We start from the raw sequence: 288358 nt of genomic DNA, 5'->3' as shown, positions 1-288358 counted from the left end.
CTTTGCTGGCAAAAGCTGACATTGAATCTGCATTTAGATTGCTACCAGTGTACCCTGCAGATTTTCACTTACTGGGTTTCCTGTTCCAGGGGAAGTATTATGTCGACAAATGCATGCCAATGGGTTGCTCAGTGTCCTGCGCCTATTTTGAGAAATTTAGCTCGTTTTTGGAATGGGCATTCAGACGGGTGTCAGGGCATCGCTGGGTGCTGCACTACCTGGACGATTTTCTGTTTCTGGGGGCGCCACAATCTGGGGAGTGCAGGTCAGCATTGTCAAAATTCTGTGCATTGATGCAGGAGTTCGGTGTGCCTTTGGCACCTGGCAAAACAGTGGGCCCAAGCACAACAATCGAATTCTTGGGGATTGAATTAGATTCTGTCCAAGGGGTCTCGAGGTTACCCGCTGACAAAGTCAAGGATTTCGTGGCGGCTTTGCAGCACTGCCTCAAGAAAGAGAAGGTTACATTGCACCAGCTACAGCAGGTGGTGGGGCAATTGAATTTTGCACTACGCATAATCCCAATGGCGCGCCCTTTCTCTCGCTCTATCGCGCATGCAATGTCAGGCCTCAGGGAGAAGCATCACCATACCAGGCTGTCCGGCGAGGTCAGGAAGGACATGTTGATTGGGAAGACATTTTTGCGTGATTTCAATGGGAAAGTGGTGTGGCCCAGCCCACCTAAGTCCAGCCCGGAGTTGGGCCTCATGACTGACGCTGCAGGTAGCGAGGGTTTCGGGGCCATCCTGGGGCGCGAATGGGTAGCTCAGCGTTGGCCAGACTGGTGGAGGGAATCTGGAATCACCACGAACATAAGTTTCTTAGATCTTTTTCCAATTCTAGTGGCACTGACTGTGGGCGGAAGTTTTAAAAAATCAGTCTGTGATATTCTGGTCCGACAACATGGCAGTAGTAGACTGCGTGAATAGCCAAACAGCTAAATGTAGCAAGATGCTGCGGTTGTTGAAGGAGATTGTGTTGCAGTGCATGAAATTGAATGTCCTTTTTAAAGCTAAACACGTGCCAGGTATTCTGAACCACGTGGCTGACGCATTGTCTCGTTTTAAAATGCAGGCTTTCAGGTCACATATTCCAGAGGCAGCAGTGCACCCATCACATTTCCCAGAACATCTCTGGCAGCTTGGTGCCCCCAAGTATCGAACCTCGTGGCAGCTAGCCTAGCACCCAGAACCAGGAGTGCCTGTGAAGGGGCATTTGGGTCTTTTTGCTTGTTCTTTGGGGAACAGTGGGAGCACAAATGGCATGACCATGAATCAGTAGTTGAATACCTGGTGTTCATGAGGGAGCAGGGGCGCACGGTTGCAGGGGCAAGACGGCATATCTCAGCCATATCATTTTTTGCAAAGATGAAAGGAAAGGGGGATCCCACAAAGAAGTTCATAGTACGCCAGGCGCTGAAAGGGTGGCAACGCTTGCAGGGAGGGCAGCTGGATGTCAGAAGGCCCATAGGTTTATAAACACTAGGGAAGCTATTGGGGGCTCTGCAGCGGGTTTGCACTTCCTCAGACGAAGTGATCTTGTTTCAAGCTGCTTTCTGCATTGCATTTTACGGCGCTTTTAGGGTAGGCGAGCTAGTCACAAACAATAAGGAAGATTGGCTGGGGGGCCTGCAAATGGGACATGTTAGCATAAAGAAGGATTCAGTGCTGATTTCCATCCGGAAATCAAAAACCGATCAAGAGGGTAAGGGAGAGAGCATATTATTACACAGGGCAGGGAACACACCATGCTACCCGGTCTACAGGCTTGAGGTTTTAATGGCCCAACGGGCACGCACTCAGGGAGGGCCTCTCCTGATACATGGGGAAGGGACACCACTCACGGTATTTCAGTTCAGGAAAGTCATGCTCCTAGCATTGAAGAGTGCCGGGCTAGACCCTGCCGACTTCGGGACTCATTCGTTTAGGATAGGAGCAGCCACCGAGGCAGCAGCAAGAGGGCTAGGGAACGAGCGTCTCAAAAGGATCGGTAGGTGGTCCTCTAACTGTTTCAAGAGATATGTGCGGCTGCACATGCTCTAATACGGTGTGACTGTCCAACTTTTAGGTGCACAATGGGGTTTTGCCCTTTCTCCCTGTTACTCAGGGAAAGGGGTGTTTCAGTGTCGCTATTTGATAGGCGCTAGTCGCCGTTTCGGGGAATTTCGTGTGTTTTATGCATGGCAAGGCACTTACCTTTGCCCCCCTTTTTTTGTTTCATCGTCATTTGCAGTTTCTTCATCCTGTGACTCAGGAGAGGAGCCTGGACTCTTTCGCACTCACAGAACGCAAGAGCAAGCAGTAGTACGGCGGGCGCCAAGTTGCGATCAAACAACAAACATGGTGGCGCAAGTTCACTCTTCGCACCAGGAGGATCAACATGTGTGGATGATAGGCCACTCATACGTTCGACGTTTGAAGAATTTCTTTTCGGGAGCTTTCAAGACTAGGGCCACTCAGCTAGGGATAAACTTATCCTTTTTCGGTCAGGGTGGCTTGTGCGTAGGTCAATTCAGGGAGTTGGTGAACCGAGCTTTGAAAACAAGTACGGGACCACCGGCAATCTGGATCCTGCACTTGGGGGGGCAGGAGAGTTCTAGTGGAGGATCTCCTCACAGAAGTTGGGTGGCTAGCAAGGAAGTGTCCCCAGTCGATAATAGCGTGGTCACACATGATTCCCAGGTCACAATGGAGGGGGGGCGAGTCAGTTAGAGCGTTGAATTACGTGGTAAAGCGGATCAACAACAAATTTGACAAACTATTTAGGCCCCCTAGACTAGGGTTCATAGGACACAGATACATCAAGGGGGAACAATTTTTTCTGCAAGACGGGGTGCACCTCTCACATAAAGGGAATCAGGCTTTCATGGAGGACATCCTAGCTTGGGTGGAGAGCGTAAGGCGCAGTACATGACCTTCCTAGGGGGTGAGGGGGAGAAAAGGTAGTCGGGCAACTACGCTGGCCTGTGGCGGTAAGGTCATGATTGGTAAGCATAGTCTTTGGTCCTCAACGGTCAGCACCATATAACTCCAGGGGGTAGTGACACTCGGTAGGTAGGCTGTCGGGGTGCGGGGGCCGGGGGAGTCATCCTTCCCAGTGGGCCTGGGGCCACCACCGCACGCGCATGCGCATTAAGGCGCCATTATGCAGAAGTCTGCAGCCCCCTCGTAGTGGAGTGTAAGGCACAGGGCATAGGGGGGGCCCGGGGGAAAGTATCCATCCGATAAGCTGTAACCCCCTGCGGAACCTTATTAGTACACGGGGACCGGGGGAGCTGCCAGTCATTGACTTTGCCGTAGGCTCTAGATGGGACACGCAGAAAGTAAATACATGCATTGATAGATTTACGGTAGGAGTGTCTTGTGTATTAGACTGTGTTAAGGTTAGCCGTGGAATATCTGACTATCAAAATGTATCTGTACTTTCTGCGTAAAGTTTCTGTATATAATGTTTTAATTTGTTTGTTAATGTTAATAAATCCGGCCAGGGGGGGTTACTCCCCCCTAATCCAAAAAAGTAAAACTATCTGTGTGGTGTCCAAAGTGTCATGCTGAAGGGGAGGGAAATGCCATCCATAACCCCAGGGTCTGTAGTTAGAGTAGGAGACATGGGTAAGTACCAGACCATATGGAAAAGGCGAGGGCTGACTAGGCCGTGCGGCCATTATGGCGGTCGCACCAGTCCCCGGCCACCAGAAGGGGGAGGGAGGCTGCGTCAGCGAGTGACGCGGCACTCCCCCCCCCCCGCAGCAACCAATGAGTGAAGTGGTTGTTGTGCGCCAGAAGCACTCCAGTGCTTCCGGCGCAGAAACGTCCAGCTTGCGTCCAGGCTGACCGGTCTCAGCTGGTCGGCCTGGGCGCCCTCTTTAAAAAGAGGTGGTGGGGAGCAGAACAGTCTCTTGTTCTTGCTCCCCACAGATAGGGTCACCAGGCCGGCTGCGGGCCCGTAACGTCTTCTTTCTTTTGCCCACCCACCATCCCCTAAGGCAGGTATTGGAAGGTTTGGTTTTCCGGTTTGTGTATTGTGACTAATAATTTTTGTCCCCTTTTTCCAAATTATTGTCAGAGAACAAAGCGATTGTATGCACAGCGATTCCGTAGTAATGTATAAATAAAAGCACAACTTCGAATTTCTCTTTCAGTTAGATATTGTCGTATTTAGAGTGTCTCTGGTCAGGCGGTAAGGTCATGATTGGTAAACATAGTCTTCGGTCCTCAACGGTCAGCACCATATAACTCCAGGGGGTAGTGACAGCCGGTAGGTAGGCTGTCGGGGTGCGGGAGCCGGGGGAGTCATCCTTCCCAGTGGGCCTGGGGCCACCCCCGCACGCGCATGCGCATTAAGGCGCCATTATGCAGAAGTGAGCAGCACCCCCGTAATGGAGTGTAAGGCACAGGGCGTAGGGGGGGTCCGGGGGAAAGTATCCATCCGATAAGCTGTAACCCCCTGCGCAACCTTATTAGTACACGGGGACCGGGGGAGCTGCCAGTCATTGACTTTGCCGTAGGCTCTAGATGGGACACGCAGAAAGTAAATACATGCATTGATAGATTTAGGGTAGGAGTGTCTTGTGTATTAGACTGTGTTAAGGTTAGCCGTGGAATATCTGACTATCAAAATGTATCTGTACTTTCTGCATAAAGTTTCTGTATATAATGTTTTAATTTGTTTGTTAATGTTAATAAATCCGGCCGGGCGGGGGGGTTACTCCCCCCTAATCCAAAAAAGTAAAACTATCTGTGTGGTCTCCAAAGTTTTATGCTGAAGGGGAGGGAAATGCCATCCATAACCCCAGGGTCTGTAGTTAGAGTAGGAGACATGGGTAAGTACCAGACCATAACGAAAACATTACATTAAAGACAGTATAGAGAAAATACTGTGTTCATGTAATGCACCCATTAACAACTGAAAGTACATAAACCAGAGACAACAGATTCACATAACAGTTTGTCTCTTAAAAGCTCATCTTCTTGCAGCTGTCAGTTTGTAAAACACATCCGGTGCATTGGGTGTTAGGAGAGAATCTATGAGGGGGGTCCCAAAAATTCGACTGACTAGGGGCGTCCACATGGATTATTCTGGCACTGATAGAAACGCACGTGCTCTTTGTGTGTATTTTTTTTCCCTTCCTTTAATAATTGTGATGGCGCTTGGCACCACTTAACATTGCAGTTAAGAGCAATGTTTACCTGGGCACGGAGCTGGTGTGTCTTTCGCAACTGGATGTCACGTAGACATCAAGAATTTGAAACCCGCGCAAATATTTACAGCAAAACTTCTTCGTAGTGTAGCAGCCAGCTAACGTAACACTTTGATCAAACAGAGTTCAGGAACGTACTTGAAAAGAGCAAAGGCTGGGTCTTCCTGGTACAGACAATAGACCTGTGCACCAAATTAAAAGGGGCCCCATGAGCGTATCAGATAGTTTTTAAAAAAGTGTCTTCGATTGCAAATCAGTGCAGTTTTACACTTGCGAAGACAAGCTGAATATGTGTTTTGCAAGATATGGGAGAATGTTTTCTGGCTGCACACAATGTGCCCGATTCACAAAGGTAAAGTTAGTTGAAAGTCTAAATTTAGGACTGTCGGTATTCACTAAGGGCATTTACTACTCGTAAAAGCCCTTTGTGAATACCGAAAGTCTAACTTTACGACATTTAGGGGCATATTAACAAGGGCCAGCGATAATTATCGCTGGCCCCACATAGCGGTAGAAATATTATCGCCGGCTATCGCTGAAAATTACCGCCATGATAACGCTATATTAACAATACATAGCGCTATGGCGATAATATTTCAGCGATAGCGGTGTTTACCATGGAACATCGCTGGTTTTCCAGTGATGTTCCATGGAAAACAGCGACAACATTGCTGATACGACCCTGTGGTCGTATCAGCATAATCCACCTACCATTATTAGTATGCCTTAGTCTGGAATTTAACAGACGTTTAATTCCAGCGTTAAGGCCGAGGTAGCGCGATTTTTTGTATCGCTGCACCTCCTTGTTAATATCGCGAAGCTGCCTTCGTGATATTTTCATGTGTTGTTTTCACAGCCACCTCTTCTTTGCATCTCATTAGCGATGCGAGGCGAGGCTGTGAAAAAACGGGCTCTACATCAAAGAAACATGCTCTAGCGTGTCCTTGATGTTATTGCGATATAATTATCACCGCTTACCGCCCAAAAACCGACGCTATAGCGGCGATAATTATATCGCCAGCCCTTGCTAATATGCCCCTTAGTATTCACACAGGGCATTTACGAGTAGTAAATGCCTTTTGTGAATACCGAATGTCGTCGTAAGGTTAGACTTTCGTCTCACTTTACCTTTGTGAATTGGGCCCAATGTTTGTGGTGACACCAGAGAAATCAAGAGTAAAAGCTGGCTCATCAGACCATAAAGCCTAAGATAGCCAAAAAAGGCCCAAACACTGACCTGTTAGCACAACCCTTCGGGCATTGCCATATCGTCTGACAGGACAATCCGATCCTGAGTACAGATCTTCAACAACAGTGATGACCATGCTAGGCAGCAGAGAAATGCTTTGAGGCCAGGCATTCAGGTGCTCCTTTTGGAGCTAAGGCCTCTGTGATTAAGATTCAGTGACCGGTGTCTGAGGGACAAACTAATCCGCACTCGCCTCTCCGGCTGGCATGTTGATGAATGGAGGTAAAACATGAGCAATGAAACTCAAAGCCATCTGGAGCTAAAGAAATTAGTCAGCTGCACAGACTAAATTTAGAGGCACCACTAGCCCAAGAGCATAGGATGACACATTGAGCACCATGTTGTCTTCTCCGTGTAACATCATATCAAGTGACACCTCATTACTTTTACATTTTTAATTCGTTTTTTTATTGAATTATTTAGATTCACAGTACCAACAATTTATCTCCCTATATTAACCCCTCCAGCCACTTCGAAAGTGATAGTGTATCAATGGTCTCTCAAAACAGTCCACGTGAAGCACTCCTACCCGCTGGGTTCCACTCAAAGTGTAGCTATCTGTAGGGCTGTAGGACATCCAGGTCATGTCAAGGCTCTGTTGTCTTTAGCGAAGTAAGGCAATATTGTGCCCAAAGTTTTTGCAAATTTCTGGTCATCGACGTGACGCGTTCAGCTGATCTTTTCCATGCCCAGAATCTGCCAGAGTCTGTTGCACCAGTCTCTCGTGGAGAGGATGGTTTTCCCGAATTGCGATGATGCACTGCCAGAAATAAAGCATTAACCAAGCTTATGCTCATTCCCTGTTTGCTACATTTCAGAGTTAGAATACAGCCTACTAGAATTCTAGCCAGGGACCAAGTCAGTCAGTTTTGGTTATCTCATCTTTATCTTATTAGGATATTTTTCATGAATGCTGTCACCTTTGGGCAGTCCCACATAATGTGCCACATTTTAAAAATATGGTTGCATCCCCCATCACAGACTGGAAGTGGGTCATGATCCTTTACTGTAGTGGTAGCCCCCACGATTAGCTCAGGAAATATAGAGGGTTACAGGGATAAGAATGTATGAGGCATGTTTCAAGAAGAGCTAAACCTTGGGAATGACTTCATTTCCCAGAATCCTCTGAGACAGTGTAAATGTGCCGCAGCTGCTACACATTACAATTGATGAACATGGGAGCTTAAGTACCTCCCCTTCTTGATGGTCCGGGTGCTTGACTATGTTCCCTTGGGAGCGGTGCAGGCAAACACTGACCGCTTTGTGTGAGAAAAAGGCTGCTTTAATGTCACAGGTGCAAATCACAAAATTTCCTGGCCAACCGCCTTACAAAACTAAAACTCGCTATACATGCAGAGAACTAGTCGCTACCCCACCCCCACCCCCACCCCTATGACTCCCCCCAAACATGCCCGGCCTGCAGATAACTCATTAACTGTATTACTTTCAACATTTCCAAATTGAATACCCCTACATACTGAGTATCTATATGAACCTGTAAGGAACCAAATGTCCAAAAGTGAACCTTTAACTACCTGTCAACCCTCCTCTTGCAAATGGATCTCCAACTGACAACACCAAACAACTTCTGCAAACGCCCGTCAAACCTTTTATGCTCCCCCAATGCACCTGTTAAAAGTGACAGCGTACACAAACCCAGTCCCTTGCACACCTGTCTCAACGCACGGCCCCTAAAGTAACCAATCCAAAAATTCCGCCCCTGTAGCTTTATTTAAAGAGATGGGAGGGTGGGGCAAAGAAACAACCACTGCTTAGTGTTACCAGCCACCAGGTCGCCTAAACCTAAAATGGTGACTGGTAGCCGGAATTGTACCCAAAAAATAATACTTTGGGCTATCTTTTTGCTATTCTCTAGCCCATAGAAAATGGCAGCCGTTGGACTGCACCACCCTCCCAATATGACCAAGGGGCAGACCTGCCCTTGGTCAACTGCTCCCCAAACCTCCCTTGACCTACGAGCTGTTAGCTCCATACTAGTTCTCTCGATCCACCTCTGCTAGTTAGTTTGCAGATGTCGACTGCGTACCTGCGTGGGCGCACTCACTGGCTGCATTCAGGCTGTGGTGGCCGCAGACTTCCCCGTGCCAGTTGTTGTATTCTACATGGCAGGGAGTTTGCCGATATCTTTCTCTCCTGGCTGCAGTTTCCCTCGTGCTGGCAGGGAGCCCTTCTCTTGGCGTGATCTCGTCAAAGATGTGCTCTTCGGTGGTTCCTTCTAGGAATTCACCATTACTAATGTGAGCACAACCCTTTTCTTTTCCAACCAGCCTCTAGGTTTGGTGTTCAGGCCCTAATTAATTCAGAAAGCCCGGTGTGGTAAGCCACACACCATCTTCCTCCTGGGAGATTCTTTCCTCATGTTCTTTTTTAATGACTACTGCTTTGTGTTAGCAGCACAAAGAAGGATTCGTTTTTGGTGACAATCTTGTATTATTTATGACTTCCTGCATCCCGCTCATAGACAGAACTCTGACACGTGAGCATTCTACTGTGGGCAAACCTGCTCACCTGGGATAAACTTCACATTAGATATTTAGCCATGTGACTTACCTCGCCAAATCTTGAGAGAGCTTACCTCAGGATTATTGGATGTTCTTTTATGTTTTGCTGCTTGGTATCAGATGTATGAAGCAGGAGAAATGCTTCCACCTTTTTCCTACTAACAGCCCAGCTTCATTTGTGTGTTGCATGAGTGAGCATCACAGGTGGGAGGATGAGGGCAGGAGAGAGGTAACTGACAGGAATGTAAGGGATTACTGTGATAACCCTGATGTGCTATTCCTTTACCTGCAGGTTGCACTCAGCCTGATCGGCCTTCGTTGGTAACCATACTCTCCAGGGACGGACAGGCCATAGCCGGCACCAGGCGTTTCCCCAGCAGGCCGCCAGGGTCGGGGCTGGTTCTGGACCCCGGGGAGGGGGGGGGGCATTTTTGTTACAAGAGGCTGTTTTATCGTCCCCCAGTAACAAAAGCAGCTGCAGTGTTTTCTACTCACCCCCTAACCCCGGGGGCTGGTCAAACTTAATTGCCAGGACCAGTGTGCATTCTCTGGCCGGCCCTGATACTCTCAGGTGCAGATTCAGCTAGAGGGTCGTCTTTGCGGATGTTCTTTATTATTTTATCCACTCCTCCTTTCCCCTGTGTGTTCGCCTTGTGAGGGCACTTCTTATTTGTCCTTCAGCGAAAATACAAAGGGGAGGGATCAGATTGTCATTGCTTCATCGCCCCCGCCAACCAGAAGGCTCAGGTAAGTATTTATGCTTTGACTGATCTAACAAAGTGTTTGCATTTATTAAATGGAGCCCATAGGTAAGATGCCTCCTGAGCAGGATTTATTTTACTACCTGCTTCCCTGCCCTGCATGTGTGATTTCTCTGTAGGCATTGTCAAAGATGGTGATCTACTGTTCTGGATAAAAAATTACACCCTCGGTTCCTTCTCCAAACTGGTCTGGGCCACATAGTGTGCATTAGTGAGGCTTTTCACTAGCAGTTTGTATAGACATGAAATCCTGAGCATCTTTGACTTCTGCTACCCTTCTTAGTGGATTTTCAAAGTCTGTAAGGGGGACGTGTAACTGATTTTTAAACTTTTTTTGTAAGACCCGGTGTAAAATCTGAGTGTATCTATGATATCTGTTTTACCCCAAAGCAAAGTGCCTCTTTACAAACTCCAAGGATATCATTTTATTTTAATGAAACATATCGCTTATTTTAATGCACCTTCCTTTTCTCCATTACCTAAAGGCTTCTTTCTCGCGACCTTGAATTTCTAAACATGCTGTGAAAGGGGCTGGATGTTTCATGAGTGCTAGATGTTCTCTTGTTGTTTCCCATATTTGCAGTGTTGTCCTAGTTATGAGGGAACGAGTTGGCTTGGAAGCCCTGGATTTTAGTTTTTGCCACAATTTCCGGGAGGAAGCAAATGGTGATGACCATTGGTGCTCTGATTCCGAACTGGACCATTCTAAGTTCAGGTGTGCTGCTTGATGCTTGGTCTTAAAGCTCGGGATCTCCAAGCTGCCCTTAGGCTGGGAGGTGTGCTTTGCAGACACCATAGACTTTCTCTGTCTATTAATAAAATCTAAGGGGCATATTATCAAGCCCCAGCGATAATTATCGCTGAGCGCGCTTAGCGGGTTTTTAATTATCGCCGGCTATCTCTGGAATATATTGCCAAGCTAGCGCTGTATTATCAACGCTTAGCACTATGCCAATAAATATTCCAGCGATAGCGGGGTTTTCCATGGAACATCACTGGTTTTCCAGCGATGTTTTCCAGCGATGTTCCATGGAAAACGGCGATAAGCTTGATGATAGGCCCTGTGGTCTTAGCCCCACAATCCACCTCCAATGTTAGGTGTGCCTTAGTCAGGAATTTAACAGACGTTAAATTCCTGAGTTAAGGCAGAGTTAGCGCGATTTAAATTATCGCTACACCTCGTTGTTAATATCGCGAAGCTGCCTTCGCGATATTTTCTCATGTTGTTTTCACAGCCACACCTACTTTGCATCTCATTATCGATGCGAGACGTGTGAAAAACGGAAGCTAAGTCAAGGGAACACACGCTAGCGTGTCCTTGTAAATAATGCAATATAATTATCGCCGCTTTGCACCCGGAAAACGGATGCTAAAGCGGCGATAATTGTATCGGCGGCCTTTGGTAATATGCCCCTTGGTATGCTCGTTGTAGCTGCCCCAGCACATCTGGGTCAACCTTTCAAAGTATGGCCTGGAAAACAAACAGCACTGTCGGCAGCACGTTCATATTCAGAGAAGCTATTCGTCCCTGTCACGAGAGTAAACTGCCCTGCCAGCTCTGCATATCTCTCTTAACTTTTGTCACTAATGCAAGAAGCTAGAATTGTGAATTGCTCTCTATTTGGGCCCAAGGTGTATCCCCTTGTTTTAATGGTGTTGCTAGCAATTTGAAAATGCTTGTTTTCATGTAGCCAGCGCATGTCATTGGAATCTAAACCAAGTTCAATAACCTCTGATTTGAAAATATTTCATCCAATAATTTATTATCTCAATGACATCACGGAAAATGATGTTATATAAATAACAGCGGTCCCTAAGTGCTATACAAAAAAATCCTACTCTTGGTATGCGATTAATGCCCAGGAAGGGTAGTACTCAATCAGTAATTTATTCATACAGAAGATAAAAACAAGTTTGAGGGGTAACAAGACCCCTTTTTTGTGGGTATGGCAACAACGGGGCTTTCTAACACAGGCAACAAATTTGTGAAAAAAGAGATTACATAAAATAACAGTGTCACACTTAATATTCCAACATCACTACTTAAACATAGACAAGCGGGTTGTATAGCACTTAGGGACCGCTGTTCTTTATAACCTCTAACTACCCTTGGTCCTTAGGCATCTGAGGGCTTCCCTTGTTTTGTTTGAATTATCAAGGAAATGATGTCACCAAGTCAGAATTACAAAAAAAATATATATAAATTAGGAACAATAAGCTTCTTAAGTAAAAGAAAATCTATTTAACTTACCTCCTACATTACCTAGTCTGCTGACATGACATGCTAGCGGTGGTTTTTGATAAGCCAGTGGTAAGCTAAGATATACCAAGGGTATGGCCATTACATATCTCACATAAAGTTATACCTCATCAAACGCACACCGAAATCCTGCACATAAACAATAATTTCCTTCACATAAACAATAATTAAATAATGTCAATTTGCAGAATGCAGCACACATAGAAGTAGCAAATCGCCATTACTGTACATCACAATATGTTATATTACTAAATGGATTGCTCAGATCTGCTTTAGTTTCTCGCACAACGTTAGCTTACTTCATGACCCAGAGCTGTAAGCAAACTGTTATGACTCTAATAGTATGATGAAGGTATATACAGTGCTCCTAGATGCATTTCAGCTTGCTTGCACTCTTTCTCAACCTTCTGTTGTCGTTTTTTTCTTTCTCATGCTCTTTCTGAGCTTTCTGTTGGCATTTTATTCTTGTCTTGCTCTTTCTTTTGTGCCTCTTTGCTCTATTATTGCACTTTCTTTTGTGATTTTTTTTACTCTTTTTTCACCCTTCTGTAGACTTTTTCTGCCTTCCCCTTTCTCAGTTTTCCCGCATCCTAACTTCCATGTACCTTCCTTGTTTCTCTCATGTTGCCTATCTAATGGTAGCTGCAGTGCGGACGCACCATTGGCACACCAAAGTTGCGCCAAAGGCAAGTCCATCTGCACCTGTTCATGCCTGGACCATAGCCAGCTGCTCAAACCCTGGTCTTTCTGTCCCTAGACACTACTCTCCAGTCTCCTCCAATCTCTGAACCTGGTGCACCCGGAACGAGAATTCACCCACATCAACTGCCACTTTACCTGCAACACGACACTCACCACGGCCACATCACACAATAACAGTGCAACTCCCACACCCACCTGCAAACACACACACCAAGACAAGCTTTCATGCATGCTTCTCAATAACTGCTCTCTCAGCAAACAGGCTATTGAAATCTGGGACATACCGCACAATGACACTTGGATCTCCTCTTCCTTATGAAAACATGGCTGATCTCTGAGTCGGCATCCAGCATTGACACTCCTATATCAGCATGATATAGAGTCGCACAGTGAGACTAACAACACAGACCAAGAGGAGGAATCACAATTATATTCAAGGACTCCTTCAACTGCACTACAACCACAGTATCCCAAATCCCCCTACATGGAGCACCTGCACAAGTTACAGTTGACTGCAGCATACACTCTACACGGAACCCTCGAATACTGACTCCGGAACCTAGAGCCTCTTTTGCCGACCATATTGCTGGCTTCATCGCCCTATTTACCAATGACTCTAGCAACTACATCCTACTAGGACATTTCAACTTCCACCTTGAAGACAAGAGTGACTTCAACACTATCGGACTCCATGAAAGCCTAGAAAACCTGGCAACAGGTCACCGTATCATTAGACTCTGCTGGACACACCTTCGACCCTTTCTTCACCACCCTGAACATTGAAACCACAGCAATCATGCCACTCACCTGTATCGACTATGCCATCATCCAATTCCTTAACAGCATCCCTAGCCACACGAGCCCCACATGGAAAAATGGAGCTGGAGTAGCATCCAGGACTCCAAGTGGGAAGACACCCTGCACCTGAATCAACCATCCTTCACCAACGATCTAAACAGCTGCATCAAAACACTAGACGAGTGGATCACAAAATACGCCAACAGGCTATCACCCAATAATCACATTGCACAGAGAAGAGTATGGAAACAGGCACGCTGGAACACTGAGGAACTCCATGCAGCAAAGCAACACTGCAAACAAATGGAAAGAAAATGGAGAATGAACCTCCTAGAAAATGAAAAAAAGACATTTAACAGATCCTTGACTTTCTATGACCAACAAACCAAAGAAACAAGAAGGCCTTAAGAAAGCACATAGACAACAGCAGAAAACAAATCTTCACAATCTTCAGGGACTTCACTTCACCAGCCACCACCACTAACTGCATCACCCATGTGCAAGAAATATTTTACAGTTTATCACAATTCTTCAGTGACAAAATCAAAGCCATATACAACAACTTCGACCCTCTACCCCCTCACCTCCAGCCTACCCTCGAACACCCACGGAAAATCCTGACAGCCTGGGAAACACTCACCACGGAAGACACAGCCAACACCATGAAACCCATCCACTCAGGGGCACCTACAGACCCCTGCTTCCACACCATTTACTGCATGAGAACCACCCCTATCAGTGAAGTCCTCACCCACATCATGAACATCTCCATAACTTCCAATATGTTCCCTGAGGCCTGGAAACACATGATGTCAGCACACTGTTTAAGAAACCCTTGGCAGATCCCGTGCAACTAGCAAACTATTGTTTGATCTCCCTTCTACTCTACCTGGCCAAAGTGATGAAAAAAGGAATAAACAAACAACTCTCTCACCACCTGAACACAAACCAGCTTCTAGACACCATGAAGTCAGGCTTCGGGACGAACTACAGCACAGAGACTACCCTCATCGCTACAAACAAAGACTTCAAGATTATCCTAGACCATGGAGACTAAGTAGCCCTTATACTACTTGGCATCTCTGCCTCCTTCAACATGGTCTCCCACTCCACTCTGATCAGAAGACTACACCAGACAGACATACAAAGACCCACTCTCAAATGGAATTGTTCCTTCCTCATAGGTAGACCACAAAGAGTCAACCTGATAACCTACACATCGAAGGCCAAGAATCTCATATGTAGAATCCCCCAACAATCCTCCCTCATCCCAACGTTATTCGACATTTACATGACTCCACTAGCAGACCCCGTCAGATCATACACCATCAACATACTCTCCTACAAAGATGACACCCAACTGATATTTTCCCTGTCAGATAAGAACCCTACAACAAAAAACAACTTCACCACATGCATGATCGTAGTAATCACGTGGATAAAAAACAACTACCTCAAACAAAACACAGACAAAACTGAAGTAGTGATCTTCAGAAGGAATGCCATCTCCTCGGACTCTCACCTGGTGGCCAACTAACCTCAGACATGCATCCATCCCCACCTTTCATTCAAGAAATGTTGGAATCACCTTGGACGGCAAGCTCAACGTGACAGTTTAAGTAAGCACAGTGACCTCCACCTGCTTTCACATCTTTAGGATGCTACAGAAGACCTTCCTTTAATTGACTACCTGAGAGCACCAGGAAATTAGTTACACAGGCCTTGTACACCAGCAGACATGTTTGCTACAACACACTCTATGCAGATATCACGAAGAAGCTCCTGAACCTGCTCCAGACCAAACTTTAAAAAGTTGCAGCTAGACTCATGCTCAACCTACCTTGTTGCACCCACATCATCCCTCACCTCAGAGAACTGCAATGGCCCCCTATCCAGAAACACACCCAGTTCAAACTGCTCACACACACGTACAAATCACTACACAACGCAGGTCATGCATAACTTCAGAATCATGCACTACTACATACGTCCCAGTCACCTCCGCTCAGCTGGACTCTCACTGGCATGCATAACCTGCATCCCAAAGCCAAAGCTGGAGGATGCTCCTTCTCATATCTCTCCCCCAACGCATGGAATCACCTTCTGCACCACATCAGCACCACCTCATCACTTCTCGAGTTCCGCAAGAAGCTGAAGACATGGCTCTTCTATAAACCTCACCAGGCAACAGCCGCCTGCTCACCTGCAAAGTGCCTCGATACCAGAGTGATTAGCACGCTATACAAATACATATAAGATCACATAACAAAATTGAGCCGGTGGTTGCAAGTGGAGACCACAGGCACTCATTTTTGGGGACTGGCGCCTATTTTTCCTCAACTGGGTTTGATCTAGAGCAAGAGAGAGAAAAACATAAAAGGGGGAAAGAAGGACTAGAAAGACAGAACATCCAGTGACAAAGGGAAAAAGCAGGGAAGAAAAAGAACACCTAAGCATGAGGTAAAGGAGCAGGGAGCATCTGGTGGTGGATTAAAGAGAAATCAGGTGGAATCAAGTCTAAACAACATTGGTATTCCACGTCCTTCAATAGCGCTGGCAGCGGATCTCTGAGCAAAATTTTCAGCCCTGGCATTTACATTTTTTCAAACTCATGCATGCATCTGTAAAACTTAAAAAACTGGCGAAGGTCAATGGAGCACTGCACTAGGTCATCGACCAAGATTACAGTCAACAATCATTTAAAGTTTAATGGGGATTTCAAAATAGGGTAGGTGAATAAATCATTAATAAAACCTCCAATGTACTCAGGGTCTTCACTGTTTGGGCGATACATAGTAGTCAGACAGTTCCACCGCATCGGTGTCAAGGTAGGTTCTCGGCACTCACCAATGCTCAGCCTCACACCATCCTTTACTAAGACTACACAAAGTGCATTTTTGCAACATTAAACTTGGCTTGGGTCTTACCTTTCCTGGCAGTGGATTAAATCACATTTTTCCTGGTGAAAAATCCAGTTAACCCCTTACAAATGGTTTAGATCCGATCCAATAACTGGCATATGATTTTTCGAACATCTATCTGCAGGACTGTCACGAAAAAAAATATAGTTGCATGTTAGGGCTGGTTAGAGGTATCTATATGTGTCTATGGTTTCAATCGTTCTTTTTATTTTTACCAGTAAAGTGTACTTTCTTTTTCTTCTTGACACGTCAAATGTTGCCCAATGTCCAGAAGCCCGTATGCCACTCTCATACACAGTTCAAGTAATTTGTAACTGGTCAACTGGATATTCTATGAGGATTCACAAGTGAGCCGGTTTAAAAGGATTTAGTCACTGCCTAGTAACCAATAGATAAAACGTGCTGAATGGTGATTTATTAACGAAGGTTCTCTTAAAATCTCTGCTCAGAGTTTTAGGTGACAAATATTTGGCTTAGTAGACCTCACGACTTTAAGTTTCAAAGAATCTATGAGTAATCCAATTCAAAAAGTGTATTTTAAAATTACATATTTTTTTCAAAGTGAATTTTGCAAAACATACACTCTTTTTAGGCACAATGAGTAAATATGAAATTTTCCACAATTTATAATTTAAAAACGAGGACGCGACAATGCTTTTATCAAATAGCATGGGGTTCCCAGTCAAAAAAACATTTAGAGGCAGTGATGCATGGCGAATACAAAATATCAGCACTTTGTGCCGGCATCACAGCATAACTCTGAAGCAATATTACAGTATGCATATATCTCAGCATAAAATTGCACCAATCGCAGGAATGCATGCATATATCTCAGAGTACATTTGCATTATTCGCAATCCATTCTGCACACATCTAAGAACAATATCGCACCGCCGTCTTAATAGTGTAGGCATATATTTGTTTATATCATTGCATCCGTCTCAGCAGCAGATGCATACATCTCAGCATAATATTGTACTAATCACAGAAGCGTATGCCTATATCTAAGCATCACACTTCAGCAATCTCAACCCAGTATGCATGCATATCAGCATACTCCACCACCCTCAGCAGCATATGCAATGTAGGCATATATCACAGCAGCATATGTAGCATATGCATATATTGCAGCATAACATTGCACCATTCTCACCAGCGTGCCCATGCTCCTCATAATTTTTCACCTGTTCTCAGCAGTTTCTTAATACGAATTAGCATAATATTGAACCAATTTCTTCAGCACATGCAGACATCTTCAGAATATGCAAACAGCCTGTTATCAAGCCACTCTCAATCCACATTGGCATGGAAGCAAGTTAGCATTGTTACTGCTCAGATTCGGGTTTCTCTTAGAGAAGATTCAGCATAGATACTGCATCACAAGCAATGTCTGCTTGATATGACACAATCTGGGCACGGTTATGGTTAATCTTGGCATGCTTTGGCACTAACCACTCCTCACTGATCTACCTGACTGTAGCGAGCTCGCCATTTTATGGCACCTATCACACAATTCACACAAATTTCAGCTCTTGTACCAATTACAGAATAAAAAAATCAGCATGCTACCTGATATGGCACAGAAGTCAAACTTGTTTTCATCACTCAGGTCCTTATTACGAGTTCAGCAGTGGTTGCGCTCCGACCACCACCACACTGTGGGCCCGTCCGCAGTATTTTAGGTATGGCGACCGGACCGCCACTGAACCACTGCAGATCAAGGTTCCCATTGCGGTATAGCAGTGGTTTGAGGCCAAATATGCTGGCGGTGCCGCAGCAGCTCCACCGAGCATTTTTTGAGTTGCCTCAACGCTAGGGGTGGGCGGAATTTGCGGAATTAACCTTCGCAAATTATCGCGAGAATGTTTAAAATTATCGCAAACAAGCAGAAATATCGCGAAGATGCGGAAGTTTTTTTCCGGCATGTTCGCGCGATTTTCTGCATGGTTGCGGGTCGCCAACTTACCCATGTGGCTGCTTGCGGGCGCGGCCATCTTGTTTTGAGTTGTTCTCGCGGTGCATGATCGCGAGAAGAAAGACGTGATCGCGCGACGCATGACGTCACTGCGGGCGCGAACTGTCGCGAGACAGCGCAAATGGCTAAAAACAATACAACATCTCATGGAGAACGCGACCGGATCAAGAAAACTTGTCGGCGAACGCAGGGATTCAGGTAAGGCGATCGCGCGCGCGCGAGAATGTATCATTTTACAGCGCGAGCAAGAAACAAATTATCGCCAAGCTGCGGAAACCGGAATTTTTGACATTTTCGCGCTCTCCGCGGAACGCAAAAATGTCAAATTATCGCAATTTCCGCGAACGGAACGAAATTTTTGCCCAGGCCTACTCAACGCCACCCTTTTCATGGCGGAGAGACAGCCATGGAAAGGTGAAGCAACAAAGTCGACCCTAACAGAGCTCCCTTGTGCCTCTGGGCCTGGCAGTGCTTGCTGGGATGCACATATTGTTCCCCCTGCAAATATACAATCACAGTTCCTGCACCGAGTGGCATGTATGCCACACCATGCAGGAAGGGACATGCAGCACTCTGAGAGAGGCAGTCTGCCGGTTAGGCTCTTAAATGAGCTTGACAGACTGCCGGGGGACCGCCATTCAGAGCAGGAATAAAATCCTGATCTGGCAGGTGGTCGCACCACGGGTTTGGTGGGCCAGTGGACGGCGCTTTGCACAGTCCGTTGTGGGATCCTCAAACTCGTAGAAAGGCTCTCAGTATTTTTCGAAAACATGATTGGCTTGCATTGTCTGCTATCAACATGGCACAGCAGCATTATAGATTAGTTTGCACAAATCCCAAATTGATATGACACCAGGGGACTCATTTCTATTCCCATTCTCTAACCAGGCATGTGCACTTTAAGCACAGACTGGTTCATGAATGGAAATGCATTTTGCAATGATACATATGTATTAATAGCTTGCATCACTAATTGTACATTCACAGGAGGGTGCTTAACAACCTGTCTAATGAATATTAAATAGGCATGCTGCAATTTGAGACTCCCGGTGTTTGGCTGTAAATGCAGGGATGGAGTTTTGCAAGGGATGGCTGACCAACCATTATATTTTTACAATTGCTTACCACAGCCTGGAAGCCACAAGCTACGGTACAAAATTATACTTTTTATTATTTAGTCCCTCTCTGTTTATTGTTTTAAAGTGCATAGTACCTGCTCTCTGCATATAGTATTGAAAGAGATGGAAGAGGACTTTTGCAAAGTGTTGTAAAGGCGGCAATCGCCACACTCACACCTGTAATGCCTGTCGTCACAGTGCTAGCACGCTCGACTACCATGGTGCACAATGGCAGCCAATCGGCTCAGCCAGGATGTACTGCTGATCCTAAATCCTCCTGCCATCAATATGACACCAAGCCCCGAGGTATCCCAGAGGGCCAACAGATCACCATGCTGTCACCTCCCCTCTCAGGGTCCCCTGCCACCTTTCTCCACATTGCCGTCGCCATCTTGGTGGAAGTCGCTGATGTGCAGGGGAGGAATGGCCATCTGAAGTACAGGTCCCACAAGAAGGGGCTAATCCTAGCACAGCCCACCACCTCTGCTACCAAAGACACACCATTGTTGAGCTCCCTCAATCTATAAATATTTCTGGGAACTTTGACATATTTAGGACATCTGAAGCTGGTAGGGCTTTTTAAAACAGAGAAGGGGAAGAAAAGAGGCATTTAATATTTATCAACAAAGGGGATTAGAAAGGGCTTTTGGTCAGGTCCAGCATACTTGCCCAAATGAACCAGAAACAGGAAGGGTATGCAGTTCCTAGGGGAGAGTCACCCAAGGGGGTGAGTACAGAGAGTTAGGCAGTGTTCAATTCCCTTTAGGATAAGGTGTCCTGCGGGAAGATAAATGGAGGTGGTGGAGGGGGAATTCCTCCTTTCGGAACTAGTGCCCTCACACACCCAGCCAGCTAGGTGTCATGCTTCATCATCGGGACTGCTCCTCGTCAGGTCGGCGCTGCAATACCCGACGGGCACCCAATGATGGGGCTCTTTGGCGGAGATCTTTTGTTCCTTGCCGTTTGGTGAGGTGTGGGTGAGGGGGCCTAGGCTTGTGTTGATGTATTGTGGTGATAGTGCAATTTAAAACAGGTTAGTTAGTCTAAAACAGTACTTTAATAGAATGGCTCCTACCTGATTAAAATGAAACTAGCGTGGCAACTTCTATCTTAAATTTATTAGTTCAAGATTGTATTGCTCTACTCTATAACGGTCAACATGTTTCTTGACACAGCGTCTATAAGATCAGACGGCAATTCATCAGGACCAATGTTCAAACTATCTACACCTTGTGGTTAGTGACTGTCACAATCTACTTACCACATGAGTTATTTAGGAAAAGTACCTAAACGTTGTTGGGGGTAATCTAAGGAAAAAGGAAAGCAAAAGACACCATGATCAATAATACATGATTGATATGCATCCTTGATAACACTGTAGCTCTCTGTGGAATCTAAAAAGTGACCCAATGTGCTTGTACCAGTGACTAAAACAACACTATTGGTGGTGTTGTGACAGGCACCGCACGTGGTGACACATGGTTTGCTTTCAAAACAATTCTTCAAAATTTGCTTATAACGGTAGATAAAACAATTTCTCAACTCTCAAGGGTGTAACAGCATATCTAACTCACCAATTAGAACCCTTATTCTTGCCCTAAGGGTACCAGCGGGGCTATGACACATCGAGTATAATTATCCTAAACAGGAGATAAGGTTATTGTAGGTTGCCAGCCCCGTACTTGGAAAGTTATACCAGCCCTCACACAGCGGCTGGATGCCGGAGGGGTCCTGGTGCAAGTAGAAGCCCCAATGCACCCCTTAATTTACCCAAAGCAGCACCCCATGTAGGGAAAGTGTACAAGGAAGAATACGGGTAGAGGTCTCCACGCGTTCGCTAAAGGTTTAGCGGTGCGTGGAGGCCAATAGTGCCCGTTAAGTCAGCCCAAGTCCCTGGTGGTATGAGGGGTCACTGCCGTGCAAAGGTGAGGGCTCGTTAGTATGCATTGTCCGCATTCCAAAAGTCACCAATGAACTCACCGTAAAGCGTCGCCGAAGGAGAGTGGAACAGCGTTTCTGCCGCCGTGGTTTGTTGGCGGCCATACTCACCTGTAGGTCAGCGTCACTGCACCGGATCACCTACCCCTGCCGCAGGTCCGGGAAGGTGAGGATCTCTCTCACCGGAGTAGAGATATACTCGTCAGTTCCTGCCCGGGGGCAGGGACAAGAGCGAAACCGGAAGCAGTACGCGTGGTGTGCTAACCTTACTATATGTGGAAACAGGAAGTGATCCTGATGGAATTCATGGCAGACATCTTGGACTATGTCAACAGTGCCGATATTGTGGTGTTGGAGCAAAGCAATAGCAGGAATTGATGTCTAGGGGGAGCAGAGTTAATGAAAGCACTCTTTCTCTGAATTTGTGTCATATATCAGAGGACTGCGTTAAGTAATTCACACTAGTCGTGTGTAGCGATCCTGAAATGTGGTAAAACTAGTTGCTCTCTATTCTTCATAGTCAGTATAGCGAGGAGTGGAATTCTTCTAAAAGCCCACTAATAAAGCAGATGAGAAAGGGATTGGTATTCAGTTCAATTGTGCCCATGGAATATCATCATTCAGCCCATATCTGTCGGTGGATAAGCGATGTATCCATCTCTGTTCAATCTTAAAAAGTGCCCTCCGAGTAATGCCTTGATGAGATTCTAGGACCACCCATCTGATGGAGTCCGGGGAATGGTCACGTTCTTTGAAATGTGCGCACATTTTCGTTGAAGACCTCTGACAATGGATATTACACTTGTGCTCTGTGATCCTGGTCTTAACTGTTCTCATGGTCATGCCTATATATCTGAGTAGGCAAGGGCATGTGATCATGTATAGACATTGTGTTGTATTGCAGTTTGTATGTTTCATGAGGCGCCATGTGAATGTGTCAGAGAACACAATCTCCTTGGTAGATGTTGTGTGGCGACACACTGAGCATGAACTGCATGGGAAATGCCCCTGTACAGGCGGAAGACCCCATAAGGATCGTTGGTTCTCAGATTATTGGGTCTTGGGTCGTGTATTGATGAGGATATCCTAAAGATTCCTGTTGCGTTTATAAGCAAACCTGGGTTTCGATAGCTGTAGTGAGCCTGTATTCAAAATACCCCAGTGTTTGTTTATGACCTTTTTGGTGTGAGTGGAATCTGGGGTGAAAGAAGTAACACATGTCAGAATGTCTTCGTGTTCTTTTTGAACTGTTTCCAAAAGTGCCTCGCGATGATTGTTTCTATCCCTTTTCATGGATTTCTTAACGTGATGTTCAGGGTAGTCTCTTTCTCTCAGGTTATTAGCGAGGATTTTTGACTCCATCATGTAATCATTGATATTGCTACAATTTCTCCTGATGCGCAGGAATTGTCCAACTGGCAAGTTTTCTTTGAGGGCACGTGGGTGATGACTGCTATATAATAGCAGACTATTTCTGTCAGTGGGTTTCCTATATACTGTTGTGCTCAGGTGGTTGTTACCTAGTGTAATCGTGAAATCTAGGAAGGGTACACTTGTGTCTTGGAAAACTTGAGATACTGGTTTTGTCCATTGATCCACTGACAGAAATTTTCACAGGTATTGCGGTCACCTTTCCAAAAGATGAGAATATCATCTATAAATCTCTTCCATAACCTCAGGTTACCGAGGTATGGGTTATCAGTGTGTAAGATGATTTTTTTCTTCAAAAGCTGCTATGTAGAGGCAGGCCACACTAGGGGCGAAAGTACTCCCCATGGAAGTACCCTGGGACTGGTGATAGATATGGTTTTTGAACTCAAAAAAGTTATCAGTTAGTGCCAGGGTTGTACATTCCATCACGAATGGAATCGGTGTTAGTGAATTCCATTCCCCTTTGTGTAGTGCTGCCTCGATGACGTATAGGGAAGCTCCCTGGGGGATGTTAGTGTAGAGAGCTTCGACGTCTAGTGTGACCAACAGGTCGCAGTCTGCATTGTCTTGCATGTTTTGTATAGTGCAGAGAATGTCAGTTGGGTCCCGCACAATACCTCACCGACTTATGAATTCAGTGTAAACAGCTGTGTAGAAAGCATAGTGTAAGTTAGCATCCTTGCAGGTTTCTGCTCAATCTTTCTTTCTTCTAAGGTTTCATTAAATTATTTCAGTTAGGTAGAAATAAACAACATTAAGTGGCAAAAGAGTCAGTTTGTACTATTTGGTGTAAATGGATATCATTAGTGTAACAAGAAAGACATATTTCTATTAGTGCCAACAGCTCAGGTCCCCTCCGGCCTTGCCGGCACAGACATGGGGACTGGATATCTAAATATGTTTAGCTACTCCCAGTGCTTAATTTGAGCCGGTGGTTTCCGTGCTCGACACCGACACTTAATTGCCTGAACATGCACTTATGACAGCTGCAACATGGTGGCGCTCATTGCGTAATGTAAAGATGAGCAGAAAAACAGTTTGTTAATTCAATAAACATTAACAACAAATAATAGCTTTCATGTCCTCGAGTAAAGGTTAAACATTTTGAATAACAGTATACTGCACTTTCATCTGAGTCTTGAGTCATCTTGTGTTGTGGCTTATGTTTATGTTTGTTTATTACTGCTACCTAGAATGTCCTTCCTTTTACCTGCAACTATAAACTAAACCCTATACACTGCCCATCACGCCCACACCATCCCTCATCACCCTCCCTTACCCCATCACGCCCACCCCATCCCTCCTCACCCTCCCTTACCCCATCACGCCCACCCCATCCCTCCTCACCCTCCCTTACCCCAGCCCGCACACTGCCCTTTTTAGTTGGGTACTGCATGCTTCTTGTTGGGGAATCCCCCCTCTAATGCTATTGATGCTGCTGCGCCACAGTGCATGGACGTCAAGTGGGGGAGCCAAGGGTAGTTGCTGCTACAACTGCCTTTCCGTTTGTAACCCTGGGTACTGCCCGTGTGATCCCTGGCTCAGAGTTTACCGGCAGTGCCAAGTACAATAAGGAAACGAGGCTCTCAAGGAGTACCTTCTCCATGCCCTCAGCAGCCTCCTATCAGCTGCCGAAGAGCTAGGAGAGTAAGAGAAGGCGATACAATTATGTTCCTTACCTCTGTACGTCACTTGGACATGTAGAGGGTGGAAAAGACCCCGAATGGCTCATGCCTGCCCTCCACTACCTCTGGCCTGAGTGCAGAATTAAAAGTGCCAGTCGCCTGGGTAAACACAGACTGAAAGAGCATGCCAGATCCTGATATCAGTAGCCTTACCAGAAATGCCTGGAGGGGCTCATGGGTAAGTGAGATAAGACATCAGTGAGCGGGGGAACCAGGGCGAGACACAGGCTGCCATCACCAGAGTGCGAGTCTTGAGCTGGGTGGAGCTGGAGGGAAGAAGAGCAGCTGACTGAAACTGCAGCGCCTTTCCCCATGCCCACCCTAGAATTAAAGAAAGGCTTTCAACACACCCCGGTTTCGCAGCTCTGCTCTTCTTAATGCCCAGGATAGAGCGGGCACGATGGAGCTCTGTCAGAGCCAGCACTGACATGTGTGCTATCCACCTCCAGTATGCCTTTTGCTTTCATTGCTCAGTGGGCTAAGGCTCCAATGATAGGGATTCTCTTAGTGTTGGACAAAATGATGTGCACTCCTAGAATTTCATTGATGAAAAGTGAAGCAACAGAAACAATATTTATAAACGGGATTCTCGTTTGGCAACTCTACTCAGTCATACATCTGCGCAAGAGGTGTATTTTGAAGAAGAAATGTGGCGAGGGCAAAGTTATAGATATGAAATAAGGATAACAGTTTAAAATTCTGACTTGACCATATATTGGGTTTTTGGCACATCATGTTCCCTGGTGTGCCCCAGTTCCATTGTTTGACAAAAACTGGTAAAATACAGAGACAAGTCAATGTGCAGTGTATGCTCTGCAGGTAAATAGTTTGATTTGCTTAGCTGCCACATACTTTAATGGTCAACGTCAGCCTGTCCTATATTTGTAGCCAACATCATTCTGCTTACTGCTGCTTGCAGGACCATTATGGCACATGCAAACTACAAATCCCTTAATGCAAACTGCTTTTTGGCTGAAGACACATAATTGATGGATGGAATGCAGAACAAATCAAAACATTTACCCCCAGTCAAGAGATCTGGGTTAAATCCATCATTCCTTTGCTCACCATGCCACCCCAGTTTGGACCTGGCCATATGCAAATCAGTCTTGACCCTGTGCCTCATGGGAACAGTCCAGCCCGAACTGCTAAGCCAGGTCCTCCCTGGACAGGAAACTAGCATCCTAGGACCGGTTTCGGGGTTTCACTCCTCTTCAGCCAGGATAGCTTGATTCCAGTGGCACTGTGAGCCCGGGACCCACGTCTGGGCATACCCGGCGCACTTAGGGCGAGGAAGCAAAAGACACACAATTGATGGACGGAATGCAGAACAAATCAAAACATTCACCCCCAGTAAAAGATCTGGGTTAAATCCATCATTCTTTTGCTCGCCATGCCGCCCCAGTTCAGACCTGGCCTCTTCAGCCAGGATAGCTGGAATCCAGTGGCACAGTGAGCCCGGAACCAACATCTGGGCATACCCGGCGCACTTAGGCATGACAGGAGGGAAAGAATTTGGCATGACAGGAGGGAAAGAATTTGGCATGACAGGAGGGAAAGAATTTGGCGACTGCTTTGGTACCACCCCCCAGATGTCATTTTTTCAAGGATTGAGTGGAGGCTGTGATATATCATACTTCTTCGAATGGGATGTATGCTAAACTGGGGCTTTGGAATACTGCAGAGTACCGTGTGCGTAACTTGGGCATTGCAATATTGCCAAGGAAATGTGTGCCTAAAAGATACCAGAATGCAAAACATTTTTTTTAACATCTTTTTATTGAGTTTACAGCAAGCAAGAAGTAAACACGTACACCACAATAGCTGCACATGTAAATATTGGATACATATTGTGCTATGCTGTCGTCAATGATCCTATCCCACACCTCCCTGAACCCTTCCCGTCTCTCATGTGACAGATACATTGTCTCCAAGAATGGTGGCCTCTATGCTTAATACAATGGGTGTGACACAAGGGCTTCCTCTGTACCCATTCCACTCGTCCCAGACCTTCTTCCATTTTCTAGGGAGCCTTGGCTTTCGTAGAGCTCCTTTTCTGCTACCATGCACCAATCCATGCCACGTTGCCAGTCTTCCAAAAGTGGTGCTGAGGTCGACCGCTACCGGCGGGCTATATTACATTTGGCAATGATCATACCCAGAGTCATCCAAATTTGGTCCATGCGACTAAAGTCAGTGGCCTCCCACACATTAAGAAGGCACCATTTAGCAGAGGATTGCCGGTTGCTACCACATACAGTATCATACATGACACCACTGACTCCCAGAAAGGTCAGATCGCCGGGCAATCCCACATTATATGGAAGAAGGCTCCTTCACTGCCACACTTTCTACGACAATTTGCATCAGACATTCTTCCCATTTTGACAAGTGTGGTAGAGAAGAAATATACCCTACGGAGTATCTTACGTTGTAAAAAGCTGAACCTTGCCCTGGTGGCAACCACTCTAGGGGAAGCTAGAGTCTCCGGCCATTCCTCATCAGCCATACTACCCAGGTAAGCGTCTCAGTGTTCTCGTAAATGAAGAAGTAAACCTAGTGAGTTCTTAACTAGCTACTGGTAAGTGAGGTAGATTGCTTTGCTGTTCATATGGTCATCTAGCAGTCTTTCCTCTAGTGGCGAAGACTCAGAAACGTCCTCTCCCCAGGGAATCACCACCTGAAGGGCATATCGCTTCTGTAGGTACCGGAACATCTCTGTGGTAGCCAGTTCATGTTCACTTTGCAATGTAGAAAATGGGATCACACCTCCCCGGGTCCAGAGATCCCCAACCCTTGAGTGGACTATGAGATCCCACTTATCAAACCCGGGGTGCATCCCCATAGTAGCAAGCTTCTCAGAATCCCACAATGGCGTAGCCTGAGTGATTTTGCCTCCCCATCCCAGTGTTTTAAGTGTCGTTTGACGCAGCTGTACCATGACTGCAGTGGGCCCACCAATGTGTGGTGTCTCGCATTAGTATACAGAGCCCGACAGTATCCTACAGGTGTAGAACATAGTGGTCTATACTGTAAGCTGGTTCATCTACTGGGCAGTGGACCCATTGATTAATGACTGCCAGTTGTGCCGCCCAATAGTACCTCTGTACATCTGGCAGGGCTATCTCGCCATCATACCAAGTCTGGGTTAATTCATGTAGTGCAACTTGTGCGGGCCCGCCATCCAAGAGTAGTTTCCTGATCTTATCCCCTATTCCCTTAAAATAATCTGTAGGAACATGGAAAAGCGTGTTTTGTAGCGCGTAAAGAAAACACTGCAGTGCCTTCATTTTAAATAGTGCCGCTCTCCCAAGCAGTGAAAGTGGTACGACCTCCATTGTTGGACGTCACTTTTAAGTCTCGACAAAAGGGGCTGAAGTTTTTCGGTTCTGAAGAGGTTCGGGTCGGTGGTGACATAGATGCTAAAGTATCAGAAGCCATCTGTTGCTCTTTGTGCTTCGCAATGTTCTGGAACATGTGGTATGTTGCCATGTAGAATCCAATTAAAATCCCTTTACATTGCGTTCAAAACATTGAATCAAACAGGCCCAATTCAACTGGCAAACTTTTTAAAACCATATGTCCCGGCTAGGCCTATAAGATCAGCAGAACTTAGGAATCTGATTGTACCTAGGACAAAAAAGATCAAGTGGGGCGGAAAGAGTTTTGCCTGTACCACTGCAAAACTCTGTAACACTCTTCCAACTTCTCTAACAAGAGAGACAATCTTAATTAAATTCAGGAAGAACCTAAAAACTTTCTCTTTAGAACATACCTGTGTTCATTTCTTTCCAATAAACATGTGTTTCAGGTAGCGCCTAGACACCCTAGGGTATTGTCGTGCTTTATAAATTATTTCATTCATTAGAATATACATGATGGATTTAGACCAATGTAATGATGTAATCTGACTACTTAACAAAATTGGTGAAAATGTCCAATATTCTATGAAAGGGAGAATGGTGGATCTGTGATATACAACAGGATATCACAAGCATAGAGAGATATTATTTCCCCATTCTTCTGACCAATGCAGGCCAAAGATCAATGGGTCTGAACAAACCGAAGCTGCTAAAGGCTCAAAGATCAAGGCAAAAAGGAGCGGCAAGAATGGGCAACCCTGCCTGGTTCCATGTCGGAGGAGGAACACAAACGATGACCTCCCATTAACTCCAACTTGAGCTAGGAGTTCAGAGTAAAGAAGCCGCAACCAGGACAGAAACTTGGTGCTGAAGCCTATATGTTCCGACACGACAAAAAGGTATGGCCTATCAACCATGTAGAAGTCTATACGAGCATCCAATAAGAGGACCACTGCATCTTTGCAGATTTTATCTACTCAACCCAATACTCCATGGAGCCGCAGTAGGTTAAGGGCTGTGTTGCGGCCTTAAATGAAGCCTGACTGATCACCATGCACAAATTTAGTAATATTTGAATGAGCCAAGATGCCAGAAGGTTTGCCAGCATTTTGACCTGTGCATTGAACAGCGATATCGGTCGGTAGGAGGCGCAGCTCTCCTGCGGCCTACCCTCCTTGTGCAACACCACTATCAAGGCTAATTCTTGGTCTCTGGGAAGAGTGCCTTGTTGCCGGTTCTCCAGGTACATCTGTAATAGATAGGGTGCTGTGGTAGGTGCCATACGTTTATAGAGCTCTATAGCTAAGCCGTTTGACCCCAGTGCCTTGCCCGATCGTGAGCTCCGTATCGCCAGAGCCACCTTATCACAGAGAAATGAGAGCCTGAGATCAGCCAAGAGATCGTTGCAATCTTCTGCGGTAGCCTTACCAGTAGGAGAGTGGAGACAGGAATAGTAGTCAGCGAAGGCATTGGCGACATCTTGGGGATAAAGCATGTGTTCCCTGTCGTCTGTGCAGATTTCTGTTACCCATCTATTTGCACTTTCGCGTCTGTCCAGCCATGCTAGTAGTTTCCCTGCTTTATCTCCAACCTCATAAACACGATACTGCATCGCACGATTTCTGGCCTTAGCCACCTCTGTTACCATGCCTCTATATTCCTGTTGCTTGAGGCTGAACTTATGTTTTAAGGCCCCGTTCTCATCCATCACTAATTTCGCCTCAAGGTCAAGTATGTTGGAACTCTATATTCTCCACTGTGACTCTCTTCTCTTTCTTGTGCCCAACTATTATGGAGAGTGCCTGTCCCTTAATGACAGTCTTGTAGGCCTCCAATAACATCTGAGGAGAGTCGATTGAGGATTTGATGTCTGCAAAATAGTTTTATGTGGCCTTCACTAGCCATGGTGCTGTTCCGCCTGTCAGGCTACAGCTGCAGGGACTGTGATGCACATAAATGACACAGCAACACCCAGGTCAGGAGCCAGGGAGCAGCAACACCCAGGTCAGGAGCCAGGGAGCAGAGTAATTTTGCCCTCAGCCCCCCCCCCCACAGCACCTGTGGGAAAGCTCGTTGCCTATTACATTGATTCAGACAATCCTGAAGGCAACCGTTGCTGCAATTCTTGCACCCTGGAAGGAAGCATCATTTGCTGTCCGGTTGATGTCATAGATTGCTTCCTTTGCCGCCCTCACTGCGTCCTGGGGCCTTTGACCCTCACCATCTGCCACCCATCGCCCAGTCCCATGCCTCTTCAGGTGTTAAGGAGAACCATGTTTTCTCCTCCGATTCTACTCATAGCTTTGCAGGAAAGAGCATAGAATATTTCACCTTGTTGTCTCTCAGGGCCTTTTTATTTTCCAAAAAGCTACAACGCTGCCTCTAGAACTTGAGCGTGAAGTCAGTAAAGAATGTTATATTTGCGTTCTCATAAGTCACTGTGGGGCACTTTCGCCATCTGTAGTATTTCATCACAGTCCCGAAAGTTGAAGATGCGGGCTATTATGGGGCACAGCGCGATTCCCAGTCTCGTATATCCACCCGGTACTCGATGAGCCCACTTCACTGAGAAATATTTAGAGAGGCCGTTTCGGGACACCCAGAATGTGCATGCTGTTGCGCCTTGACCTGCCTTCATAGTCTTCATACTGGGCTTCTAAGATCGTACTTGAGGCTCGAAGATCACCGACCTGGGCTCTAAGAGTCTTCGTATCCTTTTGAAGAGCGGCTGTTGTTTCCTCCACTTCTTTAACTCTGGAGCTCATGTTGCGGAGGTCATCTCTCATTAACGAGACCTCCATCCTGACAGAGTCTATTCGTGCTTCCAGTGTGATTGTACTCCCTGTATAGCTGCCATAATATCGTGGAGTGTCATAGATTCCACCCTCAGGGGCCAGATGGGCAGCCGGGTGCAATAGTGTTGGGGATCCCTCGGTGACCTCTGGACCCCTGGGGAGCGTATTTTTATCTAGTTTGGTTTCATGGGAGTTCCGTGAACCCTTGTCGCCTAGCATGGTGGGAGAGCTGCAGTGGGGGAAAGAGATAGGGGAAGGCTCTGGGGCCACAGGGATACCTGCTGCCACCTATCTGTGGCCGCTCACTTGCACACTGTGCGGCCTGACAGGTATCTCACCATGTGTTAGCCACTCCCTGCAATTCAAACCAACAATTCACAAAGAACGAAGACAGCAGGCTCCCGAAGGGCTCCTCTGACCTGGGAAGTGGCAAGACAGTAATCTTCACACCCAATACAGTGAAGTAGGTCTAATAGCTGAGAGATGTCTGCAAAAAGTATATTCAGGCAGAGTTAATGAAGAATCTACCCAATAACTTTTGTGGGGCCCTTATGCTAGTGTTCCAAGCCGTTCAAAGTCACCAGATGTCCAGGAGGTTGACTTACCGCTCTTGCGTCCCCGGGCACTCCTCCAAACAAAGGTATTGCCTCCACTCACTGCCTAAGTCACAGCTGTCACAGGCAGCCCTCGTTGCCTCTCAGAACTCTCATTTACACAGGGGGGCGGCGCTGCAGCTGAGCACCACCTCTGGTTGTCGCGGGCCCATCACTTATTTCACAGGCCCGTCACTGGTAGTCACATGTGGAGGTTGTTTCAGGCGGTCCCTCCAACCATTTTAAGTTAGGATGCACTGAGTCAGCCTGCCAGCAGAACTGCCTTACAGGCCAATCAGGGCGTGATGTGAATGCTCCCATGGCGTCACCAGAGGGGTGGGCAAGTCTCCTGCGATTGTGAGCCTTCCAGCCCAATGACATAAAAAATGGTGTACACCACCACCAGGTGTTGGCAGCGTCCACGGCCATAGCCTTCCACAGCGCCTTCACAGACACCCAGGATAAACTCGAGCCTGGGGCTCCGTTGCACCAGCGAGGCCCCTGCGTCCTCCAGCTGTTATCCGCCAGCGGAATTCAATAATGATGGGCTTATCGGTATCCCCAGTGACCGGTAACCAAAGAATATTGCTAGATTGCGGTCTGGGGATGGATCAATTCACGGATGTTGGGGGATTAGGTTGTCGAGTTACAGAGTCGCTCTAGGAAACTGCCATTTTCCTCAGAGGCTGGTCAAACCCCCTGTTGGAACTGGGGGTCTCTCGTTGGCTGAGGTAGGTACCTTAGGCCAAATAGGAACCCTTGCTTTTAAGTCAGGGAAAGGAAGGACACCTTCTCAGATAGCCCCTGCTCACCCCTCGGTAGCTTGGCACGAGCAGCCAGGCTTATCTCCAAGGCAAATGTGTAAAGTATTTGCAACCACGCTCTCAGTAACCCAAGGCTAACACCACAAATGGACTCCACACAAGCTTCATAAAAACAATTATATGTTTATATAAAAAGATATACGATGAGACCACAGGATAAAAATCCAATATATGCGTATTTGTAATATTTCACCTTGCTGGTTATTAGGCCAGCAAGCCCTGGTAGGTTCTTCTAGTATTAATGAGCAATTCTCTATGATCCAATGCAGTCCAAATGCAATGCTATGTAGTTCATAATGCAAGAATCAGGCACGATGAAATGTTAAAATAATGCAGTTCGTTATGCAACAATCAGGCAGTTCGTAATGCCAAAATAATGCAAATCGTAATGCAACAATCAGGCAATTCGTTATGCAAAAATAATGCAATGCGTAATGCAACAATCAGGCAGTTCGTAATGCAAAAATAATGCAATGCGTAATGCAACAATCAGGCTGTTCGTTATGCAAAAATAATGCAATGCTTAATGCAACAATCAGGCAGTTCATTATGCAAAAATAATGCAATGCGTAATGCAACAATCAGGCAGTTAGTAATGCAAAAATAATGCAATGCGTAGTGCAACAATCAGGCAGTTCGTTATGCAAAAATAACACAATGCATAATACAACAATCAGGCAGTTCGTAATGCAACAATAATGTACTCCGGCACCGATCACGGTGCTCTGGACAGTCTCTATGCCACTCTTACTGACTTGCAGTCAGCTTCTGCCAAAATATTTCCCCAGCACGGTACGGTGGAAAACAAAGTGCAGCTCCACACTTCGGCCCCGGTACTGCCACTCCTCGGCAAGTACGGGCCGTGATACGAGCTTGAACGGAGGCTCGCGCTGCGAGAATGGGAAAGGCCGAGAGCGTTTCTCTCGGAGCCCGCACCCTGCCCAGGCGGCGTCACACACACGCTTGCTGAGCGTTACCTGGGGGGTGTGACCTCACTCTCCTCTCCTCGCGACTTGGGCCTCCGATGTGACTTCGTTGGTTTTGGGCAGTGGAAATCGGGCCCCCCCCCCAACGGCGATGGTTCGAGGTCCCTCCTTGGCAAAGGCAGGCTCGGGTCGGCGGCACAGCTCCTCTAGGGATGCCGGTCCGGTCCGATGGCAATGATGAAGATCTCAGGCTGCAACAGGGCACATGCACACAGCGTCGCTGAGACTCACTTGAACTCCGGGTGTGCATGGTCACAGGGCAATCCTCATGAAGGTCTCAGGCTGCACAAAGCACACGCACACAGTGTCGCTGAGACTCACTTGAATTCCGGGTGCACACGATCACAGTCCGGGTGTGCATGGTCACAGGGCAATCCTCACAAAGGTCTCAGGCTGCACAAAGCACACGCACACAGCGTCGCTGAGACTCACTTGAATTCCGGGTGCACACGATCACAGCGTAATCCTCACAAAGGTCTCAGGCTGCACAAAGCACGCGCACACAGTGTCGCTGAGACTCACTTGAGCTCCGGGTGTGCACGGTCACAGGGCAATCCTCTCGAAGGTCTCAGGCTGCACAAAGCACACGCACACAGCGTCGCTGAGACTCACTTGGATTGCGGGTGCACATGATCGCAGGACAATCCTCACAAAGGTCTCAGGCTGCACAAAGCACACACACACAGCGTCACTGAGACACACCTGGAAACTTTTGTGTTCCGGACTTTCCACAACAGGGAGCCAGCTCTCCTCGGGCCCTTGGGGATAAGTTAATTCAGGACACAGCACACAGTGAAGCCCTTTCAAGCAGGGGGGACACAGCACACAGAAAAGTTCCTTTAGCTTCTCCTTGGTTAAATCAGCAAACTGCAGGCCAGCCCTAAAACACACAGCAAGGGTCAGTCCTTTCCTTCAGCCTCTTCAGCTGTTTCTTCCTTGGCAGAAATTCCCCTTGACCTCAAAGTAGTTTTAATCCTTTACAGTCTTAAACAGTTCCATTCCAATGTTCGGGGGTTTCAGCTCTCCTAGTTATACCCCTCAATGTCTTTGAATTCTTTGCATGCATGTGGGCACTGACCCCTGTCCAAACCAGTTCTGGATGTCTCCCTGCCAGTGACACCTTCTTCCTTTGATAGTGGGGGTCTGGATCCTTAATCACTCAACAGGAGATGGAGCCATTGTTTTATGGCAGCAGCCCAGGCATCTTCACCTCCAGGGGCTATTCCTCCCCCCTACACTCCAGATGCAGGTCAGCTCTTGCTGTCTCACCTCCTCCCCTGGGTCAAGACATTCCCCAGATCCTATCACTTTCAGATCCAGACAGTCAATCCACAACCAGGCAGACACACAGAAATGTTAGACCACAAAAACCCAGCCACTTCTAAAAGAGTGGTTTCTAAACACACAATGCAAAAACCACCTTCACAAAAAGATGTGTTATTAAATTGTGAGTCCAGGCACACTAAACGTCACCTCTTCATCTTAAGCCTATGGGGAGATAGGCTAGAAACACATTACACCGCCTCCCCATTCTGTCCTATGGGCAAGATGGCCTTTCAACAGTGAAACACAAAATGGAGAGTATTTCACTGCTAGGACATGGTACACACCTCAGTACATGTCCTACCTTTCACATACACTGCACCCTGCCCAGGGGGGTACCTTGGACCTACCATAGGGGTGTCTGATGTGCATACAAAGGGAAGAGAAAGACATGGCAAGTGGGTGCACTTGTCAGGACAACAAGGCAGTTTAACAAACTGCGTGCAGGCACTACAGTGGCAGGCCTGCGCTCTCTCTTTAGGGATACTTGTGTGGGTGGCACAATTAGGGCTGCAGGCCCACTAGTAGCATTTGCATTACCAGCCTTGGCACACATTGTGCACTTTACTAGGGACTTTACTAGTAAGGCAAACATACCAATCATGGACAACCAATTACCATTACACTTTACACAGGGAGCACTTGCACTTTGACACCGATCAGCAGTGGCAAAGTGCCCAAAGCATCTAAGTTGGCAACACCATGTTAGAAAAAGGTCTAGGGGAAGGCAAAAAGTTTAGGGAACTTTAGCCAAAAAGGGCCAAGTCCAACACCCCCACCCCACCCCCCTCCTCGGAATGCAAAATTGATAGGTTGACACATTACTAAACAACACTGCTAGTGGCAGCCATGTTGAATATTACACTAATAGCAATGTACATGGATAATTTGAGTGAGTGCCAGTCAGATATTATTGGAATCGCCCAAGAATTGTTATGCATGACTCCTGTATGTGTAACTTTACATAGAATATGATTGTTACAACTTCATAGCTTCATAAGTGTGAAATATCTTTATTACTTTGAAAGATCTTATCTACTTTGCAGTGTTTCAAGCACTTAGCTGCTATATTTCTCACCCAAAGTATTGTCACCTGGAGCTTGTGGCATGGAATACTAACTGTTGTGGGTGTAAACCAAGGCTTCTGCTTGCCTGTGTCACAGCATGCATGTTTCTACTACTACTGCAAGTTTTGTGTCAACTTTGTGCGGTGGTGGAAATTTGCACTGCTGCTGTCCTGTTCCATGAGTGTAATTTAAGCCTCCACTGCTACAGCTGATGTTGTTCCTGATCGCTGTGCCCGAGGGAATCTTCCTACCACAGTTGTGCCTTTTTTTATTTTGCGCTACATCTGGCAATGGGGGCTCTAATTAGAGAGTGCTGTAACTGGGCAGAATAGTATAAACCAGTGCTTAATTTGTAAAGCAATAGATGCTGAGCCAATGTTTTGCTCAAAAGACTATCGCCCGTGCTATTGAAGGTCAGGGCGCTGAATACCAAGGCTGTCTTGATCCTACCTCATGCTTCCTTAATCCACCTCTCATTAATCTCACTCTTTTGGGTTCTCTTCCACCCCTGCATTCTCCCTTCATCGCTGTTTTTCCATCTTTCTATTATTCCTTCTCCCCTACTTTTGTGTTGGTCTATTTGTTTCTCTGGATCAAAATTTGTTGAGGAAAAATAAGTGGTGGACCCCAAAATCAGTGCCGGTGGGCCCCACCTGAAACATCGGCTAAAATTAAGCTCTGATAGGACCACCTGGCAATTGTTAGGTGGCCCTTGGTTTGTACTGGCTGCCTCCATGGCATATCATGGTTGGAAGCCAATTAGTATTGGTATAATAAAAAAAATATGTGTGTACCTTCTTTAACAATGTTTTGCATTTTTATTAATCTTGTGCGTATTCTTTAAAAGTGCTCTTGATTTTTGCATTAGCGATGTGGCTGCTTTGAATGTGATCAGGGTCAAATGTGACTCAACTTTTGCTACCCTTGGCCTTTTGGTGAATCCATGCCCATTAACTGAGAGGTAGTTTACATTGTTTTAAAACTGTTGATTGTGGAATGGCATTAGACTTTTTATTTGATCTTAAAAGAGCGCCAAAGAAGAGAAAATTGCTATTTGGATCAGGAGCTGCACTATTGCATATGCATTGACATGTATCTTGTGCTCCATAACACCACTGCAATCTTTAACTTTTATTGGCCGTAAACAGTACATAGGTTTTATGATTATAGTTCTAAGGGGCATATTATTTACATTATCAAGCAAGTTGCCAACCAAGTTTTTTAATGGTTAATATCCCTTTTATGGTTTTGTGCGACTCTTGACCCTTTTTAGGCAGGTCGCTCCCCACGCCGCACAGAGCCACCTGTGTCCCCGTGCCCTTAGCCCAGCTGCCGCTGCTGCTGACGGAAGTTCGAGGCCCTCCTCCAGCCGCAGGCTACCACCTGCGCCTCATCCCTGGTGGCCAGTGGTAGGCCGTAAGTTGCTCAGTGTTATTGTATTGCTTTTGTTGTCATTGTTTATTTTGTCTTCGTTTCACTCCTCCTTCTACCCTCTTGTGCTATTCTGTGCCCTGTGCCCTTTTTCTCCTTCTCGCCATTCCTCCCGTGGTTTTTCCAGCCGCTACGTCCCCTGCAGCCCCACCCCCCGCTTGCTTCACTTTTGCCTTAGCCTAATTGCATTGCTTTTGTTGTCATTGTTTATTTTGACTTCGTTTCACTCCTCCTTCTACCCCTTGTACTATTCTGTGCCCTGTGCCCTTTCTCTCCTTCTCGCCGTTCCTCCCGTGGTTTTTCCAGCCGCTGCGTCCCCTGCGGCCCTGCCCCCCCGCTCGCTTCACTTTTGCCTTAGCGTAATTGCATTGCTTTGTTGTCATTGTTTATTTTGTCTTCGTTTCATTCCACCTCCACCCCTCTTGTGTCATTCTGTGACCTGTGACCTTTTTTGCCTTCTGTACCCCTCTCCGTTCCTCACTCCTGTTTCCCGCCGCTGCGTCCCCTGTGGCCCCGCCCCCCGCTCTCTCATTTGTCCGCTCCCACCCCCCAGCTGCTCCTCCCTCCCACCTCCCCTTCGTATGGCGGCTGCTGCGCGGTGAGGAGAGCGACCCTTGACCCTTTTTAGGCAGGTGGCTACCCACGCTGCACAGCACCACCTGTGTGCCCGTGCGCTTTGCCCAGCTGCCGCTGCTGCTGATGGAAGTTCGAGGCCCTCCTCCACCCGCAGGCTACCACCTGTGCTTCATTCCTGTTGGCCAGTGGTAGGCCGTAGGTTGCTCAGTGTTATTGTATTGCTTTTGTTGTCATTGTTTATTTTGTCTTCGTTTAACTCCTCCTTCTACCCTATTGTGCTATTCTGTGCCCTGTGCCCTTTCTCTCCTTCTCGCCGTTCCTCCCGTGGTTCTTCCAGCCACTGCGTCCCCTGCGGCCCCGCCCCTCCCGTTCGCTTCACTTTTGCCTTAGCGTAATTGCATTGCTTTTGTTGTCATTGTTTATTTTGTCTTCGTTTCACTCCTCCTTCTGCCCTCTTGCGCTATTCTGTGCCCTGTGCCCTTTCTCTCCTTCTCGCCGTTCCTCCCATGGTTTTTCCAACCACTGCGCCCCCTGCGGCCCCGCCCCCCGCTTGCTTCACTTTTGCCTTAGCGTATTAGCATTGCTTTTGTTATCATTGTTTATTTTGTCTTCGTTTCACTCCTCCTTCTACCCCTTGTACTATTCTGTGCCCTGTGCCCTTTCTTTCCTTCTCGCCGTTCCTCCCATGATTTTTCCATCCGCTGCATGCCCTGCGGCCTGCCCCCCGCTCGCTTCACGTTTGCCTTAGCGTAAGTGCATTGCTTTGTTGTCATTGTTTATTTTGTCTTTGTTTCATTCCTCCTCTTCACCTCTTATGCCATTCCGTGCCCTGTGCCCTTTTTTGCCTTCTGTACCCCTCGCCGTTCCTCACGCCTGTTTCCCGCCACTGCTTCCCCTGCGGCCCCGCCCCCCGCTCTCTCATTTGTTCACTCCGACCTCCCAGCTACTCCTCCCTCCCACCTCCCCTTCTTATGGCGCCCGCGCTGCACGGTGAGGAGAGCGACCCTTGACCCTTTTCAGACAGGTCGCTCCCCACGCCGCACAGCACCACCTGTGTGCCCCTGCCCTTAGCCCAGCTGCCGCTGCTGCTGACGGAAGTTCGAGGCCCTCCTCCACCCGCAGGCTACCACCTGCGTCTCATCCCTGGTGGCCAGTGGTACGCCGTAGGTTGCTCAGTGTTATTGTATTGCTTTTGTTGTCACTGTTTATTTTGTCTTCGTTTCAATCCTCCTTCTACCCTCTTGTGCTATACTGAGCCCTGTGCCCTTTCTCTCCTTCTCGCCGTTCCTCCCGTGGTTTTTCCAGCTGCTGCATCCCCTGCGGCCCCGCCCCCCCTGGCTTCACTTTTGCCTTAGCGTAATTGCATTGCTTTTGTTGTCATTGTTTATTTTGTCTTCGTTTCACTCCTTCTTCTACCCCTTGTACTATTCTGTGCCCAGTGCCCTTTCTCTCCTTCTCACCGTTCCTCCCATGGTTTTTCCAACCACTGCGCCCCCTGCGGCCCCGCCCCCCGCTCGCTTCACTTTTGCCTTAGCGTATTTGCATTGCTTTTGTTATCATTGTTTATTTTGTCTTCGTTTCACTCCTCCTTCTACCCCTTGTACTATTCTGTGCCCTGTGCCCTTTCTTTCCTTCTCGCCGTTCCTCCCATGGTTTTTCCATCCGCTGCATCCCCTGCGGCCTGCCCCCCGCTCGCTTCACGTTTGCCTTAGCGTAAGTGCATTGCTTTGTTGTCATTGTTTATTTTGTCTTCGTTTCATTCCTCCTCTTCACCTCTTATGCCAATCCGTGCCCTGTGCCCTTTTTTGCCTTCTGTACCCCTCGCCGTTCCTCACGCCTCTTTCCCGCCACTGTGTCCCCTGCGGCCCCGCCCCCCGCTCTCTCATTTGTTCACTCCCACCTCCCAGCTACTCCTCCCTCCCACCTCCCCTTCTTATGGCGCCCGCGCTGCACGGTGAGGAGAGCGACCCTTGACCCTTTTTAGACAGGTCGCTCCCCACGCCGCACAGCACCACCTGTGTGCCCCTGCCCTTAGCCCAGCTGCCGCTGCTGCTGACGGAAGTTCGAGGCCCTCCTCCACCCGCAGGCTACCACCTGCGTCTCATCCCTGGTGGCCAGTGGTACGCCGTAGGTTGCTCAGTGTTATTGTATTGCTTTTGTTGTCACTGTTTATTTTGTCTTCGTTTCACTCCTTCTTCTACCCTCTTGTGCTATACTGTGCCCTGTGCCCTTTCTCTCCTTCTCGCCGTTCCTCCCGTGGTTTTTCCAGCTGCTGCATCCCCTGCGGCCCCGCCCCCCCTGGCTTCACTTTTGCCTTAGCGTAATTGCATTGCTTTTGTTGTCATTGTTTATTTTGTCTTCGTTTCACTCCTCCTCTTCCCCTCTTGTGCCATTCTGTGCCCTTGTTTGCCTTCTGTACCCCTCCTCGTTCCTCACTCCTGTTTCCCGCCGCTGTTTCCCCTGCGGCCCCGCCCCCCCGCTTTCCCATTCAACCGCTCCCACCTCCCACCTGCTCCTCCCTCCCACCTCCCCTTCTTATGGCGGCCGCTAAGTGGTGAGGAGAGCAACCCTTGACCCTTTTTAGGCAGGTGGCTCCCCACGCCGCACAGCACCACCTGTGTGCCCCTGCCCTTAGCCCAGCTGCCGCTGCTGCTGACAGAAGTTCGAGGCGCTCTTCCACCCGCAGCCTACCACCTGCGTCTCATCCCTGGTGGCCAGTGGTAGGCCGTAGGTTGCTCAGTGTTATTGTATTGCGTTTGTTGTCACTGTTTATTTTGTCTTCGTTTCACTCCTCGTTCTACCCTCTTGTGCTATTCTGTGCCCTTTGCCCTTTCTTTCCTTCTCGCCGTTCCTCCCATGGTTTTTTCCATCCACTGCATCCCTGCGGCCAGCCCCCCGCTCGCTTCACTTTTGCCTTAGCGTAACTGCATTGCTTTGTTGTCATTGTTTATTTTGTCTTCATTTCATTCCTCCTCTTCCCTTCTTCTGCCATTCTGTGCCCTGTGCCCTTTTTTGTCTTCTGTACCCCTCGCCGTTCCTCACGCCTGTTTCCCGCCACTGCATCCCTGCGGCCTGCCCCCGCTCGCTTCACTTTTGCCTTAGCGTAAGTGCATTGCTTTGTTGTCATTGTTTATTTTGTCTTCATTTCATTCCTCCTCTTCCCCTCTTGTGCCATTCTGTGCCCTGTGCCCTTTTTTTGCCTTCTGTACCCCTCGCCGTTCCTCACTCCTGTTTCCCGCTACTGCGTCCCCTGCGGCCCCGCCCCCCGCTCTCTAATTTGTCCGCTCCCACCTCCCAGTTGCTCCTTCCTCCCACCTCCCCTTCTTATGGCGGCCGCTGCGCGGTGAGGAGAGTGACCTTTGACCCTTTTTAGGCAGGTCGCTCCCAACGCCGCACAGCACCATCTGTGTGCCCCTGCCCTTAGCCCAGCTGCCGCTGCTGCTGACGGAAGTTCGAGGCCCTCCTCCACCCGCAGGCTACCACCTGTGTCTCATCCCTGGTGGCCAGTGGTAGGCCGTAGGTTGCTCATTGTTATTGTATTGCTTTTGTTGTCACTGTTTATCTTGTCTTCGTTTCACTCCTCCTTCTACCCTCTTGTGCTATTCTGTGCCCTGTGCCCTTTCTCTCCTTCTCGCCATTCCTCCCGTGGTTTTTCCAGCTGCTGCATCCCCTGCGGCCCTGCCCCCCCCGGCTTCACTTTTGCCTTAGCGTAATTGCATTGCTTTTGTTGTCATTGTTTATTTTGTCTTCGTTTCACTCCTCCTTCTACCCCTTGTACTATTCTGTGCCCTGTGCCCTTTCTCTCCTTATCGCTGTTCCTCTCGTGGTTTTTCCAGCCGCTGCATCCCCCGCAGCCCACAGCCGCTTGCTTCACTTTTGCCTTAGCGTAATTGCATTGCTTTGTTGTCATTGTTTATTTTGTCTTCGTTTCATTCCTCCTCTTCCACTCTTGTGCCATTCTGTGCCCTGTGCCCTTTTTTGCCTTCTGTACCCCTCCCGTTCCTCACTCCTGTTTCCCACCGCTGATTCCCCTGCGGCCTGCCCCCCGCTTTCCCATTCGGCCGCTCCCACCTCCCACCTGCTCCTCCCTCCCACCTCCCCTTCTTATGGCGGCCGCTAAGTGGTGAGGAGAGCAACCCTTGACCCTTTTTAGGCAGGTGGCTCCCGACGCTGCACAGCACCAACTGTGTGCCCGTGCGCTTAGCCCAGCTGCCGCTGCTGCTGACGGAAGTTCGAGGCCCTCCTGCACCCGCAGGCTACCACCTGCATCTCATCCCTGGTGGCCAGTGGTAGGCCATAGGTTGCTCAGTGTTATTGTATTGCTTTTGTTGTTATTGTTTATTTTGTCTTTGTTTCACTCCTCCTTCTACCCTCTTGTGCTGTTCTGTGCCCTGTGCCCTTTTTTGCCTTCTGTACCCCTCGCCGTCCCTCACTCCAGTTTCCTGCCACTGCGCCCCCTGCGGCCCTGCCCCCCGCTCTCTAATTGGTCCGCTCCCACCTCCCAGCTGCTCCTCCCTCCCACCTCCCCTTCTTATGGCGGCCGCTGCACGGTGAGGAGAGTGACCCTTGACACTTTTTAGTCAGGTCGCTCCCCACGCCGCACAGCACCACCTGTGTGCCCCTGCCCTTAGCCCAGCTGCCACTGCTGCTGATGGAAGTTCGAGGCCCTCCTGCACCCACAGGCTACCACCTGCGTCTCATCCCTGGTGGCCAGTGGTAGGCCATAGGTTGCTCAGTGTTATTGTATTGCTTTTGTTGTCATTGTTTATTTTGTCTTCGTTTCACTCCTCCTTCTACCTTCTTGTGCTGTTCTGTGCCCTGTGCCCTTTCTCTCCTTCTCGCCGTTCTTCCCGTCGTTTTTCCAGCCACTGCATCCCCTGCAGCCCCGCTCCTCCGCTTGCTTCACTTTTGCCTTAGAGTAATTGCATTGGTTTTGTTATCATTGTTTATTTTGTCTTCGTTTCACTCCTCCTTCTACCCCTTGTACTGTTCTGTGCCCTGTGCCCTTTCTTTCCTTCTTGCCGTTCCTCCCATGGTTTTTCCAGCCGCTACATCCCCTGCAGCCTGCCCCCGGCTCGCTTCACTTTTGCCTTAGCGTAAGTGCATTGCTTTGTTGTCATTGTTTATTTTGTCTTCGTTTCATTCCTCCTCTTCCCCTCTTCTGCCATTCTGTGCCCTGTGCCCTTTTTTGCCTTCTGTATCCCTCGCCGTTCCTCACGCCTGTTTCCCGCCACTGCGTCCCCTGCAGCCCGCCCCCGCTCTCTCATTTGTCCGCTCCCACCTCCCAGCTACTCCTCCCTCCCACCTCCCCTTCCTGTGGCGCCCGCTGCACGGTGAGGAGAGCGACCCTTGACCCTTTTTAGACAGCTCGCTCCCCACGCCGCACAGCACCACCTGTGTACACCTGTCCTTAGCCCAGCTGCCGCTGACGGAAGTTCGAGGCCCTCCTCCACCCGCACGCTACCACCTGGGTCTCATCCCTGGTGGCCAGTGGTAGGCCGTAGGTTGCTCAGTGTTATTGTATTGCTTTTGTTGTCACTGTTTATTTTGTCTTCGTTTCACTGCTCCTTCTACCTTCTTTTGCTATTCTGTGCCCTTTCTCTCCTTCTCGCCATTCCTCCCGTAGTTTTTCCACCTGCTGCATCCCCTGCGGCCCCGCCCCACCCTGGCTTCACTTTTGCCTTAGCGTAATTGCATTGCTTTTGTTGTCATTGTTTATTTTGTCTTTGTTTCACTCCTCCTTCTACCCCTTGTACTATTCTGTGCCCTGTGCCCTTTCTCTCCTTATCGCTGTTCCTCCCGTGGTTTTTCCAGCTGCTGCATCCCCCGCGGCCCGCCCCCGCTTGATTAACTTTTGCCTTCGCGGAATTGCATTTCTTTGTTGTCATTGTTTATTTTGTCTTCGTTTCATTCCTCCTCTTCCCCTCCTCTGCCATTCTGTGCCCTGTGCCCTTTTTTGCCTTCTGTACCCCTCCCCGTTCCTCACTCCTGTTTCCCACCGCTGTTTCCCCTGCGGCCCCGCCCCCCGCTTTCCCATTCGTCCGCTCCCACCTCCCACCTGCTCCTACCTCCCACCTCCTCTTCTTATGGCGGCCGCTAAGTGGTGAGGAGAGCAACCCTTGACCCTTTTTAGGCAGGTGGCTCCCCAAGCTGCACAGCACCACCTGTGTGCCCGTGCGCTTAGCCCAGCTTCCGCTGCTGCTGACGGAAGTTTGAGGCCCTACTCCACCCGCAGGCTACCACCTGTGCCTCATCCCTGGTGGCCAGTGGTAGGCCGTAGGTTGCTCAGTGTTATTGTATTGCTTTTGTTGTCATTGTTTATTTTGTCTTCGTTTCACTCCTCCTTCTACCCTCTTGTGCTATTCTGTGCCCTGTGCCCTTTCCCTCCTTCTCGCCGTTCCTCCCTTGGTTCTTCCAGCTACTGCGTCCCCTGCGGCCCCGCCCCCCCGCTCGCTTCACTTTTGCCTTAGAGTAATTGCATTGCTTTTGTTATCATTGTTTATTTTGTCTTCGTTTCATTCCTCCACTTCCCCTCTTGTGCCATTCTATGCCCTGTGCCCTTTTTTGCCTTCTGTACCCCTCGCCATTCCTCACGCCTGTTTCCCGCCACTGCGTCCCCTGCGGCCCCGCCCCCGCTCTCTCATTTGTCCGCTCCCACCTCCCAGCTACTCCTCCCTCCCACCTCCCCTTCTTATGGCGGCCGCTAAGTGGTGAGGAGAGGAAACCTTGACCCTTTTTAGGCAGGTGGCTCCGCACGCTGCACAGCGCCACCTGTGTGCCCGTGTGCTTAGCCCAGCTGCCGCTGCTGCTGACGGAAGTTCGAGGCCCTCCTCCACCCGCAGGCTACCATCTGCGTCTCATCCCTGGTGGCCAGTGGTAGGCCGTAGGTTGCTCACTGTTATTGTATTGCTTTTGTTGTCATTGTTTATTTTGTCTTCGTTTCACTCCTTCTACCCTCTTGTGCTATTCTGTGCCCTGTGCCCTTTCTCTCCTTCTCGACGTTCCTCCCGTGGTTCTTCCAGCCACTGCGTACCCTGCGTCGCCGCCCCCCCCGCTCGCTTCACTTTTGCCTTAGCCTAATTGCATTGCTTTTGTTATCATTGTTTATTTTGTCTTTGTTTCACTCCTCTTCTACCTCTTGTACTATTCTGTGCCCTGTACCCTTTCTTTCCTTCATGCCGTTCCTCCCATGGGTTTTCCAGCCGCTGCATCCCCTGCGGCCTGCCCCCCGCTCGCTTCACTTTTGCCTTAGCGTAAGTGCATTTCTTTGTTGTCATTGTTTATTTTGTCTTAATTTCATTCCTCCTCTTCCCCTCTTGTGCCATTCTGTGCCCTGTGCCCTTTTTTGCCTTCTGTACCCCTCGACGTTCCTCACTCCTGTTTCCTGCCACTGCGTCCCCTGCATCCCCGCCCCCCGCTCTCTAATTAGTCCGCTCCCACCTCCCAGCTGCTCCTCCCCCCCACCTCCCCTTCATATGGCGGCCGCTGCGCGGTGAGGAGAGTGACCCTTGACCCTTTTTAGGCAGGTCGCTCCCCACGCCGCACAGCACCACCTGTGTGCCCCTGCCCTTAGCCCAGCTGCTGCTGCTGCTGCTGCTGCTGAAAGTTCGAGGCCCTCCTCCACCCACAGGCTACCACCTGCGTCTCAGCCCTGGTGGCCAGTGGTAGGCCGTAGGTTGCTCAGTGTTATTGTATTGCTTTTGTTGTCATTGTTTATTTTGTCTTCTTTTCACTCCTTCTTCTACCCACTTGTGCAGTTTTGTGCCCTGTGCCCTTTCTCTCCTTCTCGCCGTTCCTCCCGTGGTTTTTCCAGCCCCTGTGGCCCCGCCCCCCCGCTGGCTTCACTTTTGCCTTAGCGTAATTGCATTGCTTTTGTTATCATTGTTTATTTTGTCTTCGTTTCACTCCTCCTTCCACCCCTTGTACTATTCTGTGCCCTGTGCCCTTTCTTTCCTTCTCGCCGTTCCTCCCATGGTTCTTCCAGCCACTGCATTCCCTGCGGCCTGCCCCCGGCTCGCTTCACTTTTGCCTTAGCGTAAGTGCATTGCTTTGTTGTCATTATGTATTTTGTCTTCGTTTCATTCCTCCTCTTCCCCTCTTGTGCCATTCTGTGCCCTGTGCCCTGTGCCCTTTTTTGCCTTCTGTACCCCTCACCGTTCCTCACTTCTGTTTCCCGCCACTACGTCCCCTGCGGCCGCGCCCCCTACTTTCTCATTTGTCCACTCCCACCTCCCAGCTGCTCCTCCCTCCCAACTCCCCTTCTTATCGTGGCCGCTGCGCGGTGAGGAGAGCGACCCTTGACCCTTTTTAGACCTGTCGCTCCCCACGCCGCACAGCACCACCTGTGTGCCCCTGCCCTTAGCCCAGCTGCCGCTGCTGCTGACGGAAGTTCGAGGCCCTCCTCCACCTGCATGCTACCACCTGCATCTCATCCCTGGTGGCCAGTGGTAGGCCGTAGGTTGCTCAGTGTTATTGTATTGCTTTTGTTGTCACTGTTTATTTTGTCTTCGTTTCACTCCTCCTTCTACCCTCTTGTGCTATTCTGTGCCCTGTGCCCTTTCTCTCCTTCTCGCCGTTCCTCCCGTGGTTTTTCCAGCTGCTGCATCCCATTGCCGCCCCGCCACCCCCGGCTTCACTTTTGCCTTAGCGTAATGGCATTGCTTTTGTTGTCATTGTTTCTTTTGTCTTCATTTCACTCCTCCTTCTACCCCTTGTACTATTCTGTGCCCTGTGCCCTTTCTCTCCTTCTCGCTGTCCCTCCCGTGGTTTTTCCAGCCGCTGCATCCCCCGCGGTCCGCCCCCGCTTGCTTCACTTTTGCCTTAGCTTAATTGCATTGCTTTGTTGTAATTGTTTATTTTGTCTTCCTTTCATTCCTCCTCTTCCCCTCTTGTGCCATTCTTTGCCCTGTGCCCTTTTTTGCCTTCTGTACCCCTCCCCGTTCCTCACTCCTGTTTCCCGCCGCTGTTTCCCCTGGGGCCCCGCCCCCCCACTTTCCCATTCGTCCGCTCCCACCTCCCAGCTGCTCCTCCCTCCCACCTCCCCTTCTTATGACGGCCGCTGTGCGGTGAGGAGAGCAACCCTTGATCCTTTTTAGGCAGGTGGCTCCCCACGCTGCACAGCACCACCTGTGTGCCCGTGCCCTTAGCCCAGCTGTCGCTGCTGCTGACGGAAGTTCGAGGCCCTACTCCACCCGCAGGCTACCACCTGTGCCTCATCCCTGGTGGAAAGTGGTAGGCCGTAGGTTGCTCAGTGTTATTGTATTTCTTTTGTTGTCATTGTTTATTTTGTCTTCGTTTCACTCCTCCTTCTACCCTCTTGTGCTATTCTGTGCTCTGTGCCCTTTCTCTCCTTCTCGCCATTCCTCCCGTGGTTTTTCCAGCTACTGCGCCCCCTGCGGCCCCCCCCCCCCGCTCGCTTCTCTTTTGCCTTATCGTAATTGTATTGCTTTTGTTATCATTGTTTATTTTGTGTTCGTTTCACTCCTCCTTCTACCCCTTGTAGTATTATGTGCCCTGTGCCCGTTCTCTCCTTCTCGCTGTTCCTCCCGTGGTTTTTCCAGCCGCTGCATCCCCCGCGGCCCGCTTGCTTCACTTTTGCCTTAGCGTAATTGCATTGCTTTGTTGTAATTGTTTATTTTGTCTTTGTTTCATTCCTCCTCTTCCCCTCTTGTGCCATTCTGTGCCCTGTGCCCTTTTTTGCATTCTGTACCTCTCCCCGTTCCTCACTCCCGTTTCCTGCTGCTGTTTCCCCTGCGGCCTCGCCCCCCCGTTTTCCCATTCGTCCGCTCCCACCTCCCAGCTGCTCCTCCCTCCCACCTCCCCTTCTTATGGCGGCCGCTGCGCGGTGAGGAGAGCAACCCTTGACCCTTTGTAGGCAGGTGGCTCTCCACGCTGCACAGCACCACCTGTGTGCCCGTGCCCTTATCCCAGCTGCCGCTGTTGCTGACAGAAGTTCGAGGCCCTACTCCACCCGCAGGCTGCCACCTGTGCTTCATCCCTGGTGGCCAGTGGTAGGCCGTAGGTTGCTCAGTGTTATTGTATTGCTTTTGTTGTCATTGTTTATTTTGTCTTCGTTGCACTCCCCCTTCTACCCTTTTGTGCTATTCTGTGCCCTGTGCCCTTTCTCTCCTTCTCGCCGTTCCTCCCGTGGGTTTTCCAGCCACTGCGTCCCCTGCGGCCCGCTCCCCCCGCTCGCTTCACTTTTGCCTTAGCTTAAATGCATTGCTTTTGTTATCATTGTTTATTTTGTCTTTGTTTCACTCCTCCTTCTACCCCTTGTACTATTCTGTGCCCTGTGCCCTTTCTTTCCTTCTCGCCGTTACTCCCATGGTTTTTCCAGCCGCTGCATCCCCTGTGGCCTGCCCCCCGCTCGCTTCACCTTTGCCTTAGCGTAAGTGCATTGCTTTGTTGTCATTGTTTATTTTGTCTTCATCTCATTCCTCCCCTTCCCTCTTGTGCCATTCTGTGCCCTGTGCCCTTTTTTGCCTTCTGTACCCCTCGCCGTTCCTCACTCCTGTTTCCCGCCACTGCGTCCCCTGCGGCCCCGCCCCGCTCTCTAATTTGTCCACTCCCACCTCCCAGCTGCTCCTCCCTCCCACCTCCCCTTCTTATGGCGGCCGCTGCGCGGTGAGGAGAGTGACCTTTGACCCTTTTTAGGCAGGTCGCTCCCAACGCCGCACAGCACCACCTGTGTGCCCCTGCCCTTAGCCCAGCTGCCGCTGCTGCTGTCGGAAGTTCGAGGCCCTCCTCCACCCGCAGGCTACCACCTGGGTCTCATCCCTGGTGGCCAGTGGTAGGCCGTAGGTTGCTCAGTGTTATTGTATGGCTTTTGTTGTCACTGTTTATTTTGTCTTCGTTTCACTCCTCCTTCTACCCTCTTGTGCTATTCTGTGCCCTGTGCCCTTTCTCTCCTTCTCGCCGTTCCTCCCGTGGTTTTTCCAGCTGCTGCATCCCCTGCAGCTCCGCCCCCCCCTCGCTTCACTTTTGCCTTAGCGTAATTGCAATGCTTTTGTTGTCATTGTTTTTATTGTCTTCGTTTCACTCCTCCTTCTACCCCTTGTACTATTCTGTACCCTGTGCCCTTCCTCTCCTTCTCGCTGTTCCTCCCGTGGTTTTTCCAGCCGGTGCATCCCCCGCAGCCCGCCCCCGCTCGCTTCACTTTTGCCTTAGCGTAATTACATTGCTTTGTTGTCATTGTTTATTTTGTCTTCATTTAATTCCTCCTCTTCCCCTCTTGTGCTATTCTGTGCCTGTGCCCTTTTTTGCCTTCTGTACCCCTCCCCGTTCCTCACTCCTGTTTCCCGCCGCTGTTTCCCCTGGGGCCCCGCCCCCCCGCTTTCCCATTCGTCCGCTCCCACCTCCCAGCTGCTCCTCCCTCCCACCTCCCCTTCTTATGGCGGCCGCTAAGTGGTGAGGAGAGCAACCCTTTACCCTTTTTAGGCAGGTGGCTCCCCACGCTGCACAGCACCACCTGTGTGCCCCTGCCATTAGCCCAGCTGACACTGCTGCTGAAGGAAGTTCGAGTCCCTACTCCACCCGCAGGCTACCACCTGTGCCTCATCCCTGGTGGAAAGTGGTAGGCCGTAGGTTGCTCAGTGTTATTGTATTGCTTTTGTTGTCATTGTTTATTTTGTCTTCGTTTCACTCCTCCTTCTACCCTCTTGTGCTATTCTGTGCTCTGTGCCCTTTCTTTCCTTCTCGCCGTTCCTCCCATGGTTTTTCCAGCCGCTGCATCCCCTGCGGCCTGCCCCCCGCTCACTTCACTTTTGCCTTAGCGTAATTGTATTGCTTTTGTTATCATTGTTTATTTTGTCTTCGTTTCACTCCTCCTTCTACCCCTTGTAGTATTCTGTGCCCTGTGCCCTTTCTTTCCTTCTCGCCGTTCCTCCCATGGTTTTTCCAGCCGCTGCATCCCCTGCGGCCTGCCCCCCGCTCGCTTCACTTTTGCCTTAGCGTAAGTGCATTGCTTTGTTGTCATTGTTTATTTTGTCTTCATTTCATTCCTCCTCTTCCCCTCTTCTGCCATTCTGTGCCCTGTGCCCTTTTTTGTCTTCTGTACCCCTCGCCGTTCCTCACTCCTGTTTCCCGCCACTGCGTCCCCTGCGGCCCCGCCCCCGCTCTTTAATTTGTCCACTCCCACCTCCCAGCTGCTCCTCCCTCCCACCTCCCCCTCTTATGGCGGCCGCTGCGCGGTGAGGAGAGTGACCCTTAACACTTCTTAGGAAGGTCGCTCCCCACGCTGCACAGCACCACCTGTGTGCCCCTGCCCTTAGCCCAGCTGCCGCTGCTGCTGATGGAAGTTCGAGGCCCTCCTCCACCCGCAGGCTACCACCTGCATCTGATCCCTGGTGGCAAGTGGTAGGCCGGAGGTTGCTCAGTGTTATTGTATTGCTTTTGTTGTCATTGTTTATTTTGTCTTCGTTTCACTCCTCCTTCTACCCTCTTGTGCCATTCTGTGCCCTGTGCCCTTTCTCTCCTTCTCGCCGTTCCTCCCGTGTTTTTTCCAGCTGCTGCATCCCCTGCGGCCCCGCCCCCCCCGCTCGCTTCACTTTTGCCTTAGCGTAATTGCATTGCTTTTGTTGTCATTGGTTATTTTGTCTTCGTTTCACTCCTCCTTCTACCCCTTGTACTATTCTGTGCCCTGTGCCCTTTCTCTCCTTCTCGCTGTTCCTCCCGTGGTTTTTCCAGCCGCTGCATCCCCCGCGGCCCGCCCCCGCTCGCTTCACTTTTGCCTTAGCATAATTTCATTGCTTTGTTGTCATTGTTTATTTTGTCTTCGTTTCATTCCTCCTCTTCCCCTCTTGTGCCATTCTGTGCCCTGTGCCCTTTTTTGCCTTCTGTACCCCTCCCCGTTCCTCACTCCTGTTTCCCACCGCTGTGTCCACTGCGGCCCCGCCCCCCCCGCTTTCCCATTCATCCTCTCCCACCTCCCAGCTGCTCCTCCCTCCCACCTCCCCTCTTATGGCGGCCGCTGAGCGGTGAGGAGAGCAACCCTTGACCCTTTTTAGGCAGGTGGCTCCCCACGCTGCACAGCACCACCTGTGTGCCTGTGCCCTTAGCCCAGCTGCCGCTTCTGCTGACGGAAGTTCGAGGCCCTACTCCACCCGCAGGCTACCCCCTGTGCCTCATCCCTGGTGGCAAGTGGTAGGCCGGAGGTTGCTCAGTGTTATTGTATTGCTTTTGTCGTCATTGTTTATTTTGTCTTCGTTTCACTCCTCCTTCTACCCTCTTGTGCCATTCTGTGCCCTGTGTCCTTTCTCTCCTTCTCGCCGTTCCTCCATGGTTTTTCCAGCAGCTGTGTCCCCTGCGGCCCCGCCCCCCCGCTCGGTTCACTTTTGCCTTAGCGTAATTGCATTGCTTTTGTTGTCATTGTTTATTTTATCTTTGTTTCACTCCTCCTTCTACCCCTTGTACTAATCTGTGCCCTGTGCCCTTTCTCTCCTTCTCGCCGCTCCTCCCGTGGTTTTTCCAGCCGCTGCGTCCCCTGCGCCCCTGCCCCCTGCTCGTTTCACTTTTGCCTCAGCGTATTTGCATTGCTTTGGTCTCATTGTTTATTTTGTCTTCGTTTCATTCCTCCTCTTCCTCTCTTGTGCCATTCTGTGCCCTGTGCCCTTTTTCTCCTTCTGTACCCCTCGCTGTTCCTCACTTCCGTTTCCCGCCGCTGTGTCCCCTGCGGCCACGCCCCCGCTCTCCCATTCGTCCTCTCCCACCTCCCAGCTGCTCCTCCCTCCCACATCCCCTTCTTATGGCAGCTGCTGCGCGGCCGCGCCGCTAGCGCGCCTAAGGCAAGCCCGTCTGCGCATGGACCGTGCCCAGCGCCAGAACCCCTGGCCCCCGCGAGCACCACAACACCAGATGCCGCTACAACGCCAACACCCTCCACGCACTCAACAATGGACGAACACACGCCTGCTTCCTGGACGCCCCGAAGCCCACCAAAGGACGTTTCTCATGTCGGATCTGCAGCTTCATCTGTCTCCGTGCCACCAAACCACCCACTGTGACAGGACACAACCACCTCAGATGCATACTACTGAACACCCGCTCCACACGCAAACACGCCATCGATCTCTGGGACCTACTCAACACATCCTCCCTGGACGTAGCCTTCCTGACATAGACCTGGATGAACGACTCCTCGGCACCTGACATCGCCATAGCCATCCCAGATGGCTACAAGATCACCCGCAGAGACCGCACCAACCGAGTAGGAGGTGGTCTCGCCATCATCCACAAGACAACCCTCATGGTCTCGGGCAACTCCGACAACACCCTCAGCACCACCGAACACCTGCACTTCCAGATCCACACTGATCCCAACACCACCCTCAGAGGAACTCTGATCTACAGACCTCCGGGACGCCGGCCTCAGTTCAGCGACTCCATCGCCGACTTTGTCAGCATGCACACCCTCGCCTCCACGGACTACATGCTCCTCAGAGACATGAACTTCCACCTCGAGAACAACAACGACACTAACTCCACCACCCTGACCGACAACCTCACCAACAATGGACTCAGACAGTTCATCACTGCACCCACCCACTCTGCCGGACAAACGCTTGACCCCATCTTCTCCGCAAGCCCCCACATCTCCTTCAGCCACACCACCAAACTCCACTGGACCGACCATCGCTGCATCCACTTCACCTTCCATAAACCCACCATGCACCACCACACCGAACAGACCCCCCACCGCAACTGGAGCAAAATCACCAAAGACCAGCTAAACACCGCCCTCGCCCAACGCCCACTCGCCGACCCCACCGACCCCGACACCGCCGCCAGCAACCTCAGGAGTTGGATTGACGACTGTGCCAACACTCTCGCCCCGCTCAAGAAACCCTCCAACAGACACATCACCAAGAATGCCAGCTGGTTCTCCGCAGAACTCCAGACCTCCAAACAAACCTGCCAGAAACTAGAGAAGAAATGGCACCGCGAGCAGACACCGGAGAGCCTAGAAGCCCACAATACAGCCATGCGCCAACACCATCACCTCATCAGAACCGCCAAAAGGGCCGACTTCAAGGACCGCCTCGACAACAACGCACACAACAGCAAAGAGCTCTTCAACATCGTGAAGGAACTCTCCAACCCCAGCTCCAACACCAATGACATCCCACCATCGCACGACCTGTGCACCTCCCTCGCCACCTTCTTCCTCCGAAAGATCGCCGACATCCATGACAGCTTCGACAACCTGACCACCCCAACAACCAACGACACCTCAGACCCCACGGCCACCACCAACAGCGACCCCCTGCTCACCTGGACCCACATCATCGACAACGACTCTATCAAGATCATGAACACCATCCACTCCGACTCCCCGTCAGACCCATGCCCACACCACATCTTCAACAAAGCCAGCGCCACCATTGCACCCCATCTCCGCAAGGCCATCAACATCTCTTTTGCGACCACGATCTTCCCGGAGAGCTGGAAGCACGCCGAGATCAACGCCCTGCTCAAGAAATCCAAGGCAGACCCGAGCGACCTCAAGAACTTCCGGCCCATTTCTCTGCTCCCTTTCCTGGCGAAGGTCATCGAGAAAGTCGTCAACAAACAGCTGACCCGCTACCTCGAGGAGAACTACATGCTAGACCCGTCCCAGTCCGGATTTCGCAGCAACCACAGCACCAAAACCACCCTCATCGCCGCCACCGAGGACATCAGCACCCTGCTGGACCAAGGCGAAACCGCGGCCCTCATCCTCCTGGACCTACCAGCCACCTTCGACACTGTCTGCCACCCCACCCTACACAAACACCTTCACAACGCAGGGATCCGAGACAAGGCTCTGGAGTGGACCACCTCCTTCCTTTCCGGCAGAACCCAGAGCGTCCGCCTCCCTCCTTTCCGGTCCGAGGCCTCCAAAATCTTCTGCAGCGTACCCCAAGGATCATCCCTCAGCCCGACATTGTTCAACATCTACATGGCCCCGCTCCCCCACATCGCCAGACTGCACAACCTCAACATCGTCTCTTACGCCGACGACACACAGCTGATCCTCTCCCTCACCAAGGACCCCCTCACTGCCAAAATCAACCTCCACGAAGGAATGAAAGCCGTAGCTGAGTGGATGAAGAACAGCCGTCTGAAGCTGAACTCGGACAAGACGGAGGTCCTCATCCTCAGCTCCAACCCCTCAGCCTGGGACGACTCCTGGTGGCTGACCGCCCTGGGAGCGGCACCGACACCTACCGACCACGCACGCAACCTGGGGTTGATCCTCAACTCAACACTCTCCATGACCAAGCAATTCAACTCCGTCTCATCCTCCTGCTTCAACACCCTCCGCATGCTCCAGAAAATCTACAGGTGGATCCCAACCGACACAAGAAGAATGGTCACCTAGGCCCTCATCAGCATCAGGCTGGACTACGAAAATGCCCTCTATGCGGTAGCCCCGGCCAAACTGCTGAAACGACTGCAACGCATACAGAAGCCTCTGCCCACCTGATCCTCGACATCCCTCGACACAGCCACATCACACCCCACCTGAGAGACCTGCACCGGCTGCCCGTCAACAAGGGGATCACCTTCAAACTCCTCACCCACGCACACAAGGCACTCCACGACACCAGACCAGCATACCTCAACAGATGACTCACCTTCTACATCCCCAAACCGCCAGCTCTGCTCCGCCGACCGCGCTCTCGCTACCGTCCCCCGCATCCAAAGAGCGACCACCGGCGGCAGATCATTCTCCTACCTCGCCGCCAAGACCTAGAACACCCTCCCCATCCTCCTACGGCAGACCCAAGACCTACTTACCTTCAGGAGACTACTCAACACCTGGCTCTTCGAGCAGTAGCAGCATCCCAACCCCCCCCCCTCCCAGCGCCTAGAGACCCTCACGAGTAAGTAGCGCGCTTACAAATTTCATGATTGATTGATTTATTGACTCTTCTGCTCTGCTCTTTGAGCATCACCATATATGTACTGTTAACTATTATTGGCTCATATAGGAATGACAAGTGAGTGAATCAATTCTGGCAATCAGTTTGAATGAGAACATGAACATGAACTGAGGTCAGCCATGGTATTTTGTAAGAGTGCCAGCCAGCTCTTACGCAAGTTTGATGGTGTTGGTTAAGAAAGGGCTCAGGTTAAACCCACTAAGATATGAATCGTGAGAGTGGGAGAGACGTACATCCTGGAGCAGAGGTCTGCTAAGACTGCCAAGTGTTTTTCTTTTCTGCTTCCCTATTTTTCTGCTTTTTTTTCACCGCCGCTTTGAAAGTAAATTCAGGTTAAAGGGGACTGTGCGAGCTTCCTCGACCTTTTATCTTTCAGAGCCAAGCTTTCTATTTCCAGTAAGCGAAGGGGAGAACGCGAGACTGGCACCGCCTGGCGCTCCTCCTGGACTATCTGCCATCCTGTTTCCAATATCGCAAGCTTGAATCTGACGAGTGCAAGAAATATTTTCTATAAACCAGCACCGACCAGAATAAACAGGGACGTGGGGGTCGACAGGCTTCTGTTGTTGGTGAGTTGCTGCACTGTGGGTGACTTAATGGGGTTGGTATCAGGAGCAGTGCCCGTGGTTAATTTGTAGACGTTTAAGTGCCGGGGCCCAACGTTTTGCTCAGAAGCCTTCCGTCAGCGCTATCAGAGGTAGTGGGGTGGGGGGCGTGTGGGCAGTGTGGGGGGGGGGGGGGGCAGAATACCAAGTCTGAGTAGTCTTGATTCCACTTCATGCCCCCTTTATGCACTACCAGCCCCCTTTATCTCACACTGGCAGGCTCTATTACACCCCTGCTTTCCCCCCATTTCGCTTTTTTCCATCTTTCTCTTACTCCTTTTCCTCAATCTTTTGAGTTTTTCTTCTTCTTGTTCAGAATCAATAAGTGCTACTCCCTAAAAATCAGTACCAATGAGCCCCACCTGCAACCACCGGTTCATATTAAGTAAGGAGGAGCAACCAGTTTCTAACATCTCGGTGCTTAAAACATTTCCCTAAGATGTTAATTCATGAAGGGTGTCTACCCTCATCTAAAAACAGAGCATTATGGCAATTTCCTTAACCAGGCAAGCTCTGTAAACAGCTAGTGACCGGATACCGCTGTGTTGTAGGAAAATCTCCCAATTTTGCAACCAACCAATATCTGTGACAGACTATGGCGGCTCAGGAGTCATCTGCATGTCAGGCGTAAACAACGCCTAATATGTGACAGTCTTTTTCCAGCACCATCAGCCTCTCTGAGTTCAGTTTCATTGTGTGGAAGGGGGAAAAAAGCATCTTTGTGGCATTGACTACACATAGGGCCTTAGTAATAGTGCCCCGTTCATTCCCATGTGGCTGGTAACAGAAGTTACCTGTCCCATGGGATTACACATGGTGGAGTTTAACACACAATTTTCAGCACTTTAATTGAAGCTCCATCCAGTATGGCACACCAGAGAAAAATCATGCAGGAATAGGAGCAGAAACATCGATTCCCATATGCTTTTCCCCTAAAACGTGTTATCCCTGTTATTTCCCTGCCATCAGAATTATTAGAATCCAAGTAAAGGTAAAACCCCTCCAGGCATGCGAGTTCACCCCCTCCTTTTTGGCCACCCAGTGCAGGGAAACAACCTTTACAACGCAGTCATTACAACGCACTACCTTTACAACGCAGTTGTTACAACACAACATCCTTTACATCGCATGCCATTAGGGAGAGGATGTAGCCTTACGGCTAGAGCGGTCAACCTCAAAGCTGTGGAACCGGGTTCGAGTCTCGGCAATGACGCTAAAACATCCTGTGATTCTAAGTAAATTACTTAATCTCCCCGTGCCTACCAAAAATGAATGTCTTCTTCTGTAATGAAACTGAAGCTCATGTAAAGCGCCCTGATACCCGATTTCTCGGGTCTAGTTCACACATATAAAACTCTAAAAAAAACAAAAAAATTACAATGCAGCCATTACATCGCATGTCACTCCAACGCATGCCATTACAACGCATTATAAGGTAAGTAATGGGGAATAGTAATTTTTACCCTTACACTATCCAACACTTACCCTACTGTTGTGCTCACTGGAGTGGGAATAGTTATTTTTACCCCTACACTATCCAACACTTACCCTACTGTTGCACTCACTGGAATAGTAATTTTTACCCCTACACTATCCAACACTTACCCTACTGTTGCACTCACTGGAGTGGGAATAGTAATTTTTACCCCTACACTATCCAACACTTACCCTACTGTTGCCCTAAAAGTAATATGCGTTGTAATGGTATGCCTTGTAATGGAATGTGTTGTAAATGTAGTTTCTAAAAATGCGTTGTGATGGCATGCGATGTAAAATCATGCATTGTAATGGTTGTTACAATGTAAAAACTGCGTTGTAAAGGCATGTGTTGTAAATGTTTGCGTTGTAACATTCATACATTCCCCAGTGCACCCTCTCCCAACTTCCAAATAACACGGAGAACAATTTATGGTGTATAAAGGCATGGGATACATGGATCATACATTTCGCAACTTATTGGTTGGTCAATCGAAATCCCCATGTTTGCTTGTTACACATCACATTTGTCAATATCAAATGTTGTCCTATTTGTTGACCTCCATTTCTGGCTGACAGCACTAACCCTGAGCGATGGCCGCTTTGAAGGTGGCTCAGTGCTCTGCAGATTCTAGGCTTCCCTTGCTACCAATCTTGTGGGCGGCCGTCAGACCTGGCCCGGGCTGCAAGTGCCGTTTCCACCTGCCCTGGACCCTTGCTGACCACTCGCCTGCTCCCAGTGCCCCTGTAGTGTGGCATCCCAAGTCTGAGCAGCTCTTCTATTCTGGCTGTCATTGTGTGCTATTGCCTGCTCCCCAGTGTCCCTGCCTTGAGGTATCCCAAGGACACTGTTTGAGCAGCTCTTCTTCCTGGAGTTACTCTTTTCTCTGGGTATCTTTATGTACTGCCTCCGCCAAGCCCTCTTCTACTGTGCTTGAAACTGCTACAACAGTAATTTAGGTGTGGGTGGGTGGGCTCAATGGCCAGGGTCAATTGTGACCAAGGGTCCCATGCCTTTCCTTTTGATCTCTTTACACACGCCAACCCCCTACTTCCATTGGGTGGTTCAAAAAATGTGCACCAATCGCTGCGTGTCCCTAGTGCGGGCTTCTGCCCCACACTTTCTGGTGTTACCGCCGTCGGTAGGGGTTACCTGCGGGCCCATATCTGGTCCGGTTTCGCCTCTCCTGCCCACGTCACTGCCAGGGTAATGATGTTGCTTGGATTTTCCAGTGGTCCTCATAATGAGGCCCAAAGAAAAATATTATTCTGAGGCAGCAAGGAATGACTGTAACTGAAAGCTTCCAGATACCTAGCAATCTGAGCATCCTCCAGCAGTTGGGCAGCGCGGCACCAACATGCTGCATGTGCCTTTTCTTTTTTCATTGATCAGTCAAAGATTGCTGATGATACTTAGATTGGTAAATCAAAAAGTTTACATTCTAAGGGGCTTATTTACAAGCCCATTGCGCTGCCGGTGTGTCACTTTTATTGCCGCACCGGCAGCGCAATGGGCTTCCCCATATTTACAAGGCCATGTAAAGTCACCCTGCGTGGCTTTTCATGACCTCGTAAATATGTTTCTCTTTCACTCATAACTCTGCGTGAAAGGGGCATTCCATTGGTGTTGTTGCGGGTGTTCCCATGCAACATCCATGGAACTTGACGGGTTCCCAGATTTACAACATTTTGTAAACCTGGAAATGCTTCAGAATCGGAGGCGCAAATATGAGAAATTCTTTTAATTCTCCCCATTTTTTCCTTTTTTTACGGATGCTGCATTCTTTAGCACACTTAGAAAGAGGAAAATGCCTTTAACAACTGTTTTTGTCCAGGAAGGTATCCCTTCCTGCACAAAAATAATCATCCCCTCAGCGCAGGCACAGTTATAAAATGACGCAAGGGTGCCTGCGTTGGCGCACGACTGCTGTTTGTACACAGACGCAGGGGAGAAGGATAGGAATGCGCTGTATCTTGTAGATGCTACACATTCCTGCCATTTTATGGTGACGCACAGCCCTAAGAGTGCAAAACACTTTTTGTGTGCTGAAAAAACGATTTAAAAAATCCAAATGCCTGCAAGGGGTGGGGGGCAATGGAGGACAGGGTCAGGAGAGAGAGGGGGCTGGTGGTAAATTTAAAATAAAGCTGGGTAGTGGGATGAGTGTAAAGGCAGCACAAGAGGGATAGAGCAACTGAGTGTGTGGAGAGGGTTGTTCAGGAGAGGTACAGGAGTGAGAGAGCTAGCAAATACATGCACTGTGTTTAACAGGAGAAGCACATGAGGGAGAGAGCTGGAAAACACATTCACTCTATTAGAGTGCTTTAACCAAAAATAAAAAAAAATAGTTCAATAAAAGTGAGCAGTAAAAGGATACAAGTAAGAGTATCAAAGGAATGGTAATGAGCCTATGCTCCAGTGGAGGGTCAAACATAAGATGAGGAAGGCAAGCCATCGAATAAGAAGCAAGCAAATGAGATTGACAATAAAGCCAACTAATGGTAACGAGTGGACGGGCTCTAATCTTTCTGAAATGTTTTGGTAAGCTCACAACAGTCTTTCATAGTAAGAAAAGTTGGCTAGGCAGATAGCAACACCTAAAAAGAAGCTTGTAAGCTGTCACTCAAACAATTAAAAAGCAGCCCATCGTACAAGAAAAAAGTACCAAACAACTTTGCCCATTCCCCATAGTCTCAAATGGTATTACGAATGTCACTGCTCATGTGTTTTCCAGTCCTCACAAATATGACATTGTTTACGTTTTCCCACAGAGCCTTTCAGTGGCTGTGTCAGGTTAATGTGTACAGTAAATATTGAATTGAGTAGGCTGCAAATAGGACCCTCGTTTCTTCATGGATAGTTACATAGAACTACCTCACACACACTTTTTGAGCTTCTCCTATTTCTCCTTCCCTCGAAGCTATGGAAAGTGTCTGTTCTCTTGGTTTGTATGGCCTCCTTCAAAAGCTTTCTGCCTTATCCCCTGCCTGGGTCAGCACTGTAGTGTTTGCAGTTCCCACTCCCATCTTCATGAGACAGAAAGACAAGCCATCTCCTATATGCCAAATGAGCCCCTAAGACAACGTAGGGCGCGCCTCGCACATCCCATTGCTGACTAGGAACTCTAACTCTCACTTTGGGCCCTGTCTTTGGAGAGACTTTCAACTACTTCACTACGAAAAGTCTGAACTGCTTGGATTATAGTTTGATTAAATAATCTGCACCCTCCCCTCCATTGTTTTTGTGCTTTCCCTTTGCCCCACATCTTATCGATTTCATCCATGCCTCTCCTCCCTCCTTCCATATCAAAATTGTTTTTCTAGACGAAATCACTATTAATATTTGAACTTTGAAATTGTATTTATTCCCTTCCTATCAAGAAGCCGGAATATAATAATATTATGTGAATTTGAGTGGCCCCTATCAACCCACCTGACAAATGATTTACATACGGGTTGTAGAGTGCAAGCTTGAACAGCAATGATATTAACAGTTTCTGTCCAAGCAGTGTGAAGTCACTATGGATTTACTGCAATAACTGTCTCATAGCCTCCACTCCTGGCAAACACCTCCTTACATTCAACTGTAAATCCTGTTTCTAATCTGAAGCATGGAAAGAAGTTTTCAGAAACAAACTATCCAACTTTCCCAGAGTTCTGTGCTGCATTGGCTCTCAGTAAGCTTCATACTTTCCAACCGCATTTCTGTGCTTTGCACCCTTTCACACTCACTCCCGCGCCCAGATATACAACGCTCTGGACTGAAGCTATAAGAAAATGCATCACAAATACTCAGTGGTGAACTGGAAGCTAAAAACAGCTCTTGAAAATGCGTTCATAGGTGTCAAATGTCACAAAGGGTCAGGGCACCAGAATCCTACGGATACTAGCACAGAGGAACAGGACACCACCTCCAGACACCTAGAGACAGGGGACAGCAGTGGGAGGTGATGGGAACAGGTGGGGGCTGGGACACTGAAACATTCCTTGATCAGGGGACCACAAGGGAAAGTGGAGTGAAAGAAATTGGATTATTGGTTGAGTGGGGTGGAACCCCACTCAGGCAACAAACACAATCCTTGTTATGGTGAACCAAGCAAATCAATATCACAAATGGCAAATGTGTCCCTTGTATGGCTTCCAGGTGGGAAACCCCCATATCCCATATATAGGACACTATCCTGTCTCTGGATACTTCCATGTCCCATTCGTCAGAAGGACCTAAGGGATATTTATTACCTTGGCAGCCATCTGGGTTTTGTGTTTGCATGACCCATTTCATTGTGTATTGTTACTTTTTCTGTCTAAAAGTCTGCATTACATTTTTATATTTATGTTTTATGTCCCATAATCTAGGACCATATGAATTCAAAATAATAAGCTAACTGTCACTCCCAGAAGAGCATTATAACTGATATTGCATGTGTATGTGTGCCATAGGGAAAGCAGGATTCTTGTCCTGAAGAAAGCCCGGGACCCCATTGTAGTGCCACAAAAGGGTTGAAACATGTCAAACTGAATGGATGTAAGACCCAAAGTAGTCAGGCTTTACTTAGAGGCAAAGTGCATGTATTTATGCCGTACACAGCCAGCAATAAAGTGAAAACACAACAAAAGAAAATTCCCAAACCAAGTTAGAAAAATAGAATACATTTTCATAAATAAAATGATACCAGAATGGCAAAAATCCAATTAGCAATTTTCAAGTTTTTATTGAAAATAGTACCTACATGCACAAAATGCCAAATGCAGTCATCTGGTCCTGCTAGACATGGGGGGGAGTCGTAAGTTCAGGCTGACGAAGATGGTTGTGTGTCGACACAGGGACCAGGTTAGTCCTGCTGATAAGTTACCTTCTAAGTCTGGCGAGAAGATTTCTGTTCACTTTGGAGGAGGCTGTGAGGAGGAGGGTAAGCATCTCGGATGATCATCACTGTAGCAGAAAGAGCTGGTCGAGCTTCACAGACGGTTGTTGCTATAGCTTAATGTTGGCGGTCATCGTAGGCTATCCTTGCTGCATCATGAAGTACAGGTCTCACATTGCCGGTCGTAGCAAGCAGTTGCTGTGGACGCAAAGAGCATATGCTATTGGAGCTTCACGTTGGCAGTTGTCGCAGGCAACAGAGTCTTGGCATGAACAGGCCCGCTTGCAAAGAGCCCAGACTTCAAGACTGTCACCTTTACTTCAGGAGGAGTACACTCTAATGCCAGCCAAGAGCCCAGAACCTAGAGGCACCTTTTGGGGATCATGAACTCACTCCAGCAGAGGACAGCAGCAGGGTAAAGGCAGGTCTAGTTGCATGTCCAGAAAGGTCCAGTTGAATCAGGCCAGCAAGGCAGTTGCAGTGATGCATCTGAATCTTGTTTTGTCCCTGTAGATCTAATAGAAACTCAGCCAACCTACTCCTGAAGTCACTCTTGGTAGCCTGAGGTGAAGTAATGCAGGTCCAGTTTTCCTTCTCTGGAAGCAAGGCAGTCCTTCAACCACCAGGGCAGTCGTATTACTACAGGGCAGTTCTTCCATAAATTTCACAGGTCCAGGGGGGTTCTAATGTGTGGCTCTTGAGGTCCAATATTTATACCCGATGCCAGCCTTTGTTTGGGGCAACTCTCTGTCCTACCCCTACATCTGGTCTGGCAAGTTCTTCCCTTTCCCCTGACAAGTCCCAAACTGTCTGGGGTTGACAGAAGGCAGAGCAGGCCTGGTGCCAGGTTCCTTTGTGTGTGCAGGAGGCTAAGCCCTTTAAAGTGTGAGTGGGGCTGTGTACAGCCCCATCCCAGTCATCCTGGCAAGATTGCCCAGCTTATCCACACCTAAGCCCCCTTTGCGTTACTGTAAAATACGCAATCTCCAACAGCAGAGCCATTTACAGTCATGTGACCCCCAAGAAACTGGCAGAAGGTACAGATGGTTGGGACAAGAAAATGCCAACTTTCTAAACGTGGCAGTTTCAGAACTGAAACTTAAAATACAACTTCACCATTAAAGAAGATTTTAAATTACAATTTATTTGAACAGCAAATGTTTATCTGCTCCCAATTTAAAGTTAGCACTTTTTTAATGTAATAAGGTAATCAGTGCTTAAAAATAATTAGTGTCTGTGCCCAAAACTCTGCACGGAAGCCCATGGCTGGTGTGATTTAATGTCAGTGTACTGAATATCCAGGCTGCACAGTCTGGAATCCACCTCATGCCTCTTTCATCCACTCCAGACTTTCTCCTTTAACTCACTCTTGCAGATTCCTGCTTACTCCTTTTGAGCTTCTTTCTCTTCCTCCTGCTTTCTCCTGTGTGTGTTTTCCCTTCTTTGCTCCCTGGGAAATGTCTGATGAGAAAAAATAAGAAAAAATAAGTAAACACAAGAAGATTCTGGACAGAGTGCTGAAACTTTTCAGACACTCACTCCCAGTCACAGATCTGGGTTGAATCCATCATCGTTCTTTAGCTCACTTCGCCACCCCAGTTCAGACACAGCTATATGCAAATCAGTCTTGACCCTTTGCCTCATGGGAACAGTCTATCCAAAACTGCCAAGCCATATCTTCCCTGGACCGGAAACAAGGATCCTGGGACCGGTTTTGACCTCAGTGGGTGCGAGGATGCATTTTACACTAAAATATGGCACCAAATGGCAGTTTTGTGTTTCTCGTAATGTCACATTATTTTGCTGCAATTTTGTGCCACTACGCGAAAGTAATTAATTCAAATTTCACGCACTCCTACTTTTTAGACTCTCTGCATTGCTGGTGGCCCTTTGTCATGTTTTGCCAATGTGCAACATTCCGTCCATCATCTTGTTTGTTTGGCTCTTTGACTATCTCCCAGATGTAGTGGACAGGGTACTTTGTAAAGACCTTGAGGGGGGGGGGGGCTGTGGACTTCTGTCAATCTTATCCTGTTGAAGTGCCATGAAAATTGTGCAAAGTGGATTGCTGCTGTTGCACCCAGTCATGTTGTGAGAAGCTGAAGGCCTGGGTGGCTGGTAATTACAGACAAGGATGGACATTTGCCGGGGCTAGCCAGGAGGACAAGCCCAGTGCCCCTACAGAGAAGCTGCTTCTTCAACGAGAAGGAAGAAGTGGTGGCAGAAGCTGTGAGGTGGCTGAAGGAAATCCTCGTAGAAATCTTTGGGCCAGGAAGCACCAAGCTGCTGGCACAGCTGGCAGGAGCAGTCCCAAAGGAGCATAGCACAGAAAGCCATGTTTGATTTGTTCCAGAAGGGTCATAAATTGCAAATTGTATTCTGGTCATGTGTGTGTGTCACACTTTTTGCAGTTAGGTTGTGTACCCTGTGGCTCGGGTACCTGACAACAAGAGAGAAACCTGAGTGAAAGTACTCCTTTGCGTGTAATCAGCCATTTTGTTTTGTGTTCCTCCAAAGGAAAACTGTCGAAACAGCCTGTCATTAAATGTAACTACTTTAGAGGTGGAGGAAACCCTCATGTGTTTGCTGCAGACAGTAGGTACAGAATGAAACTGGTTTCTGCTTCCAGGTCATTTGTAACGTGGCCCTGCCGTTAAGGATTGCCCCAGGGCAGTGGAGTTTGTTTTTACCTCTTCCCCACTCTGCATGCCAAGGGAGAAACCAAGCTGGTAGGACGAGGGACAGTAAACGATGGAAGTAACCATCAGACAGTGAGTCTCAAGGAGTCAGTCAAACACCCCCTGAGAAGAGTGTTGAGTCACTCACAGTGGGGTAGGGGCACCAAAACTAAAAGGGAAAGGCCCACTGAGGCAGCGATATTTGTTTGACTAAAAACGGAGAAGCATCTTTGCTTTCTCTAGATTTTGGTTGCTGAGCGGCCTGCAAGCATTAATAAAGAACATATCTACGTATAGTTGGATTAATGTCTTTTGTTCTGGTGAGAGTCTTCTTATTCATCTTATGTAAATGTTTATATCGGAGTCAGTCTAAATGCTTGTTACTCTCTGCGTGGATGTATGACGTTACAACGCACACTTTTACAACGCATGCACTTACAACGCATTTTTTACAACGCATAATCCATTACAACGCATGACTTTACAACGCAGTACACTACAACGCATTTTTAAAAAATACCTTTACAACGCATTACCATTACAACGCATACTACCTTTACAACGCATACCATTACAACGCATAATATTAAATTACATTTAAGGTAGGTATTAGATAGTATAGGGGTAAAAATTACTATTCTAACTCCAGGGGGTGCAACAGTAAGGTAAGTGTTGGATAGTGTAGGGGTAAAAATTACTATTCTAACTCCAGGGGGTGCAACAGTAGGGTAAGTGTTGGATAGTGTAGGGGTAAAAATTACTATTCTAACTCCAGGGGGTGCATCAGTAGGGTAAGTGTTGGATAGTATAGGGGTAAAAATTACTATTCTAACTCCAGGGGGTGCATCAGTAGGGTAAGTGTTGGATAGTATAGGGGTAAAAATTACTATTCTAACTCCAGGGGGTGCATCAGTAGGGTAAGTGTTGGATAGTATAGGGGTAAAAATTACTATTCTAACTCCAGGGGGTGCATCAGTAGGGTAAGTGTTGGATAGTATAGGGGTAAAAATTACTATTCTAACTCCAGGGGGTGCATCAGTAGGGTAAGTGTTGGATAGTATAGGGGTAAAAATTACTATTCTAACTCCAGGGGGTGCATCAGTAGGGTAAGTGTTGGATAGTATAGGGGTAAAAATTACTATTCTAACTCCAGGGGGTGCATCAGTAGGGTAAGTGTTGGATAGTATAGGGGTAAAAATTACTATTCTAACTCCAGGGGGTGCATCAGTAGGGTAAGTGTTGGATAGTATAGGGGTAAAAATTACTATTCTAACTCCAGGGGGTGCATCAGTAGGGTAAGTGTTGGATAGTATAGGGGTAAAAATTACTATTCTAACTCCAGGGGGTGCAACATTAGGGTAAGTGTTGGATAGTGTAGGGGTAAAAATTACTATTCTAACTCCAGGGGGTGCATCAGTAGGGTAAGTGTTGGATAGTATAGTGTAATATTATGCGTTGTAATGGTATGCGTTGTAATGGTAGTATGCGTTGTAATGGAATGCGTTGTAAAGGTAGTTTTTAAAAATGCGTTGTAGTGTCATGCGTTGTAATGTCATGCGTTGTAATGGATTATGCGTTGTAAAAAATGCGTTGTAATGGTAGTGCGTTGTAAAAGTTGCGTTGTAAAGGTTGTTCCCCTCTCTGCGTTGGAGACCTTTTTTTGCTCTTGAAGTAAATAAGCTTGTGTTAATAATTATGAAATGTATTAACAGGGGTATTATCCCTTTCTTTTGCATTATAAACATCTATTTAAGCTGCAGAAAATATCTTTGTTATACTGAAAAGCCATACGTTGATGCAATAGGCCTGTTTTAAAGACTGATAGAGTGCTTTCAGCACTTGATTTTCTATGGGTGCATTATATTCATGGTTGTCATGCACCTATATACATTTATATCGTTTGCAGTGTTTTATGATCATGAACATGTATCCAGTAGACTCATTTAAACATTAATTGTAGTGCAATGTTATAATATGATAATGCATTTATCGTCATGCCTGCATATACATAGAGCAGGACGGTTTATAACCATATAATGTAACCGTTTCTTGTTTAAGTTGCCCGACTTCCTAGGCCCAAGACTGTATTTGTTTTTGCACCTCTTTGGCTTCTCGAGAAATAAATAATGAAATGCATGTTGTTTTCAAGAAATAGCACTGTTCTCATCCTACTGCAGGTATCGGAATGCCAACTCGTTATTTTCAGATTGGGGAAGATACAAGGAATGCTTTGAAGATAGTTGGAAGCGAGAAGGGAGGATGTCTTTCGTGTCTGGCTGGTCTGGGAACCAAGGTCACTGGTTGAACAAAGGAATACTAATTAAAAGAGTGTGAACCTCCCCACATAGAAAAAGTTGCAATGGAAAGTTTTACCAGGGTGAAGTGAAGAATCAAATTCTATATTGTATGATGTGCAGGGATAGAGAACCCAGACTTCTGCTAGCGAGAGAAAGGAGCATCTTAGAACTCGCTCCTAGCATTAAGCACCTTAACCCATTTGACGTGAGTACTTCTCCGGAAGTCAACACGTGCTGACACCTTTGGGAATAGATAGCATCTCCTATTAATATAGTGTAGGGAAAGATTTGTTTTATTACAAATGAAAAGAGATTTGGACTCTGCTTCTGTTCTGAGTTGTATCCTGATCCTTGAATTTACCATTGTATTCTTGTTATGCCGAATTACTTATATTCGTAGAATCGGCTCTGTATTGATTTTTCTGTATCTATACATGTTAATCTTACGATGTGTATACATCTTATTATTCTTGGCCTTATAATAAATTGACAAATTTAAAGACGGAGTCTGTGGTATTTTCAGGTATGATATTGCCATCCTGTTATGAAGTGTTTTTCCCCTCCACTGCTTTTAGTAGGTAAATAAACGATCCTGAGTGCTAATTGTTAGGAGGAAGACAAGGGTGCAATTTAGCATAATCAAGGCTATTGATAGTTTTGATTGTTATTCAGTATTTTATCTCAACAATTAGCAAAAACTAACAGGGAAGGATATGAGTGGCCTCAACGAGTTAAAAATCAGGCCAAGACGCGGAATGGTATAAAGATTACCTGAAGTTACGTCCGAGTTACCCAATGTAGACAGGGCCAGGGTTAGAGGCGGTGAAAGGCAGGACAATGACCTGTAAGAACAGCTAAACTACTAACCACAGTGGGGGTGGGACTTCCTAGGGTGAGGGTCACTTCCAGGTCGGTAGTGGCAGAACATATTTAACACCTCTTTAAACGTTACCCAGAGCCTGTCAACATCTTATGGTTAAATTGACATTCTACTGTCATCAATTTCTCCCCCCACTTCGCTTAGCATTGTTTAACATTTGTTCTGTTTTTCCTTAGCGGTTGCTTCCTCCCCCCTTGTGCTTTATGCATTATCTCTGCTGTGTTTCCAGATGTGTTCGTCTGTCTGGATCCTGTATGCCTGTGCAAGATTGCCTGCTCTCTGGCATACTGGGGATCAAAGTTGGCATCTGGTCAATGTCTGATCTCACCACAGCAACCTCCATGGTGGAGGAGGGTAAGTTTAGAACATATCTGCCATCATCATTTAATTCTCCCCTTCTGCCCAGTTCTAATGCTATGATACATGTCATCATTACTCATCTTTACCATAGACGACCTCCTGAGGCAGTAAGCTTATCAACCTTGAAGACAACACCAATCCAGCCTGGACCTTCCCTTTGCGATCCTGCAACTTCAAGCCCTCCTGTGTCTCCCATTTCCCATAACTTTCGCCACTGAGTTGGATGAGTTCTCAGCACCTCTGGAGAGACTCAAGGAATGCCAGGATATACAGCCATCCCCCATCTCAACTCAACATTGGAGCTTACAGGTGCATAAATTGTCACGTGGTACCTCATATATAATGGAAACAATTTGGGTTTATAGGGTTAGCTTCCAATTATGGTAAATCTTTAAGATATGTCATTCTGCAAGGCTCTTCAGAAGTGATACAGATTGTTAAACCCACTAAAATCCTGTACTTATTTGTAATTCTATGTATAGGATTTAGTTATTTGTGCCTCAGAGTATGTCTCCTGTTTTTAAACAAAATCTCTAGCTGGATATTGATTTATTGCAAGTCATAGTTGAACTTGCTGAGTTGTGAGTTTGTAGCCCACAGCTCTTCCTGAAACTAGCCTTGGGCTGTTCTGTTCGGCAATCCTGATATACATGTGCTAAAAGGGGTATTTAATCCCAGTTTAAGGGACCAAAGTCGGAGGACCTTGGACATCAGATGTAAAAGTCTTCCATTGATACAGTTGGGGCTCAGTAACTTCTGGTTGGTCTTGGACCCCCCAATTTCTCAAAGTTAGACTCTATCTGGAATGGGACAAATGACGTACATTTGAGGTTGTATTTAGAATTTACTTACAGTAGTAATAACTGACTCACACTGAATTTAGCATTTTAAACTATCACTTACATTCTGTTTGCCTGAATCTACCAAGGTGATGCATGTATGATCTGTCTTGGGTACTGACCTTGCTGGTCTGAAGGGACTAGAACTTCACTTGAAGCCAAGAATATAGCATGTTACAACGCATGCTAGTACATCGCATTCTATTACAACACAGTTCTTACAACGACCACGCTGTTATAATACGATACCTTTATATCGCAAGTCATTAAATCGACTTGATGTAGTGGACGCTCTGGACTTAGGAATAGTATGATATACTATTCCAACTCCAGTGTGCGCAACAGTAGGGAAGGTGTTGGAATAGTAAATTATACTATTTCTTAGATTAGAGTGCACCCTACAGCAAGTCGATCTAAAAACTTGCGATGTAAAGGTATCACGTTCTAACAAAGCGGTCGTTGTAACGACCGTGTTGTAAGTGTAACGCAATGTAATGGCAGCGTTGTAAACACTGTTTCCCGAAGGCAACAAGGCAGAATTTTTTTGCAAAACATGTTGCTGTATGAAGGAATATGGCCTTCCAGCGTGGGTTAAAAAAATGTTAGTTTTAGGGAGATTTCACAGCTGATTTGCATATGGTTAATTCAGGTCTGTAATAACAGAGACAAGTTTCAGGAATGCGGTTCACGTTGAGTCAAGCTTTTACATCCATTACTTTTGTTTTTTCATTTGACTCATTCTAAGTAGCCTGGGTGCTTGATCCCTTTTTGCAATATAGACTGAAACCTGTGAGTAGTTGCTTTTCTTGCCAGAAAACCAGGGCAAACTTTTTAGCAAGAGCTGTCACTAGAAGCGAAGGATGAGTCCAAGGTTATCATACCCGACAGCTAGGCCTTTTCTGTAATGGAAAAGATAAACCAAAAAATAGAATGGAATGTGCTAAGAGTAATTACCAGTTGTCCAGGTTGATTTAAGTAGTTTCATCTACCCCTCCTAAGTTCTCTTGATGACATTGGTATGTTCTTTTAAGGTTAGGATGCAGCCTATTTGTGAAATACTTGTTTTCAGAGATTCATATGTTATCTGGATTGCAGATGGAGTTTGGAAGAGAAATATATGCATGTGGGTTATAGGTTAGCTAGGCAGTCCAGCAAAACTTTATTCCATTTCTAATTATTCAGATTCTCTTCACTTAGAAGTGATCTCCTATTTTGTTGCAGACATCTTTTGATAGCTTGTTTTTATCTGTTACAAGGGCAATGTTGGCAATGATGTAGCTATGAGAGATAGTGTAGCTTTTTGAAGCTTGGTAAATGTGTTTTGAAACAAAGGTTTTGAGTTCATCAAATACGTGTGTGGTGCTTTTGCATTCACATTATGGCCCACATTATCAGTTGGCCAGAGTTGTATCCCCGGGAGTGATACCACTGCGGCCAATTCAGAGTAGTCTGATGTTCTCACATATGGGATGATGCAAACACAGCTGGTAAAACCACTAGGGTTGAGGCATGAAGCAAAGGCTCAGCCCCATCTCTACCTGATACCCACCACAGGATGGGAAGCATGCAGTGTTTCCCCAGACATCTTTTGCTGTGCCACCCTACACCCTCCCAATCCACCATAGAGAAACATGTCAGTCTATTACCCAAATTAATTTACTTCAATGTTGACAAAACAACTTTATTAAATATTAGTAACAGACCACATGGTCTTCTGGTCGTGCAATTTCTATGCCCACCCTTTGAGAGGGTGAGCATAGAAATTGTTGGGCCTCTAGTCCCGAAGACCTTCTAGGCAACAAGTTCATCCTATTCTTGGAGGGCCAATCCACACAGTACCCTGAGGCCGTTCCTCTGTTGTTGGTGACAGCACCTGCAATGGACAGGGCACTGATGGGGATCTTTACTCGTGTGGGTTTCCCTAAGGAAGTTGTTTCAGAAAGGGGCACCTATTTCATGTCTGCCTACTACATATCGTCCATGTTAGAGGAGTGTGGGTTAACCTACAAGTTTTTCACTCCATAACACCCCCAGACCAGAGGCTTTGTTGGAAGGGCCTCGAAAGGCATGATTTTCGGTCTAGCAGAACTGTTGAGGTGTAAGTGGAATGTCCTCTTGCCATGCCTTGTTTTTGCATACACGTAAGTGCATGAGAAGGCTCTTTTCTCCCTGACTCCACAGCTCACTGATTGGTGTACCCACAAGATAGATGTGAATGATTGAGCCCTCCTGTAGTCTCTGGTCCAACCGGTGGTACTGGTACTAAAGGCAGTCCCCTCGGTAGATCCGCAGAGCTCAGGTTGTTTGTGAATACAGGGCCCTAATTCATTCACCAAGACTGATGCACACCAAATACCCAGAGCCGGTGAACTGATTGACAACCTATGTGCATCTAATTTGATGTCAAGATATTAGCAGATTGCTCTAACTAAGGGGGCCAAGAAGAGGTCACCCTTCTCCACACTAGAGGGGCACTTCCAGTTCAGAGTAATGCCATTTGGGTTGAAGAATGGTTCTGCACCTTCCAAAGGTTGGTCAACCGAATCCTTGCTGAGTTGAAGAACTTCAGCGCTGCTTACCTGAATGGTATTGATGTCTTCAGTTCCCGCTGGACCAACTGTGCCACCTGAAGTAGGTGGTTCAGGCCCTGCAACAGGCAGGCCTGTCTGTCTAAGCCAGTAAGTGCCAGATAGGACAGGGCTCTGTGGTACATTTGGGCTACCACGTTGGTGGAGGACATTTACAACCTCCACAGCTGAAGATCCAGCTCATCAGTTCCTGGGAGTCTCCCACGACAGAGACCCAAGTAAGAGCATTTCTGGGCCTCACTGCAGGAGATTTTTCAAGGGGTATAGCACCATTGGTTACCGTCTGAATGAGCTGACTTTAAAGTAGCAGTCAAATAAGGTAATCTGGATGAAGGTGTGACTAAAGGCATTTGACAACCTGAAGGAAGCTATGTGTTCAGCAGCATTACTCAAGGCACCTGGATTCAGTAAAGAATTCCTTGAGCAGATAGATGTTTCAGTCATGGTATTGGGGCTGTTCTGTCACAGCTGACTTGTGAGGGTCTGGTCGAAACTGGAGCCTTCATCAGCAGACACCTACTACTCAGTGGGCAAAGGTGGAGTGCTATTGAAAGCAAAGCATTTATAGTGATCTGGGCACTAAAGAAACTGAGACCATACCTGTTTGGGATGCATTTCCAGACTCAGACAGACCACAGACCCCTCAGATGATAGGTGCAAATATGGTGGTGAGAATCCTAAAATGATGAAGTGGACCATCGCTTTGGGACTGACCATGCCAATACCGATGTTTTTCCAGGTTTTTCTGCCTTAACAATGAGAACTCCCATGGGTGTGGATAGTTCAACCCCTTTTCTACTAGCATGGATCGCTGTAGGAATGGCTGTCTTTTGCGTGGTGTACCTCCAGATTTTGCCTTGACAGGTTTTTGCTGGCTGTTGAACTCTGTGTACTTTAACCCTGCTAGCCAGAGATAAAGTGCCTCTGCTCCTCCCTTCAAATTGGTGTGCTCATAATTGGTATATTTATTTTACATATAAATCTCTAGTATGTGGTACAAAATGTACTCAGGACCAGTAAATGAAATGGCACTAGTGGACTGCAGCACCTATTCTGCCATCCACTACAGTTATGGTGTGAAACATTGCTTCTGATCTGCTTTTGTAGCCTAATTGTGGCAGTTTAAACGCTGAAATTCCACCTGTCAGAAAAGCATTTTGACAGGTCAGCATCTATCTTTTAAATATGAATGACTCACCCCAATGTAAGCCCTTAGATCACAAGACAGGGTGCATGGTATTTAAAAGTAGGAATTTAATGTTACTATGTCTTTACAGAGACTAGCATCCAAAAACTATATTGCACTGTGGCCCTCCAATCTATCTGATGTAAAAAAACAAAGTACAGGGTCAAATCCAAATACTGTATCTTTGGAATGGCATTTGATATAAAAATAAATAAACAGCTATTTTTAATAGTTGATAAAAATATTCAAAAACTAATTATAGTAGCTAGTTTTTTAATAGGTATTAAGAAAAAGTACATTTCCCCTGCATAAAGTTCCTGGAGGCTAATATGCATTTGCTCTCAAACTTCTCCTAGCCATTGATTAGAATTTGAAGAGGTGAGAAAAATGTGTGAAATGCCTCCCAGTAGCAAACAATAGGCTGACCTGAAAGGGCAGATATAACTCCTCTGAACCTCCCTAAATATACAAGGTGGAGCTGTTAGCATCCTTTTTGACATTACAGTGTCAAATCCTACTTGACTGTAAAGTTTGCTTGACAAATCTGCTGGTTTTACGTATAACACTTTAGGGACACAACTGAAAGGAAGAAGACAAGAAAACCAAGACAATTATATGCACTGTCTGGTTGCTGAAGGAACTGCTTTGTACCACCAGCATTCTGCCTCTGGGTTTTACATATAAAACTGGTCACACACTTGGAAGGAAGGAAAAAAGGAAACCAAAACAGTTCTTCTGTTGCTACTGACTGGTTGCAGGAACATCCTACTTTATTTCTACCAGACTGCTATCACAGAGTTTATTGGGAGTACAGTGGCTGCTTTAAACTGGATTTTGGTGTTAGATGTGGGAGGACTTTAGGATTATAATAGTGCACTTCCTACACACACCTAGCCCTCAAATCCAATGTTTAGTGTGGCTGAAGACTTTCACCTTCTTGAAAATGCCCAAAGTGGGCAGGGTTGACCCAGGGAACTTTTACCCAATTGTTTTATTGCATGCCGATGAATCCTTCCCACCTACTATTTCATGTAGGACATAAACGAGGCACTTCGTATCTTTTTCTTGACCAAAGGAAGAACAGAAGAGGACTGGATCTGCTGTCTGTGACCTGAGAGGAGCCCTAAAGGACAGAACCTGCTCCCCGTTGTACACAAGACAAAGAAGTAGACTCCAAGGGTCACACGGTTGACCTCCTGTTTAAGCTGCAGGGTTACAACAAGCTACAAGAGGGCTTTCCTGTAAGTTGCCCAACTGATCCATAGCAACTGGATATGAACTGCTATTTGTCTCTGCCTGATATACTGTGAGTCTCTAAGTGCCTCCCCTGAGGACCTGAAGCTTTGGAAGTGTGCTCCCCTGGTGGATTGGGATTTTGAAGGACTAAAGTGAAAAGTTAAAATCTTTGACAAGTATGAAACTGGTTGGTGTATCTGACCCAGGCTCCATTGCAGTCAGATCAAAATGTTCCTAGATGTCACACTATGACCATTGACAGTAATTGGTACGTTATGCTCCTTGGCAGTATTTCTAATTAAGAACTTAAAACATTCATTACTCTGCTTTCTCTATTGGATTTTTTGTCATTTTATGTCATTTTGTAAATTACATTTTACTCTACTTTTTTTAATTCAGTTTTATATTACATTGTACTCTACTTTTCCAATTCAGTTTGTGATTTTTATTGTGTTGCATTTGGACTTTATTACTGTTTTGGTACAGCATAAATGATTTACATGTTGGCATAAGTTAAGCTTGTCTGCTCTATGCCATACTTACCAGGGAGTTGAGCTTAGGTTTGTTAAGTAAGTTTAAAGGTTAACCCCAACAAGAGTTGAGATTATTCTTTGAGGTGGGTAGTCACCCACCACAAATATTAACCTGAGTTCTTTCAAGCTTGTTATTGACTAATATGGTAAGACACATTTTGAGAATGCTGGTAGACTGAGACATTTATAGACTTCTTATTGAGTGTAGAGCAGATAGCTATGTGACTAGTCCGCCTCAATGGTATTCCACAATAAAAATCGAAATATTGTAATGAGTTTGCTGAGATGTATTTATACATTTTAAACTGCAAACACTAAAAATGCGGCATCTACTGAAATGTTCAACATTTTGCTATCTTCTTTATTTCAAGAGGGTGAGAACAGACTTTTCAGGACTGGTCTTTCACTACAAGCACAGTGTAAACAGCCCTTCGATGCAGGCCTTGCTTCATATGCTTTAGTGGACTGACCCTTCAAGAATTACTTTTGGAGAAATATCCATAGATAACAGATGCTCAAGGCTATGCTTGGGCGAATGTCTTGGTAGATATTTCTACTGAGACAGTGTTTTTATGATTAGAGTCGGGTTGTATACCTTTTTGAATTAACATTGGGAATTACTTTTTGAAACTGAGTGTAGGCAGTCTTCTTTGTAAAAATCCTTTTGGGATTATATTTAGGCCAGGGCATACTTTAAAATAGGAAGGTTGGGCTGGTGACATGGTTCACTGAGTTGGCATGTCTATACTTGTCCACTGGCTGGATCAGTCTTGAGAAGAAAACATCACTGGTGACGTTTTTGCCCAAACAAAGCTGACAAGCTAACTGGTAGACATCGTGAAACCTGTCAAACCCTTGTGGGTGAGGCTCCAACCTGCCCTTGGAAAGGTAGGAGGTTCTGCTTGCTGGCCAGCATGACTGGCCTGTGGGGATCCGGCCTCCAGAGTGGGGGTTACGGGAGCTGTTCAACTCACAGAAGCCCAGACTCCTCTGCATCCCAATGCCACCCTGGACCTGGTAGGGAAGGTGGGCCTTCTTATTTCCTGGAGCCCTGGCTTTGAAGGCGAAAGCAATGGCTTTATCTGTCTCTCACAGGAAATTACCAGAGCCGTTCAGCCCACAGGAGCCCCAGACTCCTCTTCGGTTCGACAGCACCCTGGCCAGGTTGAGAAAGTGGCACTGCCCGGTGCCTGGAGCTTTAACTTCCTAGGCAAAAGTCATGGTTTCACTTGCCTTTCAAAGGGGATTACGGCAGTCTTTCAGCCAACAGGAGCCCCAGACTCCTCCTCCGTATGACGGCACACTGCCCTGGTATCGGCCTGAGCCTTCTCGTTGAGTCCCGTCTTCACTCCACACCGCGGAAGAGCACAAGGGTCCTCCCTATTCTGCTACCACCATGCCCTGGGTAGGAACTGTCAGCCCAAGTCCATTGTCTAAACCTGCCACTGGCCCACACCCTGTTCCTCCCACTGGCCTGACATACGTGGGACAGCAGGGGGCACACGCACCCATGGACAGAGACAAAAGCTTGCTCAGAGGATGACTTTCAATAGATTGCAGCAAAGTAGCTACTCTGCTAAATAGGAAACCCTGACCAGAATCTGGTCTCCTCCAAATGATTTAGTACCAGGTACTCCACTAACATGCAGTGCACTAAGGGCAATGGAGGTGGCCCTCTGCCATCCATACTCCAGTCCCTGAGTGAGCAGCTCTACACACCTGCCCAGAGGCCGGCTATCCCAAGCCAACCAAGTCTCCACACCGCTGCAGTATCTTTATGGTTTAGGGGGTTCTAACTTATCCTAAATATCTGAATCTGTGGTTACTCTTGTACTGAGCAGGATTACTATTGCAACAATCCATCATTAGTAGGGTAAAACAAACCTGTCTCACAATAATCTAAACCCAGCTCACATTCCCTATTAGTGGGTGAACAATCCAATGTTTGGTGAATTCTGCTTCACAAAGATAGGAAGAGCAGACAGAGGAGGATTAATGAGCTACATCGCTATGAATGCTTGGCCGCCACAAACCAGAGATCCCTGTGGTAACTTTTCAGACACCTTCTGTTTGAAACCCAAAATGTCAGCTGGATCGTGAGACACCACCTTCACGATCTGTTTTCATACTGAAAATTAAGATCAAGCGAACATTTGCCCTTCTACTCCACAGGAGGTTTCTATCCTTTCTGAGATGGCCTTAGGAAACCTGCGTTATTGTTTGATAGATGTACCCCACTAGTAAAACTCCCCACCTGCCACTTTCCTCATAGTGGGTCACACCTGGTCAGTGCCAGATGCTTAGAGCCAGATGCAAGAGTCCCATGGGAATCACCTCTCCGCCTCAAAGGGTAAGTGAAAAAACACAATGAGCAGTGGTACTCAGAGGTGGGGTATCTTTTTGAATGGGGTTTGTATGTATGGCAAAGGTTGAGTGCTTTATATGATGTATCCACTGCCTGCACAGTGAAACAACCAGGCCCCCTGTAACGCTTCCCCTCTGGAATTCAGCCCCCATGATTTAAAAAAGTGATTCCAGGCACTCGGTCCAGGAGCCCGATCCCACAACCACAACAGACAGGCAAGCAAGAGGCTCCCACAGCCTCTTGCATCACCAGTCCTTCCCAACAGGGTCACACAAGTCTTTAAACACAAGCCTGGCCACATTGGACCAGTCAACCAGGTACCTGTCAATGAGGAAGGGCTTTCCGACCTGTACATCAGCCCTCTGTCACCCACCAGGCTAGGTGGGAGCTAGGGCTCAATCCCTGTATATTTAGAGTCCCCAACTTAGGCAGCAGCCCGAGCCATGCCAGCAGGCTGAGGGTCCCCCTTGCCCTGGCAGGAGGTACTGAGGGGAGAAGAGTCAGGTTCCCCACAACATGAAAGCAACCCACATGCTTCTGGTACACACGTGGAAGCTAAAAAGGCTACCCACCCCAGTCCCTTACATGTCAGTTGGGTCCTCCCAAGTGGAGGAGCCAGCCCTGTGTCCAATCCTCAGCTAAATGCCCAGCAACCATGGGCTTCTCCACCAGCCAGGATGCACAAGGGGAGGACTGGGCCCTATGCTCTGGCTTTTGTCTAGGAGACACCCGAGGGTTCAGGCTGTCACTGTTAAGCAAACGAGCCGCTCTACCATTAATGATTCTTCTGCATGTTCACCTACGGAAACCTTGCTATACCTTTAACTTCCTCTAGATAGTCAAGTTTGACCGTTTTCTCAATGCTCCACCAGAGCAATTGCCAAACTCTACAGGGCTGATTCATGGACCTCACTAAACCATTTAATCGGTAGCATTGATGGGTGGTGTGTACAAAGGTCAGGGACTTAATCAATGCAAGCTAATGACCCGCACTTACCGCGAATTTCTCAATCATGGGAAGTTATTGCAATCCCCAATCCCTATAGCGAACAGGGTTTAGCAGGTTACTCACACCTATCGGGTAAAATTATACACACATGCTGGTTCATCCAGTGTAGCACACGTACAATCCCGGACATCTAGAGAGCATCACAGACCTGTTGTCGCTCAATCTCGTGTGGCTGAACACCACTTGTCCCTCTAAAAATATGGAACACCAACCAATCGCTCCACCAACCATGAACGGCCATGTACCACCACCCACACAATTGAGAGAGGGCTATCAAACTGTCAATCCTTTTCTTGTGTCGAGGCCAGGTGAAGTTTCCTGTGTTGAGTCAAATGAAGCTGCAGGTCCCACTCCTGGAGGAGCCCTTTGGTAAATTCCCTTCAGTTTCAGCTTTGAAACCATAATCTCCCCCGGAACCCAAGGTTTTAGTTTCTCCGAAGCTGCTCAGCCATGCCGTTGAATCGCCAGTTGGCATTGTTTATGGTTAGAACTATGACGGTTTCTGATCGTATTCAAACCACAACTTTAGTTCTTCATTAATGAAAACATTATTGTTCAGGGAGGAGCCAAATCCAACATGGCTGCTCGGAGCTTTTCCTCCGTAGAAGCCCCGTGCTCTACAACCTAGCGCGGTGCTTAAACTCCACCAATACAGCTGATGGAGACATCTCCGGTCATCGGAAGAATGGGAGCGTCTATCGAGGTAGCCGCCATGACATCTAGACCCTGCATCGCTGGGTTTATCGCCGAAAGTCCTGCCGTTTGATCTCACCTCAAGATGGCACCTGGGATGTTTTCAGAGCTGGGGCTGCAACATTGAGAGCAGAACCCCGGGAGGCTGCCTTCCTGCTTCCCCGATGGGCGCCCGCAACGGAAGTTTTTCGGTTACACTGGAGACGCAGTCCCTTAAATCAGACCTGCACCCAGTTCGTGCCTGGCATGCTGTGAGCCTCCCTCCGCTTGTGTGGCCCGATAGCTGAGTGAAGAAGGCACCCGGCGGCCGCAGCGGACATGCTGGAACGTTTCCCTGGACCTTTGAGACTCTTCTTGCCCAGGATGGAGGTGAGCGGTCCCCCCCGCCTGCTTCCCAGTGCGAAGCCAGAAGACAGCTCCTACGCGCTTCCTACCATCTTGGAGAGGCGTCCCAATGCGCTTACAGTGACGGTGCTACTCTCGAGCGCCTGGGAATATCTGGTATCTCTTTCAAGACCTTATGAGAGACTGCCATTCCCCCGCCAGCAAAGCTCTGCCACGCATGGTTTGAAAAGGGTCCCAGGATGCCTGACCCTAACATGGCCGCCAATGGTGACTCTGTTTTTCCCACTCCTGATCTTCTCCCAGACATTACCCCTACCAGGACTACGCCTGACCTCAAGACGACACCTGTAACTCACTGGGACCATGGCTCTCCCTCCCATCCCCCCATACTCTAAGCTGACTACTTCTGAGTCCCTGGATGCTCTTCAGCTCTTTCTCGACTGCGGAGTCAGAGCACCATGTCCGATGCCCGGTGGAGCTGCTCTGCTCAGCTATAGAGGAGATTGGCCTTGGTTCACCCCATGACCGTCACCTACCCAGCCAGACCTTGGGCACAGTTTCTCTCCGTCTCCCTTTCCCACACTCCCTTCTTCCTATTTGTTTTTCTGCAATTTCCCTTATATCCTCTCTGTCTATACCTCTGCCCGATGACCGTTGGAGATACTTGGTGAGACTTAGGGGAGACTGGCAGTCGATTACCTCCTCGTGCCGTCGCTTACCTACTCGGTTTCTGGGCTGTCTTCCCCCCGTATCTCATTCCTTCTTCCCCCGGTCTTGTCCCCTTTCACTCCCCCTCACCCCCTTCCCCCCACCCTTGTCTCTCCTTCTCTCCCTTTAAGGTTTCACATATATTTGATGTATCATGCAATTATTTTTCTGTGTTTTAACATTGTCGACCTTATGTAAAGCGCTCTGATACCTTCAGACCAAGCCAGCGCTATACAAAACTTTTAAAATAAATAAATAAATTCTTGGAAAATGCTTTTGCTTTGGTTCATCTTGTGCCAGTCCAAAAATTTCACCTCAAGCATCACAGTATGAATGCCCCTGGCTGTCCCTTTTAATCATGGCCCTTGTTCCGAAAACCATCAAAATAGAAGCAGAGCCCTATTCCATTATTCCTAGCTGAAATATTCAGGGGATCAGCCTGCTTTGACCACTCTAATTTTTTTCAAAGGAAAAGCTTCATACTCCCAGGATACTCAGTTAAGAGCATCAAGGGGAGCACAAGAGTCAGAGGCAGGGACAGGTGGTAGCTCACCTTGGAGCGGACCACCAGCTTGATCCCAAGATATAACTATGAGCTTTTTAACTGCAGCAATTTTTATATACACCATGGCTGCTGGCACCAGACATGCCCTCCAATGGATCCTTGTTAAAAAATATAAAGTGTACTCATTCCAATTAAAGGGCCTTGAAAGAGTCCTGTGTTGTTATCTTTCGTCACTTCCTCCCCGAGTCGAGAGTCTGTAATTTTAGCGCCTGCTGCCTTCCTTCAATGTGGCGGCCATTTCTCAGGCTACCTTTCTGGAAGTGAACCCTGATTCCCCGTTCGTTACCTATAGTCCCCATAGTAGGCACAGAAAGTACCATCGAAAGATGACAGGGCTGACATCCATATGTTTTGTTGCTGGCACGGGGACAAGCGTTCAGCTCGAGGTTATCTAGAATCACCAAAGTGGCCATGCACACATCATGGAGGTTAGCGCTCTTCAGCATGTATTAGATCTAAAATACCACAGTTATCCAAGTAACAGATAGAGCAATCAAAATGACCATAACTGATTTAATAAGCCATTTGCTGTTTCACTGGACTGGCCATGTGGACATTCACTTGCATTACTTAATCTTTGAGACAAGCATATGCTACTGGCAGGATCAAACAAGTAGATGCACCTGCTGGACAGGAGGAGAAGCCATTTGCTCATCCTGGATCGATCTTCTCACCCCTCGGGAGCCTGCTTTGAGAGCCCCTACTTGCCTGCATGGGGCTGGCTGGTAACGGGGCAGTCGCACAGGCACGAGCAGGCCAGGCTTGCTCCATGACAATAAAAGGAAGAGGCGGGCCAAAGTGCATTCTGAGCAAGACATAGGGATACTGTGTCCCAGCCAGGGCAGCTGGGGCCACCCGCAGAATGGTCGTTTTGAGCTGCTGCAGAAATATACTGGGTGTAAAAGGACAACGGCAGGCACACAGGTCCTGGACCACCAGGCAGCATCTGGGACTAGCATCACCTGACCTCATCCACTCTGGTTAGACCACTCTACATGCTTCGAAGCTGCTTGGGCTTTGTCCTGTTGAGTGGCACCCACACAAGATAGACCCTCGAATCAGACAGTCTAGGCAGGATGTAAGCTTTGCTTGAAACAACAGCTGAGGCTATTTCAGCAGTCCATCCCCTAGTGGACCAAGAGTGCCCACTCAATCTGAGTACAGTGCTGGCTAAACCAGCCCCAAACAGGCCACCCAGCACAGGGATGTTGCTTTGCATCCACGCCTGCTTTCCGAGAAGCCAGGCTCAAAGGAAAGAGTCATCAGACGGGGCTAGAAGGCAGCCAATGAGTCACACCCTAAGACCCCAGGGAGGATCAGCCATGGCCCTCGCAGAACCTGGGGAGAGAGACTGGAGGACAACAGTGGTCCCTCATACCTTGCACCTTATAATCCATTGGAGAGTCACCTTTCTTTCTTGGAATCTATGCACACTAAGAGAAAAGGGGCCATTAGAGTAAATGCATATGACCTCACGAAGCCCGTGCTGGGCTTGGAGAGTCTAATGAGCCTTCATTAGGACTTCCAAATCAGCCCAGCTATCAACATCACAGTACAGTGATGGCTAAACCACCCCCAAGCAGGCCTCTTGCATGGAGATGTCAGACTTCATATCTCTGCCTGCTCTCCGGGAAGCAAGGCTCAGAGGAAATGCCCACCGGACTGTGTTGGAAGGCAGCCACAGACCCAGGCAGCATCTGGGTGAGAACTACCAGGCCACAAGGGAATCTCATGTACACTATCCCTACTTCTCCTGAGCAAGGCTACCCCCTCTTTCTTGTAATCTGTGGACAAGGAGTGACCGAAGGGCCACAGGAGAAAACTCACCTGACCTTCTGGAGCCCTGGCTGGGACCAAAGAGTCAAATGAGCTCTCATCTGGACTTCCAGTGCAGCCTATGAGCCATATAGGAAATCATGGCATGCAGGCAGGTGCCTGGACTTGAAGGACAGCCATCTGGTCACTCAGTGCCTCATTTTTAAAAAGTAGTCCGCTCTCTCTTGGAGAGGATAGGGATTCTAAGGCCTGAGTTCTTAGAGCCGGAACTGGAAATCAGGCAAGGTGCTATTGGGGGAGATCATGGAGCTCTGACCCAGGGTTCTGTGTCAGCTTCTGGACCCAGACAAGCAAGTGAGATCTCCCCATGCCTTCAGGACCTTGCCCTGGGCACGTTGCGACACAGTGGGCCAGAGGAGGGAGCACACGGCCAGGGGCTTCCACCACTTGGTGAGCTGGAACTCTGACCCAGGACCCAGTCAGAGCGTCTGAACCCAATCAATCAGAGTACAGTGCCGTCTTTGCCTCCCTGCCTGCTCTAAGGGAAGCAGGGCTCGAAGGAAATGTCCATTGGACAGAGCTGGAAGAACAGCAGAGACTCAGACCCCAAGGTTTGGCCAGGCAGGCCCTTGTAGCACCTGGGGAGAAGATCAGAGGACAATGGGGTCCCTCATTCCTTGTCTCTAATAATTCAGAGGAAGGCTACCTGCCTTTCTTTCAATCTATGGACACCGTGTGAAACGGGGCTATCGGAGCAAACACATCCAACCTTCTGGAGCCTTGGCTGTGCTTGGGGTGTCAAATAAGCCATCATCTGGACTTTCAAGTCAGCCAAGCCATCACCATCACAGCACAGTGCTGGATAAGCCACCCTCCTCTCCATGGAGCAAGTTGCCCTGCACACCGATATCAGTTGTTAATCCTTGACTGTTCTGCAAGAAGCAAGGCTTGAAGGAACGGCCCACTGGACAGGACTGGAGGACAGCAACAGACTAAGGCCCCCGGGGTCCACAGGGCCCTGCCAGGCATTGGCAGCATCTGGGTAAGAATGACAAGACAACAAGAGGGTTCAAGGGACATGCACATAATAATCCAGAATAAGGCTACCCCCTTTTCTTGTAATCAGTGCATGCAGAGTGACAAAGGAGGCTGCAGGAGAAAACACACTCAACCTCATGGAGCCCTTTCTGCGATTGAAGACTCAAATGAACCCTCCTCGGGACTTCCAGGGCAGCCCAGACATCTGGATGCACCATAGGAACTCATGGCGCTGCATCCAGATGTCTGGGGTTTGGAATGAAATGATGCCCGGACTCAAAGGATGGACATCTGATTGGACCGTGGTTTCTGAAAAAGGATTCTGTTCTCCCTTGGATGGTACAGGTACTCTAAGGCCAGGGTTCTCCGAATCCAAGCTGGTTATCAAGAAAGGGGCAATGGGTGTGGGCCTTACAAAGCTCTGACCCGGGCCAGAGCTTCTAAACCCAGTCAAGCAGGGACAACTTCCCCAGTTCTCCGGGACCCTTTGTCATGCACTTTGCAACATGGCAGGGTGGGAAAGGAGCCCTGGGCCAGGGGCTTCTAACCCAGTGCCCGTCCGAGCTCTGACCCGAGGCCTGGTTCACAGCTTCTTAACACGTGCATGCACGAGAGGCCTCCGCAGACCTGTGGAACACTGTCCAGGGCAACTTAATAAACAGGCTAGAGAAGGGAGCATAAGGCATGGGGTTTCCTCCCCAGGGCCTGCCAGGGCTCTGACCCAACAAACAAATGATGGACGGAATGCTGACAATGCAGACATTCTCCCCCAGTCAAGAGATCTGGGTTAAATCCATCGTTCTTTTGCCCACTACGCCACCCCAGTTCAGACATGGCCATATGCAAATCAGTCTTGACCCTGTGCCTCATGGGAACAGTCCAGCCCGAACTGCCAAGCCATGTCTTCCCTGGACCGGAATCAAGCATCCTAGGACCGGTTTCTGGCTATCAGCCGTCATCAGCCAGGATAGCTTGACTCCAGTGGCTTAGTGAGCACGGGACCCACGTCTGGGCATACCCATCCCACTTAGGGCGAAAAGCGTTACAACAAACAAATGATGGACGGAATGCTGACAATGCAGACATTCTCCCCCAGTCAAGAGATCTGGGTTAAATCCATCGTTCTTTTGCCCACTACGCCACCCCAGTTCAGACATGGCCATATGCAAATCAGTCTTGACCCTGTGCCTCATGGGAACAGTCCAGCCCGAACTGCCAAGCCATGTCTTCCCTGGACCGGAATCAAGCATCCTAGGACCGGTTTCTGGCTATCAGCCGTCATCAGCCAGGATAGCTTGACTCCAGTGGCTTAGTGAGCACGGGACCCACGTCTGGGCATACCCATCCCACTTAGGGCGAAAAGCGTTACAACAAACAAATGATGGACGGAATGCTGACAATGCAGACATTCTCTCCCAGTCAAGAGATCTGGGTTAAATCCATCGTTCTTTTGCCCACTACGCCACCCCAGTTCAGACATGGCCATATGCAAATCAGTCTTGACCCTGTGCCTCATGGGAACAGTCCAGCCCGAACTGCCAAGCCATGTCTTCCCTGGACCGGAATCAAGCATCCTAGGACCGGTTTCTGGCTATCAGCCGTCATCAGCCAGGATAGCTTGACTCCAGTGGCTTAGTGAGCACGGGACCCACGTCTGGGCATACCCATCCCACTTAGGGCGAAAAGCGTTACAACAAACAAATGATGGACGGAATGCTGACAATGCAGACATTCTCCCCCAGTCAAGAGATCTGGGTTAAATCCATCGTTCTTTTGCCCACTACGCCACCCCAGTTCAGACATGGCCAGATGCAAATCAGTCTTGACCCTGTGCCTCATGGGAACAGTCCACCCCGAACTGCCAAGCCATGTCTTCCCTGGACCGGAATCAAGCATCCTAGGACCGGTTTCTGGCTATCAGCCGTCATCAGCCAGGATAGCTTGACTCCAGTGGCTTAGTGAGCACGGGACCCACGTCTGGGCATACCCATCCCACTTAGGGCGAAAAGCGTTACAACAAACAAATTATGGACGGAATGCTGACAATGCAGACATTCTCCCCCAGTCAAGAGATCTGGGTTAAATCCATCGTTCTTTTGCCCACTACGCCACCCCAGTTCAGACATGGCCATATGCAAATCAGTCTTGACCCTGTGCCTCATGGGAATAGTCCAGCCCGAACTGCCAAGCCATGTCTTCCCTGGACCGGAATCAAGCATCCTAGGACCGGTTTCTGGCTATCAGCCGTCATCAGCCAGGATAGCTTGACTCCAGTGGCTTAGTGAGCACGGGACCCACGTCTGGGCATACCCATCCCACTTAGGGCGAAAAGCGTTACAACAAACAAATGATGGACGGAATGCTGACAATGCAGACATTCTCCCCCAGTCAAGAGATCTGGGTTAAATCCATCGTTCTTTTGCCCACTACGCCACCCCAGTTCAGACATGGCCATATGCAAATCAGTCTTGACCCTGTGCCTCATGGGAACAGTCCAGCCCGAACTGCCAAGCCATGTCTTCCCTGGACCGGAATCAAGCATCCTAGGACCGGTTTCTGGCTATCAGCCGTCATCAGCCAGGATAGCTTGACTCCAGTGGCTTAGTGAGCACGGGACCCACGTCTGGGCATACCCATCCCACTTAGGGCGAAAAGCGTTACAACAAACAAATGATGGATGGAATGCTGACAATGCAGACATTCTCCCCCAGTCAAGAGATCTGGGTTAAATCCATCGTTCTTTTGCCCACTACGCCACCTCAGTTCAGACATGGCCATATGCAAATCAGTCTTGACCCTGTGCCTCATGGGAACAGTCCAGCCCGAACTGCCAAGCCATGTCTTCCCTGGACCGGAATCAAGCATCCTAGGACCGGTTTCTGGCTATCAGCCGTCATCAGCCAGGATAGCTTGACTCCAGTGGCTTAGTGAGCACGGGACCCACGTCTGGGCATACCCATCCCACTTAGGGCGAAAAGCGTTACAACAAACAAATGATGGACGGAATGCTGACAATGCAGACATTCTCCCCCAGTCAAGAGATCTGGGTTAAATCCATTGTTCTTTTGCCCACTACGCCACCCCAGTTCAGACATGGCCATATGCAAATCAGTCTTGACCCTGTGCCTCATGGGAACAGTCCACCCCGAACTGCCAAGCCATGTCTTCCCTGGACCGGAATCAAGCATCCTAGGACCGGTTTCTGGCTATCAGCCGTCATCAGCCAGGATAGCTTGACTCCAGTGGCTTAGTGAGCACGGGACCCACGTCTGGGCATACCCATCCCACTTAGGGCGAAAAGCGTTACAACAAACAAATGATGGACGGAATGCTGACAATGCAGACATTCTCTCCCAGTCAAGAGATCTGGGTTAAATCCATCGTTCTTTTGCCCACTACGCCACCCCAGTTCAGACATGGCCATATGCAAATCAGTCTTGACCCTGTGCCTCATGGGAACAGTCCAGCCCGAACTGCCAAGCCATGTCTTCCCTGGACCGGAATCAAGCATCCTAGGACCGGTTTCTGGCTATCAGCCGTCATCAGCCAGGATAGCTTGACTCCAGTGGCTTAGTGAGCACGGGACCCACGTCTGGGCATACCCATCCCACTTAGGGCGAAAAGCGTTACAACAAACAAATGATGGACGGAATGCTGACAATGCAGACATTCTCCCCCAGTCAAGAGATCTGGGTTAAATCCATCGTTCTTTTGCCCACTACGCCACCCCAGTTCAGACATGGCCAGATGCAAATCAGTCTTGACCCTGTGCCTCATGGGAACAGTCCACCCCGAACTGCCAAGCCATGTCTTCCCTGGACCGGAATCAAGCATCCTAGGACCGGTTTCTGGCTATCAGCCGTCATCAGCCAGGATAGCTTGACTCCAGTGGCTTAGTGAGCACGGGACCCACGTCTGGGCATACCCATCCCACTTAGGGCGAAAAGCGTTACAACAAACAAATTATGGACGGAATGCTGACAATGCAGACATTCTCCCCCAGTCAAGAGATCTGGGTTAAATCCATCGTTCTTTTGCCCACTACGCCACCCCAGTTCAGACATGGCCATATGCAAATCAGTCTTGACCCTGTGCCTCATGGGAATAGTCCAGCCCGAACTGCCAAGCCATGTCTTCCCTGGACCGGAATCAAGCATCCTAGGACCGGTTTCTGGCTATCAGCCGTCATCAGCCAGGATAGCTTGACTCCAGTGGCTTAGTGAGCACGGGACCCACGTCTGGGCATACCCATCCCACTTAGGGCGAAAAGCGTTACAACAAACAAATGATGGACGGAATGCTGACAATGCAGACATTCTCCCCCAGTCAAGAGATCTGGGTTAAATCCATCGTTCTTTTGCCCACTACGCCACCCCAGTTCAGACATGGCCATATGCAAATCAGTCTTGACCCTGTGCCTCATGGGAACAGTCCAGCCCGAACTGCCAAGCCATGTCTTCCCTGGACCGGAATCAAGCATCCTAGGACCGGTTTCTGGCTATCAGCCGTCATCAGCCAGGATAGCTTGACTCCAGTGGCTTAGTGAGCACGGGACCCACGTCTGGGCATACCCATCCCACTTAGGGCGAAAAGCGTTACAACAAACAAATGATGGATGGAATGCTGACAATGCAGACATTCTCCCCCAGTCAAGAGATCTGGGTTAAATCCATCGTTCTTTTGCCCACTACGCCACCTCAGTTCAGACATGGCCATATGCAAATCAGTCTTGACCCTGTGCCTCATGGGAACAGTCCAGCCCGAACTGCCAAGCCATGTCTTCCCTGGACCGGAATCAAGCATCCTAGGACCGGTTTCTGGCTATCAGCCGTCATCAGCCAGGATAGCTTGACTCCAGTGGCTTAGTGAGCACGGGACCCACGTCTGGGCATACCCATCCCACTTAGGGCGAAAAGCGTTACAACAAACAAATGATGGACGGAATGCTGACAATGCAGACATTCTCCCCCAGTCAAGAGATCTGGGTTAAATCCATTGTTCTTTTGCCCACTACGCCACCCCAGTTCAGACATGGCCATATGCAAATCAGTCTTGACCCTGTGCCTCATGGGAACAGTCCACCCCGAACTGCCAAGCCATGTCTTCCCTGGACCGGAATCAAGCATCCTAGGACCGGTTTCTGGCTATCAGCCGTCATCAGCCAGGATAGCTTGACTCCAGTGGCTTAGTGAGCACGGGACCCACGTCTGGGCATACCCATCCCACTTAGGGCGAAAAGCGTTACAACAAACAAATGATGGACGGAATGCTGACAATGCAGACATTCTCCCCCAGTCAAGAGATCTGGGTTAAATCCATCGTTCTTTTGCCCACTACGCCACCCCAGTTCAGACATGGCCATATGCAAATCAGTCTTGACCCTGTGCCTCATGGGAATAGTCCTGCCCGAACTGCCAAGCCATGTCTTCCCTGGACCGGAATCAAGCATCCTAGGACCGGTTTCTGGCTATCAGCCGTCATCAGCCAGGATAGCTTGACTCCAGTGGCTTAGTGAGCACGGGACCCACGTCTGGGCATACCCATCCCACTTAGGGCGAAAAGCGTTACAACAAACAAATGATGGACGGAATGCTGACAATGCAGACATTCTCCCCCAGTCAAGAGATCTGGGTTAAATCCATCGTTCTTTTGCCCACTACGCCACCCCAGTTCAGACATGGCCATATGCAAATCAGTCTTGACCCTGTGCCTCATGGGAACAGTCCAGCCCGAACTGCCAAGCCATGTCTTCCCTGGACCGGAATCAAGCATCCTAGGACCGGTTTCTGGCTATCAGCCGTCATCAGCCAGGATAGCTTGACTCCAGTGGCTTAGTGAGCACGGGACCCACGTCTGGGCATACCCATCCCACTTAGGGCGAAAAGCGTTACAACAAACAAATGATGGACGGAATGCTGAGAATGCAGACATTCTCCCCCAGTCAAGAGATCTGGGTTAAATCCATCGTTCTTTTGCCCACTACGCCACCCCAGTTCAGATATGGCCATATGCAAATCAGTCTTGACCCTGTGCCTCATGGGAACAGTCCAGCCCGAACTGCCAAGCCATGTCTTCCCTGGACCGGAATCAAGCATCCTAGGACCGGTTTCTGGCTATCAGCCGTCATCAGCCAGGATAGCTTGACTCCAGTGGCTTAGTGAGCACGGGACCCACGTCTGGGCATACCCATCCCACTTAGGGCGAAAAGCGTTACAACAAACAAATGATGGACGGAATGCTGACAATGCAGACATTCTCCCCCAGTCAAGAGATCTGGGTTAAATCCATCGTTCTTTTGCCCACTACGCCACCCCAGTTCAGAAATGGCCATATGCAAATCAGTCTTGACCCTGTGCCTCATGGGAACAGTCCAGCCCGAACTGCCAAGCCATGTCTTCCCTGGACCGGAATCAAGCATCCTAGGACCGGTTTCTGGCTATCAGCCGTCATCAGCCAGGATAGCTTGACTCCAGTGGCTTAGAGAGCACGGGACCCACGTCTGGGCATACCCATCCCACTTAGGGCGAAAAGCGTTACAACAAACAAATGATGGACGGAATGCTGACAATGCAGACATTCTCCCCCAGTCAAGAGATCTGGGTTAAATCCATCGTTCTTTTGCCCACTACGCCACCCCAGTTCAGACATGGCCATATGCAAATCAGTCTTGACCCTGTGCCTCATGGGAACAGTCCAGCCCGAACTGCCAAGCCATGTCTTCCCTGGACCGGAATCAAGCATCCTAGGACCGGTTTCTGGCTATCAGCCGTCATCAGCCAGGATAGCTTGACTCCAGTGGCTTAGTGAGCACGGGACCCACGTCTGGGCATACCCATCCCACTTAGGGCGAAAAGCGTTACAACAAACAAATGATGGATGGAATGCTGACAATGCAGACATTCTCCCCCAGTCAAGAGATCTGGGTTAAATCCATCGTTCTTTTGCCCACTACGCCACCTCAGTTCAGACATGGCCATATGCAAATCAGTCTTGACCCTGTGCCTCATGGGAACAGTCCAGCCCGAACTGCCAAGCCATGTCTTCCCTGGACCGGAATCAAGCATCCTAGGACCGGTTTCTGGCTATCAGCCGTCATCAGCCAGGATAGCTTGACTCCAGTGGCTTAGTGAGCACGGGACCCACGTCTGGGCATACCCATCCCACTTAGGGCGAAAAGCGTTACAACAAACAAATGATGGACGGAATGCTGACAATGCAGACATTCTCCCCCAGTCAAGAGATCTGGGTTAAATCCATTGTTCTTTTGCCCACTACGCCACCCCAGTTCAGACATGGCCATATGCAAATCAGTCTTGGGCTCTGACCCAGCACATGGTCAGATCTTCTGAACATGGACAGGCAGGGGAGAACTTCCAGGGCCTGCAAGGCCCCGTCCATGGTACTTTGACAAACAGCGGGCCTGGGAATAGAGTGCAGGGACGTGGTCTTCCACCCCAGGATCTGCCTGAGCTCTGATCCAGAGCCCTGTCAGAGGTTCTTATCCTGAATAAGCAGAGGAGGCCTTCCCAGGACTGTGGGCCCCATCAGTTGCACTCTGAGACATGGTGGGTAAAGTGATGGAGCCTAATATTATTAATATTATTAATTTCATTTATAAGGTGCAACAGCTACCCAAAAAGGGTTTTCCGGCGCCTACCAGGCCACGGAACAGATACCAGCTTAATAATTATTGATTAAAAAGCCAGGTTTTTCAGGATTTGCGGAATTTGACATACACCGTTTCATTCCAAATAGATGTAGGGAGGGAATTCCATAAGGAGGGGCCAAGATATGCAAACAATTGGCCGCCCATCCGGGATAGTCTGACTCTAGGCACAGAAACTTTCCCTTGGATGGACGAGCGGAGACAAAGAGAAGGCACATAGGGATTAACTAAGGAATGCAGATATTGGGGGGCCACACCTGTTTTGATTCTAAACATGTAGCTCAGGGCTTTGAACTTAATTTGGTTCTCCACCCTGGGCCAGTGGAGGTCATGCAGGTGACCAGAAACAGAGGTAGCTCTAGGAACCTGGCAAAGCAGTCTTGCAGCAGAATTCTGAACCATCTGTAGTCTGCGAGTCACTTCCTTATTTGCCCCCAGATAAAGAATGTTACCGTAGTCCAGTCTAGAGGTGACAAGCGCCTGGACTACTGCTCTCTGGGTATGTTCTGGCAGCATTCAAATAATCTTTTTTAGCCATTTCAGGATGGTGAAGCATGTGGCAGCTACCTTAACAGCTTGTTGTTGCATAGTTAGTGAGTCGTCAATGATGACACCCAAGTTGCGAGCTTGGCAGGAGGTCTGAGGAAGAGTACCCATCTCACTAGGCCAGTGCTGGGGGCCCCAGAGATCTTTGTTATTCCCCAAAACCAAGACCTCGGTCTTCTCTCCATTGAGCTTGAGGTAAGTAGCCTACATCCATGAGGCAATTTTAGCCAAGCCCAACTGGAGGGGGGAAGTCTCAGCCGCCCTCTCCATTGAGAGCGAGAAGATAATCTGGGTGTCGTCCGTGTAAGAGAACAAAGACAGCCCAGCTTCTTCGGCAACATCTGCCAAAGGTTCTAACACAAATATTGAATAATAGAGGGCTGAGAATGGAGCCCTGAGGTACCCCATAAGGCGCAGGATGGATATCAGAGCTAGCTACTGGAGAAAAGACTTGGAAGGTCCTATTGGCAAGACATGAAATAAGACAGTTAAGAGCTGAACCACAAAACCCAATGATCTTAAAGCCTAGCCAAGGGTCTTCTTACCCAGGTCCCTATAGGGCTCTGATCGGGGTCCGGTCAGTGCTTCTTAACCCAGACAAGCAGGGGCGACCTCCCCTGTCCTCCGGCACCTCATCCGGTCAGCTTTGCGAAACAACAGGATGGAAAAGGGAGCCTAGAGGCAGGGGCTTCCAACCTAGGGTGTGATACAGCTCTGACCTGGGCCCAGTCAGAGCTTAATATGCCTTGCAAGGAGGGGAGGCCTCCCTCTGCCTGAGGGTCCCTGTCCGGGGCACTTTGAGACATGGAGGGCTAGGAAAGAGAGCCCAGGGCCAGGGTATTCCACCTCAGGAACTGCCAGGGCTCTGACCTGTGGCCAGGTCAGAGCTTCTTAACATAGACAAGTAGGTGAGGCCTTTACGATGTGGCAGGCTGGAGAAGGGAGCCCAGGGACTGGGATTTCTAACTCTGTTCTGCTGCCCGGTCAGAGATTCTAAACTCAGACAAGCAGGGGAGACCGTCCTTGGCCTGTGGGATCCTCTCTTTGGCACTTTGTGTCACGACGGTCGGGAGAAGGGAACCCAGGGCCTTGGTCTTCTACCCCTGGGTCTACTGGAGATTCATCCTGGGGCCTGTTTAGAGCTTATGAACCCAGAAAAGGAGGGGAGGCCTCCCCTGGCCTGCGAGTCCCCATCAGTAGCACTCTGAGATGCAGCAGACAAGAGAATGGAGCCCAGTGTCGGGGTGTTCCACTCCAGTGCTCTGACCCAGGGCCAGTCAGAGCTTTTGAACCCAGAGAAGCATGGGAGACCTCCCAGGGCCTGCGAGAATCTTTCCCAGGCACTTTGTGACACGGTTGACCGAAGAAAGACCAGTGCTGAGGCCTTCCACCCCAGGCCAGCTAGACCCTGAACAGAGACGTTCAGTTTCCTTTCCTGGGCAAGCAGGAGATGCCTCCCTGGGCCTCTGGGTCCCTGCCCCAAGCTCCAATTGACACCGTGGGCCGTGGAACAGAGCACCGGGATGGAGGCTTCCACTCCCAGGCCTGCTGGTGCTCTGACCAAGGATCTGGTCAAATCTTCCTATCCCAGACAAGAAAGGAGGCCTACCCGGACCTGTTAGTCCCCATCCCGGGCACTTTGAGAAACAGAAACAATGTCTCAGGGTCCTCACCCTGGGCCTGCCTGAGCACTACCAATTCTTGTAATCCAAGTACACCGAGTGATAAAGGGGGACATCCAAGAAAATGTATTCGGCCTCCTGGAGCCTTGAGTGGGATTCAAGCCCTCAGTCAGACTTTCAGGGCAGCTCGAAATCTTAACACTGATTCACGTAAAGAGAATGATGCGTTTTGTTTATTTAATTTAAGTTCAAAACGTCAGCAGTGATGTTGGAATGGCACTTTTTGCATCACCCAGGCAGGCATGGTAAAGGGCCCCTAATTTGAATTATGCTCAGTCCTAATTACATGTACAGCTTTCAATTAGACAAGAATGTTTATTCCAAGAGTAAAATTTGAACCTCTTTAAAGCCAAGGCTGTTTTCACCTGAGTGGTAACTTTGATTAAATAAACAAATAAAAAATATATGAAAATATTTTTGGGTAAAATACCCAGGGCCATCAATCCAAAACATAATCTATAATGCCTTTGAAACATTAATAATGTACCATGCTTTTGGCAGAGATTCTTGTTGCGTTCCTGTCACCATTACAGGACATGGATGAATAAAATCAAAATAATGTCCACCATCCTCTGCAAATGTCAAGGATCAATGGATAGGAGGCCATTTGTCATTTTGAAACCTGAGGAAATTAGTATTTTGGTAAAGACCAGGACCTGACGCTGACAATAAATATGGACTATAGGAGGGTTACAGTAAATGTGCATTCCATGGGCTTTGATCTCTGAGCTGGTGAATTCAGCATTGATTTTTAAAAATTTGATGTGAACTATGAACATGTGCAGTAGAAAGTAAGTCTTTTGGATTAAAAATTCTGCCCTCAATAAAGCCCTGCAGTGGTCTAAGTGAATCCAAACCAAACTGTTAGTAATTCTGAGAACAACTGTCAACATTTGCTGATATTTCAGGTCTTGTCTTCTCGGACCAAACATGTGATGTTAGAAAAGATCAACAAACTGGACCTTTTAAGAGGAAACTTAACTTTGTGAACAAGACCATTATAGACAACGGGGAACTTCAAATCGGAATGACTTATACCACACACGTGTATGCTGTATAAATCTGAGGGATTATCATGAATTTAGGGGGAGCAACAGAGCTAAATAAATTAGGAGCAAAATGCAACACCAGAATGAATGTGCTTCTGCCTTCTACAAAAAAGGTCTCCATGGTGGCACTGGACTATTTTATTCCCATTACAGATAATCAGTAGCAGGAATGTTTCATGTGTAGCTGTCCCTCAGGTTCACCACACAACTTCAATCCATACACCTACATGAAACAATATGCCCATTTGGTCCAGTGTCACCATGGAGACCCCTTTAAAACAACAGCGCTACTGCAATTGTTTAGGAGCTCTGTCCAAACAAGACTCATACATCTGGCTGGAAAGTGTGTACCGTAAAGCAATTGCTAAAAAAACGCTTCTGAGAAAGACAAACTTAACAACTTTCATCCCATTCCCTGCTGTCTACCTAAGAAATAAAAAAAAGCTTAGAACACTGTTCTTCAGCAAATTGCAAAAACATGTAGAAATTAATAAATTGTTAAATCAGTTCCAAGTTTGAATCCACTGAAGTGAAAGTACCACATTTTGTCATTGTGTCAGTCCTTTACCATCTTGGAAGAATAGATGATATCAGTGGTGTTGGGGTATTGGTTTTTCTCGACCTTTCAGCAGCATTTGATATTGTTGACCATACAATTCTAACATCATGATATAACAATGCAGAATTATGTGGCACTGATCTCTCTTGGATGCATTCATTTCTCTACAAAAGAAATCAAGCCATAGATATTCCAACAGAGCCCACCAGGATATCCGGTGGTGTCCACTAAGGGTCTATTCTGCCGCCTCCCCTCTTTTTTAACCTATGTATGAGTCCTCTAGCCTCATGGACCAAGTTCTACATGGAAGCTAATGACACCCCATTGATCTCTCACAGCCTATATACAGTTAGCTCTGGATATCTCCTCAACATCGGCATTAGTGAACTTTCTTTCATGAACTCAATGGCGGGTGGCTAATAACCTTCAAAAACGTAAATGCTTGTAAAAAGAGCTTCTATGAACCAAACAAGCCCCCACTATCTGCAATTCATTACTATAGCCAGAGATAATGTCATCTTCACCTCACGTAGCTAAAGTTATATATAATCTCAGCAATTACATTGCCACTGTTCTCTTATCAGACATGAAGATATTAAAGCCTCAAATATGTTTCCTCCTTATTAAGACTCTTAAACATATCACCACATTTAAGGCCCAATTATGAGTATGGCGGGTCACGGACCGCCAGACTCAGGGGGACACAGCGGACTCCCAACCTCCATATTAAGACTAGGGCAGTGGGACTGCCATATCCCAGCCTTAGCCGCATGGAAACACTGTTCCCTTGCGAGGTTGTGGCAGTCAGATGGCCGCCATCTGCTTTGTGGGCCCACCACGGGCCCGGCAAGCATATTACAAGTTTCCTCTCCACTGGCGGTGTCATGGAGGTTCCTCCTCCATGAACACCATGGCGCAGAGGATTCAAAGGGGGCCCTGCAAGCCCCCTGTGCCACCTCTGCATGGGTATGCACACAGGATAACGCAACATGTACCACCCTGTGTGCATGCACCCCGGTTTCTGCACAGCATGGACTTTTCTGTCCATGCTATGCAGGAACTGTTTTTGGCGTTCCCATTGCGGTGCCCATTTTCTGAGGCACCACCGTAGGAACTCGAAAAATCAGCCCGCCAGCCAGGAGGAAACTCCTAATCTGGCGGGTAGTTTGACCATGGCTTTGGCGGTGCGGGGGCAGGGCAGACCTGGCGCCGCACCGCCAAAGTCGTAATCAGGCCCTAAGGGACTTTGTTCTTCATGAGTCAGTAGCCAATGCCCTATTTCAATTTCACCTAGACTATGTTATTGCTAGTATTTTGGCAGCATCCGAAACATCATTGAATGAGGTTCAGTTGGTCCAGAATGCAGCAGCATTCCCGTTGACTGCCTCTACTGGCCTTACCACATCACACCTACTTCATGTTCGCAACAGAATATTCCTGAAGGTCTTGGTGGTGACGCATATTCTAAAAAAATCTCTTAATTTCCTCTAAGCAACATCAGTCACAAGAATTACTTTCCTCCAAGCTTGCCTTAATTCATTTTTCTAGTCCCTGCAATACCACTTTCGGTGATCAAACAATAGATTACAAGTATTTATGTAGTCCGGAGGGCGGTCCTTTGGCATTCTCATGGCTCTGCAACGTCAAAGGCCGTTCCTGCACAGTCCATGCCATGCAGGAACAGGGGGTGCATGCACATGGGTGCACATGTGCCCCCCCTGCATGTCTCCCCAGGCCCTGAGGCACAAGGGGGCCCTGTAGGGACCCCTTTGTTTCATCTCCACCTTCGTTTTCATGGCAGAATAACTGCACTGAAAAGTGAGGCTTGGAGGAAAGTTGTAATATGCTTGGCGGTGCCGCAGCTGCACCACCAAGCATATTGCATCCTCAGGACCACTGCGACACCGACTGGAATCGCGGTTCCCCACCTGTTACGGAAGACCCCTCATGGTCTGACCACAGCACTCGGAATGCGGCAGTCGGACCACTAGTGTGGCGGTCCATGACGGCCACCGCACCTCCACCACGGGTTTGACTGTTCTATGGACCGCTGAACTTGTAATTAGGCCCTTAACATGTAATACTATCCTTTGTTAGGTTTTCTACAATGCCACAAAGCCTAGGTATATGTGCTGTATAAATAATTATTAATATAATATAACACCATGAGGTGCTGCCAGAAGGAATATTTATGCCAGAGGCAGCTACATTTGCTTGAATGCAAAGCAGAAACTTGGACCCTGATTACGAGTCTGGCGTTCCAAGGACCACCAGACTCGCAGGGGGATGGTGGTGGTGCTACCCCCACACCGGCAGTCAGGCTACCCACTACGAGTTGGGTGGTAGGACTGCCCTGGGCCCTCCTCGGCCACCAGGGAACCGCTGTTCCCTGGTGGTGTTGCGGCGGTCAGAGGGAGCAATATGTTTGGTGTGTCTGGCTCAGTCCCACCAAGCATATTGTGAGTTTCCTCTCCCCCGGTGGTGTCTTGGAGGTTCCTCCTTCATGTACACCGAGGCAGAGGGGAAACAAAGGGGGCCCTACAGGGTCCCCTGTGCTGCCTCTGTATGCACAACAGTTCCGGCATGCATTGGCTTTCAAGGCAATGGCATACAGGAACCTTTTTGTGCAGTCCTATTGTGGTGCTTTTTTTCAAAGACATCGCTGCCTTTTAAAGAGGCACCGCAGCGGAACCACCATGCCACCCGGCCAGACCACATTTAAGCCGTAATTGGGCGGATGGATGTCAGCGTACCGCCCGCTTTTTCACCGCCGAAACACGTAATCGGGTCCTAATTCTCCAGGCCATTCAAACAAGAGTGCAGAAGAAATAATATAGCCAAGCCCCGTGAATTAAAGGTCCTTATGCTCCTACATCAAAATGTGATTGCAGATTTTTTTTCCAAAATGCAACAAAATATTTATTTAACAGTTTATACAGCATTATCATCCTGGGTTTAGATACAATAAAACACTTGTCAATGCAAATTTCAAAAGTGATACCCTGTCTTCTTGCTATCTATATCTTTGGAGAGGGAAGTGTGCAAACAGGATAACTTGGTTATTCTTTTAAAAAAAACAAATGTATTTATTTGAGTTTTTAATGGTTTACCAACAGAGATGTATAACAATACACAACCGTGTCATTGGTGCAGTCAAGTTATAAACAGTACAATTTCTCTCAAACCATGGAGCAGTACTCTCCCCCCACCAGTCCTGCCTTAAATCAACTATCTGCTCACCCAATACCTTAACAAGGTGCCCCTTTGCATCCTTCACTGTGAGTTATCCACAGAGGAATTCCCCTTACGTTGTTATGTCTTCTGCAAGCTCGTCCCTTTGGATGCGCTTAACATGCTGCTTATCTGCCAATGCCCACTCCAGTAAGTCCCGTCTCCAAGCCGAGAACTCTAGCGGCTCGTAGTTAGACAAAATATTGAAAAATATATATTATCATACCAAAATATTGTGTCTAAAATATCGTAATATAGAAATATCATCAAGAATATCGTTTTTAAGGTAAGTAATATCAATTTTGAAAATATAGAAATCGCTAATATGGTTTCCAAAAATATTTTTGTTATTAACCCCTTCGACGCGCTTGACGGAACGGTTCCGTCATGCACGTCGGTTGGGCTGTGCTTATGACGGAACCGTTCCGTCATGGCCCCGCCCGCGCACGGAATCTTCAGCGTGGCGCGGAAATCCGCGCCGCGCTGAAGGGGTTAATATAGTTTTTTAATTATTATTGTGTATTTTAGTATATATTTTAAATGTATATGCTATAAATTTATTGTATAACTGTTGTTTATATTTTCAATACAGTTGTTAAATTTTTTGTAGTTATTAAATTCAATTTCATACATGTTTGTGAATCTTAATGCCGTAGCGGGTTGTGTGGTTTATAGGGGTACAAAGTGGAAAGTAAATGAATTATAATTAATGAATATATAGTATTTTAATTCATATTATTAGTTTAATTGATAATTATGTTAATTGTGTAATGATTTTTTAAAATTAACTTTTAAGTGTGGTTGTGGGTTTTGTTGGGGTATAGGGTGGAAGTAAATCATAAATGAGTAATATTCAATTTTGTATTAATATTAATTATTTAATTGATAATTAATTATGTTAATTGTGTAATCCATTTAAGTTACATTTTAGATGTGGGATGTGGATTTTTAGGGGAATAGGGGCGGAAGTAAATTAATTATAATGAAGTAATAATGCTTTTTTAATTAATATTAATTAGTTAATAATAAATATTTATTCTCTAATAATGTAATTCTTTTTTTAAGTTAAGTTTAAGTGTGGGTTGTGGGTTTTGTAGGGGTATAGGGTGAAAGTAAATGAATTATAAATAATTATTAATTTTTTATTAATATTAATTACTTAATTGATAACTATGTCAATTGTGTAATTAAGTTTTTTTGTAAACTTACCTTTTAGGTGTGAGTTGTAGGTTTTATAGGGGTGTGAGGTGGGAAATATATTTAATCAATTAATAATTAATGTTTCATTTATATTAATCAGTTGATTGGTAATTAAATAGGTAAATTGTGTGATGTAGCATATTATTGGGGGAGTGTGTTGTTGTTTTCGTATGGATAAAGTGTGAGTAGGTAATTCATTATATTAGTTAAAAAATTATGATAATTTCAAATCATTATTTCAATAATAAATTTGTATGTAAAATGTGTAATTATGATATTGTTTAAGATATATTAGGTGTGAGTTGTTGCATGTGTAGTGGTAAAGAGTGGGAAGGTAATTAAATATAATTCATGTATTAATTTTTTTTTAATTGATAATTAAATATGTAGATTATGACAATAATATATATTAAATGTATATATTAGGTGTGGGTTGTTTGCTTTGTATGTTTTGTTTTGTTTGGTGGAAAGGTAATAAAATATAATTATTTTTGTATTAGATAAATAATAATAATGTAATAGATGTTTAATTATGTGGAATGTGTAAATATTAAACATTTTTATATAAATGTTTAAGCTGTGTTGTGTAGTTTGTAGAGTTATGGGTTGAAAAGTTAATTAAGTAATACATTTTAAAATAGTATATATATTGGGGCCGATTCCGATTCCGGCCGCAAAACAAACCGACCGACACGGACCCGGACCGAATACCGAACGACACGGACCAGCGCCGTACAGTACGATGCAACGCGAGTGAATTACAACCGACACGTACGGAATACAAGCCGTACGACAGAGCTGTAGGGAAAATAGTGATACGGCCGGAAAACCGACACAATTTTCACCGACCGACAGAGTAGAGCCACATTTGTTTGGTACATTGGTCCAAAGGACCCCCATGTCACAGAAAACCAAGATCTGGGCGAGGATTGTGGACAAGGTGAACGCTCAACCACCAACAAGGAGCTCAAAGGACGATATCCAGAACAGGTGGTATGATGTGCGCAGGAGGGTCAAGAAACTCATCGAAAAAGATCACGCCCTTAATCAGTGCACCGGCGGTGGCCCTCCTGCCAAATCAGTATACTTCAGGACCTGGGAGGAGAAGGTGCGGGACATCCTACCACCAGAGAGCGTCCATGGGCTAACAGACATACCAGAGCCTGGTGAGTACACAAACAACATATCCAAGATTGTGTGGCAAGGGGACAGTGAAACCATGCACCGCAAGCAAAGCTACACTAACCAATAGATAATCATACCAAGATGTGTATGCCAGTCAGACAAACACAATACCTGCCATCTCATAGTGACTTGGAACTGTGTCATGACATGCACCAACCTACAAAGAAATAGAGCAAGCCAGTGGCACAAAGCTAAATAGACACTGCCAGACAGTTTGCCACCACAATCACACTACCTCACAGTGCAGCTGACTGACAGGAAGGAATAGTGGGGATGCAGGTGAAGTGAGTGTATCCAAAAGCATGATGGGGTCTGTAGTCACAGATAATGCTCCCCCTCCTGATTGGCCCATCAAGATCTCTCTGAAACATGCCCACATCACAGGGAGTGGAAAATGACTGACAAGATGGCTGACACTGGGTCCTGCTGTGGGGAACACAAGGCCCTGCTAGGGGTTGTGTGCAAATCAGAAGCAGGACACCACTGACTGACATCTTGAAAGACAACTTGCACGCCCTACAATGGAAGCACGTTTCATGATGGGAAGGAGGACTGACAGCCCTGAGCATACTTACCAGCATGTGGAGACACACCCCCTCAACACAAACTCCACACAACTCACCGGGTAGAATGCATTGACACACACCTCAGTGAAATATCAGCAAAAGATACCCGTACTGGGTGCTGCTGTGTGAAGCACAGGGGCTCTCTTTTTAGACTCGTAGCCAAACAAACACCAGGATTTCACAGTCAGCCATCTTGCCATTGCTGTCACACTCCCTCACAGGGAAGCAGAATCAAGAGGAAGGAAGTATATGCATGCTGGGAAGGGGGTTGTAGCCAAGAGTATGGGATGGGAGTTGCAGTCACAGACAATCTACACCCACCCACATGGCCCAGCAAGCTCACACTGAACCATACTCCCCCCACAGGGAGTGTGAAGGGACTGACAAGATGTCTGACACTGGGCTCTGTTGTGGGGAGCACAAGGCCATGCTGGGAAATGGCCAACAACAATATCAAACTCTGTCCGTGACAAGCTGGGAAAAAGCACTGTACAGGCAGGCATCTGTTCGAAAAGTAGAAAATGTCATGTTTGTGAACCATCGATGCATGTAGAAACATGACTCACATCATGTGTCTCTTCCAAACACAGGTGGTGCTGCACCAAATGATGAGGATTCCCAGTCCCAGACTCTGGCGGACACTGAGCTCTCTGGTCTGACTCTGTCTCTGTCCTCTTCGGATGACGACGACCAACCTGGCCCCTCCGGTGTGAGGCATCATGCAGCACCAGCAGCATCAACATCTGCACCCCCTGTACCTACGCCTCCAGCATCTGGAAACCGACAGGGCACCCCCGCCAGCACGGACAGACCAAGGCCAATGAACACCCACAGCACAGGGACACAGCCCCCCCCAGAAGCTACAGCAAACACCACCCAAGGGGGCCCAGTGTCACCTGTGCGTCCCGCCGCTGGTCCTGCCCTTGTGGATAGGGGTGCTGGGAGGGGTGGGAGGCAGAGGGTGCGCCTTGCAGAGGGGTCTGGACTGCATGATGACCCCCACCTGGCACGCATCATAGAAGCGTACCAGGATAGCACCGGAGGATTTGGCCAGGTAGTGGGGATCCTCAAGGACATGCAACAGGAGCAGGTCGCCCACCACGCCCGCATGGAGGCCAAGTGGGATGCCCTTACTGCGGTGCATCAGGACATACTCCAATGCCTCCACCAGATCAACACAAACCTGTCCACACCTCCCTGTGTGGCCACAACGTCTTTCGCAACACCATCTGCCAGCGCCACAGGGAGGGAGGAGGACTCTGGTGGAGAGTCCCCTGCACCGCAGAGGCCTGCACCTAAGGATCCCCCCCAAGAAGAAGAGGGGTCGTCCGAAGAAGGATGTCCCAGCACATCCCCCAGGGCCTCTGAACCTGTTCTGGACAATGTTCTTTCTGCGCAACCCGTTCACCTTGTCCAATCACACACAACTCGCCCACATGACACGGAGGGTTCATGTTGGGCCAATGTAGCAGATGACTGTGGACTTTACACTGGACATTTCATCTACCAGCACTTCCAACTCAACAGTAAACTTTGGATTCCAAAACCAATGTACAGCACTCACCATCCTGTGCACTTCCCTCACACATGTTTGAAAATAAACTCACCAGTACACCATACTTGCCTCTGTTGTGATTCCAACCTGTCATGTGTCAGGGAGATGTTGATCTGCTACACAACACAGTGCATGACAAATACTGCAACAATGTGACCAACGTAAGGTGAGTCATGGTGATGTGACACATGTGAGGGAGACACACCACTATGGCACCACAACACATACTCACCTTGGCCATGTTACTCATCCCACACAATGATGTTGACCTGAAACACATTGGCATGCACAGACACAACACCAACCCCAGTCAGTGGTAACAAGTCCACAGGTGAGGTAAGCAGATGTCAGTCAGATGTGGGAAGACAGACAACGCACATAACAAAGCGTAGCACAGGTTCATTACACATCAGCAACACGTTTATTCCACAATAGTTGCACGGTAATTCTACATAACAGTGGACACACGCTCACAAAGTTTTGGAGAATTGAAGTCCAGGGATGTGTGGTACATCAGTTGATAGGAATTGACAACTTCCACACTGTTGTTGGATTCTTTGTGTTGGGGGTCAGTGTTGACCAAACAACAGGCAAAGGACCCTGGGAAGGACATACACAAGTCACAGTCAAAAGCACAGCACAACATGAGAGAAATGAAATACACATGCACAAAACATGTCGCAAGAGACCTACACAAAAACAAGTTAACAGTACTACCCTATTGTGGAGTAGACACCACATGAATGGACACATCACTGCACGCATCCAGGCCAGTGGCACACAGACACACTCAGACAGCAACAGAGCTGCCACAACACATTCCAGGCTACCTCCATACATTGACATAACAACCCTGGAAACTCACATTCAGGTGAAGAAGTTGTTGATGAGCTGTGAGCGGACGTCACCCTCATCCTCATCATCACTGGCATCTTGGCCCAGGTCGGGATCCTCCACAGGTGCCGGAGGTTGGTCATCGTCATCGTCATCCTGGATGAGAGCACCTCCTTCCGCACTGCCATGTTGTGTAGCATGCAGCAGACAAGGATTATTTTGCACACCTTTGCAGGCTCATATGGGAGGGCCCCTCCGGTCTTGTCCAGGCAGCGAAAGCAGCTTTTCAGGAGGCCGAATGTCCGCTCAATCACCCTCTTGCTCCGACCATGTGCCTCATTGTAGCGCAGCTCGGCTGGTGTCACAGGGTTCTTGAGGGGTGTCAGCAACAACGGCATGTTGGGGTATCCGGAGTCACCTACACACACAAAAATGAACAATTAGCTGAGATTTGTATGAGTGCGGAATACAACATTGACAAACACACACAATGAGAAACAGTCAGTACACACCGACAAGCCAGGCATGCTGAGCTGGCATCTGTGACATCAGCGTTACAATGCGACTAATCCTCATAATGTTGGCATCATGCGCAGAACCAGGGAACCGTGCACACACATGTGTGATAGACATGTCAGCAAGACAGACCACCAGAGCATTGATTGAATGGTAGTGCTTCCTGTTCCGGTATGCCTGCTCATGTGCCTGTGGTGGTATCAGGGCCACATGTGTCCCATCAATAGATCCGATGACGTTCGGCATCCTCCCCAGTGTATAAAAGGCATCCTTTATTTCAGGGAGTTCAGCTGGACTAGGGAACTTTATGTACAGGTCTAGAAAATGCAACATCTCCTCCAAGACATCGCGTAGCACCCGACTAAACATCTTTTGCGACATACCACCAGCAGTAGCCACAGTGTACTGGAAGGTACCAGTAGCAAAGAAGTGCAGGGCTGCCATCACCTTCACCTCTGGGGTCAGTGCTGTAGGGTATGTCCGGCCAGGTAGCAGATGTGCCGCCAACTGCTCTGCCAACTCAATTAGTGGCCTGGTGAAGCTGTATCGTCTGATGCAGTCGCGTTCCTGCATGGTTGCAAGGTCTGGGAACTGTCTATGGACAGCTGGTGCCCTGCAGTACAGAGATGCACAAAGGAAGATTGTCAGTTCATCCATCCATGTGGCCATGACCAGGCTCAATATCACATGATAGATCATGACATTACATAATGTACTGAGGTGTGTGCTGTTGGGCATGGACACCTATGTCACCTACATGACCACCACCTCACATCTCAATTCCACATGTGCACATGAGTCCCATGTAGTGCAATGGCCAATCATCTGGCTGTGTCACCCAACCTATGTACTGCTGCGATGCTCCAAACACACACCACAGTGACAAGTGAGGCCTGATGTCTCCTAGGCATCACAGATCTTTGCCATGCAGAAACCCAGGGTCCCTGTATTGCCACATCGACACTGGCATGGACATAGCATATCACGTACACACCGCAAGGCAAGCGTAAGTCCCACAGGTAGTGGCCACTGTTGTTCCTGCCGGCCCTACATGTACATCTCTTAGACACACACACCATCAAGGTTGATGCATATACCACATGGATGTGGAGACTGTCACCCATTGGGCACATTTGATCAGACACATCTGAGACACAACATGTACACAGACTGTGGTTACACATCAGTATTGTGGCTACAGGTCTCACTGTGACGTACATGCCAACACCCCCTGGACTCAGGGTATATGTGACATGCCCAAAACATATCTAACATGAAACTGTGTCCGTGCCCATTACTGTACAATTGCACATCACAGTGGCAATGTGCACAACACATGAAGGATTCTGCTCCCATGTACACGTGCACAGCCTGGGAGTGGCAGCACAAAAGTGCCACCCAAAAAAACAGATGTGGCCCCCCAAACACCCAGGGAATGCAGCCTTACATGACATGGGACACTGTGTGGGCAATGCTGTAGTGTGGTAGGTGTGCACAGGTGTCCCTGGCTAGTAAATGTGTGTTGAATCCGTAGACTAGTCACACCAATGAGGTCCGACGCGAGTAACAATGCGTACGCATTGCACGATTCATGACCGAGCCGTGCGTACGCTTTGTCATTAAATGCAATGGGGTCCGATGCGGGTGACAATGCGTACGCATTGCACGGTCCCTGACCGAGCCGTGCGTACGCTTTGCAATTGAATGCAATGAGGTCCGACGCGGGTGGCAATGCGCACGCATTGCACGGCTCATGACCGAGCCGTGCGTACGCTTTGCCATTGAATGCAATGAGGTCCGACACGGGTGACTATCATGCATATGCGTCGGGCAGGCATGGTCCGAGCCGTGCGTACGCTTTGCCATTAAATACAATGAGGTCCAACACGGGTGACTATCATGCATACGCGTCGGGCAGGCATGGTCCGAGACAGGCGCACGCCTTGGCCATTGAATCGTATGGAGACGGGTGCATGTGTATTTTCAAAATACGCGTTGTATAGTCAGGAGACCGATCCGGGTGCACCCATTGGCTCCGGACTGTCATGGAGACGGATGCGGATTCAAAACTTGTACGAGTTGTGCACTGGAAATTCAGTTGGATGCCTACAAAAATGTTGCAATTTCAAGTGTTTAATGAAGGTGAAGATTTGAACGATGCGGAAGGCGTGTACGAGTCGTACATTTAAATGGATTGGCCAGATTCATAGAATGCAACCGTGTTGGACCTATCACTTGGGACACATGGCACAGATTCTTTCTGCCCCTGCAGCACAGATATAAGGCTGGCGGGCCCCCAGGTAGCTCACTTGTCTGCACTACATGCTACTGGACCACATCCCTGCTACCGCTGCTGCTGTCTCTGCATCCTCTGGCTCCTGCTATGGCACGTACACTGGAGAGGGCCCCAGCCTTCACTGAGGTGGAGAACCAGCCCCTGCTGGAAGGTCTCCTTCCACAGTACAGCAAGCTCTATGGGAAACCAGGGGAGCAGGTGAGTGTGCAGTCCACTGCCTTCCTAATTATGCATGTTGTCTGACTAGCAGTACTAGCCGTGTGTACACCAGTGGCAAGCATTCTCACTGAGTACTTTCATCCCCCAAAGTGTGTAGGTACATGTAATGAACAGGTGTCCTGCTGCTAAAGTGCATTCGGGCAAGCTTAAACTGTCCAGGCATTGTTAACATGTCAGGCATGCAGGTGATTTGTCCTTTCCCATGGTTGCACTACCTGTGTCACTCATTTCCCTTTGTGATGATGACATGTATATCCAAATGTGTGTAGCACAAATCCGGGGCATGTGTGTTAATGTTCTTTTAATTTTGTAATCCTCACAGGTTGATGCCCACCAGAAGCAGGAGATATGGCTGACCATCGCCCGGGCTGTTTGTTCCGTGGGCGTCTACAACCGCCGGATCCGCAACTGGCAGAAGAGGTGGCAGGACCTTCGGAGCTGGACCCGGAGGATAGCTAGAGTCCAGCTGAAGCTGTCACCTCCGCGCAGGAGGGGTGGACACCGGACCCTGACCCCCCACATGCCCCGGACACTGGCGGTTGTCTTCCCGGACCTGGATAGGCAGCTGAAGGCCAGACAGCAGCAGGAAGGGGGTAAGTCCATACCTAATCTGTGTACTATGTCTGACATGCTAATTGCAGTCTTTTGGCCTGGTCACACTTCCACATTACGTAGGTCTTGCAGTCCAATACTCATGTCCCTCAATTGGGTGATGCACCCTCCTCATCTGTTCCACAGGTGTGGCCCCTACAGTCTGTTGCTTGTGTCACTAGGGCACTGTGTCCCTGCAGTCAGCTATGCTTCAGCTACCGGACAGCATCTGTTCCCGTGACTCTGTTGTGTGTTTCATAAGTGGGTAAATTTTTTGCACAATGCCTGAGATCTGACATGTGATCTGTGTGTGCCCTTAAGATGTGTTCCAATTGCTGGTCTGACTCGCCACATGTGGCTGGGGTATTCCAAACAAACCCATGCAGAAGGGGACTCCAATTTTGGGGGTTCAGGAATATGGATATCAAGTATGTCACACTTGCTTAGCCACCTGACTACTGTCCAGGGCCAAACACTGTTTCATGTAGACCTGGCAAGTCATGCCTCCTCAAGGGCATTTAGAAACACTCTGTAATCCCACTCCTGTGTATCAAATTACAGGTTGTGCTTAGTGACATGTGCCCTCAGGTGTCTTCTCTGTGTCATTAGGGTGTGGCTTGTTGTTACGTACAACTGGGGTGTCCATGATTCTGAGGGTCAGCATTACATCTGAGATGTGACTGTGAGAGACAAGACCTCTGTGACATATAGGTGTGTGATCATCTGACAGCGCACAATGATGTATGCAACTGTGTCCTTCATGCAGCTGGGTTACATGCATGGCAGACTGTGATGTGTTAATGTACAGGGAGTTGTGTTTGCAGAGACTCATATGTCTGATTTGCATGATGTGGAGTCTTCTGGGTCCTGTATATGTTGTTTGCAGGGGATGGGCAAGTGTGCCGGTCATCTGCAGAGTTAGCTTTACCCCTGAGCTAGGATTGTGAGTCAGTGCATATTGTTGTTGTCTGGATGCCCTGCCCCTGTGACAGGAGACAATGTTGACTGACTTTCAGGGCATACCAGTGCCATGGCATTTAACTTGCTATGAGTGATCCTGCATTATGTTCAAGTGTGCACCATGCACCCCATTGTGGCACTGCCCATCAGGACATGAGAACATCATAGTCTGTGTTGCTGGCATGCATCACAAGCATGTGAAATGAGACTCTGCCCATCCCTTCATCCGGACACCTGTACTGAGTCAGTAGCAAGAGATGTGCTATGTGTATAGTGACATACTCCTACATGTTCACTTGCATGTCCAAATGAGGTGTGGGTGGTGCATGTCGGCACATTGGGGTATTAGCATCCAACATGCAACAGACATATGTGTGCAAGTCAAGGAGGGATATATGTGCCCTGGTTGATGTTGAGAATGACAATTGGCTTATTCTAAACAGTGTTGGCACTATGAGCTGTGTTCAGCTGATGATGCCAGGGCTTGCCATGTGATGTGATGTACTCACTGTGGTGTGTGCAGCCGGTGCAGGTGACTGATGTTGTTCTCTTACTTCCTATTCCTATCCAGATACATCCACGGCCACAGGAGGGGACAGCTCCACAGACCAGGATGAGCCACAGAGCCTGACAGGGACAGAAGGAGAGGAGTCGGGGTGACCCAGTGGCGTGGAGGGCGAGTGGGGCCACAGAGAGGAGTCGTCAGCACTATCACTCCCAGCTGAGGGCCACAGCAGCTCTGAGGATTACTCCCTTGTGGAGGTCGGTGTCAGCAGCCACCAAACCCCAGCTAGTGAGGCTGTCCCCGCCGCCACCACCACCACCCTCCCATCGGCTCCCATCCCAGAGGTCCCTGTAGGCACCCGTGTTCGTGAGCATGTCTCCTTTGTGCCAGGCACCGCACCCCTTGCCCCTGTGTCCTCTGCTGCCCTGAGTGAGGAGTCTGTGGACTTACTTAGACAGATCCATGTGGGGCAGACGTCATTGCTGAAGGTCCTCCATGCACATACAAGTCTGTTGACACAACTGGTGTCGTTCATGGAGGGCATTTCCTCGGGCATGTCTGCTCTATAGAGTACCAATCAGTCCGTGGCCTCCTCCCTGACAGCAGCAGTATCCCTCCTCCAACAGTCCTGCACCCCTCCTACCCCTGCACCACCCACGATTCCTAGCAGCCTACCTGTCCCAAGCACACAAACACCCAAACCAAGGGCGAGACATGCACACAAGCAAGCGCAGGGGACTGATACCACACTCACAGGGGTTGGTTTCCAGAAACACACACAGTCATCCACAACCACTCCGCAGTCCTCCGAGACCTCTCCCTCCCAGCCCCCTTCCCTTGCATCACCTGCAACCCCATCTCCCCAGAACCTCTTCCTCTGTGACCGTGGCCTCTTCCCCACCAACACAGCAGATCCTGATTACAAGGGGAAGAGGAAGTCCCCACACACAGAGGGGAGTGCCCCTCACACCTGGACACCCTCCCCCAGGCACAGTCAGACTGAGACCCCCACCCGCAAGTACCCCCGGAGCCGGAAGAGCAAGACCCCCCCGCCACCACGCAGCTCCAAGGCAAAGTTTCCATCCGCCATCCCCCAGGCCACCACTCCAGAGGTTCCCCCGCCACTCCCTCTCCCGGGTTCCCCCACCCACAGATACACCATCCCCAAAATGCTAACGCCCTTCCCCCTACTACTTGCTCCTCCACACCTGGTCAGACGGTTAGTGCCACTGATGTGGGGAGCGTGTGTCCCCCAGTCATGCCGACCTCACCTGCCCCCCTTCCGCTCCCAAGGATGTAGGCACTGCAGTGGACTCTACGACCACCCTGTCTGACTTGGGCACTGCAGTGGGAAACCAATCCACTCCATCTGACCTGCCCACTGGAGTTGTGCCGGCACACACCCCATCTGACTTGTGCCCCACAGTTGTGACAGCACCCACCACTTCAGTCAGCTCCACTGCAGTTGCAAGTGTCTCGCCTGCATCCACAACCTCTTCACTGCCTCCTTCTGCTTCGCCCTGATCCTGTCCCTGCGGTGCCTGGCCTGCCCCCATGTATGCCCCTCCGAGGGAATGACCCCGGTCCTTAGCAGTGCAGGCAAGCAAGGTGTGACAGTTGTCACTTTAGTTCACTCCTTGGCATTTGGACATGGACTGGCCATTGGCCTTTTGTTTGAATGGGCGTTTAACTTTTAATATGCTGAATAATGCTTTTTTCTTTATCCCTGTGAACTTGATTTATCTGTACATTATGTTGATGATGTTTAACATGCCCTTGCACCTGTAATGCTTGGTTTCCAATGTTGAATACTGATGTGTTGCTGTCAGGTACTCCATGTGGTCCATGAGATATGTATCCTATTCTTGTGGGTATCCATGTCATCCTTTGCAGCTACCTGGGTGTGTCATGACTCATGATCAACTATTTTTGGACATCTCTGTGACCATTTCATTTGCATGGTCACATCTCTGGCTTGCACCCATGCACATATGATGTGCTTCCCATTGTCCAATTTGTCTATTCCACATACTTTGTGCGCATCACCACTGGACCTACAGGTGTGGGCATCATTGGTATAGGAGCAACTGGGTCCTCTGTGCAACTTGCTAGACATATGTTTTGAGTATGTGCAGATGACTTTGAGGAGACACACGTACCCAGGCTGTTGTGACCAGAGCCTTCATTGTGTGGTAACTGATGGCTGACTGCCCAAGTGTTCTGCAGACATGAGTGAGACGTGCTGTGCATATGTTTGGCACAGCTGGGCTTCCACAGGAGTTGGGTCCCCCCAAGTAAGTGTGTTGTCCCATGACATAGCCTGGGCCCATGGTGTGTGTTGTATGAGCATGTGTGGGTGTCCACATTAGGCCTGGGCAAAAATTTCGTTCCGTTCGCGGAAATTGCGATAATTTGGCATTTTTGCGTTCCGCGGAGAGCGCGAAAATGTCAAAAATTCCGGTTTCCGCAGCTTGGCGATAATTTGTTTCTTGCTCGCGCTGTAAAATGATACATTCTCGCGCGCGCGCGATCGCCTTACCTGAATCCCTGCGTTCGCCGACAAGTTTTCTTGATCCGGTCGCGTTCTCCATGAGATGTTGTATTGTTTTTAGCCATTTGCGCTGTCTCGCGACAGTTCGCGCCCGCAGTGACGTCATGCGTCGCGCGATCACGTCTTTCTTCTCGCGATCATGCACCGCGAGAACAACTCAAAACAAGATGGCCGCGCCCGCAAGCAACCACATGGGTAAGTTGGCGACCCGCAACCATGCAGAAAATCTCGCGAACATGCCGGAAAAAAACTTCCGCATCTTCGCGATATTTCTGCTTGTTTGCGATAATTTTAAACATTCTCGCGATAATTTGCGAAGGTTAATTCCGCAAATTCCGCCCACCCCTAGTCCACATCCCTGTTCATACACAGGCAGTGTTCCCTTGATATGTTCCCGTTGTTGATGCTTGCTGAGTGGTACTGGGTTCATCCCACAACTTTGCCATGGGCTACCAGATGTGTGGGTGCATGACACACTACTGTTAATTGGTGCATCATCATTGGGATTCTGAGTGGTGATGATGTTGTCAGACACAGATGGGACACAGTCAGGGTTCCCCAAGGCACTTTTTTATTTGCAAAAACATGTAGTTGTCCCTAGGTGGTACCTTTCAGTGATTGAGACATTTGTATGTGTGTGTGACTGCTCCCACTTTTCAGGTTCATGGCTGCATTGTTGGCAGGTGTCAGCATGTGTGCCTTGTGGTTCTCCTTGACTTCTGCATTGTCCTGAGACTGTGACAGGGATTCTGAAGGTTACGTGAGCTTTGACGTCATGGCCATGTATCTCATACTGTGCAGTATGTCTGTCATTCCCCAGGATTGTAAACTGTCCTTGTGTGATGTGTCTGTGCAGCTTAGTCCCTCCCAACATTCCTGTGTTTGTCATGGGTGCATGTGCAATGTCACCTGCCCATGTGGGCTTCACAGATGCACATTGTTGCAGTTCAGGGTGTGTGGTGTTGGATGGACTGGTGTAAATGTTTGCATGGATGGTCCCCTAGCTCCCGTTTGTCCATGGATGAGGGGCCAAGGTGAGTGATTTGTGTTTCTGTATGTGTGATGTATGTTTGTGGAACAGGACACATGTCTGGGTTTCCCAGTTTGTACGACATCTGCCTTTGTCATCACAGTGAAGGTGTCATGCATGCTTGTGTCACCCCAATGTCTGGTCCCTGGGGGTAGTGCTGTTGTGTGTCAGTCTCTTGCTGTGTTAGTTGGTGTTCATTCAAGCGTGTGTCACATGTGTCTATTGTGCTTCCTCTCACCTCACAATGCCTGATTGCCCACTAAGGGTGTCCCAATGATGGTTTACTTTTGTATGGCACTGTGTCCACATATGTGTCACTGTGGTTCAACCCCCCTCATGTGTTGTGTAGTTGCCTGGGGATACTGAGACACACACTCACACATGCTGTGTCAGATGTGCAGTGTGAGGTTGACTGTTTGTGTTTGTGCATCTGCACCAGTGCATTGGTATTGCTGTTGTGGGCCTTTGTCTGGATGCTGTTTCTGTGATTTTCCCTGCTGTCCCTGTGAGTCATATCACATCATTGTGCACATTCATCCTGGTTGTTAGGTGCCATTGCTGGCATGGAATGGGAGTTTGTGAGCTGACACCTACAGTCTACACAGGTTGTTTTGATTAGTGTGTCAATTTTTGAGATGTGTGTATGCTTGGTGATGGTCACTTCTGCTCTTGTGTCATTGAACACTGTATGCATTGTCAGCCCCCATGTGTGGTTGCAGCTTTGCCCATGATTACACTTACGTTTTGGTCACTGTGATGAGGGGGGGGGGTTAGACCCCATCACCACAATGCTCAACATCTGCTGCAGTTTGGAGGCCCACACTTAACTTTTGTTCTACACAGTGAGGGGGTGTTCTTTTTACATTGACACAGTGCTATAGTGATGCTTGCCTTGTGTAGGGCACACTCATTTGTTGGTCACACATGTGCTGTTCGAAGTCATAATCACTGTTGTGGGCATTTATCACAGATTACACACTGTTGTCATGATGTTAGGGGGGATGTATTTTGCTGACATGCCTAATGTTGGAGTATGATGGATGTGCGGTGCATCACCCATCTCATGAGTGGGGTTGGCAGGGGTGATGGGCAACAGGTCCCCTATGGCTGGGGGTGGCAGAAGTGCTGGGGAACATAAGCCCTATGGGTGGGGGTGTTAGTGGTGCTGGGCAACATAAGCCCTATGAGTGGGGGTGCCAGTAGTGCTGGGCAACAGGTCCCCTATGGCTGGGGGTGGCAGTAGTGATGGGCAACAGGTCCACTATGGGTGCGATGGGTGGGGGTGGCAGGGGTGATGGGGAACAGGTCCCCTATGGCTGGGGGTGGCAGGAGTGCTGGGGAACATAAGCCCTATGAGTGGGGGTGGCAGTAGTGATGGGCAACAGGTCCCCTATGGCTGGGGGTGGCAGTAGTGATGGGCAACAGGTCCAATATGGGTGTGATGGGTGGGGGTGGCAGGGTGATGGGAAACAGGTCCCCTATGGCTGGGGGTGGCAGGAGTGCTGGGGAACATAAGCCCTATGGGTGGGGGTGGTAAAGGTGCTGGGCAACATAAGCCCTATGAGTGGGGGTGGCAGCGGTGATGGGCAACAGGTCCCCTATGGCTGGGGCAGGCTGGAGTGCTGTGGAACATAAGCCCTATAGGGGGGGTAGTAGTGGTGCTGGGCATCATAAGCCCTATGAGCGGGGGTGGCAAGGGTGATGGGCAACAGGTCCCCTATGGCTGGGGGTGGCAGGAGTGCTGGGGAACATAAGCCCTATGGCTGGGGGTGGCAAGGGTGATGGGCAACAGGTCTCCTATGGCTAGGGGTGGCAGGAGTGCTGGGGAACATAAGCCCTATGGGTGGGGGTGGTAGTGGTGCTGGCCATACAACCCCTATGGTGGCCTGTTGTTTGTGGCCAGGATGTGGCTCCCCTGTGTGTGTGTGCCATTTTTCGGGTACGTGTCATTTGTTTGTGTGGTAGGTGTCTGACTTACCGCCTGAGCCATCGGCGTCGGTTCCTGATCCGGTCATAGATGTAGAGTACTGGTATGACCTGAGCGGTGGGATTCATGATGTGTTTGTGTCATACACGCTGCTTGTTGCTCCGTCTCCTACCCACTGCAAGCTGGTCCATCTCGCAGCCGTGGATTGAGTTGTGGCACGAATCGTAGCTGATATGCTTGTTTTCCGGATGCTGTGACGTGCTGTACGTGGCGACCTGTCCGGCGCGTAGGAAGTACGCATCGTACTTGTCAGGCCGGAAACTGCTATGGATACTGCTTCCGGGCGACTCGGTTCAGCGTTAGGAGTTACGGCTCGGACGGAGAATGGAGCTTGAATCACAGCCTACGTGTCGGTCGTGTTTTTGGCAGTTATGCGCATAGTACTTCCTCTGCAGGACGGACCGGCTACAGGTACGTGTCTGTCGCACGGTAAGGCTACAGACAGCTCTCGGGAGCTGTCCGACCCGGTATCGGAATCAACCCCATTGTGTTGTCCAGCTTCAATTTAAATAAGAATGTATTTATTGCTTGTTCTTAAAGTGAGAATATAGGGGCTGATTATGATGGTGGAAGGACGTGCGTCTGACCTCCATCATTGTGGAAATGGGACCGGCTGACAGGGAGTTGGCGGTCCCGCCAGGCAAATTACTATCGGATAGCTGTGGAAGCGGTCGGAAACATGCCTCTTAGCATTGAGGCTTGTGCTGCTGCCCGAAAAAGGGCTGCAGCACAAGCCTCACTGCTAAGAGGCATGTTTGTAAACATCCCTGTACACTGTGACAGGCACAATGCATCCTAATGCGGTGGGTGAACCTGCAGGAGCCCATGATCCCACCGCCATGTTAATCATGCCTATAGTTTGGTGTTTTTAGCAAAATAATAATTCTATTACTTTATGATATCTATCAAACATTGAAATACATATTTAATTTGCTTATTTTTACTATATATATATATATACATTTTTTATATTTACATATTTATATTTTTTTAGCTAATAATTATAGTTTTGAATTTATTTTATTTTGTCGAAGTGAATATCTTTGTTTCTAATGTTGCACAGAGTACAGTGGGAGTACTAAGTTTTAGCCCTTTACCATCCAACATTTTCCCTACTCTTGTACTGAATGGAGTGGGAATAATAATTATTACCCCTCCGTAATCCAACTCTTTCCCTATTGTTGCAGTGACGGAAGTGGGAATAGTAAATGTTACCCCTCTGCAATCCAACACTTTTCTGACTGTTTCACTGATTGCAGTGGGAATAGTACATTTTACCTCTCCGCAATCCAATACCTTCCCTACTGTGTAATTGACGGGAGTGGCAATAGCAAATTTTATCCCTCCGCAACCCAACACTTTCCCTACTGTTGCACTGACTAGATTGGGAATAGTACATTTTACCCCTCCGCAATCCATCATCCCTACAATTCATCCATTTTAACTGCTTCTCATCCCTATCTTTCATCCATCATCCCTACTTCTAATTCCTCATCCCTCGCTCATACCACTTTCAATGTTGTGAACCACCCCTTGACACTGATTGATTAGCAACAGCCAATCAGAGTTAAGAGAGAAGGCTGCATCAAGTATGGATGATGGATGAGAGGTAAGGATGATGGATGAGAAGTAGGGATGATGGATTAGAAGTAGGGACGACCAGGGCTTTAAGTGGGCCGGGTCGCACCGGTGCTGAGCACCAGCAGTTTTTTGAAGGGGGCCTCGAAATGGGTCTCTATCGGGATCTGAATGAAATGACAGAAACAGCAAAATACAAGTTGGGTGGCACACTATGCTAAGAACAGATTTTTAGCTTATGTGTTTTTAAGCCACACCCTTAATTACATTGGCCACGCCCCTTTGAGAGACCCTCCAGTTTTTTCATTCCACTTAAGCCCTGGGGATGATCAATAATGGATGAAAAGTAGGGATAGTGGAGGATGCATGGGAAGTAAGGATGATACATTAGGATAATGTATGATGGATGGGAAGTGGAGATGATAGATGAGAAGTAGGAATGATAAGTGAGAAGTAGGGATGCTGGATAAGAAGAAGGGATGATGGATGAGAAGTAGGACTGAGAAGTACATGTGATGGATGAAAAGCAGGGATGATGAATGAGAAGTAGGGATGATGGATGAGAAGTAAAAATCATTGATGAGAAGAAGGGGTGATGGATGAGAAGTAGGGATAATGGATGAGAAGCAGGGGTGAGAATTACGGATGAGAAGTAGGGATGATGGATGAGAACTAGGGATGATGGATGAGAAGTAGGGATGAGGAGCAGAGGTGATGGATGATGAGTAGGAATGATGAATAAGAAGTAGGGATGATGGATGAAAGGTAGGGATGAGAATTAAGAATGATGGATGAGAATTAGGAATGACAAGTGGGTATAATGGATGAGAAATAGGGATAATGGATGAGATGTAGAGATGAGAAGCAGGGATGAGAAGTAGGGATGTGAAGTAAGGATTGTGGCTGAGAGTTCGGGATAATGGATGAGAAGTAGGGATGATCGGTGAGATGTAGGGGTGAGAAGTAAGGATGAGGGATGGGAAGTAGGGATGGCAGATGAGAAGTAGAGCTAATGGATGAGATGTAAGAAGTAAAACTAGAGATGAGAATTAAAGATGAGAAGTAGGGATGATGGCTGAGAATTAAGGGTGTGAATTAGGGATGATGGATGAGAAGCAAGGATGAAAAGTAGGGATGATGGATGAGAAGTAGAGTTAGGGATGAAAAGTATGAATGAGAAGTAAAATGATGGATGAGAAATAGTGATGGGAAGTAGGGGGTGACGAATATGACGTAGGGATGAGGACAGAGGAATGAGGATATTCTAAAATGGATGCTGTACAGATGAGTCAGGCTCAATCAACATTTAAACATATTCAAGAGTGCTTTGCAAGGTGAGAAGCAGCTGGTAACCCACTACTGTAACTTCCTGAATGTCATTTCAAATACACAGATGATGACTTTGACATGTGTTATACTTGGTTAGTCATGCTACTAAAAAGTTAATGTTCCTTTGTTTCTGTCATTGGATAAATAACTAGAAGGTTACCTTATCTCGCTTTATACTGAATACAACAATGCTCTCTCCTTGTCTTTCAGTTTCATAATCTTGAAATATTGAAAACCTTCACAAACTGGTTCCACCTACAATAAGTGGCAAACAAAGCGCCAGACATTTACTAAGTTTCAAACAGAGGTCCAAGCTGTTTGAGGACTGTCATATACATTGGTTCTCGGCTGCAGCAATGCATACCCACATCAGTTCAAGCGTCCTGGTGGCAATTATGTTTCTGTTCCATTCATGTGATGTATCTTCGGAGCCCTTGCCAAACATGTGCCCAGCAGTACCAGGCCCACCAGGACTTAATGGCAGGGACGGGAGAGATGGCAAAGATGGAGCTCCTGGTTCTCCTGGAATCCAAGGTATGGAAATTCATTCAAGAATGGCATGTTGTAACAAGATATCTGAGCCCTCAGGAGTGCTTACTAGAGTGTGTTCAAGCAAAGATACCTTGCCTGGTACTGTGTATGCAAATCACTTTAAAGCAAATAATTGGAGAACATGCCTGGAAGCAGTGTTAGTGGGTGCCAATTGGTATTCAGCAACCTTGCAGCATTAAGAGGTAAAGGGATAGGCGAAAAGGATTCTTGAGTTCAAGAATCAGATGAGAAAATATATCATTACTGTGTAATTTATTGTTTCCTGGAACATTCTGGTAATTTTAAAGCCCATGGCTCCTCCAGAAGAACAAACAGTCCTAAGAAAAGGTACCAGGACAGTACAAAGTATGTGCCAGAAATGTTAGTAAGAGAGATATGAGGTACTTAAGGGCCCACTTAAAGTTCTATGGCTGACCCACCGGTCCATCAGGTTGGTGCAGACTCTAGTCTCGACCGCCATGGCTGAGGACCGCCTGCCAAATTTAGAGATCATAAGGTACTTACGGACTCACTTACAGTGTTGTAGCTTGCCATCCAATCCGTCCGGTTGGTTGTGACTCTTGCCTCCACCGCCACGGTTGAGGGCCACCTGCCACATTTAGAGATCAACATCTGCCTGATAGGGATGTGTATCCCTTCAGTACATCTACTGGTGGAGAGGATGCACTGACAATACAGATGAATCTTGAGCATGTGAAATGTATATTTCATATGCCAGGCATTCTGAGTTGTTTTACTAAAAAGAATTCCAAAGACAACACTTGGTTTCTGTAAAACAAAAACGAATGTCATTGATGCACATGCCTTGCATTGTGGCTAGGACAATGAAAATCTGTGAAAGTGCCTCCTCTTTGCTCGGGCGACCATGTGGTGAATGGGCCCCCAGGTCAAGAAGTTCTCATAGTAGTGGCAGCTGGGGCACCTCTGTTCTGCAGTTCTCTTCTCTCTAAATGAGGTGGGGGACTGCAACTTGTTAAGGTAGTGTCACTGACAATATATAGCATCCTGACCTGATAAATTCTAAGGGGCGAATGTATCAACTGTATTTGTCATACCTGTTATAGTACTACAATAGTAATACAAAAGTCTTAGAAAATGTAGTTCACAAACTTATTTTTCCCTATACTTTACCATAGGGAGACTCTGCAGTCGTGATGGAGACCTCCCTATGGTATACCAGAGGAAAAAGGAAAATGTTTATTAAACTTTTTAAAAATGGAAAGAATATTTTGATGTTAAATATTATTGTAAATGAATTTCTTCCTAATATTTATTTTAAATGTAGAAATGTTTTTAAAAAGCTACCTCATGACAGCATTAATAACTTATTTTAAATATAAAATATCATTATTTTCAATGTTTACTTGAATTAAAATTATGGGTCTGAATAGGATGGCGGTCGGACTTTAGTCCGACCGTCATCCTTTCGTCCGACCGCCATCCTTTTGAGGATGGGACCACCGGACAGGCGGTCGGCGGTCCTGCCATAGGTATTAGGATGTGACCTCCACCTCGGCGGCCTCAATCCCTATGTTTTGTATTGCGGCGGGTGCTGCTGGCTGCAGCACACGCCGCAGTACAAAAAGGGGCTACTTCATATATCCCTGTACTACATGGCAGGCACCATGCGGTGCCTGGCACATGGTGCAGGGATATGCAGGAGGGCACCATAGGTGCCCCCCAAAACCCACAGCTGAAGGCCAGGGGGAAGGGTGGCCCACTACGGCCCCCAAAGTCTCTTTATGCATGCCTTTTCATGGCAAGTTAACCGCCATGAAACAGTGGGTGGAAAGGGACATTGTAATCCCTACGGCAGTGCCTGGCAGGCACCACCACTATTGTAGAGAATACAAATCCCTCCAATGCACCAGCAGGCTCAAGGATCCCGTTGGATGTGTGGCGGTAGGTCTTTCCGACTGCCAACCATCGGCCTGCCATTGCAATATGGAAGGCAGAAAACATGGTTACGATAACGGTGGGACTGCCACTGACGGGCTGTCGGTGGCGGTCCCACCGACGTCGTAATCAGGCCCTATTTTCTTAAGTGTAAATTAAAATCACAACTAAACTAAGAAAGTGTATATATTTATTATTTATTAATAATTGTTAAAAGTGATGCATAGTGTTAATTTAAAGCAATTTAATATTTTAAAAATAACATTACCTTAATTTTTAATTTTCAGGTTACTAAAACATGAAATAAAAAATAGGATCTATTTTAGATATTTTTTACATTATAAAACAATAATTTATGTTTTAAACTATTTTGAATAAAATGCTCTGTTAAAAGGTTCACCGGGTCTAGCTGGAACTCCAGGCTTAAGGGGGTATCCTGGACCTCCTGGAAAATATGGACCCACAGGAAGCAAAGGGGACCCTGGTCAAAAAGGAGACAAAGGAGAAGAAGGTATGCAGACTTTGAAAAATAATTACTATTTTATTGACAACTAACCTTGTTTTATGATTCATGTACATCTATGAGCAAGATCCCAAAGATGAGTATAATGTGTTCAATGAAATCAGATTATTCACATTACACATATATTGATTCCGGGAGCCTCAAGAGAAAATAGCCGAACTGCATTCATCAATTTCATCTAGGCCATCTTTAGGAGATTTCGACCAGCCAAATGTTTTTTTTAAGTTGACTAGGCTAGCTAGATCACCACCTAGTAGAAGTGTGTTGGTGATAATGACCTGCCATCTTATGTCCTTCTCATTATGGGCCGCATTTATGAAAAGTGTTGCATTTTTGCTTGAAAACAGTAATGCAACACTTTTCAGTCCACTCTCCTTGGGATGACACCATGGATGTGCCATGCCGCAAGGATTTGCAGATCCATCAGTATTCCCCACAGCTCACTTGAGCGGGTGGGAACAAGCACTCCAACTTCTGGGTGCAAATCACAACCCACACATGCTGAAGTGAATCTAGGCAGAGAATTACATTCTGGCATAGTCATAAATCAATGCTGGGAATCTCAGCTTAGATGTATACCTTTCAGAATTGTCTCAGAAATATGCATTCCTTTATGAAAATCTGCTAACATTATGGGCAACATTTCTTAAGAAATGGCTGCAGAGAGTGAGGGTGTGAAGACGTTTATGTTGAAATTATCTTTTCTAAGTTTGGGATCAGTGTCTGGTTTGAAACTCAGCCAACCCTTAGGTTAGAATGCACTGATAATGGGTGAAAACATTATATCCTGTATTACTAACATGTTGATTTGTTTGTGAGTTTCAGAATAATATTATTCAGGGATTTAAGGATATTATTTAGAGGTCGACAGGTGGGCTTGGCTTTGGGCTGGGGTGGCAGAGCACCTTATAGCTCTGGCCACAGGTCAATCTCTATACTGAAAGCTACTTTCCTTATCAAGTGGGCTTTTCCACTGAAAACAGGTGTTTCTTTTTGGAAACAATCACTGTACCTGGTAAGCTGACATTTTTCTCTCTTTGCACGGGTACAAAGCCATTTTTTCTGTCCAGGACTGCTAGGCTTTCCATAACAGGCCCTTGCAGGAAAACCAAAACAAACACAGCTTCAGAAGACTCACTCCAAATGTCTGATCCATCAGACCCATATCTACTGCTAAATGGTGGCACAAGACACAAACAGAAATTTCACCCAAACTTAGACATACCATACAAATTGCATCACTTGTGGGGTTATTAATTGTATTTAGTTTCCGTGTGCCCAGACAATTTTTGGTAGACCTCTTAAACAAATTTTGGTAGACCTCTTAAACAATTTTTGGTAGACCTACTAAACAGGTAGCAAAGAAGCAAAATTTGCTGCAAACGTTCAATGCTCTATTGGGCTTGCACTAGATAGACTAAAATCATAGGGCCTTATTTATGAGGCACTTACGCCACATTGCGCCCTATTTACAAAGTGATGCATCTACACAGATGCGTCACTTTGTAAACCTCTGCACTACATTATACCTGCGACATATATAATGTATGCCGGGTGGGCGTTCCATGCAGAAAATGCTGTATGACGTCCAGTAGTGAGCTGGCTTCCTGACCCTGTTTATGGCTGACCCCTACTCTTAAATTGCTGAATGGGTCAAGAACTAATGGGACAAATGTATTTGCTATGTCGATTTCTGTGCGCTACTTGGGGACGTGGGTGGAAAGCTAAGGTTGGGGGTTGCGGGATGCCGGGTATGTATTGATGGTATTTTGTATGATGCCTCTTTCTCGCCAACTGTGTGATGCTGTTTTATAACTCAATAACATCTCTTTTTAAATAAAAATCAGAAACTTCACGAAGTGTCTGAAAAATAGCGACCAGGAATCCTCCCTCTATCGATTGAACTCTATGTCTCGCTTTTGATAATGGGGCCTTCATTATGATGGTGGTTGGACTGCAACCGACGGCCTGGCAGTTGCTGTCCAACTGAGATCTTGTGCTGCGGTCCGGTCGCCGCATTATGCTGAATGGCGGTCTGAGGCAGCATGCAGAGGGACTGACCGACGATTTCAATGAGCTCAAAGAACCCGTTTGAACGTTGGTCGGCATGTAATTCCCTACAATAGGGCACAGCTGTAGGGATTGCTATGTTGCCTTCAGGCAGCCTTTCAATGTCAGACAGACCGCCATTGAAAGGCTGTCGAAAACCAACTTTGGGTGCCCCTAGCAGGTCCCCGTACCTCCGCGGCCTCCGCTATGAGGCCTTGTGGGCACCTGTGGTGCCCCCCCAAACATCAATACTCCGTGTGCCATGCACCACATGGTGCCTGCCACACAGTGCATGGATGTTTGTAAACATCCATGTTCCCAATGCGGCTTCTGCTGTGGCCCTTTTCCGTCCGCTACACAAGCCACAATGGAAAAATTGATGTTTCCCACCGCCTCATGGGTGGTCGCATCCTAAATCGTCAGATGAAACCACTGACTACTAGTCAGTCCGTTTCCATTCCAACTCAATGCCAGTTGGGCGCTCGTCCAACCAGCATCGTAATCAGGGCCTGTGTATTTTACAAGTGCACTGATGTAACCAAAAGTTTACAAATATCTGCCCACAAAAGAACTAAATAAATAAATGGAAATGTACAATTGACATGTCTGTTAAATGCATCTGTCTAGAGAGCATCTTGCACTAACTTAAGATGTGTTTTTTTTTAATAATGATGATGTCATCTTTTCTAGGGCACTTTCGGCAATTGCTGCATATGTTCGCTTACTATAAATTTCCAATTATTGCAAATTTGGTATCAGTCTCTTATTTAGACAATAATTGCCTTTCATGTTCTACTCTTGTCCGAAGGTAGTTTGCATCTAGGGACAGATTTTGGTGTCAGACGGACCGGAGTCCGTCCAACATCGATTGGGTACTGGGAACGACCTACAACCTGTCAGTGGTTCCAATCCAGCAATTATGATGCGACCAAACACCGTTCAGTCGCAGTCCTATTCTTTACATTGGGAGCATGCATTCTAACTGGAATGCATGCTCTCTTTGTAAAGAGAAGAGGTGCAGTTCATCCCTGCACCCTGTCGCAGGCACCTTGAGGTGCCTGCCACGGGGTGCAGGGATCAACAGGGTGGTACCTATGGCCTTGCACCTATGGGGTCCCTCGAATGGGCCCCCAAAGTCGACTTCCAACAGTCTTTCTGTGTTGGAAAGGCTGACACAGAAAGGCTGTCGGAATCCGACATTGTAATCCCTTGGGCGGAAAGACCCGCCCTTAGGATTACAGGAGGCCCTCCGAATGGCATCGGAAGCCATTTGGAAATCCAGTTTGGATTCCTCTCCGACCAACTCCATCCAAATAGGTCGGTCAGAAATGAATCCAAACTGCTGATTATGATGCAGTAGGAACAGCTCCGACCGAGGGTCGGAAACGTTTTCTACGGCATCGTAATCGGTCCCTAAGTGTAGATAGTTTTTGGATCCTAGTTTATGTTACTGCAAACAAGGAATTTACACATGCAAATGCTTTTTTATTTCTAAATTCGAAAGATTATAATAAAAGTGATAAATGCTACTTTTTGTCCTTTACTGTGAATATTATGTTATAATGATCACTATATTTACAGGCCCACAAGGTGATGCAGGAAAAAAAGGTTTGAAAGGCGAGCCAGGACAACCAGGAATCAAGGACGAGAGAGGTCAAAAAGGAGACACAGGTGCAATTGTATTCACAATAAAATTAAATAGGAAAATATTTGACTTTTATCATGAATGCCAACCACTGTCACTGTCTAGAAATTGTTAATTCCCGAGGTTATGAATTAAAAAATGCAGTACCATACATCACAGCCAACGTTTACATTTCCCAAGGGTGGAAGGCACAAACTGTGACCCCTATGACCCGGACAAAAGCAACGTTACAAGTAAGGCTGAGAAAGCCACCAGACACATATAAAATGGTTAGTTATAGGCATAGGGCATACTGAAGTTAAACAAAACGTAGACTCAGCTTCTCAGTCAAATGCGTACATCAGGGGTACAGCATGAAAGAAACGCTGTACATTTAGAAAAAGGAAGACACAAAGCACATGCCATGAAGGTCAAAAAATATTTTATTTATAAACACTTGTATATGACATAGTACTTCGCACGACAGGTTTCTTGTAATACAGATGTTTACTTTTACCTTGTTTAGTGGCAAGATAAATATCCTCCAGGTAGTTGGTGGCAATGACATTGAAAATTAATCTTTCTGTGTCATTTCGCTCTTCTTACTTCACCTCACACACCTTAACTCTCTCTTTCTTTACAGCTATATGCACCTACATCCTGTCACTTGGCCTCATTTCCCTTTAATGTCTTATATCTACCTCACCTCTATCTCGATATACCCAATAAAATATATTCAACTGTATCTCTCTCGACCTCTCTCTCCTGACTTTCCCTCTATGTCAATCTCTGTGCCTGCCTCAAAATCTATCAATCTCAATCCCTTCTCTCTACATTAACACTCTCTGTTCCTCATCTATCGTTCTGTACTCCACTGCTCTTTTTTATGTATCTCTTCCAGCTACTTCACTTCTCAACTCTCTACTTCTCTCTCCATGCCTCTCCTACCTTATCTCTCTTTTAGCCTTTTCGTTGACTCACAGCTGCCTCTCAGCTCTCTATCGCATTTCTCACTCTACATCAGACACCCCACACTACCTCAAGTTTATGTACCCAACAGCTCTCTGTTTGCCAAACCTCTAAATTTACATAACCAGTATTTCACTATCTCACCTCTGCCTTCCCTTTCTCTCTTTCTGTTTCTGTCCCCTTTACTTCACCTCTTTAACCATCTCATTCCTTTCTGATTTTGTCTATTCCTCTACCTCTATCATTCAACTCATCTTTCTCTCAGACACAAACACATATCTCTTTCACCATTTCAACTAACCTCCACCTTAATAATCTTCTCCACCACCTTCTTTATAGATCTGTTTACCTTAATGTGTCTATCTCACAAGTCATTCTGCCTCTATATCAACCTCATAATATTTCTTAAATCCCTACACTATATTCTTTTCTACTTGTCACTGTTCTCTCTACCTTCCTCTTTTCCTTGACAATTTTACCCGACACAATTTCCTATATTTATTCTCACTTTGCTAAATATCTCCGTTTTTTTTGTCATTCTATGTGTCAACCTCTACCTAATGCTGCCTTTACCTCTCTGCAATTCATCTCTTTTTCTACATTATCTCTCCCTACCTCGCCAACTTCAAGCACAGTACCCCTTTCTCTCTCTCTCTCTCTCTCTCTCTCTCTCTCTCTGTCACTCTCTCTCTCTTTCTCCATTTCTTTCTCCCAATTTATGTTTCACCCCACCTATCTACTTCACTCTAAAACCATACCTATTGCCCTGCCTCTGTTTCTCTACCTGCATCTCCCTCTTTTTATCTTTACTCCTGGCTTACTCATCGTTCTTTATATTCTTTACTTTTCTTCCTACCTCACATTGTAGCATCCTCCCCAGCGGCATGTAAATGAATCATGCCACACACATAGGTCGGTATTACACGTCTTTATTGTCTAGAGTGTAACCGTCAACTGGCAAAAACTGCATTACACATTTTATTAACCACACCCAATCACTTACGTAACTAGACTATTGAGTCTGTCAGGGAGCATAGTGTCCCGCACTCTATAATACACAAGACACTACATCTCCCCCTTTGTTAAATAAAAAGAACAAACAAAATAAATACATATACATCTTAGTTCCTCAATGAGTCGTTGCGGGGCTGGATTCACTCTTCTAGTTCTTGTGGTGTGAGGCTTAGGAAACACAGGAGAAACAACAGGACCAGGCATTAATGATCCAGTCGCTGATGCAGTTCTGGGTCTCTCCTGGCCCTCTGATAACAATGACTCACTCCAGATGTCTCCCAGGTAGGCGATTGAAATGTGATAACCCCTCATAATGAAATTTTTTTTTAGGATGGTCAGCAGTCATCATGTGTCCCTTACTAGTCACAGCTTGCAATGGATTGACATCAAATGGAGCATCAGATTTGCGTTTCCGCCTCTGCTTGATAAGGACATGGTCTCTTGTCTGAAACATAATGTCCTAAACACATTGATGCTTTTTTGTATGAGTCTTAATTCTGGACTTGTGAGATGAATCAGTGAATCGAACTTTCTGAGCATCATTTGTTTTTTCAGTGGTCCACTGAGGCAGCTTGGTACCCATGGCTCTCCCGAACATCAGGGTGGCCGGGCGTTCGGCAGTTATAGAATGAGGGGCAGATCTGTGGGTACAAATAGTAGAGTGAAGAACAGATTTGAGTCCCGGTAGGACAGTGCCCTGGACAGCCTACTTAAGAGTGCTCATGAAACATTCAACAATGCCATTAGCCTATGGCTATAAATGTGTGCTTTTCTGTTGCTTGATGTTCAAATGAGTAAGAGAGTCTTTGAATTCCCAACCATTGATTGTTGGTCCATTGCCAGATTTTAGAATGAACGGAACACCCAAGGTTGCAAACATGCCTTCTAGTCTTTCAATTACTCGATTAAGAGTGATTGATGAAAAGTCTTCCTCCAGAAGAAACTGGGAGTACTTAAATATGATTACCCTGTGGTAATGGACATTTTCAAGGGGTCCAAAGAAGTCAACTGCAATTTTCTGCCAGACGTGTCTTGGATGATCTGACATGTTCAAAGGATGCTGTGTTGTTCTGGAAGATAAACAGTTACCAAATGACAAGCCTGGATCTCTCACTCAACTCGCTCATCAAGATGAGGGAACCAAACATGATCTCAGAGGGCTCGCTTTTCAGCGACAATTCCACAATGTCCCTCTTGTGCCACCTCAATGACTTGCTGACGTAGACTTTCAAGAATGACAATTCTCAACGCTCACAAGATGATCGCTTCTTGTGTAATGGAATGTTCACCATGCACATTCTTGAACTGCTGATATTCACTGTCGTTATCAAGAGGTCAAACATTTGTTCTCCAGCATTGATGCATGATAATGTCTTTGAGGATGAGCATATTCTTGTCTGCGTTAATAGCAGCACTTATTTGCTATATGAACTCAGCTGCAGGCGTCTTGGGTCTCACAATAAAGTTAACATAGGCCATTGTTATTTTGGAAGGGATGAGCACTCGAGAAAAGTAGTCGGCAGGGCTTTGGTCTTTTCCTGGCTGGTGCACAATGCTGTAGTCTTACTCTTGCAATCTCAGCCCCCACCTCACAATGCGAGGGGGCATCTTGGCCTTTGGATTGACAAAGATGGTAAGCAATGTTTCCCATACAGAACACATGAAAATGTTTGCATGCCTACACAACAGCTAGGCTTTCTTTCTCAGGCTCCAAGTCAGCTAGTTCAGTCTGTGACAAACTTCAGCTAGCATAAGCTACAATATACCTTTATGCATTTGCATATCTGCTATGTTGGTAAGAATCGCAACCAAGCCCACTGGGGTGGTATCCACAACAATCTCTGTATGCAATTTTGGATCAAACTAAGCCATCCCAGTTGCATTTTCAATTACATTCTTAATCATCTTGAAACTTTGATCATACTCCTGTGACCACTGAAATTAAACATTCTGTTTCATTACCTCTCAATGGGACACTCACAGTGGCAAAGTCACAGATGAACCTGGAACAGTAGCTAGCCATACCAAGAAAAGAACGCATCATGGTTACATCTTGTGGAGGAGAGGTAGATAAATAAACCTGAATCTTGACAGGATCTGGAGTCATTCCCCCTTCAGAGAAAATGTGCCCATAGAATTTCAGTTTTGTTTTGTGAAATTTGCATTTCTCAGCATTCAACGTAAGACCTGCACAGCAAGTAGACGGCACATTAGTGTAAGGGCTCCATCATGTTCCTTTTGTGTGGCCCCAAATACTAGTTAATCATCACATTAATTGAAAGCATGCATGACAGGCTGTATATTGCGACAAATTACATCTTGAAAAATGTTGGCAGCTGAAGACACTCCGAAACTCATTTTTTTGTATCTGAACAAACCAACATGATTTGAAAAGGCAGAAATATACACGCTAATTTCTTCCAGTTCAAGTTGATGATATCCTTTATTCAGATCAAGGTGTAAGAAGACTTTGGGTCTATTTGATTGAGTAATCATATCGGTAATGTGTGGCCTTTGGTGCCCTTCTCCTTCGATTGTCTTGTTTGCTTGACGCATGTCAACAGAGATTCACAAAGACCCTCTTGTTTTAAGTATGACCACTGTTGGCAACACCCATGGCGTTGGACCAGTAGAGTGTTCAATGCTACCATGTTTTAGCAAAGCCTCAATTTCCTTTTCAACAGCCTCTTGTAGATCAAAGGAAATTTGAAGATGTCATTAAGCAGCAGGACGTATGTCCTCGTTAATGTGGAGCTGCTTTTTCATTATCTTAAGTTTTCCTAATTCACGAAACAATGACGGAAACTGATTCACTATGTCGGGATGAGCATTTCAAGTCTTCCAACAAATTCATCCATCGTTTCGTCATCTCCCTATATCTCCTGATTAAAGATGTACCTTTCATAGTCAACGTTTGGCATCAGATTAAACTTGAGTTTCAATGCCACTTTGACATCCTAGTAAGCTACTCTTTCCACCTGTAGTATTTTCTTTATCACTTCTTTGACTCCTTCTCCTGCTATGTTCTTAGGATATCTAATGATCGTTTTATCACCAGTTATTTCTAGCGCATCAATGAAATCATCTACGTGTTTGATCCAAGTAGTCCATTAAGCACCAACACTGCTATTTGGCAGTATTAGTTGAAAATGGCGATTTTAAGAAAACAGCGGCATCATACTATATATTGTTTTCTACAGCTGCTGCCAGCATTATAAGCTGTTCAGGCCTGCACTTCTGGCCCAATGTCACCACTGCATGCAGCATCCCGCTAACTAGTGCTTGGACCGTCGTGCCCAACTGGAGGTGGTGAGGGACTATCTTCTTTGACGGTGAGTAGTAGTTTTGTCTTTTGTTCCTGGTCTTCACCACTCTCAACTTCCTGCATTGTACCTGGTTTTCTCTGCCTTTAGCCTTCCTTTGCATTCATCTGCTTCCCCTCACAGGGTTCTCGTGCATCTGTCTGTTGCCGCGTGTTGCACTTTCTGAACCTGGCTATCACTGCCTTTGAAGTTACTGTACTATATGAATGACTGCCCTGTGTTAAGTTGTGGCGTTGCGTTCTTTTTTCGGTCGCATTAGCAATTTTCTGACCAACAGTCAGTGAAACTTTCTGTGGGCCCGTCACTGTATTCAAAGGTCTAGTACTGGCTGGATTTGTGCTTTGACTCCACATACGCCAACCGTCGATTCTTCACTTCGACTGAGGAACACATGGCATGCACAAGCAGTTTGCTGGAGTGCAGCAAACTCTCTGGGAGTTCACTCTCGACTCATCGGGTTAAGGGGTTTACTTATCCACTATGTCGTCACTAGTTGTAGCGTCCTCCCCAGCCATTGTAGCATGTAAATGAATCATGCCACACTCAGAGCTCAGAATTACACGTCTTTATTCTCTAGAGGGTAACTGACACGTACTGTGTCATGAATTTTACTAACCACACCCAATCACTTATGTCACTAGACTACGGAGTCCGGTAGGGATCATACGGGTCTCACACACTATAATACATAAGACACTTCACACATGTCTTTCATATTATCTCTACCCCTACCACCTTCTCCCTCTACTTCATGTCTCTCGCTCTACTCTTCTTTTTATGTCCCTGGCCTTCTGTGGTATCTTGCACTGTCCAACTTTTGTTACTTACTAGAGTCATAGTAATTGTCTATCTAGAGACATGCACACATGTAAGGAGAAGAGGGACAAGGCAGGGTAAATTAAGTTAGAACAAAGTAATCAGATATTAACCAATGGAATTGTGAAAAATCCTTAGAGCAGCACTTTGAATTTCACTGTTTGCCGCAAGAATGACAAGAACAAAGGGGGACATTTTTGTCAATTAAAAAAACCTGGCAAAGGCTGTTGCAATTGCAAATGCTATATGGTTATTGTTAGAACTGGTGGTCTCTAGTTGGCAGAGGTAAGTACCTTTGACCAAATAGGGACCCTTGCTTCTAGTCAGGGTAAGGGGGTCACTCCTAAAATAACCCCTGCTCACCCCCTTGGTAGCTTGGCATGAGCAGACAGGCTTATCTCAGAGGCAATGTGTAAAGCATTTGTGAACACATACAGTAACTCAGTGACAACACTACAGATGGACACCACACAAGTTGTAGTATAAAAATAAGTATTTTTAAATAGACTTAACACAAGACCACAAACGACAAAAATCCACAATACTGTACTTTAAAAATGGTAGAAATAGCTTAATTCTCTTAAGATGGTAAATGCAACACTTATGAACCTTAGGATGCGTAACGCTATACAACGTAAGTGTTGCAGGGAAGGTGATGCGTCGGTTCCTTACACGCAAGAACGGTGATGCGTCGGGTCCCTACTGATGCGTAGGGGATGGGTCGGTTCTCGGCGAGGGAAGGTGATGCATCGGTTTCTTACTGTGCTTTCGTGGTGATGCGATGAGGATCCGGTGCAATGCAACAAAGATGGAGTCTTCTTCTTGATGCAACACGATGCGTGCACGCCCGATGGCTGTGTGGTGACTCAACGATTCTTCTGAGCCGCGACAGGCCCTGTGACACGCTTCCCGGTGATGCGACAGTGTCTGATGTGACGGCGACATGCTTCTCCGGCGATGCGAGGTGCTTCGGCAATGATGCGACAGCTGCAGCGGCGGCGACAAGCTTCTCCGTTGATGCGGCGGCATCTGATGCGACATCGATCTTCTTCTCCAGCGATGAGACGACAACTGCTGCGTGCTTCCAGCTCCTTGCGACACGCAGTCCCTCAGAAAGCCCAGCACAGCAGCAGGCACTTCCAAAAGACTCTTGGGGAGCTGGTTGGTGAAGTCTATTGTCCCTGAGAGTTCAGCAGGAGGCAAGCTCTTTCTCAAGCCCTTGGAGAGCCTTCACAAGTTGATGAAAGTACACAAAAAGCTCCTCTCTCGTTTCTTTGGCAGTCAGGCAACCACTGCAGGCCAATCCCCTAAACAGCACTCAGCTTGGGGATAGTCTCTTCCTCAGTTTCTCTGGTTCCTCTCCTCAGCAACGGTTTCTTCTTTTTTCCCAAAAGTGATATAAAGTTCTGGGGTCTGGGTCCCCCTTTTTATACACAGTTTCTCTTTGTTCTCTGAAAGCAGAGAGGTCTTTGCCTGGCCCAAACCAGTTCTGGTCAGTCCTGGAGCACTTAGCTGACAAGACTCCTTCTTTCCTTTCACAGTTTAGGCCAGGGACATCAGACGCACCACAGGAGGTGGAGCTAGCATCGTGGAGGGAAGGCACAGCCCTATTCAGGTCCCAGGTGCAACTCATCCCACCCATCTACATGCAGATCTCGCTATTCAGCCCTTTGCTGACTCACCCTGTCTCCTGGAATCCCCCAGCCCCTGTCACTTAAACTCCAGGGAAGGAATACGCAATCTAGCAGAGGCAGGCTTGGATGGTTAGGCAAGAAAATACCTACTTTCTAAAAGTGGCATTTTCAAACACAGAAAGAAAAAACAACTTCACTAAAAGATGTATTTTATCATTCTGAGTTCAGGCATACTAAACTCGAATTTTTACCTAGTTCCCTGAGTCACTTAGGATTATAAGATGTAATAATCAAGCTGCCCATTCCAGCCTATGGGGAACAGGCAGCCTTGCAATAGTGAAAAACGAAAATGGCCGTAATTCACTATTAGGACATGCCACCCACACCAGGGCATGTCCTACCTTATACGTACAATGCACCCTGCCCTTGGGCCTACCATAGAGGCGTCTAATATGAAGAAAAGGGAAGGTTTAGGGACTGGCAAGTGGGTGCACTTGCCCAGTCAGCATGGCAGTACCAGACTTCACATAGGCTCTGCAATAGCAGTCTTAAGACACACTTTTACAAGCTGCTTCTGTGGGTGGCACAACCAGTGCTGCAAGCCAACCAGCAGCATTTGGTTTACAAGCCCTGGGCACACGCAGTGCACTGTACTAGTGACAAGTAAACCAAAACCAACCAATCATAGAATCACTAATCCATACATCAATTTACCATAGGGAGCACTTGCACTATGGCACTGGACAGCAGTGGCACAGTGCCCAAAGCATCTATAACCAGCAGAAACACATGAGGCAACAGCAGAGAAAAGAAAGGGAGACCCACGCCACGGCACCAGGTCTAACAAGTGTCCCCTCCAGCTGAAATGTGGGGAGAACTACCCTACCTCCTGGGAGTTCTCATCACTAAGGCAGAAAAATATGGACAGACCATCAGCATTGGCGTCTTCTGTGACAGGGCGGTGTTCCACCGTGAAATCCATAACCTGTAAGGAAATGGACCACCTCAACAGTTCTAAATTCTCACCCCTTATTTGCATCAAACATCTGAGGAGCCTGTGGTCTCTTTGAACCCGGAAGTGAGTACCAAACAGGTATGGTCTCAGCTTCTTCATTGCCCACACCAAAGCAAATGCCTCACGTTCAATAGCACTCCACCTCTGTTCCTGTGGAAGTAACCTCCTACTGATGAAGGCTACGGGTTGATCTAGACCCTCCTCATTTATCTGTGACAAAACAGCCCCCACACCATGCTCTGAAGCATCTGTTTGAACGATAAACTCTCTGGAAAAGTTGGGTGCCAGGAGTACGGGCGCCGGGCACCTGGCAGTTTTCAGGGCCTCAAAAGCTTTCTGGCAGGTGTCAGTCCAAATCACTTTCTTGGGCTGCTTCCTGGAAGTCAGCTCAGTCAAGGGTGCAACAATGTTGCCATACCCCTTGAGAAACCTCCTGTAATACCCGGTGAGTCCTAAAAAGGCTCTAACCTCCGTTTGGGTCTTAGGGGGCTCCCAAGCCAGGATGGTTTCAATCTTGGGCTGTCGGGGGGCCACCTGGCCGCTCCCAACCTGGTGTCCCAAGTACACCACGGATCCCTCCCCGATCTGGCACTTACTCGTCTTGATCGTGAGGCCTGCCCTCCGCAGCGCCATCAACACTTCCCAGAGGTGGCGCAGATGTTCTTCCCAACTGACGCTGAACACTGCGATGTCATCCAGTTAGGTGGCACTGAACTCATCCAGTCCAGCCAACACCTGGTTGACCAACCTCTGAAAGGTGGTAGGGGCATTCTTCATCCCAAAGGGCATAACCCGGAACTGATAGTGCCCATATGGTGTGGAGAATGCTGACCTCTCTCTTGCCCCATCAGTCAAGGCGATCTGCCAGTACCCAGACGTTAGGTCAAACGTGCTGAGGTCCCGGGCATATCCTAACCGATCGATGAGCTCATCAGCTCTGGGGATGGGGTGCGCGTCAGTCCTTGTGACTGAATTGAGCCCTCAGTAGTCCACACATAACCGGAGTTCTGGTGTGGCACCCGGTGCAGCAGCCTTTGGGACCAAGACCACTGGCCTGGCCCAAGGACTGTTAGAGGACTCAATCACCCCTAACACAAGCATCTTGGAGACCTCCTCCTTGATGCAAGCTCTCACCCTGTCAGTCACCCTGTAAGTTTTGTGCTTCACAGGAGGACTATCTCCAGTGTCCACATCATGGATGCACCAATTAGTGACACTGGGAATCAGGGAGAACAGATCAGAAAACTGTCCCAGCAACTGGTGACAGTCATTCTGTTGCTCAGGGGTCAGGGTGGAAGAGAGGTTTACACTATCCACTGACCCATCTTGCTCTGTTGCCGACAGGAGGTCAGGAAAAGGTTCAGTCTCTTCCTCCATTCCAGCATCTGTCGCTAAGAGCATGCCCACTTCAGACCTCTCCAAGTGGGGCTTCAGGCGGTTGACATGCAGGACCCGCAAGGGGTTCCTGGGAGACTGCAAGTCCACCAAGTAGGTAACAGGACTTTTGCGCTCCACCAAAATGGTCCGGTCCAATTATCCTGGAGCACGCAGGGCTCCACTGAGGCCATGAACCACACTTTCTGACCAGGCTGAAGCTCTACCAGAGTGGCATTCTGGTCATACCACCGTTTAATCTCCTCCTGGCTGGCTTCCAGATTCGCCTCAGCGAGTTGCCTGATACACCTAGTTTGGTTCCCGAAGGCCAGCAAGTAGCTATATATATCCTGGGGAGGTTTCCTGGGAGATTGCTCCCAGCCTTCCTTGACCAAACTCAGAGGTCCTCTCACTGGGTGACCATAGAGAAGCTCAAAGGGGCTGAACCCTATAGATTTCTGTGGCACCTCATGGTATGCAAACAGCAGGCATGGAAAGAGGACGTCACACTTACGCCTCATAGGTTCCTCAAGACCCATAATCATGCCTTTTAGGGTTTGGTTGAATCTCTCAACCAACCCAGTTCCTCGGGGTGGTAAGGAGTGGTAAACTTACAGGTTACCCCACACTCCTGCCACAGGGACTTCATATACTTGGAAATAGAGTTTGTACCTCGGACAGACATTACCTCTCGAGGGAATCCCACTCGGGAGAAAATTCCCATCAGTGCCTGTCCCACCACGGGGGCCGTCACTGTCCTCAGAGGAATGGCTTCTAGGTACCGGGAGACATGGTCCACCAAGAGCAGGATGAACCTGTTGCCCATGGCTGTCTTGGGGTCCAGTGGCCCCACAATGTCAATACCCACCCGTTCAAAGGGGGTGCTGACCACAGGGAATGCCTGGAGAGGAGCCTTCTGCTTCCTCCCACTCTTTCCACTTGCCTGGAAAGTCTTACAGGTCCTGCAATGAAAGTATGAACTCTTGCGCATTTGGGGCCAATGAAAGTGGGTGACAAGCCTCTCAAAGGTCTTGTCCTGCCCCAAATGTCCTGGTAACGGCACATCGTGAGCCAGCCCCAGTAAGAAGGCTCTGAAGCGCTGGGGTACCACCAGCACACGGGCTGACCCAGGCTCAGCAACCTTAGGCTCACTATACAGGAGACCATTCTCCCAGTATATCCAATGTGATCTAGAGTGATCACCTGCTGCCTGGCTTGCAGCCTACTGCCGCAAACCCACAAGAGAAGGGCATTCCTTCTGATCCTTGCAGAATTCTTCCCTGGAGGGTCCTCCTTTCTGCTGCCAAAGGGTCAGCTCAGGCAGGTCCCCCAGTTCAGCTACCTGTTCCCCTGTAGGCTCCAGGGCAGGGTTACTCATAGTACGGCCCGCGGGCCGCCAGCGGCCCGGCAAGCCTACCTCGGCGGCCCGCGGACCTTGCAGACATCCTGCATGTGTTTTAAAAACAAATTAAATAATGTTAGCTAACACTGTCAGAGTGTCCGGTGCAGCAGCCTGGACTCTGAGACTCTGCTCTGTGGGGGCCGGGGGATTCTAGTGATTGTCAAAGTGGAGTTGCAGGGGCCTAAGAGGTGAAATACAACAAAGCTTTAACATGTAAATGGTCTTTTAACGACCTGTGAAGTACTCGGGTGGGGCTGTGTGTGAGCGCTGGGAAGCTGCCTCAGTGTCGCTGTGTGTGTGCGCGCTGGGAAGCTGTCTCAGCCCCGGATGAGGGCTGACACACACACAGGGTGAGATGACAGAGGGTGAGGGAGCGAGAGGGAGACCGAGGGAGAGGGAGGGAGGCAGAGGAAGGGAGACAGAGAAAGGCAGAGAGGGAGGGAGCGAGGGAGACGGAGGCAGAGGGAGAGAGACAGAGGGAGAGGGAGAGAGACAGAGGGAGAGGGGGAGAGACAGAGGGAGAGAGACAGGGAGAGATAGAGGGAGGGAGACAGAGGGAGGGAGACGGAGGGAGGGAGAGGGAGAGGGAGGGAGAGGGAGATGAGGGAGACAGAGGGAGGGAGGGAAACAGAGGGAGGGAGGGAGACGGAGGGAGACAGAGGGAGGGAGAGAGAGGGAGGGAGGGAGGGAGACGGAGGGTGACAGAGGCAGAGAGGGAGAGGGAGGGAGAGAGACAGGGAGAGATAGAGGGAGGGAGACAGAGAGAGAGAGAGACGGAGGGAGGGAGATGGAGGGAGGGAGAGGGAGGGAGACAGAGGGAGAGAGGGAAACGGAGGGAGGGAGGGAGGGAGACAGAGGGAGGGAGGGAGAGAGACAGAGGGAGAGGGAGAGGGAGGGAGGGAGACGGAGGGTGACAGAGGGAGGGAGGGAGACAGAGGGAGGGAGAGGGAGACAGAGGGAGAGAGGGAGGGAGAGATAGAGGGAGGGAGACAGAGAGAGAGATGGAGGGAGGGAGATGGAGGGAGACAGAGGGAGGGAGGGAGACAGAGGGAGGGAGACTGAGGGAGGGAGAGGGAGGGAGAGGGAGGGAGAGGGAGAAGGCCGACAGAGGGAGGGCGACAGAGGGAGGGCGACAGATGGAGGGCGACATAGGGAGGGCGACATAGGGAGGGCGACATAGGGAGGGCGACAGAGGGAGGGCGACAGAGGGAGGGCGACAGAGGGAGGGCGACATAGGGAGGGCGACATAGGGAGGGCGACATAGGGAGGGAGACAGAGGGGGAGGAGGGAGACAGAGGGGGAGGAGGGAGACAGAGGGGGAGGAGGGAGACGGAGGGGGAGGAGGGAGACAGAGGGGGGAGGGAGGACAACGGAGGGAGGGCGATGGAGGGAGGGCGATGGAGGGAGGGAGACAGGGAGAGAGTTAGGGGGAGAGAGACAGGGGGAGAGAGACAGGGGGAGAGAGACAGGGAGGGAGAGAGACAGGGAGGGAGAGAGACAGGGAGGGAGAGAGACAGGGAGAGAGACAGGGAGGGAAAGGGAAAGGGGGAGGGAGTGGGAGAGAGGAGGGAAAAGGGGAGGGAGGGGGAGAGGGAGAGAGAGAGAGAGAGATCTGTGTATGCTGGGTCTGGTGGCTCAGTGGACGAAGGCGTCTGCTGCAGGGACCTGTGCTCAACCTCATTGTCAAATCTTTTTTTGCTTTAGCCCCGCCCCTCCCCCTCTGACCCCGCCCCCACCGGTGCGGCCCTCGGCCACAAACCACACTGTAAATTTGGCCCCCGAGAGAAAGTTTGTGAGTACCCATGCTCCAGGGCATCCCCCTCAGGGTCTGCCTCCTCCTGGACCGTGGGAACTTCAGGGGCCAGTTTCCTGTGCCCCCTGCCTCTTCTCTTTAGGGCAGGCACCTGGGCCACCCTCTCATGCTCCAGGTCCTCCTGAGTACCCTTACTGGCTGCCATGGACCGTGTGGTCACACACGCTCAGTCAGGCAGACCCAACATCTCCAAATGAGCACTTCGCTCCACCTTTGCCCAAGGTGAGCTCTCCAAATCGTTCCCTAACAAACAGTCAACAGGCATGGCGGGCCTCACAGCTACCTGAAGAGTACCAGAGACTCAAAGGTAACCTGAGCCACCTTGCAGTGGCTCTCTGTGTTGTCAGCGGCAACAAATGGGTAAAATGCACTGGGGACAACCTGCTCTTGAGACACCAGGTGACACTTGACAGCTGTCACACTGGCTCCTGTGTCTCTAAGAGCCTCCACTCTATGGCCATTGATGGTCACCGACTGCCTGTACTTCTTAGTGTTATCAGGCAGTTGGGTCCTGGGGACCACCTCACAGTCTCCTAAAGAGACAAGGGACATCTCTGCGGGCCCCCACCTTGGACACACATCTGCTCCCCCAGGGCTACACTCGCCATCTGCCGGGGTGGTGCACCAGTGGGTGCTGTCTTTCCAAACTGTGGGCACCGGGGATCATTAGACTTATGGCCCACGTCCCCATACTTTTAGCACCTCAGGGGTCCCCTAGGAACAGGGTTACTTGTCGGGCCCCATGCTTTTTCTCAGGGGAGGCTGGGAACCTTTCCCTTGGTTCCCTTGGGAATTACTCTGGGGCCCTCTCTGGAACTCCCTCTGTTTACCCTTGTCCCCCCCACTCTTCTGCTGGGGACCCTGCCCACTCTTGGCAGAGTCTCCCACGTGACCCTTGTAGACCCGGGTGCTCATCCAGCGGTCCACCTCCTCAGCAAGCTTACTAGGGTTAGTCAGCCTTCTATCAATCAGGTGCTGGCGTAGCTCTGGAAAACAATTACTTGACAAGTGCTCCCATGCAATTAAATCAAAGAGCCCCTCAAAATGAATAACTTTGCTACCCTTCACTCAACCATCCAATGTTCTGCAAAAGAAAGTTACATATTCTACCCATGTGCTTGACTCCGCCTTCTTGCAATTTCTAAACCTCTGTCTATACAATTCAGGAGTCAACCCATACCTGGACATCAATGCACATCAATGCATCTTTCATGTGGCTATAGGAATTATGGACTTCAGAGGGCAAGTCTGACAGTATCCCGCCCCTCACTAAGGAACCACCCCCACAACCCCGCTCCCCAATCCTTCTCAGGGACCCGGTGGGAGGACATGGCTACCTCATAGGCCTTGAACACAATGTCATCAGTCTTATAAAACTCTCTAAACACATCCTTAGGAATATACACCCTAGCTTCCACAGGCATGGATGGTGTGCTACCACCAGAGGGAGTAATCTCCAAGTTCCTTGCTTTCAACTCCAACTCCCTCAAACTTCTCTCATGATCCAGTTGCATCTTCTTTTCCTCTAGGGCCAATTTCCTCATTTCTAACTGCCCATTCATTTTGGCTAGCTCCAACTCATGCATCCTTTTCCTCTCCCTGTCCTCTAGATCCTCTGGGGACAGGCCTTTGGCAGAAACACTGCTACCCACTGGGGAAATTGCTCGCCTTCCCCCTGGACCCAATGGCCCTTCCAGCTGCCCATCTGCATTCTCATCCCCTTCCTCATCCTCAGGGGTATTCCTTGCTTCGATCCAGGCCCTCAGCGCCTTTTGGAACTCATCCTTCTTGGTGAGACCGGTCATAGCAACTTTAAAATTCCTGCAGAAGTGCTTTAGCTGTTTTACATTGTAGCATTATAGTTTCTCCTCTTCCCACTCATAATCAACAGATGCTATGGATGCTGCTTTCTCCCTGTTGGTTAAACTTGGCAGTTCTTTGCAAAAATAGAAAATCCCAGGAAAAACAATCTATCAAAAGTATGTGGTCGCGTTTTGGTCTGCACTCGCTAGTAGTGTTCACCAGTCACTTTATATGAGTCACAAATGCAAGCCCAGAATCCTCACCGCTGACCACCAATGTTACGACTGGGGGTCTCTAGTTGGCATATGTAGGTACCTTTGACCAAATAGGGACCCTTGCTTCTAGTCAGGGTAAGGGGGTAAACTCCTAAAATAACCCCTGCTCACCCCCTTGGTAGCTTGGCACGAACAGACAGGCTTATCTCAGAGGCAGTGTGTAAAGCATTTGTGAACACTTACAGTAACTCAGTGACAACACTACAGATGGACACCACACAAGTTGTAGTATAAAAATAAGTATTTTATACAGACTTAACACAAGACCACAAATGACAAAAATCCACAATACTGTACTTTAAAAATGGTAGAAATATCTTAACTCTCCTAAGATGGTAAATGCAACACTTTGAGTTCAATGTACCTTAGAATGCGTAACGCTATACAACGAGTGTTGCAGGGAAGGTGATGCGTCGGTTCCTTACATGCAAGAACGATGATGCCTCGGGTCCCTACTGATGCGTAGGCGATGTATCGGTTATTCAATGCGAGGGGAGGTGATGCGTCGGTTTCTTACTGTGCTTTTGTGGCAATGCGACCTGCAATGCCGTGATGCGATGAAGATCCGGTGCAATGCGACAAAGATGGCGTCGTCTTCATGATGCGAAATGATGTGTGCATGCCCGATGGCCATGCGGCGACTCAAGGATTCTTCTGAGCCACGACAGGCCCTGCGACACGCTTCCCAGTGATGCAACGGCATATGGTGCGATGGCGACACTCTTCTCCGGCGATGCAAGGCTCTTCGGTGATGGTGCGACAGCTGCAGCGACACGCTTCTCCGTAGATCCTCTTCTCTGGCGATGCGACGACAGCAGCTGCGGTGGCAACACGCTTTTTCTTCGTGAGTCGCGCTTCCAGTTCCTTGCGACACGCAGTCCCTCAGAAAGCCCAGCACAGCAGCAGGCACTTCCAAAAGACTCTTGGGGAGCTGGTTGGTGAAGTCTGTTGTCCCTGAGACTTCAGCAGGACGTAAGCTCTTTCTCAAGCCCTTGAAGATCCTTCACAAGTTGATGAAAGTACACACAATGTTCCTCTCTCCTTTCTTTGGCAGTCAGACAATCACTGTAGGCCAATCTCTCAAACAGCACTCAGCTTAGGGATAGTCTCTTCCTCAGTTTCTCTGGTTCTGCTCCTCAGCAAGGGTTTCTCCTTCTTTCCCAAAAGTTATCTAAAGTTCTGGGGTCTGGGTCCCCCTTTTTGCACACAGTTTCTCTTTGTTCTCTGAAGGCAGAGAGGCCTTTGCCTAGTCCAAACCAGTTCTGGTCAGTCCTGGAGCACTTTGGTGACAGGACTCCTTCTGTCCTTTCACAGTGTAGGCCAGGGACATCAGACACACCACAGGAGGTGGAGCCAGCATTGTGGAGGGAAGGCACAGCCCTATTTAGGTCCCAGGTGCAACTCCTCCCACCCATCGACATGCAGGTCTCTCTATCAGCCCTGTGCTGACTCACCCTGTCTCCTGGAATCCCCCAGCCCCTGTCACTCAAACTCCAGACAAGGAATACACAACCTAGCAGAGGCAGGCTTGGATGGTTAGGCAAGAAAATACCTACTTTCTATAAGGGGTATTTTCACACACAGAATGTAAAAACCAACTTCACTAAAAGATGTATTCTATCATTCTGAGTTCAGGCATTCTAAACTCGAATTTCTACCTAGTTCCCGGAGTCAGTTAGGATTATAAGATGTAATATTCAAACTGCCCATTCTGGCCTATGGGGAACAGGTAGCCTTGCAATAGTGAAAAACAGAAATGGCTGTAATTCACTATTAGGACATGCCACACACCACAGGGCATGCCCTACCTTATACCTACAATGAACCCTGCCCTTGGGCCTACCATAGGGGTGTCTGATATGAAGAAAAGGGAAGGTTTAGGGACTGGCAAGTGGGTGCACTTGCCCAGTCAGCATGGTAGTACCAGACTGCACATAGGCTCTTCAATGGCAGACCTGAGACACACTTCTACAGGCTGCTTCTGTGGGTGGCACAACCAGTGCTGCAAACCCACCACCAGCATTTGGTTTACAAGCCCTGGCCACAATCTCTCCCCAGGTTAAACACTGTACCCCGTATAAAATGTTGTTGCAAGTCAAAATCTGGATTCAAGAAAATAATAGGTTTATCAAAGCATGTTTGAGCTTTCTTTTGGTACTTTTTGGCTTGGGGACAACAGGCAAATTGAGCTTTCAACTCTATTTGCTTGGCCCCATTTCTGAAGGATCAACATATAATTCAATATTGTTTAGCATCATGAGGGCTTGGATGAGCTAAAAAGGGGTAATCCAGTTGTTTCAAAGAATGAGGTCCTAAATTATTTCTTGCCCACGCCCCCACATGATGTCACTGAAACTAAGGGCTTATTTATGTTTTAATGGACATATGTTTTTCCATCAGGTGGGTGGAGTAGATTGCTCCTCCCCTCTGGTTAAGGTCTACCTGCCAAATTCATAAACAACTGCTAGGATGGCGGTCATTTATGAAGCATTGTCAGGAGTCACCATCACAGCGGTTCGTGTCAATGCTCTTCTCTGTTTGGTGCAGGGCTCTGGCCACAAAATGGAGGCCTGCATCAAATACTTTCCTTTTTTATTTTCCAAAAGAAAATCTGTAAACAAGATTTTTTTTTTTAAAAGGAAAAAGAAAATGCCCCCTTGCCACAGGAATCATCTCCCATGGGAAGGATTGCATTATTCCTTTTTTACTGTCCCTTTTTGCCAGGGATTTTCTTGGCAGTGGTGGACAGTAAAAAAAATGGCTATATGTCCATCCATCCTAATTGGGTAGCCATTTTTCCAATAAGTCTTACTCTGAAACTTTTGGCTTTGGCGATGATGTAGTAGTCACCAGCATAGTCAAACCTATTGTCTGCCTGCATCTAAATCGGGCGGGTGGACCATTATCTTGGTTGCAACTATAATCCTTCGCTGTTGCAGTGGAGTATGCTTACAGTCAATATAGAAATTGAGCCGTAAGAGCTTTGTTGTGCAGTATTACTCATAATATCTGTGGCCTACTTGTAGGACCATCCTTTTTTGGGCTCTCTTCAATGCTCATGGATCCCCTTGAAATAATCTGCATCAGCCATAATGTTGGATGTCATGTGTTTTCTAACCATACCTAAAGTATGCTTTAGGTTCCTGCAATAAAAAGAGCAAAGCAGCAATATCATTTGTACGCCTCCAAATCATTAAAAAAAGAAGTGACTCAACGGTCTCTGCGGAACTGCAGAGTCTGAGATTTTGCTCATGAACCCGAATTACCTGAGATCTGCATCGATCTGCTCTCTGTCTCTCGCATCCCTTTTCTCTGCTTTTTCAGTCAAAAATCTGGCAATGACTTTCAACAAAAATTTTCTCATTTTCCAGAGGTTAATCACATAATGAAAACATGTTGTCCACCTCTGCTGCCTCAAGGGCTTTCTCCCATCACTTCAAACTCATGATTGAATCAGCCTTGTCATAGCAGCATCCTGAGCATGCATTATTAAGCATTGACCACTGCAATATTATTAATGGAGGTCTCCCAGCCAAATCATTAAGCAAGTTATGAAGCTCACAAAACTTTGCTGCATGACTCATCTGTAAATTAAAATGTTCTTACCACCTCAGACTAGCATTGAAACCATACATCAGGCTGACTATCAAGCAAAGGAGTGATATCAAAGGATTCTAGGACATCTCTTTGCAGGAAACTCCCTGACATACACCTTGGGACAGTGAACTTCCCACAGGTAGCACAACGCTTCCTTGACCCTTATCCCTTTTTACCTCCACATACCTTGTGTTTAAATACACGCTGCCTTACCCAGAGGCAAATGTCTTAATCTGGAAAGGGAGGTAATTCCGCTGATATTCATTCCTCTTTTTTTGTATTTCACTCCCGGTGCCCATGTCTTTAGGTTTCGCCTGACCCAGCGCATGCGCTAGTCTGGCGAGACTTATTGAGAGGGCTCCAAAAAGTGCTACCAGGCCAGCCTAGAGCTACAGTGCATGTGCGCGGGCCGCACTTTACCGGGATAACTTTCACTTTGCGGCCGCTTTGATGTTTGATCGTGATCGCGATCACTTTCACTTTCAACTGTTGCATGGCTAAACACTTCTAAGGTCCCAAAGGCGAGACCTATTGGCTATGCCAATGCTTGTTTTTGTTTGCTTTTGGTGGAGAGATTCCTCCCCCCTCTTCTCGCCCCCCAATCCCACTGCTAATTTAAAATATATATATTAATCCTCTGCTTCCTTCAATCTCACTGTACCATTCCATGCTTAAGTGCTGGCAGGAAATTATTTGGTAGTGTCCACTTACGTACCCAGCTCCCCCAAACTCTGAATTGGACCCTAAGTTACTGTTGCCAAAGGTCTCCCCGTGACAGATTTGGAAAAAAAATTACAAATGTACAGTTGATGCTTGCAAGCACTTGAGCAAGCACACGCACACACATCACAGACACATTAACTTTGCATGGATGAAGGTAAATAGACACAATTGCACAGTGTAACATATGGAGTTTGAACTCTACCAAAGTAATTTTTACCATTTTCCTTATTTGCAAACACTACACTAAACAACGTTAAATGCACACACACGCAGTCATGACAGACTACACACAGCACACACCCCATCTCACACACAACACAAAGATTGAACGTATGGAATTTAAAATTTCACAAAAGCACTTTGAACCACTTTTTATGTTCACAGACACTTAACAAAAATCACACACATAAATACACTCATTTCCAACAATTAAAATTCCACATCAGAAACGCATCACTAACACATTACCGACATCCCTAGGCAGGCGTCGGAAAAGCCTACATCTTAGTTAATAAATATACTTCCATTGAGACAATCAACATATTATTCTAACAGAGTGGTTCTTAGCCTTTTGACTTCCGTGGACCACCAATTAATCATTGCTGGAAGCCGGGGGCCCCCTCGTAACCAATTCTATCAATTGAACTTCAAACGAATACACAACAATGCAAAAACAAGTATACACCAAACAATTATGCAAATTATGTTTTTTTAATGAATTAAAAAACAAGAAGATATGTGAAAAACGACATTTTATTGGGAAAGCCGGAGCTTTTCAGTTTTTTTTAGTTTTCAGTTTCAAAGGAGAAAGCAATATGCTAGACCCTAGCATAACGCGGTCTCTTTTTTGCACCTTATGCATGTGCTCTTTTTGTTGGTGCATACCAGTAATGCTGCAATTGTGGTCACCAACCATCCATGCTAGGTTTGTTGTACTGCAGTGCTCCCATGAATCGAGAAAAGGATACCAGCCAAATTTGTAGCTTCCAGTTTTCAATTCCTTTTAATTTACAGAGCGTTTTAAATCATTGAATTTTGCTTTTGTATGTACATATTATGTTTATGAATCTGTTAATACTGTTTAATTTTATTAGCAGTCGTAGACCCCTAGGATGGCCATCACGGACCCCAGTTTCAGCAGACCCAAAGATCAGAACCACTTTTTGAGCATATGGAGTTCCAAATTTCTCCACCAATTGTGCTCCTTTTCTGGTGTTCATGAACAGTGGACAAACAAGCCACAGAATTGACAGTGGCTAGCGCTTATGAACATTAAAAAAGATATAACTTATTACACAGAAAAATAAGAAATACATCTATTTTAAAATCACCCTGTGTCAACACACATTACAGTGCGCCACGGGGCACGCAGGGGTTATTGGGCCCAAACATGGGGGTTGAGACCTTTTACATCTGATGTCCTATGACCTACTATGGATCCTGAGCAACTGGGCCAAGTACCCCTTCTGCACTTGACTCTCCGAGATAGCTATGGTCAAGCAGTCCAAGGCTCCATTGGATGGGAAGTGTGACTACATTTCAGTGAACACGACTCATAACTATAAAGCGTGCGCAGGAGTTTCAATAAATGAGTGACCAGTTATAGACTTATTCTTTATAATAAAAAAGTATTTTATTTCTAACTATGCATTCAAAGCAATGTTACAACATATATAGGCAATAACAAATTTGCTCTTGAGATCAGGGCTCTAGTGTTTCTCATTCACTAGAGGCCGCATCCTGGGAGTGCTCACTGGTAGGCCTTAATTCAACAGACCCTTTGGACTCTTAGCAAAATAGTCAAATGTGTCTTGGTGCGGCAGCACCCTTAGCAGCGAGTCCACAAGGGCCCAATAGGCCCCTAACCAGTCTTATCCACTCCAGCAGCAAGGAGGCTTCCAATGTCCTATCAAGTACCCCGATCACGGGCACTCACTGCTCCAGTCCTGTTCAGTGAGGCAGCTGCACATGGGCTTCCTCCTTAGCATAAGCAGCAGACGCCAGCAGGGACTGGAGGTGCTCTGGTGCTCCTCTTGCATAGTAGGCCTTGTGCTCCCCGACAGGGCAGAGGGATTTGTATTCCAATGCTCCTGGCTGGGGTCCTGGTGATGTGGCAATGCACCCATGGTGTCCTCCTCAGTTCATGGGGGAAAACTAGGCGCAATCCTCGTTGCTTCAGGGGCACCTATCAAGGCTCGCACCCCTATCCCTGAAACAACTTAGGTGCCAGCAGCCCCTCCTGACATGCTGGCCTGTTGTAACACTGCCAAACCTCACCCCACAGTAGTCCATAATGTGATGGTCCCTCCTGGCATACAGGGTGGCCCCTAGGCTCTGCACAGGCATCAAAACTTTGAATCTGGCACAAATGACACAGCAGCGAGGACACTGTATGCCCTCTAATGGCATACAGGGTTGCCGACTAGACTCTGCACATGGGCAATAACCTGTTAACACCTCACACTGGGAGTCACTCAAATGGGTACCCAACTTGACCTCGCTACCTCCGTGCTCTCCTCTTCCTCACGGGGCACGCTGTTTTTGGCAAGCAGGTAGGCGCTGGGGTCCAGGCTCTAGAGCAGGTGGTCTTAGTTTCCTTGCGTGATGTTTCCTCACCTAGCAGGGAGACTAGCAGGCCTTACCTCCCAGTCCTGGTCACAGGCAGGAGTCTTGCAGATCTTTGTCACACACAGACCATCTGGCTGCTTGGCAGATAACACATTTCTGTGGTTGCAACATCCCCTTTTTATAGTCCATTTCCTGATTTAGGTGCTGGGTCTTTGAAATTTTATGTTGAGATTTTGCTTTTTTGGAAGTGCACACTTTTCTTCTCTCTTTTACCTCTTGAAAGGTTCTTTATCACAGCAGGAGAGAATTTGAAGCTGATAGTCCCATAAAATATATCATGGGAGGGACTAGAGTTCACACCTGGATGTCAGCCTCAGTGATATGTGCATCAAAGGTTTATCCCGGTCTCCCAATCCTACTCTTTATGATTCCCTTATCAGCCCCATCTCCTTCCTGAGGTGTGTCCAGGTCCCTTCTCTTGTGATCTCTCCCTTTATCAAAGAGCATCCTTTGAAGTGTACAGTGGGAGTCTCTCTCTCCCGTCTCCATTGTGTCCAACCCAGGATACAGGAATGCAGCAATGCATACATTTGTCTGGAAGAATTCTTCCAAATCTCACGTCTTCACCAGGCAGGATTGGGTTTAAAAAATGGAATCCAGGGTTTTCCATGTAATGTACCATTTCAGGCACACTTGCACTCAGTGTACATACACAGCACACATACTGTCGAGTTCTTTCACCTCCATGTATTGTGCCACCCCAAGTGCATATAAATTAAGCATACGCAATCACTCTGTGTGCACTGCTAAGTGCTGTATTATTTCTGTTTTGTGCCATGATGTGCTACATGCAAGCACACTGTTAGAAATGGTCTCTAGTTGGCAATGGTTTGCCCCTTTGTTCAAGTAGGGACCCTTCTTACTAGTCAAGATAAGGGAGATACACTCCTGAAATACCCCTGCTCAGCTCCTTGGTAGCTTGGCATGAGCCGTCAGGCTACCTCAGATGAAGTCTGTAAAGCATTTGCACATAACCAACAGTAATACAGTGAAAATAGTACAAAAGGACACCACAACAGTTAAGAAAAATATCCAATACTTTATGTTATGTTAATTTATATTTGTAGAGTGCCAAATCACCAAAAGGTCTCTAAACGCTTGCAGCATGGACCAAGAACCCAGGAATCTCTTATTACTGCTAGACTCAGCACACAATAGGGTGGACTTATCCAAATGCCTCTGTGAACAGAATAGTCTTGAGTTTCCTCCTGAACGGGAGTAAAGTGGCTTCCCTACGCATACTATCTGGTAGCTTGTTCCAGCTCCATGGTATCACAACTGAGAAAGCCCGCCCCCCCAAGGTAGCTCTATTAAAGCGCGGGCAGGCCAACAAGCTAGACTGAGATGACCGGAGACAGCGTCCGGGCACATAGGGCTTCAAACGGTCTTTGATGTAGTTGGGCGCCACTCCATACCGTTCTTTATGTGCAATGCACAGGCCCTTGAACCTGACCCTCTGCTTTTTAGGGAGCCACTGTAGCTGTTGTAGCACGGGGGTGGCATGTGCTCTTCTTGGCAGTTTAAAAATCAGCCTTGCCGCATCATTTAGAACCACCTGAAGTTTCCCCAGAAGTTTGTCAGGAAACCCTATGTATACTGCGTTACCGTAATCCAGGCGTGACAAAATTAGTGCCGTCATGACGGTACGCATGGTGGAAAATGACAACAGGGTCCCAAGCTTCCAGGGTTGCCGCATCAGGCCCGTACAACTCCCCACTACAGCAGACACCTGATTGTTTAGAGTTAACATGGTGTCCAGCTTGATACCCAAGCGCTTCACAACTGGCACCGGTGTTGGGGTGGTGCCAAGCTCTTGGGGCCATAAGAGACTGGACCAGGGCAAAGCCCCTGTAGTAAGAGGAAGCACCTCTGTTTTATCCGGGTTTACCTTAACTGAATTAGAAGTCATACAGTTCATAGTGAACCGGAGGATATTCTGAACATTGAGCTGTGTCTGAGGGGAATTATCAACTCGGACAATTATCTGGGTGTCATCAGTGTAATTAAACACCTGACAATCCAATTTTGCCAGTGCTTCTACCAACGGCTGAAGGTAGATATTACATTGCAGGGGGACATCGCAGAGCCCTGCGGAACCCTCAATCGCAGGACGCCCTTCCTGGACGTACATTCTTCTAATTGGACCTTTTGAGACCGATCCTCCAGGAAGGAGGTAATCCATTGGAGGACCATCCCGGTGACTCCCAGCCGCCGGACACGGGCCAACAGCTGCACGTGGTTCACCGTGTCAAACACGCCTGAGAGATCTAATAGGATCAATGCTGAGGGATTCTTCTTATCAGCTGCGAGCTTCAATTCATCCAGCACTGAGAGCATCACCAACACAGTGCCGTTGTGGGCCCTATATCCTGCTTGCCGTGTATGTAGCAACTGATGTTCTTCCAAGAAGGACAAGAGAACTCTAAACACATGTTGTTTGAGAACTTTAGCCAGAAAAGGAAGTCTGGAAATGGGTTGGAAGTTTTTCAGATTATTGATGTTCGCCCCTGCTTTTTTCAGCAATGGAATCACCATGGCTTCCTTAAATTTATATGGAACCTTCCCTATTGCCAAAGAAAGATTTAGAAAGGACAGCACCTCTGGCCCTACCGCCGGAATGACCATTTTAAACACCCTAGGAGGGCATGGACTTTCTGGTGACCCAGATTTTACTTTGGCCACAATATGGGCTAGACCATTTGGGTCAAGTGCAGGAAAGGCTGAGAGGGAGCCGCCCTGAAAGTAAGGCGGGTCCACCACTGATAGAGGACAGGAATTTATGCGTCTATTGCCTATTTCTGTAATGATGTTTTTGACCTTAGCTAGAAAGAAGTCCTGTACCCTTTCAGAGTCAGTCTGATTAGCGACAGTCCTATGTTCTTTCATTCGCCTCAACTCCATGAGTATGTTAAAGGTCTCTTTCTGAGTGTCTGTGGCCTCCCTAATCCTCACTTCGTAATACGCGGATTTAATTCTGATGATAGATGCTTTGTAGAGGGCTAGTTTTGCTTTATACGTCACCTGGGATTTTAGATCGTATGATTTCCGCCAGTGCCTTTCGCATTGACAGAGAGCCTGTTTTTCCCCTCTTCGTTCTTGCGTATGCCATGGGGCCTCCTTTATACTGTTCGTTATCCTTTCCCTTCGGGCAGGAGCCACCATGTCTATGGCTGTCCTCAGCCAGTATGAAAATTTCTCGTACTCCAAGTCCGGATCACCGGACTGTGATCCCGAATGTACTGTCTCATTTAATGCTTCCCTCAGCTTGGCGTCCTCTATCTTGCGCCAATTCTGTACCACCCTCCACACTGGAGGTAAGTGCTTAGGGCGGCTACCCACAGGGAATTCGAAGCTGATCAGATAATGGTGTGACCAGCTATATATTCACAACAAGACCAAAATGATAAAAATCCAACATACAGTACTTAAAAAAAAGCACTTTGCAAAAATACTTTAAAAATGCAGTTCCTTGAAGCCGGTAGCTCTCTCTGGTGCTACAGCGGTACTGAAAACAACTGAATCCATCAGTTCTGTCTGACCTCGTTGGTCAGGGGTGTTGGCAGACTCGTACACAGTACCTTTTGTGTTGCGGCTGACAAGTTGGTGTCATGGCAACCATCGCCGTTGCAGTGTGAAGCGGAGGGGTACAGTGTGTGGTGCCCTCAAATCGTGGTGCAGGCAGTGGCTCGGTGACGGTCGTCCAGCAGGCGTTGGAGAAACCAGGGCTGCAGAGTTAAGGCGGTGCTCGATGCAGTGCTGACAGATCGCAGTGCAGACGACAGAGCCAGTTGTGGGGAGCAGCCATAGATCGGTCTGAACTGCGGTATGGGATGGGAAGGTGCGTCTCATGACTTACTAGCGGTGCCCCCAAGCCACAATGTGGTCAAAGAAGTCTCTGTCAGTATGCAGCGACAGTGTCAGTGAGACCAGGGTGGCGAAGTGAAGTGAAGTGAAGCGGTGCGGAGTGCGCTGCCCACTGGTCACGGTGCAAGCAGCGGCTCGGTGGTGGCAGTGTTGGTCGTCGTCGTTGGTGAGACCTGGGTTGCAGTGCGAGATGCGGACAGTGCCCTATGTGGTGCCTTCAGGATACGGAGACCTCTGTGGCAACTGAAACCACGGTTCCAGAGGCGGTACCCAGAGGTCGGTGAAGTCTTTGCAGTCCCTGAGACTTCCGAACAGGAGGCAAACTCAATTTCAAGCCCTTGGAGATAATCAGCACAAGTTTAGAAAGTTCAGTCCAGTCCTTTCACTGCCCAGTGTAGAAATAGCAACTGCAGGCAAACCCAGCAAAGCAACGACACAGCAAAGGGGCAGTACTCCTCCTAGCAGTTCTTCCAGCTCTTCTTCTCTGCAGGTTCCTTGATTCCAGTGAGTACTGAAGTTATGGGATTTGGGCCCCAATGTTTATACTGCATTTCTCTTGTTCTCTGGGACAGAGAGTGTCTGTGCCCAGCCCAAACCAGTTCTGTCCTCTCTGGCCAAGGCTTTCTGGCAGGAGGTGGAGACAGCATTGCCCAAGGCAGGCCAGGCCCATTCAGGTACAAGTAAATCTCCTCCCACTAGTCTAAATGCAGCCTAGGTCTATTCAGCCCAACCCTGACTCATCCAGGAAAGGCAGGACACACTTCGACCCCCCCAGTGGCTGGTTGAAGAGAATACACATCACCAGCCCCAGTCACTCCAAAGCCAGACAGTCAATCCACAAACCCAGCAGAGGCACAAAGGATGGCGAAGCAAGAAAATACCTACTTTCTAAAAGTGGTATTTTTCAAACCCAGAACACAAAACTCATTTGTACTAAAAGATGCTTTTTTTATATTCTGAGTTCAGGCAGCTAGACCTCATTTCCCTATCTTGTTCCAATGGGAAGATCAGCTCATAAGATGTTATAAGTAAACTTCCATTCATAAGATGTTATAAGTAAACTTCCATTCTATCCTATGGGACAGATAGCCTTTCCATAGTGAAAAACGAAATGCACTGTAATTGACTACCAGGGCATGTCACACATGCCAGTACATGTCCTACCTTTAACATACACTGCACTCTGCCCACAGGAGTACCTCAAGTGCGAGGATGCCCGCTGGTGGGGGCAGAATGAATAGTTGAACGAAGAACCTTTATATTGTACTGAAAGTCTTTTGTTGACCCGTACACGGACCCTGCGGTTACCTTTTAATTGCTGTTCTGCCACATCACTTACTACTCTTGGAATTCATTTCTTTACCAATTTCATGACGTATACCTTTTCAGCCTTGAAAAAGTCGCATGTATATATAACTAATAGCGACGAAACACGTGTTGGCTTCGAGCTGTGTACGTTGAATTGTTGGACAAGTTACGTCTTATTGCTACTGAAAAATAATGAATCATCACATGGATTAAAGAATGAAGATTACCAAGAAAACTCTGCTGTGCATTATGGATTCTTGCAACTCTAATATTTGAACTGAATGTTATATATGATTGACGTGTGCTAAGGATTTTGTGTTTTGTCTTTTGGAGCAGCCTATGCTGCAGATTAGGAGTAGTTGGTGGTTCTCTCCTCCTTATAGCACCGTCCCTAAATAGTGTTATTCTTGCTAAGATTGGTGAATCTTTGCGCCTCCCCTATGCCCTACACCACCCCCCTCTCTGTTTCACTTTACTAGGGACTTACTAGTAAACAAATATGGCAATCATGAAAACACCAATCCATAACACAATTTACAATCGGACTACTTGCACTTTTCACAGAACTGCAGTTAGAAAGTATACAGAGACCCTAAACCAGCAAAAACAGAGTCAAAACCAGGAGGCCAGAAAACAAAAAGACAGGAGAAAAACACCAAAAGATGCCAGGTCTAACACACACCCATTGATTGTACACATAATCCCCATGCACGCACTACATAACACTTCACCCAACATGCGCATATACACACATTCACAGTACTACATCTCTCTTGTAATGCATTCCTCTCTGGTATTCATACACCCAGTACACACACTCATCATGCATGCACTGCACAGCACTGCTTTATCCCTGTATTGTGCCCTTCCCACATACATTCAGCAGAGTCACCACTCCTGCACAGCTCTGCACATCAAACTGATATAGGCCAAGGAGGAGTTAAGCACACAGCAGCGGAACTTTAAAAAGGTGAGTGAGCCTGTAGGCATCACTCCAGTAGCACAGGCTAAAAAGGGCCTCCTCACTCCTACTGATTACTATAAGGTATGATGCCACCAACACACTCATGCTGCTTAAGTCTTGGTGAAGTCAGTAACCTTCCACCACTATGAGGGTAGTGCTTTGGGCAACTTTCCCAGTAAAACAAGACTGCAATTCATGAGACAGGCATATGTCATGGTGCAGATGCATGATCTGTGTTTGCTTATGACAACAAAAATCAGCATTAGAGATCCAGACAACAGTACAGTTGGTACTGAGGCAGGGGACCACATCCATAACCATGCAGAGGACTGTTCCGCCCCAACACACTGCTCAGTGGTGTGTCAAGCCAACAGTGAGTTTTAGAAGGAAAGTTCTGAAATTTCATTACAATAGGTAACATTATGTTAAACTAACAATACTTCATTCTTCATGTGTGAAGGTTCTAAAACAAAAAAATAAACACATGTTGAAATGCTATTCACATAACAATTCAAAAAGATTTACCTACAAATTGGTTAAAACAGCTTATGTACTAAAGAAAGCAATGTTGATTTTTTTGTTGAGGTAGGAAAGCAGACAGCAGAAGATGTACTGCCTAATAAAGGAATTGGAAAGAGATACATTCAAGGTGTTCATGAAAATATGCTCATAAATCAATGTTGGAAAGAAACAGAAAATACACGTTATAAAACATTAAATTGAAGCAATGCTTTAAGATGAATTTCATAAAAATAAGCCTGGAATAAGTTTAAGAAAATAATGTTATCCAACACTTTTTTGTGTGAACTATATTGTACCCCAGCTTCTGAATAATGTTACTGGTCCTAAGCAGCAAAAAACACAATGGCAATCAAGATAACAAGAACTAATCCACATCTACATTAGCATTTGCAAAGACAAAAATTAGTTTCAAATGTTGCACAGACCAGGCACAGACCAGGCATGTAGAAGAGTATATTTCAGAATCTGGACCACTGGTATCAAATCCTTAAAACAGCAAAGTACCCAAGCAAGTAGTGGCAGCTCACCACTCTTGACCACCAAAATCTGCCATGTGGCAGTTTTTTGAGACTTTGAATCATCAGCTGGCAAAGTGATGATGGTGTTATTTATTTGTACTAAACTGTATCATCAGTGCAACCTAGGAACAATCACAGTGACAAGGCATTGATAAACATTCCACCATGAAAACATTCCACACACAAATGTGTCTGCAATTAACTCCAAGTTGTAGACAACAGCATACTAACCTTCAGGAAGCATTTCCGTTATTTGAACAACAGCATGGGCTGGACAAGACCCAGTGACGATGTGTGTCCATGTGTGAGTCGGTGTCTGAGTGGCTGTATGGGTGTGTGAGTGGCTCTATGGGTATACAAGTGGGTGTATGAGCAGCTGTGTGGGTGAGTGAGTGGCTGTATTGTGAGTGAGTATCTGTGTGAATGGCTGTATGAGTGAGTGAGTAGATGTGTGAGTGCTTGTATGGATGTGTGAATACATATGTAAGTGGTTGTGTGGATGTGTGAGTAAGTATGTGAGTGCTTGTAGGGTGAGTGAGTGGCTGTGTTGAGAGGCTGCATGGGTGAGTAAGTGGGTTTGTGAGTTGCTATATTGGTGAACACCTGTGTGTGTGTAGCTGTATAGGTGAGTGAGTGGTTGTGTGAGTGGCTGCATGAGTGAGTGAGTAGTTATGTGAGTGACTCTATGGATGAGTGAGCGGGTTAGAGTTGTTCTGTGGATGATGTCATCTGGGATGTCATTTGAGATGTCATCAGTGATGTAATCAGTGATGTCACTGACCATGTCAAGAGTGATGTAATCTGTGCGTTCAAAAGCAGTGCATTGCAGGTGTCTAAGTTATGGTTAGCTTAGGTAACTATAGCTGCTGAATTTCTATGGTATTGTATGAGTAAAATTAGAGCCTAACTATAATGTCCCTGTAACCTTCATTATTTTCAGTGAATTTCAATTTTCTTTAAATTCAATTTCCTATCTATAATATCCCCGTAACCTTTGATGTTTTAAGTGAAAATCTAAGGTCTTATTAATGGTTTTTGCTAACTGTGATGTCCCTGTAACCGTTGCTTTTTTGTGAATTTCTATGTGTTTTAATGTTTTTTCCTAACTATAACATCCCTATAAACTTTTTAAGTGAATTTCTAAGGTTTTTACATTTTATTTTCTAACTGTAACCTGTACTCTTTGAGAGTGAGAGAGTGAGTGCATGAGTTTCTCAGTGGGTGTGTGAGTGAGTGTGTGAGGGAGAGTCTCAAAGGGTGTGTGAGTGAGTGTCTGAGTGGGTCTGTGAGTAGAGGTATGAGTATCTGAGTGGGTGTCTGAGTATGTACATGGGGGTCTGAGTAGTGTCAGAGTGGGTCTGTGAGTAGGACTAAGAGTGTCTGAGTGGGTTTGTGAGTGCCTCCATGAGTGTGTGAGACAGTCTGTGAGTGAGTGCATGACTGTCTGAGTGGGTCTGTGAGTCATTGTGTGTGTCTCTGAGTAGGTCTGTGAGTGGGTGTGAGAGAGTATGAGAGGTTCTGTGAGTGGGTGTATATTTCTGAATGGGTCTGTGAGTGGTTGTGAGAGTGTCTGTGAGTGGGTGCATGAGTGTTTGAGTGTGTCTATGAATGTGTGTATGAGAGTGTTTGACTAGGTCTGTGAGTGGGTCTGTGATTGTGTGTGTGAGTGTCCAAGTGGGTCAGTGAGTGGGTGTATCAGTGTCTGAGAAGGTCTGTGAGTGGGTGTCTAAGTGTCTGTGTAGGTATATCAGTAGGTTTGTCAGGACTGGGCCACAACATAACCATAATTACCCCTATATCCAAAAAGAGTCCACAGTTTTGCTTAAAATATCTACCCAAGGGGAGAACTTTCTACTGTTTAATTACTAAGTGCTTTCTTCTTGGGTAAATGTCCAATACGTATTCTACGCTACAGTTGGGTAATGGAGCATAAGAAAATGTCACCAGTGACCTTGTGTGTGTTTTTGGCAATGTAATTGTCCCTAGTGCGACTTTATCCAGAAATTTGTGATACCCTGAATCTTCCTATAGAGAAGACGACGAGAGTGCAAAAGGGTAAATCTCCACCAAACCAGGGTCCTTCCTCTTAACTATATCAAGTAAGTGTGTCTTTGTTTGGTGGAGATGTCCTCATATTCCTCAGCATCATGAAAACATCACCAAAATCAGCGGGAAAAGCACTTGGGGGCCTTTTGGTAAGCTGCTTATAGTCCTGGTAAAAGGCGGCCAGATAACTGCGCACTACTACGGTGGACTGGGCAGGACCAAACAGGCGGAGCTTCAAATGATTTTGCACATTTTTATACTCATAGATATTTAGAGGGAAAACCATGGACTCTGCTCTCACCAGGTAAGGACAAGAATGAACCCACTTGTCACAGTCACTACACATTACTCTCCAATAGATCAACAAAGCATTCACCTTAAACAAAGTATTTTAGATCACCTTTCAATGTGGAATTGCCAAGAAAACACTCTTGCTTTGCCTTTGTCAAACCCAGGAGGTCAGTGCCATTTGTCCTTTACAGAAGTGGAGCTTCAAATGGGGTACCTGCTTTGTTTATATATGTAAGTGTTTCCCATTGAGGTTTAATTTCTGTAAAATTTAAGCGGGTCCTCGTGTCAGCTCCCCCGTGAGAGTTCTCCTGTCCAGCTTGCCCACAGTCTGCTACCCTCTGCTGCTCGTCTCCCTGCTTCCCTCTGTGTGTGCCACCTCTGCTTGTTTCTTGCTCTGTTTTGCCTTTTCTGTTTGTTTTGCTGCTCTCTGTTTTGACTTTTTTTCGGCTTGTGTTTCTGCTCTCTGTTTTGCCTCTCCTGCTCATTTTCTGCCTTGTGTTTTGCCTTTCCTGCTCTTTTTTCTGCCCTCTGTTTTTCCCTCTTCTGTCTGTTTTGCCTTTACTGCAAATTTTTCTGCCCTCTGTTTTGCCTTTTCTGCTTGTTTTTTGCCCTCTATTTTGCCTTCACTGCTCGATTTTCTGCTCTCTGTTTTGCTTTTTCTGCTAGTTTTTCTGCCCTCTTCAGCTCTGGTTTGCCTTTTCTGCTTGTTTTTCTGCCCTCTGGTTTGCCTTTTCCTGCTAATTTTTCTGCCCTCTATTTTGCCTTTCCTGCTCTCTGTTTTGTCTTTTCTGCTCACTATTCTTCCCTCATTTTTGACTTTTTCTGCGCGATTTTTTGCTCTATTATGCATCTTCTGCTTGTTTTTTTCCCTATGTTTTGCCTTTTCTGCTCGTTTCTCTGCCCTCTGTTTTGCCTTTCCTGCTAGTTTTTCCTGCCCTCTGTTTTCCATTTCTGCTTGTTTTCCTTCTTTCTGTTTTGCCCTTTTCTGGTCTGTTTGGCATTTCTGCTCATTTTTCTGCCTTTTGTGCTCATTTTTCTGTCCTCTGTTTTGCCTTTTTCTGCGCATCTTTCTGCCCTCTATGTTCCCTTCCCTGCTCTCTGTTTTGTCTTTCCTGCTCATTTTTCCATTTTACCTTTCTGCTCATTTTTCTTCCCTTTGTTTTGTCCTCTTCTGCTCTGTTTTGACTTTCTGCTTGTTTTTCTGCCCTATGTTTTGCCTTTTTCTTCTTGTTTTTCTGCCTTCTGTTTTGTCCTTCCTGTTTGTTTTTCTGCCCTCTGTTTTGCCTTTTCTGCCCTCTGTTTTGCCTTCCCTGCTCATATTTCTGCCCTCTGTTTTGTCCTCTTCTGCTCTGTTTGCCTTTTCTGCACATTTTTCTGCCCTCTGTTTTGTCTTTTTTGCTAGTTTTTCTGACCTCTGTTTTGCCTTTTTTGCTAGTTTTTCTGCCCTCTGTTTTGACCGCTTCTGCTCTGGCTTGCCTTTTCTGCTCATTTTTCAGCCCTCTGTTTATCTTTTTGTGCTAGTTTCTCTGCCCTCTGTTTTGCCTTTTTTGCTAGTTTTTCTGACCTCTGTTTTGCATTTTTTGCTAGTTTTTCTGCCCTCCGTTTTGACCGCTTCTGCTCTGGTTTGCCTTTTCTGCTAATTTTTCCGCCCTCTGTTTTGCTTTTTGTGCTAGTTTTTCTGCCCTCTGTTTTGCCCTCTTCTGCTTTGTTTTGCCTTTTCTGATAGTTTTTCTGCCTTCTGTTTCACCTTTTCTGCTTGTTTTTCTGCCCTCTGTTTTACCCTCTTCTGCCTCACCTTTTCTGCTAGTTTTTCTGCCCTCAGTTTTGCCTTTTTTGCTCATTTGTGTGCCCTCTACTTTGCCTTTCCCTTTTGTTTTCTACTCTCCGTTTTGTCTTTTCTGCTCCCTTTTCTGCCCTCTGTTTTGCCTTTCTTGCTCGTTTTGCGGCCCTCTGTTTTGCCCTCTTCTCAATGGAGGAGTGTTAGACTTGGGGGTCTCTAGTTGGCACAGGTATGCACTTGTGACAAATAGGGACCCTCGCCTCTAGTCAGGGTAAGGGGGTACACTCCTAAAATAACCCCTGCTCAACCCCTTGGTAGCTTGGCACGAGCAGACAGGCTTATCTCAGAGGCAGTGTGTAAAGCATTTGTGAACACATACAGTAGTCAAGTGACAACACTATAGATGGACACCACACAAGTTTTATATCAAAAATAAGTATTCCTTATATAGATTTACCACAAGACCATAAACGACAAAAATCCACAATACTGTTACTTAAAAATGGTAGTAGTTAGCTTAAGTCTCTTTAGTTCTTAAATGCGACACTTTAAGTCAATGTACCTTTAGATGCGACACGCAGGGCAACGAAAGTGTTGCAACGATGTTGATGCGATGAAAGTTTGGTGCAAAGAAATAAAGACGTGAAGATCTTCCTGATGTGGCTTGCTTCTCCGATGGTGCGAGGAGACTCGACTCGATGCGACAGCTGCAGCGGCGGCACCCTTCTTCAGTGATGCGACGACAGTAGCTTTGGCGGCGACATTCTTCTCCGACATTGCGAGACGCTTCCGCTTGATGCGATAACTGCAGCAGTTCCAACGGCGGCACGCTTCTCGATGGATGCGAGGTGCTTTTCTTGATGTGGTGCAATGCGACAGCTACAGCGGCGTCATCCAAGATGCGATGGCAGCGGCTGCGACACGCTTCTTCCTCGATGCGAGACTCTTCTTCTGTTGCAGTGCAATGCATCAGCTACAATGGCTGCAACGGCGCCACGCTTCTTCGGTGTTGCGGGCGCTTCTCGTGATGTGGTGCAATGCGACAGCTACAGCGGCGACACCCTTGGTCAGTGATGCGACGGCAGTGGCTGCGACGGCGACACGCTTCTTCTCCGCGAGTCGCCCTTCCAGCTCCTTGCGACACGCAGGCCCTCAGAAGGCCCAAAACAGCAGCAGGCACTTCCAAAGAACTCTGGGGAGCTGGTGGTTGAAGTCTGTTCTTCCTGAGACTTCAGCAGGAGGCAAGCTCTTTTCCAAGCCACTGGAGATCCTTCACAAGTTGAGCAAAAGTACACACAAAGTTCCTTTCTCCTCTCTTTGGCAGTAGGCAACCCCTGCAGGCCAATCCCCCAGTTTCAGGGATAGTCTCTCCTCAGTTTCTTCTTGGTTCCTCTCCTCAGCAAAGGTTTCTTCTTGTTTCCCAAAGTGATCTAAATTCTTGGGATCAGGGTCCCAATACTTATACCCCAAAATCCTTTGTTCTCTGAAGGCAGAGGGGCCTTTGCCTAGTCCAAACCAGTTCTGGTCAGTCCTGGAGCACTTTGTTTACCTGACTCCTTCTTTCCTTTCAGAGTGCAGAGCAGAGACATCAGGCGCACCACAGGAGGTGGAGCCAGCATTGTGGAGGGAAGGCACAGCCCTATCCAGGTCCGAGGTGCAACTCCTCCCTCCCATCTAGATGCAGATCTCTCTATTCACCACTGGGCTGCCTCACCCTGTCTCCTGGAATTCCCCAGCCCTGTCACTCGAACTCCAGACAAGGAATACACAGCCTAGCAGAGGCAGGTTTGAATGGTTAGACAAGAAAATACCTACTTTCTAAAAGTGGTATTTTCAAACACCGAATGTTAAAACCAACTTCACTAAAAGATGTATTTTATCATTCTGAGTTCAGGCATACTAAATTCGGATTTCTACCATGTTCCCTGAGTCAGTTAGGATTATAAGATGTAATAATCAAATTGCCCATTCTGGCCTATGGAGAACAGGTAGCCTTGCAATAGTGAAAAACGAAAATGGCTCTAATTCACTATTAGAACATGCCACATACACCAGGGCATGTCCTACCTTATACTTACAATGCACCCTGCCCTTGGGCCTACCATAGGGGTGTCTGATATGAAGAAAAGGGAAGGTTTAGGGACTGGCAAGTTGGTGCACTTGCCCAGTCAGCATGACAGTACCAGTCTGCACGCAGGCTCTGCAATGGCAGACCTTAGACACACTTTTACAGGCTGCTACTGTGGGTGGCACAACCAGTGCTGCAAGCCCACCAGCAGAATTTGGCTTTACAAGCCCTGGGCACTCCTGGTGCACTGTACTAGGGTCTGACAGGTAAACCAAACCAACCAATCATGGAATCACAAATTCATACATTAATTTACAATACGGAGCACTTGCACTGTGGCATTGGACAGCAGTGGCACAGTGCTCTGAGCAACTAACTCCAGCAAAAACAAATGAGGCAACAGAAAAAATGGAAGGAAGACCCACGCCAAGGTGCCAGGTCTAACACATGTCCCCTACAGCTGAAATGTGGGGAGAACTACCCTACCTCCTGGGCATTCTCATCACTAAGGTGGAAAAATCAGGACAGACCATCAGCATTGGCGTATTCTGTACCAGGGCGATGTTCCACCATGAAATCCATCCCCTGTAAGGAAATGGACCACCTCAACAGCTTTGGATTCTCACCCTCATCTGCATCAACCATCTGAGGGGCCTGTGGTCTCTCTGAACCCGGAAGTGAGTCCCAAACAGGTATGGTCTCAGCTTCTTCAGTGCCCAGATCTCAGCAAATGCCTCACGCTCAATAGCACTCCACCTCTGTTCCCGTGGAAGTAACCTCCTACTGATGAAGGATACGGGTTGATCTAGGCCCTCCTTATTCATCTGTGCCAGAACATGCTCTGAGGCGTCTGTTTGTACTATGAACTCTCTGGAGAAGTTGGGTGCCAAGAGCACGGGCGCCGTGCACATAGCAATTTTTAGGGCCTCAAAAGCTTTCTGACAGGTGTCAGTCCAAATCACTCTCTTGGGCTGCTTCCTGGAAGTCAGCGCTGTCAAGGGGACAACAATGTTGCCATACCCCTTGACAAACCTTCTGTAGTAACCTGTGAGTCCTAAAAAGGCTTTCACCTCTGTCTGGGTTTTGGGCGGCTCCCAAACCAGGATGGTTTCAATCTTGGGCTGCAGGGGTGCCACCTGGCCGCTCCCCACCTGGTGTCCCAAGTACACCACGGATCCCTGCCCGATCTGGCACTTACTCACCTTGATCTTGAGGCCTGCCCTCCGCAGCACCATCAACACTTCCCAGAGGTGGCACAGATGTTCTTCCCAACTGGCGCTGAACACTGCGATGTCATCCAGGTAGGTGGCACTGAACTCATCCAGTCCAGCCAACACCTGGTTTACCAACCTCTGAAAGGTGGCAGGGGCATTCTTAATCCCAATAGGCATCACCCGGAACTGGTAGTGCCCATCTGGCATGGAGAATGCTGACCTCTCCTTTGCCCCATCGGTCAAGGCGATCTGCCAGTACCCAGACGTTAAGTCAAACGTGCTGCGCTACAGTGCAGCCCCTAGCCGATCTATGAGCTCATCAGCTCTGGGGATGGGGTGCGCGTCAGTTCTGGTGACTGAATTGAGCCCTCAGTAGTCCACACAGAACCAGAGTTCTGGTGTGGCACCCGGTGCGGCAGCCTTTGGGACCAAGACCACTGGGCTGGCCCAAGGACTGTTAGAGGATTCAATCACCCCTAACGCAAACATCTTGGAGACCTCCTCCTTGATGCAAGCTCTCACCCTGTCAGTCACCCTGTAGGTTTTGTGCCTCACAGGTGTACTATCTCTAGTGTCCACCTCATGGACCCACCAATTAGTGACACCGGGAACCAGGGAGAACAGATCAGAAAACTGTCCCAGCAACTGGCGGCAGTCATTCTGTTGCTCAGGGTGGAAGAGAGGTTGACACCCTCCACTGACCCATCTTGCTCTGTCACTGACAGGAGGTCTGGAAGAGGCTCGGTCTCCTCCTCCATTCCACCATCTGTCGCTAAGAGCATGCCCACTTGGGACCTCTCCAAGTGGGGCTTCAGGCGGTTGACATGCAGGACCCTCAAGGAGTTCCTGGGAGACCGCAAGTCCACCAAGTGGGTAATCAGACTTTTGCGCTCCACCACCTCAAATGGTCCGGTCCACTTATCCTGGAGTGCGCAAGGCTCCACTGGGGCCATGACCCACACCTTCTGACCAGGCTGAAGCTCTACCAGAGTGGCATTCTGGTCATATCACCGCTTCATCTCCTCCTGGCTGGCTTCCAGATTTGCCTCAGCGAGTTGCTTGAAACGCCGAGTTTGGTTCCTAAAGGCCAGCATGTAGCTATAGAAGGAACTACAGAAGAGGGACCCTGGTAAAGTTCATGAGCGTGGAAGAATACAGGGATAAGTATAATACACAAAACACAGAACTTCCTACGCTTATCTTTCAAAAAGGCAATATGTCCACAATTGTTAACAACAACCACAGACCACGGTGTACAAAACAAAATTATTTCATTTATTTGTTCATTTTGTTGAATTTTTTCATTTTTTCATTATTCTTTTTGGCAACATAAACAAATGTCATAATATAGAAACACAATTGTGACTAACCTTAACAATGTACGGACAATTCATCTAAAAGACATATATGTGACATAGATTCAAGGACAATCAAAAGCATTAAGGACAATAAAACTAAGAAGCACGAACAGAAACTTTTTTACAAAGACAACAATATAATAGCGGTCAAAACCATGGGTTGTGCAATATACACATGAGACCAGCGCCTACGCGCGTTTCGGAGCACACGGGTTGCTTTAAAGGGCTCCTTCTTCAGGGCGTACTTAGGTGGTCTTTCAAACAACAAAGGCCTCTGGGCCTAGTTAGGTGTCCAACCTCGCAAGGTATAGTCACACAATCAATAATAACAGCCGTTGGTCTGTGGGTAAAAAGAACTTATATGAATATTTTGTAGTCATGATTTTAAGTTAGCTAATTTCTTTAAGGAGGTGGGAGGAGCTTTTAAAGAGAATGGAAACGTTAAGGGCTCATATGGGCCCGTGATGAAAGCCAGTCACCTTGGAGGAAAGGGAATAGTGAAGGAATAAGATTCCAAAGACCCATCACCTAGATATTGCACATAGGAAGTTGTAAACATAAATATATATGCACATACTTGTCATACATCGGCTCTCTTTTAGAAAGAGGATACAAGGAAGACAGCAACTTCGTTCTTTGATTTGAATTAATACATGAGAACTGAGGAGATAGAATAAGAGACAGACACATGTTGACTCTTCTTGAAAAGGTTGGTAAATACTAACATGTACAAGTATGAGAAATTCTTAAGCAGTGAGTGCTAGAATTATAAAGGTAACGCTAGATCTAAGATTTCTGTATCTTAGGTGGCCCTAGTTAGGGATGGAAACACAAACTATGTCAAGCTGCGCATGTGTGTAAAAATTTAGAGGACATGTCTGTTCAAATGCATCTCTACACTCTTGTTGTGTGAGGGACAATAGCCTACTGGAATTTCTTTGCGCAAAGCGTAACAGGGAGTGTATGATACTGGAGGCGCTACTAAGGCACTGGCTAATTTACTTACTCTGCCGAGATAGCATGAGTTTACATGGCAGTCTGGGTCGAGGGTTTCAACAATGCCATCTATTAAATCCGGAATTGATTGAATGGATAAAATTAGTAGAAATGGTCACATTCAGAAGTAACCTGAAAAAGTAAAAATATATAAACTGGATAAGAAAATATAAATGGAAGTAATGCTCTATCAGGGTAAGGTCGATATTGTAGGTACTATACTGGGAAGCTTACCAACAACGTAGATCGTCGTCCACATAAATAGTATCCAAGCCTGGATATATATAAAGTAAATCAGAAAAATTTCCAGTTAATCATTAAGTTTCCACAGGAGTATGGTATGAGTGAAATCTGTGTGATCTCCAGGTTACTCAGGACCTAAAAGTATATAAACACTAGGTTTAAGGAGGAGCAAGGGAGAACTAGGTATAGTTCAACGAGTTAAAAAGGCTTGATGGAAAAGATGTGTAAATACCTTACAAGTTTCTATTAAACACTTTGGCAGGCTATAATCCTAAGGAGCGTGGTAGATAACGGGTAGGACACGGTATAGATGAACGGAGTCCACGTCCGATCTGTGAAGATAAATACACCCATGGTCTATAATGCGTAAAGAGTAATACCGGAGGTCTGACTAGAAAAATGGATACCATAATGATCCGACGGTATCAGTCTAATGCTTACCAGGGTTTCCGGGAATAGCGCAAAGTGGATCCTGTTTCTCCCGCTGGCCTGCCTAGAACACGGAGGGTTCTGGCGTCTTCCTTATATGGCAACCCGGAAGTAGTGGGGCAGCATAATAAACAAAGGACTAATATACGGAGTCCGCCGATTGAAAACATGAAAATAAACGCAGGACTGGGGATCGGTTTAATAGTGAGACTATATACGATTGACAGATAGACTCGAATGGATTGATAAAATTTCCATAAGGGGCGTTGATCGGTAAATAATATAGAGTGATCAATAGCCGTTCATTCTCGTAAATAGAAAAACCCGTTTGGGAAGTCTAACGGTAGGTACATGTATGGTTTAAAATATAGACAAACATGCAAGATCAAATGTCCTCACTGATGGTGGAATTAGAAGCATGCAACAACTGCTACAGTCATGGGAAAAAATCAACGAATTTCCGTCTGGTGACCCTGCTTCTTCATAAAAGATGACTGACTCGAAATGTATCAAAAGATACATGCTACATAAATAGGTATGCTAAATAATAACAGCAGGTGATTGAAAACGGGAGACTCATATAATCGCATTTTCCCAGGGCAGATATTCGTTCAGGCCTGTAGCTATATACATCCTGGGGAGGTTTCCTGGGAGATTGCTCCCAGCCTTCTTTAACCAAACTCAGAGGTCCTCTCAATGGGTGTCCATAGAGTAGCTCAAAGGGGCTGAACCCTAGAGATTTCTGTGGCACCTCACGGTAAGCAAAGAGTAGGCATGGTAGTATGACGTCCCACTTACACCTCAGGGGATCCTCAAGACCCATAATCATGCCCTTCAGTGTTCGGTTGAACCTTTCAACCAACCCATTTCCTTGGGGATGGTAAGGAGTGGTAAACTTGTAAGTTACCCCACACTCCTGCCACAGGGACTTCATATACTTGGAAATAAAGCTGGTATCTCAGTCAGACACTACCTCGCAAGGGAATCCCACTCTGGACAAAAATTCCCATCAGTACTCGTCCCACCACGGGGGCCGTCACTGTCCTCAGAGGTATGGCTTCCAGGTACCGGGTGGCATGGTCCACCAAGACCAGGATTAACCTGTTCCCCATGGCTGTTTTGGGATCCAGTGGCCCCACAATGTCAATACCCACCCATTCAAAGGGGGTGCTGACCACAGGGAATGGCTGGAGAGGAGCCTTGAGCTTCCTCCCACTCTTTCCACTTGCCTGGCAAGTCTGACATGTCCTGCAGTGAGTGTCTGAACTCCTGAGCATTTGGAGCCAATAAAAGTGGGTGACAAGCCTCTCAAAGGCCTTGTCCTGCCCCAAATGTCCTGCCAATGGAACATCATGAGCCAGCCCCAGTAGGCAGCCTCTGAAGCGCTGGGGTACCACCAGCACATGGGCTGACCCAGGCTTAGCAACCTTAGGCTCAGTATACAGGAGGTCATTCTCCCAATAAATCCAATGTGACCCAGACTGATCACCTGCTGCCTGGTCGGCAGCCTATTGCTGCAGACCCACAAGAGAAGGGCATTCTTTCTGCTCCTTGCAGAATTCCTCCCTATAGGGACCTCCTTCTTGCTGCCAATGGGTCAGCTCAGGCAGGTCCCCCAGTTCGGCTACCTGTTCCCTGTAGGCTCCAGGGCATCCCCCTCAGGGTCTGCTCCCTCCTGGACCGTGGGAACTTTAGGGGCCGGTTTCCCACACCCCCTGCCTCTACTCTTGACGGCAGGTACCTTGGCCCCCTCTAAGGCTCGAGATCCTCTTGAGCACCTTTACTCGCTGCCATGGACCGGGTGTTCACACACGCCATGTCAGGCCAACCCAACATTTCTAAATGAGCACTCCACTCCACCTTCGCCCAAGGGGAGCTCTCCAGATCATTCCCTAACAAACGGTCAAAGGGCATGGCGGCCTCACAGCTACCGGAAGAGTACCAGAGACCCCCCCCCCCCCCACTCAAAGGGAACCTGAGCCACCTCGCAGTGACTCTCTGTGTTGTCAGCCGCAACAACTGGTTAGAATGCACCAGGGACAACCTGCTCTTGAGACACCAGGTGACACTTGACAGCTGTCACACTGGCTCCTGTATCTCTAGGAGCCTCCACTCTATGGCCATTGATGGTCACCCACTGCCTGTATTTTTTGTGTTATCAGGCAGCTGGGTCCTGGGGACCACCTCACAATCTCCTAATGAGACAAGGGACATCTCTGTGGGACCCGACCCACCTTGGGCACCCATCTCCTCACCCAGGGCTACACTAGCCATCTGCCGGGGGGCTACACCAGGGGGTGCTGGTTTTCCAAACAGGCGACACTTGGGATCATTTGCAAAATGACCCAGGTCTCTGCATTTGTAGCATTTTGGAGGTCCTCTTTGAACAGGTGGACCTGTCGGGACCCCTGATGGACTCTGGGGGGGAGGCTGAGGACCTTTCCCTTGGTTCCCTTGGGGACTACTTTGGAGCCTTCTATAGAACTCCCTCTGTTTACTTTTGTCCCCCCTCACTCTTCTGCTGGGGACACTGCCCACTCTTGGCTGAGTCTCCCACGTGACCCTTGTGGACCCTGGTACCGACCCAGCGGTCTGCCTCTTCAGCAAGCTTCCTAGGATTAGTCAGCCTATCATCAATCAGGTGCTAGCGTAGCTCAGGAAAACAGTTACTTGACAAGTGCTCCCATGCAATCAAATCAAGAAGTCCCTGAAAATCATCAACTTTTCTATCCTTCACCCAACCATCCAATGCTCTGCAGAAAAAAGTGACATATTCCACCCAGGTACTGTTCTCGATCTTCTTGAAACCCCTGAACCACTGTCTGTACAATTCAAAAGTTAAACCATACCTGGACATTAATGCATCTTTCATGTGGGGATAATAATTATAGACATCAGTAGGCAAATCTAGCAGTGTGTCCCGCCCCTCACTAAGGAACCGTCCCCACAACCCCGCTCCCCAATCCTTCTCAGGGACCCGCTGGGAAGACATGGCTACCTCAGAGGCCTTGAACCGCTGTCCAATATCATCATTTGAAAAAAATTCTTTCACCACATCCTAAGGAATATACACTCTAGATTCAACAGGCAATGACGGTGTGCTGCTGCCAGAGGGAGCAATATCTAAGCTCTTGGCCTTCAACTCCAATTCCCTCAAAACCTTTTCATGTTCAAACTGCATTTTCTTCTCTTCTAGGGCTAACTTTCTAGTTTGCATTTCAAATTCTAACTGCCCATTTAACTTGAACTTGGTCAGCTCTATCTCATGCACCCTACATCTCTCCCTGTCCTCCAACTCCTCTGGAGACAGGCCTCTGGAAGAAACACTGCTACTTGCTGGGGAGACTGCATTCCTCCCCCCTGGGCCCAATGGCCCTTCCAGCTGCTCCTCTGCATTCTCATTATCAAGGGCATTTCTTGATTCTACCCAGGCCCTCAGCGCCTTGTAGAGCTCTGGCTTATTTTTGGACCCAGCAGTGGAAACATTGAATTTTTTGCAGATGTACTTCAGCTCCCTTGCTTTGTAGCGTCCCAGTTTCTCTTCCTCCCATTCAAGATCAAGAGATGCTATGTGTGAGAAGTTGGCCTGGTATATGATGTTCACTAGTTAAAGTGACCACCTTGTACCATGCCAAGCAACCCTTATGGTGTGGTTGTAAGTCAACCTTTTCGGACTAGCTGCCCTAGTGGTAGCGTAGGCTAAGCAGTCTTTGAGGCTAAACTCGTGAAGCGTGTTAAGCAGGCTGTTTTACCAAATGTAACCCCCTTTTATACCAATGAAAGGACACCACACAGATATATATTGAAAATATATATGTATTTATTTCTCAAAGTATCCCCTAGACTCTTTATGAGCACAGGAGCACAAATCGTTAAACAAGAATACGTTAGAATACACAGAAGTTGCACTTTATATGGATAGGCCCTGGTGGCCGCTCAAACCATATACTAAAATAGTGGTATAAGTACCACGAACAGAAAAGGGAAAAGGCCTAGGGCCTCTAGAATCGCTGGGCCTACAAGGAGCTAACTTCAGTTAGTGACCAGGAGGTCCACGGGTTGCGTGTGCAGAGCAAATAGTCACACGCGAGCTCCCATAGGTTTTCAATGGGTGCGTAAAAGCTACAAAGTTACTGCAAAAAGGATCTTCCGGATGGACTATGAACTCAAGATTGGAAACACAGACACTAGAGATGATACTCTACACTTGGGCACCGGATTGCCAGCTTTACCTCACCCACAGGAAGCGGGTGCATAGGTCTCGAAGTGCGTCGGGTTTCTTCTATCTGTTCAATGGAGCCTGAAGACAAAGATGCTGCAGGCGGTCGGTCCGGAAGAGATGCGGTGGATCCCAGAGTGGATCGGAGTTGTAGAAGACCTGTAAGCAGAGGGGACAGTGTTCACAGTCACTAGCCAGTGACCAGCGTGGCACCAGGTGGGTACCAGGCGTTGTCGGGTGCAAACAGAAAGAAAGGTGTAGCTTGTCTCTGCAGCCACGTGGTCCCTGAAGGTTGACGACGTCCAGGAGTCGGTTCACGAGCTGTCCCACACAGGCTCTCGCTGTCGGCGGTGTCGGCGACTTGATCAAAGCAAACAAGCCTTGGCAAAAGCAATTGTTGTGGAAGACAAAATAAGCTGATGGTTCTGACCAGCAAGGTCAGAGGGAGTGCTCCTTTGGAGGGGAGCAAGGGCCAGTCTGAAGCAACCAGACCAGTGGTGTAGTTCTTGAAGTTCGTCGCCTAGATGGCCACTAGCCAGCGGGCCAGCAACCGGTTAGGCGCGTCGAGTGGCAAAATGCAGAAGGGCCCCACGCAGATCGTGGAGATGCTGGGGGGCTCACCTTTGGTGCAGATGCTGCTTGGGTGTTGGGCTTCTCAGATCCCAAAGCACAACTTGGAGGGAGCCTCGGTTGTTGCGCTTGCAGCTTGTCGTGGTCTTTTCAAGATGGCTGGCTCCACGTGTCTCGGTGCCTCCACGGGTTCCTTCTTTTCAGGGACTGTGGATCGGGCGGTGAGAGGTCTGGAGGTCCAGGTCTTGTCAGTCTCTGGGCTCGGGCTCCGGCGAGAGGCGGCGGCAAAGCAGACGTTGATTCGCTGGATGGTGCTTGCGTTAGCAAGGTGGTCACTCCCTGACCACAGGGGAGATTAGCTTCAGTCCTCTGTGCGGCAGAGCGTCGAAGTTCCCGTCTTCTTCTTGTAGTTAAGTTGATTCCAGGATGTCTGAAGTCTTAGGACACAGCTCCTACCTTTAAGCGGATTCTAGGGGCCGTACTACCTGCTAGGTCCCTCCCTAAGGGTGGGACCAGGAAGGGGGGTGGTTACACCCCCAATCCTTTGTCCAGCTCGCCCCAGGCCCGGGACTGGTGTGCCCCAGGACCGGATTGAACTGGCATATGCACCGAGGCTCCTTGTGAGCCTCAGGCATGTCTGGTTTCTTTCAAGCCCTATCTGACCAATACACAAAATCCTGTCTGGGGTGGTGCACGCACCTCCCCTGGCAGGAAACCCTTTGTCTACACCTCCCAAGCTGGAAGGACTCCCAGCAGCAGGAGGGCAGACTTGTGTCTGTGGTGGCAGCATCCATTTTGTGGAGCTGAGGCTATGTCTGATTTTACCCGGGTTTCAGGTACTGTACATGTCGTGTCCCTCTAGAAGGGTGGAATGCTAACCCCGTCGCCAGAATTGGCGAGGGGTTAGTATTCCAATTCGTATGACACCTTACTCGACATGTTTTGATAAAGCCAAACCAAAGTTAGCATTTAACCGCAAGGTTCGTAATGCACTTAAGAGTATATGGTATGACGATATCTGGAAACAGTAGAAAGAAGTTGTTCTGACCACTGCAGACAGGCTCAGCTCATGCCAGAGCACCATCTCACATGGAACCAAGCACTCTGCCTTCAGGATTGTTAAGGCCTGCCATAGGAGTGACTTATAGGTTAACATGTGTCCCATTTAAGGTTAGGTATAGGTATACTACACCTAAGTAAGAGGTGGTTACACCAACTTACCCCAGCTGAGTGATCAGCCAGTTGTGTCAAATTTTTTAGGCCAAGCCTGGGGTGGCATAATACATGCTTCAGCCCCTGGCAGGCCTTAGATACACCAATGCCCTGGGTACCTAGTGTACACTGGTACAGGGGCTCACAGGGTGATCCACTTCCAATTGGTTATGCACCTAGGGTGCATAGTGTAAATTTAGTAGAGAGAACAGCAGGCTCGGGGTCTGATTGGCAGGCCCACAGCCTCAATATGTCAAAAACCAGTGAAGCAAAAAGCAAAAATTTGGGGTGACCATAGGATAGCAGACCCTACTCTCCTACACTATGGATGCTGTTTCCTCCATGATGGTTAAACTTGGCAAAAATAGAAAGTCCCAAAAAAGAATCTACCAAAAGTATGTGGTTGCGTGTTGGTCTGCACTCACTAGTAGTGTTCACCAATCACTGTACATGAGTCACAAATGCAAGTCCATAATCCTCACCGCTGACCACCAATGTTAGACTTGGGGGTCTCTAGTTGGCACAGGTATGCACTTGTGACAAATAGGGACCCTCGCCTCTAGTCAGGGTAAGGGGGTACACTCCTAAAATAACCCCTGCTCAACCCCTTGGTAGCTTGGCACGAGCAGACCGGCTTATCTCAGAGGCAGTGTGTAAAGCATTTGTGAACACATACAGTAGTCAAGTGATAACACTACAGATGGACACCACACAAGTGTTATATCAAAAATAAGTATTCTTTACATAGATTTACCACAAGACTAGGCCTGGGCTAAAATTTCGTTCCGTTCGCGGATTGCGATAATTTGACATTTTCGCGTTCCGCGGAAAGCGCGAAAATGTCAAAATTTCCGCATTCCGCAGCTTGGCGATAATTTGTTTCTTGCTCGCGCTGTAAAATAATACATTCTCGCGCACGCGCGCGATCGCCTTACCTGAATCCCTGCGTTCGTCGACAAGTTTTCTTGATCCGGTCGCGTTCTCCATGAGATGTTGTATTGTTTTTAGCCATTTGCACTGTCTCACGACAGTTCGCGCCCGCAGTGACGTCACGCATCGCGAGATCACGTCTTTCTTCTCGCGATCATGCACCGCGCGACAACTGAAAACAAGATGGCCGCGCCCGTGAGCAACCACATGGGTAAGTTGGCGAGCCGCAACCATGCAGAAAATCTTGCGAACATGCGCAAAAAAAACTTCCGCATCTTCGCGATATTTCTGCGTGTTTGCGATAATTTTTAACATTTTCGCGATAATTTGCGAAAGTGGATTTCGCAAATTCCGCCCACCCCTACACAAGACCATAAACGAAAAAAATCCACAATACTGTTACTTAAAAATGGTAGTAGTTAGCTTAAGTCTCTTTAGTTCTTAAATGCGACACTTTAAGTCAATGTACCTTTAGATGCGACACGCAGGGCAACAAAAGTGTTGCAACGATGTTGATGTGATGAAAGTTAGTGCAAAGAAATAAGGACGTGAAGAACTTCCTGATACGCCTCGCTTCTCCGATGGTGCGAGGAGACTCAACTCGATGCGTCAGCTGCAGTGGCGGCACCGGTCTTCAGTGATGTGACGACAGCGGCTTTGGCAGCGACACTCTTCTCCGACGCTGCAAGACACTTCCGCTCGATGCGATAACTGCAGCAGTTCCGACGCCGGCACGCTTCTCCGTGGATGCGAGGTGCTTTTCTTGATGCGGTGCAATGCGACAGCTACAGCGGCGTCATACAAGATGTGACGGCAGCGGCTGCGACGGTGACACGCTTCTTCCTCGATGCAAGACTCTTCTCCTGATGCGGCGCAATGCGTCAGCTACGATGGCTGTGACGGTGACATGCTTCTTCGGGGATGCGGGCGCTTCTCGTGATGCGGCGACACCCTTGGTCAGTGATGCGACGGCAGCGGCTGCGACGGCGACGCGCTTCTGTGAGTTGCGCTTCCAGCTCCTTGCGACACGCAGTCCCTCAGAAGGCCCAAAACAGCAGCAGACTCCAAAGAACTCAGAGTGCAGGGCAGAGACATCGGATGCACCACAGGAGGTGGAGCCAGCATTGTGGAGGGAAGGCTCAGCCCTATTCAGGTCCCAGGTGCAAGTCTTCCCTCCCATCTAGATGCAGATCTCTCTATTCACCACTGGACTGCCTCACTTTGTCTCCTGGAATTCCCCAGCCCTGTCATTTAAACTCCAGACAAGGAATACACAGCCTAGCAGAGGCAGGTTTGAATGGTTAGACAAGAAAATACCTACTTTCTAAAAGTGGTATTTTCAAACACCGAATGTTAAAACCAACTTCACTAAAAGATGTATTTAATCATTCGGAGTTCAGGCATACTAAATTTGAATTTCTACCATGTTCCCTGAGTCAGTTAGGATTATAAGATGTAATAATCAAACTGCCCATTCTGGCCTATGGAGAATAGGTAGCCTTGCAATAGTGAAAAACGAAAATGGCTGTAATTCGCTATTAGAACATGCCACACACAGCAGGGCATGTCCTACCTTATACTTACAATGCACCCTGCCATTGGGCCTACCATACGGGTGTCTGATATGAAGAAAAGGGAAGGTTTAGGGACTGGCAAGTGGGTGCACTTGCCCAGTCAGCATGACAGTACCAGACTGCATGCAGGCTCTGCAATGGCAGACCTTAGACACACTTTTACAGGCTGCTTCTGTGGGTGGCACAACCAGTGCTGCAAGCCCACCAGCAGCATTTGGATTTACAAGTCCTGGGCACTCCTGGTGCACTGTACTAGGGTCTGACAGGCAAACCAAACCAACCAATCATGGAATCACAAATTGATACATTAATTTACAATAGGGAGCACATGCACTGTGGCACTGGACAGCAGTGGCACAGTGACCTGAGCAACTAACACCAGCAAAAACACATGAGGCAACAGAAAAAAAGGAAGGGAGACCCACGCCAATGTGCCAGGTCTAACAAGGAGGCAGGCTGATTTCATCCCCCAGGGCTCGTACATGTCAACCTGAGTGCCCTGTTTGCTCTGACTTGGCGGGAGCTGTAAAAGCTCCCACCAAGTGAGAGCACACAGCTATGTCCCTGGGGTGGGCCCTTTGAGACATAGGGAGCTGGCCCTGGGGGTGGCAGTCCCCAGGACCATTATTGGCTCCTCCTTCTTATTCCATGGGCTTGCCCCTGGAAGGAGGTGGTCACCTGGGTCGTATATTGCCCGGTAGGGGGCATGTGGCTCCCTTTCAGTTTGGCCATGGCCTCGGAACTGGTGGTCTCCAGGTCCACCCCTCCCCTTTTCTCTGTTCTCTTCCCTGGGGGCAATTAGGGAGTATGAGGGGGGTTTGCCCAGCCCCCCACTATTTGATTTAAAATCTCTGAAGCGGTAGTGGTCCAGGGGTATTCAAAAGATTGAGGGGGACTGTGCACCCCCCTCGTATTATAAATATCACCCCCAGGGAGGTGGCGGTCCTTGGGGAGAAGTTCCCCATGCGGAGGGTGTACATGAGTGGCTGTATGGGTGATGGATTGGTTGTCTGTGAACCTGTATGGGTGTATGAGAGTCTGTGTGGGTGGGTGAGAGGGTGTGAGACTGCCTGCATGGATAAGTGAGTAGGTGAGTCAGTGGCTGTATGGGTTAGTGAGTGCATAAGTGAGGGGTTGTATTGGTGAGTGAGTGTATGGCTGTGTCGGTGAGTGAATTGATGTGTCAGTGGTATATTGGTTAGTAAATGGATGTGTGAAAGGCAGTATAGGTGAGTGTTGGAGTATATGAGTGACTGGATTTGTGAGTGAGGGACTGTGATAGTTGATATATGGGTGCTTGTGTCAGTGACTGTATAGTTGAGTATGTGCTAGTATCTGTATGAATCAGTGAGTGGGTCTCTGTATAACTGTATAGGTGAGTACATGTCTGTGTGATTGACTCTAGAGGTGAGTGAGTAGGTATGTCAATAGCTCTATGAGTGATTGACAGTGTGTGAATGGCTGTATGGGTGTATGATTGGATACATCAGTGGCTGTATTAGTGAGTGGGTTGGTGTATGCGTGGTTGTATGGGTGACTGAGTGGATGTGTGTGTAGACCTATGAATAAGTGACTCCATGTGTAAGTACTGGTATGGGTGTCAATGGTTTTGAGAAGGGTAGTGTGGCAGTCAGACTGGGTGTATGAAAGGTTATATGGGCTGTGAGTGGGTGCATCAGAGATTCTGTGGATGATGTCATCAGTGATGTCATCGGTGATGTTATTTGCGATGTCATCAGTGTTGTTACCAACTATGCCATGAGTAATGTAATATGTGAGGTCATGAGGCAGTGCATTGCGGTTGTGTGAGTCATAGTTAGCTCAACTAACTATAACTGTTCAATTTCACTGGGTTTGTATGAATGGAACTGTCAGCCTGACTATGACTGTAACCTTTGGTTTTTTCAGTGAATTTCTAAGATGTTTTAAATGGTAATTCCTAACTATAATGTCCCTGGAAACTTTGTTTTTTTCAGTGGATTTCTATGGTTTTTAAAGGAGTAGTCGCATTTGCAGAGTGATGGAGAGAAAGGGCAGGGCCTCCAACCAGCTCTAAGGAATTCTACTGAGTAGGACTTACAGGAGGTACCAGGAGGCTTCAGGCCCCCAAGGTCCCTCAGGAGTAAAGTGGACTTCATCTCCCAACCAGTAGTGCGTCAGGAACGGCGTTTGCAGAGTGGTGGAGAAAGGAGGCGTGGCTTCCAAAGCCCTCTTAGCAATCCCAGTGTCTGGAACATAAATGTGGACCAAAAATAAAAAAGTGGTCCCCCTTACACAAGCCATTAGAGGTCTACAGGCCGTGATTTGCATATAAGGGGAAGTAGGCCGCATGGCCCCCCGAGCATCCAGAGGCCTGGGAACTCCACTCCCTGGGCCGATTCCAATGGTGAAGGAGAGGGGGTTCATGCAGCCCCCTCCTCGCGCCATGATTGGCCCCATGGAGCCCACTATGCGGGCTGAAATTAATGTACATAGGGAGGGGGCTGTGCCCTTGGCAGTCTACCCCCGGGGGCAACATTTCTAAAAATGGAGAGGGACCCCACCCCTGAACCAAAATGTTATCAAAATGTGGAGGGCGCCTCCCTTTAGAGAACAGGGTCCCCAGGGCCTAAGAAGGCTTAGGGTTGGGGTCCATGTGGCCCCCTCCCCTTTATTTAAAAACAAGTCCATATGGAATGGGGTCCCCAGGGCCAAACAAGGCTTGGGGAGAGGGGCCACACAGCTCCCCTTCACCTTAATGTAAAACAACTGTCCTGGGGAATCGGCTCCCCAGGATCTAAAAAGGCACAGGGAGGGGCCCAATTGCCCCCTCCCCTTTCATTGTAGTAGTGGCTCTGGGGGGTAGGGTCCCCAGGGCCTAACATGTATCTGGGAGGGAGCTGTGTTGCCCCTTCCCCTTTATTTTAAGTAGTGGACCTGGGGAATTGTGTCCCCTATGCCAAATGAGGCTCGTGTAGGGGAGCCTTGCAGACCCCCTCCCGTTTAACCAAAAAACAGTCATGGGGTGGAATCCCCAGGGTCTAATAAGGCTCATGGAGAGGGACCACACAGCCCCCTCCTGTTTCATAAAAAAAAGCCCTGGGGGATCGGGTCCGCAGGGTCTAATAAGGCTGGGGTAGGGGGGGCATGCAGCCACCCTCCCCTTTATTGAAAGAAATAGCCCTGGGGGGAAGGGGTCCCCAGAGCCTAATAAGGCTCTGGGATGGTGGCCATGTGGCCCTGTCCCTTTAATTCAAGTAGTGGCCGTGGGGAATTGGGTCCCTCTGGCCGAATAGGGCTCGGGGATGTGGGCCCACCTAATGGTAGTTGGAAGTATGTGCTTCTAATAAGCAATCACTTTGGGTGACTCCTTCTCCTCCCCAAATAGGTAGTGAGGCTTAGGCACTTTGAAACAGTGTACCTTTTGTTTACAACTTTTGTTTACTACTGATGGGGTCTCCATAGCCTAATAAGGCTCAGAGAGTGGAGCTACATGGCACCCCTCAACTTTAAAAAAAAAGACTTTGGGGGCTGGGGTCTCCAGGGTCTAATGAGAATCAGGGAGGGGGGCCACGTGTCCCCCCTCCCATTTAAAAAAAGGACTTGAACGATGCGGTCCCCAAGGCCTAAGAGTGATCAGGGAGGGGAGCCACCGAGCCCCTTCCGCTTTAATTTAAAAGATTGCCCCTTGGGGATGGGGTCCCTAGGGCCTAACAAGGCCGAGGGAGGGGGGCCATGCAGCTCCCTTCTTTATTTTAAGTAGTGAACTTGGGAATGGGGTCGCCAGGACCTAATAAGGCTTATGGAGTCGTGCCACTTGCCCCCCTTGCCTTTCATTTTTTTTAAATGGCCCTGTGGATTGGGTCTTCAAGTCCTAATAAGGCTCTATGAAGGAGGACATGCGGCCACTCTCCCCTTTAATTTTAGTAAGGGCCCTGGGGTTGGGGTCCCCAGGACCTAATAAGGCTGAGGGATGTGGCCACAAGGACTTCCTTGGTGGCCAACTACTCCTCCTGTTCCCTTTAGTAAGTCCCACACAGCAGGATTGCTGATATGTTGGCAGAAGACACACCCCTTTCTCCACCACTCTGCAAACACGCCTCCTGGTGCACTACTAGTAGGGGGATGAAGTCCCTTTGGCTATTGAGTGTTTTTGGGGGCCAACTAGATCCACAGAGCCATCTAGGGCTTCACGAGGGGGAATGCGCGGCCCCCTCTCCTATGTAATTAAGCCCCGTGGAGGTAGTTGTCCCTGGGGCTGCAGGAGCTGCACAGCCTACATATGTAATTTTAGAGAGTTGCCCTGGAGAGGTGGCGGTCCCTGGGGCTGCATCTCATTTAGCCCCAGGGAGGTGGTGCTCCAGAAGGGCCTCCCCTGCAATCATTTTATTCTAGGTGGCGGTCCCCAGGCTGCAGGGGTCATGCTTGCCCCCGCATCAGTTTGAATATCTGTAGAGATGGTGGTCCCTGGGGCAGATGGGGTCCCCGAGGCCCCCCCCCCCTATATTTTTGTAATTAGCCACATGGAGGTGGCTGTCTCAGCGGCTGCCAGCTGAATTTTCTTTGCTGCGAATTTGTGAGTATCCCAATTTCACAGCAATTTTTTTTTTTTATGGTTTATGCTGTGGCGTTGTCCCAGGGGTTCCCAAGACCAAGGCATGTGGGTAGGATATTCCTACCATGCCCCCTTACTTTATTTTCCTTTTTGTCTTTGGGACTTGGTAAGCCAAGTCCCAAGATGACGGCCAATGCTTCCTGGTTGAAGTGTTGGCAGCCAATCGGAGCTGTGCATTTCCCTTCATGAGCTTGCCTTTTTTCACGAAGGTTTCGCAACCAGAGATATCATTATAATTTTCAACTTAAATTGCTGAAAAAACTACTGAACAGATTTGCACCAAATATCAAAAAAGCACAATCCGTGTAACAACATCTACCTTTCTGCCAAATTTGGTGCAATTCCGTCCAGCAGTTCAGACTGTAAGTTCAGCAACGTGTTCCTATGGAAATTAAAATGGAAAAATGCACTTTTTTTAGACCCCTTTTTCTCGGCCTCCACTTAATGGATCACCCAAAAACTTCCCATGAACAACAGCACTAACTTTGAAACTTTTTGGGGAAGTTTTCGTGAAGATTCAATAAACGCCACCAAAGATATAGGCAAGTCAAAAAACGCTTTTTCTATGGAAATTAGATCCTAACAATAACTACCTACTGGTGACCGCCAGTAGGTAATATATATATATATATATATATATAACACCACACTTTCCGATGGAAAAGTCACGCACGGACACCTTGGAGAATTGCAGTTAACCCCTTCAGTGCCCCGCCCTTTCCCCCTCCTGTGCCGGGCCTTTCATTAGCGGGCGGGGTCCATGACGAGATAGTCTCGTCATGGGCACAGCGCAACCGTGCTCCATGACGAGACTATCTCGTCATGGGCATAGAAGAGGTTAAGTTGATTTATTCACTGCAAACACAACGCATTTCAGCTTTCGCCTTGTTCACGCTTAAAGCAAAGTTTTGTGAAAACTGCATTTAAACCAGTGCTATGAACACAAACAGCGGACTAATCATGACACCAATCGTGAATAAATGGGAAAAGGTAGTGGCCATCTTAGCACTGTGCACAATTCAATACAATGACTCGCAGCAATAAGCACAATGTCACTATACCATAGATTTGAATAGCGTAGTGGCACCACTCCATATTGTTGATCAACAATGCATAAATGTTCACATAATCAATCAGTAAATGCAAAATTTCATGAACAGAATATTAATCATGAAATAGGAAAAAATACCAAAATAACGCCCCAGTGGGCAGAGTGGCAAATACATAATAATCACACTCCTACTATCAGTACATGAATGGTAAAGTGCCACGATGAATTAATAAATCAATAGTATAATTATGCATAGACCAAGTACCTAAGTTCATCATGGCCCGTTCAAAAATTCGATACCAATCCCTAAAAGAAATAAAATATATTTTAGTATAAAACAACAAGTCAAATTTACAACAGCAACATCATGCACAGACTATAACAGGTTTCAAATTATTAATTCTGCAAGTGTACAGACAGTTCCTCGCTAGAATTCAGCCCTTTGGGGGACGTGGTCTCAAAGTCCACAATGTATCTAGACTCTAATTGTCTCAGATGAAGTAATTTATTACCTCCACGCACATTGTCATAAGCAACATCAACAACTATATATATACACACACACACACAAACACACACGCAACACAGACACACTCAAGCACGCGCACACACACACACACACCTTTTGTTATTGTTATTTCCATGCTGTGCAGCTCACAGGAATCGAATGGGTGCAGTTTTCACTATAGAACATTTTAATTATATGAAAATAAAATAGTTTCTGTTTAAACAGAAGGGGTTAGAAGCTATCTATTATAAATAATAAATAATGTTTGCTAAATTCTAGCAGCTATAATCCAGCAAATTCTATTCCTAATTTTATTTCAAATGATACTGCTAATTTCTTCTTGACCTTTATGCACTATTATGTGTTTTGTAACAGAAAGCTGCCTCCTCTTTCATCACTGTGAACTGTTAAACAGGGATGGGCTTTACAGCTACTAGACCTATTTCTATTAGTACTCTTTTTAACATCTACCATGTGCTTTTATCGTTAAGATACACTCACAGAAGAACGGATCACTTCTTTGGAAAAGCAGATCTCCATATTGCGGAATCAATTAACTGCCTTTCAAAGAGGTACGCTGAGAGATCATACTCTATGTATTTTTCATTCTTTTCCAAGGGCGATTGAGTGTTGAAATAGAGATTAATTGATTGGTGAAGTGTTATGTGGTAATACCATGTGTTAAAATTACTAAATTGAAGATTTATCCCTGGCTGGTAGAAGAGGGAGACAATGATAACAGTGCAGAAGGCGAACCTTAATTGATATATAATTAACTTCCCATTTTATGAAAACTATGCCCAGTACTGCATCCAACGCCTATCTATTGCCTCTACGCTGGCAGTCTACGAAAAGACTGACATGGTGAAACCACATCTTGGTTCAGCTTAAATGGCTGTTCTGTAAGAAATCCTTACTAGGAGGAACAGATTCCATTCCTATTGCACCATTGACCTTGCAACACAGAACCCGAAAAATGTGGACTTTGGTACACCTAGAAATACTTCCTTTGTGGTAACTCTCTCAATGCACATTCAGTCAATGGCTTCTCTGTCTACAAAGTCTCTTCTAGACCGATTCTAGCTATAAAACCATGCAATCCAAGGGGCATATTATCAAGACAGGCGATAAAATTATCGCCGCTTTAGCGGCAGAAAACTGCCTCTAAAACGGCAATAATGGGCTTGATAATATGCTCTATGGAATTCCAATTGAAGCCCATGTTAGATGTGAAGGACATCTAACATGGGCTTCAATTGAAATTCCATAGAGCATATTATCAAGCCCATTATCGCCATTTTAGCGACAGTTTTCTGCCCCCAAGTTCTTATAAACGTATAGCTTTTCTACCTAGGGAAGCTGTCTGCGTTGAAAAAAGTGTAGCTTTGTGATGGAGATTTTAACATGTTTATACGTCAACAGGGGTTACGTTTAAAGAGGAATTGGCGAAAGTCGGTGATAAAATCTATGCTACAAATGGGGAAGAAGTCAATTTTGAAGCATCCAGAAAAGCCTGTGAGGCAGCTGGAGGTACCTTGCCAACACCACTCAACCCTGAAGAAGATGACGCTATTGCCCAGATCATGAAAAGCAAGAACAAGAGGGTATTCCTGGGGATAAATGACAAGGAAGAGGAAGGGGTTTTCAAGCGTTTTGATGGAAATCGCATCACCTTTGCAAACTGGAATGTCAATGAACCAAACAACGGTGGTAGCGATGAAAACTGCGTAGAAATGCTTGCAAATGGAAAGTGGAATGATATACTATGCAGTTACATTGGGATTACTGTGTGTGAATTTAAAGCCCTTTCAGTTTAGCGTGAACCTCCTATTTCTGAAATCACTGTTTAAGCTCAGAATGTAAAAGGTTATTTCCAGCTGTCTGCCTTTTCTTGTCTGGATTATCATGAGAGCGTTAGTAAAAATGTGGAATTACTGTACCATGGAATACCATGTACTGTAACACTGCAATGCCAGACCACTGGTAATGAGAGTCAAAGCTCATGGCTATTGTGCTAATAATACTCCACTGTCTTTAACTCCATTGACTATTTCCCCCCCCCCCACAACTCCAGTAAAACAGGGATTTATTTGTGTATTTACCATTGTCTTTAAGTGACTGAGGGGCATATCAGCAACAAACGGTGATAATTATCGCTAAGCGCACTTAGCGCTAGGATAATTATCGCCGGCTAGCGTGGATTTTTATCGCTGAGATAGCGTGCTATTAGCAACGCTTATCTCAAAAGCGATAAAAATCCTCACGCTAACTGCCTAATGTGAGATTATTGCTGGAAACCCAGCAATAATCTCACGCAATGTGGCGTTAGCTTGATGATAGGGACTCACAAACTTAGCCATGATATCCACCTTCCATAGGATATCATGGCTAAGTCAGTCCTGAAGCAGGCGTAAGGAAAGTAGCGATAACAGGGGTTATCGCTACTTTTCTTGCCGCTATGCTTCATAGCGTGGGGCTTGATGATAGGAGAAATGTCGCTTAGCGACATTTCTCCTGTCATGTCAGGTCAGGAGCGCCTACTTTGCATCTCATTAGAGATGCAAAGCTGGGCGTTAGGAAGTCCTACGCTAACGCAAGTTTTCATGCATTAGCGTGAGCTTGCTAATTAGGTGATACAATTATCGTCGGTTTTCGTCCAAAAACGGCCGCAAAAGCGGCAATAATTCTATCGCCTCGCCTTGCTGATATGCCTCCAACATCCTTATATTACTAATGGTCTCACTACCAAGCCTGGTGCATAAATCAATTTTTATAGAGCCACCACCTTTACCTCTCGTTTCTTTTTTATCTTGTTTCTTCTGAAGAATGTTCAAACCCAAGCACCTGAATTTTTCTGTTTACATCTCTATAAGGCAATCAAAAGTGCAAATTTTGGGGAAGAGGGGAGCAGGGCAGACCACCGACACCAGGTTTGTGTGAAAAAGGCTGCTTTATTGAAACAGGTGCTCATCACAAAACAACCTTGGCCTTTGCATTACAAAACTAAAACCTCACTATACAAAGTTAATCACCTACGTTAAGCTACCCCCACCCCTAAAATGTCCCCCACCACCACTTAATTCAGCAATATTGTACATGCTCCAGCTGGTCAACTGCAACTGAGACCTTTAAACTCCCTTCCCTCTTTACTACATCTATTAACCTCTTAACCAATTAAACTTCCTATAGGGCCTTAAACTTCCTGGCTCGTCTAGGCGTGAACTTGCCTACCCGTTCCCTTTCAGCCAGATTAGCCACCGACAACAACAATAAGCTTTGCTAAACCATGGCAACTTCTCTGCCAACCGCCACCCAGAAAAAGGGGGCCCACTAGTGCGTCCTTTTTCTGCCCCAACCCCCTAGGAAAAGACTTTCAAACTATGGGTTGTTGAGTACCAACACCAGCTGTAGCTGTGACAGGTAGAGTCCAATGCCTATGGAGGGGAACCGTCCTCTAATTCCTCGAAAATACCACCTCCTCATGATGAAGATCCGAATGCTCCACTCTGCCCAGGACAATGTCCTTGCATATGAGGGGGCGGGCACATTTCTTAGAACTGCTTCCCCCTAGCCCTGATTTTGGCTGCTGGCTTGCCAGTCGCACACCATGCCAATCATGGAACAAACTCCATCCACAATGCTTGGCAACGAGCCCATATCTCATGAATCTCGCACAGGTCCTCCTTCATGGGGGTAACACTGAACAACCCGCTGAAACACTGATTAATCCCCACCTAAATGTATAAACCGTATCAGGACATTTACGCCCCCCCATTGATAGTCTAATTACAAAGGGAGAAGCCCCCCTCCCCTATACCCCTTTTCATACCAGCTGATGAAGCACACAGCAACAATAACCACAAAAAATGCCTCATGACTGCTGGACCTCTAGTGTCTTGACGTACGAGTGGCCTACTACGGACAAACCGACCACCTCCCAGAGAAAAGCCTTACTCTCCCTACCCCCAAAAAATTCATGGACCTTTAAAGCTCAGGAAAATACATTTCGGTCATAAGGGCTGATAACAAACCCACCTTGATGCTCCCATTGCACATGCGGGGGAGAACCAAGTGCACCGCACTGAAAGTGCAGAATGACAAAGAGCTCCTCTTGGGCACACCAGCCAGCTACCCCAGGGCCGGACTGGAAACAGAAACCGGACCTGGCAAACTGCTCAGCTGCTCCCCCCTCGGGTGAGGGGGAGTGCAGCCGAGCAGTTTCGGCCGATTTTGTTACCGGGGGCCGATAGTGCTGACCCTCGCTAACAAAAACGACCCCCCAGGGGCCCAAAGCCAGCCCCAACCCTAGCGGCCTGCCGGGGAAATGCCCCGTGCCCGCTATGGCCAATCCGGCCCTGAGCTACCTGCTCTCTAAATATTCTCCTCCCAAGCACACCTGCGGAGGGTGCAGAATCCCACTAAAGCTTGCTTGCTTGTGAAGACAATGTCAGCGTGGTTGCCATAAATGGTTTTTCCTGACTGTCCTTCAACCATGAGAGCCTCATAAATATCATTATGTCTTGTATCCTACCCCATTCCTCTGACCTCCCCCTGGCCCCAACCACTAAAGTTCCGACCAGGCTTGGGCATAAGCCGTCCTCACCTACCCTGCTATAGAAAATTACTATCAAGTAAAGCATCTATTTCTCCCTAATGACTAAAGATCCTGAGTTATCCCATTCCTCACATTGTCCACCTCTTTGGCCAGACCATGTAACCTCTCCCACTATGCACTAGCCAGAGCATCAACGATGCCGGTGTCCCCACCTAATACCTTCCTGGCTCCCAACATGATATAAAGTTGCCCATATTTTAGAGCAAAATCCCCCAACACCTCAAAGCTGCCTTGCTGATTACCTATTCACCACCCATACCACTGACCTGGCGTCCATTCTAATGCAAACTCCTGTATGCCAACTGTTCCCCCGAGAACGCCCCTGCTACCCCAAAGGAAAACATTTTGTAGAAGGCCAAGCAGCTGGCATTCCACATCCCCTACGGTGGCCACACCTCAGCACCACCAACGCCCCTGACAAGAAGGCACAAAAGCAAAAAACCCCATCGCTAGTCTTGCACAGATCTCAGTGTCCAAATCCCTGTCTGTCAATACTGCTAGGAGAATCCCATGAAAGGGTTGTAGAAAGACTCGCCACTTCTGCAGCCAGTCTGATCACTTGGTGCGGTAACAACAACCCAACCGAATACTCCAACCTCTTAACCCCTGCCCACCCCGCCCTCAGTACCCTACATGCAATGTTCCCAATGTCCCAACAGGAACCTGCACCTCCCTGTCTGACACTTTCGCCCACCACAACACTGTCTCCAGAAACCTCTGCTTGTAACTGTACTGTCCCTTAGCAACCAGGTTTCCACAGCCCTTGAATTATGGCCCATACTAATAAAACATGATCATGTTGGGTCCCACTGCGTCCTTCTGCTGCCAATGTTAAACCTGATCACCCATGAGCTCCAACAACTTACCAGCCTGCGCTGGCAGTCCGCGGTACTGGATTTCCCTGTTTCCAGTACGTCATCCAAGTACTGCGTTATGCACCCGTGCACCATGATGAACCTCATTCTAAGAACATACTGAAGCACCCTGAGAGAGCACCCAAAAAGGAGCATCCTCCTGAAATTGGATTCTCACATAGCTGAAAGTCGGCAGGGTGTACTGGCAACAAACGGCAGGCTGACTTAATGCTGCTCTTCGCCATAAGCGCCCTCGTCCCACTCCTTCCCCTTAAATCAATGCTACATTCACTGATGTGTGTATCATGGAAACGTATTCCTCATATATAAATTCATTGACTGACTAACCGTCTGGACACAAAAGGTACTGAAGCAACCTAACTGCCCCAGTTTCTCTTCAGCACGCCTCTGAAAAGGGGGAACAGCTAACTCATTTCTTGTCCCCCCCCTCAAGGAACCCCACCAACCTACCTTATCAAATCTCTTTGCCCACTTTGTCCCTGACTCCCTGCCTGTGATTGCAAGATAGCCACCCAGCATTGCACTCTCTGTCCCTCTTTCAAGACTGAAACTCCACGGGAAACCTTGTAACCACAGCCTGTCATCCTTACATTCATAGTAGAACAGCCCAAATTCGTATCTGACCAACATGTATGGGAGCAGAGCCTGTACCTCGGACCCTGTCCACCCCCCCCCCCCGCCTGTGGAAAACTAAAGCCACCCTTGTCTTGCTGGACCACTGGACTGACCCCGGCCCCCAGCCATGTGCCCATGCATGTTTGTCTGCACATGTGTAATGCTTATATCAAACTTATAATGCTTCATTCTGTAGAGCCCTTCATTTCACTCCCAAAGAGCCCAAAGTGGCCACTCCTGCCTTAGTCGCACCCCCTACCCCTCTTGTGTTGAGGCACCCCTGGAATGACTGGTATATAAACGGTGTAGCTCCAGACGTAAAATTGTTGTAGCCAATTTAGCTGGATCCTATATTATATTAACCCCGGACAATTTTGCCCAAATGTGCCACTGAATAATAGGCCAAAGTGTCCTGAGTTTGTCGTCCTGCCCGCCCAAGCGTGACTTCCCAATATATTTGGGCTTTGTGATTATATCTACCCCTGAAGTTAGCGCTGCTGTGCAAGGACTTTAAAGAACACCAGCATAGATAATATTTTGCTGTCTATGGGGCAGATTTATGTTGCACTTGCGCCACTTTTGCGCCGCCGTTGCGTCACTTTTGTGACGCAGCAGCGGCGCAAATCCTGCGCCATGGTGCGGGGTATTTACAATGTGACGCATCTGGGAGATGCGTCACGTTGTAAAGCCCTGCGCCACATGTAGGCGTTCCAGGGCAGGTGGGGGCGTTCCGGCGCAGGAACGCCTCCTAAAAGTGGCTGAGTGAAATCTACAAGATTTCACTCAGTCACTTTTAGGCCCATGCTGCGTCAAAACCCTGCGCCTGCTTGAAGCAGGCGTAAGGATTGACGCAGCATTGTACAGATAGGGCCCCCCAGAACATTGGTGGAGCTGCGTCGCGCTTGCGACGCAACTCCAGCAATGCGCCACTTTTACGGCACAGATGCGTCACGCATCTGTGCCGTTTTTGCCCCATGGTGCGCCGCATTATAAATGTGGCGCATCCATGGTGGAGCAGCTGTGGCGCATAATAACTGGCGCATCCCTGCTGATATGCAGGGATGCGCCAGTTATCATAAATCTGCCCCTATGTCTCTATAATTGCCAGCACCTTCCTGTTTTACCAGCTCAAATTCTTCCTCTTCTGACCCCTTCTTGGACCTTAGCTCCCTAGTTAATTGTTTCAGTCTCCCTTCACTCCCATATCCTGGTTTTCTCATTAATAGCAAAGTGTGGGGTGCAATGGCTTTGGATGTCCCATAAGTGGAAATAACTGCCTACTCCGGTTTGCCTGTACCCCCTAACTCTGCCTCCTGGTCCCCTGTGCTCCACCCCCAGTATCTGAACTTGCGCTCCTGTCTGCTACCTGAATGGGGGCCCAGATAGTTCTGAAACTGACCCCACTTATCCTACGGACCCAAGTACCTCATAAACTAGGTCCCTATGACCCCGCATTGAAGCATCTGTCTGTCGATTGTGCCCATCGAACCAAGACTCGTGCCCCCCTTGTAGATACCTTTCTTGAGACGGGCCTCCCCGCTCATACCAATGCCAGCTTTAGCGGGCATCCCCGCTCGCACCGCTTGGGCATGACTCCCTGCACCGATACTAGCTTAAGCGGGCCTCCTCGCGTGTACCACTCTGGCATGCCTCCCCACTCATATAAGGCTCTTTCGGCACCCACGGCATGGGGGGCTTCCCCGCTAGCACCGTTTAGGCGGGTCTCCCCGCTCCCAGGAGCCTCCTTCACTGCCTCTAATAAATACCCTGTTTGCAGTGTCTGTCCTGTGTCAGCTTACCTGGCAGCAAGTCAGGCGCCTGCCACCAGGGCCCGCCTCTTCGCCATGCCTTTGTGCCGCAACGTTCCACCACTTCTTCCTTGAGGGTGCCGAGAACTTGCATCCTGCTATATATTACTGGCATATGGATTAATAGTACCCCTGCCCAGCTTCTTGTTGGCAACAACTTGGCACCTCCTATAGAACCTCATCTTCCCTTTCAATATCTCTTCCTCATTTTCAGGCACTCACATTCGTATATCATGTTTCACCACCATAAACTGTTCAAACCAACATATGTTGGGGGCCGTACCCTGCCCTCCAAACCTATCTGATGATGTGGGATGACTCATCCTGTACGCCGGTCTGCTGGGGACTGTATTAAGCCCTCCAGTGTGCTGCATCGCCGAGACCACACCAGACTTTCTTGGGGATGAACTTGATGTCCACCGTCGCCGTGCAGCTGGACGCATGGGCCACGCCTTCTCTTCCCCTTGGGGCCCTAAGCCGCACTAGGATCTCCTGAGTCTGCCACTCCAGTTACCTGTTGAACTGTGTAAAGCCATTACAGGCCCAGTGTGCTGGTAACACCTAAACAGAATGCCTACAACTACACTGTCCGAAGCAAAATAATCCTGCCAACCCCACCTTCTTTATGAGAACACTACCCCCAAACCATGTACACAACCCCCACGCCACAACCAGTCCCTCCCTGTCCAATACGTAAAACCCAGTCAATGCGGTCCTCCTGCACCCTGCCTTACCCCGGGCCCAAACCCAGCTGACCTTCCTTCAAGGACGCTATCCCTGACCTAGTCAAGGGCGTTCCACTAGCTGCCTATACCACCAGCCCCATATCAATACCCCCTAAAGGTGAGGGGCCCTGCTATTAGTGATTCTCCAAGTTTTAGTGGAGTGACAAACTGGGGGTCACCCAAAGGGGGGCATGGCCGATGCAATTAAGGGGCACAGCACAAATCACATAGACTGAACTTCTGGGCTTAGCATAGTGTGCCACCAGACTGTTTTTTTGCTGCGGAAGGCACTGCATCTGGATATGTAATACAACAAGGAACATTAAACTTACAAGCCAGGGCTACTTGATGGCAACATTGGAGAGCCCGGAATGGACCCGACTCAGCACCTGCCTTGAACGGTCCTTCCCTCCTCCCTGCCCTTTGCTGTGCGCGCTTCCCCCGAGGCCCTGCCCACACTACACCCTGCGAGGCCTATACCCAGTAGCAAGAGGCCTTTTATTCGCCCAATGCAGCCCCTGCGATCCCACTAGCACTGGAGCTGGAGGCCTTTCTCACACACTGGAGCTGAGCTGGAGGCCTAGCTCTCCACCCAGGCTGCCCCAGTGATGGTGCGCCGCTACAGGCCAGCCCTGCCCCATTACAGGAGCCCCACAGGCCATCGGAGACCCCACAGGCCGCTCTCCTAGTGCAGGAGCGTCCCCGCACTCCCACCTGAAACGCTGCCTACCAGGGGGCCGTCGGCCGGTGTTTGTTTACTGTCGGTCCCCCCTTCACAACCATGCTGGCACTACCGCCAGCTACCGAGCTGGGACCAGCGTCCCCTTACTGGCCACACCAGCATCACCCCACAGGTAAGGTTTTCTTAAACCTAACTCTGCCTAAACCTGACTAAAAATGCTATCTATAACTAAAATGTTATGCTCCCTTAAATTGACAAAATTGCTCCCTACCAGATACCAACCACTGTGCCACCAAATTAAAATAGTGGCTGGAACCTCAAAATGAGCGCATATATAACCCTTGGGCTACATAAGTAGCCCAAAAAACGCCCAAACCCCGAGCAGTCGTCACACTGTCCACTTCCCAAAAATTCCCGGGGAGAAGACCTCCCTGTGGTCGGCTGCCACCCCCCCCCCCTTTGGGACTGCTGTCACCAAAAAAGAAAACACAAGTGAAATGCTGTTAAAATCACACATCATTGGCAGTGTTGTAGAAAAGCTGTGCTTTATGGTGGGGCCTGGTCGTTTTCCTCTACCATGCCTCTTTTGGAAGCTTTCCCCGGGCACGGCTGTCATTCCCTCTCCTGGAAAAGTGCACCCTGCTTTGTACAGACCACCCGCAGGAAATGGAAAGTTTTCATTTGAATCTTCCCTCAATCCAATAGTTCTTCTCGGTGGGAGAGTGATGATTCTGCAAAAAACATATGACAAGAAAACTCGGATTTGTATTAAAGAAGTAGAGGCAAGCATTATCCCTTAGCTTTTTTATTGGCACTCATGCAAATTTGTTATACTTTTCTATAAACGTCACTTCAAATATATAAATTTACTTTTACTTTCACTCGATTCTAATTGTTATCTTTAATTTTAAGCAACTTGTAATGCTCTTTTTTTGGTTTTAAGTGATTAACACGCGTTTCTCCGCCCTATTACAATAGTGGTCATTTTTTAATTCTAATTTCAGTCTAAAAATTCTGCTCAAATCAAATTGATTTAGTAATCAACTACATCGTTTCCCAGTCCTAAGGTTTTCAAACATTTTGTTAGTTTCTGTTTCACATTTCATTTTATATACATTAGAAATAATATTACTATGTATTCATTGCATGTAGTTTCTAGAGAGATGTCTTGATCCAACTTCGTAGCAAGGTAATTTGCAATGAAAATTTTAAGATAACCAATAAATGTTTTATTGTTCAACAAAGACATATTAAACAACCAAAGACTGGCTTGAAGTGTATCTAACAAAGCACCTGAAGTCCAACTAGTGTGCATAATTCCGTAGTATAAACAGTGCTATTTAATGATCAAATATGCCGTTTAATAGGCAGCTGTCAACATAAATGTAATCTGCTTGGGAAATGGTTTATGATGGAATGAGTACAAAGCGTACATAGTTGGGTGGAGGCAGGCTCTCCTTCTCCCTAATTTGCGTTGTGTTATTCAATTTTAACGAAGCTTTATGTGTCTTTGTGGAAACAAATGAAACTGAAGATTTTGAGGTCATTCAGGATTTAGCGAGTGGCAGCCCTTCCAAAATATTTCATAGCTTCCCACACCCTCTTTTTAGCACTGGAGAGAACTCTGGTTTCTGTTGGCTGACTTGTTTCTGGCCCATTCACCACAAGATCACCAGTGTGTGAATATCATTTGGTCTGCCCTATACTCGCAAGGCTTTGAAATGTTATTGTAGTTCGAGCATTCAAGACCTCTTGTATATACTTTAGTATATACTTATTATATACTTATATGTGTATGTACTTTGTGGGCTCTGGAGATCAGCCCTAGGACTTGTCCGCTTCCGCTTAGGGACTTTTTTTTTTCAGTTCAACTGTCTCTATTTCACTGGCTTAATAGAAAACGACCAGCAGAGGTCAGTAAAATACCAGAATTGCTTTCTGCTGAGAGACTTTATTTTTTTATTTTTCTGGCAACTGCCTCTATTTAACTTTCTTGATAGAGGTCAGTAAAATACCAGAATCACTTTAGCATTCTCTAGATTCCAGTCCATAGAAATTGTCTTCCACAAGCACCCGTGGACAATTATATTTTTTTCAAATCTTGTATTTTCAGTAAAGTGGGACAGTGGTGGCCAGCCATCACAGCCACAAAGTCATGTAAGCCTGGACCAATGGTTCACTCATTTTAAATCGCAATATGCTCGTAGTCTAGACGACAGTGGGGTGGAGGAGCACTCATACTCCTACTATCACGGTCTGGCTTTTGACGAGGCGGACTTCAACCTTGCACTGGGTGCTGTAATGGGAGGTAAAGCACCGGGCCCTGATGGAATCCGGGCCGACATATTTCTCTTTGATAAGTCCAAATGGTGTTGGTATATTATGCTACTGGCAAATGAAGTTGTCAATGGTGCCCCAGTTCCAGTTTCTTGGAAAGGGGCTGAGATAATCCCCGTTTTAAAAAAGGGCACAAAACTCACCCTGGAAACTATAGGCCAATTGGCCTAATAGATTCCCTCCAAAAGATTTCTGGGATGGCTTATTCTAAATAAAACCCAGGATTGGATAGACGAGCAGGGTATTCTATCACCACTTAAGGCTGGCTTCTGGGCTATTGATCAGGTATTTCGTTTTATTTTGCTATATTGGAAGACTGTGGTCTTGGACAAGGGCAGTTTATATGCTGCCTTTGTGGATCTTAAGTCGGCCTTCGACCTCTTCTCCCATAGAAAATTATGGGTAGTACTGCAAAAGATGGGGAGGCCCTCCAAATTATTGTCTCTCATTGCCAGACTTCACAAGGGTAACTATGCCAAAATTAGATGGGGCCTGCAGGGTAATGTTACGAATCCCTTTCCCTTAGAGAAAGGTGTGCGGCAAGGTTGCGTAATGGCACCAACACTATTTTCTCAGTTCATCAATGGGATTGCAAAATTTCTGGAGTCTACCCCTACTGATCCCCCCGCTCTAGCCAGTGTCAGAATCCCTATTTTAATGTTCGCAGATGACATGTTAATTATCGCTAAAACACTGAGCGGCCTCCAACGAGCCCTGTTACTCTTTGAAGAGTTCTGCCATCTACGGGGCCTGGAAATTAACGTGTCAAAAACAAAATGTATGTCTTTTAATCCCCATAGATCATTCAGAGGAGGCATAGTGCTAAATAAGCAGCTCTTAGAACAGGTAACCGGCTTTACATATTTGGGGGTCATTATGCAGAAGGACATGAAGTGGAACCGGCAGCTTGACGTGGGCACGTTGAAGCACCGACAACTGGCTGGAACCTGCAAGCTGAGTTCAATGCATCCCTTACTAAACCAGTTAGCCCAGTCCTGCAAATATATAACATGAAAGTTGTCAATTCCGCTTTATATGGGTCGGAGCTCTTGCGGTTTGAGAATCTATCAAAATTAATTACAGCATAAAATAGGTTCTTGCATAAAATCACTAAACCTTCCGAAAAGCACCCCAGTACGCCCATTGCTTTAAGACCTAGGTAGGAAGGCATTGACCGATATTGTTAGACTCTGCCACTTACTATATTTGCGGAGAATCTGGTCTACACCTGAATTGGCAGCTTATGCTGCAGGTCTTAAGGACCTATTTAGAGCAGACTGCCACAGCAAAATAAAATGGCTGCAGGAAGTTAGTGTCACCTTAACAAGTATTGGTCTCGTAACACTATGGGAGAACCCAGCGGGTACCCCGTTCCCCCAAAGCGTTTTTAAAAGAAAGGCATTGGGATTGGGTGACCCTTAACATCTATAGGAATAGTGACTCTTCTTCACTCACTGGGCACTTTTTAGATGTAAAGCCATCTCCAAAGCTGGAACTATACTGGGATATCATAAGCAAGCCACACAATAGGAAGTTATACTTCCTATTCAGGGTAGGCTCATTACCAGTAAGGTAGCATACAGCAAGATGGGATATTCTAGGTGATGAATCCTGTCCCATCTGCCATGCCAAATCGGAGTCCCTAGCTCACTTTCTGTTTGTTTGTCCAACTTACACCGCTCCGCGCCAAATGTGGCTGTCTCCAATTTGCAGATCTCTGGGCAGTAGAAGGAATGACGTTGCGCTAAGATTACTGCGCTCGGAAACATTAACATCTATCGTCATTGCTTTGGCAACATTTTTGGGGTGGGCATGGGCCATGAGATCTCAGGCATTTCCTGCAGCGTCAAGGTCCGTACATGTTATAGTATTCCTATCGGCACCCCGGATCTGACCCCCGTTATTAGATGCTAAGGGATTGTATGGTAAGGGTCTGACATGATGTTAACGTATTTACTTGTCACCATGCGGTAAACAGCACGTTGAATTGTAAATGTACTTAGGATTTTAAGGCATTATACACTCTGATTTTTCATCTGTTTTACTGGATTTCATTGTTATAAAGGACAGTTAAAAAAAAAAAAATTACATATTGGTCCTAAGATTATTCCTTGTATTTTGCTTTGACGATATATCTGTCGAATAAAGCTAATATGATGATGATAATGGTAGTTTCAATAATATGACCACCGAAGGCCCTGATTTTATTTTAAAAACAGAGATTTAGACTATACCATTTCCTGCTGAAAGGCAATATTTCCCTCCATTTGTTCCCATACCTGGTGTGTCACACAGTTTGGTGCGTAATTTCCCTCCATGTTAAAGAACAGTAGATGTTTCAGCACCCAGGCTTATATGTGCTGCATAGCTAAATACATATAAGGTCCAAAAGGCGAGACTGATTGCATTGCTAATGCTTGTTTTTCTGCTTGTGTCCAGCATGTGAGGGAAAAGCAGAAATGTCCCCGAAGCGCAGGAAGCAATCTATCTCCCTATGTAATAGAGACATTTAATCAAATAATCTTTGTTCGGTTTCAGATATTAGAACCATAAAAGCACACAATAAAAATAAAATACAATAATAAGTCTGGGGAAAAAAAAATCCATACAGGGATCAACCGGCAAATTAAAATAACTTGTACCAATGGGGATGCACGGAGATCACTGGGTTCAATTTCATACATTCTACGCCAATAAAAACAAGTCACCGGGGTCTTTACAGTGAGTACAATTGGAGAAAACAGGCTGGTTAATGACAACTGGATCTAAGTCTGTTAGCAGATTTTAAAAATTCAAGTACATAAAACACAGTGCTACCTGTGACAACATTTGTAGATAAATTAAAGCTGGGCGTACTTGCCTAAAATTAGCTTTTTTCAGAATTGGAATTATAAAAGACTTTTTGGGAGTTTCACATAAGCTTCAAAACATCATAAAATTGGTGGAGACTGACCATCGCAGGCACAAGACAGCAAGGTTTGGCCCTTGGTACAGTCCCTAGGATAAGCAAGAAGGAGGTGGAAAAGGTCAAACCGAAACCTCATGAGCAGAAATCTGTCATGCGAGTTTATGAATCCCAGTTGGTAAGGCTCCACCGTCTTGATAGTTTTTAACATGATAAAACTGTGCACACAAGGCTTTAGGAGCACCCTCTCTTTCCTTGCCATAGTCCTCTGCTCCATGAAACTCGCCTTTATGAGGTTCAGATCTCTCTTAGATGTCCGGTACCGGTCAGTAAAAAGATCACGTCTCCCCACGCCTGTAAAGGGCTCTTCAATATAATGGAGCCATGATATTCGTGGGGTGTGGTCAAGGGTCAGACAGTCATTTAGGATAGGTTTATTTAGTGCTGTCCTCTTACTGGACCATATTTCTAACCATAATGTGACAGGCATATCGCTATCAAATCAGTTATGTATTTCATACCAAGCTCCTCATGTATGGTGAAGGAGGGGGTGCCTTGAGGAACAGATAGGAGCCGTCTCAGAAACTTATTTTCCGCAATTTGGAGGTCCTCTGTGTTAGTGTACCCTGAGATTTCACTGCCATGTAATGCCTTGGAGAGACACTTAACGCTGTAGTGGTTTAGTAGGGCTCCCACAGGTCTTTTCCCCAGTATGGTAGTAAAGTTATATATGGATGCGGTCTCTCTGGATAAATCGTTTCTCTTGCAAGTCAGTTGAGGCCCCCATTTCACTTTCTCACCCAATAAAACTCCTAAGTAAGAAAAAACACCAATTCTTGGGACGGTAATGGACCCTACCTTAAAGGTATATGGCCTACAAAGACAGGCCCCTATTTGCATATTAAAGGACTTAGAGTTGTTGACCACAAGGTCCTACTCCCACATAAACTTGACAAAAGAATTTATTAACATTTGTAACCCCCGTTCTGTCCTGGCAATCAGGACGGCGTCGTCTGCGTACAGCAGAACAGGAAGACCATGCCGTCCTACCTGCAGAAAATCTGCCCTAGTCTCTAAAAGTTTCTTCTCTAGGCCATTGATTTATACATTAAATATGAAAGGGGCCAGGATGCAACCCTGTCTTACCCCTATCCTGATATGGAATAAGTGTGAGGCCTTCATGTTTCCAGAATAACGCACAGCCGCCCTGGTGTCTTGGTGGAGATCTTGTAGGAAAAGGACGATTTCCTTGTCCACCCCCAAGGAGAGCAGGGTCTGCCACAACCTGCTTATATTCACGCAATCGAATGAAGGAGAAAGGTCCATAAGGGACCAAAAAATAGTGCCAGTGCGAGGAACCGTGTACTTGTTCACTATCAGGAAGAGGTTCAGACAATTGCTCTATAGTTGAGCGACCTGATCGAAACCTGTATTGGGAGACTGACAGAATGTTGTACTCTGCAGCCCAGGTGGATAGTCTATCTAACAGGATTCGTCCAACCACTTTGACCACAGAGTCCAGCAGGGAAATGGGCCTATCACAGTGTGTTCCCTCTCTGTTCCCTTTTTTGAAGACAGGGACAATAGTGGAGGTGGCCCATAAGACCAGGCAACCAGCCCTGACAGTGGCATTAATGACAGTGGTAAGCATCAGAGCCCTAAACTCCATATTGAACATAAAAAGGTCGGGCGGTATACAGTTCGGACCATGAGCCTTGTTTCGGGTCATGCCCGCTATTTCCCTCCTCACCTCTTCCTCCAAAACTGTTAGTATGGACTTTTCACTTACACCCCTACTGGATGGTATCTGGGTTGTGATAACCCCAAACATACCCTCAAAGTGGCTAACCCAGTCATTCTCCTTAATGTGCATATTAAGTGCACCAACAGTCTCTACTCCCAGGATTGGGCTATTGATAATGCCCCAGAACGTATTACTGTTCCTAATAGTACTGGGCTCCAAGCTTCCCCCAGGCCTTCTCATTCAAAACTACTTTACGTTTTTTAAGGGCCATTTTATATTTTGTTCTACGGGTTCTAACTAATCCTCTGACTCTAGGGACAGCGTGCAAGGCTGCCTCAAGGGTCCTGGCCACGTGTGAACATTTTGTGTCGAACCATCTCGGGGCCCTGTCTTGTCAGTAGGTCATCAATGAAACAGGAGATGGATTCAAAAGCTTTAACAACTAGCTGTCCAGGTGCCGCTGGGCAGCCAAACAAACCTGGTTTTTCTCTTGGCAGTTGGCTAAAAAGTACTTGTGACAAAGGCCAGGGGTGATCTGTGCCCATTTATGCCCTACCCCTATCTGTGGGCTGTAGGGCAGCTCCACCCCCTTCTTGAGACCTAGTGAAAGCCATGTGGTTTTAAAACACAGAGGATTATGGTCGCTGTGAATACTTGCCTTGACTGAGAAGTCTGATATTAGAGGGAATAGGGGAGTGGAAACGAGAAGGAAATCAATAAACGAGTCACTACCATGCCCTTTAAAGGTTGGAGTAAAAACGCTCGGAGCAGGGTCCAACTTATCCATCGCTGATTGTAGGTCAAAGTCACATACTAGAGCTTTAAGAGGATTCCCCTGCCCATGATGTTCAAAGTGCACTCCCGGATGGCGCGGACAGACAGAAACTCCTAATCCCTGGATTCTTGGGTCCCCACATGGGTGAACATTAAAATTACCCACCAGAACAATGTTGGGGGTGTAACTTGTGGAGGTACTAAAACTATCCAGAAATGTACCCAACCGAGCTATATCACATATGTCAGGGAGGGAAGAAATGGCATTATAAAAATTCAGGAGCAACAAACTACTAGACCCTCGTGAGAAGAGCAAGTCCTGTAGGCAAAGATTATCTGTTTTCAGTTCTGTGATTCCACTTTCCAGCCTAAGCGATGCATAGACCACAAGTCCCCCTTTGGCTCGACCAGTTCTAGATGGGCTTGCAGGGACAAAGAAAGATTTATACCCTTCCAACACAAAATAATTATCCACGACCCAGGTCTCCTGCAAGCAAATGATGTCAAACGTCTGAACGAAGCTACGCCATTCTGAGACTGAGAACTTGCTCGCCAAAGTAGCTATATTCCAGGAGATAAGGGAGAGGTATTTTGTATCCCTGGGTTGGAGCCCCGAGATGTCTGTTTCCGCTTGGTTCATGCATTCTGGACGTGGTGACTATGTCACGAAAAGCAGTGACCCGGGACCTTCCATTCAATCACAGTTCTCAAGGAGGCCAGGGGGGCAAAGGCATTGAAAACTGGAACAGGGGACGAGGCCTTGTGCCGCTCGTAGGATGCTGTGCTCATCAGCCTCTCGGGAACTAGTTTTAGTCTCCTTGGGAACTGTGAATTTTGGCATAGTACGGGGATCATTGGTCTGTAGAAGAAGCCCTGGGGAAGGGCCGAAATCAAGGTGACTGGGCCTGTGGAAACACGAGCATTAACAACATGGAGAATTCTCTCTACTAGTTGGAGCTGATTAAAGTTGATTATCACACAGTCCCCATCACTACTCTTTTTTGACCCTCCTGTCCAGGCCACCCTTCGTACCATAGTGATGTTTCTCTCCACCCTATATCCCAGAGTTGTGTTACTATTTAGCCAGTGCAGAACTTACTTTATTTTTAAGTTGGTAAAAATCTTCGATGGAACCTGGCTTTAGCACTGGAACATTTCCCAAAACTAGTACAAATGGTGTTGCTGCGGGGAGTAAGTGGATATAATTTAGGCCTGCATGCTGACTACCCGGCTCCTCTAGTGCTGGAACAGAAGCCTCACGTCTAGTAGTTTCCCTCTGTGTCATCATATTACCACCTTGGCTTTCCTCACTCCTTGCCTGCTTCGCCTGTGGACCTTCCTTATGTGGAGGGAGCTTGCGTGGCCTGGGATTGGAGGGAGTAGGTTGGGTGGCGCTCTTACACAGGGGATTAATAACTGCGCCAACTGAACCAACCTCTCTCGATACTGCCTTCAGAATAGTTTGACCCTGGGTCATGTTTCCACCACTGCTTGGGAGGACAGTTTGGGCAGTGCTAACGATGTCAGTGGCCCTGTTGTTCTGCTGAAACCAAGAAGAGAGTTCCCTCTCAATTGCAGTAAGAAGTTGCTTGATCGGTTCCAGCTTAGAATCCAGTCCATCCAGAAGAGTCCCCACACAGGCTTCCAGCAATGCTGCCAGCTCGTCTTTCGACGGGGCTCCTGTTCCCGTGTGGTTTGGGGTTAAAGAATCGGCCTTAAGACGTTTTGCCTTGTTCCCCACTGATGTGCATTTACGTTTAGCCCCGGCCCCAAGTCCCCTCACGGGCCCCTCCTCCTGAACATTCTTTTGGGAAACTACTGTTGTCGCTTCAGGGCGGGTAACCAGCGGCCTATGTCCAATCAGAAAGACAAGAGCTGGATGTGCCATGTTGGATCCCCTCCCCCCTCCTCCCTCCTGGGTTTCAGGGCTTTTGATTTGTCCTGAGAAGGTGGTGGAGATACAGTCCATTCTTCCTGTACCACAGTACTTGACAAGGAGGCCTGACCAATTGCCGGGGTGTTGGAGTGGGTACACAAATGGTGTACTGGAGAACGAGAGAGGCGCCTAGCTACCAGCTCAATTTCCTTGTCAAGGACCCCCGCAGCTCTCTTTAGAAAGCAGTCCATGGTTGGTGTTGCAGGGACCAATTGAGTTGTTGTGGTAGTCTTCTGTTTCCCCATGAGGCCAGACTGGATGAGGAACGAGTATTTAGCCGGGCAAGGCAAAATCACCAAAAACAAAAATTGAAGGGGCCTCGACGATGGACTGTATCAAGGGAGGAACGAAGGCCTCCCCCGGTAATTAGAGATTAGTGCAACAGATGAGCTGGGGTAAAGCAAGGTCAAAGAGACAGTGCCTGCAGCAATCAACAAAGCTGGAAGGGGGGAACCGAGGACCTCTATTAGCCCCCTTCCTCATTAGCTGTGCACAGTCAACTGCAGGCGAATACATGCCCCCCTGGGCTTACCTTTTTGCCTCAGGTCAGGTGGTAAAGGTTCAGGCCCTCGCCAAAATCTTGTGTGCATCCAAGGCTCTGTCCCCCGCTGAATCTGATGCAAAACCAAGAGAGGTGGCACAGCCCAGCCTCCACCGGGCTCTGATAGGTGCAGACCCAGGCACGCCCCCGAGCATCCTGCGCTGTGGGATGCTCTCTCCCCTTTTGTGCACCTCCGGGCGTGGGCAGAAGGCCAAAGGTCGCAGTGGCGGACTCCGGCCAAAGGTCGCGGTGGCGGACTCCGGCCGCAAGGGATGCTGGGGTATTGAGTCCTCTCCTCTGCTCGCCTGTCTCCCCAGAGACATTTGTTTTTTGATTTTCAGAAGTAAACCCTAATTTAGAGCGTTTGTTTCTAAAATTACCAAGTGCTTGATTAGGTGCACATGGCTGCACATGTTGGCCTGCCTAGCACGCATTTTAGCTAATAGTGCTTCTCCAATGTCACGTGGTGGCAGATTCCCAAGACATAAGATGCACCACTATATTGGTTGACCCCTGACTGGACGTCACTAAATACATACCTAATGGCTAACATATCAGAAGATTTAAATCTACTTCTACAATCAAATCACTTTCAGATAAACTTGATGGAATGTCAGAATTTGGCTTCATTTTCACAGCTCTTTTTTTATATTCAGTGAGGTACAGGGTTTATGTTTAGTTTCAATATCTTCTTGAACTAATCTGTTCTGAAACGTTTGAGAAAGTGTAGGAGCATTATAGCTTTTCTCAAGTAAACAACTGATAAATCTTTTACCTCTTGGAGTTTTATACTGGGCTTGCCATCCCAAATTCATGACTGTGGTAACACTTTACAGGAGGTGATCTGTCCAGGTGATCTGTTTACTTTTCAAATTGTCATTGTCAAAAAACTTTATTTGATATGTAAAATATCATAAAAGTATAAAACATATAAAAACAGAGATTAAGATAAATAAAAACAATAGAAGGTTGTTGCGATATCTATAGCAGCATAATTCATAGGCCCAAAGGGGAGAGGTAATCAGCAATCAATACATTGTAGAAAAAGGACAAGTAAAGCAACAAGGCCCGTTCAAATGGTGCTAGGGCTAGTCTCAGACAGGGAACATTTGAGCTTGGCACAAAGGCTAACAGTTCTTAAGTAGCCTCTGTCTAATCCTCCATGCCCCCCCCAAAAATTTAGCAGTCCCACAGATAACACTAGGGACTGTTGTCTCGTAGGTAAGGATGCTCAGGGCCACCCTGGCTGACCTACAGCCCAGATTTAAACAGATCGGTTTCAGCCATCTAGATCGTACCTGGCTGTATTGTTCATGGGTGTCAACAATCTTACATCAATGGGTCTTACAATTCCTCTTGGATAATTGTTTTAATACAGTGGTATTGTCTTTTCATAATCTTTTGTTGCCATCTTCTTGGTTCAAGTATTCTGCAGACTGATTCCAAAAAACAGGGTCAGCCAGAAATCTTTCACAGAAGCAACATGGGTACAATCTACTTCTAATGGGTGGTGTAAACACATTTGGCTGCTATGAGGTCAACCAAAAACGTTGCCTTGTACAGTCCCTTTTAGATGTGTGCCTGACTCAATCATTCCACTGATCTAATAACAGAATCATTAGCATACCTATATCATGAAGTATTGCGTCCACAGAGAGATACACTGTTGTTAGATAAATGTCTCTGTGGAAAAATGTTTCTGTCTTAATCTTTGCTGTTTCCTAACATTTTTACTGGTCTGAGCTGTGATATAAGTGTGTCATGTGACAAGGCTGTAGACATTTTCTTCACATTTGCCTAGGTATCCGTTGCGTGGGCATCCTGCGGTTAGAAGTGTCTGGGGGGAAAAGGTGCCTCCCTGAAATGACTCTCCTGTTTAGATCTGCTAGGCATGGAAGGACCTAGGGCCAGAATCTCTGTTCCTGCAATGGCTAGCCACACTATTCCCAGAAAGAACACTAAAATGCCACTGTAGGAAATTGGAATATTATGTGGTATGGCTGGTTATCCTTACCATGTAATATTATCAAAATACCCCCAAAGATAGTCCTTGGATTCACATTAATAAATCCTTAGTTCAGTCCTCGTAGAGTGGCTTTACTAGCGGAGCATGTGTTAAGCATTTCAGAGTACCAACATGGACGATAAGTAATTGACATGACCCGAGAGGAATCCAACACCAATTTATAAAAATAGAGGGGCTCATTTATGAGCCCCTGCGTCACTTTTGCGCCGCCGGTGCGTCACTTTTTGTGACGCACCAGTGGCATAAAACATGCGCCATGTTGCGCCATATTTACAAAGTGACGCATCTAGGTAGATGCGTCACTTTGTAAACCCCTGCGCCACATTATACCTGCGCCAGGTATAATGTATGCAAGGGGGGCGTTTTGACGCAACAAAGGGTCGTAGAAGTGACGCAGTGAAATCTACGAGATTTCACTGCGCCACTTCTAGTGTGCAAATGCGTCAATTTCTTGCGCCTGCCTCACAGCAGGCGTAAGACTGACGCAGGCCCTTTTCACATGGTGCTTGCCCCATGTGAAAGAACACATTGCTCGAGTTGCGTCACTTTTGTGACACACTCCAGCGATGCGTCACTTTTGCGCCTACAGATACGTCAGAAATACTGACGTATCTGTGACTCCTTGCGACATGATGCGTCATACTGTAAATATGACGTATCACTGGAGTCACAGGGAGGGCGCAGTGAAAAGTGGCGCATCACTGTTTTCACGCAGTGATGCGTCACTTTTCATAAATGAGGCCCAGAGTGTATTGTATTCTTAATTTAGACACCAAAATGACTGGAATAGTATACATATAACCAGAGGTATAGATTTTTGAAGCAATATTAAATAAGTGCAGTAAAAAACAAAGAAAAGATAACATTGCGGTCAACTGCAAAAACAACTACTAGTGACAATCGGTCACTTGTAGGTCGAGTTACATGGAACCCTTACAGGGTTAAGGTCATGCGGGCTCCAGGACCAGGCCTCGACAGTCAGATCAATTTTACCTAGCCTGTGGAGTCCCATTGCAGAACTTACCTGACTGTCCTTGGTGCTGAACAGGAGCCGCGTTGACTGCTGATTTTACCGCTTACACGGTGCTGCAAGAAACAAAATGCAAAAATACAACAGATACACAGCTGCTGACATTGGATGATGGGTTCACAGTATTCCCTGTAGATGTAGCGTCGAGTGTGGGGGTTGGTGACCAACAAGACTTGGCAGTAGTAAGCAAAGCGAAAAGATACTGGAAATTCACGGGTTCCAGGGGAGTGAGGTAGTGACCTGAAACTTCAGGACAGGCGGGACTACAACTCCCACAGTGCACTGGACCACTTGGATAAGGGCCATGACATAGAGGGTGTGATGTCCAGCAATTCTTTGGATCTGGCGAGTATTTTAAACTGCCGTTTGCAGGGGCCTAGTGCCATTAGTCCAGAGGAGGCTGAGGTTGCTTCTGACTTCCACAAGGGTTCCTCTCTTCAGCGGTGCTGAGTTTAGCCAAGTACAAGGGGGGTTCACTCAGTTCCAAGTCTGTTGCCACAGGGACACAGTATCCCTCCTTTGCGTTGGTGCTGTGGGCAAAGTACTGTTGTTGGTGACATGGGTCTCCTCTAGGTCCTTCCTTGATGCAAATTGTTCATATCTGAGGTTCTGGTGTCAGGGAGTCCCTTAAACACTAGATTATGGGACGTTAGGGGGTGTGGGAGCTAGCAGCTAATGGGAAGCTAGTTCCTGCAGCAAGTCAGGCCCTGAGGTAACCACATCTGGGGAAGTGGGACACCTTTTCTACCCAGAACCCGCTATCCTGTCATTCCCGAAAATGGCATAATTCAAATTGCGGTGTGCCGACCAGGCTGCTCACCCTGGAGGTGTGGTCAGCTTTCTTAGGGTGTACACCTCCCTGCATAGCTAATTTCCCATCTGTCTGGGTTCAATTGTGCCTGGGGCAGGTGGCGTCCTGTATCCTCCACTGGGTGTCAGCCCTGATGCATATCAGAGCAGAGAAACCTTAGATGCTAGGCTGCTTGGTGGCAGCAGGTGCGGGAAAGCACGGCTGGTAAGCCAGAACACAGTGAAGGTGAGTAACGAGGTGGGCAGCCACTAAGGTCACCATCTGGGTGCATTCCATGTCCCCCAGGACAAGAAATGTATCTCAGGGGTGAGAAGGCATATTGCATGATACCAAAGAGGACATATTTTAGTGGTACCATAATGGAGCTTCTAATCTCAGGAGTGCCCAGTTGGCAGCCCAAGTTATTCTGTGGACCGCTAACACTTCTAGTAGTTCCAATGGGGAAGAAAACTATAGGGACATATAGGCTTGCACTTATATGTCCTCACCTTTAATATACTGCACCCTGCCTCCTTGGATCTGGAGCCCTACCTTAAGGGTGTTTGATACATAGTGAAGGTAGTGCATTTGACTGTGCCACACATGGTGAGAGCACAGTTGAATTCGAGCAGTTTGCACTGCTCTAGCAGTCTGCAATAGCAGGCCTGCAGTTAGTAGTTTTCTTGGGTCACCCAGGGTGGCATAAAACAATGCTGCAACCCTAGGGACCCCTTTACCACCTGTGCCCTGGGTACCCCTGGTACCAAAAAATAGAGACTTATAAGGTGGTAAAGTCTTTGCCAATATGGGATTACTAAATTGTACATAACAGTTTTGGGAGAAAGCACACACACTGGGGTCTGGCAGCAGACTCCAGTGCACTATCAGGTCATAACCATCAGCATGTGAAGCAAAAAGTGGGGGGTGACCATACACAAAAGGGATACTTTCCTACAGTCGCCATCTTCAAGACTATCTGGATTCCTAATCTACCCCCAAAGGTGTCTCATGAAGGACAACAACTTTCTTAATAATATCCATACCTGTGGTACATTTCTTTATAGACCAATGTAGCTCTAAATGTTTAATGTAATCCTATACTTGCAGTTGCCTCATCCATTCCACATCCTTGATAGAGAGAGGACTAAACAGAGTAGCTGACAAACAGTTATCAATAAAAACACAATACAAACAAAGCAATATTTTTCACACTCCTGATAAAGGACTAATAAGTAGGACCACATAAACACTTTAAGTGCCCTGCAATCTCCCAAGTTGCTGATAATTCACTTCTGGATGTAACTATAGTTCACATTCCAAAATACCGAAGAAGTCCACACTTTACTAGGTATTTTATTGCCAGATATTTCCCACAAATGAATGTTCTACATTTCTTGTTTTGTCATTAAGATTTGATTTTCTACCTCATTCCTCCAGTTCTTCTAAGTACCCGACCTGACCGGTGGTCACAGCCTGATCAGGTAAGCCTTCAGGTCACATGACACATGACTAGGTCACTGCATCTTTCTCCACTTTCCCAGAGATTGACATCCATCTACGTACTTAAACTTTCACTCCGTAGCATGTGGCCTGGACTGAAAGGATAAGGGCCTTTTGACATGGTGCCTTCCTGCTGTGGCTCTGATAGGGTCCTGTTCACACACTTTGACACTCATTACACATTCAACCACTCCCTCTTCCAAATAATCTAATTTACTAATTATATTCTTTCTGAGGCTCCATCCTCCCACCAGTGCTAGTAGCAATGGAAGCACCAAGTATGCACCTCACCTCTGCCATCACATCACCTCAGATTGACAGCATGTAACCAGCATGCCCTGGGCCTCGCCTCTATCGCTCCTGATTAGACTCTATGCAGAATTTATGGTGGCTTCCTGAAACCAGTCCCATCCATGGGCTGCTACTCAGTTGCTTTTAGGTGGTATCAAAGGGCATTTATCTGACTGCTTGTTATAGTTTATTCCAGGGCCAACTCTTCTGTTGCTCCTCAGTGCACCCAGTTTTATTAATCCAGGTTGCCAGTACCCAGTACATAATATAAGCTGCTTCTCTGCTGTGCCTAGAAACTATCTTGGGTGCGTGTTAAATCTGTTAGCCATAGGGTGGTCTTCCCCCAAACCTTTTCCTTTCTGTCCCCCTCTGTGTTGCTGAATTTGCTTTTGTTGACCTTCGAACTCTGTAAATTTTACCACTGCAAACCAGTGTTAAAGTGCTTGTGCTCACTCCCTAAACATGGTAAAATTGGCTTACACCTGTTTGGCATATTTAATTTACCTATAAGCTGTAAAGTGGAATACCATATACCCAGCGCTTATAAACTAAATGCTGTTAGTGGACCTGCAGCACATGTTTTGACACTGTTAGAAATGAGATTCCTGTTTGGCTGAGGTATGCACCCAGGCCAGAGAAGAACCACCACTCTAGTCAGGGTAAGTTAGATACACACTAAAAGATAACCTGTTCTCACCCTCTGATAGCTTAGCACAGAGCAGTCAGGGTTATCTAAAGAGGAAATGTGTAAAGTATAGTGCAACACACACAGTAACAAAATGAATACACCACAAAAAGACTCCACACAGGTTTATAAAGCTATATTATTATAATTTAAACAAAACAGGACCAAAATTACAAAATTCGAATTTATAGAAGTTGAGATATTTAAATTTAAAGGAATAAATGCAGTAAAGCGCTTAGAAACAAGTAGAACTAAAAGGTTACTTAAGGTCACACTGGACCACAGCAAAGCCAAAGTTCGGGCCGACCACAACGGAGCGCCATCCGGCTTCAGGACCCACGCAGGCCATGATGAACAAAGTATATTTCCCGGTCGAAAATAGTGAGATGTGTCAATGTTGAGTCCAGTGGGTGCAGGATGTGTCGATCTTCTCCATGCAGTAAATGTGATGCGCCAGTTCAGAAGACAGTTGGCACTGAGCGATGCACTGGATTCTGCCACACAGTTGAGGGGATGCGTCAATCTCACCAAGCTGCAGTGGTGACGATACCCAGTCCAATGCATCGATCTTTGGAGGCAAAGTGCTGTTTCCAAGGTGATGCACCAATTTTACTCTCGCACTGGGTCTATGCACCGGTCCAGCTACACACAGACAGGAGATTTATAGAAATCCATGTTGCAATTATCTGGGCCACTTCCAGTGAGCCAGGCACAGGAGCAAGGGTAGAGACTTTGAAATCCCAGAGTCTCAAGCAACAAGCTAACGAGCCCTTGGAGATCACTTGGAGTGAAGGCAGAGTCCAGCTTTCCTTCAACAGAGTCAGAGAGAAGCTGGCAGCAGGGCAACAAACAGAAAAACAGGCCTTCCAGATCAGCAGCCAGTTGAGTCCTTAAAGCAGCACAGCAGTTCTTCTGGCAGAGCTTAGTTACAAGTCCAGTAGTGCTGGATTTTAGGGGGGCAGAGGCCCAGTACTAATACCCAGGCGTGCCTTTGATGTGGGGGTGACTTCAAAGAGGCTCTCTGAAGTGTACAAGGATTCCTTTCACCCCAGTCCTGTCTTCCAGGCTAGCTGTGAATGGGGTTTGGGTGGGGACAGGACACTGCCTATTCAAGTGAACTGTTATCCACTCCTTTCTATCCTACCCAGCCATCAGAATTTGGATGTATGTAGATGTGTACTCAGACACACCTATCCTTCCAGTGTTGTGGCTGTCTAGAGGGAATACACAAAGTGTAGCTGCCACCCACCCCAGACATCTATTGGAGACCGGCTGGCAGGCACACAGAGTATTAGGTACTTCCTAAAAGTGGCATTTCTAAAACAGTAATGTTAAATCCAAATGTACCGGTAAGGAGGATTTATCATTACAATTCCAATTATCTGAAACATGAAAAGCTCTCTGATCAGGAATTTTAGCTTAAAACGGTATTAAGGAATTTGCAATGCTAGCCTATGAGAGGAGTAGGCCTCAGAGTAGTAAAACATGTATTTGGGTGTTTGTCACTACTAGGATATGTAAAAATAAAACACACATCCCCTATCTTTTACTTATGTGGCACTCTCCCCTTTACTTAGGGCATACCTTAGGGGCGACTTAAATGCAATAAAAGGGGAGTTTAATGCTTGACAAGTAATTTTAAATGCCAAGTCGAAGTGTCAGTAAACTGCACTCACAGGCACTGCAGTGGCAGACCTGAGTCAGGTTTGAAAGGCACAATTAGCGCTGCAGGCCCACTAGTAGCATTTGAAGTACAGGCCCTAGGTATATGGTATACTACTTTACAAGGGACTTACCAGTACTTCAAATATGCCAATCAGGTATACACCAATGTCATCATGTTTAGGGGAGAAGCACATGCACATTAGCCCCAGTTAGCAGTGGTAAAGTGCTCAGAGTCCTAAGGTCAACAAAAAGAATCAGCAGAACCTGAGCTAAAAGGCAAAACGTCTGGGGAAAGACCATACTAAGGATGACAGATCTAGCAGACACTCACGCAAGTAGCCTGTTAAAACATGTTCCAGGCCTAACATCACAGCTTGTATGCAGTGTTAAACTGGTAATTCGATTTTGTAAAAAAAACACTTCCCAGGCCTAAAACTCCCTTATTTATTACTTAAAAGACACCCCTAATCTAGATCCTGATCCGTTCATAGGGCAGGGTGCATTTTATTTGAAAAGTTGGACATGTACATTTAAGTTTTACATGTTTTTGCTGTGAAAAACTTACAAATTCATTTTTCATTACAGTGAAGACTACTTCTCCTATAGGTTAACATTGGGTTCCCCTATTACTTTAATAAGTGGTAACTTTTGTTTGGGAGCAGATAGAAATGCCATACTTAGTGTCTAAGGAATTATAAGTTAAAAACCTTGTTAATTATAAAGTTGAAATTTAAGTTACAATTCTGAAAATGTCACTTTTAGAAAGTTGCCATTTTCTTGTTCTAACCGTTTGGTGCCTGCAGCCTGTTTCTTGGGTCATATGACTGGGTGAGGTAGGTAGTTGGCCTTTGTGTATTCCTTCCAGACATCCACACAATATATGGACCTGGTGTTTGCAGGATGGGGCATCCAAGCAGGATGTGGGGGAGGAGCTGTGCACTCTCCTACTTATACTTTAGAAACCCTGCCTCAGCTCATACACAAAGAACTTGCCACTAGCCTATTGTGTCCCTGGACACACTGAGACCAGGAAAAGGAGGCAGAAAATTCCAGACACTTCCGTAGAAGAAAAACTCCTGACGTTTCTTCAAAGTTACTTCAAAGCTGGCACCAGGAATGAAAATAGGGCCCTCAGACCCACTCTTCAGTTCAATGGTGGACTTGCAGATGGACTCTCAGAGAACTGCTCTTCTGCCTGTAGCCTGATGTGCACTTCAGATGACTTGCCTGCTGCATTAAGAGGACTACCCTGCTGCCTGAAGCTGGCCCAGTGTCCTCAGAGGACTGCCCTGATGCCTAAGACCTGCTTTTCTACTTGAACCTAAGACTTCCAGAATGACTCTAAGGGCTAGTTGGCTGGTATCCTGATCAGAGCTTTAGACACAGAAAAGGTTTCAACTATACTGTACCTCCACATGGACCCAGCCTGAGTGAGTCCTGACCCTCCAAGTGGTGTCCTTCCAGCCCTGGACCCTTAGAGGTGGTGCTAAAGGTGCCCACATAGTAAAATACAAAACTTGGTGTGAGAAGGTGGTCTGATATATGCTGTCCACTAATTAAAGTGGGCACCTTGTACCAGTCCACACAACCTTTATGATGTATGAGATAACCTTGTTGAAAGCTATCCTAGTGGCAGTTATGGAGAGCAGCCTTCAGGCTTAATCTTGATTCAGGGGACCCGCCTAGGGGAGGGGAAGGACAGAGGGGTGACTACACCCATGTCCTTTGTCCAGTTTTGCGCCAGAGCAGGAGCCAATGGCTCCCAGAACTGGTTTGAGCTGGACTGTGCACAGGGACACCAAATGTGGCCAAAGTGCAGACATCCAGGCACTCTCAGAGTGCACCCACCCAGCCCCAATACACTAAATCCTGTCTGGGAGGTGGTCACAGCTCCCTGGGACAGGATGCCTATTGTGCTGCCTTCCTCTGCTCGAGCTTGGTTCAGCAGCAGGAGGGCAGAAATGTGTCTCTGGTCAGCAGCATCCATTTTGTGCTGTCCGGGTCAAGAAGACTGACACCGGTAAGACCAGTGACCCCATGAAGCTCGCTTCAGAAGAGTGGAATCATACCTCCCACACCAGTTACTGGTGTGGAGGTATGATTCCAAGATTTTTGATACCAAACTGGGTATGTTTTTATCCAGCCGTTTTCGAGATAGCATTTACTCCGAGGTTATAATGCACCTCTACCTATATATCCGGCTGAGTCACAGACAACCCAGGAGAATGGTCTCCGAAGGCTGCAGAGAGGCTCTGCTTATGCAGGAGCACCCTCTCATATAAAACCCAGCACCCTGCCTTCAGGATTGTTAAGGCCTGCTATAGTGGTGACTTATAAGTTTTAAGTGTAGTGACTATGAGATATAGTGAACCTATATCTAATGTAAGTGGTGCAAATACCATCTTACACAGGCTGCTGTAGCAGACTTCGAGTTCCATTTTGCAAGGCCTCTCATGGGTAGCATAATACATCATTCAGCCCATGGGAGGCCTCTGGGGTACCTATGCCCTGGGTACATGTGTACCATATACTAGGGACTGATAAGGGTACCCCAGTATCCAATCTGGAGTGTACCAACGTACATGCATGACAATTTAAGGGAGAAAGCAGATAGACTGGGGTCCTGATTAGCAGGATCCCAGTCAGACTAGTCACAAACAGTGAGACATCAAGCAAAAAGTGGGGGTAACCATAAGAAGCAGATACTACTTTCCTACACTTGAGACTTAAAAAATGTCTGCATTAAAATGCTTTCAGAACCAAAGGAGACCATGACCTACTTGCTCACCGATCCACAAAAGGTGCATCGCCTCTCCATCTGACTGCAGCAGCTCCCGCTGTATTGTTCTCCACAGTGATGACGCCTCTTCCTCGGACACCAATCCACTTTGTGTAGCCGATCCATGCTCCACCGTATTCAGCCATAAGTTTCAACTTTGCCTTGTTCTTACATGACTAAATGTCCACAGAAGGTGCTTTGATGTTTTAGGCACTATTTTACCCTTTAAACTTTAGAAATGCATAACTTCGGATCTACTGACTGTATTTTTGTCATTTTGGAGTCAAATTATTAATTAAACTATATTTTTCAAAATTAGCATGGGTTTTTTCTTATGTTGTGTTCTCACTTTATAAATGTTCAAGTGCTGCATGAATACTTTAAACATTGCCTCTAAGTTAAGACTGGCTGCTATTTTGTCAAGCTACCAGAGAGTTAAGCACAGGTTAATTTAGTGACTTTTTTGGTTCAGCCTCACAAGGATTGCGACTGTTGCTTGAGGAGGGTTTCAACCCACTCAACCGACAACCTAATTTCGCACAGTCCTCCTCTGTTGAACCTGGAGAGTGTATTTGGAATTTATCCTGGCCAAATTATAAACAGTGATTCAATTAGTGACTCCTTTGATGGTCCAGGTGGACTCTAAATTGATTTATCCAAGCTACCTGTAACCAATGCATGCCATGGGTTGTTCCTGTGTTGTTCCTGAATTTGACATTTATCCTGGTAGCTGTACCCAGAGCATACCATGTACTGCTCCTCTGTTGCTTCTGGTTGGCCCAAGCAACTGGATCTCAAATCTGCCTGGCACTGTCAACTTTTGAGGACAAAAGGGTTCATGTCATTTACAAGCTGTACTTTAGGCCACAGCTTCAACTTATGACGTCCTATATTTATGTGTCGCATTTTGTCTTGATTCTTGGATTGGGATCCTTCTCGCCAGATTCAAACCTTGAAACCTTAGCTGCCCGTAACCAATGCACACCTGCGGATCCCGATCTTTCAGTCCTGGATGGATTCTAGAGAGGATTCAGTATATCTCCTGTGTATGTGCGTACATTCACAGTATCACTCGTAAGACATGTGTTTAGATCATTTCATTTGAGTGCCCATCTTCAGTGCATGCCCTGCAACTGTTCACCTATCACTCTAGGGTGTAGCCAAAGTGAAACGTACATGGGCCTTCAACTAGCACATGCCCATGGGTTGCTCTCCTCACCTCCCTAGGTGGACTCTAAGGAGCTTTTACTCTGGCTACCTGAAACTAATAAACACCAGTGGATTGCTCCTTTCTCACTCAAGAATTTAGTAAAGAGTATGTATTATGGCTGTGTCTCTACTGTACAGGCTTGTTGGTTACTCCATATGGCCACAGTAGGAAACCTAATATTGAGATGACCAGCCATGACTGGCTGTGAAAAGTGCAGGCCTGGGGGTCACTCATCTTCTACTCCATGGGGTTTATAGACGGTGTTGGAATGGCATTTCGGGCAGTCTGGAAGTGCCTGATGAGTCAAGTTGAATGGGCCACTGCATGGACCATTTTACTTTGGTCCCATGGGTCGTGATGGGAGCAAAGAAACCAGCCCACACCCAAGCCCTGTGAAGCTAGCCCATCTAGAAATGCCAGACTGCCCTAAAGGCCAGGCCAGCACTGTTTATATAGAGCATCTGCACCATCTACCTGTTCAGGATATTGCGTGGGCTGCTCGCCTATCACTCTCGGGTGGATCATATAGAGACGCCTCAAGCAGGCACAGCAATCAATGTAGGCATAGTGCATGCTTTCTGGGTCACCCTCCTTTTCTAAGTGCAGCAGCCTAAGGCAAGACAGGAGCACCGATCTGATTATACACCCAACACAAGAAGGCTTCCAACAAACTCTACAATGCAATTCAACACTTTTCGGCCCACAACTGTTCCAACTCCCAGCAATGTAGAATGCTAGTCCATTAGCTGATGTGCTTTGTCACCTCGCCAGGGACATTGATCGCTCTATAAATGGAATTGAAATAGGATTCAATGCAATCTGAGGGACATGTTTCTGCACAGCTTAATCCTCCTGAAACATCATCAGTAGGTGGGCTTATCTGAGCGTAGTGGCGCTGCACGGGCTTGGCCTTAAAGTCCTTTATTAGGATACCCAGGTAACCTATGATCCCTTATATCTGAAATCGGAATATGGTTTGTCTGCGGGTTTGCAGCATTCTCTTGAAGCATGGTTTCATCGCCCATGAAGAGTAACCAAACCTGCTTACAACAATATATAAAAAATCTGTACAATTGACAAAGCTGCTTACGCGTATTTTGTCAAAAAATAAAGACTTACTGCCCTACTTGTTTTGACAATAACATTCTTTCTCAAATTCACCACAATCACTCCGATTTACAAAAAAATTAAAGCATGTTACTTTCTTTGGAACAATCAAGATTATTTTCAAATTCTAATCAAACTTTGCCTCAGTGTGAAATTTCAAAAGCGTTATTCATTATTGCATTTCTGTCATATTATATAATATTGGATTTGTTTGATATTGTTAAATTAAATAGTTTTTAACATTCAAAGCATTTTAGGTTCAGCAACCTGATGAAATAATGCATGTGCTACTTTACACAATGGTCATATTTCGCCATCTAAATTTAATACAGTGCGTTTACATTCAGTTTGATAAAAACCTATACACCTGCAATAAAATAATTTCCAGCTTGAAAGATTTAAGATTTTTTCCATAAAAATGTATGCTCAAAAATACAGCCCATAATGGTCGTGAAAGATTTCAAGAGCACCATTTACTGACATAGTCACTGCCACCGCGACTGTTTCTGTTAAGCTTAAATGCTTAGTGAATATCGTTTCAATAGCATGTTAATGATCTAATTAACTAATTAAGAGGGTCGATGTGCAAGATAGGGAATGCCTGAGTACTTCTAAAACTTATTGAGTCTGCATAGAACTTATTCCAAGGCTAATAAATCTGTGCGAGAGAAGATTCCAGGTTAAAACAGTTTATTAAAAAATGCAATCATTGTAAATGGAAAATGTATTGTTAACTAATTAGGAATGAGCATAAATAAAATAATAAAAGTTTGATTCTGCCAGAGGACTAACATACGGTCTGCCCCTGAAGAAAACCCAAAGTTAGACTAAATATAAATCAGTAAACAGACTGACGAGTGAAAACATCTAAGTATATATCATATAGACAGATCGGCATTGAGTCCGTTTCCAAAGAAAACCCAGAAAGAACAGGCTCTTCTCCAAAATTAGGCAGGTTTTATAAAGTTTCAAGGTACAGAAACCCCGTGGATTTCATGGTATATTATGACATAACAGGTTTGGACTAGCAATTTTGCAAATGCATAAAACAATCAACATTCTTGTGCGCAAGATACTTCTAGAGGCGTCTACTTCCTAATGCATCTCCTTCATTAAGTATGCATAAGTAACTTGGAAAACAAATTAACATTTTACATAACACGGCAATACAATGTCTTGCTCGGCTAATGAATGACTTACACAGGAAATCAGCAGGCAATCTTGAAAAGTTACAGAAAAAAGGAACACCCTGAGAGAACACAAATATTAAATTTTATACTCGTACATACAGTTAATGCTTCATTTTTTTATGATTTTCCTGAAATGGAAAATACACACTCACACAGGAAAAGAAAAGGACTCACTCACATAAAATAAGGATGTACTATTGTTCTGCAATGCTAGCTACCTGCAGCCTAGCCATGCTAACTGAAATACATAAATAAGGCATTATTTTCTAACATATATAAAAGTGGCCTAAAATTACTACAAATATTCTTAACTAAAGTACAATTGCAAATTGACTAGGAGAGCCCTACAACCCTTAATCCTTTTGTTACACTTTTTGCGCATTAATGGGATCCCATCTGAGTAGGAGGTGGATGGGGAGCAGTCTAGCACAGTGCTTTAAAGGATCAGGTATAGTCCAAGTACTACACATCTTTAACTTTTTTATTGGGTTCCTGCACTTCTCAGGCACATTTCGTGGTTTGGATATGAGCGTTTACATTAAGGAGTCGATTTCGATACTGGGTCGGACAGCTCTCCGAGATCTGTCCGTAGCCTTACCGTGCGACCGACACGTACCCGTAGCCGGTCCGTCCTGTAGATGAAGTACGATGCGCATACCTGCCAAAAACACGACAGACACGTAGGCTGTGATTCAAGCTCCATTCTACGTCCGAGCCGTAACTCCTAACGCTGAACCGAGTCGCCCGGAAACAGTATCCATAGCAGTTTCCGGCATGACAAGTACGATGCGTACTTCCTACGCGCCGGATGGGTCGCCACGTACGGGACGTCACAACATCCGGAAAACAAGCATATCAGCTACGATTCACGCCACAACTCAATCCACGGCTACGAGACGGACCAACTTTCAGCGGGTACGAGACGGAGCAACAAGCAGCGTGTACGACACAAACACATCATGAATCCCATCGCGCAGGTCATACCAGTACTATACATCTATGACCGGCTCAGGAACCGACGCCGACGGCGCAGGCGGTAAGTCAGACACCTACCACATAAACAAACGATACGTACCCGCAAAATGGTATACACACACAGGAGATCCACATCCTGGCCACTAACAACAGGCCACTATAGGGGTTGTATGGCCAGCACCACTACCACCCCCACTCATAGGGCTTATGTTGCCCCTCACCCCTGCCACCCCCGCTCATAGTGGACCTGTTGACCATCACTCCTGCCACCCCCACTCACAGGGCTTATGTTGCCCATCACCCCTGCCAATCCTACTCATAGTGGACCTGTTGCCCATCACTACTGCCACCCCCACTCATAGGGGACCTGTTGCCCATCACCCCTGCCACCCCCACCCATGGGCTAATGTTGTCCATCACCCCTGCCACCCCCACTCATAGGGGACCTGTTGCCCATCACCCCTGCCACCCCCACCCCTAGGGCTAATGTTGCCCATCACCCCTGCAACCCCCACTCAAAGGGCTTATGTTGCCCTTCACCCCTGCCACCCCCAGCCATAGGGCTAATGTTGCACATCACCCCTGCTGCCCCCACTCATAGGGGACCTGTTGCCCATCACTACTGCCACCCCCACTCATAGGGGACCTGTTGCCCATCACCACTGCCACTCCCACTCATAGGGGACCTGTTGTCCATCACCCCTGCCACCCCAGCCATAGGGCTAATGTTGCCCATCACCCCTACCACCCCAACTCATAGGGGACCTGTTGCCCATCACTACTGCTACCCCCACTCATAGGGGACCTGTTGCCCATCACCCCTGCCACTCCCAGCCATAGGGCTAATGTTGGCCATCACCCCTGCCACCCCCACTCATAGGGGACCTGCTGCCCATCACCCCTGCCACACCCAGCCATAGGGCTAATGTTGCCCATCAACCCTGCCACCCCCACTCATAGGGGACCTGTTGCCCATCACTACAGCCACCCCCACTCATAGGGGACCTGTTGCCCATCACTACTGCCATCCCCACTCATAGGGGACCTGTTGCCCATCACTACAGCCACCCCCACTCTTAGGGGACCTGTTGCACATCACCCCTGCCACCCGCAGCCATAGGGCTAATGTTGCCCATCACCCCTGCCACCCCCAGCCATAGGGCTTATGTTTCCCATCACCCCTGCCACCCCCAGCCATAGGGCTAATGTTGTCCATCACCCCTGCCACCCCCAGCCATAGGGCTTATGTTTCCCATCACCCCTGCCACCCCCAGCCATAGGGCTAATGTTGCCCATCACCCCTGCCACCCCCACTCATAGGGCTTATGTTGCCCTTCACCCCTGCCACCCCCAGCCCTAGGGGACCTGTTGCCCATCACCCCTGCCACCCCCACTCATAGGATGGGTGATGCGCCACACATCCATCATACTCCAACATTAGGTATGTCAGCAAAATACATCCCTCCTAACATCATGACAACAGTGTGTAGTCTGTGACAAATGCCGACAACAGTGATTATGACTTCGAACATACAATGTAACTAACAGCACATGTGTGACCAACAAATTAGTGTGCCCTACACAAGGCAAGCATCACCATAGCACTGTGGCAATGTAAAAAGAACACCCCCTCACTGAGTAGAACAGAATTTTAGTGTGGTCTTCCAAACTGCAGCAGATGTTGAGCATTGTGGTGATGGGGTCTAAACCCCCCCTCATCACAGTGACCAAAAGGTAAGTGTCATCATGGTCAAAGCTGCAAATAACAAACAGCATGTATGATCCCTGGTCCCAACACATTTAACACTTCTGTGGCAAACTAGTGGTTGTGTTCCATTCCCACAGAGATGTGGTGAGGCTAACAGTGCTGTGAAAACCTAACACTCTCGGCCATGTGCAGACAAGCACCACACATGGGGGCTGACAATGCATACAGTGTACAATGACACAAGAGCAGAAGTGACCATCACCAAGCATACACACATCTCGAAAATAGACACACCAATCAAAACAACCTGTGTAGACTGTAGGTGTCAGCTCACAAGCTCCCATTCCATGCCAGGGGACTCTCCTTTTTAAGCGCCAGGATACCCGACAGGTGATAGAGCGCTATATATGCACCTCATTACAATACATTACATTACATTACATTACATGCCAGCAATGGCACCTAACAACCAGGCTGAATGTGCACAATGACGTGATATGACTCACAGGGACAGCAGGGAAAATCACAGAAACAGCATCCAGACAAAGGCCCACAACAGCAATACCAATGCACTGATGCAGATGCACAAACACAAACAGGCAAGCTCACACTGCACATCTGACACAGCATGTGTGTGTGTGTGTGTCACAGTATCCCCAGGCAACTACACAACACATGAGGGGGGCTGAACCACAGTGACACAGATGTGGACACAGTGCCATACAAAAGAAAACCATCATTGGGACACCCTTAGTGGGCAATCAGGCATTGTGAGATGAGAGGGAGCACAAAAGACACATGTGACACAAGCTGGAATGAACACCAACTAACACAGCAAGAGACTGACACACAACAGCACTACCCCCAGGGACCAGACATTGGGGTGACACAAGCATGCATGACACCTCCACTGTGATGACAAAGGCAGATGTCGTACAAACTGGGAAACCCAGACATGTGTCCTGTTCCACAAACGTACATCACACATACACAAACACAAATCACTCAGCATGGCCCCTCATCCATGGACAAATGGGAGCTAGGGGACCATCCATGCAAACATTTACATCAGTCCAGCCTCAACACCACACACCCTGAACTGCAACAATGTGCATCTGTGAAGCCCAAATGGACAGGTGACATTGCTCATGCACCCATGACAAACACAGGAATGTTGGGAGGAACTAAGGTGCACAGACACATCACACAAGGACAGTTTACAACCCTGAGGAATGACAGACATACTGCACAGTATGAGGTACATGGTCATGATTTCAAAGCTCACGTAACCTTCAGAATACCTGCAACTGTCCCAGGACAATGCAGAAGCCAAGGAGAACCACAAGGCACACATGCTGACACCTGCAAACATTGCAGCCATGAACCCGACAAGTGGAGCAGTCACACACACATAGAAATGTGTCAATCCCTGAAAGGTACCACCTAGGGACAACTACATGATTTTGCAAATAAACAAGTGCCTTGGGGACCCTGACTGTGTCCCATCTGTGTCTGACAACATCATCACCACTCAGAACTGACAAATCCCAATGATGATACACCAATTAACAGTAGTGTGTCATGCACCCACACATCTGGTAGCCCATGGCAAAGTAGTGGGATGAACCCAGTACCACTCAGCAAGCATCAACAACAGGAACATATCAAGGGAACACTGCCTGTGTATGAACAGGGATGTGGACACACACACGTGCTCATAGAACACACACCATGGGCCCAGGCTATGTCACGGGACAACACACTTACTTGTGGGGATCCAACTCCTGTGGAAGCCAAGCTGTGCCAAACATATTCACAGCACCTCTCACTCATGTCTGCAGAACACTTGGTCAGTCAGCCATCAGTTACCACACAATGAAGGCTCTGGTCACAACAGCCTGGATACTTGAGTCTCCCCTAAGTCATCTGCACATACTCAAAACATATGTCTAGCAAGTTGCACAGAGGACCCAGTCGCTCCTATACCAATGATGCCCACACCTGTAGGTCCAGTGGTGATGCGTACAAAGTTTGTGGAATTGACAAATTGGACAATGGGAAGCACATCATATGTGCATGGGTGCAAGCCAGAGATGTGAACATGCAAATGAAATGTTTACAGAGATGTCCACAAATAGTTGATCATAGCACACACCCAGGTAGCTGCAAAGGATGACATGGATACCCATCAGAATAGGATATATATCTCATGGACCACTTGGAGTACATCACAGCAACACATCAGTATTCAACATTGGAAACCAAGCATTACAGGTGCAAGGGCATGTTAAACATCATCAACATAATGTACAGCTAAATCAAGTTCACAGGGATAAAGAAAAAAGCTTTATTCAGCATATTAAAAGTTTAACGTCTGTTCAAACAAAAGGCCAATGGCCAGTCCATGTCCAAATGCCAAGGAGTGAACTAGAGTGACAACTGTCACATGTTGCTTGCCTGCACTGCTAAGGACCGGGGTCATCCCCTCGGAGGGGCATACATGGGGGCAGGCCAGGCACCGCTGGGACAGGATCAGGGTGCAGCAGAAGGAAGCAGTGAAGAGGTGGTGGATGCAGGCGAGACACTTGCAACTGCAGTGGAGCTGACTGAAATGGTGGGTGCTGTCACAACTGTGGGGCACAAGTCAGATGGGGTGTGTGCCGGCACAACTCCAGTGAGCAGGTCAGATGGAGTGGATTGGGTCCCCACTGCATTGCCATAGCTAGACGGGGTGGTCGTGGACTTCACTGCAGTGCCTACATCCATGGGAGCGGAATGGGTGGCAGCTGAGGTCGGCAGGACAGGGAGGGGGGACACGGTCCCCACATCAGTGGCACTAACCGTCTGACCAGGTGTGGAGGAGCAAGTGGTAGGGGGGATGGCCTTAGCATTTTGGGGATGGTGTATCTGTGGGTGGGGGAACCCGGGGCAGGGAGTGGCGGGGGAACCTCTGGAGTGGTGGCCTGGGGGATGAAGGACGGAGACTTTGCCTTGAAGCTGTGTGGTGGCGGCGGGGTCTTGCTCTTCCGGCTCCGGGGGGACTTGCAGGTGGGGGTCTCAATCTAACTGCACCTGGGGGAGGGTGTCCGGGTGTGAGGGGCACTCCCCTCTGTGTGTGAGGACGTCCTCTTCCCCTTGTAATCAGGATCTGCTGGGTCGGTGGGGAAGAGGCCAAGGTCACAGAGGAAGAGCTTCTGGGGAGATGGGGTTGCTGGTGATGCAAGGGAAGGGGGCTGGGAGGGAGAGGTCTCGGAGGACTGCAAAGTGGTTGTGGATGACTGTGTGTGTGTCTGCAAACCAGCCCCTGTGAGTGTGGTATCAGTTCCCTGCACTTGCTTGTGTGCACGTCTAGACCTTGGTTTGGGTGTTTGTGTGCTTGGGACAGGTAGGCTGCTAGGAATCGTGGGTGGTCAGGCCCGGACTGGTCGTAGCGGGCACCGGGCAATCCCCCGGTGCGCCGCATGGGTGGGGGCCGGTTTTGGGCCCCTGGGGGCCGTTTCTGTTACAGGGCCGTCCCTGTAACAAAATCGGACGAAAACCCGCCCTGGTAAAGAGCTCGGCGGTACCCCCAAGCCCCGGGGGGCCAGCCGAGCACTTTGCCAGGGCCGGTTTTGGTTCCCAGTCCGGCCCTGTGGGTGGTGCAGGGGTAGGAGGGGTGCGGGACTGTTGGAGGAGGGACACTGCTGCCGTCAGGGAGGAGGCCATGTACTGATTGGTCCTCTTTAGGGCAGACATGCCCGAGGAAATACCCTCCATGAACGACACCAGTTGTGTCAACAGACTTGTGTGTGCATGGAGGACCTTCAGCATCGACGTCTGCCCTACATGGATCTGTCTAAGTAAGTCCACAGACTCCTCACTCAGGGCAGCAAGGGGCACAGGGGCAGGGGGTGCAGTGCCTGGCACAAAGGAGACATGCTCACAAACACGGGAGCCCACAGAGACCTCTGGGATGGAAGCCGATGGGAGGGTGTTGGTGGCGGGGACAGCCTCACTAGCTGGGGTTTGGTGGCTGCTGACAGCCGCCTCCACAAGGGAGTCATCCTCAGAGCTGCTGTGGCCTTCAGCTGGGCGTGATGGTGCTGACGACTCCTCTGTGTGGCTCCACTCGCCCTCCGTGCCACTGGGTCCCCCCGACTCCTCTCCTTCTGTCCCTGTCAGGCTCTGTGGCTCCTCCTGGTCCATGGAGCTGTCCCCTCCTGTGGCCGTGGATATATCTAGATAGGAATAGGAAGTAAGAGAACAACATCAGTCACCTGCACCGACTGCACTCACCACAGTGAGTTCATCACAACACAGGGCAAGCCCTGGCATCATCAGCTGAACACAGCTCAAAGTGCAAACACTGTTTAGAATAAGCCAATTGTCATTCTCAACATCAACCATGGCACACATATCCCTCCTTGACTTGCACACATATGTCTGTTGCATGTTAGATGCTAACACCCCAATGTGCCGACATGCACCACCCACACCTCATTTGGACATGCAAGTGAATATGTAGGAGTATGTCACTATACACACAGCACATCTCTTGCTACTGACTCAGTACAGGTGTCCGGATGAAGGGATGGGCAGAGACTCATTTCACATGCTTGTGATGCATGCCAGCAACACACACTATGATGTTCTCATGACCTGATGGGCAATGCCACGATAGGGTGCATGGTGCACACTTGAATACAATGCAGGATCACTCATAGCAAGTTAAATGCCATGGCACTGGGATGGATGAAAGTCAGTCAATACTGTCTCCTGTCACAGGGGCAGGGCATCCAGACAACAAAAATATGCACTGACTCACAATCCTAGCTCAGGGGTAAAGCTAACTCTGCAGATGACCGGCGTACTTGCCCATCCCCTGCAAATACCATATACAGGATCCAGAAGACCCCACATCATGCAAATCAGACACATTAGTCTCTGCAAACACAACTCCCTGTACATTAACACATCACAGTCTGCCATGCATGTAACCCAGCTGCATGAAGGACAAAGTTGCATACACCATTGTGTGCTGTCAGATGATCACACACCTATATGTCACACAGGTCTTGTCTCTCGCAGTCACATCTCAGATGTCATGCTAACCCTCTGAATCATGGACACCCCAGTTGTACGTAATAACAAGTCACACCCTAATGACACAGAGGCAGACACCTGAGGGCACATGTCACTAAGCACAAACTGTTATTTGATACACAGGAGTGGGATTACAGAGTGTTTCTAAATGCCCTTGAGGAACCATGACTGGCCAGGTCTACATGAAACAGTGTTTTGCCCTGGACAGTAGTCAGGTGGCTAAGCAAGTGTGACATACTTGATATACATATTCCTGAGGCCCCAGAATTGGAGTCCCCTGCTGCATGGGTTTGTTTGGAATACCCCAGCCACATGTGGCGAGTCAGACCAGAAATTGGAACACATCTCAAGGGCACACACAGATCACATGTCAGATCTCAGGCATTGGGTAAACAATTGACCCACCCATGAAACACACACCAGAGTCACAGGAACAGATGCTGTCCGGTAGATGAAGCATAGCTGACTGCAGGGACACAGTGCCCCAGTGACTCAAGCAACAGACTGTTGTGGCCACACCTGTGGAACAGATGAGGAGGGTGCATCACACAATTGAGGGACCTGAGTATTGGACTACAAGACCTACGTAATGTGGAAGTGTGACCAGGCCAAAAGACTGCAATTGGCATGTCAGACATAGTACACAGATTAGGCATGGACTTACCCCCTTCCTGCTGCTGTCTGGCCTTCAGCTGCCTATCCAGGTCCGGGAAGACCACCGCCAGGATCCGGAGCATGTGGGGGTTAGGGTCCGGTGTCCGCCCCTCCTGCGCAGAGGTGACAGCTTCAGCTTGACTCTAGCTATCCTCCGTGTCCAGCCCCGAAGGTCCTGCCACCTCTTCTGGCAGTTGCGGATCCGGCGCTTGTAGACCCCCACCGAACGAACAGCCCGGGCGATGGTCAGCCAGATCTCCTGCTTCTGGTGGGCATCAACCTGTGAGGATGACAAAGTGAAAAGTACATTAACACATATGCCCCAGATTTGTGCAGCACACATTTGGATATACATGTCATCATCACAAAGGGAAATGAGTTACACAGGTAGTGCAACCATGGGGAAGGAAAAATCACCTGCATGTCTGACATGCTAACAATGCCTGGATAGTTTAAGCTTGCACCAATGCACTTTAGCAGCAGGACACCTGTTCATTACATGTACCTACACACTTTGGGTCATGAAAGTAGTCAGTGAGAATGCTTGCCACTGGTGTACACACTGCTAGTCCTGCTAGTCAAACAACATGCATAATTAGGAAGGCAGTGGACTGTACACTCACCTGCTCCCCTGGGTTCCCATAGAGCTTGCTGTACTGTGGAAGAAGCCCGTCCAGCAGGGCCTGGTTCTCCTCCTCAGTGAAGGCTGGGACCCTCTCCAGAGTACCTGCCATAGCAGGAGCCAGAGGATGCAGAGACAGCAGCAGTGATAGCAGGGATGTGGTCCAGTAGCATGTAGTGCAGGCAAGTGAGCTCCCTGGGGGCCAGCCAGCCTTATATCTGTGCTGCAGAGGCAGAATCTGTGCCATGTGTCTAAAGCGATAGGTCCAACAAGGTTGCATTCTATGAATCGGGCCAATCTATTTAAATGCAAGACTCGTACACGCCTTCCGCATCGTTCAAATCTTCAACAATTGCACATTGTTGTAGGCATCCAACTGAATTTCCAGTGCACAACTCGTACAAGTTTTGAATCCGCATCCGTCTCCATGACAGTCCGGAGCCAATGGGTGCGCCCAGCTCGGTCAACTGATTGTACAACGTGTATTTTGAAAATACACATGCACCCGTCTCCATACGATTCAATGGCCAAGGCGTACGCCTGTCTCGGACCATGCCTGCCCGACGCGTATGCATGATAGTCACCCGCGTCGGACCTCATAGCATTCAATGACAAATCGTACGCACGGCTCGGTCATGAACCGTGCAATGCATACACATTGTCACCCGCGTCGGACCTCATTGCATTCAATGACAAAGCGTACGCACGGCTCGGTCATGACCCGTGCAATGCGTACGCATTGTCACCCGCGTCGGACCGCGTCGTGCCTCATAGCATTCAATGACAAAGCGTACGCACGGCTCGGTCATGAATCGTGCAATGCGTACACATTGTCACCCGCGTCAGACCTCATAGCATTCAATGACAAAGCGTATGCATGGCTCGGTCATGAACCGTGCAATGTGTATGCATTGTCACCCGCGTCGGACCTCATTGCATTCAATGACAAAGCGTACGCATGGCTCGGTCATGAACCGTGCAATGCATACGCATTGCCACCCACGTCGGACCTCATTGCATTCAATGACCAATAGTACGCACGGCTCGGTCATGAACCGTGCAATGTGTACGCATTGTCACCCGCGTCGGACCTCATAGCATACACTGACAAAGCGTACGCACGGCTCGGTCATGAACTGTGCAATGCGTATGCGTTGTCACCAGCGTCGGACCTCATTGCATTCAATGACAAAGCGTACGCACGGCTCGGTCATGAACCATGCAATGCATATGCATTGTCACCCGCGTCGGACCTCATTGCATTCAATGACAAAGTGTACGCACAGCTCGGTCATGAACCATGCAATGCGTACGCATTGTCACCCGCGTCGGACCTCATTGGTGAGACTATTCTACGGATGCAACACACATTTACTGGCCAGGGACACCTGTGCACACCTACCACACTACAGCTTTGGCCACACATTGTCCCATGGCATGTAAGGCTGCATTACCTGGGTGTTTGGGGGGGCCACATCTGGTTTGTTGGGTGGCACTTCTGTGCAGCCACTCCCAGGCTGTGAACGTGTACATGGGGGCAGAATCCTTTGTGTGTTGTGAACATTACCACTGTGATGTGCAATTGTACAGTAATTGGCATGTCACGGACACAGTTTCATGTTTGATATGTTTGGGGCATGTCACATACACCCTGAGTCCAGGGGGTGATGGCATGTACATTACAGTGAGACCTGTAGCCACAATACTGATGTGCACCCACAGTCTGTGTGCATGTTGTGTCTCAGATGTGTCTGATCAAATGTGCCCAATGGGTGGCAGTCTCCACATCCATGTGGTATATGCATCAACCTTGATGGTGTGTGTGTGTCTAAGAGACGTACATGTAGGGCCGGCAGGAACAACAGTGGCCACTACCTGTGGGACTTACGCTTTCCTTGTGGTATGTACGTGATACGCTATGTCCATGCCAGTGTCGATGTGGCAATACAGGGACCCTGGGTTTCTGCATGCCAAAGATCTGTGATGCCTGGGAAACATCATGCCTCACTAGTCAACGTTGTTGTGTGTTTGGAACGTTGCAGCAGTACATAGGTTGGGTGACACAGCCAGATGATTGGTCATTACACTACATGGGACTCATGTGGACATGTGGAATTGAGATGTGAGGTGGTGGTCATGTAGGTGACATATGTGTCCATGCACAACAGCACACACCTCAGTACATTGTGTAATGTCATGATCTATCATGTGCGATTGAGCCTTGTCATGGCCACATGGGTGGATGAACTAACAATCTTCCTTTGTGCATCTCTGCACTGCAGGGCACCAGCTATCCATCGACCGTTCCCAGACCTTGCAACCATGCAGGAACGCGACTGCATCAGACGGTACCGCTTCACCAGGCCACTGATTGAGGAGTTGGCGGAGCAGTTGGCGCCACATCTGCTACCTGGCCGGACATACCCTACAGCACTGACCCCAGAGGTGAAGGTGATGGCAGCCCTGCACTTCTTTGCTACTGGTACCTTCCAGTACACTGTGGCTACTGCTGGTGGTATGTCACAAACAATGTTTAGTCGGGTGCTACGCGATGTCTTGGAGGGGATGTTGCATTTCCTAGACCTTCACATCAAGTTCCCTAGCCCAGCTGAACTCCCGGAGATAAAGGATGCCTTTTATACACTGGGGAGGATGCCGAACGTCATCGGATCTATTGATGGGACACATGTGGCCCTGATACCACCACAGGCACATGAGCAGGCGTACCGGAACAGGAAGCACTACCACTCCATCAATGCTCTGGTGGTATGTCTTGCTGACATGTCTATCACACATGTGTGTGCACGGTTCCCTGGTTCTGCACACGATGCCTACATTATGAGGAGTAGTCGCATTGCAACGCTGATGTCACAGATGCCAGCTCAGCATGCCTGGCTTGTCGGTGTGTACTGACTGTTTCTCATTGTGTGTGTTTGTCAATGTTGTATTCCGCACTCCTACAAAACTCAGCTACTTGTTCATTTTTGTGTGTGTAGGTGACTCTGGATACCCCAACATACCGTGGTTGCTGACACCCCTCAGGAACCCTGTGACACCAGCCGAGCTGCGCTACAATGAGGCACATGGTCAGAGCAGGAGGGTGATTGAACGGACATTTGGCCTACTTAAAAGCCGCTTTCGCTGCCTGGACAAGACCAATGGGGCCCTCCCATATGAGCCTGCAAAGGTGTGCAAAATAATCCTTGTATGCTGCATGCTACACAACATGGCAGTGCGGAAAGAGATACCTCCCATCCAGGATGACGATGACGATGACCAACCGCCGGCACCTGTGGAGGATCCCGGGCTGGACCAAGATGCCAGTGATGATGAGGATGAGGGTGACGTCCTCTCACAGCTCATCAACAACTTCTTCAGCTGAATGTGAGTTTCAGGTGTTGTTATGTGAATGTATGGAGGTAGCCTGGAATGTGTTGTGGCAGCTCTGTTGCTGTCTGAGTGTGTCTGTGTGCCACTTGACTGGATGCATGCAGTGATGTGTCCATTCAGGTGGTGTGTACTCCTCAATAGGGTAGTACTGCTGACTTGTTTTTGTGTAGGGTTCTTGCGACATGTTTTGTGCATGTGTATTGCATTTCTCTCCTGTTCTGCTGTGCTTTTGACTGTGTCTTGTGTCTGTCCTTCCCAGGGTACTTTGCCTGTTGTTTTGTCAACACTGACCCCAAACACCCAGAAGCCAACACCAGTGTGGAAGTTGTCAATTCCCATCAACTGATGTACCACACATCCCTCGACTTCAACTCTCCAACACTTTGTGAGTGTGTGTCCACTGTTAAGTGGAATTATCGTGCAACTATTGTGGAAGAAACGTGTTGCTGATGTGTAATGAACCTGTGCTACGCTTTGTTATGTGCGTTGTCTGTCTTCCCACATCTGAGTGACATCTGCTTACCTCACCTGTAGACTTGTTACCACTGACTGGGGTTGGTGTTGTGTCTGTGCATGCCAATGTGTTTCAGGACAACATCATTGTGTGTGATGAGTTACATGGCCATGGTGAGTATGTGTTGTGGTGCCATAGTGGTGTGTCTCCCTCACATGTGTCACATCACCATGACTCACCTTACGTTGGTCACATTGTTGGAGTATTTGGCATGCACTGTGTTGTGTAGCGGATCGACATCTCCCTGAACATGACAAGTTGGAATTAAGGGGGTCCGACAATTTCCGTTCAGCTCACGGAAATTGCGGAAATTCGACATTTTCGCGTTCCGCGCGGAACGCGAAAATGTCAAAACGTCCGCGATCCGCGAGGGAACGGAAATTGTCGCCCACCCTTAGATTTAATATGCAGAGCACATGAACGTGGCTCCTAGCAGCTTCAGCCATTCATGTGAGTGAAAACCAATCGAAAGTCGGTCACATAAAAAAATGAATTAGGCCTCGCATCATGAGCTCGGCGCATTCCCCATTCACAGCGGTGCGGGGGAAGCGACGTGGAGCCGCCTATATAATAATTTTAAATAAAGATCATTATTTATGAAGACGCACTTATCGCTTAACGCTTGGGTGAGCCTTTACACCCCCATTTTATATCTGTAACAGATTGATGGCTCTTCAATGGTATGCAATGGGAACAGTGCTGCCAGCTGATGCTGTTCCGTGCCAGGCCCCGCGAGAGGCTTGGCCCCTGATGTTGCCTGAAATATTTTCCGCTTTCTTCCGGTGCGGTCGGTATAAAACACCGGATTATGTCAAAGAAACAGGCATGTATTTGTGCACAGCGGGATCCCTGCTTCCGTGGTGGCTCACAGTTTGGCGTCTTTGCAGCGGATGCTTTTTAAGACCAAATATGAATGCTATTTTCAGCTAATCACGTTCAGCGTCTGTAAATGAATATTTGCTTGACGTTCGTGCCAGTAAGTCAGTGTTGTTTTTTCCCATTATATTTAAAAATAATTTATTAAACGTGGTTACATATGCTTCTGCTTTAACAATGTAGCTGTAAAAGTGAATGTGCAATCATCTTTCGTATTTTGAGATTAGGCTGTCGTTGGTATGCTGCGCTCACGACCTACTCTATAAGTTACAGACACACATGGTCGCTGGAGACAACTCTTCTGGCCCTTTACGCAGCTGTAGTGTAGGAAAAGCACTATACATTTACCCAACGAGTTAGCACTTACTGATTAGCCAGTAGAAAGTACTCCAGTTGAGTAGAGGTATTGCACAAAATGGTGGCATCTCTTCTTGGATAAATATGCAGTGCAGGATTCATTCTGGCACGATGCTCCTGTCATAAAAATTAAACCTCAACAGGAAGCACTTATACTGAATTTGACCTTCAACCCGGGCACCTGCCTTATTTATATCTGTAAGTCTTACAGATATAAAGCAGGTGCCCGAGTTGAAGGTCAAGTTCAGTAACGCATTATAATCAGCACAAAATCTCTGCGTGATCGCAGAGATTTTTTGCCATTTCGCGATATTTTGCGAAAGACACTTTCGCAAATTCCGCCCACCCTTAGTTGGAATCACAACAGAGGCAAGTATGGTGTACTGGTGAGTTTATTTTCAAACATGTGTGAGGGAAGTGCACAGGATGGTGGGTACTGTACATTGTTTTTCGAATCCAAAGTTCTCATTAAAGTTGGAAGTGCTGATAGATGAGATGTCCAGAGTAAAGTCCACAGTCATCTGCTACATTGGCCCAACATGAACCCTACATGTCATGTGGGCGATTGGACAAGGTGAACGGGTTTCGCACAAAGAACATTGTCCAGAACAGGTTTAGAGTCCCTGGGGGATGTGCTGGTACATCTGCCTCTCACATGTCCTTCTCCGGACGACCCCTCTTCTTACGGGGGGAGGGATCCTCATGTGCAGGCCTCTGCAGTGCAGGGGACTCTCCGCCAGAGTCCTCCTCCCTCCCTGTGGCGCTGGCAGATGGGGTTGCGACAGATGTTGTGGCCACCCAGGGAAGTGTGGACAGGTTGGTGTTGATCTGGCGGAGGCACTGGAGTATGTCCCGATGCACCGCAGTAAGGGCATCCCACTTGGCCTCCATGCGGGCATGGTGTACGACCTGCTTGTGTTGCATGTCCTTGAGGATCCCCACTACCTGGCCAAATCCTCCGGTGCTATCCTGGTATGCATCTAGGATGCGTGCCAGGTGGGGGTCATCATGCAGTCCAGACCCCTCTGCAAAGTGCACCCTCTAAGTCTCACCCCTCCCAGCACCCCTATCCACATGGGCAGGACCAGCGGCGGGACGCACAGGTGACACTGGGACCCCTTGGGTGGTGTTGCTGGTGGTGTTTGCTGTAGCTTCCTGGGGTTCCTGTGTCCCTGTGCTGTGGGTGTTCATTGGCCTTGGTCTGTCCGTGTTGGAGGTGGTGCCCTGTTGGTGTACAGATGCTGGAGGCATGGGTACGGGGGGTGCAGATGTTGATGCTGCTGGTGCTGCATGATGGCTCACACCGGAGGTGCCAGGTTGGTCGTCGTCATCCGAAGAGGACAGAGAGAGAGTCAGACCAGAGAGCTCAGTGTCCCCAGGGTCTGGGCCGGGGAATCCTCACCATTTGGTGCTGGGTGCCCAGCACCACCTGTGTTTGGAAGAGACACATGATGTAAGTTATGTTTCTACATGCATTGATGGTTCACAAACATGACATTTTCTACTTTTCGAACAGATGACTGCCTGTACACTGCTTTTTCCCAACTTCTCACGGACAGAGTTTGATATTGTTGTTTGCCATTTCCCAGCATGACCTTGTGCTCCCCACAACAGAGCCCAGTGTCAGACATCTTGTCCCTTCCCACTCCCTGTGAGGCGAGTATGGTTCAGTGTGAGCTTGCTGGGCCATGTGGGTGAGTGTAGATTGTCTGTGACTGCGACTCCCATCACCCTCTTGGCTACACCCCCCTTCCCAGCATGCCCATACTTCCTTCCTCTTGACTCTGCTTCCCTGTGATGGGGTGTGACAGCAATGGCAAGATGGCTGACTGTGCAGTCCTGGTGTTTGTGTTTGGCCATTTCCCAGCATGGCCTTGTGCTCCCCACAACAGAGCCCAGTGTCAGACATCTTGTCAGTCCCTTCCCACTCCCTGTGAGGCGAGTATGGTTCAGTGTGAGCTTGCTGGGCCACGTGGGTGGGTGTAGATTGTCTGTGACTGCGCCTCCCATCATACTCTTGGCTACATCCCCCTTCCCAGCATGCCCATACTTCCTTCCTCTTGACTCTGCTTCCCTGTGAGGGGGTGTGACAGCAATGGCAAGATGGCTGACTGTGCAGTCCTGGTGTTTGTGGTTGGCCATTTCCCAGCATGGCCTTGTGCTCCCCACAACAGAGCCCAGTGTCAGACATCTTGTCAGTCCCTTCCCACTCCCTGTGAGGCGAGTATGGTTCAGTGTCAGCTTGCTGGGCCATGTGGGTGGGTGTAGATTGTCTGTGACTGCGACTCCCATCATGCTCTTGGCTACACCCCCCTTCCCAGCATGCCCATACTTCCTTCCTCTTGACTCTGCTTCCCTGTGAGGGTGTTTGATAGCAATGGCAAGATGGCTGACTGTGCAGTCCTGGTGTTTGTTGGTGCTCAGTTCCCAGCATGGCCTTGTGCTCCCCACAACAGAGCCCAGTGTCACACATCTTGTCAGTCCATTCCCACTCCCTGTGAGGTCAGCATGGTTCAGTGTGAGCTTGCTGGGCCATGTGGGTGGGTGTAGATTGTCTGTGACTGCGACTCCCATCATACTCTTGGCTACGCCCCCCTTCCCAGCATGCCCATACTTCCTTCCTCTCGACTCTGCTTCCCTGTGAGAGGGTGTGACAGCAATGGCAAGATGGCTGACTGTGAAATCCTGGTGTTTGTTTGGCTACAAGTCCAAAGTGAGCCCCTGTGCTTCACACAGCAGCACCCAGTATGGGGTACCATTTGCTGATATTTCATTGAGGTGTGTGTCAATGCATTCTACCCGGTGAGTTGTGTGGAGTTTGTGTTGAGGGGGGGTGTCTCCACATGTGGGTAGGTATGGTCAGGGCTGTCAGTCCTCCTTCCCATCATGAAACGTGCTTCCATTGTAGGGTGTGCAAGTTGTCTTTCAGGATGTCAGTCAGTGGTGTCCTGCTTCTGATTTGCACACAACCCCTAGCAGGGCCTTGTGCTCCCCACAGCAGGAGCCAGTGTCAGCCATCTTGTCAGTCATTTTCCACTCCCTGTGATGTGGGCATGTTTCAGTGAGGTCTTGATGGGCCAATCAGGTGGGGGAGCATTCTCTGTGACTACAGGCCCCATCATGCTTTTGCATACACTAACTTCACCTGCATCCCCACAATTCCTTCCTGTCAGTCAGCTGCATTGTGAGGTAGTGTGTTTGTGGTGGCAAACTGTCTGGCAGTGTCTATTTAGCTTTGTGCCACTGGCTTGCTCTATTTGTTTGTAGGTTGGTGCATGTCATGACTAGGGGTGGGCGGAATTTGCGAAATTCACTTTCGCAAATTATCGCGAAAATGTTAAAAATCTCTGCAAACACGCGGGAATATGGGAAGATGCTGAAGTTTTTTTCCTGTCCGTTCGTGGTATTTTCTGCGTGGTCACGGCTCGCCAACTTACCTATGCGGTTGCTCGCGGGCACGGCCATCTTGTTTTCACTTGTCTCGCGGTGCATGATCGCGAGAAGAAAGACGTGATCGCGCGACGAATGACGTTACTGCGGGCGCGAACTGTGACAGACAGCGCAAATGGCTACCAACAATCCAACATCTCGTGGAGAACGCGACCGGATCGGGAAAACTTGTCGGCGAACACGGGGATTCAGGTAAGGGGATCGCGAGCACGCGAGAATGTATTATTTTACAGCGCGAGCAAGCAAAAAATTTCCGGTAAAATGCAGATTGCGGAAATTTTAACATTTTCGCGCTCTCAGCGGAACGCGAAAATGTCAAATTATCGCAATTTCCGCAAGCGGAACGGAATTTTAGCCCAGGCCTAGTCATGACACAGTTCCAAGTCACTATGAGATGGCAGGCATTGTGTTTGTCTGACTGGCATACACATCTTGGGATGATTATCTATTGGTTATTGTAGCTTTGCTTGCAGTGCATGGTTTTACTGTCCCCTTGCCACACAATCTTGGGTATGTTGTTTGTGTACTCTCCAGACTCTGGGATGTCTGTTAGGCCATGGACACTCTCTGGTGGTAGGATGTCCCGCACCTTCTCCTCCCCGGACCTGAAGTAGACTGGTTTGGCAGGAGGGCCACCGCCGGTGCACTGACTCAGGGCGTGATCTTTTTCGATGAGTCTCTTGACCCTCCTGTGCACGTCATACCACCTGTTCTGGATATCGTCCTTTGTGCGCCGTGCTGGTGCTTGGGCGTTCACCATGTCCACAATCCTCGACCACATCTTTGTTTTCTGTGACATGGGGGTTCTTTGGACCAATGTACCAAACACATGTGGCTCTACTCTGATGATCTTGTCTACCAGCACTTCTAACTCACTATCTGTGAACTTTGGATTCTTCTTTGGGAGCATGGTGATGGGTGGTGGTGGTGAGGGATGTGTGTGTGAGGGTGCAAGTGAGGGTGGGTTTTGCTGGCTGTATGTGTGTGTCCTTTTGGATGAGGTGCTGATGGTGTGTGGGTTGTGTGATGTGTGAGTTGTGAGTGTGTCTGTGGTTACTGTGTAATGGTGTTTGCTGCTGGCTGTGTCTCCTGTTTGCAAGGGATGATGGTAGTGATTGTAGTCCTTTATATAGTTGGAGTTGTGGGTGTGTCTTTGTCCCATGTTTTTTTATTTGGTATTTATTGGCTTTGTCATTGCTTGTTTGGTCCTTTTTTCCTTTAGGTTTTGTAGGCATGAAGGAGACGTTCATGTGACGGAAAGGGACGCTGCTGTTGTCTCGTGCGGGCTTCTCTGCCTCGTTCCCGCTGCCTATCTTCTGTGTTTGATATGCGTCGGTCGCGAAGGTCTCTATTGCTTGTGTGCCCGGTTTTCTGTGCGTGTCGGTCGGGCGGTTTGGTCTCTGTGCGAGTCGGTCTGGTTTTACACGCATTGCATCGTACTGTGCGGATCGGACATCGCAGGTACTGGTCGGTCGGGTTCATTCCGGGTTCGTGACGGTCGTTGAAATTTGCGTCGGTTTTCTGGCCGGATCACTATTTTCCCTATGGCTCGGTCGTACGGCTTGTATTCCGTACGTGTCGGTAGTAATTCACTCGCATTGCATCGTACTGCATGGGTCGTACGGCGCTGGTCCGTGTCGGTCGGTATTGGGTCCGGGTCCGTGTCGGTCGGTTTGTTTTGCAGCCGGTATCGGAATCGGCCCCTATGAGTTTGACTTAAGCAAGTTGTTTGTACTTAGCAGTTGGAGTACAGTCAGAAAGCACCTGGTTCAGGTGCTTGGGTTCTCTGCAGGAAGCAGTTATCAGTGGAGCATAGGCAGTTCAGAGATTCTCTGTACTCTAGCAGAAGGGGGGGGGACAGCACACACAGGTAGAATTCATCACAAGTGGGCATAGAGTTGAGGTTTCTTGACTATCGCAGTTGGAAGACAAAGATGCCGGCATCAGGTCACAGAATGGAAAGCGTGGAAGAAGAGATGGAACTGCTGGGGGAAAAAAGCAGCCATGTTCGACGGCTAAAAATTGAGGGGCAGATTTATGTTGCACTTGCGCCACTTTTGCACCGCCGTTGCGTCACTTTTGTGACGCAGCAGTGGCGCAAATCCTGCGCCATGGTGCGGGGTATTTACAACGTGATGCATCTGGGAGATGCGTCACGTTGTAAAGCCCTGCGCCACATGTAGGCGTTCCAGGGCAGGTGGGGGCGTTCCGGCGCAGGAACGCCTCCTAAAAGTGGCTGAGTGAAATCTACAAGATTTCACTCAGTCACTTTTAGGCCCATGCTGCGTCAAAACCCTGCGCCTGCTTGAAGCAGGCGTAAGGATTGACGCAGCATTGTACAGATAGGGCCCCCCAGAACAGTGCTGGAGCTGCGTCGCGCTTGCGACGCAACTCCAGCAATGCGCCACTTTTACGGCACAGATGCGTCACGCATCTGTGCTGTTTTTGCCCCATGGTGCGCCGCATTATAAATGCGGCGCATCCATGGTGGCGCAGCTGTGGCGCATAATAATTGGCGCATCCCTGCTGATATGCAGGGATGCGCCAGTTAACATAAATCTGCCCCGGAATCCACAGGGGGACTGGCCGGGAACACAGAGAAAGCACCAGGAGGAACAAAGATGCCCTCAAGTAAACTGCACCTTCAGTGGAAATCCACCCCTTAGTCTTTTTGACTGTTACTGTGTCCTCATCTGATAGAAAATGTCACAGGAATGTAGAGAGATGGTGAAGAACTCTGCTCTCTGTTTGCAATTGTGCTTCTGGCTGGGGAGCAGCAGCAAGTCTTCAATCTTTCCAGGACTTTGCAATTTAAAGTTCCCATAAAAGCACATGAAGCAGCTGAGCACGGGCCTCTAGGCTTGAATCAGGAAGGTACTCATTGTGTCAGACTTTCCAACAGAATCTCTTTCACAGAAGCACACTTTATTTTCCTCTGTTCTTTAGTTCTTTGTGCATTCTGGTGCACAGAGATTCTACAATTAAAAAGGTAAATGCTTCTGGCACAAAAGGTCAGCTTATCAAAAGAAACAGTGGTGGTTTGGTCAAAGCTAACTGACCACTCAAGCGCAAAATTGTCCACAAACTTGTGGAGGAAGACAATCAGTACAAAGAGAATCTACACTGTAGATGATGTCCATATCCATGGTACCCAGTTCACCAAATGTTGCAGCGTTAGTTTGCTTTTGTTACGAACCCTAGTGTACCCCAATATAGGCCTTGGTAGCAATACGACCTTTTACTTACATTCATTCTACCTTGCTGTACATAACGGTTCTGACACTGACCTTTTACCTAGTTATGTGCTGAATAAATGTCGATCAGTTTTCACTGAAACTGGCCTCATTTAATATGCATGCGGATTCCTAGTATCATATCTTAATCCTCTGCCCAGGACGTAGAAAGGAGGATTACGATCTTCTATATAATAACTCTGTACAAAAGTCACTGCTAACATCATCCTTGCACAACAGGTCCAGTATACATAATGGCAAGCTATTACATATCTAGGTAGAACCCCTAAGGGTATTTTGTGGTCTGACATCCCTTGCGGGGTGTCTAATTCAAGACCAAGCCGGGTCCTTCGTTCTCTCTCTCATCAGGCAATGGGGTTGGCTCTTTCCTAGGGTATTCTTGGTTTTACACTCACATACATGCCAGATACACTTAGGTACTCTTAGACAGGGTTTGCATTGTAGGAGCACGCTTGATTGCTGCCATGCATCGATATACCAACATATATTTACTGTTTTAGTATCATGGTAGAATTCTACCTTTTATTTACTCTGTCGGTGCTTGTAATCTTCTGTATCTGTTTCTTTGTAATGATTGTTGCAGCAAATATGTTTTATGCTAGAATGACGCTGGGTCAATAGATGCTTATTGAAAAGGTCTCCATCGTTTATTCTGTGCATCTCTATGAGACCACATGGGTGATTATGATGGCGATCTGCCCGCCATCTCAACCTGATTAACCTCCGCCATATTATTATGGTGGGGGTATCGCGGTAGACGCAAAGTTCGTCCGCTGCTTTTCCGCCGGTCAGCAATCGTTCCGATTACCAGCCGGGGGGGAATTGGGCCTCAATATGGTGGCGGTGCCTAGCAGGCACCGTCCGCCATATTAGGATGTGTGTGAATCAAGGCCTTTCCATGGTGGCGATGCCGCCATGGTGGCGGGGATTCACTTTGGGGGCCAGTTGCAGGACCCCGGGGGTTGTGGGGGGCTGCACTTGGGGGGTACCTATGGTACCCCCCTACATTGCCAAGCACAAGGTGGCAGGCCCCGCGCGGTGTCTGCCACATTGTGCATGGCAATGCACGGCATGCCTTTTCACCATTGCAGCGGGTGCTGCTTACAACAGCACCCGCCACAATGTTGGAAATGCGGAATGCAAATGCCAGGGTGGTGATCTCATCCTAATTAGCGGTGCGGGACCGCAGCACCGCTGGCTGCAGGTCCCAGCACCGCGAGGATGGCCGACGGACTAATGTCCTCCCACCATCCTAATGGCCCCCTTAGTGAGCACAATTTACTGAGTAAAAGGTACTGCACTGTTTCCACAATCCCTGAAGGATCAAGGGTTGTCATGTTGGATAGTTGCCAGAAACAATTCGCTCCTGGGTAAGGTTAGGTGGCTTATGGTGGCATTGTGAGCTAGCTGGTCTCTAGGCTAACATATCCTTTGTGGGTGTCTGGAATCAGTCTGGACCCCAATCCCTTAGTTTATGTTGTCTAAACGTGCAGATCCCATGTATTATTAGAAACTACACGACAAGGCACAGCCAACTTTGGTTTGGTTCTTATTTAACTGTCACATCTGAGTAGTTCAGTCATACTTTCTTAGAGACCCCAACTCACATTTACCCAGAGAATTCTGGGGTGGGAAGGGAAAAAATCTGCCGTAGCTGAGTAGGTATATCTTATGTATTGGCTGTAGGTTTTTTTCAAGCTGCACGGATTATAATTTCCTACATTGTGCATAAACCTTATCTCTTTTTCGTAAAACGTTCCTCTCATAATGCCTCAGACTGGAGACGCTGGTACGAGCTGTGAGAGTGGTACTAGTGCAGGAGAGGCTAAGCAGGCAGGTGCTCTTAACATTTTAGAAAAATGCAGACATGCACTTACAATGAAATTATTAGACTATGGGGTCACATCATTAAGTGGGACCATAACCTTCTTGATTGAGGTGCACGAAGCATTCAAAACAGAGGTATTGTAATCTTGGGTTAAATTCCAACTTGCAGATGCACACACACATACGTTCCAAACGAGGACACAGAAGTTCCCTTAACATAGCAAGAGCATATAAACTGGTTTTAAGGCACCCTCCCCCATAGCACAGATAAAGTGCGACTCAGTCCGCTCAGCCGAGACGGAGCAACTTGCCCAGTTCTAGATGCTTACAGACTGTGTCAAGAGATTGATACATTGCCAGCAGCAGACTTACATCCCCTTCATATAGAAATAACAAAATCATTCAGAAATTTTACACAGTCCGTAATGCAAACACTTACAATTCAGCATTCAAGGGTCACTAAAGCTGGTCAACCACAAGGGACAAAAGACAAACAATTGATGGACGGAATGCAGAACAAATCAAAACATTCACCCTCAGTCAAAAGATCTGGGTTAAATCCATCATTCTTTTGCTCACCATGCCACCCCCGTTTAGACCTGGCCATATGCAAATCAGTCTTGACCCTGTGCCTCATGAGAACAGTCCAGCCCGAACTGCTAAGCCAGGTCCTCCCTGGACCGGAAACAAGCATCCTAGGACCGGTTTCGGGGTTTCAGCCCTCTTCAGCCAGGATAGATTGAATCCAGTGGCACAGTGAGCCCGGGACCCACGTCTGGGCATACCTGGCGCACTTAGGGCGAGGAAGCAAAAGACACACAATTGATGGACGGAATGCAGAACAAATCAAAACATTCACCCCCAGTCAAGAGATCTGGGTTAAATCCATCATTCTTTTGCTCACCATGCCACCCCAGTTTACACTTTGCCATATGCAAATGAGTCTTGACCCTGTGCCTCATGGGAACAGTCCAGCCCGAACTGCTAAGCCAGGTACTCCCTGGACCGGAAAAAAGCATCCCAGGACCGGTTTCGGGGTTTCACCCCTCTTCAGCCAGGATAGCTTGAATCCAGTGGGACAGTGAGCCCAGGACCCACATCTGGGCATACCCAGCGCACTTAGGGCGAGGAAGCAAAAGACACACAATTGATGGACGGAATGCAGAACAAATCAAAACATTCACCCCCAGTCAATAGATCTGGGTTAAATCCATCATTCTTTTGCTCACCATGCCACCCCAGTTTAGACCTGGCCATATGCAAATCAGTCTTGACCCTGTGCCTCATGGGAACAGTCCAGCCCGAACTGCTACAGTCACCCCTCTTCAGCCAGGATAGCTTGAATCCAGTGGCACAGTGAGCCTGGGACCCACGTCTGGGCATACCCGGCGCACTGCAACTGCAACAAAAATCACCCCACACACGCTGAACCCGATTATGGGAAGAATGGCCACTAGACGTGAGCAAATGCCATTCTGGATAACACAGAAAATAGCCCAGCTTAAGTCAGTATTTCCACATACGGCCCGCAAGGAAAACACAGAATACTGACTATTTGCTTGCCAATGGGATTAGCTCCCCTGATAGAGGATTGTACCACTTAGGGTACAGTTTTTGCTGTCATTTACACCAGAACTCATGGCGGTTATACCAGAAGTATTAAAACAAATACAGAATGAGTAAGGGATAGAACCTGCCCAGGACTTAGGAATGAAAGTGATTGGCAATTTTGCCCAGGCATCAACAATAATGTTCGCCAACATAAAAGGGGAGGCAGCAGCGTTGGCTAGACGCCAAGGCCTGAGGGAATGCACTCCTGCACAGCAGGAGCGAGAACTGCCTAAAATTATCGAAGACACCTATGATTTGCTGTGTAGAGATAACTTGGGAGCAAGACCTGTGAAACCACAATTGACAAGTAATACGGAAAAGGACAACTCAAAGCAAGCACCAAATTCTTCTAAAAAGAAATGGGACAACAAACAATCAAAAAATAATAAGCAGAATGCAGCACAATCAAGGGCTGCGTATCCTAAACAGGAGCCCTCTGATAGAAAATATAATCTAGGCAACCGTAATAATATAAAAAAAAGCTGACCTGTATCAGGATACGGATACACGTTCCTCTCATTCCTTTCATGGTTCATCAAAAAACTCTGAGAGGGAAGGTTGGTCAGAACGCAGACACACAATTGATGGATGGAATGCAGAACAAATCAAAACATTCACCCCAGTCAAGAGATCTAGGTTAAATCCATCATTCTTTTTCTCACCATGCCACCCCAGTTTAGACCTGGCCATATGCAAATCAGTCTTGACCCTGTGCCTCATGGGAAGAGTCCAGCCCGAAATGCTAAGCCAGGTCCTCCTTGGACCGGAAACAAGTATCCTAGGACCGGTTTCAGGGTTTGACCCCTCTTCAGCCAGGATAGTTTGAATCCAGTGACACAGTGAGCCTGGGACCCACGTCTTGGCATACCCGGCACACTTAGGGCGAGGAAGCAAAAGACACACAATGGATGGACGGAATACAGAACAAATCAAAACATTCACCCTCAGTCAATAGATCTGGGTTAAATCCATCATTCTTTTGCTCACCATGCCACCCCAGTTTAGACCTGGCCATATGCAAATCAGTCTTGACCCTGTGCCTCATGGGAACAGTCCAGCCCGAACTGCTAAGCCAGGTACTCCCTGGACCGGAAACAAGCATCCCAGGACCGGTTTCGGGGTTTCACCCCTCTTCAGCCAGGATAGCTTGAATCCAGTGGCACAGTGAGCCCAGGACCCACGTCTGGGCATACCCGGCGCACTTAGGGCGAGGAAGCAAAAGACACACAATTGATGGACGGAATGCAGTCCAGCCCAAACTGCTACAGTCACCCCTCTTCAGCCAGGATAGCTTGAATCCAGTGGCACAGTGAGCCCGGGACCCACGTCTGGGCATACCCAGCGCACTGCAACTGCAACAAAAATCACCTCACACACGCTGAACCCGATTATGGGAAGAATGGCCACTAGATGTGAGCAAATGCCATTCTGGATAGCACAGAAAATAGCCCAGCTTAAGTCAGTATTTCCACATACGGCCCGCAAGGAAAACACAGAATACTGACTATTTGCTTGCCAATGGGATTAGCTCCCCTGATAGAGGATTGTACCACTTAGGGTACAGTTTTTGCCGTCATTTACACCAGAACTCATGGCAGTTATACCAGAAGTATTGAAACAAATACGGAATGAGTAAGGGGAAGAACCTGCCCTGGACTTAGGAATGAAATTGATTGACAATTTTGCCCAGGCATCGACAATAATGTTAGCCAACATAAAAGGGGAGGCAGCAGCGTTGGCTAGACGCCAATGCCTGAGGGAATGCACTCCTGCACAGCAGGAGCATGGGCGTCCGCAGAAATTTTTCCAGGGGGGGGCGAACCTGGCAAATGAAGGGGCGTGGCTAATGTTAATCAATTGGGGCGGGGCTAAAATGGCAGACAATCAGAATCCGGTAATGTTCAGGCCAACCTGAGAAAAACAAGCATTAGCATAGCCAATAGGTCTCGCCTTTGGGACCTTATGACTGACTCACTGACTGAAGAACTTATATCGCTCACTTTTGCCGAGGCGTCTTGGCGCTGGGTAAGTATGATGCCGGCAGTATAAGTATTTAGTTCTGCAGCAGGTCCCAAAGGCGAGACCAATTGGCTATGCCAATGCTTGTTGTTATATCTGGGCATGTTGAGAGGCTAGGGGACTGGGTCTCGATGTCGGGTTGGGAGCACAGCAATGACCTACTCAATTTGAATGCGTAGGTAATACAACCGGAGGGGTGGAATGAAAGGTTCACTACCAGGAATAACAGGAAGGTAGAAAGTTAGGCTGGTTAGAAAGGTAAGGAGGGGTAGAGGCAGGCATGGTGGTGAGGGGAGAAACAGATGCATGCTAGGAGAGCGCTGTGAGGGAGTGATGCGAAATGGGAAGAGGCACTGAAAGATGAGTCGGGTAAAGACCGTAGTAAGGCAAACAGAAGGGTAGCGAGGGGTGAAGGGTAGACAAAGAAGTGAGGTGTAGAAGAAAAAGATTCAGGAGCAGAGACAGGTAAATCAAAGCTGGAGAGGGGAGAATAACGCAGTCGTAGAACGTGAGGGGGCCAGGTAGAGAGAGGGAGAGGTGTGTCATAGACAGGTAGAGACAGCTGAGGAAGAGGGAATAATAAAGACTGAGGTAGACAGGTGAGGTAGAGGGGTGCATTGATATAAAGGAAGTGCAGAGATGTGCCACAGATGTTACTGAAGAGGAAAAGAAGTAGAGATATTGAGAAAGATGTAAGGCACTAAAAGAAGTAAGGGGGTGAACAGAGGTAGAACGAGTGGAAGGGGAGAGAACACGTAGAAGATGAATGGCAGGGTAAAATGAGCCAATGCCTGAGGGAATGCACTCCTGCACAGCAGGAGCGAGAACTGCCTAAAATTATCGAAGACACCTATGATTTGCTGTGTAGAGATAACTTGGGAGCAAGACCTGTGAAACCACAATTGACAAGTAATACGGAAAAGGACAACTCAAAGCAAGCACCAAATTCTTCTAAAAAGAAATGGGACAACAAACAATCAAAAAATAATAAGCAGAATGCAGCACAATCAAGGGCTGCGGCTCCTCAACAGGAGCCCTCTGATAGAAAATATAATCTTAGCAACCGTAATAATATAAAAAAAAGCTAACCTGTATCAGGATATGGATACACGTTCCTCTCATTCCTTTCAGGGTTCATCAAAAAACTCTGAGAGGGAAGGTTGGTCAGAACGCACATCAGAAGAGCGAGCAAAGCCAAGAGACATACATCGCACTTCAGACTAAATTATCAAACAAGAGGATAAACCCAAAAGCAAACCTAAATTTAAAAAGAAGAAAGTAGCTGGCCTTAAAATACAAAACGCCCAGGCTACTGAGGACTCTACTACTTAACGGGGAATGGGCTCTAACGATGCTAGACAGCGCAGCAGAAGAAACAATAGCTCGTCAGAACCTGATGGAATTTCTGGTGCACAGACATAATATCGAGTTTTTATTTTCGGAGTACAAAAATATCGAGTTGGAAATATCGAAGGGACAGACTATCGACATCAAGAATATCGGTGACCAGAATATTGACATGAAGGTAAGAAATATCGTTTTTGTCAATATCGAAGTCAGTATTATCATTTGTGAAAATATCGTTGTTAATAATATTGATGTTTATATTAGTGTTATGTATTTTAAATGTATATGTTCTATATTTTTTGTTAAGTATTGTATTTAAAAAAATATATATGTATTAAATTTTTAGAAGTTTTTATTATTGTTTTTAAAGTAAATTTTGTGTTTTAATTCCATAGCGGGTTGTGGGTTTATAGGGTAATAGGGTGGGAAGTAATTTAATTATAGTAAATTTAATAAAAATGTTTGGAAATTATGAATTATTTTTAATTACATTTTGCGTTTTAGTTCCGTAGTGGTTTGTGGGTTTATAGGGGAATAGGGTGGCAAGTAATTTAATTATAATACATTAATTATGATTTTTTATTTATTGGTATTGATAATTAATTCATTGTTAATTAATTATTAATTGGTAATTAACTTTTATTAATTGATTAATTGCTAATTATATTAATTGTGTTAATTTTTTTAGGAGCGGGTTGTGGGTTTATAGGGGAATAGGGTAGGACGTAATGTAATTTTAATTAAGTAATTATTAATTTTTACTTAATGGTATTGATAATTAATTATTAATTGGTAATTAATGTTTATTAATTGATTAATAGATAATTATATTAATTGTGTTCATTTCTTTAGGAGTGGGTTGTGGGTTTAAAGGGGAATAGGGTGGGAAGTGATTTAATTTTAATAAAGTAATTATTTATTATTATTTATTGGTATTGATAATTCATTTATTGTTAATTAATTATTAATTGGCAATTAATTATTATTGATTGAATAATTGATAATTATATTATTTGTGTTATTGCTTTAGGAGTGGATTGTGGGTTTATTGGGGAACAGGGTGGGAAGTAATTTATTTATAATGAAGTAATTATAAATTTTTATTTGTTATTATTTATAAATAAATTATTATTAATTAATTATTAATTGGTTATTTAATTTAAATAATTATTTAATTGATAAGTATGTTAATTTTAACCCTCTGCTATCCAACATTTTCCCTACAGTTACACTCTCTGGAGTGGGAATAGTAATTGAGACCCCATACGCTATCCAACACTTTCCCTACTGTTGCACTCTCTGAAGTTGGAAGAGTAATTTTTATCCCTACGCTATCCAATACTTTCCCTACGGTAGCACTCATTGGAGTTGGAATAGTAAATGTTACCCCTTCCCTATCCAACACTTTCCCTACTGTTGAACTCTCTGGAGTGGGAATAGTAATTTTAACCCCTTCGCTATCCAACACTTTCCCTTCTGTTGCACTCTCTGTAGTAGGAATACTAATTTTTACCCCTACGCTATCCAACACTTTCCCTCCTGTCGCATTCTCTGGAGTGGGAATAGTCATTTTTACCCCTTCGCTATCCAACACTTTCTCTACTTTTGCACTCACTGGAGTGGGAATAGTAATTTTTACCCCCACCCTATCCAACACTTTCCCTTCTGTTGCACTCACTGGAGTGGGATAGTAATTTTTACCCCTTCGCTATCCAACACTTTTCCTACTGTTGCACTCACTGGAGTGGGAATAGTAATTTTTACCCCTACGCTATCTAACACTTTCCCCACTGTTGCACTCTTTAGAGTGGGAAAAGTAATTTTTACCCCTACGCTATCCAACACTTTCTCTACTGTTGCACTCTCTGGAGTAGGAATAGTAATTTTATCCCCTCCGCTATCCAATATTTTCTCTACTGTTTTAGTTAATGCAGTGTATAATGCATTTTAAAAAGATTTAAACTATTGTAATTTTATAATTTGTTACATATGTTTTATATATTTATTTATATTATTAGTGTATGTGTATATATGTATTTATACTTTTTAATATGTTTTTTAACAATTTATAAGGTATTAAAATAATTATTTAAAAATCTTATTAAGTAAGTGTATATATTATATTTTAAGCATATATCTATACTTTATTTTTACATCATATGTATTAGTTATAATTTTAAACATTTTAAAATAATTTTAACTATGTTTCTCTTAATTATATGTATTATTTACTTTATTTTACATTATTTTTTAAACATTAAAAAAACAACTTTTTTAACAACGATATTTTTGACAATGATATTGTTTTTTTCAATATTTGTGTACTTACCATTATGTAGATAGGACTTCGATATTCTGGACATTGATATTTTTGTGTCGATATTTTTGGACCTCGATATTCTGACTGTCGATATTCTGTCAGTGATCCAGAATTTCTGGTGACAGCATCGTTGAATGAACATATCACGGTGGAAACACCTGATACAAGGGAAGTGTCCCTCATCATTTATACGAAATAACACTCCAAATGGAGGGGGACATACCCAGAAAAGTGAACGATCTCTTTTGTGAGAACCTGACTTTTGGCTGAAAGAGATTGGGCACCTGAGTTCCTCATGGACTGCCCAAAGGGGGAAGAGGTAATTTTTCTGTCTTTCTCTGACCTCGTTCCAGAGTCACTCAAACATACATAAGGCAGGAGTGGGCGTTAGCGCTAGCTCCTGCACTTTACCACAATCATGTTGGGTGGGATGCTGAGTCAACTACTTCTACCCCACAAAGGCAGTACCCAATAAAACATTAGACAAAGAAGCAAGTCAGGGAGATATTAGGTCAACTTGAATACCAAGGTGTTATTGAAAATTGCACCTCTTCCATGAATAATCTTTGTTTCCCGTAATGAAACCCGACAATTCATACCATCTAGTTTTATTAATTTCAAAATCTGTTTATTGAAATTTTTCTCTGAGAGTGAGGTAATAAGTATTACATAGGCAACAATATTCATAAGAAAATTCAACCCGGAGTTACAGTTCCCACATGAAGGTTACAGCTTTTCCACAAGATCCGTGGTGAATAAACTTTGTAAGAAAAAACAGAACATGTTGCTTCCTGGTCAATGTTTCTGAGCATCAGTCTACCATCCCAAGAGAGTAACATAGAAAGGAAACATACCAAAAAAACTAACGTAACTATGATGTGACGGTGCAAATTAAAATAAGGTGAGCATAAGGATTGGGTTACTGGGGCCTCTGCTCAGGTGTATGTGCCCCGGCAGCTGTAGTGTGATTAGATGTGGAATAGGTTGAGGGCACTTAGCAGTGGAGCGCAGGCTACCAAAGGGAACCCTTCTGATAAGTAGTTCACTAGCAGAGACAAAATACAGTCAAAGTTTTTCCTGGTGTCATCCACTATGTCAGCCATGCGCTCCAACGCCAAAGCACTCCATAATCTCGCGTACCATTGGGTTAAAGATGGAGCCTCTTGTTTTTTCCACGCAGCGGCAACTGCCATCTTGGCTGCCCCCAAACAAAACCACAGAACAGATTTGTCACTCTGTGTTTGGCGTTTCAAATTTGGGTCTCTAACCCCCAACAACACATGTTTCATAGAGCTGGCAATAGGATAACCTAGGATAACCTTAATCTGGGATAGAATTTCCTTCCAGAAAGGCTGTATAGAGGGGCAGTCCCAGCATATATGTCGGAAGTCGCATAACAAACCACAACCCCTCCAGCATCTGTCCGACGAGTGGGGAAAAATCTTGGGAAGTTTCTGAGGGTATAGGTACCAATCATACATGATTTTATAGTGTGCCTCCCTGAGGTACATTGAGCAGTTGAATTTCACTATATCCCAACCTAATTGTTCCAAGTGTTTATCTTCTAAGGGGGTAGCAAAGAGCGCGTCCCAAAACCGTTTAAAACGCGGGGTCGATCTGGGGCTCGATGCTTGAATAAGAGCATATAAGAAGGAGATACAACCCTTGGAAGTGGACCCAGACTGAGCAAACTTCTCGATAGGGAGCAACTCCCTGGTGGCGGCCAGCCGCACCAGTGGCTGCTGCACCCAGTGTTTCAGCTGTAAGAAGTGGTATTTTTCCTTAGCAGTCAATGCGAATTGCTTCTTGCATTCCTGAAAAGTGAGGAACTCTCCTCTGTCAAACAGATGAGATATCATGTGGCAGCCTCCCACCCTCCAGGCCTCAAAGGGACCCTCTTGTAGCGCAGGGGGGAACACTGCATTAAAGTGTATGGGCGTGTAGTGAGAGGGGAAGGTCGTTAGGTGCAATCTCTTAGTAAGTATATCCCAAACCTTTAGGGTGGTGGATGTAGGCGTGCTAATGTAAGTGTTGAGTGGTCTGTCCTGCTTTGGCTTCCATAGAAGATCCCAGATGGTGCGCCCTGTTATCTGTCTGTCTATATGAAGCCAATGCTTCTCTGAAGCCCGCAACGACCATTCCGTGATTACCCGCAATTGTGTCGCTCTGTAATAGGACTGGAAGTCCGGTAACGCTAATCCGCCCTCCTTGCGCGGTTTTATGAGCAGATTATAGGGAAGTCGGGCCCTTTTTCCCTGCCAAATAAATTTAGTAATCATGTGTCGTAGCTCCCTATACAGACCTAACTCCACCAGAATAGGTGTGGCGCAGCAGCCAGGGTGCCTGACTCCGGACCACAGGGTTCATGGTTTGATCCCCGGTGCCAGGTTAGCCTAGCACCATGTGACTCTGGGCAATAGCTCACTTAATATTACCGACGGCCCTCAGCGCTGGAACACTTCTCCGGAGGTAGCTGTGCGCTTTACAAAAGCTGGTATTTCATATTTCATTTCATAGGTAGCCCCTGAAAGAGGTACAGCAGGCGTGGGAGAACATTCATCTTGATGGCATTAATCCTGCCTAACCAGGTGATGTATGCCACACACCATTTGCCCAGATCATTCTTCAGTTGCTGAAGAGGGGGGGAGTTAGCCTTATAGAGATCCCGTATACGAGGGGTGAGCTTAACGTCTAGGCAGGTGATCTCTTTAGTTGTGCAGCGCAAAGGTGACGCCCCTTCTACCCGTCACCACTCTTCTGTTGATATTGTTAGATTCAGTAAGAAGGATTTGGCCAAATTAATCTTAAACCCCGCCACCCTTTCAAACATCATCAGCTCGCCGTGGATGGCCGGAAGAGAGACAAAAGGATTGGCGACTGGGAGAGGCATGTCATCGGTAAATAGAGAAATCTTATGGTCGTCTGTACCAAAACATATCCCCGAATCTCTGGGTTTCCTCTGATCCTATGTGCTAGGGGTTCTATGCTCAAAGCAAAAAGGAGGGGGGATAAGGGGCAGCCCTGTCTCGTCCCGCGAGCCAGGCCAAAGGGGGAAGAAGCAACTCCATTAACAAGGACCCGAGAGCTGGGAGAGTGATAATTGGGGCGAATCATCCCCTAGAGCACTCCAAACAAAAAAGTCCATTCAACGCGATCAAATGCTTTCTCGGCATCTAGCGAGAGAAGCGCAGCTGGAAGGTTTTTCTTACCGGCCTTTTCAACGATATGGATGATGCGTTGCAGGTTATCGTGGGTCTGTTGTCCCTTAATAAATCCGATTGGTCCAGATCTATAAGACTGGGAAGAATTGCTTTAAGACGAGTGGCCAGGACTTTAGAGTAGATTTTAGCATCTAGGTTCAGGAGAACAATCGGGTGGTAAGAAGAGCAAGCTGTGGGATCCTTACCAGGCTTAGGAATCACTGCCACCATCGCTTCACCCATGGAGGGAGTGACTTGTTGCGTAGAGGCTATGACGTTAAATAGAATAGTTAAAAAGGGCACGAGCTCCGGCGCGAAGGTATGATAGAAGTGGGCTGAGAAGCCATCCGGTCCAGGAGCTTTCTGGAGTGTAAGGGAGTCAATCGCCTTTTGTACTTCCTCAGCGGATATGGGTTTCGCCAAATCTTCACTAGATTTAGTCCCGACTTGCGGGAGGTCTATGGGATCCAGATAACCCAATTGGAGGAGGCATTGTCCTTTGTAGATAATATTTATCTGACGGACGATGAACACTTGCACAGGGTGAACAACATAATCTTGGGGTTCGCCACCGTGGGCTACAAGTGTAGCTTTAAAAAAATCCGAAATTGCCCACCTCAATGTCTTATTTTCGGGATATGAATTATCAAGTGAAGGAAATATCCTGGCATCTAATTGTTTAGAAAAATGTGCGCTGCTCCAACCTCCAAACACTCTGAAAGGATTACAATCCATTTTAGGATTCCTAAATTTTGGCAGAACGTACATTTTGGATTCCACAGTAAAAGGAAAATCTTTCTATGACCTAATCAGACCTGGTTTTTCAGTTTGACAGCTGACACAGAAACACACAGAAATTCTCTGTTCCATACAAGGTGACATAATAGCTTCCAAACACTTACACACATGCGTAAACACCACAAATTTGGTGACCCGTGTAGTCACGGGTCAATCAGGGTAAACTTACTGAACCTTCGATGAAGGCAAAATGGTACCATTACATACAAATCACATTTGAATACAAATGCTAAGATGCGCTTTGCATCCACTGAAAAAATACTAACAGCAATACAGACTGCTGTAGTGAGAGAAAGAGCACTAGCTCAGGGGAAACGAATAATTGCTGTGATTCCGGTACCAACCTTAGAGGCTGTTAACAAAGCAAGCGTTCCAAATACAAGAGCACTGCATCCGCAATGGATACAATGGGCTAATTCCCTCACTGCAACAGATGTAGACTACAAATTTGATTCTACACTGAAAACACAAGCATCCCCGCAGTACGAACAAGAATATCCTCTCCCTAATGCAATAATGCCTACATATTAGTATGAATACATCATTTACACTGACTGGTCTGCACAGCCTGCCATAGGAAGTAAACAGCAATACAGGGCAGCATATGTGATTGAAAAGGGGCGTATGCGGGACAGCAAGTTCAATCCTATCAATATGCAGACGCAGTCTCTAGGAGATTGCACGGCACAGAGGGCAGAACTAAAAGCCCTGATACTAGCACTAAAAAATACGGATCGGGAAATCCCTTGCGCAATTTGTTGTACTGTGTCCAGTCATACAATGAATATCTTCATTATTGGGGACAGAATGGGTTTGAAGATTCCAAAGGTTGCCCAATAAACCACAATTTGCTTTGGGAACAAGTGGCAGAGTTGAAAAAAGGCTTGCCACGGGTTCATGTAATTCACACAGTGAGTCATCATTGTGTTGGCGTGCACGTTGAAGGGAATTCATTGGCTGATGAAGCTGCCAAGGCAACAGTGAGAACTGCTGCCATCACTGCAATCACTCGGTCTAGCACAAGAATAGATAATGATAGCTGTGAATGCTACACGCAACAACAGCTCAGCCTTGCCCAAAGGGTTTCCACTCAAGTACTCCTACAAGTGCGATGGGCAAAATATTCTGTATGGTCAAATTGCAGGAGTGGGGGATAGAGTAATACCAAACATGGATCGCAGATTAGGGTCTGGGTTTAGTACATGCATGTATCACTGCAACTATTTCATTACTAAAGCAACGTTACTGGTGGCCGGGTCTTACTAAATAGACCAAGGGCGATGTCCTTAAGTGCAACATTTGTCAGCAGATGAAGGGTTCCACCGTGGCAAATCACCTGCAAACACCATTACAGATATCAGACAGACCTCTTGTATGTGTCTATTTGAACCACTGTGGCTCATTACAATCAGACGTGGCTTACAGGTACATCATGGTGGCAGTGGATTCATGCTCTAGATTCCTGTGGGTTTGGCACCACCACGCGGCTGATGCCCGAACTGTTATGGAGGATTTGTGAGTCTTTATAGGGACATACGCAATTGACACATTACATTCTGACCATGGCCCCACATTTAGCTGATGGGCTAACAAAGAAGCCATGGGAAGTGTGGGTGTTGCATTGCGGTCCTTTCCATATCATCCTGAGGGAAATTTGATTGTAGAGAGGAAAAACAGTTGTTCTTCCGCCACTTGCCGGCAAGAAAAAAAAATTGTCTCAATTGATCTGATCAAACCACACTATGTGACCAATACTCAATAGTAGGCCTCATGGGCTCATGGATAGCACCAGATCTCCTCTTGCTACCATACACGAAGTTCAAACAGAAAGATTAATAACGTTTGAAGACTCTGCTCTACGAAGTAAAGGAGCTACTATAAATGAAATGGAACTTTTACCTTTTGAAATTGAACAACAACAAAGTACAAATGAAACACAGATCTCAATTCATCCTAATACCGACATCTTGTGAATATGCTTTGACAGGAGACATCTGCAAGTTCTACAAATCCTGCTGAGCTACCAAAGATAGATAGACTGCATCTGGCTACTTCATTGATTTTGCAGTAGAACATGTGAACTTGGTCCTGAAACCTCATGCATCATCACACCATGAACAGAGGGACTGTCCTTAGTGACCATTACCAGTCCTGAAGGAAGGATTTGGGACAGGGCTTCATATGATGTATATGGTCCAACTGAACTTTTAAAAATACCACACTTGTTTAAAATTGAATTAAGTGCGATCATCAACTCCAGTAATTTCTCTGATGATTGGACTTTGAAACTGTAAAACTGTAACTACTACGCTGTATGATTTAAAATAATCTGCTGCATTTTACAGCGAAGAATTGTTTGATGATACATCTAATTGTGAGACTATGGTTTGTTACATCATTTCTTGCACAAAGCAAGTATCCCACATACAGTTTTCTATTACCATCAATGGGAACATTGCCCAGCACTGCCAAAAGGTAGTTCAGCTACATTTGCACAAAAGTTTTCTTATTTTTCTGGGTTTAGCACAACAGACCTGAACACTTTTTATTGTAAGGTTGCACCTACAACAGCACAGAAAAATATGCTCACTAATACGAAACAGATATACTCTGCTTCCTTTATTTCCCAGCTATTCATACAAAGACTTTTGGAAGGACACCATAGACACAAAATCTGTCTGGGGGACTAAAGATTGGCAGGTTCAGGGAACTGAGGCCTTATTTAGAGCAGTGCAACAGACTTCCTGTCTTGGGTTAGCCAAGATCAAGGACTTTAATACACCATGGATTCCCTCACTTACACACTTTGAGGGATGGCAAAATTATACACAACAATAGTAAGGATACATTAGATGACATTCTACATGGTGGCATGTCAATTCATCTGACTCCAATTGGAAGGGATGGTTGATCTGGCCTATCGACACGAATAGGTGTCAGTCAAGATTCAAGGGTACCACCGAACGGTTTAGTATCCATAGGCCTGACTAGCGCTATGTACAAACAGAACACTCAGGGTGGTGACATCTTACAGTGTTGGGAAGTTATGCCCGGAGTAGCTAAGAACCTCAGCACTGTCCCAGGTGAAACAACACTTGTCCTTACTGTCAGATGACATGGATCTCAGGAATTTGTTGTTAAGTCCCCAGAAGCCATGTCAGGAATGTTTCTTATACGCTATATACAATGAGGTTTGGAAAACCTCTCCACAGGAAGCTGCTGAGAGACTACGTGAAATTGATAGGGTTAACCTGGACAAGGCTTTGGGAGTGGTCAACAATTGTATGACCACACTATCATCAAGGATTTATTCACTGGGCCACATTGTGTCTTCTGAAATAGGAATGGAACAGGATTTGTCTAGATTACAACATGGACAATCACAATTGCCATTCATTCTATTATTGAGCTGGACTCTACACTCATTGTGTTCTGGTCACATGCCCTGGTGGTATATAAACAGTACGACTCTGTTTTCAGCATATAATCTAACAGAAGACAGACAACAATCGCATGAAGGGAAGCAAAATGTACAATGCTGCACATTAAAAAATTGGAACAATTAACTTTTACCTTGGCTAAGTCACCTTACACAGAATGGTTAATCATTCCAATTTCAATACTGCCTACAGTATCACCAGGTAGGCAGGTATGAAGCGTTGGGACAGGGATACATACATGAGTCTTGGGATTTGAAGTACAGATTTAGATGTAGGAATGGGGACACTGACGCTTTTCTCAGCGGTTCAGACTGGGAGAGTTCTTTAAGTGGGTCTCTAATTTGCCGGGATATTTTGCTTCACGGAGCCTGTAATGCTTCAGTTGCAAACCTATCATGTCACTTGAAAGGATTCCCAGCTGTTGTGATTCATCCAGTGCTCAAACTGCTCTTGAATGGGAGCTATTTGATATTGAATGCTCAAGGTTGTTGTGGGATGGTACCAGGCAGCGCATATCTGGTCACAGTAAGTTCCACCGTTACTTGTTGTATGCACGTATTGTTTCAACCGACCCACACAGTATGGAAGGCAATGCTATGGCCTTCATTTGATGTTTCCTTTATGCGGTTTGATTCTCTGAGCAGACTGAAAGCCATGCTGTTACAAAAGGATGTGGCCTTATCCTCAGCCCAAGACACTTTTGATCTTCAGGTTGCAAGGTCTTCTGCTGACATACAGGCGCTAGCCCGAATGAATTTCCCACTCCATTTCAGAGAAATGTTACATCGTATCTTTAACATGTCTGATAAAAGTGGGATTGTGCCCCTATTTAAGAGCATAGGTTAAGGACTATTGAGCACCTTTCAGACAATCTTCGGAGTTACTCCAGCATTTATACATGCCGCATTGGGATGCGTTGCAGGGGTATCCTTGTTTTAATTTTCCTGCTACTCAATGGATGACCCAGTTCCACCAGAGATGGAGAAAGCACTCCTTGTGCGACGTTGTCATGAACGCATGGTACTCCATCTTGGAGCAGCTCAACTTTGGGAGCTAAGCGAGCATTGGTTTCAATCGTTCAGGTCAGTCTGGGTTGACTGCATCTTACCTGTGCTCCGCTGCTTATTCTGTGGATACGAATGCATGTTGGACATATGTCTAACACTTCCATTGGTTAAGCCACCAGACGTTGATGTACTACTGGACCCCTCAAAAGTCACTTATTAAAGTGTCCTCAGTGTATTCCCATGTTGATGACAGGATTCTTAGAGCCTCCAGGTGATGCTTCAGCTCCTGTCAGACCGGACACCGGCTCTACAACAAGCACACAGGGACCAAGTGTTTTCTCAGCGGTGGCTGCCGGAGCTGAAGATGATCACCATTGCCGATTGACCTGATACAAGAGGTGTTAGAGAGACTGTCATCTGAGAATGCAATTGACAGTGATGTTGCGTTTCCCACAGAGGACACATAAATATTTCGCTCTCCATGTGCTGGGAACAATTCAGCCTTTTTCCAAAACAAGTCCAATTGGAGTTTGAAAACATCATTTTGTTTTATTTTTTTCTCTCCTGCTCTTCCTGACTACCATGGCTTTCGATGTTCTTAGTTGGTCTAACAGTATATTGACTAATCTAGAGGACTTATAAAGCTTTTTTATAATTTCTGACATCATTGTTTACTTTTACCATGTTTTTAGATGTTTTTACACTGATTTTTATAACAATGTTTTTAGCATTAGTTCACCTTAACAACCTCCTATGATGAGGAGTGGGTGTTATGAACCCCAATGTACCCCAATATAGGTCTAGGTAGCAATACGACCTTTTACCTACATTCATCCTACCTTGCTCTACATAGCGGTTCTTTCACTGACCTTTTACATAGTTATTTACTGAATAAATGTTGATCAGTTTTCTCTGAAACTGGCCTCATTAATCATGCATGAGTATTCCAAGTATCATATCCTAATCCCCTGCCCAGGACATACATAGCAGTATTACCATCTTCTGTATAATAACTGTACAAAAGTCACCGCTAACGTCATCCTTGGACGACAGGTCCACTATGCAAAATGGCAAACCATTGCATATCTAGGTAGAACCCCTGAGGGTATTTTGTGGGTATAAAAGAAACACATCTTCGCTGGGGATCCAGAGGAGGAGCTTCCACGCTGACACTAGATGCTGAGGTCCCGGCCTGCAGAAGCTCCAGCAGAGTGTCTAACTCGAGACTAAGACAGGGTCATTCGTTCTCTCCCATCAGATATTGGGATTGTCTCATTCCTAGGGGATTCTTGGTTTTACACTCACATACATGCCAGGTACACTTAGGTACACTTAGACTGGGTTTGCATTGTGGGAGTATGCTTGATTACTGCCATGTATCGATATGTCTGCATTTATTTACTGTTTTAGCACCATGGAAGAATTTTACCTTTTATTTACTCTGTTGGTGCTTGTCATCTTATCTTATCTGTTTCTCTCTAATGATTGTTGCAGCAAACATGTTTTATACTAGAATGACTCTGGTTCAATAAATGCTTATTGAAAATGTCCCCATAATTTTTTCTGTGTATCTCTCTGAGACTAAGTGAGCACCACTTACTGATCGATAGGTACTGCACTGTTTGCACGATCCCTGGAGGGTCAAGGGTTGTCATGTTCAATAGCTGCCAGAAACTAATTGCTTCTTGGTAAGGTTAGGGGGTGTCTGGAATCAGTCTGGACACCAATGCCTTAGTTTTTGTTGTCTAAATGTGCAGATCTTATGCATTATCAAGAACTACACAACACTTTCATTGGGGATTGTAGGCATCACATATTGCCCACTGTGATGCGCATCATGTGTAGGAGGCTTCTAATCAATAACTAGATGTTGATGAGGTACTGCTTTCTGGCTACCTCTGAACAGAAGATGTGGGGACTTAGAAAGCATCCCCTATCATTTGTGAAGGTGTATTGTTGAGACCATGTACCTGGCTGAAATCATGTGTTCAAGTGTCTCATCTGCCACAGGCTATCCTGCTCTTATGGGTTCATTTAGGAATGTTGGACACAAAACCTGCCCAGATTACAAATGACCATGACCAGGCATTCCTATCCCTCCTTGATGCATTGAGAAGAAGGGGCCAATATAGCTGGATAAGCTGTTTTGTGTTGGGCTAAGGAGGTGTTTAAAAAAAACCATATAGTGTGTTTTATGATGTGGAACCAGACACAATTAGTTGCCTTTATTTGGTTTGAATACTCAGCGTAGCAATTAAAGACTGTGTGTAGCTGGATCATTAATGGGACATGTGGAAACTGTTCCTTTAAGTTATCTAGCATATGCAAAGGTGATTCTTTAATGTTGTCAGCCGTATGGATACTGATATCATCTGCTTTACTGTGGTAATGTAGAAATTGCTCAATGACTGCTATAAAGTTGACATTTAGGGACTGATAACTAGTCCGCCCGCCATCATAGCGGTGTTTGGGACCGCCTGCCAGACATGTGGCGGTCCCACCACTGCGATTAGGATGCACCCGCCATACTGGTGGGCGCATCCAGGGCTTTTAACATTACGGGCGGTGCTACTGGCTGCAGCACTGTACGCAATGTTAAGTGCTTGCACTGCATTTCCCTGCACTACATGGCAGGCACCATGCGGTGCCTGCCACTTGGTTCTTGGAAAACCATGGGTACCCCCATTGCAGCAACACCCCCCCAAACAAGGGGGTACCGCAACGGGCCACCAAACCCAATCCCCGCCAGCCTTTCCATGGTGGCATCGCCGCCATGGAAAGGCCTTTCCTATACCCACATCCTAATTTGGTGGACGAAGTCTGCTAGGCACCGCCACAATTTTGGGGGCCCTGCACCGCCCGCCAAGCAATCGGTGCGAAGCAGCGGATGGACTTTGCATCCACCGTGGTACCCACCGCCATCCTAATTGGGCGGTGGGTAATACGCTTGGTGATGATGGAAGGACCGCCACCGCCGGCCCGGCGGTCCTTCCGCCATCATAATCACCCCCTTAATACTTTAAAGCTTTGATAAATGTGATTGACCCTGTGTTCTTTATCATGGAATCCCCTGGGTGGAAAACTTCAGTATACTAATATATCCATACATCAAGGGTTCACCAATACTACTGATCAAATGTGATTTAAAATACAATATTTTTAAATCATAATTTGAAATAATTTTCAAAAAAGTCCCAATTTTTTTGTAGACTGTTCAATCATAGCCATGTCTTAGCTGACACTACTGACTCAACGTGCTTGAAAATGCACACTTCTAAAATGTTCATATTGGTAGGACCTCACCATCCATATTAGGGTCTTTAAATTTGGTCAGAATCTTGAACCATGCAACCTATCCATTGTGCTTTTCTAATTCTTGTTTAGAAACCTGCCACTGAAATTAACGGTACATTTTTAATTTGGCTAGAGACACATTCAGATGTCTTTCAAAATTTATGAAATTGAAAAAAAGAATTTAAAAAACAGATCTGAGAGAGGGGCTTTGGCTATACCTCTTTGTTGATCTTCTTTGGAGACATTTCATTGTGTAGCTGTTGTGTTAGCCTGCCAATTAAGTATTGCCTTTTTTTCAACAGATAGATAATACAGACCTTGTGTCAAATGCACAGTAGTATGTATGGTTTATACATGTGACAAGTCCAATAGAAAGTGGTTTTACTATGTGACCTCTGACAAAATCATGAGAAAGCAGTTTTACATTGTTTACTCTGTAAATACGTTACAGAACTTTTAAGTTTAGCTCATTGAAAGCTGAAATGTTTTGTTTTCATAGTGTACATTTGAGTTTTATGTTTAATATATAGACGTGGATTAATAAAAGTACAATCTTTAAGTAAGTAAAAGCATTTTCTGGACATTGATTTAATTCGAGATAGTGTGTGTTTGATACTGACTATCTCCCCCAGCATCCCTCCATGAAGCATTGTAAGCTTCCAATGATGCAGAGCCAGTTGCCACTGAACAAACAGAATTAGCGGATCATCCTTCATGTGCTAGCAGCAACACGTCCAGTACAAGACAGCACAACGAGCTGTGGTTTTCTAAGCTTAAGATGGTTGATGTGTCCAGTACAAACTCTTCAGCACATGTGGAAGCAACTAGCCCTGACTGGCAGCAAAGTAGCTGCTCTATCAAACTCACTGTACAGCATATGTGCTCTGACAGTTAGGGCTGAATTGTTTCTACTTGAGCAAGACCAAAGATGATTTGCATAAGATGCAACGTAAAGTTCCTGCAAGCACTCAAGAGAACTTGAGAACATTCTTGTAAATAATTCTTCCAGGAGATATTTATTTTATTTTGTTGATAGGAAATGCTTCTAGCCAGCACGTGTTTCGTCCGGCCTCATCACAAAGCCTTCCTCAGCACTAGAAACTATACATAATTTAATTACCTTTAACAGGATATCCAATATGAATACAAGACCTACACCGAATCATGACATGATTTGTTGGATAAAAGAACTCCAGTGCACAAGACAAACAAAGATATTTCTATCAAACTCCAAATACCCTACACGTGTCTAAATTCCAATTTTTAATGTACCAATTGTATATTCCACATAATGTCAAAAAGACATATTCAGCGTGAAAGTATAAAGTTCTTGCAGTATTAAGAACTATTTATAGTAAATTTTATCCCCGGCCCACAGGAGAGGGTATATAGGCTAAGACGAGGCTGCACATTTGTAGTCAGTCAGCAAAGCAAATGAGTATTAATTACCAAGTTATCATTGGGAATGAGAAACACACTTTAGAACTCATTAAATAACAGTTGACGTCTATGTCACGAGTTCCAAGTAATTGCAACTTTACATGCAGGCGTAGCCATAACAGTGAATGATGATGTGTCAAATCATATATCAGAAAGTCCTCAAATTGACCTGTAATGATCCAGGTATATTCCAAAATTATTTCAGAATGAAAAAACTGGGATGAGGGAAGGTAGGGCGTAGGGAGAGGGGGAAATGGGGACAAGAGTGAAGGGGAGATGGGCTGGAGGAAAAGTTGGGACGTTATCGACAATTCTCCATTACACATTCAAGAGCAGCCCCTCTCTTCATATTTATGTGAGTGGTTACAATAATGTCACTAACAACCATTTTTCATTATATCTCCATTGAATCCATTCACAATGTGACATATCCATATATTTTCCTAAAGAGAAATATGAGCTAGATTGAAACAAAATGATATATGCCCACAATAAGCTGATATACTGGCAGCTACATTGTTTTTTATTTTTGAGGTTTTTTAAGCTTCTTTTCTATTCGTTTCATCCTAGGTTACTTAGATTGATAAATCTGTTAATCTAGCACAACATAACTTTATCTCCTCAGAAATACTGAAGTTCTCGATACACATTCAATACACTTTAAACTGCTTTAAGCTTTTAAAATCCTGCTAGCTTCTGTTCATCACAGTAACACCTTCAAGTTCCCATGTCTAGGATTCATCGGAATATCCTGTATTCCATGAATGTAATTTATCTCTCTTGAGGTTTGGCTTGGCAAGCCGGACAGTGTAAAGCTATCAGGTACTTATCATCTTTCTGTCTATTGTGTTCCAGAATAGGCTATCTAAGTGGTTTCATGGTACTACCCACACAAATCACACTGTACCTTCAAAGAATAATATAAACAATGTACTTCAGAGAACATGTCATATGAGTCCTTATCTGATATGTTATACAATTATTATATTGGAACAACCATTTCTTGTGTATATACAAAAACTGCAGTCTCCATATTTCATAAATCCTTTGTTTGCATCAGTTAGCCAATTGTCCACCCACCTAGGGGAAAATAAACTGAGAATGACTAAATTCCTGAGGGTTATACTTTTTCTAAAAGTCCCACTTGGATTCTTCATTACAAATTAGAGCTGTCAAGGGGTCACTGGTCAATAAGCTCCAATATCTATTCAGTTTCCTACGCAATTTCCCCGTATTGAGGTATTTGAAGATATAAGCCTAATAGCTTCTATATAGACATTGGTCTCCTTGACATCCTTTTTGTCCTTCAGTATATCACCGTTTTTAATTTAAGGGCTCTGTGTGAGGCAATTAACAACCTCTTTTCATAGACTTTCCTCTCAAACCTTTTTGCAAAGTCACTCAATCTATTCACTAATTCCTGTTCTTCCCTCCAATTTCTATTGACCCAAACCATCTCTTCATATGGTATAGCTTTCAACTGTGTTCTAGGGTGTGTACTGCTAGCATGGAGAAAGGCATTACAATATGTTTCCTTCTTGCACAATCTTCTCTGAATTCTGTTTCACTGATATATAATTCACATCCTAGAAACGCATTCTATCTGAACTGTAACCGTGTGTAAACCTCATGTTAAATGAATTATCATGCAGATATGTAACAAATTCATTCACTTGTTCCAAAAAACCTGTGCAGATCATATGGATGTCGTCAATAAATCCACCCCAGTAGAATATTTAGTTCACTCATTCAGAAATCTCAGGGCCCCAGACATGCCTTCACTCGTACCGACCTATAAAGAGGCAGGTGTACGAGGAAGGTAATCAGCAACCCTTAGCGGTCCTGCACCTCTGCTTGCACCAATCACTGTTGACCAATAAAACATTATTCCACAAAATGTATCTTGCCATCTCTAATATATGTTCAAAAAGGTTTGCTGGTCTTTTCCTGAGATAATACTCCTTAGGCTGGTAATGGTACGAGGTATAACACCCTCAATTTGGATGTGCAAATCATACAATCTGTCTGGGGAACTAACCCCCGATATGGTGTTTCCACATCAATTAAATCATTAGTTGTTCATGCCACCAGAAACTGTTGAAGAGTCTCGCAAACTATTGCGACCTCTGCCGCGCTGTCTAGCGGTGTCTGTGCCCACTGCTTGTTCTGAGGCAGCATCCTCAATATGTGTGGCATATTTAACAGAAATACCTGCAACTTTCTTCTTTTTTAATAGAAGCATTTGTTGTGGAAGTTTCTCTTCCTTTTTTTGATGATGTCAGATGAGCATTGTGAGTCCTTTCTCTGTTTCATTTACTCTTCTGATTGGGCTCTGATCATGCTCCTCTCTTTAAGGGTTTGTCGGTGTATCCTTAAAGGAATGAGAAGGAAGTGTATCAATATAGACTGTTTATGTGATTCATGGTTACACAAATTATAGCGCTTTTCAGTGAACTCTGGTAGAGGAGATCCACTGCTTTACTTTATTTTTTCATAATTTTTGTTTATCCAAGCACTTTTTTAAAGACTCTGGTGTCTGTTTTGAGTTATCCTTTTCAGAATTCACCTTAAGTTGTGGTTTATTTGGTCTGGCTCCCAAATGATCTCGACCTACACATGTATAAGTCTCAGCAATAATATTTGGTAGTTTGTGCTCTTGGCTCGCTAAGGGTGCCTGTACGAGGCGTTGGTATACTGCCAAAGCTGCTGCCTACCTTTTAATGTTCCTTAAAATGATTGAGGAGACCATGGCGTAGTTAGCAATTTGTTTCATCCACAAATCCAGGGCAGGGGCAGCTCTGTATTTATTTTGAATCTGCTTTAGCACTTCAGGCGAAACAACTATGGCTGGCGTACCATGTATTATGGCATATATTGCAGCAAAAACTGTGCCCCTAGTGGCTCATTCATCTACATTGGAAACAATCCCTAGTGGTAGGCACAATGTGAAAATTCTATGTTTATCTCTGCATCACGTATAAGGAAAACTGCTTCAAGCTGGGTTATTTTGTGTAATCAAGAATGGAATTTCCTCCCGTCTGGCGGGAACTTACCCATAATTGCGTTAATGGTAACTGGACTAATCGCAGAAACAGCTATATGTGGTCGAGCAGCTTGAACAGCCCTTACTGTGGTTGCTGTTATTGTTCGCATAAAGAACTGTGTTAAACGTCTGTGTCGCCTGACTGGTCCTGCGTATAGAGCACAGAGCTTTATAGCTGTGAGTGATGTTAATGTTGTATATGGTGTATTGCTGGCTCGGACCGGCTAGGACACTGCAAAATTGCTGAGAAGCATCAGTTTTACATTGTTTAGTACATGTGGTAGGGCGCTATAGAACCAGTTTGTTTTGTTCTTGAAATGTTAATGGTATTTCAAATTCTTCATAGGTTCTACATTGGCCTGGTATTGCAGCTGCAGTGTATGTATGACATGTATGTGTTTTGACATCTGCTGCTGGAAAAGTGACCCATAAATAGAATACCTTTGTTGTGTATGCTTTGTGGGCCTCTACCACGAAGGTAACATCTCCCCCTGTAAGAGGGAGCCCTTGTTGTTGTAATATTGTGTTGCTGCCTGTCCGCAATTGAGTAGCATAACCACTGGTGGTGGCGTCATTATTTAAGAAATGGAATTCAATGAAAGGAACAACTATAGTTGGGTGATCCTCTTAAAGGTTCAAACTTTAACAACCTACAGACAAAATATTTAGCTTTCGAGGAATAATCCCTAACACCACAGACATCTCCATATAAGGTGAATGGTGGGCTTTCTGCACAAGTAACAACTACTCAGGAGACCCATAAATTAAGTACTTGGCCTAGAATGTTGGTGGCACCATGTCATGCTGTTCCTACAAATCAAGGAGGACTGTGTATCCAGACAACATAAACATCAGAATATGTGGACTGAGTCTACTCATATCATCAGAGTATGTTGGCCCAATTCTTAGCTAGCTCACAGTGCGCCACCTAAACCCATAACCTTACAGGGTAGTGGATTGTGTCTGCAGCAGAGCATGACCACTGTAATTGCCCAAGCAAGTCGTGAAAAAAGATCTACTCTTTTGTTATTACTTAGGCTTTCCCTATAGTAAACACAAGAAATATAGGAATTGGCATTTCAAACATTGTTTGAAGCAATTGAATTATTGTGTGAAAAACATAAGCTGCAATTATTAGTAAAATGAAGCAAAACATTGTAATCAGTATTACAAGAATGGTGCAAAAAAGATAAACAGTTCAACCATTATGACGTTACAGTGATTATATGAATATATGAGAATACATCATATTTATACTCCTGCCAAATACTACCTACACGATCAAGAGCATAGGGAGGTACTCTCTGTCAGATCCCTTGGGACAACCTAACTCCCTGTACCTGTGTAAATGTATAAGGAAGCAAGTCTGGCGCAGAACAGGCCGCCATCCTTTGCAGGATAGAGATTAGAGTCAGTAGGGCTGCCTCTCAGTTAGAGGTAAGTGTTCCAGGATAATCCGTAGAAGTGCTCCTTTGAATAACGTAACTCAGAGGTGGTTTATACAATCAAAGCCTTGTTCCAATCACACTGTGTCAGAGCGTCAAAGCTGATGTGATTGTTGTCTTTCCGATTCACAACTGTCTTCAACCGGACAACAATAAGCCAGGGCAACATGCTCTGTGTTCCTTAGCCTTGTACAGAGTGTACAAATGTCTTGATAGAGCGCTTATGAAGAAATGTGCTGCAAGCAGAATACTTTCTAAGTATGTTATCATGTTGTGCAAAGCAAGCAAAAAGCTCACCATCTGAAGAGATGTCAACTTTAAACGTGAAGTTCAAAATGGAGGCTTTTGTGCATTTTGCACTGGCCTTGTTGAATGGTATAACAAGCCCTCATTCAAGTTCAATTTTGGTGTAAAGTGAAACTATGTGTAAAGTCACAAGTAACATACTAACTGTCCATTTCACATCATTCAAAATATTTAGGATATACTAAGTCTCCTCAATGTAAGATGAAAGATTTGAAACGTGGTTTAAAAAAAATGTATACATATTCAGACATACATTCTGTTTCAGAATCAATGCTGGAGATGATAGGCCAACCCAATGGAAATGGTAACTTCTTGTGACTCTTGGGTAATGTATATATACATAGATATTGTGTGGTCTATCTACTCTTAAGTAGATATACACGTCTTCATTCAAGAGGTTTCCATCTAGTCATGATTTCAGTTTAGTGTTTATTACCTTAATAATATCTGGGATTGGGTTCCTACTCAGTTTTAAATACTTACTCGCATCACTCTGCGCATTGTCATTGTTTGTGATTTAAATTGGATATTTATGTATTGGAACCTTCCAGCCATGTCGATGTACAAATAGCCTGGAACTGGGCTCAATTATGTATGTGCAGAGAGCTTGCTATGTCTAGGGTATTGTGTTGTTTTACAGTTGGGTGACATGAGGAAAAGCATGGAAACATTATAATTCTGGTGAGGACCTATGGAAGTATATTATGGTTACATTTTTTTTTTATTGTTGCACATTATGACAGCTCTTTGGTTATGGTGTTTTTCTGTTTAGGTTAAACTTTGGTGACTCATATTTGGGATGTATGAGAACATGATTGACTTTTTGCAAACTAAACAGAACACTGTTTTAAATAACCTGGGCCCTTTTCTGTTGAGATTTTGTGATTGGTTGATTGAAACCGCTAATTTCTGATAGAAGACTTTTTTTGTAATTTCCTAGGTGTGTTTCTCATTCTCAACAATTTAGCAATTAATATTCATCCACTTTGGTGACTGACTTCAAATATGCAAACTCTTTATTGCATGTTTAATGTCTCCTGTGGGCCAGGGATAAAATTATTATAAATAGTTCTTAATATTGCATAAGCTATATACTTTGATACTGAGGCTAAATTTACCAATATTTTACATCGCTCTTGCACCACGCAAGGAGATGCAGGGTGACGTACAACCTAGATTCAGATTTATCAAGCCACGCAAGGCCATCCTGTGTGACTTCATGAATCTAGTGTAACCAAGACAGTGCAAGCCGCTGCCTTGCATTACAATGCATGGTGGGGGCGTTATATGGGTGGAGTATGGGTGTTTGCACTCGTCTACCCATGTATTCTGACGCATTCCCAGATTTACCAACACTGATAGACCTGGGAATGCATCAGAATTGTACGCACACTTAGAAGAGGAAAATGCCTTTAAAGATTGCTTTTCTGCAAGAAAGTGCCCCTTTCCTGCACAAAAACAATCCTGACTACAATGCGGACACCCTTACACCACAGTGCAAGGGTACCTGTGTTGGCACAAGGCAGCTACAGAGCAAGGAGAGGACATGAATGTGCCATATAATGTTAAATATGGTGCATTCCTACCATCTTCCTTTCACGCATCACAGCGCAACAAGGTGTCTTACTGTGTTGCGTGAAACATTGATAAATCGCTTTGCAAGTATATCAATGTACATTACATGGAAAATGTAATTGGTGCATTAACAATTGGGGTCTATGCATATATAGGGTATTTGGGGTTCGATGTGCATATTTACGTCGGATTTTTGCTCTAGAGTTATTTTATCCAACAAATAACCACTTTCGGATTTTGTCATAATTGGGTGTGAGACCTGTATTGGTATAGGATACCCTGTTAAGGGCACTTAATATATGTTTCTTTTCTAGCTCTGAGGGAGTCTCAGTGATGAGGCTGGACAAAACACGTGTTGGCAAGAAGCAGTTCTTATAAACAAAATGGAATAAAGAATATCTTCTGCAAAGAATGATCTACAAAATGTATGATTTCGAATTATTTCACGCATTCCATTCATCCTCCTTGTGTTATCACTTTCAGTTATTATGCCAGACCCATCAACTTGGGGCAATACTTGGTATGATTCCATAGACATTAAACCTGCATGTTTATTTATTACTGGAGATCCTCGTGGGTGTGGTTGGGATTTTGAGGTCCCCCATCACTTTGGTTTGAACAGTTATCTTCATTATTTTGTAGTATGTCAGTGGTCGCACAATAGAATAGGGACCCAAATGCAATTTATTACAGAACTACACGAGTTTCGTTGTTCAGGGTGGCTAGACCAGCCAGAAAAACACAGCTGCAAAGATGCACAGTTACGAAATGTTAAGTTGCTAAAATATCAAATGCGTGCCTCACCTTCAACGAAAAAGAACATATGTTACAGTTCCCAAACAAGCTCTGTTTTATCAGCTTAAGTCAATAATCAATCATTTACTAATGGCTATTACTGGAAATTGATGTTTTCGCAGTAGGAAGGCCCAAACTTTGAAGGTTATGCTGACTACATGGCCTATCTGTTGCTCAAGCAGACACGACGCCTACCTTTATGTCAAACCAAATACACTCGCAATATCGCCAGAAACCAAACTATAAAAAGCTACTTCACTAGCACAAGAATTGCAATGTTTGCAAACTGTTGTGAACATGAAATCAGTACACAAAGAATTAAAGAAAAACACACACAAAGAAAATAATACATTTATAAATATATAAATACAGCAGTGAAAAAATAAAATATGAATAAAAACTATGGGACAGATGTACGACCGTTTTTAGAGATTCCAAACGGAAATTGGGCCGTTTGCGACCGCAAAAAAGGGTTGTAGCATGTACAAACCCCATTTTGCGAGTCATTATCCTGTGACCGACTCGCAAAATCGGGTTTGAGAGTCACTATTAGGAAGGGGCGTGCCAAGGGTGTCCCTTCCCAATAGCGAGTCGCAGGGGGGATGTACGATTGTTTTGCGACCCCATCTCCACCCATTTCAAATGGGTGGTAAACCAGTCAGTGGCGTAACAAGGTCAGGTGGTACCTGGTGCGGAAAATTTCTTGTCACCCCTCCACATTGAAAATATTAAAATACGGAAAATCCCACCTGCGGCAGGCTCCTCCCAGGACTCGCATAGCTGCTGCCGCGCTCCTCGTCGTGCAGGAAAACTGACGTGATGCGTGGATCTCACAGGCTGTGGCTAAGTTCAGCTATCCTTCCGCCATCGCAAAAGTGAGTCCCGTACCTCAGTTACTGAGTTGCCAACCCAGCGCTTCTAAGGAGTAGTTGGAAAATCCGGAACCAGGTGGAAATCACATGAGTCCTAAAAGCGGTACGAGGCCACGCCAGAGGCAGAAGGTACGCTACACGAAATACCAGAGAATAATACAATGTTAAATGTGTTGTGTATGTCCCTCATTCGAGTGCCCGAATAATTCCGGTATGTGTGGTAACAATTTATTCTTCAGGTTCACATATAGGCACGTGAATTGTATGTACAAATACCTTCATACCATAACAAATGAGGCACCCTCGCTCCAGTGATGAGTTTGATAGCGGAGGCTTGCTGATAAACTCTCCCAAGGCTGCAGAGGGAAGGTGATCTTTCTTGGTTTGGACTATAAAACAAGTTAAGGACTGCGGAAAAGATAGTTACACATATTTTTGCCATTTTGACACCCCCCTCAGTGATGACACCCGGGGCGGGGGGGCCGGACCCACTGCACCCCCCTTCCTACGCCACTGAAACCGGTCGCAAACAAGAAGGGGTCCCCAAGGGACCCTTTCCTTTTGTGTTTGGCCCCGAAATGATTTTTGTAAGAGCAGGCAGTGGTCCCACATTCCACTGTCTGCCCTGAAAAAATTAAAAGAAAACTTTTAATTTTTCTCTTTTTGAAATACAGTCTGTTTTCCTTTAAGGAAAACGGGCTGCATTTGAAAAAAAACTTTGTTTTATTTAAAAAGCAAACACAGACATGGTGGTCTATTGTCCCCAACAGGCCACCATCCCTGTGATTGCAGCCCATTCCCAATGGGTCGCAAATTGTGACCTGCCTCATGAATATTGATGAGGCAGGTCATTTGCAACCCCATTGGGAATCGCTAAATATGTCTGATACACATTAGTACATTCTGTTTTGTGAGTCACAAATTGCGAGTCGCAAAAAAATGCATTTGCAACCCGCAAAAACTGAATGATCGTACATCTGACCCCAATATTCATAAATACTGTAGTAAGGACTCCCTTAATACGTACATACATTGTTAAGTTAGCATAACCACGTTAGAGGTTAGAAAGCCATCTTGCTGCTTTTGCACACGACACTGCGTTCACATGTTATTGCTAAAACAAACTGCTGACTCGAGTTTTGCCTCACACGAGAGCAATCTGTTGTTACCATCCCGAGCTCTGCGCAGCGACCTTGGTCTGCACACGATGTGACAAACAGTCTGAGTTGTTAGACAATGCATGTTTTCCACTCTAGGTTGATCGACCCACTATTTAGTCATAACACACGAGCAGCTGCAAATACCTGAAAGTTGGTGCTTTTAATATCACAGACATCATGTTTATTATTCAGACCGAAGACGAGCCTTCCTGCGAGAAGACTCCTGATGCTCCTGTGATGTGATTTCACTAAGCTGATCTTTGAGGTATGGGGTCCCCTATTCAAGCCTAAGAGACCTTCTGTTAGTCTAATAATAATATTAGCGTCTTAGTAAAGGGAAGGTGGTAGTATCCACTGTCATTATAACATGATTACCCCTTTTATATTCTATGGAATTGTAACTATGTTGATGGTTTTGATTTTAATCATTTGTCTGCTTGTATTAGCCAAAGTACTGCATCTTAGGACATGTGGTCTATAAAAATAAACTCTTTTTATTTTCACCGTGTCTCTGTTGATTCTTGTTGTGGACTGATGTGAGAATAATATACGAACAGGTATTTCCGATTCCCACCATTACTGAGAGTATACTGAGTCGCTTGTTCTGGGTTGTCTTTTCATTGGGACCGCCGAGCTAAATCTCGGATAACGAATGGGACACTTATGCTAGCCGGATACTGGGTTCTGGGTTCTGAGGTGAGTTTCTGGTACACCACAACTCACTGAGGTCCTGGGGTTCTACGCATAGTTCTGTGTATAAGCAGAATCCCTGCAACAATACATATATGGACAAAAAATGGCAAAATGAATACATTGTCGGCAAATTAATAATAGATTATTTTTTATGGGGGGTCATTGCACTGAAATAGAGCAGAGAAGTTTGTCATGCAAGTAGCCAACTTCGGTTTTCACCATCGTGAAATTAGGAATTATGGATTATCTCACTGAGTTCAGAGAAACAAGAAACGGCTCACGATGATGATATTGCAGAAATGTCCAGGGTCGATTCAAGGATTTTTGGGGCGCTGGACAGAAATGAAAAGTGTAAGGTCCTTCTAATTTACATACGACGTGGCATCACATGTAATGCTAGCCACTAACCATTAATCCTTTGGCCTTGAGGTGACTTTGCATGAAGCAACATTTGTGTGCAGATATCAGTTAAAAGATAATAACATAAAGAGTAATCATAATCAAATAAATACAAATTCTATAAAGCTCTATTAAGTAGAAATATATTACATTAGTCATACTCGGTGGAAAAGCTCAGCTCAGGTCTATCCACAGCTGAACACTTTACTCAAATGTTAGATATTATTTCCATATTGGTGCAATATTATGTGTCTATGTTGCATTTAGAAACTGGTAACTTAGCCTGCAGGCAATAGGCGTTGTACAGAGTCAAAGATACAGTCAACATGTGATAGGGGGAGTATCTGTAAGATGGTGAACAGTCATTGCATCATGATGTAGATTTCTTTCAAGAGGTCTTTGCATATATCTTATACACATGTTAAACAAGCATTTGCAATGTAATAGGTCTCGCATTTGCGAGACTTTGAGCTACTGGCATTTTAAATGACAAACCTTTTATATATGTGTTAGTTTTTAAAACAGATAAATAAAAGGCATTTTCATTTACAATGCCAATTGCTTAAAATTTCGCAAATGAGAGACCTATTGCATTGCATATGCTTGTTTCCCATCCTGTTTACTTTAAAAATGGTTGTAGCTGATACGCACGCTTGAACCAGCTCTGGTTTGGACGCTATACCCGGGCAACTCTCTGTAATGAAGACTATGTCTAGATTCTGTGTCTCAGCAAACTCAAGTTTGTGCTTTATTAGTGAGAGTTTATGGTGGAGGGCACAGCCACGGATGTATGGAAATTATGGAAGGAGTAGAGGATCCCGAATAGAGACGCGGAGACAAACAAAAAAAAAAACAAGCAGCTGATGGATACTTTAGCCTTAATGTGGCGCACTCGCGCATTTCTTTTGATGTGTACCCGGCACGCAAACATTATATTTAATTGAAATTGACAACAACGGCGCCTGTGTTGTCAATTTCAATTAAAAAAAAGAAAACCCTGTTTGGGTGCCGAGTACACAACAAAAGAAATGCACGTGAATTAAAGCTCAGCAGGACGAGGCTGTGGCCGGCGGCCGCCACTGTGTCTGCAGGCTCTTCACCACTCATACCAAAGGCGGAAAAAAACGACTATCCGGAGGCACTGCATTTTGTTAGCCGAGGAATCGGGGCAAACTAAAACTTGGAAAAGAGAATAAAAATAAAGTATACATCAACTCTAGGCAGCTCGAGACAGTCACACTGGTAGAATGACTAATCCAATTGTAATAATGACATTTACATCGAGACTTCAGCTTCACAGTAGTAGCTGGACAGCATTAGGATTTTTTTACATCAGGACAGTATTGAATAATAAAAAAATGCATATTTTCCTTACACAAAATGGCTTTGGTAGTTCTTGTCAACCCTCAGCAAGTCTCAGAACAGAATAAGCGCCTGCTCTCCTCAGCATCATCATAGACTGCATCTGTACAAACTTCCCTCACACAAGCGTAAAGTACACCCGCCACCCAGCATAACGGAACAGTGCCAACTTTTTTTCTTTCTCGTACACATGTACGTAGTACAACATCGAAAGCAACAGTGGAAGGTTTACTCAAAAATGATTAAATGGAAGCCAATCGTCAACTTGTAATGCGGGGGAGAACATCTGAATTTTGTTAAAACATGTCCGAAGCGTCGACTTACACAGTGAATACAAGGGCACAGAGGCACAATGGAGCTGTGCCCACCAGAGAAGTTTATCCCGAATAGAGACGCGGAGACAAAAAAAAAAAAAAACAAGCAGCTGATGGATACTTTAGCCTTAATGTGGCGCACTCGCGCATTTCTTTTGATGTGTACTCGGCACGCAAACATTATTTTTAATTGAAATTGACAACAACGGCGCCTGTGTTGTCAATTTCAATTAAAAAAAAAGAAAACACTGTTTGGGTGCCGAGTACACAACAAAAGAAATGCACGTGAATTAAAGCTCAGCAGGAGGAGGCTGTGACGCGGCCGCGAAAGTGAAAGTGATCGCAATCGCGATTACGATCGCGTGCAACGGAGGGCGCGCGTGCACGTTCACGTGCACTGTAGCTTTAGGCCATGGAAGCACTTTGAAAAAGCCTCTTTACAAAATGTCTCGGCCAGATCAGCGCAAGCGCTGAATCAGGCGAGACCTAAAAAATACTTTGGCTGGGCCGGTTGAGGCTTCCCAGCGGACCTGCTTATTTTACAACCCCTATTGCTTAACCTATCAGTTCTTTAGTCAGCAAAAAGCAAGGCATTTAGGGCATAATTAGGATGGCAGGCGGAGGCACAACCGCGGTGCTGGCGGAAAATGACCTTTTCCGCACTCCTGCAGCGGTCTTCCCACCGCCATATTACAATGGGCAAACATAGCTCATTTCCCGTCTGCCACGGAGCGACATGAACCGCCAGATATTTGCGCCCGCCACCACGGCCGAGGGAGCCAATAGGGACCCACCGCTGTGCGTAATGATGTCCTGTCCACCGTACAAATCAGGATGCCCCAAACAGCCCGTCACACCGCAGCGGAGAAACCAACCAACCAGAGACGGCGGAAGCACGAGAGCAGTGTGCAAAAGCAGACTCCCGGTCTCCTCCACCCGGTCATCAACGCAATGGATCCAGCTCTACAAGCCTTTCTGGTGCTGTACCTCATCCACTACCAGCAAGTAATGTACGGTCGCTGACAATGCCGCAGGTATGTAAAATACACAACTCTGCACACAACCACAACACACAACTCCTGTGCTGACACACGGCTCCTGTCCACATCAGACACTCTGGTGGAGACAGGAACACATCCCCAAGTGTACCCACACATGTACTACCTTTAACAAAATCACCCCTCCGCATCCGGGTCACCCATCAACTGCGAAATCACTGCAATCTCCAGATCACGTCACCGCAGCGGTGCAGACGCGGAAAAACCTGCGCACAATGTAGTAGGCAGGGACTGTGCCAGGCATGGGCAGTGTACAAAGATTTACAGGGCCCCACCTCTACCCTTCACACACTATGCTTCCACACCCATTTGGGGACATGCTGTATGCTCCTTCTGTGCCCCCTGCACAATTCATCTGCCAGGTGTAGCCAGACCCTGCACCTCACACACTAAACAACCAGGGAGCCTGTCTTAGAAGGTGTGGGTGAAGAGGAATACCCGGCACAGAAGCTCAGGGGCAGGGCATCCATCCTCCTCACACCTACCTTCCACTCATGTCAAGCAAACTGAGTCTAATCACAAAATGAAGACTCACACTGCATATGAACATCCAATGAACTGTCCACACTGCCTGTCAAGTCACTCACAAACACCCCACACTGACACACAGCCACATACACATACCAGATGTCAGCAGCAATGGATGACAATAAAGGGGCAAGCCAAAAGTGAAGTGGACAGTGATGCAAAACCATGGAGCAAGCCACATAATATCTGTACATCACATACAAGAGAAGGAACATTTCATACCACCCTCAGGACAACAAATCATACATGGGTGGCACGGTGAGTGAAATTAAACCAAAGTGACCTATGTGCAACATTTCCGGGATACATCAAGGCAAGCCATGCATAGGTACAGTGATGAGAGAAAGTGTCTGAAGTCAAACAGTGACCAGCCACATATTTGTCTCAAGTTACTTGACAAGTGTATGACATCTGCACAACACACATGGCTCAATGTCACACTCAAAGACTGTCAACCACAAGTAGGACCTTCACACACACCCCTCCTCCACCCACCATCCACCTCACACTTGCAACACTCAACACCAGTGTTAAACACACATAATGGTGCAAATTATGTCCTGTGAATCCACTGACAACCAATCACACTCCCTGGGGTGCATCCACAAACATCACACTCACCAATGCAGACGCACAAACAATAGCCAAACACAAACCTCACAAACAACATACACAGAAGTCCAACAAGCCCACATATGGCCACCCAAACCTTGGAAAGGCAATGGGTCCCCAGACAGAGCAGGAGTACACAACATTGTCACTCAAGACCAATGCACAGACACCATGCCCCAACACAAACAAGAATTGCAAAATCTAAAATCAATCATGAACACCAACTGGGATCAATGGGACAATAAACCAACACAGACAGAGACACAACACCACCCATCAAGTCAACATGGTGTCATAGTGTACCACAAGCATGCACATGCACAATCCTGACAAGTGACAGGTCAAATATAGGAGGACAAAGCACTAATGTGCACTCAAAACAAGCTCAGTAATAAGAATCCACAATGCTGCATGTGGCAGACACGCAAGTAATGCACACTACACTTGCAACACACATCAGAATGTATCACAATGCACAAACTAATCACACACAATGTCATGCAAATAAAACATCACACACGCAGAGCATCTGTCAGCAGAAAGAGCCAACACAGGCCAAACACTGCATTCATCCACAACAAAAACACAACAGATGCACATGCCAATCTACAAATACCAAACTCAGCTGGACATCAGGGGAATGCACACCAGGCAAGTACAAGGCAACATACACTGACAGCACTGGATTCAGGCCAAGCAGTGTGTGCACACCAACCAAATCAGTAGCACACACATCTCTGTACCACAATGTGAGCTCCCACAACACAAATCAGCACAGCACACAGACAACATCACACTCAGGAAGGGTAGCAGTACCTCAGCAAACACACATACAGCTTACCCAACACCCACAGATGCACAACTCAGGGACACCCAGGTGCAAAGAACATGACCAGAGGACTGTGCAGCACAAACATTTGCCCTGCACAAGAACAACCATGACTGCAAACCAGTACAAGCAAATCACACATAACTAATTGGGAAACTGTCCTGAGTGGCACATTGGTCCTGTGCACAGATCAGCATCACAAAGCATAGTGTAACAAATGAAGTGGTGGGGAGGCTCTCACACTGGCAACCCAAGGGGTAGGTGACATGAGATCAAAGTGGTGTGCACGTCAGTAGTGGACAGCTCAGGAGTGAACTGTACATAAACACATAGAGGAGTCACTCACAATGGGTAGGCATCAGACGCACAGATAAGGGATGGTATGACTCCACATCCCATATCCCATATCCCATATCCCATACTGGAGCCAAAAATGGGTCAAGTGACAGAAATGAAAGAGAAAACTCACAAATAATGTCAGTGTGGCTGAGCAGGTCTGCACAGTGCGCAGAAACAGAAACAAGACACATGGCTGATCAACAAAACACAACACAGACTTGCCTGTCACACACTCTGTATACTCACAACTGGCAGCAATAACAAGTAAGTGTCCCCCAGGAGTGCAAGGACACACCAACACAATGCACAGTGTCCAACCTACAACTCCTACATGTGCCCACAATCTGAAGCACATGGCTGACAACTCAAACAAACAGGCACTCCTCTTCTGGGTTATACATGTGTGCAGTTTGCATTGCAGGGGCACACACACATCAACACAACTGACCGAGTCACCCCTTCCTACTACATGACCACTCAAGTGCACACATACAAAAGTACCCATGTGACTAGGAAGACAGGCCATCACAAGATGACCTCATCAACACTGCTGTTCACACATCAAGAAAGATCACACAGATATGATGGACCCTGGCCAGCACACATGTAATCTGATGAACAGAATTCCCCTCTGTTCTGGTATTGCATCCCAACATGACATGTGTACAATTTAGCAAACATGACCATATGATGAATGGGATAACAGTAGACCATCACAAACAACCATCATTGCACCCCCAAGCCTCAGAGCCCAGAAGAACTAAAGTGCCTATCACCTCTGGCAAACTCTGAAAAAGTAAAGCAACCAATTGGCAATGTTAAAGTGGCATACAGAGCACGTGTCATATGAAACCATACTCCTACAGAAAATCTTTTATTTAGCAAGGACACTGACAAGGCAGACAACAGGAGTAACTGTCTTTATTACATATCACCCAGATAGGCATCCAAAGAGAATAATAGCAAGGCCAGTGGCCAGTCCATAGTTCAAAGGAGGTACATGTGAGCCTGAGAACCTGCACAGGGAACGGGCAAACAAAGTGAATAACAGCAAGACCAGTGGCCAGTCCATAGTTCAAAGGAGGTACATGTGTGCATGAGAACATGCACAGGGAATGGGCATCCAAAGTGAATAACAGCAAGGCCAGTGGCCAGTCCATAGTTCAAAGGAGGTACATGTGTGCATGAGAACCTGCACAGGGAATGGGCATCCAAAGTGAATAACAGCAAGGCAAGTGGCCAGTCCATAGTTCAAACAATGTACATGTGTGCATGAAAACCTGCACAGGGAATGGACAAACAAAGGGAATAACAGCAAGGCCAATGGCCAGTCCAAAGTTCAAAGGAGGGACATGTGTGCATGAGAACCTGCACAGGGAATGGGTGACACCGTACACTGTTATGGTCAGCAACACAGCAAGGGGGATAACAATGGGCAGTCCAGGCACCGCTGTGGGAGAGATAGGTGTGAGAGAGGGACTTTGCCTCAGACTTGTCTGTCAGTCAAACTGGGAGGTTGCCGATTGTCAGGCCCAGTTGGGGGACTGGACCTGGGAGAGAGAGGACCAGCTGAGGTAGAGGCATCAGTGGCTTTGGGCTGCTTGGACCTGGTGGTGTGGTGTCACGTGGAGGAGGAAACATGCAGCTGTGAGACACAGTGTGTGAGGGAGAATGTGGAGGGTTGTCTTTTCACTTCTTGGGGATGCAATACTGAATAATTGTCTTGGTAGGAGTGGGAAGTGGTGCGGGCACAACAGGCACACTCTCCACCAAAGGATCATCAGGTGCAGGTGGTGGCTCTCCCACTGGGGATCTGCTGGATCTGGCGGTATGCTTGGCCTGGCCTTGCCTCTTCCCCTGTTGGCCAGGTGAACCCCCATAGTGCCTTCCTATCCCAGCTACTCAGGGGTGTGGTTGGGAGCTGAGGTTGTGACTGAATCTGCCTTTGAGGGCTTTTTCTGTGGACTCTTAGCAGGTACCAGCTTCACAGCAGGCATGGCAACTGTTTGCCTGTCTTTGGGAGCAGGTTTTGGGATGGGAGTGTCCTTGTATGGGGCTGATTTTGCGGCATGTAAGCCTGAGGCCTGCTTCTTGGCCTGATGCCCCTGAGTGTCACCTGAAGGGCTTTTGCCTTTGCGCTCCTGTGTGACTTTTGTTTGTTTGGGGGATGGTGTCTGCGCTCTGGTCTGCTTGGGGTGCTGCTGATGTGTGCTGTGTGTGGTGTACCTGGAGCCTATGGGCTCTGGTGTGTAGTCACTCTCGTCAGAAGTAGCCACTGGCAAGGGGGTTGCCGAAGGGACTGGAGCTGGACTCTGAGTCTGTGACAGCTGAATGGCTGCCGTCACTGTGGAGGACAAAGACTGGACAGTCCTGTGTAGCCCACCCACGTCAGAATGAATGCCCTCCATGAAGGCAACTACCTGTGCCAACTTCTTGCCATGGTCTTGGAAGGCATTCAGGAGAGTTGTCTGACCCACACAGAGCTAGCGCAAAAGGTCCACAGCCTCAACACTGAGGGCAGCAGGGGAGACAGGGGCAGGGGGAGCAGTGCCTGGGGGAAGGACACTCTTCCGTTCTTACTGGTGCGAGAACGTGCAGCACTAGTGGAAGTAGCCTGGAATGTTGGCACTGGACAATGTGTGGTAGAAGAGGAGGCAGATTTCTCAATCCCTGTGCCCGCCAACATCGAGGAGTCACCGCTGGTATCAAATGACATTGAGGTTGGTGTTTCTCAACACCACTTTACCCTTATATTTAGATCTGGGTTACAACACCATTGAGGATATAGCGCATTTTAGACCCATTGCATTTTGGAGAAGGCTCTGGACTACCCCCGAGCTATCCCTGTACGCTAAAGCTCTTTATGAAGTATGGGGGCAGATTGCCTAAACAGGATTTCTTGGTTAAATAAATTAAAAAGTACTTTGATTGGCAAGGGGATGAGTAGTATGTGGGAGGACCCCGAAAACAACCTATTTCCGTCAAAAAAAAAGTTTAAGGCAGTATATTGGAACATGGTTAAGATTAAGCGCTTCTCAACCATAACGAGGTCCATTTTGTCAAGGGGATTTTTGGAGTTCAAATATGATACTGCGTTTGAAGCTTATTGGGATGTCATTACTAAACCTAGTGACAGGAAATTGTATCATCAATTTAGAGTGGGTTCCCTTCCTATAAAAAGCTTTCACAAGAAGTTGTCATCCCACATCAGATGACAAATGTATTACATGTCCAGCTCAGATTGAAACACTAGCTCACATTTTGTTTGTATGCCCTGCCTACAAGTTTCCAAGGAAAAAATGGCTTAAACCAATTTGTCTTAATTTAGGTACAAGATCAGGCGTGGAGGCATTAAGGATTCTGAAGACAAATACACAGGAATCCATAGTGATTGCAGTTGCTAAGTTTTTGAGTTGGATGTGGGTCATCCGCGCTAACAAGATGAGGGTATACCAATCCTGTCAGATTTAATTAATGTTTTAGTCTCAAAGCTTGGTACTGTAGTTACACTTTTCTCTAGACATATGTATTTGTAATTAAAATGTGTGTTTATTTTAATTCTTTGTCTAAAGAGGGGGCAACAGTATCGAAAAACAGTATGAAAAGTATTTGCTTGTCATGTTCCCTTTTTGTTTTATGTATATTATTATTATGCATTTATTAATTTTTAAACAATGTTTTTAAACAATATGTGTTTCATTCTATTTTGGACCGTTTTTAGCTATATGATGGTCATGGAACTTCACATATTTTTGCTATTATGTATTTTTTAAATTTTAGAAATATTATGTCTTTTATGACTGTTATAATCGAAATAAAGACTAACTGAACTGAACTGAATCCTTTATTTCATCCTGTGAATTTGGTCAATCATGTCCTTCCCAGGTCATAGATGTGGTTGACCCAACTTTGAGCACTGTCCTCAGAAATGTAACTTATATACATCTATACTGCAGAAGATAGCAGAGATCCCGTGTTCACATCGCTAAGAATAATTAGCCTTGACATCTGTGATAAGCTGTATTTAAAGGTCTTGCTCATTTAATTACTTGCTAGTTGATAGGTGCTATTCAGATTGTGACGCCATCAACACCTTATCAATCGTCAGCGCTATTGTGTTTGTTCCGGTTATCCAATGAATCGTTTCACGCTCATACCTTGGTGTATAGGAAACAACTCTGCACGGCTGCAGAAACACAAAAGATTAAAAACACGGCTTATTTGAACAAACTGGTGCCAGTGATTTCATAATGTAATTCTTTGCTTACAGAGGGTAACCAATCACCAGGCTCCTATTGAATGAATTGTCCTTTTGTGTATTTCACAAAGGACAACACTTCCTTTGTGAACCTAGCAAGTGAACGTGATATTCTGAAAACTCTTGTCTATAGAGCGTGTAAGTTAAATAGGAACATGTATTTATTGTATCACGCATATTGGCTGAGTTGAACTTGGTCCAAAACTGGAAAGCAGATAAATCCGCCCTATCTGTCCTAGGACAGTCAATAAATAACAAAGTAGCACAGTGAAGAATAAGGTCTTACTTCCCAAATCCTTGTTAGCTCCAAGGGCCAGGTTAAATGATTCCTAATGGTGTCTCCCAGTGCGTTAACGTGGATTATGAGTAAAAAGTCTCAAGAATGGGGATTAGCCTGCCAGACCCAAAATTACCAGGTCCTTCAGCATATAATTCCCCAGTTCCAGGGACTTTAAGGCTGATATTTACCACCTGCTCTGAGCGGGTGACAACTTTTTCTGCCAGACTGGTGCAGATTTTGGGAGGTGTTTGGCAAGTTGGGATGGGGGGCGGCGTCTGGGGATAGGGATACTAACCGCTGTCTGCTTCTCTGGAGGGGGTTGGTGGGAGCCAAACTATGGGGCATATCAGCAAGCGGCAGCGAAAATTATCGCTGGCCGCGTTTAGCGTGCAAAATTCTAACGCCGCCTATCACCGGATTCTATCGCCCGGCCAGCGCAATATTTACAACGCGCATCGCCGAGGCGATAGAAATCCCGGCAATAGCAGCGATAAGCAGGAAATATCGCTGGATTACCAGCTATATAAAAAAGTGGTAGGTAAAACATTGTAAATAGGGAGAAGTGGATTTAGCATTATGATCCACCTCCCATGCAACATATAGCTAAGTCAGGAAATGAGCAGGCGTAAGGAACCGGCGATATACCCGGTTAGCACTACTTTTAATGACGCTAGATGGGTTAGCGATTTCCTAGTAAATAGGGAGAAGCTGTGGTTAGCAATTATTCCCGCTGAATTTCAGTCGGGAACGCCTACCTCGCATCTCATTAGCGATGCGAGGCGAGGCGCAAAGATAATGGGCACAAAGGATGGATTCATGTGTTAGCGTGTCCATGCTGATAGGGCGATAGAATTATCGCCGCTTTTCGTCCGAAAACGGACGCTGAAGCGGCGATAATTTTACCGCTGTGCATGTTGATATGCCCTTTTGTCTCTGCTCAGAGCCCCTGTCTCTTTCCACCCCTGGTTTTACTAGATACAATCAACACTACGCTAATCCGGCTCTAGCGTTATACGACTCAGTAATTTTAGGTCCAAAAATACTGTAGCACTTGTTGTTACCCAGAAGGGTCTAAGACCGCCCTCTGGTGGCAATTTATAATCAGGGCATTTAAATTATGTGATTCTGCAGTTGTGCCATTTTAGCATAATTAGGAATTTGCCACATCATGTGCTGCATTATCTGCATTGATATTTTAGCTAACTATATTTTAACATTCTATATTTTGGAATCGATATTTTAGTACTTACCTGTTTGTAGATAGGGAGTCAATATTCTGTCATTCTATATTTTGGCGTCGATATTTTGGGCATTCCATATTATGTCCCTCGATATTTAGTCACTGAACCGGGAAAAATACTGTAGTTGGTGAAAAATAACTTAAAATGTAGGCTTTGCAGGATTAAAAACCCAATAATTCTCCTGCAAAAAGTTTTTTATGTGGTAAATTTCACACACAAATGAAGTTGCGGTAAAGGGTCTACCATATCAAGTTCATGCAGTTAAAAACTTTGCTATTGTTGCATACCTTGAACTTCAGAATCACAATTTTGCACAGCCCTCAAGTTAATATTACACAGAAAACCGGGGAGATTCCCACTACGGGCGAATATTGCAGAAGATGTTGCCAGGAAAGCCCCATTGTCTACACCAAACAAATACTCAAGTCCTAAATGTGAGCAAAATACCTACAGAATATTTTAATCTCAAAATCTCCCAGTACTCACACATATTTTTGTATTTTACAGAGCCAACACAAAGACTTGTGCAGGTTGCTCTAACAGAGGCAGATTCTGGCACTAAGGAGTGGTAACAGACAAGCAAAGAGCATGCACCAGATAAAGTAGAAAATAGACGAATAGAAAAAGAAGGCTAAAAGGTACTTGCTGTAAGAAAAAGGAAAACAGAAACACCTACAAAAAAGAAAGAATAACGTAAACTTGTGAAATGAGAAAGGGAAAATAGGCTCACATAAAGAGAAATAATAAACTAAATTCCCTGAAAGAAACGTGATAACCAAGATTCGCACATCTACAAATGTTATCGACATTGTCAATAAATTGGATAACAAATGTTGCAAAAGTAAGCATTCAAGGTTAAAATGATTTGAATGTCTTATTAACAGATGGATTAAGAATCATAAATCATGTAATAGAATCATATTAGTGCCTAAGAATAAATGTAAAGAAACAGAGAATCTCTCCTTAGATGAAGACAAATCACTGCCTTACCATTCCTGTGCCTTTCCACTGTCTACCTTATGATGGTCCATGAAATACTCCTGGGAAGGCTGAAAACTGGTCAGAGATATCTGGTACTACATTGTTTTGGATGAAATCCTTTCTTTGCGACTGTGCCAAAAATGAAGAATGGGCTTAGTGGAGTCATTTTCACGAAGGGGTTAGGCCAAGGCTTGACTCCAGTGGTTTTGGTTCCAGGCATTTCAGGTATCATTTATTAGAGCGCAAAAAAGTGTAATGTGGAGAACGTTAGAAAAGCATATTTTGTCAAGGAAGATTCCGACAACCTGAAACAGAAATATGTCCAATGATATTGATTGGATAGAAGAAATGAGTCCACAGATATAGAACAGGTAAAAGAGAGTGAGATAAAAGAAAGCAATCATCCACCAAAAGAAAAGTATTAAAAGGGACCAAAAGAGAAAGGGCAAAAGAAACTCCACGATCAAAAGTAAAACATATGTTCACAGACTGAGAAAGCATTAAAGAAACTCCGAAAAAGAAAATATATAAACCACTTACTGAAAGAGAAACTAGAAAAGGGTCTCACAGATATATTATCAAGGGTAAAAGAGACACTCAAAGTAAGAGAAAGGAAAAGCGAAGGACCAGTAGATAAAAAAATATAGATAAAAGAGACTCTTTGACCAAGAAAGAATTAAAGAGAGCAACTGAAATAGCTCATATAAAAGAGTCCCACTTAAAGGGAAAGGGCAAATTTGTCATATCATGTTATGTTATTATTGGTTTTTTTAAATATTCTTTTTATTGGGATGTTCCATAGTATAGTAAGGTCAGTAATACAGAATGGAACACCTACACATAGCCTTGGATAATCGTAATTGCTGTTGAAGTTGACAAGCATTACACACCTAACAGGGGTTGATGTTATGTTATGTTATGTGTATTTAAAAAAGCACACGATCACCTGTGGGAGCATCCTGGCACTGAGCAGGTGTGTGTCCCTAGCCCTCCCTATGCTAGGTTGGTTAATAGAAAAGTCAGGTCTTCAGATTCTTGTGGAATTAAAGAAGAGAGGAGGAGACTCTGATGTGGAGTGGGAGGTTGTTCCCCACTTTAGGAGCAATGTAAGAGATCATTCGTTCTCCTGATCTGGTTCTGTGTATGCGTGTGATGTGTGCAAGTGAGAGTCCTGCAGAGTGGAGGTGTCAGGGTGGTTGGTGGAAGGATATGCAACTGTTCACTTAGGTGGGCCTGAGTTGTGTAGTGCCTTGAATGTGTATGTGAGGAGTATGAAATTTGCACGTTTCTGTATCAGAAAGCAGTGGAGTTCCCTCAGGTGCAGTGTGATGTGATTTCCATGTGAAAGGTTCAGAATGAGCCTGGCTGTCGAGTTCTGGATTTTTTGTAGTCTTCCAGTGAGTTGCTTGATGATCCCAGCCTACAGGGTGTTCCAGTGCTTAATTTGTGCTGTGGTTTCCTGTTCTCCGCACGGGTACTTAATTCTCAGCACTGGCAGTAATGACAATCCACAATATGGTGGCACTGTATGTCTAAACTTCAGAGGAGTACAACAACATTCTTTATTAATTCATTACACATTAAAAATGGCAATTCAGACTATTCCATGCCATTGTTATAGCTTTGGGTGGACTGGAATAGTGTGAATTATCACATTTGTAGGAGTGCGATGGTTAGTAGTTGTTTTGTTACAGTAATTGGCATCGCTGGCAGAGGCGATAGGTGGTTCAGGCTTCATTGTCCTCCTAAGAAGAGCCCTGGCACTTACCTTATGTTTATAAAGTAAGAACTGGGATGTTCCCATAATCCAACTTGCTGGTGACTAGGGAGTGAGCTCCAGTTTTTCTAGTGTTTCTTGGGTAGCATTTGAGGGTCTTCCTTAGCATCTTCAGGGTGTGGACTCAGTATGCAGTGACAGTGTTGTCCAGTTTGTTGTCAATGATTATTCCTAGGCTGCTGGCGTGGGTTCTGGGTGTCAATCAGGGTCCAAGTTTGGCACACCACCAGTTGGAGTCCCATGGTGCTGTTTTCTTGCCGAAGAACACCATGACAAACAATAAAAGAGACAATGAACAAAAGAGAGCTAACTTTGCAAACAGTGTAAACATGACATCCACTGGAGAAGAGTAAAAAACAAACAAAAAGAGATGAGATAAAACAGAGATTCTTAGACAGAAAATGGGTACAACAAAAGGAGAAAGGATAGAAAAGATCTGCAGAAGAACTGCATATGTAAAAAAGAAAGGCTGAAGGAGGCTCTGAACATTTAAGGGATGAAGTAGAGGCCTACAGAACAGGAAAAGTAAAAGAGGCACATCAACAGAGAATGCATGTATAGGAGAAACCCATAAAATTAATGGGGGGGGGTAGAAGAAATCAGAAAATTCCACATTACCGTTACATAAGAGAAATGACAAAAAATTGATATTTTCCACACAAAAAGATTTAAGAAACAACCCTACTTGAACACGTTGCAAAACGTCCAATTCAAATGCCTAAAAACTGCAATGGCCACATTGATTTGTTTTCTATCTAAATTAGCAATTTCAGTTTGAATTTTATTTCTTTCATCCAATTGGTGATTACCGGAATTCGTTTTTTGTTCAATTCGAAGCAATAACTGCACTCTTTCAGTGAGAAAGAGCAAGTCATAACTACAAAACAGCAATGACCCTCCACTTTGTTACTATATATAGTAGGGAACAGCATGCCTGAGAGCTGTGGATATTAAGAAGAAAGCTCCAAGCTTACCATGACAGACTTCACTGACACCTAAATCAATAAACTGTTATTCATAAAACTACGGCTGGGTTGAACTCGAAGAGTTTGACTCTGTGGAATTCCGTGGAGTTACATAAAAACTCAGTGAGATTCCGTGGAGTTCCATGACCGAGCGAATTCAGCACATCCCTCTGCTTGCACTAATTTTTAGCACCAGGAACCTGTTCCTCGCGAGTGCCAACTAAACGTTGGTAAACCGCACGCGAGAAAAAACTCCGCCAAGCTGCAGTTGTTGGAGTTTTGCCACAACACCGCATTCCAAGCAGAATGCAGAGTGAGCTAAACTCCACAAACTCAATACTAAATCACACAACTGCAAGGGGGTTTGCATGTAATACCACACTCAATTGGATTACAGGGCAGCTTTTTGTACGACATTGTTTGCATCTTTGATTTAGCATCTCAGAGAGATCCTTTTAAGTGTCTTTTTTTGTGATTCTTGAAAACAAAACATTGTACTATTTCTCTTTCCTAATACACAAGGCTGTCTGTCTTTGTACAATAGCCGTGTATATGATCACTTAAGAAGTTAACTTTTTCTCTTTTTTTGCATGAATACTGTAAAAATGAATACAAACACATAATGTTGAATGTTGGAGATCTCATAAACTTCAAAGCTATTGATTTGTTTCTCCATTTTTCAAAATATTTTTTTTTAGGAATGATAACTTCCTCCCCTGGTGAGGGGTTTGGTCATTGAGGTATAATGGATATAAGCATTTCAATATTTTCATGGGCAGCATTTTGTTCCCTGATTGTCGTGGTTCTTCCTAAACCAGCTATGTGACTTTTTTTTAAACCATTTAGCTTTCAGAAAGAAGAGCAGTAAAACCAGCTGCTGCTACCCATGCTGACCCCAGGATGGCCCCAAAGCCATAGCCACCCGCGGCATCCGTGTAGAGTTTCAATTGGTCAGCCCGGACTAACGGTTCCCGCCATATGAGAGTGCGGTTAAATTTGGCGAAGAAATTCTCCCATTGTCCCAGGTCCTCCCTCACTCCTTGTGTAAGACGGACCCTGTGGTGTTTCTGTGACAAACCCCTAGTCAACGAGGCCAGGAGCCTGGCAAAGGGGGACCATGCCGGTAATACTCTGGTGGCAAAGTGTAGTTTACCCAGCAGTTGCTGTATGTCACCTAGTGTTGCCTTTTTTTGTTGCCATAGCTGTTGTATGATTTGAGTAGCTCTGCCACCTTTTCTAGAGGTAATCTGCATGTCCCGGCCACCGAGGCCGGGACATGCAGACAGTCTGGTGGTAGGGCCCTCGGTTTTTTCCCGCGCTAGTGGGACTTCCAACTCCTTTGTCATGTCCACAAAGAGGCGGAGGAGGTCCGCACATTCCCCTGCTCCAGCCCTCCCAATGAAACAGAACTTGTCTAAGTATTGGACTCATCTCCCTGCGGGATGGCGCGTCGCGAGTTCCCATTCCAGAAAACTACTAAAGGATTCAAAATAAGCACAGGATATGGAACATCCCGTGGGTCGGCATTTGTCATAATAATATTCCCCCTCTAGTTGAAAACCGAGGAGGTGGTAACTATCTGGATGCACTGGAAGCAGATGGAATGCTGGCTCCATATCTGTTTTAGACAATAGTGCCCCCTCCCCCGCTTGTCTGATTCGGTCTATAGCATCGTCCAAGGAGGCTTAAGCTACCTAGCAGCTGCTTTGTTCCAACCAATAATTGATTGAGTCCCCATGGGTGTGTGACAGTTGGTTTATTAGCCTGAATTTGCCTGCTTCCTTCTTAGGTACCATGCCTAGTGGTGAAACTATCATGTTCGGTAGTGGGAGGGGACACAAATGGGCCGGAGACTGCCCAGCTGGACTACCTTGTCCACCTTTTGTCTAGCCACCTCAGGGTTGTCTCAAACTGATTTTAAATTGCGACTATCCCGTGGGGCCTCCGGTCCTTTGTAAGGATTGGGGAAACCTGCCGTGAACCCTTCTGCCAATGTTTGTCTGTCTGCCTTTTTAGGGTAGTTACTCAATAGCGTTATCAGTCTACTCGTGTTTATGGGAGTGGGCATTGCTCGTCCACTGACCAGTTCTTCCCCTCCCTCTCGGGTTGCCCCGCCTTGGTCGTTACTTCTTTGGGTTGCCCTTCTCTCTGTTGGTACTTGCCCTTTGCGCTTGTCTGCATTGGACGGCAGGATGGATCACCCCACAGGACCCACAGCTGTGCTTGAACCTGCATGCATTCCCCCATTTGCATTCCCCCTAGTCATACTTCCAACAAGACGCCACTTGGGTTTCCCCTGTTTTACCGCCCGATTGGCCCTTGCTCCTGAAATTTTGTCCCTGCCCTTCAAATTTACCTTTGAATCCTGAGGGATGAAAAGTGGATTCCTGCATGTCTAGGCCATCCCTGGCCGCCACCATGTGGGTCGTGAAGCCCTCCATATCCTGGTAATCCCACTCCATTATTGGCCACGTCTGCACTTTTTCCCTGAAAACATCACGCACCTAAACCAGGGCTCACCCTGGTACTTTTGGGGGAACTTTTCTTTGAACACACATGCCAAAGTCCTGAAGGCATTTAGCCAGTTGTCTAATGTTTTATCCACCCTGGGCTTGCATCTGTCCCTTCTGTCCCCACCCTTTTTATCCTGTGTTGTGAGGTCTAAACCTGCTTGGCGCACCTCTAGCAAAGACAATATATCGATAAATTCTTTGCGCCATATCCTTTCTTTCACCGCTAATAGCATAATGTTCGCTAACCCCAGAAGTTTCGCCGTGGTAGGCGGATCGACCAGGGAAGGGCGTAAGTATTCGCTCGCTGGCTTCCCTCCCAGGTTATGGCCCTCACCTGCCCCGGCCTTGGCTGGCTGGCTCCCTTCTGGTGTTGCTGTGTTAACCTGTATAGTTGGTTAGCCCTTTCTGACCCTTCGCCCTTTTTGTCCCCTCTGTCTTGTGGGTTGTCCAGGCTAACTCCTGCTTTCTCTCTGTGTTCCCCTTCACGTTTACCTCTTGTCCTTTTCTCAGGCCCCTGTTCCTCCCCATTGTGCTCTTGATTAACCCGTTTAACCCCCCCATACGGGTATCCCTGCCCAGGACATTGCCACCAGGGCATCTATGGGGCTGTGTATGGCTGTATCGGACCCCATGCTTTGCCCTGGAATTCTTTCCGCCCCCCCCCCCTCAGGTCTTCTGGCCAAGGGGGATGAAGGGATGATGGCCCACGTGCTGCGTAGTTGTTTACCCCTAGCTGTGTGCCACAATTCGTTATCACCTGGATCAGCGTGCCCTTGCCCTTTGTTGCGCTGCCTCCCCCGTGCGCTCAGCGCTTGATGCTCACCAGATCCGTTGTCTGCCCTCAAGCTTGTCCTGCTGCATCTTTCTTGAGGGGCTGCCGTGTTGGCCTCAGACCCCTCTTCCTCGCAGCTGCCCCGGTCTGTCTCCGAGTCGGTCACCACTTCTGGTAATGTTGCCACCCTGCTCCTGCCTCCATCCTTTGCGTGAAGTTTCCCCCCGCTCTCTGTCTTGGAGCTGTAGTAGATTGCTGTGGTGCTTTCTGTAGCCCCCTTTTGCCAGGTTTCGATGGGGCTGTTGTGTTGGCTGTAAGCCCCTTGATGCCCCTTGATGCCTGGCCGCGTGAGGTGTGCTGGTGCCTGTGATGGTTTGGACCTCTTCTTGTCTGGCCCTTCCATCATGTGGGTGTCCATCCATGCTTTTCCTTTCAGGGCCACCAATGCCCTCGCTTTCCTTAGTAGATCCTCTAAATCCCCGTCCAGCTCCAGCCTTGAGTTTTCCTGGGGGGCTCCTCATATCCTTCTTCGGGGTCCCATAGCCAATTGGCACTTCCCTGTAGCGTGCTGGCAACCTTTTGTCCCTTGAGGGTGCCCCAGGTTTCACAGCCGTGCTCCTTGCTGTGCTTTTACTCCCCTTTACTCCTCCTGTGTACTGCTCTGGGAGAAGGAACTGTGCCTGCAAAGTGAAATTATCCTGTGTAGGCCCGCTTCAAATCAAATTTGCTAAGCATTGGCCGTGCTCCACTCCCTCGCTCATGTACTCCTCCTGCCCCACAGTTCTTGTTTATGTATTAAACCTCTCTGGCCCTTTAAAAAACTCTGGCCCGCTCTGTCCACATTGCAGGCTTGCTCCCGCCCCGATGAGAGAGGCCTCACCTCCCTTTGGTACTAGGCCTGGGCGGTGAACTACGCTCCGCTTTTTGAGTTTGCGGAGTTTTCTGCACTCCGCAGTACACGGATCTCGCGGCGTGCAGCAAAAAATTCGCTACGCGTGGCCTAGCAGACATTTTTGCTCGCTCACGTTCCTCAACGTCAAGTTGGCGATCGCGAGCGAGCAAAATCAACATCCCGGTGAGATTTGTCCACATTCGCGATCAGCAACATCATGTTGGCGAGCGCAACCGTAGAAAATAAACCTCCCGGCGAGATTTCTCAATGTGGGGGGGTCAGGTTTCTCAATGCGAGTGGTCGCGTATGCTCATGACTGCTCGCGATGAGAAACTGCCCGTTCATGTTGAGAAAGCTGCCGCTCAAGTAATAATCTACTCGAGCGGCACAAAACGACCGCTTGCACTACACTGCTTGCGTAGCTCCGCGTATCGCAACTGAGTTTTTTTTACCGCTTCGCGGACTACGCCCTGGGTTATTTGGTACCTGCTGCTCCTCTGATCACTGGGTGCAGGCCGGACCGCTGCTCCGGTGATTCTGCTGCCGCCGGATGTCCATGACGCCTCTCCTAGGTGGTGGCTCTGCTCACTCCAATTCGCCGGTTCCTCACGCCACCACAAGCCTTCAGCCCTGCTTCCTGCCAGAGTCCCGATGCCGGGTCGGACCTTCCGTACTCCGCTGTCGATGCGGGGACCAGTTCCAGCCAGTTAAAGCCGGGTCCTCGCCGCAACCCTTCTGCTCGATTCTGCTGCCCAATCCACAGCTATGGAGGGTCATGCTGGTCCATTGTCCTTGGAGTCGGCCTTCTGGCACTGCCGACGTTCGCTGCTCCACGGACACCTCTACGTTGCTTTCCGCAGGCTCCTCTCAGCGATCCCAGCACAGGTACTTCCCATTCTTCTGGGGGGTTTCATGTGTCTAACCGTGGTTTGCCTCCCCTTTTTTAACTCCCCGGCCACTTGCTGCCTCCTTCCCTGAGTGGGTGGCTAGCGGCTGCTTGCGGGTGACCAATCTGGTGATCCCCTTTTTCGCGTGCTTGCTGGAGGAGGGTTTCCGCCCCCGGGAGGTGTTTGCCTTAGGCAACTGTAGGGTCTCGCTTTGCCACCCTGGCCCGTACTTCATGTGCTGGGCAATGATAATTGCTGCTGACGAAGAGATAAGTGAGGTGAGGGGGCTGGAAAAAGAGATGCGCATCTGTGTGCACATGAGCTTGTCTGAATGTGTGCACATATATTATTGTGGGTGTTTGGGTGGGTGAGTGTGAGTGAGCATGTCATTTTGAGTGTGTGGGTGTGCAAGTTTCTGTGTCTGTGGGTGTTTGTTTTTCTGCCCTCTAGACATGGGTGTATGTTAGTCAGTGAGATTCGGTGGGGATTTAAACATTTACCAACTTAAAAAGCAGTGGGCCACAGGATGCATGGGTGAGGTGACCAAGGTTAGGGATGGTCTGTTCCCATGAGGTGCTTGATCAGTTCTAATCTACATTTGGTGGGCCTCTTATGCTGATTTAGAATTTGGCAAGCAGGTACTCTCTTGCAAAGATAATGGAGTACAAAGTCGCCAAAGTCAGGGTCTGCCCACCTGATTTGGAATCAGGTGGACAGCAAGTTATGTGACAACACAGTAATTTTTACTCCGTCAATGCAAAACTTCATTCAACATTCTGACAGACTAGGTGCCAACGGAAGTAAGCCATCCAAACGTCTGCCCTACTTAAAGTGGACAGTCAGATGGCTTTATTTTTTTTTTTACTGAGTTCACTGACCCGAAAGTGACCCCCACACCATGGCAGAAAACTGGTGTAGGAGTCATTAGTATATTTTTTCATAAAACTTCTGCTTTGGGAGATTGTTTTTGAAACATTAAATGTTTTGGAAACATTTTACGGCCAGTTATCATATTTGACAGAGCCATCAGTTAAGCATTTACTACATTGATAGGAACCTCCAAGACTATCTCTACATTTGGCGGGCAGAGTAAATGCAGTAGAGTCTCCGCCACCCTTTCTGCCTATCCCTTAGCTGCTAAAACGTAAATCAGACCCGATGTCTGGAATTGCATAGTGGGTGAAAATCAATGATTTCGAAAGTTATCCCAAGGGATTGCCAGTGGTTAGACTATTTGCAAGCATTCATCCCATCATTTTTTGGGTGTTTGGTAGCCAGTAGCATGCCGGGAAACCTGAGAATGGCAAAGCTTTCCAAAAGCCTTTACTCCAAATGTTTGAGAGTTCTAAAAAACACATTTGCATTATGCAATTAGAACTTCTACGGGGGAAATGTGCTACTTTTTGGTAAACCGGTCACTAAGGGTCATATTTACAAAGAATGCATGACGTTACATTGCATACATTCACAACGCGGTATTTTACATTGCGTTCATTACAACGCGAGTCATTACAGTGACTTGCGCTGGAGGGCGCTTGTTGGAAATGGCCCTTTTTGCAGGGTTATCCCCAAACTTTTTGCTTCTTCCTCCTTTATTTTTCCTGACCCGTGGTTGTTGGCAATAGGACTCGGGCACTTTACCACTGCTGATCAGTGCTAAAGTGCATATGCTCTCCCTATGTTAAATTGATATACTGATTAGTGACTCCATGATTGGGTTATTTGATTTACCTGTCAGACCCTAGTACAGTGCACTGAGTGTGCCAGGGCTGGTGATTCAAATGCTACTAGTGGGCCTGCAGCACTGATTGTGCCACCCACATGAGTAGCGCTAAAATGGTGTCTCAGGCCTGCCACCGCAGTGCCTGTGTGCAGTTGCTAACTGCCATGCTGACTGGGCAAGTGCACCCGCTTGCCAGCCCCTAAACCTTCCCTTTTCTGCATATTAGTCACCCCTATGGTAGACCGAAGTGCAGGGTGCATTGTAAGTATAAGGTAGGACAAGCCCTGATGTGTGTGACATGTCCTAATAGTGAATTACAGCCATTTTCGTTTTTCACTATTGCAAGGCTACCTGTTCTCCATAGGCCAGAATGGGCAGTTTGATTATTACATCTTATAATCCTAAACTGACTCAGGGAACATGGTAGAAATTCGGGTTTAGTATGCCTGAACTCAGAATGATAAAATACATCTTTTAGTGAAGTTGGTTTTAACACTCTGTGTTTCAAAATACCGCTTTTAGAAAGTAGGTATTTTTCTTGTCTAACCATCCAAACCTGCCTTTGCTATGCTGTGTATTCCTTGTCTGGAGTTTTGAGTGACAGGGGCTGGGGAATTCCAGGGGGCTGGGGAATTCCCAGAGACAGGGTGAGTCAGCACAGGGCTGAATAGAGAGATATGCATCTAGATGGGAGGGAGGAGTTGGACCTGGGACCTGAATAGGACAGTGCCTGCCCCCCACAGTGCTGGCTCCACCCCCTGTGGTGCGTCTGATGTCTCTGCCCTGCACTGTGAAAGGAGAGAGGAATCAGGTCAACAAAGTGCTCCAGGGCTGTGCTTTCCCTCCACAATGCTGGCTCCACCTCCTGTGGGACGTCTGATGTTTCTGCCCTGCACTGTGAAAGGAAAGAAGGAGTCATGTAAACAGAGTGCTCCAGAACTGGTTTGGACTGGGCAAAGGCCCCTCTGCCCTCAGAGGACAAAGGATTTTGGGGTATAAATATTGGGACCCTGATCCCAAGAAATTAGATCATCCTGGAATCAAGTAGGAACCTCTGCCAAGGAGAAAGCTGGAAGACTGAAGAAGAAGGACTGACCTGCTGTAAGGCAGACCTGCAGTTGCTTTGCTGCCAAGGAGAGTGGAAGGACTTTGCTGTGTGCTTTGTCCCCTTGCTTGAAGGAATCTCCAAGGGCCTGAGTATAGCTGGCCTCCTGTTAAGAAGTCCCAGGAACAAAAGGACTTCACCCCCAGCTTCCCCCTGAACTCTGCTGTGTGACTTCTGCCCTTCCTAGAGTGATTGATCCAACTGTGGGGCCTCTGGAAGTTGTGCCTGCTGTTGGGAAGCTGACCAAGAGAAAAGAAGTAAAAGATCTGCAACTTTTTCACGCACCGCCGACTTAGCGAGAAACTTTCCGTCGCCGCGAAGATCGTCGCAGCGCCTTTCGCCACTGCAACGTCAACGCCGCGTTCATCTTCGGAGTGCATCGCCCCCCGGAGCGGGAAGATTCCCGTCGCTGCGAGTATCGTCGCAGAGCCTGCCGCCGCTGAGTGAGATCGTCGCACCGCTCGTTTTGCGGGTCTCATTTCGTCGCTGCGAACATCGTCGCAGAGCCATCGAAGATCACCGCACCGCTCGTTAGCGGGCCGTATTTCGTCGCATCATGCCTTTGTGAGCAAATTCCTTCCGGAGAAGCTACGCCTTAGAATCCATACAAGTATCGCCTCACTCCCCATACAGAACGGATTCGTCGCACATGCCCGCTGCGTGCAGCGGGGTTGTCGCATCGCCTCCCCAGGGTCTCAGGACTGACGCTGTTGCTTGTTTTTCGAAGCCTGAGCGCCGCTAGGAACCTTTATCGCATCACCAGGTACTGTTGGCTAAAATTGACGCTAATGTGGATTATTTTGTCGTTAAGCTAAGAACTCTTTTGAAACCATATTCTTGAACTGTGTATGTTGGATTTTTGTCGTTTTGGTCTTGTGTAGTTTATATAAGAGTACTTTATTTATCTACACTGGTGTGGAGTCCATTTGTGGTGTTTTCACTGTGTTACTGTGAGTGTTGGTACAAATACTTTACACATTGCCTTTGATAAGCCTGTCTGCTTGTGTCAAGCTACCAAGGGGGTGAGCAGGGGTTATCTAAAGAGTGTATCGCCCTTACCCTGACTAGAAACAAGGGTCCCTATTTGGACAGTGGTACCTACCCCTGCCAACTAGAGACCCCCAGATCTAACAGCGCTGGACTTAGGAATAGTATGATTTACTATTCCAACTCCAGCCTATGTACAGTAGGGAAGGTGTTGGAATAGTAAA

At 47.0% G+C, this 288358-nt stretch overlaps 1 protein-coding gene and 1 pseudogene across 5 annotated transcripts; one reads left to right on the top strand and one right to left on the bottom strand.

The window, feature by feature from the left end:
• The first annotated feature begins 54837 nt into the window (after positions 1-54837).
• LOC146867369 (mannose-binding protein A-like) lies at positions 54838-179284 on the top strand. Of its 5 annotated transcripts, none has more exons than XM_085604622.1 (9): positions 54838-55011; positions 67473-67597; positions 67695-67912; positions 73292-73457; positions 116330-116653; positions 118962-119078; positions 122721-122810; positions 177900-177980; positions 178831-179284. In XM_085604622.1, the coding sequence occupies exons 5-9, from the start codon at positions 116476-116478 to the stop codon at positions 179223-179225; spliced, it is 861 nt and encodes a 286-aa protein (XP_085460748.1). In that variant the 5' UTR covers positions 54838-55011; positions 67473-67597; positions 67695-67912; positions 73292-73457; positions 116330-116475; the 3' UTR covers positions 179226-179284. The 5 variants fall into 5 exon arrangements, with proteins under 5 accessions (XP_085460748.1, XP_085460777.1, XP_085460759.1 ...); XM_085604651.1 differs by having other exon boundaries at positions 67420-67597; XM_085604633.1 differs by lacking the exon at positions 73292-73457.
• On the bottom strand, positions 77127-80286 carry LOC146867370 (18S ribosomal RNA; annotated as a pseudogene).
• Positions 179285-288358: the final 109074 nt, after the last annotated feature.

This window comes from Triturus cristatus, chromosome 1_2 (genome assembly GCF_964204655.1).
Source record: "Triturus cristatus chromosome 1_2, aTriCri1.1, whole genome shotgun sequence".
Taxonomy (NCBI): domain Eukaryota; kingdom Metazoa; phylum Chordata; class Amphibia; order Caudata; family Salamandridae; genus Triturus; species Triturus cristatus.
The sequence above is the reverse complement of the archived record's forward strand: the minus strand, read 5'-3'. Positions and strand labels throughout refer to the sequence as shown.

Excerpts from the sequence above, each read along its gene's own strand:
- LOC146867369 (XM_085604643.1), top strand. The coding sequence starts at position 116,476 with ATGCATACCCACATCAGTTCAAGCGTCCTGGTGGCAATTATGTTTCTG. Across the intron at positions 116,654-118,961 it reads TGGTTCTCCTGGAATCCAAG|GTTCACCGGGTCTAGCTGGA; the intron begins GTATGGAAATTC and ends CTCTGTTAAAAG. Across the intron at positions 122,811-177,899 it reads AGGTCAAAAAGGAGACACAG|ATACACTCACAGAAGAACGG; the intron begins GTGCAATTGTAT and ends TTTATCGTTAAG.